Consider the following 286,667-nt stretch of genomic DNA (forward strand, 5'->3'; position numbering starts at 1 on the left):
AAAAATTTAAAAATATTTTTCATTTTAAACATAAATTCTAAATATTTGATATAAAAAATATTTCCAAGTATAATAATATTAAAATTATAATAACAAAAAATATTTCTTAAATGATTTAACTTATTAATTATTAGATATTATTAAAATTCACAATAAATATTTAAATTCTAACTTAACAATTTTTTTTATGAAAAGGAGAGAGCACTATATATTTGAAAATAAATTAATATAAAATTAAATATAAGTAATATTTAAAAAAATTATTATTATATTAAATTTAGATTCATTGTTAAATATGACATGTTTATAAATCATTATGAAAATAATAATAAAGATGTAAAAATATATAAAATAATTTGAGATTAGCTATATGTAAAATGACAATCTTTTAAATCATCTCACAGATTTTATTTCATTATTTTTTCATCCATTTTCACTTTCATAGCACTTTCCTTTTCACCTATTTTAGCTGAGATACTCTACATTCTTCTACCAATGCATGCTAATTGGATGGAATTTCAAATTTTTAATCTCCATAAGAACTTCGCTACCTTGGAGCCTTGTTATTTTTTAAGAGAGGTGTAATCATATGATTCTTTATAAGAAAAGCATTTGGTGATTTATTTGAAATATGTATTTCCTTTTGTTTTCAAATAAATCTAGGGTAATGTGATCTAGAATCTTGATATATTCTCTTAAAGTTACATTATTGCAATATGATATGATACTAATAGCGAGAATGCAATACTTTAAATATAATAAAATATTTAAACATTCTACTTAATTGTGTAAATAATTAAAAAGGAATTAAAGGAAATATATTAATGGAGTATATAAGATGCTCAAATATAAATTTCCAATATAATAAAATGACATTGGAATCATAGTTATCTCAAAATATCATTGATCAATTTATAAAAAGTTTTATTTTATGTGACATTATGATGCATGTCCTGATTTTTATTGGACCATGATAAATAATTTTAAAACGTGATATATATATTTTCCTACATATTGATTTTGGTGTTTGGTAGAGGAGTCTAAGCTAGATACATATCTGATCTTATTATAGGTCATCTATTATAGTGTGCGATGGATTATTAGGTGCACGTGGATAGTGGAAATATGATTCTAATATAGATTCTAATTTATTGGTCATAGCAAAGGCTCATATGAAATAATTAAAGCAGTGTGATGAGAGACAAGTTAGCTTACATGTTTTATAGCCAGCCAATAGTGGGGTGACATGTGGATAGATTTGACATTAGTTTGTTGTGGTGATAATTCAAACACTAATAGGGCATGAATACTAAGAATGGTGAGGTGACATGTGGATAGGTTTTTCTTTAGTTTGGTGTGGTGATAACTCAAACACTAATATGAATTCTAAGAGAAGGTGAGAGACAAGTTAGCTTACATGTTTTATAGCTAGCCAATAGTGGGGTGACATATGGATAGGTTTATCATCAACTTAGTGTGGTGATAATTAAATTATACTATACTATACTATACTATACCAATCTCAATTTTTTTACTATAAGGGTTGTTAGCAATTAAATGTTAGTATCTTGGTTAGAATAGGTATTGAGGTAATCACATGGGCCATTGTTCAAAACTTTGTATGGGTTCATGGTTCTAATAATGCAGTGTCATTATTATACTATACTAACAACCCTAGACTTGGCAACTATAGTAGATGATATGGGATTTATCTCACTTTCAAGATTTTTATATCAAAAAGGGGGAAAAGTATAGTATAATATAACATGAATGTATATATGAAGAGTATTGGGGAGAAGTATAATATGATATATGGGAGCAACATAGTATTATACAAATACATGTAGATAATTATAAAAAATCTTTTACAAAAGAAATTTTGAAAAATATCAAAATAGAGTATGTTACTAAGTTGTAGACATAGAAAGGAGTTAAAAGAATATTTTAGACTTAAAATTCTGAGCATTCAGTTTTAGATTGATAAGTGTTTTTATCACTAATGTTAAAGGTGAAGATTGTTGACATTAAGGTCAAAGTTTATTTATTAGTGACTCATACTTAGTCAATTGGATAAGCTACTATCGAACTTATCCTTCAATCTATAGTGTTATCTGAGTAGTCCAATTACTACCAAGTTCTACAGTTGCTATCAAGTTCCAAAATCTTTATCCAATTCATGATGAGCAGTATCTACCAATTTGTTTAGTGACAATGCTAACTGATCTTCATAGTATTAACTAAGTTGCATAGTGTTAACAATAGTCTCTAGTATCTACCAAGCTTGTAGTATTAATGACGAGAATCTAGTGTTGACCAAGCCAAGGAGTGTCAACCAAGTGATTCATTTTATACCAAGCTCATAGTGTTAGTGTTGATTGAGTCATGGAGTGTCAACCAAGTGATTTAGTTTATATGCTGAGTTTTGCAGTGTTGGGTAAGTGCAAGAAGTTGGGTTTCACTTTTGGGCAAAAAGTGGAAGTGTTTTTCCTATTTTTTAAATTTCTTGTCAATTGATGCCAAAATTTGAGGCATCTAGAGATTAAATATTAAAAAACTTCAGAAATAAGAATTTTAGTGTTCAGAATCTACTTTCTGAATATGTAATTTATTTGTGTACCCATATGATACATTTCTTTTGGGTATGGATCTTTAAAAACCACTTTTTCAAAATACCTATTTTGAGACCATATCACACTCGTGTACGGAATCCATAATTTGACCAAATAAATGAATTTTTGTAAATCCTTTTAAAGGGAGTTACCTAATACACCTAAGATTGATGATAATATTTTTTCTTAATTTTTTATTGAATTTTTTTATTATTAATAATTTTTAATTGGCTATAAAGGTAAATTTTAAAACCTTTCATGTATGGACACCATAATTTGATTAAAATTTCACTTTTTTCAAAAATTTATTTTTTTTAACCTCAAAAGAAATGTATGTAAATTGATGACATATAAATTAATTTAAGAAAAATTATAAAATAAAAAGTTATTAAAGTTTTAGTGAACTTCACTATTTTACATTTAGGTATCACCTTTCATTAAAAAATAATGCAAAAGTAATAAATAAAATAATAGCACTATAAAATTTATATTTCTGAAATTAGGATAATGAGAACTCTAGTGGGTTTTTGTTTCATAAAAAAAAATTGATTGGGAAGACCCTCTAAAAAATAAAGCAAGATGTGAACTTGTTAGTTCAATTCCTTAGCCAAATCTTGAGAGGTCAAGGCATAGGCTTAGTCTCACGAAGTCTATCCCAAACCAAAATCTGAGGTAGGAGAAAAAATACTACCCCATGTTGTAAGAAATGACTACCCATTATTTGAAATTCAAAAAATGGGTACCCATTTTGAAAAAGTCAAACCGACATTTAAAATCCCCCTCAAAAAAATATTTCTTTAAAAACAAGTACCCATTTCTAAAAATTACAAATTTTTAATGTTTTCAAAAATGGGTACCCATTTTTTGAAAATAAAAAATGAGTACCTGATTTTTGAAAAAATAGGTGCCCATTTTTAAAATTTTGGATCAGGTGCCTGAGCCTAAAATGGGTTCCCATTTTTAAAAAATAGGTATCTATTTCTAAAAGAGTATGATCTCAATTAAACTTCCACCAAATTGAGACCCAACTTCTTGCTTCTACCCCACTGAATCACACAAGTGTTGACCAAATTTAAGCTAATTAGAAGTGATTAGTATAAATCGAGCTTCTACATCTACCGAGTGCATGACAATGCTGAGTGTTGACAATGGTTGCCAAGTATCATAACCTTAATGAATTTATCTTTTGAACATGAGTGTCAATAGTTGGGCTAAATTTGTGATCTTTATGGAAACCTATGTTGTAGTTACTTTGATGAATTATGATTTGGAATGATATGTATGTAATGGATTGTATCATATCCAAAAAAAAGTAAGTATGAAGTGAATATGAAGAGTATAAGTGTGAATTGAAAATGCTACAAGTGTAATCACTCAAAAATGGTCATCTAGACTATTAGCCTCCTTCTTAGCATTTTGGCTAATTTAATTAATAATTTACTTAGACCAAATTTCTAATAATCAATTAATTTGATTATAACTTATAGTTTGACTGTGCTATCCTAAGTTCATTATTTGATTAAAAGAACATGTCCCCTTTTAATTAAATAAAATACCCCATTCTCCTAACTCAAAGTGCACACATACAGTTCTTTTCTAGATTAGAAATTAAAAGAAAAAGCTTATGAGACTTTTATCTTATGTGACAAGTCAACTCATTTTCTATTGGTTGACTTGTGTGTGCACATAGATCCATCCCATTTTCAAATGCAACCATTGATCACCCACTCTTTCAATCTTGATCTCTACCATTTTATAGCTTTAAAAGCAAGAGAGCTTCTCCCCTCAAATGATCCACACTCTTGAGTATTATTATGATGTAGGATTTTCATTGGAGTACTTGAGAGCTTCTTGTGGAGAGCAACATCTTCTTGCCTTCATCCTTTGCATTCATGAAATTTTGTTTGCATGGAATCTTAGCTTAGTTTGCACATAGCGTAGTTTCTTTTTGCAAGTAGCTTAGATCACATAGTTTAACTAGGATGGTTGTAATACTTTCATTTATGTAGCTTAATTGTATTGTGCATTCCATTTTAGCATAAGTTGCATTTTTGCATTGCATGCATCAAGAGTTCTTTGAAATTTTCATTCTTGCTCTTGCTCAAAGAATCTCTCATTTCATGGTTTACTAGCAAAGGTTACATCTCTAAGGCTCAGCTAAGAGCCATTTTGTGCTTATTTTATGCTTTTGCACTCCATGACTAGGAAGCCTTAAGTTGGAATTCAAGCTTTCCAACCCATGGAAAACCTTGGATAGAAGGTTTTAGGGAAGTGCACTCTTTTTGTGTAGATTTTTGGTACCCACCATGGGGCAGAACAATAGTTTTGTCCTTAGTTTTGTTGTTTTCATCACCATTTTTATTTTCTATTTGACATTTTCTTTTTTTAAAGTTGCAGTTCTGGGTGACATTTTTCCAATTTCATATGATAGCTCACAGTATTGTTGTGCGATACATTTTTTAAAAATAGTGTCATGGGTTATACGAACTATATTGCCTCTGTATGAAAACTTCTATAACTTGTCTTAAGGAAAAATATTGCACAGAGAAGTTTTGTCACATAGGTATACTATGAAGTATCGTAGGATATACTTCTAGCAAAAACTATCGCCTGATAAAGATTTTCTTGTTGTTTAAGATGTCTTGGTCAGTTTTTTATTGTTGTTGGCTAGTTGCTGGTTTTTACAAGTTTCTAAATGGTTTTGCAGGAATGCATTCATAGATTTCTCTTTATTTTTGGAAGCTAACCCTTGGCACTAACGGTTGTGGTTGTAGGTTACCATTTTGAAAGTTTGAAACATTGCTTAAAAGAATGCATGTCAAAGCTCCAAATGCAAAAGAGCTACTAACAATTGTTTGTAGGGCTGCCTGACACATAAAAAACCAAAACTTGCTTCTTCTTTTTCTTTCATGTGCGGCATATACTAGTTGTTCAATTTTTTTAGGCACATTAAAACTTGTAATTGGGATTCCTTGGTGATAGGAGAGTATGCTCTTCACCCTTGAGGTGAATCAAAAATCTTGACCCACCTTTGGATTTCAAAAACAAGTGGATAATTTACTCTTCTTGGTGTGTTTGGGTGACATGATTGGAATATGAGAGTATGCCCTTCACCCTTGAGGTGAATCAAAAATCTTGACCTCCAAGAGTTGATCTGCTCAATGTTTAGTTAGGATCCTTTAGTGGGCCTACTCTTAGATAACCTGAGAAGAATGACCCAAGTGGTGACAAGTAGATTACCTAGCTCTTCCAACCTACTATAAACTCAAGACTATCAAGGACACAAAACTTTGGTAGACATAGTGTTTATCTTCACTTAGTGTGATCGCTTATGGAATTTTGACCATAGGGAAATCACTAGGAATGAATGCTTAAGGTGCTCTTGTGGCCATGAGGCTTGTTACCCACCGCAAGGTGGGGTGTCTTGTAATTAGAAGCAAGAGGAACACTATGAACAAAAGCCATATCTAGACACTATAGGTTAGTATCCACCCTATTTTTCCACTCAACTTCTTGGTGCAAGGATTGATCCTAGTGAACTACCCAGATCACCTCAAGTTTTACACTCACCATATGTGTTCCCTTAGTTGTGCTTATGGAAATTCTATTACAAAGCCAATATCTCTTGTGGGTAACCACTTGGTCTGAGGCAAAGGAGCATCAACTGTGGGCCAAGTTGTTGAGTAATGAACCTTGACCTTAAGGTAGATTGCTTGGCTACTATTTTTTAATGTGTTGACTAGTGTTAACATTCTTGCACATCAAACAATCGTGGTAATATTAGTAGGAAGGTTGTTATCATATCACAAGTGCATGTTGGAAGTTTGTTTTTACCCTTGTTCAACTATTTGAAGATTTTTTAAAACACTTATTATTTTCAAACCTTCCTAATAACTAACATGGACTAGAAACCTACACAAGCTGATTCAAAAAATCACCTAATTATTAAAACTGAAACACAAAATTTTGAGTCAAAACTAGTCTTTTTTGCACAAACTGGCACTTTATTGCCTGGTCTTTAAAGAAATATTGCGCAATAGAAATTTTCCAAAATTTTATTGCCTACTTATTTGAGTTATATCGCTTTGGGTCCTAAGTTCTATCGCATTGCTTTGTGCAAATTGTTGCCTGCTAGAAAAGTATCGCCCTCCTATTCTACAAAGTATTGTATGATGTTTTATGCTATTTCACTATCACCTGGTAACTAATCAAGTATTTCCTAGGGTTATTTATTGCCAAATCAGCATTTTCATTCTGGTCTTTCTAGTTTAGACAGTGTCATTTTTGTTCCCTGGGATCTAGTTATATATCTATATGTTAGGAAACTATCCAAGGTTGAAAAGATGAGTCTAGTTTGTCAGATGTGCGTCTTGAAATGTCACTAATAAATTAGTTGTCAAAATCTAGTTACTATTCCTTTTAGCTACTTTCTATTGAACTTCTTGCTCACTTGCTCGACTTGAATCACCAGTGTTGTAAATTCTTCAGCATTGCTTGACAAGTCATCTATCATACTTTGACAAGTGACTAATCTTTATTGTAAAAGCTTCAAATCTGACTCACTCTTTTTGTCCTATTAAACAAAGACAAGTCTTTACATGCCAATTACAACTAGATTTCAAGTTGGGAGTGGGAACCATACCCCTTTTGTTTTTAAACAATTAGAAACCCCACCTAGATGTCCTCACGGATAGCCTTGTTTGGAAGACCCTAAACCAATTGAAACACAAACAAATAATACTAGGCATAATCCACTTTATAGTTTTGAAAACCCATTTGGCACACCTTGTGAGACACCTAAGGGTGAGAATGGTTTGGTCACCATGGTGCACCCCAATGAAGTCCAACATCATCTAGAGGAACAAGAACATGAAAACCAAAGGATTTTTGAAGCCATGTATGCTAGGGAGAAAGAACGTCAGCAAGCTAAAACTAATAACTATACTCATGATGAAGGGAACAAAGGGACTTGCTCTCAAAATCCTTTTGATGGTAATGATGGAAACAACACACCTCCAAAAACTTCTAGATTCACCACGAGTGCATGCCCTTCTAATCATGATAGTGATGAAGAAGTAACTAGCAAAGATGTCATAAAATTTCAACAAGATGGTTTTTCTCAAAAACTTATGCTTAGAGCTTTAGAGGAAAATAGAGATCAATATTTCTTATACAAGGCAGTAAGAGGGTGGAAACTTCCCCAAGATTTTTATGTAGAATGCATCATTCCAAAACAAGAACCCACTGAAGCTGAGATATTAAAGGAAGAAATATAAGAGCTAAGGAAACAATTTACACAACTACAAGCTTCAAAAGAACCACCTAAAACTTCATTTCTAGACTCAATATGCACCCTTCCATTTGATAGAAGTCTTTACATGTTACCATTTCCTAAGGATATAGAGGTTTGTAAGTATGACAAATATGATTGAAATGGTGTTCCTCATGATCATGTGTGACATTTTTATGCTATTAGCATGGACTTTATGCATGAAGACACCTTTCTTATGAGGTTATTTCCTAGGAGTCTAAGAGGGCAAGCTATGGAATGGTTCACCAAATTGAGTCCTCCCATTAAGATGTTTGATGAGCTTGCACAAACATTCATCCAACAATAATCCTACAATATCCAACATCTTGTAATAGTGTTGGATTTATGCAACATCAAACAAAAACCTTGAGAGCCTTTTGCAACATATCTTCAATGATGGAGGGCATTATACTCTTGATATCCCTAGCAAGTTTCTAAGGATGAAAAAATTGATATCTTTGTCAATACTCTCATACCAGAATTATACTTTGATCTAAGGAAATAGTTTTTCACATATTGTAATGCCATGGTTGAGAGTGTGTATCGTATTAAAGATGTTTCTATCAAAAAGGGTGATATTGTCATTAACAAAGATAAGAATAGCAATGGAAATAGTAAAGACAAAGGTAAAACTTGGAATAAAAACAAGTATGTTATCAATGATGGAGTGGTGGATAGTCCTAAGACCAAGGAACCTACATTTAACCTTTCCATTTCCATCTATTCTACAAAGAAACAAGAAAATGTGAGACCAAAAACATTTGACAAAAGCTCTAAGTTTACCAAGAAATGACGTGTTTACACACCCATTGTTGAGTCCTATGAAATGATCTTGAAAATTTTAATTGTAAACAACTTGATTAATTTTCTAGATAATTCTTGACCCTATGATCCACTCATCAAACTCTGATGGTGGAGGGAAGATCATGTTTGCAGTTATCATAGAAGCAAGGATCACAATACTAAAAACTGTTTCAAGCTCAAAGATGTGATTCAAGATCTTATTGAGGAAGGCAAAGTTGTTACAGATGGTCTCACCAAAAATGCTGATCACAAAGCTTATAAGCAACCCTTACCATAATATGAGAAGGGTGAAACCTCTAAAGCTACTAAAAAGAATCATGATGTTAAGATCAACTATGCTTATGCTGACATAGAAAATGTCATAGGTATGCTTAAGCCTGTTGAGTATTTATGCATGGAAAATTATAATGATGATGATTGATATGTAGAAGAATGATCTAAGGTTGTCTTAAAAATGTGTGATGTTCCTCAAAACCATAGTGACTCTTAACCTAAGGTGGTGCTCTAGGTGACCAATTCCTTTTCATCACAAATTGAACCACTTAATTCTGTCACTAGGGGGCAGTCTAAGGTTTTCCTAAAGGTTTCCCAAGAGTCCAAGAAAGCTTCATCTTCTAAGAAACCGACCACTTCTAGGATCTCAAACTATGACCTTGTTAGTCAGTTACAACATACCCTGACTCAAATTTCTATTTTTGAGTTGTTAGAGTTATCACCCTTGCACAAGGATATCCTTGAAAAAGCTTTACGCTCCACCAATGTCCCAATAGATATTGATGTGAAATGATTCCAAGATATGGTTAATCATATCTCTTCACCTTACCACCTTACCTTTTTTAAACAAGATTACTAAGCTCATAGTCATCCCCACAATCTTTCTCTCCATGTCGAAGTCCAAATCTTCCATACTCGCGTTTGTTGAGTCTTGATAGACAATGGTGTAGTTGGGCATGTTAGAATTTTCTATTGATCCTAGGTGTAAGATCACCATAAAAGCTTACAAATAAGTTGAAAGACCCTCCAAGGATCTTATTGTGCTAGCAATTTGAGTTGGTCCAATGGAAAAGGATGTTGTTTTCTAAAATCTAGATATACCACTTGCATATAATTTTTTGTTGGGATGACCATGGATTCATGACATGCAAGCAATACCTTCTACATATCATTATTGCATCAAGTTCCCTTTCAATGGCACTAAAGTGGTTGTCCCTGGTGATAACTCAACGTCCATCAATGCATTATCTACTACTGAAACACAAGTTCCCAACAATCGCTCTTCTCATGAGTCAACACCCTCTCTTACAAAATGTGAATGAAAAATGAAAATGATGAGTCTTGGTATGGGAGAACACACTTTATACTCTATTTTTGCTCTACCTATTTCCCCTCAGTCTTATGGGAAACCGTCCACTAAAAAGAAACCTTCTACATCTGCCATGACACTCTTTGGCACCTTTATTGGAAGTAGAAAAAGAAGAACAAGCTATTAAAGACTGGATATATAGGGGAGAGGATGATGAAGAGGATGTTACAATTACCACTCCCATTTACCCCAAATGATATGGAAAAGGATATAAGATGCTTGCAAATATGGGCTATCAAGGTCATGGGTCTCTAACTGGTAACAAAAATGCTCTAGCTAAACCTTTAAGTCATACCCAAGGTTGGGATGCTTGAGACTCTACAAGCTTAGGATTTGGGCTAGATGATAATATGCCAATGTCTACTCAAAATGGACCCATATCTAGTGAATCAAAAGATGATGACCCTCCTGTTGTTGCTACTGCTTTGCAAGATGAAGACTTTGTGCCTTCAACTTCTCTTCTTTGGGGGGAAGATACTCCAAATACAACTAATGATACTGAAGCTTCCACTTCTTAGCAACTAAAAAAATTGATAAGTAGGAGATAATTTCCACAGCTAGTCAAATTGTGATATGAATATCAGGATTTAATTGTGTGATTTTGAGTCAAACTCGATGACCCATGTTTCATGAGTAGTGATTCAACATGAATCCATCTCTCATGAGAATAAATGGAACACTTATCACTCATTTGATCTAGGTGATTCTCACAGGGGTGAAGCACCGGGACTTCCCGGGAGGTCACCCATCCCAGTACTACTCCAACCTGAGCGCGCTTAACTATAGAGTTTCCTCCATAGCTAAACCCAAAGCTTGCAACCCCATTTGCAAAACCTTCACCAAGTGTTGTGCCTTATGAACCATTCATTAGAAAGCCCCTTAAGCTCATCAATTGATAAGTAGGAGATAATTTCCACAACTAGTCAAATTGTGATATGAATATCAGGATTTAACTGTGTGATTTTGAGTCAAACTCGATGACCCATGTTTCATGAGTAGTGGTTCAATATAATCCATCTCTCATGAGAATAAATGGAACACTTAGCACTCATTGGATCTAGGTGATGCTCATAGGGGTGAAGCACCGGGACTTCCCAGGAGGTCACCCATCCCAGTACTACTCCAACTTGAGCGCGCTTAACTATAGAGTTTCCTCCATAGTTAAACCCAAAGCTTGCAACCCCATTTGCAAAACCTTCACCAAGTGTTGTTCCTTATGAACCATTCATTAGAAAGCCCCTTAAGCTCATCAATTGATAAGTAGGAGATAATTTCCACAACTAGTCAAATTGGAAAGCTCGAATGCCGACTTAGAGCTCCCTAGTCATGGAGTGCAAGGGGCATACAAATGAGCATATAGAAGCTCTCAGTTGAGCCTTAGAAATACAGCCCTTGCTAGTAAACCACAAAATGGGAGATTCTTTAGACAAGAGCAAGAGTGCTAGTGTTAAAGAACTCTTGGATCATGCAATGCAAAAATAAAACTAAATTAGGATGAGATGCACAATGCAAGCTATGCTAACAATGAGATGGGAATGTTACAAAACCAAATATTTAAACTATGTGAGATTATTGCAAGAAATCAAAGTTAAACTAAAATGCAACTATGCTAAGAATGCCATATGATCTTATGCTAATGTGATGGAATGAGAGAATGAGACAAGAAATGAGAAGTTCTCCACAAAGCTCCAAAGAAACCTGTTAGAAAACCTGCAGCATAACAATATTCAAATGAGGATGGATCCTTTGAGGGGGAAAGCTCTCTCCCTTTTAAAGATGTATGGACAGTGGAGATCAAGATGAAGATGGTGGATGATCAACGGTTGAATTCAAAAATAGGAGTGATCCATGTGCACACATAAGTCAACCAATAGAATATAAGTTGACTTGTCATATAAGACAAAAGTCTCACAAGCCTTTTCTTTTATTTGTAAAATAGAAAAAAGACTTTATGTGTGCATTTTAAGTGGGTTAGAAGAATGGGGTCTTTTATTTAATTAAAAGGGGACATGTTCTTTTAATCAAATAATGAACTTAGGATAGCATAGTCAAACTATAGGTTATAATCAAATAAATTGATTATTAGCAATTTGGTCTAGGTAAATGATTAAATTAATTTAGCCAAAATGCTGAGAAGGGGGCTAATAGTCTAGATGACCATTTTTAGGTGATTACATTTTCCCCTCTTTGACTAATGCGTGATCGATCTGGGAACACATTATGTCAAAGAAAATCGAAGCCAAGTAGGCGATGATAGATATAGATATCTGATTCCAAAAAATGAAATGCAGAAATAGATAGCAAGTCCTAAATGCACAGTCTGATAGCGATAGTACTAAACATTAGGAAGATGATGTTAAGATCCAAAAAGAATTTTAACACCTAGCAAAGTGAATAGGTTGAGAGCAAGTGATAAGGTCAAACAAATGCTCCTAAGAAATAGATAGCTGTAATAATCAGCAATAGAGTATTTCTGCCCCCTCGGGATCGAAATTGAAATGAGGTAAGGGGATGCAAAAACTTGCTATACATGAGAAAAATAGAATAAAGCAATGTCCAAGATGACAGATAAATGATTAGAACCCAAGAATGACTATAACAAATTGATAAAATGCCCCAGTTTGACTAGAGTTGACCTTGAAGGATATAGCATAAAATTGGGTCAAATTGAGTAGAAAGAGGATTTAGATGTGAAAAGGTGAATAGAAGTAGATATGAAGTATGGAAATGATGAAGACATGAAGAAATGAAGATGCCCTAGTGATGATTTAAAGATTAGACCTCAAATGGTCAGCTAACTGCTTAGAAGAAGGTAGAATTTTAAAAGACAATTTTGATGATCAAGATGAACTCAGATTTTGATTTCGATCCTGAAAATGGATCCAGGATGTTGAAATTAGCTAGGGGTGCAATTTTTACGCAATTCCGAGGAGTAAAAAAATTAGGTCAAAATGAGGTTGGAGGCTATAAAAGGGGTCCAAGTGTCATTTTCACTATTCATTTGTCTTTTTGTGATTTGAGAGATTTTGTGTGGTCCACATAGCATCATGGCTCAGGTGAACATTCCTCTTCATTGACACTGTTTCGAGCACAGCCGGTTGCACAACTGGCCAGAGCGATATGGGGCGCCGGTAAGTGACTATCTTTTTGTTGCTTTTTCGAGCTTTTTGTGATTTTTTCGCACGTTTTCAAGCTTTTTTGAAAAAAAGTCGCGCGATACTTTTTAAAGTATCACATAGCTTTAGAAGTATTATCGCGCGATACTTTTTTCGAAAAAAAATGTCGCACTGCTTAGGAAAATGTGTCGCTCGAGGGACACCCAAATGTCGCACGACATGGTGTGAAGTGTCGCACCATGTAAAAATGTCGCACTACTATTGAAAAAAGTCTCACGCGACACTGTTTCAGAAAAAGTGTTGCACTCTTATTTAAAATAGTATCGCGCGACACTGTTTCAAAAAAAGTGTCGTACTTTTTTTGAAAAAAAATGTCGTATCGATAGTTTTGTTGTTTTTCTGAATGCTTTTTTCTTCGTCATGTGACTATTACTGATGATTGCTTGTTTTACCTAGACAGGAGGTATTCCCAGCATTACAGATTAGAGCTCCTAGGGTGGTTGGTTTACGCGTTGTGCAGTATTTGAGCGATGAGGAGCAGACTGCAGTAGTGGCTATGGGCTTGCGCTGGGTTGTATGGATGACCCATATTCGGGCAAACCATGGTTTGGTGTCTACGCTGGCAGAGAGGTGGCATAGCGAGCATAACACCTTTCACTTACTGACCAGTGAGGTGTCGATTAATTTGGAGGACGTATATCGCATTCTATGAGTGCCATGCCATGGCAAGCCGATAAGTTACTTGGTTAGTAGTTTGTTGATTTAGCCATTTCAATGTTGGATGCCAAGTGTATTGATGTTAAGTTTTCATGATGGTACAGGTGTACTATGATACGACCCCGACAGAGGGGCGAGTGCGAGTGTAGGAGCTTTTCCAGGATGTGACCATTTTGGATCGTCACCTGAGTTGGGAGAGATTGATGACTAAGTATGGATATGATTATCCTTTGCCCAGCTTATTATTTTCTTTGGTAGCCCAAGCCCTGGTGACAGACCAAGGCCAGAAGGGCTTTCCACTAGGATGGGGTCAGTTGGTATATGATCTGATCTCCCGACCACATAGGATGGCATGGGGGCCTGCGATATTGGCAGAGATGTACCACGAGCTTCATGAGATAGTATATCATGAGGGTGGATCATGGGCATGTAGAGAAGTTCTAGCGCAGATATGGGCTTGGGAGCACATTGCTGTGATCCGACCACGGGTGCAGCCACGAGAGCGCAGCCAGCCATACATTTTTTTTTATAGCGGTTTCATCCCACAGAAGCATAGTGGAGATGTGACCTATTATCGACATTTTTTTGATGAGCTGACAGCATTCACATGTCGACCATATCGAGAGTGTCAGCGATGGTCAGATTCATGGGAGTTAGATTACATGCGGTATAGCAGACCGCTGGTGGGTTGAAGCACAGACATTGTGGAGCAGTTTGTGATTAGTCGCATATGGCGATAGTTTGCAGAGTGATAGGTGCTATCAGTGGAGACTACTACCTATGCTCGGATGCACATAGATGAGGGATTGGGATGGTTGCCGATGTTGGACTATCATACAATAGTTCGGGATACCGCAGCACTAGTGGCGACTCCCTGGTATTATCGCCTAGATGTGGCAGATGCAGGGGCTGATTTGGGGTATCTTTATGAGATGCAGAGGCACCCATTCCCCCAATTCACACATCCAAATGCAGCACCTGTTGGGCCCATTTGCCATTGCACCAAAAGCCATGACTGTTAGTGAACATGGAACACCACATAATTAACCACCTATGGGCAGGGGAGCGCGTTGCATCACCCAACAATCTCCACCTCGACGTGCATACCAGGTGCTTATGCGGGTCAGGAAGGCACCGAGGAGATTTGAACCCATGACCAGGCCAAAACCAGGCTCTGATACCAATTGTTGGGCCCATTTGCCATTGCACCAAAAGCCATGACTGTTAGTGAACATGGAACACCACATAATTAACCACCTATGGGCAAGGGAGCACGTTGCATCACCCAACAGCACCTACAAGAGTGGGAGGTGGAGGTGGCGACGAAGGAGGAGGAGGTGGAGGAGGAGGGAGAGGGGGGAGGTAGATGGAGGGGGAGAGTTCCCAAGAAGGGTGGAGGAGGATGCGAGCACAGGTGAGGCATGCAGCAGAGGGGTCCTCAGAGTCGAAGGAGGAGGGGGTGCCCTTGAGGAGGTGGCAAGTGGTGGGGGTGGAGGCATCTACAGAGCAGCCGGCAGGAGGAGAGGAGGAGGTGCCCTTGAGGAGGCAGTGAGCGGTGGGGGTGGAGGCACCTACAGAGCAGCCAGTAGGAGGAGATGAGCAGTGTGCGAGGATCTGTGCCTTGGAGGCAGAGATGCAGGCACTTCAGGTGACTATCGCAGTACGGGATCAATAGTTGATGGATGAGCGAGCACAAGCAGATGAGTTGCGCCGAGAGCAGGATGCTGCGAGATGAGAGGCAACACATCATGGTGCCCGAGCTGCCTACTATTATGCCGCCTATAGGAATGTGGTGCCACCAGGATAGGGTCTTCCTGATTATTCAGAGCGAGCAGGCAGATTAGAGGGTGCAGTGCAGGCACCAGATAGGAGACAGGCTCCTCCACCAGGGCCAGCACCAGCCGCGGAGGGTGGCAGTCAGACATGACATTGTGTTTTGATTTGTACCTTATGTATTTTTGAGACATATATCCAGATTTTGGATCTCACATTTGTATATGTACCATGACACATTTGATATATATATGAGATACAGGGTTTATTGATATTATTGTGTACTTGTCTCAAAAATGTATGTTTTCAGCTTTCATGTGATGTTTCAGTTTTTTTGTTTCCAGCTCATGCATGTGTATATGCTTATGTGTATTGTTTTTGATCTCTCATATGAGTGGTATAGATTTAAATGTTTTTGTGAAAATGTGACACTTGGATAGATCGTATGTGATGATTTTTTTGGATTAACCCCTTGTGATGACAGGTAAAGAAATGTAGCGAAAGATTAAGAAGGTGAAAAGATATGAATAGGAAGAAAGAAGTATATGAAAGGAGTTAGCTGATATGTCCACAAAAAGATGAAGAGAGAGCTTTCCCCATAGGCAAGAATGCAAGACTAAGCTTAGAAAATGAACCTAAAATGCAAGCTAATATGCAAAGTGGTTTACCAACAAGAAGCGCATAACATTTAGACTCTTAATTTCATCATTGAGAATTTATTAGGGACATCATGAGATCATACAACCATCACTAGTATAACTATGAGGATATGAATATGATCGATATTAGATAGGTATGTGGAAATCCAATCTAAGCATCAGAGACATGTAAGTCAAGATAACTACACGATTAGATTCCCTAAGTTTAATTTAGCAAGATTACACCTGTATCAAGCAATAAGTGCTAGGATAAACCCTGAGTGCGATCTTGCAAAATAGTCAAGGATGATACATTTATAAGTCAAAGTGTTGAATAGGACAAGCATGAATGCTTACAACACTATAGACAAACAAAAGTATACCCACAAGCAGAAATCAAGAAAATATGTCCCATGCCCCCAGTCTTCTAGTCAATGACATCCTTGAAAGACTATTAGGGAGGGAACACCTGGCAAAGAAATCATCATAGACAGCACACAAAGTAGATAAAGATCAGCATAGCTTAGTCGTTTAAGTGTTAAAGTGTGTGTGTGCAAGTCACTTGGCCATTTCTTCAAGACTTGATTATGATAGTGAGAAATATCGCGACATTGGAAACCGTAGGTAAACTATCTATAAAGTGTTGAAAAACACTTGATGTCAAGGTGAGGGAAGTGTTGAGAAACACTATGTTGTGAGTTGTCGAAGAAACCCTAATGCACAAGCATACCTCAATAGGCTAAGCAGTTGTGCCCCCAAGACGGGGACAAGAAACAATTCCAAGCTAGGAAATGTGTAGCGAAGTGGATGATTGAGACAGATAGACATAGGTGCAAGGATTTCAAGTAGTGCCTGTTTCTAGGTTTTCACCACTTTGACAGATTTTTTTTTTTTTTTTTTTTGGGTGATACATCAAAGTGAGGTTTTTACTAAGATGATCATTTTTTCAGGACATTTTCTGATTTTTAAGATTTTTTCAGGCTCATAGATATATACAAGATAGCTGAGCATCAAGCCTCTAAGTATAGAACTTCTTCAAGTGTAGGATGTTGATAGGTTGTACATGTTCTTCATCCTCTAAAGTAGACAACTGGTAAGCACCAGACCCAAATGATGTTGTGATAATGTAAGGAACTAACCAGTTAGGTTCAAATTTCCCTTTCTGTTCTCAATTTTTCTGATTTTTGGGATTCTCTCTAAGCACAAGTTCACCAACTTGGAACTCACGGGGGTGAACCTTTTTGTTATATTGTGTAGACATGCGCTTCTGATAAGCTCTCATGTGATCAAAGGAAGCCTTGCACCATTCATCCAGAGTCTCTAATTCATGTACTCTCATAGCTCTATGGTCTTCATCGGTTATTAACCCATGCAAGGAGATGCGCAAAGAAGGTATTTTGACTTCTAATGGGAGAACAGCCTCAGAGCCATAGACTAGAGAAAAGGGTGTAGCCCTTGTGGGAGTACGAATAGAGGTTCTATAGGCCCAAAGTGCCAAATTTATTTGCAAGTGCCAATCTTTCCCAGACTTGTGAACTATGCGGTGTAGGATTTTCAGCAGTGTTTTATTAGAGGCCTCAGCTTGGCCATTCCCTTGGGGATAGTAAATGGAAGACCAGTGTTGCTTAATTTGAAACTTTTTGCACAGCTATTTTAAGTCTTTATTTTTGAACTGTCCTCCATTATCTGTAACAATAGAGGATGGGATACCATATCGACAAATGATGTGATTCAGTATAAATAGGGCAACATGTTTGCCTATAGCAGCAGATAATGGTACAACTTCAACCCATTTAGTGAAATACTTCGTTGCTATGATGATGAATTTATGACCGCTGGATGAGCTTGGATGGATCTTTCCTACCAAGTCAAAGGCCCATTGCTGAAATGGCCAATATGTCACAGAAGGGATTAACTCTTGCCCAGGAGCATGTATCAAGTTACCATGGAGCTGACATTTCTGACAAGACTTTGCATAGCGCACAGCATCAGCTTGCATGGTGGGCCAGTAATAACCCATCCTAAGTAGTTTTCAGGCAAGTGCAAGGCCATTAGAATGTGCCCCACAAATGCCATCGTGGACTTCGGCAAGTGCCTTCTCGGACTCTTCTAGCTCTAAAACCTAAGCAACGTTTCGTCTAGACCCTTCCTATACAAGTCACCAGAGACCAAAGTGTAGTGTGAGGTATTACGAAGGAGTTGGCATTTTTGGTTGTGCGTGAGGGTTTTGGGAATAACCTGATCATGTAGGTAGGAGAAAATAGCCACATAGCGAGAGGAATCATGACCCACAACAGTGTAGATCACCTGGTTATCTGAAGAATCATAGGCTGGATGACGCAATTCTTCCACCAGGAACTCAAATCATGATTCATGTTCTTGTAATTGGAGGATAGATGTTAAGGTGGCCATAGCATCAACAGCCTTGTTTTTTGCTCTAGGAATTTTTTGGAATGTTACAAAGGTAAAATAGTTCCTTAGAGCATCTATCAACTTTTTATAAGGGATCAATTTATCATCCTTTGTTTGATATTCATTATTCACTTGGTTCACAACCAGTTGAGAATCCCCATAGATGTGTAGCTCAGTTATTCACCATTCAAGGGCCATTTTGATCCCATTTGTTAATGCTTCATACTCTGCAATATTGTTTGTACATGGGAACAATAATTTGTAGGATTTTGGGATCGTATAACCATGAGGGGAAACAAACAACACCCCTGCTCCTGCTCCATTCTATGTATGGGATCCATCAAAAAAGATTTTCCATGTTCTGTCAGTAATGTTCATGATTGAGGCATCTGGAAACTCAATTTGTAGAGGTGCTACATCTTCAAGTGGGAAGTCAGCCAACTGGTCAGCTATGGCCTATCCTTTGATTGCCTTACGTTCAACATACTGAATGTCAAATTCAGAAAGAATCATCATCCATTTAGCAAGGCGACTAGTAAGTGCAGCTTTACTTAATAAATATTTCAAAGGGTCTATCTTGGCAATCAAGTGAACTGTATGGGCCAACATATAATGCCGAAGTTTTTGGGAGGCAAAAACTACAGCAAGGCATGCCTTCTCTATACTTGTATAATTTAGTTCATAAGCCACCAAAGTTCGACTAATATAGTATATGGCTCTTTCTTTACCCGTCTCATCACTTTGGGCTAAAAGTGCTCCTAGAGAAGAATCCGTAGCTGAAATGTACAGAATCAAAGGTTTTCCCAGAATGTGTGGCATCAAAACTGGCGGTTTTTCCAAGTAGCCTTTGATTTGGTCTAAGCTTTGTTGACAGTCATTGTTCCAAATATGGGTAGATCCTTTATGCAAATTTTTATTGAAAGGTTGAGCCTTATCAACTAATTGAGAGATAAATCTTCTTATGGATTGTAGCCATCCTTGCAAACCTCTAAGTTGACTGATAGTCTTTGGTGGAGGCATATCCATGATAGCTTGGACCTTTTTAGGGTCAACCTCAATGCCTTTTGCTGAGATGATATAACCTAGCAATTTTCCAGAAGTGACACCAAAGGCACATTTTTTTGGATTCAACCTAAGTTGGAATTGTTCCATACGGTCCAATATCAAACTAAGGTCTTTGAGATGTGTGTCTCATTTCTTTGATTTCGCCAGTGTGTCATCAACATAGTCGTCCATGTTTTTATGCATCATATCATGAAAGATGGTTGTCATTGCTCTTTGATATGTAGCGCCAGCATTTTTGAGCCCAAAAGGCATGACATTCCAGCAAAAGGTACCCCATGCACATGTAAAGGCTATCTTTTCTTGGTCTGCTAGAGCTATCTTTATTTGGTTGTACCCAAAAAATCCATCCATGAGCGAGTACATCTCATAACCCGCAGTCACATCCACTATCATATCGATGTTTGGTAGTGGAAAGTCATCCTTGGGGCACGCTTTATTGAGATCTCTAAAATCAGTACAGACTCATATGGATTTTTCATGCTTGGAGACAGGTACAATGTTGGAAATCCACTCAGCATAATCAATGGCCCTAATGAAGTTTGCATTCAATAGTTTTTCTAACTCTGTCTTGACCAGTAGAGCCACATGTGGATGCATTTTTCTTAACTTCTGTTTGACAGGCTTGACATTTGGTGAGATTGATAAGTGATGCATGATGAGATCTATATCAAGCCCTGGCATGTCAGAGTATGTCCATGCGAAGTTGACCTTCTTGTCTTGAAAGAACTAAGCAAACTATGTCTTTTCTTTGTCTAACAAAGATTGAGCTACATGGATAATCTGAGGACATTCTTCTGTTCCCAAGTTGATAGGCTGTGTAGGTTTGACTAGAACCAAAGATATATCCTGGAAATAGCTTGGCAGACTATCAAGTACCTCATCCGCAGGTGTCTCAGAGAGGTTTTCACCATTAGATACGTCTTTATTTTTACTTTTTTGAGGGTCAAACACCGCCACAATGTGGTTTTCACTGTCTGATCGCTTATTTTTTCTTTTAATTTTTTGACTGAGGTACTTGATATCTGATTTCGTCATGTTAACCATGGGTTCACTAGTGGAAGAAATAATAGGTTCAATTGCATTTAGATAACAAGCGATCTCATAGTCATTTTGGAAAGATCGTATTTCAGGTTTTTGATTTTGGATAGACCAATCTATGAGCTCTGGGTAAATTAGTGAGAGTGAGGGAGAAGTTTCAATGTGATTGATATGGAAGGAGTCATCTCTGGTGACCTGTGAAGTTGAGCCTATAGAAAATGTCACAAAAGAGTCCAGCTCAGGAATAGTCCTAGAGGAACTAGCGTGATCCATTGAGACATGTTGTGAGTCAAACTCATCTGACCTCATACTAGACCGTTCGACTACATTGGGTTGGGTTGCATAGGCATGAATGACATCCACCCCTAGCTCGCAAGATGCATCAGAGAGGCTTTCCCATTCATACTCATGAGAATCTATACTTTGACCCCTATTTATGAGATGAGCAATATTCTGCCTAATTCGTCCTCTATTTATGTCCTCAGAAGTAGACCCTTCTTGTTCCTATTGTTGGGAGGTAGAAGCTTCTTCATTATTAGCAGTAACTATGTCTTCTCCCCAAAGGAGGGAAGTGAGAGGAACAAAGTCTTCATCTTGTGTAGTAGTAGCAATTACGAGAGAGTCATCATCCTCCGATTCACTAGACATGAGTAATCTTTGACTATAGTTTGGTGTATTATTGTCTAGCCCAAAGCCTAGACCAGCGGTGTCTCGAGCATCATGACCTTGAGTGTGACTTAAAGGTTCAACTAGAGAATTCTTACAACCAGTTAAGGACCCGTAGCCCTGGTAGCCCATTTTTGTTAGAAATTTATAGCCTTTTCCATATTTTTTGGGAGAAATAGGGGTAGTCATTGTAACCTCCTCGTCTTCTTCTTCTCTGTAGATCCAGTCCCTAATGGCTTGTTCTTCCTTCTCTACTTCCAGTGGTATGGAAGATTGCACAAAAGTGCCAAAAAGTGTCATAGCAGAAGCATAAGACTTCTTTGCAATAGTTGGTTTTCCATAAGACCGAGGGGAAATTGGTAAGGCAACAATAGAATCCAAAGTATACTCGCCCATACCAAGGCTCATCATTTTCAATTTTTGTTCACATTCTGTGAAAGATGGTGCTAGCTCATGAGAAGAGCGATTGTGTGGGACTAGTATTTTGGCAACAGATAATGTGTTGATAGACATGGAGTTGTCACCGAGGACAACTACTTCAGTACCATTAAAAGGAAACTTAATGCATTGATGGTATGTAGAGGGTACTGCTTGCATATCGTGAATCCATGGTCATCCCAACAACAAGTTGTATGCAAGTGGTATGTCTAAGACTTGGAAGATGACATTCTTCTCAACTAGACCAACTCTGATTGGTAGTACAATTAGACCTTTAGAAGGCCTTTCAACCTCATCATAGGCCTTTATAGTGATCTTGCGCTTAGGATCAATGGCAAATTCAGACATGCCCAATTGTTGGATTATATTGAATGAAATGATATTTAACCTGCACCATTGTTTATCAGGACTCGATGGACGCGGGTACGAAAGATTTGAACTTCGATATGAAGAGCAAGGTTATGGGGATGACTGAGAGCTCAGTCACCTTCTTCAGAAAAGGTGAGATAGTGAGGCGAGGAGATGTGGTTAACCATAGCTTGGAATTGTTCCGCATCAATATCTGTGGGAACGTTGGTAGTACGTAAAGCTTTCTCAAGGATATCCCTGTGCAAAGGAGATAATTCTAGCAATTCAAAAATGGAGATTTGTCCTTGCGTGCATTGCAGTTGGCTAACAAGATCATAGTTGGAGATTTTGGAAGTAATTGGTTGTTTAGACGATGAATCATTTTTAGGATCATTAGCAACTTTTAGGACAACCTTAGATTGCCCCCTAGTGACAGCATTGAGTGGTTCACTTTGAGAAGATGAAGACTCAGCCACCCGAAGTACCACCTTGGGTCTAGTATCAGTATGATTTTGAGGAGTGGATCGTGTCCTTAAGACCACTTTTGGTCGTTCATCTTCAGCATCATAATTTGGCCAGTTGTCATTGTTGGAGCTTGTCATACATACGTATTCAATGGGCTCAAGCATGCTTATAACATTATCAGTGTCAGCGTAAGCATAGCTGATTTTGGCGTCATGATTCTTTTTGGCAGTTACCCTTGAGGTCTCACCCTTTTCATATTCAGGTAATGGTTCTTGGAAAGCCTTATGATCAGTATTCTTAACAAGTCCATTTGTAACAACTTTGCCAGCTTCAATGAGGTCTTGAATTACATCTTTGAGTTTGAAGCAATTCTCTGTGTTATGTCCCTTACTTCGGTGATAGTTGCAAGTATGATCTTCTCTCCACCATGGAGGTCTAACGGGTGGATCATAAGGACGTGAGTTGTCTGGCAAGGTGACCAATTTGTTTGCAATTAAGGTTTTTAAAACCACTTCATAAGGTTCGACCATAGGTGTGTAAACACATTGCTTCTTTGCAAATTTAGAGCCTTTGTCAAAGGTTTGTGGTTTCGTACCTTCTTGTTTCTTTGCTGCATATATGGCATTGGAAAGGTTAAATGCAGGTTCCTTAGTCTTAGGGGTGTCCACTACTCCGTCATTGACAACATACTTGTTTTTGTTCCAAGGTTTGCCTTTGTCTTTACTGTTCCCATTGTTAATCCTATCCTTGTTTATGGTAATATCACCTTTTTTGATAGCAACATCCTCAATGTGATATGCACTTTCTACCATGGCGTTGAAGGATGTGAATAACTATTTTCTTAGATCAAAGTATAATTTGGGTACAAGCATGTTGACAAAGATGTCAATTTTTTTAGCCTCAGGCACTTGCCGAGGATACCGAGAGTATAAAGATCTCCATCGTTGAAGGCATATTGCAAAAGACTCTCCTGGTCTTTGTTTGATGTTGCATAAGTCTAGCACTGTCACAGGATGTTGAATGTTGTATGACTATTGTTGTATGAAACGTTGCGCAAGTTCGTCAAATGTTTTAAGAGGAGGACTCAATTTTGTGAACCACTCCATAGCTTGTCCTCTTAGACTTCTAGGGAACATACGCATAAGAAAGGTGTTTTCATGCATAAAGTCCATGCTAATAGCATAGAAATGTCTCACATGGTCGTGAGGGTCACCATTTCCATCGTATTTTTCATACCTAGGAACCTCTATATCCTTAGGAAATGGTAGCATGTATAGACCCCTATCAAATGGAAGAGCGCAAATTGATTCAACAAATGATGTCTTAGGTGGCTCTTTTGAAGTTTGCAGTTGTGTAAATTGTTTTCTTAGTTCTTGTATTTCTTCCCTTAAGATTTCAGCCTCAGTGGGCTCTTGTTTTGGGATAATATGTTCAACATTAAAACCTTGAGGGAGTTTCCATCCCCTAGCTTCCATGTATCGGAAGTATTGGTCTCCATTTTCCTCTAAAGCTCTGAGCATTAGTTTTTGGGCGAAGCCATCTTGTTGAAATTTGATCACATCTTCGCTAGTTACTTCTTCATCACTATCATGATGAGATGGTTTAGGTGAAGGACATGCGCCGGCGGCAGCTCTAGGAGTCCTTGGAGGCGTGTGATTACCATCATTATTTTCAAAGGGATTTCGAGGACAAGTTCCTTTATATCCTTTGTAGCGTGCCTGATTGTCAGTTTCAGCTTGTTGATTTTCTCTCTCTGTAGCGTATATAGCCTCCAAAGTCTTTTGGGTTTCACGCGCTTGTTCTTCTAAGCGATGTTTAATTTCATCGGGATGCACCATAGTGACTATACCACTTGTACCCTCGGGTGTACCAAATGGATTTTTGAAACTATAAAGTGGGTTGTGCCGAATGTTAGCTGTTTGTGTTTGATCAAATTCGAGGTTCATATCACAAATTTGTTTGCAAGGACATTTGGGTGGTGTTTCCAATTGTTTGAAAATGAAAGGCGTGTGGCTATTTTTACCACCTTGATATCTAGTTGTGACTGGCATGTAAAGAGTTGTCTTTGTTTAGTAGGACAAGAAAAGCAAACTGAATTTGAAGCTTTTACGATTAGGACTAGTCACTTGTCAAAATGTGATTAGATGGCTTGTCAAACAGTGCTCAAGATCTTACAGCATGGGTGACTCGAGCTGAGTGGATGAGCGAGAAGCTCAATAGTGGATAGCTAGAAAGATAATAGCTGAATTTTGACAAGTGATTTATCAAGACGTTTCAAGACTTACATTCGACGGACTAAAACCAAATTTTCAACTTAGGATGAATTCTTCACACACTGATACATGACCAAGATCAAGGGTGACTAGCGCGACGCTCCTTAGACAAAACAAATCCGACAGAAAACTCTATTTTTGACCCAAAATGACTCTGGGCGATACTTTTTCAAAAGGAGGGTGACATAAGTTCAGCAAATAATGTCGTGCGACATAATTTCAGCAACAGTACGATACTTTTTGCTCAGGCGACAGATATTTATATCAAGTGCGATAGAATATTAGACATAGTGCGACATAATTTACTACTGACGTGCGACATAATTTTTGAAAAAAATGTCACGCGATATTTCTCATCAAAGCGTGTGACAAAGTGCAAGTTTTGTGTAAAAAAAGTCAATTTTTTGGTTTGGAGTTCGTTTCAATTTGTCAATCAGACAGTCATTTCAATCAGACAGCGTTTCGTCTCAGCTTGTATCAGTAAACAGCAAAGTTTGCAAATAGTAAGTGTTGTAACATGTCTTCAAAACAATTGATCAAGGGTAAAAACAACCTTGTCAATACGCACTTGGGATATCAGAACAACCTTTCTAACAACTCTTTATCGGAATTTTTATGTTGCAAGAATGTTAACACTGGTCAAAACATCGAAAACAATAGCCAAGCAATCTACCTTAGAGTCACGGTTCATTACTCAACAACTTAGCCCATGCTTGATGCTCCTTCACCTCACACCAAGTGGTTGCCCACAAGAGATATTGGCTTTGTCATGGAAGTGCCATAAGCACAACCAAGGGAACACATATGGTGAGTGTAAATCTTGGGGTGATCCGGGTAGTCCGCTAGGATTGATCCTTGCACCAAGAAGTTGAGCGGCTAAAAAGGGTAGTTACTAACTTAGAGTTTTTAGATCAGGCTTCTGTTCATAGTGTTCCTCTTGCTCCCAATTATGGGACACCTCACCTTGCGATGAGTAACCGATCTTGCGATCACAAGAGTACCTTAAGAATTCTTGTCTAGTGATCTCCCTATGGTCGAAATCCCATAAGCAATCACACTAGGCGAAGACAAACACTACGTCTACCAAAGTTTTGTGTCCTTGGTAGCCTTGAGTTTATAGTGGGTTGGAAGAGCCAGGTAATTGGCTTGTCCCCACTTGGGTCGTCCCTCTCAGGTTGTCCGAGAGCAGGCCCTCTAAAGGATCTTAACTATACAAAGTGGATCAACTTTTGGAAGTCAAGATTTTTGATTCACCACAAGGGTGAAGAGCATACTCTCCTATTCCAATTGTTTTCTCCCAAACACGCCAAGAAGATTTAGTTACCCCTTGCTTTTGAAACCAAATGGCAAGTCAAGATTTCTGATTCACCACAAGGGTGAAGAGCATACTCTCCTATTACCAAAAGACTCCAATCACAAGTTTTATGTACCTATAAAAGATGAACAATTTATTCAATGCCGCACATGGAAACAAAAAAATAAAGCAAGTCTGGGTTTTTATGCTTTGGGCAGCCCTGCAAACAACATTAGTAGCCCTTGCGCATTTGAAGCTTTGACATGCGTTCTTTTTGTATGCAAGGTTTCGATATTTTCTTCACAAAAAAAAGCAACCTGCAATCACAACTCGTTAGCCCATAAGTTAGCACAAAATAATCTTAAAAACCATGAATTAAACCTTTGTAAAATAGTTTAGAAATCTATTTAAAGACAACAACAAGCCAGCTACAAAGAAATTTGGTGAAATTCCTCAAGGAACGAGCAAAAAAATTTCAGGCAATACTTTTTGCTGAACAAAAGTTGCGTGATACTTCGCAGTATAAGAGGGCGACAATTTTTGTCTAGGCGACAGTATTTACATATCCATGTGAGATAATTCTGCATAGAGGGCGACAATATGCAGGCTGCAAGCGTGACACTATTTCCAAAAAAGTGTCACACGACAGTACTGTGAACTGTCGCACAATACTGAAAAAATGTCGCCCAATACTGCGACTGTAAAAAAAAAGAAAATACAGAGCAGTACGGAAAATGTGAGCAAAAACAAGAAAAAGTAGGGCGAAACGTACAGTCCTGCCCCATGGTGGGCGCCAAAAATGTACACTAGAAAAGGTGCACTTCTCTAAATCATTCTATCCGAGGTTCTCCATAGATTGGAAAGCTCGAATGCCGACTTAGAGCTCCCTAGTCATGGAGTGCAAGGGGCATACAAATGAGCATATAGAAGCTCTCAGTTGAGCCTTAGAAATACAGCCCTTGTTAGTAAACCACAAAATGGGAGATTCTTTAGACAAGAGCAAGAGTGCTAGTGTCAAAGAACTCTTGGATCATGCAATGCAAAAATGAAACTAAATTAGGATGAGATGCACAATGCAAGCTATGCTAACAATGAGATGGGAATGTTACAAAACCAAATATTTAAACTATGTGAGATTATTGCAAGAAATCAAAGTTAAACTAAAATGCAACTATGCTAAGAATGCCATATGATCTTATGCTAATGTGATGGAATGAGAGAATGAGACAAGAAATGAGAAGTTCTCCACAAAGCTCCAAAGAAACCTGTTAGAAAACCTGCAGCATAACAATATTCAAATGAGGATGGATCCTTTGAGGGGGAAAGCTCTCTCCATTTTAAAGATGTACGGACGGTGGAGATCAAGATGAAGATGGTGGATGATCAACGGTTGAATTCAAAAATAGGAGTGATCCATGTGCACACACAAGTTAACCAATAGAATATAAGTTGACTTGTCATATAAGACAAAAGTCTCACAAGCCTTTTCTTTTATTTGTAAAATAGAAAAAGGACTTTATGTGTGCATTTTAAGTGGGTTAGAAGAATGGGGTCTTTTATTTAATTAAAAGGGGACATGTTCTTTTAATCAAATACATGTTCTTTCAATCAAATAATGAACTTAGGATAGCATAGTCAAACTATAGGTTATAATCAAATAAATTAATTATTAGCAATTTGGTCTAGGTAAATGATTAAATTAATTTAGCCAAAATGTTGAGAAGGGGGCTAATAGTCTAGATGACCATTTTTAGGTGATTACAACTATCAGTCTCTCTTGCATTAAAATTTACAAAACATGACAGCAAGAATCAATCAAATAATTTACCAGCTCACCATGGCATGACACTTGAAGAATGTGATACACATGCTCCAATGTAATAGATGCCTCACCAGTTGGTAGATGAAAGGTGTTATGCTCATTATACCACCACTTAACTAGCATAGTCAACAATCCATGGTTCACTCATATATGGGGCATCTGTATAACCCATCACAAATCCATCATAGATATGGTTGTGTGCTCATCATTGCTCAGATACTGCACAACATACAACCCCACTACTTTGGGGGCTTTGATCAGTAGTGTTGGGAATACCTCCTATTAGCACATAGCATATAAACATTAGTAATGTAATCATAACACAAAAAAATCCAAAAAAACATGTTGTGCGATACTTTTCCATGCTATAGGTGACATAATTCACTGACAAAGTATTGTGCAATACTTTTCCTAAAGTTGTGCAACATAACTCTATCATGTGACATTTTGCACTAATCCATGCAACATATGGGTATGTCCCATATGATAGAGTACATGGCATGAGTATGATAAATTTTGTGTAAAAAACTATTGTGTGATATTTATTAGTGTACCCATGTGATACTTTTTAAGTATCACACAATATTTTTCAAAAAAACCCTAAAACCATACAAAAAAAACCAAAAAAGTGATAAAAAGTGATAAAAATTTGTTACTTACTGACACCCCATACTACTCAGGCTGGTTGTACAACTGGCTACACTCAAAATGGTGTCGATGAAGAGGAATGTTTGGCAAAGCCATCATAGCCTCTCCACCACTCACAAACTCTCAACCAATCACAAAAGACAAAATAAATTTGAAAAATGACACTTGGGCCCCCTTTTATAGCTTCCGACCTCATTTTGGCCTAATTTTTAAACCTCTCAAAATTGCACAAAAATTGCACCCCTAGCTAATTTCAATGTCTTGGACCTATTTTTGTGATTGAAATTGAAATTCAAGTTCATCTTGATGGTCAAAATCAGATTTTAAAATTTTATCTTCTTTTGAGTAGTTAGCTAACCTTTTGAGGCCTAATCTATGAATCATCGTTAAGGCATCTTCATTCCTTCATGTCTTCACCATTCCTATGCTCCATATCTCCTTTTATTCACCTTTCCATGTCTAAAATCATTTTTCCACTCGATTTGACCTAATTTTTACGCTTTTATTTTCATGGTCAACTCTAGTCAAATTGGGGCATTCTATCACTTCTTAATAGTCACTATTTCATTCTAATCATTCATCTATCATCTTAGACATTGCTATATCTTTATTTATGCATATCTAGTTCTTTTCTACATTCCCCTTACCTCATTTTGATTTCAATCCCAAGGGGGCAAAAATACTCTATCATCACTTGCTACAATTGTCTATTTCCTAGGAGCATCTGATTGATCTTTTCACTTGCTTCTGATCTATCTAATTTTCTAGGTGTTAGCATTCTTCTTGGATTCTAACATCATCTTTCTTTTCCTAATGTTCAGTACTACCATTATCAGGCTATACATTCAAGATTCACTATCTCTTTCTACATTTCATTCTTTGGAATCAAATATCTATTTCTATTGTTTCCTACTTGGCTTCTATTTTCTTTGACATAATGTGTTCTTAGATCAATTACACATTAGTCAAAGAGGGGAAAATGTAATTACCCAAAAATGGTCATCTAGCATATTAGCCCCCTTCTTAGCATTTTGGCTAGTTTAATTAATAATTTACCTAGACCAACTTGCTAATAATCAATTAATTTGATTATAACTTATAATTTGACTATGTTATCCTAAGTTCATTATTTTATTAAAAGAACATGTCCCCTTTTAATTAAATAAAAGACCCCATTCTCCTAACCCACTTAAAGTACACACATAAAGTTATTTTCTATTTTTGAAATTAAAAGAAAAAACTTATGAGACTTTTGTCTTATATGACAAGTCAACTCATTCTCTATTGGCTGACCTGTGTGTGCACATGGATCCCTACCATTTTTGAATTCAACCATTGATTATCCACTCTTTCAATCTTGATCTCTACTATCTGTACAAATTTAAAAGCAAGAGATCTACTCCCCTCAAATGATCTACACTCTTGAGTATTGTTATGCTGCAAGATTTTCATTAGAGTACTTGAAAGCTTCTTGTGGAGAGCAACATCTTCTTGCCTTCATCCTTTGCATTCATGGAATTTTGTTTGCATGGCATCTTATCTTAGTTTGCACATAGTGTACTTTCTTTTTACAAGTAGCTTAGATCACATAGTTTAACTAGGATGTTTGTAATACTTTCATTTGTGTAGCTTAATTGCATTGTGCATTCCATTTTAGCATAAGTTGCATTTTTGCATTGCATGCATCAAGAGTTCTTTGACATTTGCATTCTTTCTCTTTCTCAAATAATCTCTTCTTTCATGGTTTACTAGCAAGGGCTACATCTCTAAGGCTTAATTGAGAGCCATTTTGTGCTTATTTGTATGCTTTTGCACTCCATGACTAGGGAGCCCTAAGATGACATTCAAGATTTCCAACCCATGGAAAACCTTGGATAGAAGGGTTTAGGGAAGTGCACTCTTTTTGGTGTACAACAAGAAATATAAGGGACAACAAATATTTATCTATCACAGCAAGGTGATCTTTACATTTCAAAAGAATCCCAACCAACAAATCGAAGTTGTAGATCAAATATTTGGCACTAGTTCATCCTAATATGTGTATCAGTTAAATCCTTTAAGTAGGTAGACTTAACAGTCTTTGACAAATCTCTTTATTGTGTGCATGCTTCATTGTATGTTTTGTAAATCCTTTCAAAAGGTGAACCTAGAGTCCTTATTTCTCCTAATTGGGAAAATCATTAGAAGTGATCATTTGTAAGCCTTAATAGGCCAACTTTATACTACAATACTAAAGCTTGTGGGTATCATCCCCACCCCAGTTTTACTTTCTATTTGGAAATTTTTTGGATCACCATATCTTGTGTCAAAGTGTTGTGAATATATCACTACTTCCACTCTTTCATGCATGCAATTAGATCAAAATATTATATGAAGGATTAATTGGTAAAATAAGTCAATTTTTTTTTTGTTCTTTATTCACCCCTCCCTTCTCAGTAACCTTGTCTAGCTAATATTTCCAAAAATTGGTATCAGAGCATCATGGTCCTTAGAGAAGAATTTTAGAAGCTTGAGAAAATATTAGAGGTAATGAAAGTGGATAGGCTAGATAAGGCTATTGAGAATGAAAAGTTGGATCTTGAATTGGCTATTAGGCATCTAAAAAAGCAAAGGAGCAACTCTCTCAATAATTAAAAAGAAGGAAAGATCTTATAGTACAAATGAATGACAATACCTACACCAAATAAAGAATTGAAGATATCTATCTAGAAAAAAAATTAGATGAAGCTAATGAAGAAATCAAAGACCTATTAGAAAAGAATTCCAATCTTCAAGAAGAAGTTTGAAAGCTGAAAAGAGAACAAGAAATCTAGTTAGTAAGATTATGTGAAGTCATGGAAGAAAAAGACAAAGCCAAAGAAGAGATAGAAGAAGAGAACAATGAAATTCAACATTTATCCATTCAACAAGAAGACTTCATTTATCAACTCACTAATGCAAATGAAGATCTCACAAATCTAAGATCAGAGAATGAAAGACTATAGAATTATCTAAACACTGAGAACCAAACCAATGAGAGGATGATGAAATATCAAGAAAGCATTAATTAGTTGAATAAGAAAAGTCATTAAAGACATAAAGGCAAAGCAAGAATAGGATACACAAAAGAAGGTGAATCATCCAAGCAAGGAACTCAAAAGAATCAAAGGCCTACTTGCAATCATTATGGTAAGTTAGGTCATACATCATAAAAATGTTGGAGTAATGGTAAAGAAAAATTCAATGGAAAGTGTTACAATTGCAATAAGCATGGTTATAGAGAAAGTGAATGTAAGGAGAAACCTAAGTTTGAAGATAAATGTCACAATTTCAAGAAACAAGGACACAAATCCTCTAAATGCAAAACCAAGATATTTAATCCAGCAAAAAAAATTGTAAAAGCAATATTTGGATGGGGCTATAACACATGGTGTAGATTCCACTACTATGGAGAATTTTGGCACATTGGAGAAAATTATGTGAAATATGACATGAGGAAAAGAGACACAACTAAAAGATGTTTCATTTGTATAGAACTTGGACATCTTTCCAAGAACTGTATGAACACTAGAAGAATTAAAGATGAAAAGAAATCCAAAGCTGCCACTATTAGAAAGTAGATGAAGTAGCAATAGATACCAAAATCTCTTTAGAATGCAAGTTCAAGTCATGAAGCAGATGTCACTCAAGAGTTGGGTGACACAAGCATCTCAACTTGAATCCCTATGGGAATAACTGGAACTGAGACTCTGAAGCAGACATCTCACATAAGATCTAGTTAGCAAAAAGAAAAGATGTATATCAACATTCAAGATGCACAAGGATCACCAAGTGGTTGTGAAAATTTTAGATATTTATTGAGCTAGGTCAGGTCCCAAGACCCTACCAAGCAAGGTCAAGTTACACTGAAGTATTGTGTGTGAACACCGAGTTGTTGAAGACTTTATCGAGTGATGTTGAGACTGTCAAGCTATGAATATCTGTCAAGTATTAAAATATAGAACTGAGTGAAAGATAGTCTATCATCAAGTGAGTGGTTGTACCAAATCATTTATGGTGATTGAAAAGTGAATTTTTTTTAAAAGTAATAAAATTGAATTTATTTTTCACTATGAATTTTTTACAACTATTTGTGAACAATAATTTATGTGCTTCTAAGAAATTTGTGTGTTTGTTGTTGGAAAAATTCTAAATTTTTTTTGAAACCCTACAAGGTCCTACTAAGCATGACTTCTTCCAATAACAAAGTGAAGAATGGATCAGAAATGTTGATTCAAAGAGTAGAATGCAAGCTTTTGACATTCAAAATTAGTCCAACAATTACTGAATCACTGGACCCAGTAGGTGCACAATCACAAATTCCTTACTAGTTATTACTCATGCGTGATATATGCTCATATTATCACTTTTCTATTCAAGAGATAGGCACACATGAAATGCATAAGGCATTGGATGATTTAAGTGTGAATGGATCTCTAAGACCCAAGCATCAACAATTGGAAGAAAAGGGCTTGATGTATATTTTGCATATGCCAAGGGTTTTTTAGGAAAAATAGATAAGATTCACATTGAGCTAAGTTCACAATGGGAATTTTTGGTTGGATTAGCCCATTTTGATCACAATAAAAATCATACATCGAATCACTGGCCTTCCTATGTTAAACAAAGCCAACATGACCAAAATTCTAGGTTAGGCTGAATTGGAAAAGAAAACTCTTAGTGAGTGGAATGGCAAAGGAATGAAGATAAGTGGAATCATAGACATAGAATTAAAATATGGAATTCATGTGATTGCACATAAAATTTAAAGCTCCATTCATTTGAATAGTGTTTCATGTGAAGTACTTGATTTGGCTCTCAAAGTTGTGAAGAATAACATGTCATTTGACCTTGTCAAGTTGTTATTGAATCAGTTCAATAGGACCATTGAAAGCATCAATGGTTCCAAGAACAATACATGTAAGTTTGTTTCCCTCATAACTTGTTTATTTTTCTTTGTACAAAAATTCTTCCCTTCTAATGGCATAGTTGTATGGAGAAAAGATGTACATGTTCCAAATTAGATTAATGAATACATTACAGAGATGGGTGAAAATTTTGATAGTATAATGGATAAGTACTTTGATGCATTCAAAGAAAAGATGAATAATAGATATAGGTTATGAAAGAAGCTTGTAGAGGACTACAAAGATGATATATGTTTCATGGTAGAGTATGATGGAGTGTACATTTAGGTAGTTAGACCAAGGGTGGTAAGTGTTAAGCCTCTTGAATATGAGGTTAACATTGATGATACAAAAGATACTATTGAGGCTCTATCGAATGAGCTTGTGGATCCTAAGGCACCATATTTTGGAGCTTTTGAAGAAGAAAAGGTGAGGATAGAACTTGAAATTAAGCCTCCCCAAGTAGTTAACAAAGGAAGAAAGAGGATACCAAAACTGAGGCAAGCAAGTTCTACTCTCCTACTGATAGAAGGAAAAGGAGATTATGTGGAAGAAGCTGAAGTAGAGGATAAAGTAGAACAAACCAAATTTGAGGAAGAGGGGCATATAGGAAAGAAAGTTAAGTTTTTCATAACTAGACCTACTAAGTCATCCACTATAGTATTCACAATAAGGACACCAAAATCTAGGAAGAAATTGAAGTTAGGTGAGGAGGATGCTAAGAAAATTATTTTCAAAAACCTCCACCTACACTTCAAGAAAAGTTGAAGGAATTGGAAGGAGCTAGAATGGAAAATTTCAAAATATGAAACTAGGAATGTAGATGAGAAAAATAATACTGAGGACATAATGATGACAAATTTGGGAAAATGGAAGTACTCACCTGATCGGCTTCCTTGGAAAAGTAAAAAGGAGCTCATGTAAGTAATCAACCCTAGATGGGAGAATGTAAGGAAGACAAAAAAAGACATATTTGAATAGACTCTGAGGCAAATCATGCTAAGTCTTAGTGAAAAAGAGGTGAAAGAATATTTGAAGATAAGTAAAGAAAAGTGCACTCTCAAATTCAACACATGTCTTGTGTTGATGAAAGACATAGAATTTGTGGTAAAATCTGCCACTACCACATGGAAGAATATTTACAACTTGCATCAACCGACTGACTTTCTTGTTCATGTTAGTGACAAAGATGATGAGGATGACAAAGAATATTATGAATATGGTGATGAAGAAGATGTGGAAACAAAATATGTAAATTTGGATGATAAGGAGGAAGAACATGAAGCTATAGAGGAAAATATCCCTTAGATTTAGAGTATTGAGGAAACTAACCTAGAAAAGATTGCAGTAGTAGTAATGGCCTCATTTCCTCACTCCCCAAGAAAAGATTTAATGCCATCAAGCTCTGAGAAAGCTTCTATTGATTTGGTTGTGGCAACCACTCCAACACCAAGCACCCAACCAATCTTTGCACCTATTCAGCTGAGTACTACATTGACTGAAGTGATCAACACTTCATCTACTGAGCAACAAGTGCCTCCATCATCATTATATTTGACAATGCAACAACAAGATATTTCTATTGTTAGTGCCCTATATACTTTTTTTCTAGCCCTAAATTTCTACTATTGTTTCTATTTCACATTTAGCTAGTACAAGGATAGTTGAGAACAAGTCTCAACCGAGTACTAAAGTTTCAAATAAGGGTAAAGAAGAAGATATTGATCTAGATGAGGATATAGTTATCCTAAATTGGGATATCTCTACTTTGAATCTTGATCAAATGAACATCATCGGTGAATTATTGCAAAAGAGAGCTAAGAAACAAAAGATTAGAGAGGAAAAGAGTAGGGGAATCCAAGTTCTTGAAGATGTAAAGGACATACTTGTAGATACACTAAGTATCCAGGTTGATAATACACAACCTATTTTGGATTAGTTAGAACAATTTATCCAAAAACTCAATGAAGACTTGAATGGACAGGATAAGTTGCTACAAAGGGCAAAAAGAAAATTTGAAAACAAGGTATTGGAACAAGTGGAAAAAAAATTGCAATAAATCAAGTAGGATTGTCTACTATTCTTAGTTCATTGGAAACATCTTCAAATAATGTAACTTCATTATTTAGTAAGTTGTTTGATACATCTATCTTCACCCAAGGAATTACGAAAAAATTATCTAAGATAGATGAAGACTTGAAGGCAAGTGCACACCAGTTGTCAATTGACCCAAGCTATAATTCTACTCACTATTCAAAGATCAAATATCTGACAAATTTACAAGTAGAATTATTAAGGGAAGAAGCTAGGATCAAGGCCACACTTGTAGACATCCAAGGCATGATTATTCCAAACATGGATGCATTGAAAAAACACATTGCACATGCCAAGACAATCATCCATGAAAATAAGTTCTCCGTAGCTAATCACATGATGGAGTTATTAGTAGAAGTGCATATTGCATTTTATGCAAGCAAGGTGTTACAAGAAAATTGGGACAAGATAATGCCATTGATTTTGAAGATACATTCTGACTTGTTGTCACATTTTGGTATTACCATGCAGTATGCACCTTTGGCATTTATATCAAAGAGGGGGAGAAGTATAACTTATAATATAAGATGAATGTATATATGAAAATTATTAGGGAAAAATATAATATGAGATATATATATGGGGGAGCAATATAGTATTATACAAATACATGTATAGATAATCAGAAAACATCTTTTACAAAAGTAATTTTGAAAAATCTCAAAAATAGAGTATGTTATTGAGTTGTAGACACACAATGGAGATAAAATAATGTTTTTGACTTAAAATTATGAGCATTCAATTTTGGATTGATAAGTGTTTTTATCACTAATATTAAAGGTGGAGATTGTTCAAATTAAGGTCAAAGTTTATTTATTAGTGACTCACACTTAGTCAATCAGTTAAGCTTCTATTAAAGCTTATCCTTTAGTGTGTAGTGTTATCCAAGTAGTCTAGTTACTATCTAGTTCTATAGTTGCTACCGAGTTCCAAAATCTTTATCTAGTTTATGATGAGTAGTATCTACCAAGTTGTTCAGTGATAGTGCTTACTGATCTTCATAGTATTAACCGAGTTGCACAGTGTCAACAATGATCTCTAGTATCTACCGAGCTTGTAGTATCAATGATGAGACTCTAGTATTGGCAAACCCAAGGAGTGTCAACCAAGTGATTTAGCTTATATTGAGCTCACAATGTTAGTGTTGACTGATACATGGAGTGTCAACCAAGTGATTTAGTCTATATGTCAAGTTTCATAGTGCTCATAAAGTCATACAAGTGTGGACCAAGTTTAAGCTATGTGGAAGTGATTAGTATGAATCAAGCTTCTATGTCTACCAAGTGCATGATGATGTTGAGTGTTAAAAATGGTTGCTAAGTATTAGAACCTCATCAAGTTTGTCTTCCAAACTTGAGTGTTAATAGTTGGGCTGACTTTGTGATCTTGACAAAAACCTATGTGGTAGTCGACTTTGATGAATTATGATTTTGATTAGTATATATGTAATGAATTGTATCATATCTAAAAAAAAGTAAGTATGAAGCAAATATGAAGATCAAAAGTGTGAATTGAAAAGTCTACAAGTATTATAAGGGACAACAAAGATTTATCTATCACAACAAGGTGATCTTTATATTTCAAAGGAATATCAACTAGAAAATTAGAGTTGTAGATCAGATATCAACCAATGATTCATCCTGATAGGTGTATCAGTTAAATCCTTTAACTAGGTAGACTAAACAGTCTTTGAAAAATATCTTACTTAGCTCATACTTCTATTTATGTTTTGTAAATCCTTTCACAAGGTGGACCTAGCAGTCCTTATTTCTCCTAACAAGGTAGATCATGAGAAGTGATCATTTTTAAGCCCTAACAAGACAATTTTATACTACAATACTAAAGCTTGTAGGTATCATCCCCACTCCAATTTTACTTTCTATTTGGAAGGTTTTTGGGTGACCATATCTTGTGTCAAAGTGTTATGAATGTATTATTGCTTTCATTCTTTCATGCATGCAATTAGATCAAAATATTATATGAAGGACTAATTAGTGAAATAAGTTAAACTTTTATTGATTCCTAATTCACCCCTCCCCTCTCAATAACCTTGCCTATCTAATATTTCCAATAAGGTCAAAAAGTTGTCAATAGTTGCAAAGGAAAATTACAAAGTTGCAATATTGGGTCTAGTAGGAAAAATGACCTTATTTTGATTCAAATGATTAGGATTGGTTTTAAGAAACAATGAGATTCTTTATGTTTATAAATCAATATCAAGAACCTATGACTTGGGTGAGAATCAAAATGCAAAAGTTATAAACTTGTGATTGACAACATTACAACTTTACAACCTTGTCATGACAATATTTTGGCAAAAGTTGAAAATCATCAAGAAGTGGCTACTGGTAATTTTCAAGAGTTGAAACATAGAGTATGAACATGTTTAAGACCATCCAAGACCTGAGGAGAAGGTTGGATTTTTTTTTCATCAAATTTTAATAAGAAACATAATCAATTCAACAATAATTTTATCATTGTTTCTTTGCAAGTCAAGAAAATTAGACTTCATGGATTGATTTAGGCCCTTTTGTGATTTTTTAGTTATATTACCTTATGTTCTTCCTTTTTTTTCACTTTTACATTATTTTCAATAATTTTTCATAGTTAAATAAAATCTCTTCTTAGCTGCCAGTTACTAGTCCTAACAAAGTTTCCAAAGGAAATGTACCTCTTCCATAAAATTCTATTATGGATTCATCATGACCTTTTGGTAAAGAAAGTTCACTCAATGTACTTTATATATACAAATTTTGGTTTACATGGAACAATATTTCCTACTTTTGATGATTTTCCCTAGGAGAGGTAGAAATAGATCAGCTAGGGACAAGCATAATCACAATTGAGGAAATCATGAATGGGTGGATTGAAAAATGAGTTACAAGAGAGTTGGAATGTGTATTTGAAGTGTATAAGATTACGTAGGAGTAATAACAACCTTGGGTGAATCCATTTGGATCAATCTTGAAGAAAGAAAGCAGTTCTAGTTCAAACACTTAAGCATAAAGGGTTATTTGTGGAAAGTACTATACAAATACGTTGGGGGTCCAAACCCTAAAAATATAAGAGATTTTCCAAAAGGATATCTTAGACTAAGATTTTATTTTGGTGATTTTTTATCATGTTTTTGATATATTCAAGAAAAATTAGGTTGAATTAAATAATTAGGCCTAATAGCCTACTATCCATATTTTATAAGGATCAAGGGGATTAGTAAGAAACCTAATGATTGTATGGGATAATGGATGTCAAGAATTTGTAAAATAAATATAATTTAAGTCCATCCATCCAATTCATAGGTGATGATGGTCATGGTGAGTTTGATGTTGAACTTAGTTGATTAAGTTTACTAGATTATAGGAAAGTTTAAAATTGGTAGAGAAGTCTACAAGAGGAGAGGATTAGAGTTAATAATCCTTAGTAGTTGGGGTGTAAAGTAAAACCTGAAAGGGTAAGAAAGAATCCTTTAAGGTGTGTTAGAGAGAGAGAGAGGACTCAGTGAAGCTTCAAGACCTCCCATTCAAATTGGTATTAGAGCCATTAAAGTTTTGGTCTAGGAAATAGTATATGTCAGAGTTAGTGGGTGAATCAACCATGGTGACAAATGTAGTCTTGGCCAAGAAAGTGATATACAAGAAGGAGTGGAATAGACTCCTTAAATAAGAACTGGTATCTATAAAAATAAAGCTAGAAAAGGTGTAGAATTAAAGTCAAAAAATGTTAGAAATTGAAGTATAATGAAGGAAGGGGTAAGGTAGCACACATAGAAGATGAAGTTCATGAACTAGACCCACCAATGAAAAAAGAACCATTTATCAAGGCCATAAAATATTTATGAGGAAAGGCACTTAGGGGTGTTCCATTCCACTTTGAGTTTGAATGAATAAGTGAGGCCTAAAAGGTAAAGTTGTCAAGGTTTAGGAGGAAGGGAATGGTTCTAACATGGTAGAAGTTCATACAATTAGGGAGAGAAAGGGCATATAAGAACCCTATAGACACATAGAAAGCTATGGTTGCAACGATCAAAGAAAACTATCTAGTAGAGGACATTGAAATTCAACTCCACAAGAAGAGGTATAATCATCAAGAAAGGGTCATGGATGTAGAAACTTATATAGAGGAATTCCAAAATATTTATCTAATGTCCAAGGTAGAAGAGGAAGAGAATATAAAGGTAGCTAGATAATTGAATTGACTCAAGTGGAATATCTAAGTGGAGATTAGGATTTTGAGCCCTACTAGAGTCAATAAGTGCTACCAACTAGATCTTAAGGTAGAAGAGAAGATTAGAAAGAAACAAGAATCAAGGTCTAGTACTAGAGGCTAGATCTTAAGGTGAGTCTAAGTTAACTAAATAGAGTTGTGATACAGGTGGAAGAGGTAATTCTGAGAAAGGAGGTAGGTTTAATAGTGGTAGTAGAGGAAGCTTTTTTGGTTTTGGAAAAGTACCAAACTTTACACATATGAAATGTTACAAGTGTGGAAATTTAGGCTATTCTCATTGAAGACTTCCTAAAAAAGAATCAACCTCACAATCAAATAATTAGGTGGCTTATGCCCAAGAGGAAGCAAGTGTTGGAAATATATGATAAGCTAAGTTACTGATAGGGGAAGGGTGAATCAATAACTTTTAAAACTTAATCTTTAATACCAATTAATCCTCCATAAGTATTCTAATCTAATTGCATACATAAACAATTGAAAGCATTAAAACATTCATAACACTTTGATACACAATATGGTGACCCAGAAACCTTCCAAATAGAAAGTAAAACTAGGGTGGGGATGATGCCCAAAAGCTTTTGTTATATAGTGAATGATTACTTTTGATGATCTTCCCTATTACAAGAAATAAGGACTACTAGGTCCACCTTCCAAAAGGATTTACAAACATATAGTGAAGTATGCACTCGGTAAAGATATTTATAGAAGACTATTAAGGATACCTTGTGAAAGAATTTAACTATTCCACCTATTAGGATGAACCAGTTAATGATCCTTGATCTGTAACTTGATTTTTGAATGAGATTCCTTTGAGTGTAATGATCACCTTACTGTGATAGATAAATCTTTTTTGCTCCTATACTATTGTAGCCTTTTACTTCATACTTTTACACTTTATACTTTGATGATATTCCACATATGGTACACACATTTTAAGTGATACAATACATTAAATATATACCAATCAAAATTGCAATTCATCAAAGTTAGCTATAGTACAAGTTTCACCAAAATACACAAAGTCAAGCCAACTACAGGTACTTAGGTTCTAAAAACAAACTCGATGAGATTCTAATGCTTAGAAACCATTTTCAATGCTTGGAATTTCATGCACTTGGTAGAAGTAGAAGCTCATCTCATACTAATCACTTCCAACTCTAAACTTAGTCTACACTGGTGACTTGGTCAATACTAAAAAACTTGACATATAAGTTAAATCACTTGGTTTATACTACATAGCTCAGTCAACACTATCACTATGAGCTTAGTATAAACTAAATCACTTGGTTGACACTACATAGCTCACTCAAAATTGGATTCACATCATTGAAACTATGAACTCAGTAACCATTGTAGAACTTGGTTTGCACCATGAAACTTAGTAAACACTATAAAGCTCAGTTTACACTAATAAACACCAATTTGGTAGTATCTTCTCCATGCAAATTGAATGATGTATTTGGTACTCATTAGCAACTATAGAATTCATAGAGCCTAAATTACTTGGTTAACACTGTTAATTGTACAGTAAGCTCGGTAGTTGTTAACTATCTGATTGTGTGTGTGTGTGTGTGTGTGTGTGTGTGTGTGTGTGTGTGTGTGTGTGTGTGTGTGTGTGTGTGTGACTAATAAATAAACTTGACTAAAATGTCAACAATCTCCGCCTTTGGCATTAGTGAAAAAAATACTTATCAATCAAAACTAAATTCTCAAAAAGTTGAAAAAAATCTTTAGTCTTCATCTTGTGTTTGCAACTTGGTAACATACTCCATTTGCAAGATTTTTCAAAACTGTTTTGTAAGATATGTTTATTTGAATAATGCTCCCCCATACATATATACAATATACATTATATACATCTTCTCATCTTCTCCCCTTTTATTGTATTATTATATAATACATCTTTTATTACATCTTCTCCCCCTTTTTGACATAGATACCAAAGGTGTATTTTACATGGTTATTCAAAAATGTGACAAGAAATCATTATGTACCTTTAGAATTAGTGACATTATCTTGTTCCAGTTCTCTTATAACACCTTACTTGCATGTAATGCAATTTGCACTTCTGCTAATAATTCTATCATGTGGTCAGCAACAAAGAATTTTTTATCATGGATAAAAGTTTTAGCATGTGCAATATGTTTATACAATGCATCCATGTTTGAGAGAATCATGCCTTGTATATCTACAAGTGTAGCTCTTATCCTAGCTTCTTCCCTTAGAAATTCTACTAGTGTATTAGTTGGAAATCTAATCTTTGTATAGTGAGCAGAACTATAGCTTGGGTCAAGTGACAATTGGTGTGCACTTTCCTTTAGATCTTCATCAATCTTGGAGAGTTTATCTTTAATTTTCTATATGAAGATGGATGTATCACAGAGTTTACCAAATAGAGAAGTCACATTGTTGGCAAAGGTTTCTAGTGAGCTAAGAATAGTAGACAAATCTACTTGGTATATGGCAATATTTTGTGTAATTAGCTTCAATATCATATTTTCAATTTTCTTCTCTACTCTCTATAGTGATTTCTCTTGTCCATTCAAATATTCATTAAATTTTTGGACCACTTCTACTAACTATGCCAAAATAGGTTGAGAGGTGTCAACCTTAGTGATGAGTGCCTCTGCAAGAATGTTCTTTGAATTTTCAAGCACTTGTTGTTCTTTGTTTCTTTCTTCTCTAAGCCTTTGCTGGTTAGCTTTCTTCTATAGAAGTTCTCCTATTATATGCATTTGATCAAGATTTAGATTATAGATATCCCAATTTAGGATAACTATATCCTCATCAAGATCAATGACTTCTTCCTTTTCTTTTCCTTTACTAGAAACTTTTGTACTTGATTGAGGCTTACTCTAGACTGTCCTAGTACTTTTTATTTGTATACTTGGAATAGAAATAATGGTGGAAATATTAGGAATGGTAGTAAAAGTAGATATGGAACTTATTTCAAAGGAATAACTTGATGCTGAGTGACCAAAATTGATGAGGGAGGAATTATTGATTGTTTGGTAGAAGAAGTGCTAGTCACTTCAGTCAATGAAGTACTAAGTTGAATAGGTGAAAAGATTGGTTGAGTGCTTGTATTTGCAATGTTTGACACAACCAACTTGATAGTAGCTTTCTCTAAGATAGATGACTTTGAAGCTTTTTATGGAGAGTGAGTAAGTGAGGCAATAATTGCTACTACAATCTTTTCAAGGTTGGTCTCCTCAATGCTCTAAATCTCAAGGAGATTCTCATCAATAGCTTCTTTCTCTTGTTCCTCATCATTGGTTTCTTCTTCATCATCTTTGTCTTCTTACTTGTCATTCTCATCATCATCCTTGTCACTGACATGAACCACAAAATCACTCTGCTTATGAAGATTGAAAATGTTCTTACTTGTGTTGGTGGCATTCCTTACCACATTTTCAATGTCATTGATTAACATCAAGAAAGTTTTAAACTTAAAAGTAAGTTTTTCTTCATTTTTCTTAACAGATTGTTTCACTTCTTTATCACTTAAGCTCAACATGAGTTGCCTTAGGGTCTGGTCATATACATCTGATCTGATGCAATTTTATTTGCATGTTTACATCTTGGCTTAATTTTATCCATCAACTCATTGGGAATCTGCTATACAAGTTGATCTAGAGAATATTTCTATTTACCTATCTTAGACATAACCATTTCTTCAACTTTCTTTTTCTCTTCAACAGTTCTAGTTTCATATCTTAATGATTTAAAATTAGCTATGCTAGATCCAAAATCAATTTCTTATAGTTTCTCTTGGAATGTGAGTGGAGGCCATTTGAAAATCACATCTTCTCCTTCACCAATTTTATTTCTATATACCCTCCTTGCAAATACTATAGTAGATGACTTGGCAGGTCTGGTTATAATAACCTTACCTTTCTTCTTGACTAGCTCTTCTTCTTCTAATTTTTCCTCATCTTCTAAACCATCTTCTTCTATGTCATCTCCTTTACCTTCTGTCAACAAGAGAGTAGAGCTGGTTTGTTTCAATTTAACTATCCTCTTCTTACCTTTGTTGATAGCTTGAGAAAGTTTAAAGTAGAAATATGATTCAAATATGGATTCTAATTTATTGGTGAAACCTATCCACATGTCAGAATCATTAGTAATATCACATTCACCATTTCAATCTCACATTTCAAGGATATAAATGATATCATTGATCAACATTCATGTTACAATTGGGTCCTCATGACTTGATATGAGTTTATCAACCAATACTAGCTAAAAGCATCTTTGGCATAGTAGCAAAAGTTTTCCAAATTAGATTGAGATAAATATCATAATTAAGTTGTGAATGCATAAATATGGTGCTAATAAAAAGTATCACGGTCAAGTCGATCACTACTTGAAAGGAATTGTATGATTATAACATCAGGTAAGACCACAAAATTGAAATATATACCATTTGGGCAAGAAAGAGTATCACAACATTGATAGTATGATATAATTATTGGACTCATGTTGCAAATAGGGGCATTGATAATAGCATCATCAAACCTACCTTGCACTATGCCACAAGAAATTATTATACTATCATTCCTAGCTATAGTACAAGGTTTGTACATTAATTTCTATCATCCTTAAACATCACACACTAAGAGAAGAATTAAGGTTTGAAAAAAAATGGACTTTTCTATTTAACACTTTTGGTCTAGGAATTAAGCATAGTGTGTGATATTTAAGCCATTTCACCAATTTTAATCCACCCACTCACATATCTTTGCAAGTTGTTCCTTTAATATCTCACTCGACCTTGTAGATGACCCTTTTGCTATCATCACAAAATCTTAGGAAAATTAGAACCAGGGCCAATGAATAGGGACTATCAAGTGATGAGTAATCCTTGGGAATGCATTTTGAGATAGGTACCCTTGATATATATGGTTGATCAAAATCCCCTGCAAAAAAAAGGAAATGCAAATGATTCTTTTATTTGATAACAATCACATAATCAAATTAGCTTATGATAAGAATCCCTAAAATGACAAATAATTTGTAACATGAAAATATTTCAATAAGATCAATAATAATCAAGACAATTATTATAGGTGGACAATATTTTATAAAATATTGATTTCCACTACAATCTATCTTATATTTGACTTTCTAATTATAATTCTTATTCATAAAGTCTCTAGTTATAGCCTTGTAATTTGATGCAACAAATGAAATTTCATTACCTCTAGTTTTAATTTGGGTTTTATGGGCATATTTTGCATGAGAACTTTATAATAGATTTAGAGTAAGACAATTCTGATTTTGATAATAGTTTTGTTGACCAATTCAAACAAGCTGAAATTGTTTGGATTATAAAGTGGTTTTTAATGTGAATTTCAATTTATGAAGTAATGAAATGTGTAGATTTAATATTGGGAGATAAATAGAAGTCAAATATGAAATTTGTCTAAAAATGAAATTACAATGACTATTTAGTAAAATAAATACACTAATGCCTTACGAACAAAAACACCAATGCCAAGTTGTTGGGTAGCAATAATGAGGTCATGTTAAGGCTATATAAAATAAGTCACAACCGTAAAATCTTGCTTGGAAACCCAAGGTGCCAAGTGATAGTTTTTCTTGGCACAAGAGGCTGTTGAGTGGCATAGAGAAGGTGTTGAATTACTTGGCACACTAAGAAGCCAAGTAAGCTTGGTAGAAAAGGGCAATAAATGCCAAGTGAGCTCGATAATATGGATATTGAGTGAGCTCAATTACCATAGCAAGGTGGAGCTCAACACAAAGGATTCCAAGTGAACTCAATAAAGACTACAAATAGACACTTGGTGGACTCAATAAAAACAACACATCTTACACAAACTGAGTGATCTATTAACATACTTCCTATTTGAACATTTTTACCATTAGAACAAAAAGAGCATAACAATAAAATTTCTCAAATACTAAGCATGTAATAATGATTAGAAAGGAGACAACAAATAACCAATGCCTAGATCAATTAGTATGCCTTCTTGCTTGCTTTCTATTTAACTAGGTTAAAAGTATTACAAAATCTAGGAGCATTTGGCTTCAACCAAAAAACACTATACTTCAAACTGATAAAACTTTAAACTTAAACTTATAGAACTAATGGTTGCATACAATAATGCCTGGAGCAATCACCGCTTCACATGACAAAACAATACAAACTCACAGGGAACAAGGAGATCAAGACCCATGTTGCTACAACCTCTATCTTCTTTTTGAAACTTCCTTCTACTCTTTGACCTCCAATCTGATTTTTTCATCATATTTTTATCTCTACCTTGTGCTCTACACTTTTCCTCTGCTTTAACTCTCTGATTTTTTTTGAATGAATAAGATTCATTCATTTTGTCTTACTACAAAAAAATTTCTCTCTCATTTTTGGATTTGAACTCACCTACCTACATTTAATGTTTCTATCCATTGCTTCTATGGGCCATTAGAGTGGGAGGTGGGTATTTGGCTCAAGGGGCAACTGCTTATGCATCAAATATTTCAATAGCCCTCCTTTTTCCCAAGCCAAAAAAAACAAGGATCACACCTAATACAAATCAACTACACCAAGACTTCTCCTTAAGTGCATAAAACTTCTAATGCCTAAAGGCTTAATGAATATGTTTGCTAGCTACTGCTCAAATTTACAAAATTCAATATTGATATCTCCATTCTCCACCAACTCTCTAATGAAGTGATATCTTGTCTCTATGTTCTTGCTTCTCCCATGGAAGATTGAATTCTTACACAATGCAATTGAGGAGATTTTGTCGCAAAAGATTGTGGTTCCATCCTTTTTCCTTTCATTCAAATATGTCAATATCCTCCTTAACTAAAAAGCTTGACAAGTTGTTGCATTCACTGCTATGTATTTAGCCTCTAATGTAGATTGAGAAATAGTAGGTTTCTTCTTGTATGCCCATGAAATTGCATCCAATCCCATATGAAATATGTATTCAAAAGTGCTCTTCCTATCATCTAGACTTCCAGCCCAATTAGTGTTAGTGTAACCAACCAACTTAAAATCATTATCTGTAGTATACAAAATCTCAAATCTCTTAATACCATTCACATACCTTAGGATCCTCTTTCCCACTTTCCAATGGGAATCCTTTGGTGTTTCCATAAATCTGAAAATTAGACTCACTATATGCATCATGTCAAGTCGAGTTACTATCAAATACATTAAGCTTCCAACCATACTCTTGTATAGAGTTGGATTCACACTTTTGCTACAACCTTCCTTGCTCAACTGTAGACCTATTGTTGTTGGTGTTGGGGTTGTCATATTGTTCTATATTTTAAATATCTCCAAGATCTTCCTTGCATAATTTTATTGAGAGACAAAGATACCATCATGCATTTATTTTACTTCTATGCCTAGAAAGTACATCAAGAGACCTAGATCTATCATTTCAAATTCATTCTTCATGGCCTCTTTGAACTCACTAATTAGAAATTTATCATTTCTAATGAAGATTAAGTCATCAACATACAAGACAACAATCAATACATTACCATTTGTTGTTCGACTACAATTGCTATGATAACACACATGGTTTCTATTCTTGCAACCAGAGCATATGGCTCATCATAATCTCTACAATACTACTACTTGTGCCCCTTGACCACTAAACATGCCTTATGTCTATCTATATTTCCTTCAGCATTTCACTTGGTCTTGTAAACCCATTTCACTCCAATTACTTGCTTTTTAGGAGGCAAAGTAGTTAACTCCTATGTCTCATTTCACTCAATAGCATCTATTTCCTCATCCATGGCATTCCACCATTAATTGGATCACTATGATAAAATAATGCAAAATTAACACTCTCATCATAATCTTCCTCATACCTTTCATCTTGGTATATCTCCCTTATACTCTTAGTCTTTCTTGGAAATAGGGAGGCAAGAGTGGGGTCTAAATTCTTAGTATTTTTGTTGCTACTATTTTTGTATACTAGCTCGGGGTTGTTTTGAACTACTTGGAGTTGTCACTCAACATGTAAGGGGCTACTTTCATTTTTTCCTTTGTCTATAATTATCCATGTTCATTTCTCCATCATCTTTCTCATCACCAATGTCTTCCTCTTCCTCATCAATACTCAACACTTTACTTGAAGTTCTTGAAGATACATCAACCGAGCCCTCCCATGACTAATTTTCAAGAAACTCCACATCTCTTGAAATGATGATCTTTTTGGTGATAGGATCATACAATCTTTAAGTCTTTGATTCTAAGCTATAACCTATGAAGATACAATTCACACCTTTGTCATCTAGCTTTTTCCTTTGTTCCTTTGGCACATGTGTATATGATACACATCCAAACACTCTCAAGTTCTCAACTATCCATCTATTCCTTGACCAAGCCTCAAGAGGAATCTTGTCACAAACTGACTTTGTAGGACACCTGTCGATCAAATATATTGTTGTTGTTACAACTTCTCCCCAATATTTAGTTGGGATCCCTTTTTCTTTCATCATACTTCTAGAAATTTCAACAATGGTCCTATTCTTCCTCTTAGGCACTCCATTTTTCTATGGATTATAACTAGTTGTAAGCTCTTTCTTTATTTCATTCTACCTGTAAAAATTTACAAACAAATTGGAGGTATACTCCCCTCCTCTATCTGACCTAAGGACCTTAACATAGTGTCCACATTCTTTTTTAGCTAGAGCTTTAAATTCAACAAGTTTATCAAATGCTTCATATTTTCTCTTCAAAAAATACACCCATGTCCTATGAATGAAATAATCTATGAATGTCATAAAATAAGTACTCCCCCCAATAGAATTGTTTTTCATAGGGTCAAGTAAATCAAAAGACACCAATTCTAGAATTTCCATAATTAAAGGAAAGCCAATGTTTCTTACCCAAGATGCAAGCCTCACACTTTTCATATGAATCTACTATTCTTGGCAATGATCTTCCATTATTTTCTTGGACAACAAATTTAAACTAGCAAAGCCAAGATGTACATACGTAAGATGCCAAATCTTGGAGGGGTCTTCAATCATGCTCCTAAGAGCTAATTGCTGATGTACTTTTGTACATGCATGCTTGGGAGGTGCAACACTAACTTGAGAAGAGAAGCATGTCTCTATTCTCAAAGGGAACATCCAGTTCTTTTTCATTTGGACTACTACAAATAATATATTACTCCCATCCTTCTCATGAATGACACACTTTTCATTTTCCATCAGCACCTTGTAACCATTTTGAATGAGTTGTTTAACACTAATCAAGTTTTTCTTCAAACCAGGGGCAAAATATATATTCTATATCTCCTTATTCTCACCTTGCTTGGTGCAGACCATGATTGATCCTTTGCCCACCAATGATAACTTTAAGAAACCCCCCTCAAAAAAAAAAGCCCAAAATGCTGGCGAATCCAACATTTTGTGGGCAAAAAAATTCTAATGTCGAGGTCAATTTTTTTGTTCCATATAGGGAAATAAAATATTATATGTTGGCAATTTTTGTCTTGCCCTAGCAAAAATCATTTTAGATGTGGCAAACAAAATTTTTTTTTAGCCTATGGATAAATAAATGATGGCTATTTTTCCCTTGCCAAAAATGAATTAATAATGTTAGAGTCAAATTACTTATTTTTTAAGAAAATGAATAATAATGGTCTTGGCTAATCTTCAGTGGTAAACTAAAAAATTGTTTAATCTGAAAGTGAAATTTGCACATGTATTGGGCTAGTGGTTGTACTAACTGTTGAGTAGTCACTTCAAGTATCAACTTAAGTATTGTCTTAGGTGTGTTATTAATAATGTTGTAACATTGTTACATAAATATCACTATTACCAAGTTGGCTACCATCACTTTCATATTGTTAATAGTAAATACAATAGTTTTATTGATCGTTAATTAGTTAAAGATCAATGATAGAAGATGCATCTCAAGGCCACTTGCTTGAAAAAATATGGAGTCGCACATAATTCTTCGAAATGGAGATATGTGGAAAGGTTTGCATGGAAATCATTACTCAATGTTAGGCATTATCAACTATTTGACATTAATGCCAGTACATTTCAGCATTTCACACACTTGAAAATTAATAGGAATATGAAAAAATAAGATATGAAAGATCACAAATGCTAAAGAATTAAATGCAACTACCATTAAATAGCGTCTTCAATTCTTCTTTCATTATGATTTCTCATATTCTTCAATCTGAATTTGGTTTGCAGTTGTAGTTTGTAGAGTTTCTTGAATCTTAGTCATAGATATGCCAATTCACCTAAAATGCACTACAATGGCTCTGCAAAAGCCCTTTCTAGGTAGGATTCTTGACGATGTCCTTGCCATGGTTTGCAAGGTAGATGTTCGAAGTCCTTTTATCCACCATGCTATATTCATGGTACTCAATCATAAATTCTTAAGAAATGATAAGAGGTATCATGTGTCCACAAGTATTACCTTCTGCTTCCTCACGTCTCTTCTCAATCTTGGAGGTAGTTAAATAGACATATTGATGCTTCTGCATAACATTTTAAAGAAAACATCTTTAGAAGATGATGTCAAAATTCTTGTATTGGTTGAGCAAGTATTGATGCCAGGCATTAGCATCCCTTTTGTAGATGTAGCAGACAAGTGTTAGGAGGAAGGCATATGGTGCATTATACATAAGCATCCTTTCTTGCTCGACATGAATGAATGGAAATTGACTCACCATTGAAAGTGGGCATAACTCAAAAGGGATATCTTATGGAAATGGTTGTTGTTGGATGACATCAGCGAGACCAATTTCACATGGCTGGAGGAGTTCAGTGACATCGTCTTCTCCAATAGATTCCTCATGGATGGACTTTAAGACTTTTTTGATTAAAGGGTTCAAGCCCTCAACCCCTCAGCCCGCTCATGCTTCCAACCTCCTCGATTCTCTAGTTCCTTGTTCCCTATTTATGAATATTGTTTCCTTACCCATTGCCCTTAGGAAAAAAAAATGTTTTAAAGATATATATATTTTTCTTTAGATTGAGCCTTGCCCCTTTTTGTAAATTATGAAATAGTAAAACCAAGCTGATTTAATCAGCTATTTTGAATATTTATGCTATGAATTAGTACTGTGTACATTGTACAATCTAAAATATTATCAATAAAAAAAATAGTTTTTAGCTTCTCAAATCATTGTTCTTGTTAGTCTATGACTTTGTAAGTTTATTTTTGACATCTTGATTCTCAATGCACTGTTGAAATGTTACTGTTAGTTTGCAACTTTCTTAAAAATAGTTAACTATTAATAATTAACTATTTTTGTTTAATCTAATTGGTTAAAACAAATAGAGGTTCAAGGAAAACTTAAGATTAATATATTATAACCTTAACAAAGTTAAATATAATTTTGATAATTTATGTGTCAAATTTTTATTTCATACCTATCTTGTCACCTACTCCTAACTTTTTATTTATTATGAAATCTTTTAAATGATGAAGAATAGTTTATAAATAATTATCACAATTTTTAATATATGTTAAATTTTAATAATTTATAGATATTTTAACTATATTATATTTTAATTTTGAAACTAAATAATAAATATGAATAAAAATATAGCATTTGCAATTATATTTTTTCATTGTAATTATTTTATTTACATTAAATTATTGTCATTATTATTATATCATAATATCTTGCACCAATTTTATTTTATAAAATTTAATATATCTTCATTGAATTTTTCATATCATCTTTACAACAAAAAGATTATGATAAGGCAAGAGCCTACAACACAATGGTAAATTGTGAGCCTCTTAATTTGGAGGTCTTGGGTTTGAATCTACTCAAGGTTAATACATAATAATAATTAATCACAACACATAACAATTCTAATTAATCTTGGCTTTGGCCTCTTATTGATAAAAAAAAGAAGAAAATTATGATAGAAAAGAAAATCAATTCTATAATAGAAAAGAAAATCATTTTTTTATATATATTAAAACTATTATAATAATTTATTTATTTTTTTGATCGGTAATAGGTTTGATTTTATTAATATTATGATTATAATTACACCATGATTATAAGGTCCTTAATTCTTTCTAAGGGACCATCCTTTACAAAAAGATATGTCACCTATACATTCTAAAAACAAAAAGCCTCTGCTAGGCTAATTTTCTTGAAAGCCATCACTCCTTTCTAAAAAAGACCTCTCCTAGGTCATCATCCGATTAATCCTTGAAGCTCCCAAAAAACACAATCATTGATTCATTTTGCTATGGCATCCTTGTTTTGTAGTAATTGTTCATCTTCAAAATTGCCATTTCAGAGCCAAAATGACCTATGTTGTAAAAACTTCCTTCTTTCAAGCCTCCTGCTCGCCAAAAACATCATATTGCTGTCACTTTAAAACCACAATGTTTTGTTGTCTTCTTCCAATATCTTCCATCAAAACCCTAGTTGTCATTGTCCTTTCAAAATTTAACATCACCCTTCTACTCTTCATGCACAGTGGACATTCCTTGTTGATCATTTTTTTTTAGGAAAATTTTGTGGAACAGTGGCCACCTTCTTCTTTTCCTTGTGGGCCAAGATTGCACATTTGAGTGCATGCCATGCATGGAGATGCTCATTTGTGTAAGCTTCTTGATCTATTTGTCCATGTGGCTAGTTTACAAAGGAAAAAATCTCTTTTTCAACACCTTCTTCCTCATTTGCATATCCTTCACTAAAATCAAACACCAATCCTGAATGCGCTCATTCTAGTAATGCATCCAAATTTGCAATTAGAACTTCCTAAAAAAGCTCCTTCATTACCCATGCCACAATTTGCTCATGCTCTCCAACATGAAAACCCCATGCCATTATTATTGCTGCTATATCCACCTAAACCTTCCAACGGTGGTCAGCTTCATGGAAAAATGACCCTAATGTCTCCTACATTTCTTGAATCACTACCTTTGAAGGACATTTCACCATTTTTTTCAACTAGTGATCCGCCACACTCCCAAACAATGCCTTTTGTTGCTTCAAAGTTTTAAAAGTGAAGGTCAGCTCCATTAGACCTATACCAGAATATTGTCGATATGCAAACTTATGGATTGAAATAATATTTCTTTCTTTATTTTAAAGATTCTGTCTGAAATCTCGACCGTTGCATAAAAGAAGGATCGACAACCCAAGATGAATTTTGGGCTAATTTGGGGAATGCTTCTCATGTGCCTAAATTTATCTAGAATAGTGACACGTGTCCAGTCATTGCCAATTGGAAGACTCAATTAATATTATTAATAATTATGTTTATAAACAATTATCACAATTATCAATATATGTTAATAAGTTATAGATAATTAAACTACATTACATTTTTATTTTCGAACTAAATAATAAATATGAATAAAACTATAACATTTGTAATTAGACTTTTTTAATTTTTTAATTTTATTTAAATTAAACTATTGTCATTATAATTTATTAATAATTATTAATACTTGCCAATAGCTACTAGACTTAGGGCTAAGAGCTAAATATTTCATTTTCAATGTGATTCATTAACGTTAATATTTTTATTTTTTTAATGTAAGTGCATTGGTTTATATTTTATATTGTAATAATCTATTTTTTTGTAAATTACAATATGTTTTTTGTCATTCAATTAAAAAGAATATTACTTATATTATATAATCATTTAAGATTTATTATTATTATAAAAATATTATTATTATTTATAATTATTTATTATATAATAAAACATATGATATAATTATTTATAATATAATATAATTATAACCATATGATATATATGTAATAGAACATATATCAATGACTATATAATATATTTATGAATAAAAATTAAATTTAAATTAACATCATTACAAAAATATATAATTATATTACATTTTTATTAATTAAAATATTTTATATATTACAATAAATTTATTAAATTTAAATTAGATTTATATAAAAACTAAAGGCAAGTATTAGTGAAAATTGTTTCATATCTTGTACCAATTTTATTTTATAATATTTAATATATCTTCATTGAATATCAATAATTAAATTAACCCAAAATTGGGACACCCATGTACTACAAGATTCTAGCCAAAAATTGAAATCCTAACCATTGACTAAAAGAAAGATCAACAGCCTGAGATGAATTTCGGGCCAATTTGGGAAATGCTTTCCCAAGTGCCTAGATTCATCCAAAATTGTGACACATGTCCTTTTCAAGTGTCACGATTGACAGACACGTGTCACAATTTTGGATGACTCTTGACAATAGCAATATCACTCCACAAATTCACTTCAAAATCATATTGAATTATCGATCGTTAAGTTCTATTTTTATTAATTAACTTATTTAAAATAAACAAATTTATTCAAATGTATATCAATGTTATAAATTTTTACTTTTTTTAATTTTTTATTATTGTTATGTACATTACTAAATTATTGAGTCTTGACTCTTTATGTCGTTCACATGTACATTGTACATACTATTAATAAAGTACCTAAAACTATTAATTACTTAATACTTTCTTTTTAACTATTAACTCTACCTTATATATTCATTGTTTTTAGAGTCTAATACGATAGGGTTTTCAAATTTCAAATTTTCTCAGACTAGCAGAATTTTATTTTGTGTTCTAAAGACTGAAAGTGTCAAATTTGAGTATTAGATGACAACACCAATTATCCAATCTTGATTCTAGATATTTAATTTTTTAAAACTTTTTTCATTGCAATTTGTAGCAATAGAAATCTTGATTTTAACTGTCTTAGGTTTACAGTTTACAATTATTTTAAATAGGCCCTAAAGAAGAATTTTGTGTAATAACTAGTAGCAGGCATGAGCAAAACAAAATAAAAAATCTCTTGTATGAATACAAGCATAAAAGAAAAGAAACAATTATAGAACTCAGGCAAGTGCTACAAACCCTAGATTTCACCAATGAATGTTATTATTTTTTTAATCTTGTTATCCATAGAGTTTTAGGAATCATGGGAATTAGACATTCATTGTTTAATAAGTGGAAAGATCCACGAAAGGGGAGAAATTATTACAAATATAACAACAGTATTCATGCACATACAAATAAACTAACTACTTTGGTTACTAGATTAGCAAACTTCATTGTACCCAAAGTATTCCCTTGCCCTGAAATTGTAATGTTATGCGCTCAAAATTATGATAAAAATAGAAAGGCAATCATAAACCAAAACACTCAGGAGAAAATTTTATCCATAATTGAGAGTGAATTTTTCACTTTGTTAGACTTAGGGCTAGGGTTTAAAGTAGAAAGCTTTAATGAGCACTTCAACTTGGATAAACTAGTATAGGCTTATGACAAACTGGAAAGAGTTTTTCAAGATTCATTTATTAAGGGTTTAATAAACTATGAGTCATCTACTAGTGTTACACTGGACATAAACCATAAGCCTCCTTATCAGTATGATATTTTTGTGCCATGGGTTCAGAATACTATTTCTTTGTTATCATTTTGTCTGGGATTGGATAGTAACAAGGAAGTGGGGGCCAATATTCTTGAAATGATTTATAATATCTATTGTTGATGTCAGTCAGTTGAGAAGGTAGATGTAAGATATATTTTTGTTTAGCATATTGTTGAATCTATGCAACAACAATTACTGATGATTAAACAAAATACAATTGCAGGTAAGACGAATACATTTAAGTTCACAAGTTACTTGTGCTATCTTCTTTTAGCAATGCATCGCCCAATATTTAAGACAGAGAACAACAAGCTTGATATTGAGGCCTAAAAGTTTGATGAGAAAATCCAGAAGAAATCAGAGAAGCCAAGTCCAGTATATGAGTGGACACATAAGATGAGGATACTACTACAAATAAAAAACTACAACCATTTTGTAGACTTCTTTTTGGCACCTATTTACCAAAAAATCATAGGCACTTTGATGCCTAGATTGCTTGTGTTTGGTAAAGATTGCATTCAACTAGGAAGTCAAATTCAATTAGCTAATTGGTTCTTCATGGAAGAGTACATTGTCTTAAGGTTTTACGATTTAGCGGCTAAACCCTACAAACTTCCAATGCATGTTACAAAAAGGGTTTTTGTACTAGAATATGTATGGTAGATGGAGATCACAAATGAACTTTTTAGTGGAGAACAAAAGAAAATGATATTTCCTTCCTTGCCTTTCACAATTGGAGGCCTCACATTTGAGAGAAAGACTTTCAAAGTGGCAAATGAATTCATAACTTTTTTTGGCTTTGATTTTGTTAATCACTGGAATTATGATCCACTGAACATAATAAAAAAAAGACTTATTGCCAATGGAAACTCTATGAGAAAATATTAGCATCAAGAGATGCCATTGATAGAAAATTTTAAAAATAAGGATTCATGGGATGAGGTTAAGAAAGAGATGGAGAAGCATGCAATCGAGAATAATATTTCAATATAAGAATTGACATCCTAAATTATGACATTGCACAAATCACAGCCTCTGACATACTTACATTTCTACAAGAAAGCATTTGAACCTTCTAAGTGGTCCATGCTAAAAGAAATTAAAGAGCCATGTGCAACTAAAATGTGGTTTCAAACCAAGATGACTGATTTTTGGAAAATGAGACAAAATTTGGGTGAACCAATGACATCAGCTAGTTTTGATGATATTGAGGATGAACTTTTTTAGAAATTATTGGAGTAAATAGCATCCAACTATACTATATGATTTTGGTAGTGATAATGATAATGAAATGTAGAAGGAACTCAAGTCTAATGTTGACATTTAAGATATTTAGGATTTTGGGTCAACTGGGGGCAGAGATATTATCAAACTTTAAATGAGTGATTTTGTTAAATAAATGCATAGTAAAGGGGCAACTATGATACAAAAAATGGGTTATGTAGGTATAGGGCCCATTGGTGTAAGTGGTGAAGGGATTTGGAATCTAGTTCTAGTACTAGACCCACCTAAAAGAGGATGTAATCCAATCATTGGACTCTCTGAGATTGAAGATGGTTCATCTAGAAAGGGCAAAAAACATTATACCTCTGCTTCAGAAGGCCATTTCAAAACATTATTTGTTAAACCTTTGAATCTAGTTGTAGTTGATCTCACTCGCACTAGCACTGGCACTAGCATGGATGAACCTTGTGCAAAAAAGCAAAAATTTATGACAATTATACTACTAGCAATGTTAGTTACTTCACCAATGTATACACCAATAGCTTCTATAAAAAATCCAAAAAATAGTCCTAAAGTGCCAAGATTTGGAATGGGCCATCTTTAGTTTGTTGCAATCTTCAAAATACAACTGTAGGTGGAGTAAGTTTAATTGGAGTCAGAGGAGCATAAAATGATAAAATTGATAATTCACCTTTCAAACACTCAATTGTGTCAGCAAACCCAAATTTTAGTTTGAATGAGTTTGCATCAAAGTTTGAATAGACAATCAAAAGAAATAGGCAAATTATGAAGAATTTGAAAAGTGATGTAGTTGTTGAATGTCAGGGATCTACTAACAGAATATTTCCAACCTATGATCCAAACAATGAAATGGTGAACTTCATGGCTATTATGCCATTGGGTAGAGATAATAATCCACCACAAAATTTAATAAATCCCATATAATATAAAAGTTACCAATCTTCAAATTAATTTGTCAAAAGTGAAAAATATTGACAAAATCAATATATCAAAAGAGAGCAACAAAATGGTCTACTCTACACTTCTAAAAGCAGAGAGGGAAAACAAAAGGCTTACAAAGAAAATAGAAAAGTTACAAGCAGACCTTGCTAATGTGAAGGCAAAGGAGAAAGCAATAGAGAATAGGCTCAAAGAATTGCAAAACAAGATAAAGAAATATTCTCCTACAGAGGCAATTTTTTAGCAAGAAAAGATGAATGAACAAGTGCAAAAATTGACTAAAGAATTGGATGACTATCAAAAAAGACTTCAGCATGAACAAGCCTCTACTTCATAGTTGTTTGAGTCTATAGAGAGTAGTGCACAGGTCAACAATAAATTAAAAATTGACCTAGACTCTCCTATCAAGGAAAATAATATTTTGAAGACTAAATTGGAGAATGAAAAGAAAAATTCAGAGTCTAGGACAAGGATGGTTTTTAATTTGAAAAAGGAATTGGGTAATGAGAAGAAAAAAGATGAATCTAGTGCAAACACAATCCACAATTTGAATAAGTAATTGGAGAATATGAAACAAAAAGAGGAGTCAACTGCAAAAACTATCAGTGATTTAAAGAAGGAATTAGAGAATGCAAAAAAAATAGAGTCTAGTGCTACTGAAATTACTAACACAATCCACCACATGAGGAGGAAATTGGAGAAAGCAAAGAAAAAAAAGGAGTCAGCTACAAAGAAAATCCTTGATTTGAGAAAGGAATTGAAGAATGCAAAGAAAGAGGAGTCTACTCAAAGATTCTATGATTTGAAGAAGGAATTGGACAATGCAAAGAAAAAGGAGGAGTCCACTTCAAAGATAATCCATGATTTGAAAAGGGAACTCGAGGATGAGAAGAAAAAAGAGGTAACTATTGCAAATACAATTCAAGATTTGAAGAAGAAATTGGAGGATAAGAGGAAGATAGCAACTAATTGGCAAGGGCAACTAGAGGAAATACAAAAAAAGAGTGAAAAAGAGATGTCTAAAATAAAGAAAAAGATGGAGAATGTAATGGTAGAAAATAGAATGACCTCTTCTAAAGACCATCATGTGAAGGATACTATAATGAACATGGTTAAGCTTATCAAACAAGAAAATTGGGACAAAATAATGAAGAACAATGATAGTTTGTTTCAATGGCTTGATTTAAATAGCAATCTTAGACTTTTCTTTCAAAATGTAAAAAGTGATAATGTGGGTAAAAGACAAATCTTCACCAATTCCTTAAAAAATATTTCTGACCAAATTTTGAATAAAGTAAAGAGATCAAGTGATAGGGAATTGGAAAACCACGGAATAAAAAACCACTTGGATGCCTCTGTAATGACCATTGAAGTCGGTCACAATTGTGAACAAGTAACAAAAATAGGTGAAGCTCTCAAATCTACTTCCAAAGAATTGATGAAGATGAATAACATCATACTAAACTTGTTGACTATTGGATTACCAAATCTAGCTAACTTAGATGGCAGTTTCATTGGAAAAGAAAATTACATGAAAAAGTTGTAGGACAGACTGAATTCTAATTTAGGTAACTTGCTTGAGGAAACCACTCCAAAAAGAATTGCAAGTTGTATCAAACCACTATCAACAATGAATGAAGTTATAGATAAATTTCTTGATTCATGTAAAAAATCTCTCAGAAGTATTTATTGTTGATGAGGTTACTACTACTTAGCTACAACCTCAAACAAATGAAGCTTCCAAATGATATAGAATGGAGCACCCTAAAGAAATTCTTTGAAGCTAGGTCATCTTCTCAAACTGAAGTTGTTACTATTGTTGTCAGTGGTAGTCATACCTGATAGCACTAAGAAGTAACAACTTAGTGAGTGATAGTATTATAATCATTTTGTTACTTTTTGCTTTTTAATTTCAAATTTTGGATTTAATTTCAACTTTGTTTAATGTTAATTGTTACAAGAATCAAGAGCCAACATATCAAGATAGTTGGGTAGCCAGGAATAGGTATACTATTACTACATAGAGTAGATGGAAAAAACTTCCCTAGTCCTACTACTTGAAAAAATTATACAATTGGTAATGTGGCAAATTGGCAATGTGATTGTATAGTACCAAAGTAATAAGAATCAAAATTGGATCAGAATCAGAAAGCTCAAATTGAATCGTGAATCAAATCGTCGAATCATGTGAATCGTTGTGATTCTTGGAACTATGTTGTATACACATAATATATTATGTAGTAATAATATGATTATATAGACAATTACAAATTGACCTACAACTATTGTTGTTCCCTTGTATCTTAAAAAGGGAATTCATGGTCAATAGTCATTTCAATTTGACATCGAGTCATTCGCAAAGGGTTGTAATTGTTTGTAATTGTTGAATGTATTATGTTACAAGCTGATTTATAATTATAAATTATAATACATTTTTTTTAAATAGAGTTTATTTTGTTAAATGCATTATGTTACAATTTCCAAAAAAAACTAGAATCAATGAAAATCTCAACATGTAAGTTTGTCACATCACCATATTCAAAAAAAAATTAAGCATCTATAAAAGGACAGTGAATGAAGGCTATAAATTGACTTCTACAAACATGATTAATTAGTAGATAGAGTCTTAGATTAGAACTACTACTACTAGCCTACTACTTGACTCATGCGAAAGTTAGAACTTGAGGTTGAGAAGCTGCTATATTTGCCAATCCGCTTGGAATGGCTCAACATCACTATCATCAAAATCCTCCTCATTTATTGCATGTAACATTTCATTGTTAGTTGTGTTTTCTTCAAATTCACTATCAGCATCAATATGCATGCCAAGGTCAACATCATCTTCATTCCTTCCAATATCAAAACATGAACCATTGCCACTACCACAGCCACTACAATTACCACTGTCACTGCCACCATCATTGCCACTACTACTACTGTACACTCAAAAGTGTCACACTCTAAACCCTTCTATCCAAACGATTCCATGAGTTTAGAATATTCGGATGCTGACTTAGAGCTCCCTATCCATTGAGTGCAAGAGAGTATATTTCAAGAATAAGAATGCTCTCAGATGAGCTTTAGAGATACTCTTCTTGCTAGTAAACCGTGCAATGGGAGGTTCCAAAGACAAGATGCAAGAATGCAAATGTCCCAAGGAGTTCCTCAAGGATGCAATGCAAATGAAGATTAAGCTAGAATGAAATGTAAAGTGGAGCTATGCTAAGCATGTATGAGAGTGTTGCAATCCAACTATTAGACTATATGATTTAAGCTACATGTAAAAATGAAAGCTAAGCTAAGTTAGAATGCCATGGATGAGAGAATGTAGACAAGAAAGAGAAGTTCTCCACAAAGCTCCAAAGAAACCTGTTAGAAACCCTGCAGCATTACAATATTCAAATGATGGATGGATTGAGGGGGAAAGCTCTCTCCTTTTTAAATTTGTATAGATGGTAGAGATCAAAATGAAGATGGTGGATGATCAACGGTGGAATTCAAAAATAGGAGTGATCCATCTGCACACACAAGTCAACCAATAGAATATAAGTTGACTTGTCACATAAGACAAAAGTCTCACGAGCCTTTTCTATTAATTGTAAAATAGAAAAAGGACTTTATGTATGCACTTTAAGTGGGTTAGAAGAATGGAGTGTTCTATTTAATTAAAAGGGGACATGTTCTTTTAATCAAATAATGAACTTAGGATAGCATAGTCAAACTATAGGTTATAATCAAATAAATTGATTATTAGCAATTTGGTCTAGATAAATGATTAAATTAATTTAGCCAAAATGCTGAGAAGGGGGCTAATAGTCTAGATGACCATTTTTAGGTGATTACATTTACCCCTCTTTGACTAATGCATGATCGATTTGGGAACACATTATGTCAAAGAAAATAGAAAGCCAAGTAGGCAGTGATAGATATAGATATCTAATTTTGAAGAACGAAATGTAGAAAAAGATAGCAAGTCCTAAATGTATAGCCTGATAGTGGTAGTACTGAACACTAAGAAAAGATGATGTCAGAATTCAAGAAGAATGCTAACACTTAGCAAAGTAGATAGATCGAGAACAAGTGAGAAGATCAAACAAATGTTCCTAAGAAATAGATAGTTGTAGAAATCAGTGATAGAGTATTTTTGCCCCCTCGGGATCGAAATTGAAATGAGGTAAGGGGATGCAAAAACTAGCTATACATGAGAAAATTAGAATATAGAAATGTCCAAGATGATAGATAGATGATTAGAACCCAAGAATGACTATAAAAAAATTGATAAAATGCCCCAGTTTGACTAGAGTTGACCTTGGAGGATATAGCATAAAAATTAGGTCAAAACGAGTAGAAAGGTGATTTTAGACATGAAAAAATGAATTGAAATAGATATGAAGTATGGAAATGATGAAGACATGAAGAAATGAAGATGCCCCAGTGATGATTCAGAAATTAGACCTTAAAAGGTCAGCGAACTGCTCAAAAGAAAGTAGAATTTTAAAAGACAATTTTGACCATCAAGATGAACTCGAATTTGGATTTCAATCTCAAAAATGAATCTAGGACATTGAAATTATTTAAGAGGTCAAAAATTTATATAATGTGATGATAAGATAGAAAAGAGATGAAGTGAAAGATTAAGAAGGTGAAAAGACATGAACAAGAAGAAAGTAAAGAAATATATGAAAGGAGTTAGCTGATATGTCCACAAAAAAGATGAAGAGAGAGCTCTCCCCATATGCAAGAATGAAAGACTAATCTAGAAAATGAACCTAAAATGCAAGCTAATATGCAAAGTGGTTTACTAGCAAGAAGTGCATAACATTTAGGCTCTTAATTTCATCATTGAGCATTTATTAGGGACATCATGAGATCATACAACCATCACTAGTATAACTATGAGGATATGAATATGATCGATATTAGATAGGTATGTGGAAATCCAATCTAAGCATTAGAGACATGTAAGTCAAGATAACTACACAATTAGATTCCCTAAGTTTAATTTAGCAAGATTACACCTATATCAAGGCATAAGTGCCAGGATAAACCCTGAGTGTGGTCTTGCAAAACAATCAAGGATGATACATTTGTAAGTCAACGTGTTGAATAGGACCAGCATAAATGCTTACAACACTATAGAAAAACAAAAGTATACCCACAAGAAGAAATCAAGAAAATATGTCCCATGCCCCCAGTCTTCTAGTCAATGACATCCTTAAAAGACTATTAGGGAGGGAACACATGGCAAAGAAATCATCATAGATAGCACACAAAGTAGATAAAGGTCAGCATAACTCAATCGTTTAAGTGTTAAAGTGTGTGTGTGTAAGTCACTTGGTCATTTCTTCAAGACTTGATTCTGATAGTGAGAAATATCACGACATCAGAGATCATACGTAAACTATCTGAAAAGTGTTGAAAAACACTTGATGTCAAGGTGGGGGAAGTGTTGAGAAACACTATTTTGTGAGCTGTCCAAGAAACCCTAATGCAAAAGAATACCTCAATAGGCTAAGCAGTTGTGCCCCCAAGACGAGGACAAGAAACAATTCCAAGCTAGGAAATGTGTAGCAAAATAGGTGATTGAGACTGATAGATAGAGGTGCAAGGGTCTCAAGTAGCACCTATTTCCAAATTTTCACCACTTGATAGATTTTTTTAGGACTTTTTTCAATTTTTTTGTATTTTTGAATTTTTGAATTTTTTTGGTGATACATCAAAGCACCTATTGCTAGGTTTTCACTAAGATGATCATTTTTTTTAGGACATTTTCTGATTTTTAGGATTTTTTTCAAGATCATATATGATTTTTTTTGGAATTTTTTAGAAGGTTTTAGATATCACTAGTTCTCAAGCAAGATCACATCATTTTCTCCCAATGTCTAGCAAGTTATAGGATATGATGGAGCAATGAGCCAGTGGATAAGAAGAGATGGATGAAAAAGAGTATGAAGCAAGTGAAAGTGATCCTCAAGGACTGACTCCTCCAGAGTATCCAAGCTAGGGAAAGAGGTGAAATAGTCATATGAAGCTTATTTTGGATAAGCAATGGAAGTAATGAGAAAGATAGCATGTAGGATAAGAAATGAAGCCAAAAAGTGAGATAGCATGAAGTGTGTAGTCCAAAAGAGTAGCCATGTCAAGATACCTATGAGAACCATGTTTCATTTATTATGATCAAGACCAAGGGGTCAACTAGATAGTATAGCAATGGGATAGAACAATAAGAGGCTATGAGTGTATGGGAGAGCACAATAGAAAATCTCATGGATAAGATAGCCAATATGAAAAGATAGCTCAACATTGTCAAGATCAAAGAGAGAAGAGGGGATAGATGGATGATGGAAGAATTACGCATGATGCCTGTTTGCCAAGTTTTCATCATGGTATTTACCCAAGGTGCCACAAGAAGTAGTTTTTACCAAGGCACATTTTCATTTTTTTCATTTTTTCTATTTTTTCTTTTTTCTTTTTTTTCTTTTTTTCTTTTTTGAATTTTTAGAAAGAGCTGAAGCTTTTTGAATGTAGATAGTGCTCCTATAGGAAAGATAAGTCATGATAAGACAAGACCATAGAAAGGTATGCTCAAAGATGTTGATAGGGTGATGAAAGAGAAATGGTAGTAGGAAGAATATATTGAGGATAAGAGTTCATGTATATAAAGTAAGTGTAAGCTTTAGATGATTTCATGAGGGTAGCTGAAATATTGGACAAGATCAACATTGACACACACCTTGAAGGGTATTGGAACAATGGAAGAATCATGGATGAAATAGCTTGAGATTTAGATGTATGAGGTGGTAGAAGAGATTTTGAAAAAAGTGGAGTGGAAGGCTTTGGAATATTTTTAGGAAGATTTTTGGAAGAAGATGGAATGGAAGCCTTTGGAAGCTTGAATGTCAACTTTGAAGTGTTTTCAATATTCAAGTCTTCTAAAAGAGACTTTGGAATCCATATAGCTTTAGATTTTCCTTTGGATACTTCAAAACACATTTCTTAAATAATGGGTTTAGGAACCCATATTTTCTTTGATTTAGCTTTTTTAATACTGGACCTTTGCGGTCTCTTTTGTGCATTCTCCTTCTTAGCATTCACATGTCGATTAGATGGGACATAGTGATCTTCATTTTTCAATGGATTCTTATGTTTATTCTCACTTCCAAAGGACTTGGGATTTGTGGATGAATAAGGATGATATGACTGGTTTAGATGTATAGATGGGTGAAAAGTCATCAAGGATGAGTTTCTTTGTTGATCTTGTGGTATTATAGGAGAGCTAGGGAATGAGCTAGGAGTGAATGTAGGAGATGGAGGAACATAAGGCCCCAATATGGATGGAAGGTTTGAATGCTTTAGGTTAGATGGATAAGGACCAAGGATAGATTTAGAAGATGCAAATGGATAGTGGGAAGGGATATCAACATCTTTAGAATGAGCAACATGGTCAAAGCCATCAATAGACTCATGAGTACCTTTGATAGGAACGTTTTTAATAGTTGCACTTGAAGCTTGAGCACAATTTTGAAGTGGATATGGAGAAGTAGAAGATGAGGGGATTCTTTGATCTTGACAAGTAGCTTTGGATAGCATATGAAAGGAACTTTTCTCATAATTTTCAGTAAGCTCAAGGGAGATAATGGAAGTGGTATCTTTATCATACTTAGGAGGTGGACAAGATATAGGATATGGAGGGGAAAATATTGAAAGAGATGAAAGGGTGCTTGATCTTGATCTTTCTTGACATTTTTAGCTTTTTCTTTTTGAGAGTCCTTTTGACATGGAGCAACTTCTAAGGACAAGGGAGAACAAAGAGTGAATGGAGTAGTGTTTGGATTAGGCATAGTAGTGCATGAAGGTTGAGGATGTTTAGGATTAGTAGCATGGAAAAGGTTTGCAGCCAAGTGAAGGTTAGCTTGAGTTTCTTTTACAGGTAGCCCTTGAGGATACACGTAGTCAATGTGGAAAGCATTAGGTTCTTTATTTGATGGAGGCATGTTGGAAAGCTTTGAAGTGTTGGGAGATGCTTGAGTGTTGGAAGAAGTGGAGGTTGTAATGGAACCACTACTAGACATAGGTTCATCAATGTAATCTTGCTCAAGAGAAGTATCCTTAGCACATGAGTCGCTAGAGGTATCAATAATTCCATTATCAATAAGATCTTGGATTTTATGTTTTAGCTCAATGCAATCTGAAGTACTATGCTCATTATGTTGATGATAAGCACAATAAGCATCCAAGAAAGGATTTCCATAGGAGCTAGACTTAGGCAACATGATGAGCTTAGTTTCAAGAAGTGTTTGTAAAATGTCATCATAAGAATGTTCCAAGGGAGTAAAAGTCCTCTCAAAAATATGTCTAGGATCTTCTTGTTATTTCTCAAGTGAATGGTATACATCCATGTCTTCATCATTATCTTGGTCAAAGATAGGTCCATCATAAAATTTTAGCATAGGCTCAAAGGAGGTATCGCTTGCTTGTTCTCTAAAGAGGTCTTTAGGTCTAGAAGATAAAGACATTTGATGTCTTGAAGTAGAGCATGTAGACCTAGAAGAAGAGGATGACCTAAAAGAAGGTGACTCACATGCATGTAAAGACCTTAAGGAAGATTCATGTAATGATGCAATCTTCTCCTCCAACCTTTTCTCAAGTTTAGACTTCATTTTTGTTATGCACTTAGAGAGATGAAGGTAAGAAAGATCATTTTTCTCTTCTAGTTCTTTGTATTGTGCATATAGATCTTGAAACTCTTTAGTGACATGGAGGATATCATGATCATCTAGATTTGGTTGAAGTTTGGTAGAACAAGGTTTAGATCCCATAGTTTTAGATGCAAAGACAAGCATAAAAGAGCCTAGAAGATAACATGATGTTGAAACTATAGGAGGTAGAGTTTTTACTTGCCAAGATAGTAGAGAGAGATTAAAGTGACTTGTCAAACAATATGTTCAAGAAACTTACGACATGAATGACTCAAGTCAATAGCTAGGAAAGATGCCCAAATAGCCAAATGGATAGAGCAAGCAAGGTAATAAGTGAACAACTCTCCAACCCAAGAGTGTAGTCAAGAAATCAAGGTAACCATTTCAGCAAAAATATAACTAGTAAGTGGACATAGACCATGAAGATAGAAAGACCAAGAGTACCAAGACCAAAGAGCCACTTTAAGCATGTTGAAGAACTAGAGACATAGAAAAGAAAATTCAAATGATGAGACTCCTCTTAGCAAGCAACACAAGAAAAAATGTTAAAACTTGATGCTTTGACTTGGTTGACAAAGTTTGACAATAGTTGATAGCATAGCAAGTTTGATGTTTAAAAAAAAATTCTTTCCAAGAAAGATAGTGACACATGGAGTAGTCTTCAAACAATCAAGCAAGGGACAAAGCAACCTTGCATGATACAAGCATATGTGAGGTCTTAAAATAAATCCATATAACTATCATCATGTTTATGTTCCAAAGACTTCCATAGGTCTAGCACATTTGAGAACACATCAAGCAATATCTACCTAAAGGACATGGTTCATTACTCAACAACTTGGCCCACGCTTGATGCTCCTTTGCCTCACACCAAGTGGTTTCCCACAAGAGATATTGGCTTTGTCATGGAAATGTCATAAGCATAACCAAGGGAACACATATGGTGAGTGTAAATCTTGGGGTGATCTGGGTAGTCCACTAGGATCAATCCTTATACCAAGAAGTTGAGCGGCTAAAAAAGGTAGTTACTAACTTATGGTGTTTAGATAGGGCTTCCGTTCATAGTGTTCCTTTTGCTCCCAATTACGGGACACCTCACCTTGTGATGAGTAATTAATCTCGCGATCACAAGAGTACCTTAAGCATTCTTGCCTAGTGATCTCCCTATGGTCGAAATCCCATAAGCATTCACACTAGGTGAAGATAGCCTTGAGTTTATAGTGGGTTGAAAGAGCCAAGTAATCTGCTTGTCCCCACTTGGGTCGTTCCTCTCAGGTTGTCCGAGAGTAGGCCCTCTAAAGGATTCTAAACTACACAAAGAGTGGATCAACTTTTGGAAGTCAAGATTTTTGATTCACCACAAGGGTGAAGAGCATACTCTCCTATTCCAATAATTTTCTCCCAAACATGCAAAAAATATTCAGTTGCCTCTTACTCTTGAAATCAAATGGTAAGTCAAGATTTCTGATTCACCACAACGGTGAAGAGCATACTCTCCTATCACCAAAAGATCCCAATTGTAAGTTTTAATGTGCCTAAAAATAAAAAACTAGTATATGCCACACATGTAAAAGTAAAGAACAAGAAAAATTGGATTTTTATGCAATGGGCAGCCCTGCAAACAATCATTAGTAGCCCTTGTGCATTTGAAGCTTTGACATGCATTCTTTTTATGCAATGTTTCAATTTTTTTCACAAGGATGGAAACTTGCAATCACAAATTTTTAGCACCACAAGTTAGTGTGAAATAACATAAAAAACTAAAATAAAAAGTGATTAGTTGCCTCAAAAATCCAATTTATCTTCCAACCAAGTGCATGCAAAGAAAGTGCAAGTTAATCACAAATGCTCTCATTTTTACTCTTTGCTTTTGATCTAGTCAACAAGATTAGACTTTTTTGCTATTATTTTGGATCCAAAAATAGAAATGAAAAGAAGAGACCCTTGCTAAAAATAAAAAATCTTTTCAAAAATACAAGAAATTCAAAAAAATATCTTCATTTTCTCCCTAGAGATTGATTTTGTCAAAATAGGCTAGATTTATCAAATTGAGTTTTTGATCCTTAATAAGACCTCAAAAGTCAAAATACAAAGAGAGTAACCCTCTTATAATTGAAAAATATTTCTGAAAATATAAGTTTTTCTGAAAAATGTGCTGATTTGCGATCAAAAATGGCTTTTTTTGAAAAACAAAGAAAAAATCATAACTCTCGCAAATCACGTAAAAATGCTTTGAAAATTAGACTGAAACATTTTGAACACATACTTAACTTGCAAAAAAAAAATTAGAACCAAAATCAAAGTGGTTTAAAAGATATGATCAAATATTTAAACCAACTAGATTTTTGGCCTTCAAACCAATCTACTTATGGGTTGGCCTTAAAACCCAAGTGATAATTCTACAAAAGCACTTGATTAGATCCAATATGCTGCTATAAAAAATCAAAGATGAAAAATAAAAGCAAATGGAGCTAGAAACTTGATTCAAGCCCCACGGTGGGCACTAAAAATGTACACTCGAAAGTGTCACACTCTAAACCCTTCTATCCAAACGATTCCATGAGTTCAGAATGTTCGGATGCTGGCTTAGAGCTCCCTATCCACAAAGTGCAAGAGAATATATTTCAAGAATAAGAATGCTCTCAGATGAGCCTTAGAGATACTCTTCTTGCTAGTAAACCATGCAATGGGAGGTTCCAAAGACAAGATGCAAGAATGCAAATGTCCCAAGGAGTTCCTCAAGGATGCAATGCAAATGAAGATTAAGCTAGAATGAAATGTAAAGTGGAGCTATGCTAAGCATGTATGAGAGTGTTGCAATCCAACTATTAGACTATATTATTTAAGCTACATGTAAAAATGAAAGCTAAGCTAAGTTAGAATGCCATGGATGAGAGAATGTAGACAAGAAAGAGAAGTTCTCCGCAAAGCTTCAAAGAAACCTGTTAGAAACCCTGCAGCATAACAATATTCAAATGATGGATGGATTGAGGGGGAAAGCTCTCTCCCTTCTAAATTTGTACGGAAAGTAGAGATCAAGATGAAGATGGTGGATGATCAACAGTGAAATTCAAAAATAGGAGTGATCCATGTGCACACACAAGTCAACCAATAGAATATAAGTTGACTTGTCACATAAGATAAAAGTCTCACAAGCCTTTTCTTTTAATTGTAAAATAGAAAAAGGACTTTATGTGTGCACTTTAAGTGGGTTAGAAGAATGGGGTGTTTTATTTAATTAAAAGGGGACATGTTCTTTTAATCAAATAATGAACTTAGGATAGCATAGTCAAACTATAGGTTATAATCAAATAAATTGATTATTAGCAATTTGGTCTAGATAAATGATTAAATTAATTTAGCCAAAATGCTGAGAAGGGGGCTAATAGTCTAGATGACCATTTTTAGGTGATTACAACTGCCACCACCACTACCACTACCACTGCCACTTGGGTCTGAAATATTGGCAGTCCCTCTTCTTTGACATTAGTTTCTCCAAATGTTGAGAGCTCTTTCATAAGGGAAACTTTCTACCTCATACCTAGAATTATAGAGCCTCAAACAATTATCCAAATTTTTGTTTAATTTGTTTCTAACCTTTGACTTCAGGAAGCCCAAAGTACTGAAAACACTCTCATCCTCCACTAAACCCAATATCATTATCAAACATAAATTGGTAAGCTTGAAATATTTTGGTATTGACTCTCTCAACTAATTTCTCTCACCAAGGCTTTTCCAAAGCTTTATTGCTGCTCCCTCTTCATTTGGGTTCTCCATAAGATCATATTTTTCTCTCATTATGTTTGCAAAAGAATATGATTGATCACTCAGTTGAGATTCATCTAAAATTCTATTTATAGTTACTCAATTGATTACTTTAGGTTTGCAAAAATGCTAAATCAAAGTCATCGTCCTTCTTTGAAAAGAAGTTGGATGGTTTAGAGACCAATCTTGTGGAAAAATAATTGATATTGCTTTGACCAGTTCCTCTAGGAGGAATCTGAATCTAATTTTTGACAAAAGATTGTAGTAAACTCACTTGACAGAGTCAAGCACAGAGTCTTTGATCTTTTTGAGGTCTTCACTTGTAACACATGAAAGTACTTTCTATGGTTCTGATTCAACTTCGTTTCCTGCTTCTTTGGGGTTGGTATTAGGGTTGACACAGGCATAGTACTGCATTGGTATGTCAACTCCACGTACTTTGGCATAAATCTCATTTTTTGCACCAATATGTAAAAAGTTCTAACGATTGTTCAAATCTATGATTTCTATCCACTATAAAAATTTTGATTCATCTAATGGTAGTAATTGATACAGAGTATCCAAGCTATTACATGTCATTTTATGCAGCTTATTATATTCTACAATATACATAGCTCTTTGTTGAACCTTTTTTTATAATATTTCTCATGTCTTGTAGCATGGAGAGAATAGCTACTATAGTTAAGAGTATCTTAACATTAGTTAGACTTGAATATAGCCAAGGGAATCTATCTCACACAAAGTGGATTAGTCCAAGAAATGAAGGATATTCAGAGATTACTCAATGCACTAGTCCATCCAAAGAGATCCATATGGTATCATTGTCTTTAAGAAGCTTTTTCCAATCAGTAAGTCCTTGAGCAAAGTGTTGAAATTCTTGGACTCATTTTGGACTTCGAAAAAAGTATTGGTAAATCTCTTTGATTAGAGATTCTACTTTACTTACACAACCAAAATTGTTGACAATTCCGAAAGCTAGATTCATTTGATGGGCCATGCAATGAATGGGAATAGCATAGGGTGCCAGATCATTCTTGATCTTTTTGCAAAGATGGTCTTTATGACCTTGCATAACTGAAGCTCCATCCACTCCAATACACACCAACTTTTTAGCAATCTCCATTTTATCCAAACCTCCACATTCAATTAGAGTACTCTTTAATAAATCATATAAATTTTTAGTTCTTGCACTATAATTCAATTTAGCAACAAATAGTAGAAAGGGTTGACAACAAAGATTTTTCATAGTATAAACAATGCATGCACACCTAGGAAGTATTATCAATTGCTATAACTTCATCTAGAGACAGTGCAATGAAATTTGAGTGTTTTATTTTTTCTTTCATATCTTTTTTTTTAACCTGTGCAAGACATCTAGCCCATTCCCACTCATTTTTACTGACCAATGATTGTTTGGATAGTTTCAGAGTTTGAAAAAGTGAAATAAAGAAGTAATTGAAGGGTAGTCTATGATAGGATGTCCTCTACTCAAAATATAAAATACCACATATAATTAAACTACTTTTCCCATATTTTGCACTTCCACTGCTTTCCCAATGAAATCTTTGATGGAACCTTTTACTACAAAACACTTCTCTTGTATTTGCTGGTGTAACTCATATATTTGGCATTCCTGATATGCAGACAATTGTCCCTTTTTTTCCAAGTTAGGAAGGATTTTTCAACTCCATCTATAGATTCCTTTTTGTAAACTTTACCGACATGCTTTTCTATGCTATCAAGTTTAAGTTACAACCTCTTCTCCTTCTTTGTTATCTCTGTGCAAATCTTTCATTTGCATTCTACAAGAAGCTCACCATCAATTGGATCATGCACTAGTTCAATGAACCAGTGCCCATTCTAACTAAAAGTTCTTTTTGGATAGATCCCAACGAGATCAATCTTTCCTTCATTCCATTTTTCTTTTTCCCTTTTGTGCATGAGCATGATTTATGGAATAACATTTGGTTTTCTCACCTAACTAGTGTGAGACTGACTCCAAATCTATAATATCATTTTCTAACTCCCTACTTAGAGGAAGTGCCTCCAAATCATGTTCAAGTTCATTCTTGACTAAGATATCAGGTTCACCAACTTGAACTTCAATATGGTTTGAGTCTCCAACTTGTGATGAATCTCCTTTTTCAATAGGCACTAGAGATCTAACTTGTGAATCTTGTAGGCTACCAACATTTTCACCAACAAATATGCCACTATGCTTCTGTGTTTTGGGAATGGTGGTCTCTCTTGACTTTTAGGGATCCTACCGAAACCCTTGTTACCCCTCTTGTTTGACATTGCAAACTAATAAAGACTGCAAAAAATAAATCAACTTAGTTGTTGAAAAAAAGACTCAAATAGTGACAACTCAAAGACTGTGAATAGTGATAGTAGACTACATAGATTGCATATAATAACAATAATATGATTTATTCTCCAAAAAATGGTACTACCGCCATAGTACTACAATCTACGGTACTACTCAATATAATTTGCAAACCTATAGGCTCTAGCTATCTTAGCATCTGAGATGTCCAGTCACCAATGGTAAAACTAAAAAATAACTAGTGCCACTATACCAATATGGTAGTACCATTTTTGACATAAAAAAAATTAAAAATAACTTTCCTTTTATGAAAACTAGGGCCCACAAATCAATGGGTAATGCACTTAGCACTCTGAAACTTTGGCGGCAATAAGAAATGCTAGTCTCTAGACCAAAAAATAGCAAATTGTGTAGAATAATAATATCCTATAGTCCAAATTAGGTTAGTGAATTATGAAAGATTAACAAGTGAGAATTTCTAATGTAGGCGAAGTGCACCTTCCTATGCAAGCCCATAATATGAAACAGTTAGGTAAACAGAGCTGGTGGTCAACACGTGTTGGGAAAATGGTAAGCGATGCCCAGCCCAAGGGAAAATTATTTGGTTGTAGTAATGGTGAAATAACATGGACCAATAAGAAACAAACATGCAAAAGTTGGCACAATGTTCAAAATAAATGTATCCAAAATGTATATTGCATTGGTGATTGGACTGATATTTTTGACCAATCATGTGATAATTGATGGGTGACTACCACAGGTGTTGAACCCAAATTTGATAAATATTTGGTGACGTGGTTGGCCTACGTTGCATGTGCTATTCGCCAAATGATGATCAACCCATGAGATGAGATCGCCAAAAGGTGAATATTCACCACTAAAGTAATCTTTGTTGCCCACTATGGGAATAGTTCCATCATTTCCCATCTTAATTTAAAACTTTAAATTCTTACCAATGATAGAAAAAAAAAATAATTACCACTCATGTGGTCGCTACAACCACTATCTAGGTATTATACCTCAGGGCTACCTTCTTCACCAATGTTGCACATCATGAAGGTTGTGGGATTGTTTGCATTTCCCATGTTCACATTAGCCACATTTGTATTTTTCGTTGACTGATCATCCTACTTCTTCCAGCATTCATTGTCATAATGCCCATACTTATGATAGTAGTAGGATTTAACATTTCTCTTATTAGAATTTTAATTCTTCTTACCTCCTCTAGAGTTGTTTTGAGAGGTTCTTTCTCTCTCTTCGTTGCATGTTTGTATTTAGATTTCTACACCAGCATTTGTTTGAGCATTCCTCCCATGACCTCTACTTCTTGAGTCTCTACCAGAGCCATTTCTTCCTCTCCTCCTACCTCTTGAATTTTCTTGAGCCTTGAAATACTACTCTTGGGAAGTTGTTGTTGATCAGTTAATCCAATGCTCATGGGTTTGAAGAGTTCACATCAACTCATCCATGGTCAATGTGATGAGGTCCTTTGCTTCCTCAATAGACATCACAAGTTTTTCATATTTTTGAAGTAAACTCCTTGATATATTTTCTACAATCCTCTATTCTTCATAATCTTCTCCATTTGATTTGAGCTAGTTATCAAAGTGGAGATTCGTGAGCTAAACTTTGCAATAGGTTCATTGTCCTTCATTTGAATGTTCTTAAATTCCCTTCTAATTATCTATAGTTTCACTAATCTAACCTTATCAATCCCCTTCAAGTTTATCTCAAGGATATCCCATGCTTCCTTTGCATAATTTTCTACTACAATCTTGGGGAAGACTATTTATGTCATTGTTTTCTCAATTAGACTTAACGCCTTTGCATCCTTTATCCTTGACTCTTTCAACTAAGTCTTTTGTGGGTTTGTGAGGGCAACATACAGTGTTGGGACTATAACATCATTGAATCCATTGATTACAAACTCTCACAAATCATTAACTACCATTATGGTTTTCATTTTCTTTGCCCATATATCTTAATTTTGTCCATTAAAGGACATAATTGTGTTTGAATTTTTCCACCATTAAAATGCAGAGATCTTAACAATAAAGAATTCAAATATAAGCTTCTCAAATGCAAAATACATGCAATGATGAATAGAAGAAGGGACAACAAAGATTTTTATGCTTGCTTGCTTTCTATTCAACTAGGTTAAACTATTACAAAATTTGGGGGTATTTGCCTTCAACAAGAAAACATTAAAACCTCAACTGATAAAACTTAAACTTAAACTTACAACACTAAGGGCTACATACAATGAGCCTGGAGCAATCACTACTTCATAGGACAAAATAATACAAACTCATAGAGAACAAGGCTGTCAAAATCCATGTTGTTGCAAACACTTTCTTCTTCCTGAACCTTCCTTCTACTCTCTGACCTCTAACTTGATCTTCTAATAATCTTCCTTCTCTACTTTGTACTCTTCTCTTCTCTTTGTTCTCTCTATCTCTAACTCTATCAAAAGAATCAAATTCATTCCTGTTGTCTTCTAGTAAAAAAAAATTCCCTCTCATTTTAGATTTCAAACTCACCTACTGAGTTGAATGCTGTCAGGTGGGTAGGTGGCCATTTGACTCTAGGGGAAACCGACCAACCACATCAAATTTCTAACATAACTCACTCATATTATAGATTGAACTAGATCATGTGTGATTGTAATTATTTTACATGTCGGGTCTTAGACCATAATATTGTGGCTATAAAAGAATAGAAAAATATAGCCACTAGTAAAGGAAGAAAAATACATAGATACAAATATATGCCACCTTGTAAATACATGTAAATTTATACTTTAGGAAAATGGACAAATTTAATAGACCCAATGATCTATGTGGACATGTATACAACAATTAGTCAGAGGTGGAAGCTCATACAAAGATCAAAAGGAAACTCAACTATCTGATTGGGACATGTGCCATGGGCCATGTCATGCAGTACAACCACGTAGAGGGCACATTACCACTATGGACCATAATATTGAAACATAACCCCATGTGAATATCACTTTTTCCATGAAATATTTCTACCCCTATCACATACAATCAAATATATATGATGATGTTATTGTTGACTTTAAAAGTGGGACCACTAAATGTTGTACATACATATGTTGCAATGTCATCCATAGATACAAAGAGAAAAAGTTTTAGAAATTGGAATTGAAAGTGTTTCTTTCCATGCACCATGAGGACAATGAAGATCTCCCAAACATAGGGCCTGAAAGAATATTTTAAAATTTACATTTTAAAATATAGTAACTTTTCATATGTCATCGCACTATTTATAAGCTAACATTGGAGATAAGTATTTAACTCTTCATTATTATTCTTATGTGAATATGAATATGATATTTAAATGAATATATAGAATATCATTACTAATTTTTTATTTTTAACTAGTATTTGTAACTTGTAAAAAATAACTTTATTCCAAAAAAAAAAAAAAAATTAATATTCAAAAACTTCAAAATATTTTAAAATAAAAAAATGTTTCAAAAAAATAATATATTAAATTGAATAAATAAATAATTAAAAAATTAATAAAATATATAAATTTCAATTTCAAATTTGGGAAACAAATGCATAAAAATGTATCTTCTAAAATCTCAAAATAGGAATCAAGATTTGTAAAAAACTTGATTTGGCTAAATAGAAATTTATAGAAATTTGAATTTTACAATTTGACATTTGACTTATATCTTGCCTTGGAAAAAATCAAGGCTTCCAAGTCATGTTTCCATATTTATCAATCAGGTTTAATAGGCACATTAGAAGCGTTGAATAATTCTAGCTTCTAGTGGACCCAGCCAGTCCAAGCCAATAGGTTTGAGCCACTATTGTGCATGTCCCATGCTATTGGCTAGGACTGGCTAGGCCCACTAGAAGCCAAAATCATTCAGTGTGTGTCGGCATTTGAATGTAACCTTTTATAAAGCTAGTGCACACTTCAAAAGATCGAGTCATAGCAACTAGATGGCAATAGTTGACAATGCCATAGTTAAGACATTCTACTGATTAGGGATCAAAATAAACACATTCTAAAGATTTCAAGTTTAGATCTCAACTTTAGTAGTTTGAAGTCTTTTGTAAGAGCACAAACCATGGCTGGAAATTGCTTTGAAGCTAAAACCATAGGATATTTTACTACACTTGTTGGTTCTGTTAAAAATTTACATTTTTAGTAACTTTTATGTGAATGAATTCTTTAATCTAGAGATGGTTAGGTTAAACTAAATTGAACACACTCAATTCAAGTTGATTTTAGTCGAAGTCATCTAGGAATTATACCAATAATGAGTTATAAAATTATAAATCTGTATATTAAACATTTAATTGAATAAAATCATAAAAATAATCATTTATAAATAAGTTAATACATTAAGATTTATTTAAATTTTTAATAATTTATTTAAAGAAATTAATTTTCATTTTGAAATAAGCATCTCTATATTTAACTATTTTGAATATAAAGAATTGTAAAATGGTTGTCAAAATTAGAATTAACTTTTATAGTGAAATGCATGAAAAGTAAACTCTCGAGTAAATTATATAAGTTGTAGAGGAGTCAAGTTAATTTGTTTCATAATAACAATTTTATAAATTCTACTTTTAAATTATAAACCAAAAATTAGATTTTAAATTAAAAGAAGTCGATGGTATAAAGTGTTAAAAGAGTTTCATTGAAGTTTGAAGATGTAATTGGTTCAATCAAAGACAACCCCCCTAAAAGCTTTGCTTGCAGATTTTGTAACAAAAGTTATTTCTCAGTCATTTAAAAAATATTTTTAGTATATTTAGAAATCATTAATTTCTTAATTTAAAGAAACTTTTGTCAAAGAGATAACTAACCCTTCAACCCTTCAACCTCCTACGTAGGATAAATCTAGAATCGTAGTTTTTCTTCCCTCTCTATATGAAAGACTATAACTTTTTATTCCTTCATTTTTGAAATTAGTGTTTGAGGGCATATAATGGGAGAACAAAAGCGAGAGAAGAGAATATTTACCCAAATTGAAGAAATTTTAAGATATGTAGACAAGCAGCTGTGTCTCTGTGCGGCCATAATTTGGCTTAAGTAGGAATGATATGGAATGTGCTACCCGACTACCCCTCCACTGAACATCTTATTGATACATTTCCTAGGCATATCATCTCTCCAACTTTTTTCATTCACAACTCATCATTGTTCTGTTAGTATTTACCATTATCACCTACACACATTTCTTTCTTTAATCTCTTTTTTCCAACAAGATTGTAACTCATTTACTTTTAATGATTCACATACAATTTCAGTGGTTAGACTTAATTAATTTTGAAATAAATTAGGAATTTATAGTTTCAACTAAGATACATGAAAATTTATAATTTCTAAATATATTTTTATATTTTAAATATAACTTATATGCAAATTAAACTAATTTATCCAATATAACATATTAAAATTTAAATAAATCACAATACTAATTATTTTTTTATTTTTTAAAATTATAAATCTATAATGATAGTTTGAAATGAACAAAATAGATGTTATAATTTGTACATTCTTTACACTAAAGTGAGGGTGGTCATCAACAACCAAACCCATGGCTTAAACATCACACACTAAGGCTTGATTTCTATGCTAAAATTGTCAAATAGACAAAGTTATTATTTTTTCCACATTTAATTTCTTCCTTTCTTTCTTAGTGTGTGATGTTTAAGGGTAGTTACAACTAAAGCCAATTGAAGCATGACTAGTGTTAAGAGACCCAACAAAATAGTTAAAAGAAGAAGATGTATGGAGTTTTGCAATAGTCAAGTGATGCCAACAAATATAATTTAAAAAGGAAGAGTTCATCTAAAACAATTCTTTGCAAATAATCTTGTGCAAAGATGATTTAAATTTAGATTTCAATAAAAACAAGTGTCATGTAGTGGCTAGTACTTGTCGTTAATAGTAGAGATAATTTGCAAACTAGCAGTTGCATGTTTGTGTACATGCAACAATAAGACGATAGAAATATATGCATGTCACACCTTAAAAATTGTTAAATAATAAATAGACTATTAATAAGTTAAACATAAAATTCTATGATTTGTTATTAAATACTATTTTCTATTAAGAATAATATTTTATTTTATTTTATTGCATAAATGTTTAACAAAAATAGTAATAAAATTATTAACATTTTAAAAAATAAGGTAGACTTCAATAAAGCTTATATAAATACATTGGTTGTAATTTAAGAATTAAATTGGATCATCTAAGAATAAAACATTCATTTATTTATTTGTTGTATATTACTTATTATATGCATTTTTAAAAAATATGTTTTTAGTAGAATTAGAGGTTTAGTAAATATATTAGAGATAAATAGGTGGTTTTTATTTATAATCAATTATTTATCCAACCTTATGGTTTATTAGATTTCTACTAAAGTTTTGGTAATAAGTTCTATTAATATTTTAGGAAATAAATATGTACAAAATGTGTTGTTAATTTTTTTTATAATAAAAGAAAATAATATATGCATATCATGTATAATTTAATTTAGATGGAAATTTATTTTATATTAAATTTTAATTTATGAATATGTTAAATCAATTTTCCTTACCTCATTAATTAATTCATTTATATTGTTTACTTTTGAAAATAATTAAAATAATAATATAAATAACTATATATGTTCCCTACCAAAATAATTTTTTATATTTTTGCACTATTCTTAAACTTGGATACATGTCACACCCTAAAAATTATTAAATAACTAGTATAGATATCTTACATTAATCTATCTAAAGAAATGCTAATAGATATCCACTACAATATAATTATAATTTAATTTACTACATCTAAAATTATTTATATTTCCTTTATGTTCATTTATTTAATTTTTAATTAATTTAAGTTTTTTATTTTAATTTCTTGAAAATGGATGATTTATATTTACAAATATTATAATTTAAATGGATATTAACTTTTGACAAGTAGATGGTTGTCAAATTTAACCTGCAAAAATAAAAGTTAACATTAACATGCTCACACCATTTCACTCCCCCATTCTACCACTATAGAATGCCTATCGACATTAATAAATAAACTATTAATAAGTCAAACATAAAATTATATGATTTGTTATTAATAACTATTTTTTATTAAGAATAATATTTTAGGCAAGAGCCTACAACACATCGGTAAATTGCAAGCCTCTCATCGTGGAGGTCTTGAGTTTGAATATACTCACGATTAACACATAATAATAATTAACCTTAATAATAATAATAAATAACCTAAGCTTCAGTCGTTTACTTATATATATATATATAGTTTTTTTTTTAAAAAAAATTTCCTTTTTTCTTTTTTCTTTTTTCACATAAATGTTTAACTAAAATAGTAATAAAATTATTAACATTTTAAAAAATAAGGTAGACTTCAATATAGCTTCTAAATGTTGGTTGTAATTTAAGAATTAAATTGGAACATCTAAGAAGAAAATATTCATTTATTCATTTGTTGTATATTAATTATTATATGATTTTTTTAAAATATGTTTTTATTAGAATTAGAAATTTAGTAAATATATTAGAGATAAATAGGTGGTTTTTATTTATTTAAATATTTTATTTATAATCAATTTTTTATCCAACCTTATGTTGTATTAGAGTTCTACTAAAGTTTTGGTAATACGTTCTATTAATTTTTTAGGAAATAAATATGTACAAAATCTATTATTAATTTTTTTTATAATAGAAGAAAATTAATATATGCATATCATGTATAATTTAATTTAGATGGAAATTTAATTTATATTAAATTTTAATTTATGAATATTTTAAATCAATTTTCCTTACCTCATCAATTAATTCATTTATATTGTTTACTTTTGAAAATAATTAAAATAATAATGTGAATAACTATATATGTTCTCTATCAAAATAATTGTTTAGATTTTTGCACCATTCTTGAACCTGGATCTCAAATGATTATGTTATTATAACATTGTGATACATGTCTAGTTCTCTGGTTCTGTTCTTGTCTGGTGCTAGTTACTGGTTGGGATCTTTGGTCCTAGTTTTTGGTTTTTCTCGTTTAGACTGTTAGTGGTTCTAGGTCCCTATAAAACCTGGGTTAGTTTGTTTTTTGACTTTTCTAGTGGTTTCAGGTCCTTGTAAAACCTGATTTTGATGCTATTCTATAGTTTGTTGCAGGTTTCTTTTTCCTATTGGGTTGTAATGCTTTATCTTTCTGCTTTTTGTTAAAGGGTTTTGAGGTCCCTTCAAAACCTACTTTTACCGTAATCTAAAAAACATTGTGATACATGTTTTCAAATAGAACACCCTTCAAATAGAACACAATATAACTTATATAGATATGTTGGTTGTAATTTAAGAGTTGAATTTTCAATCACATAAGAAGAAAATGTTCATTTGCTTACTATATTTATTTTTTAAAATTTACTTTTATCAAAATTGGAGGTTAACTAAATATATTAGAAATAAAAAATAAGATTAGAAAAAATAGTATAATTAGTAATTTTTTTATTTATTTAAATTTTGTTTTATTCTACTTTAGTTTTTTAGAAATAAATATGGATGTAATTTTTTGTTAAAATTTTGTTTAATAGAAGAAAAATAAGCATATTAATATATTTTAATTTAGATAGAAATTTTATTTATAATAATTTTAATTTATGAAAAGCAATATTTCTTATCTCCTCAATTAATTCATTTAGATTGTTCACTTTAGAAACTAATCAAAATAATAATGAGAATAAATATATGGGTTCCCATATCAAAATATTATTTATATTTTTCAATTATCCTAAAATAATTCCCATTAAAATGGTTTATGTGTTTTCAATATTTATTTGTCTCTTTAATTTCCATGGTAAAAGTTAAATTGAGAAAAAATTGTAAAATACTTACAACAAATGTCAAACCTAACTATTGGTGAAAGCACAAATTTTTGAAGGAAACAATTTATTTTTATAAATAAAAACTAATTAAAATCCGTGAAAGTAGGAGAAAAAAAGAAATTGGAAACAAAATTAGAAATAAATAGTATAGTGTGACATTTAAAAAGTGGCAAACAAAATAGTAAGTTTTATTATGAGCAAACATATCAAAAAAACATAAAAAATGAGAAGGGCTGACAATTTTTGGACAAAAATTTACAAAAACTGAGCTCAAATATATGATAGAATTGTAATTTTATTTTAAAAAATCAAGTAAATTATATTATATAGAATAGAATAGGTATGTATTATGCACAATCAATATGTGTGCTTGTTTGAATAACAAAATAAAAATAATAAATTAATTCATTTGTACAACAATTTGACTAGATTAAAAAAAGTACATGTCAATTATACTAACAATAATATTTCATAGCTTGGAAATGTAATTAAAATTAAAAATAGAAAAATATTTTAATTTGAAATGTAATGTAAAAGGGTAACTTAAAAATAAATTGAGTGAAAAAATTAAAAAGTAAAGTAAATGAATAATTTAAAATATTCTTGAAAATGACAATCGTAATTTAAGTAATAAATATAATTTAAAATGAATATCCTTAATATAATTTAAAATCAATATTCTTAACTTTTTTGTTTAAAATAAATATTTTCTAAACTTATACACTAATAATTAATTTGTTGAAATTACTCATTTATTATTATTTTCTTAATCAAATTGAACTGTTAATATTAAAATAATCTTATATATATACACACACACACACACACACACACACACACACACACACACACACACACACACACACACACACACACACACACACACACCTGACTATTGACATAGAACAATTTACTCAAGAATAAATATATTAAAATAAATCACAAAATAAACACAAAAATCAAAGTATGCATACTCACAACTTAAAAATAGATTGAATTTAAAAGATGGCCAAAAAATATGATTTAGTATATCTCAATGCACTCGATGTTTTTCTTCACAAATTCCAACAAGAGACAATTAATAAAAGAGAAAGTTTCAAATGAATGTGTAGGACTGAAAACATATGCATGCAAATTTAAAATCAAGAAAACTTTTAATGGTAATATTTTTAGCTAAAATTAAAATTTGTTTAAATTTAGAAATATTGTTGACACTTATTATACACTAATATAATACAATCAATTTAAAAGAAAACTTTCTAATACAAACATAACTTATTCCCACACCCATAAGTCAAAAACATTTCAACCAATGAAATTTTAGATAAATAAGATTTTTATAGACAAGTTTTTTTCTAACTATTTTTAATTTTATAGTGAATAATAATACACTATTGTGATTGTGGAATCTCATTAGCTAATTGACAATAGTCATAAAAAGGTAATAAGCACTAGAAGTACAACAATGCAAGAGCTCTTTTGGAAGAGAAACGTGGAAGTAATTTTTTTAAACATGAATTAAGTTTAAATATGAAAGTTGTCATTATTTATAGTACTAGGTGAGTTGTTAGAGATTTAAATTGTTTAGATATTTAATCATATATTAGATGGATCTGATTGGAGAAATTAGTGTGATTTAGAATAAATTGTTAACATAAATCATAATTAAATATATAGTTTACATCAAAATATGATAGTGAGCCATTATTTTTTTTTTCTTTTTTACTAAATATATTTTATTTTTTCAATTAAACAATCAATGGACAAAGCTTATAAAAGAGAAGGTATTGTAATTTTAATTTTGATTTTAACATTGCTTTATTTAAATGATTCATCTAAATTACATTAAAGGGTGATCTTTTTATGAAAACTGGTACAATTTTAAACAATAAATAAAATTCTCCTTTTTATTTTAGTAATCTTTTTTAATCTTATAAAACAGAGAATAATAGGACAAAACATAAAAAATGACAAAATATATATCTCTTCAAAGTTATTCACCAATCTCATTTAGTCCATCTCAAATTCAAACTAACAGTCCAATTTTATTTCCAACATATTCGGACCAGAACAAAGATAGAGAAACTTGATAGAGTAATAAAGTATTTTCTTATTAATTAAATCATATTGATTTAATTATTAAGTCATGTATTATCTCTAGTTTACTTAAGCTAAACTTTGGGCATATAATAATTAATTCTCTTATTAATTATTATAATGCAACTTAGATTAGTTACCTGTTAAGGTTTTGATCTCCTTTAGTAAGGATTGATCTCTTTGTAATTTAGTTATTCACTTTTGATAATAGCATTTATTTCTTTTTTCTCATCAAGAATGTCTCATCTATGGATTTGAGAATTCTAATCTCCATAACTTTTGCTTCTCTCATTCCATGATATGTGTTTGCATGCAAGTGATTCTTGGGAGTTGTGGGGTTGATCTTTAATCAACTTCAACATGCTATCAAAGCTCCAAATCTTCATGCCCTTGTTCTATTTATAAGAGGTTTAGCTTGGCTTTTAGATCTATATTATTTTTCAAATGGTTTCATTTTTTTAGAGGGTTTTTGTATTGGATTTGGGGGGTCATTTTTTGTTGCACTTTGGCCCAAATGGATCTCACCATTGGATTTGTAGCTCTCAAAAACCCTTATTTCCATATAAATTTTGTCCATTTCGAACACAGTTGGAATTCTAGGCCAAAATATTTTGCTCCCAAATTGGGCACATTTATCAATGTAGTAATTTTATGATTATTTGATATGGAAATCAAGATTTTTGGCACAAAAATCAAGTTTTTCTAGCACAAAAATCAAGGGTTTTGGCACAAAAATTGAGGTTTACTAGTACAAAAACCTAAAAAATTTGGCACATAAATTGAGATGGTTTTTGGTACACAAATAACATGCTTCCCAAGATAATTTTGGTACTAAAAAAACATGCTTCTTGAGGTGATTTTTGGTATGGAACCTACACTATACTCAAGATAGTTTCTAGTACAAAATTGACATGCTTCCCAAAATTATTGCACAATTGTTGAGATTTTTTGGCATTAAAATTGAGGTTTATTTGCATAGAAAGTGATGTGAGATGGTGTGGAAATTAAAGCATGTTGGCATGGATATCGAGGCATGTTGGCATGGATATCGAGGCATGTTGGCATGAAAACTGAGCCATTTCACCTCTGCCTACCATTCTGACTCTATTTGGATGTACCTTCACATTTTTCTCTTATCTTGGGCATACAAGCTCCATTTTTCGCAAACAAGATATCATCAAAAGTTGATTCCAAGCTAGATGCAATGGTGCACATTTTACTAGTAATTATTTCCAGAATGATAATGATTTTTTCTGTCAAAGTGAGTGGTTTTATTTTTCTCTCTGGGAGACATATCTTGAGCATCTAATCTTCGATTTGGGAATTCTTTATATTAGAGGAAATGTCTTTGTGTACTCTTTACATTGATGTTGGTTGTTTTTCCAAATTTTGTTCCAGACACATTTTAATCAATTTTTTGCTCTTTTGCATTCTAGTAGATATCTTGGTTGTTTCAATTCCAGGGATTGATTTTGTTGCTTTAGATGATTTTTCATGGGTTGTACTATCTTTTGTATCAGCCTGATGTCTCTTTTGAGCTTTGTTGACATCCTTTTGTAGTATTTTTGCAAATGCACTAAGATAAAGTGTCACTCTATTGTATTTTGGGATCTTGCACATCTTTTTATTTTTTTGTACTTGCACTACATTATAAACTGCCTTAGGGGGTTTCACATTGGCCATATTCACCATTTTCCTTTGTCAAGTGAGTGTTCCATCTACAAAATTAGCCTCATGATGTTTCGATGACACATGTCATTATAGGTGTTTGTACTTCTTTTGCAATCTTGATGTTCCTAGTTCTTCTTTTTGCAGGAGATACATTCAATTTTAGTGTTCATGTCTTACCTCTTAGCATTATAGTGGGTTATTTTGGTTCCATTGCTTTCTTGGTTTGATGGAGTGAGTATGTATTCAATATTTGATCCTACGTACTGGGCGATTGTAGTGGCTAGAAACCTATGCATTTGGGTGAGATGGATCATTTACCATATACACATTCTTTTATTCCTATTTTTGGAGGCCATGAAGATACCTTGCATGTTCCATTGATCAACTCTTTAGACTTAGTCTTCTCTACCTGGTCATGTTCTAAATAGTGGAGGTTATTTAGATCAACAGTTTGGCAGTATTTGCAACTTCATGCTTTAGTGGTGCTCTTCAAGATCATCTTTTATTCCTATCTTTTAGGATATTCCATAGTTTGGAGGCCTCTTCAATCCTTCACTAGTTCTTTTCCATCTCTTTTTGGAGTAGGCTTTTTCCCATGTGGTTTTCTCTATTTCTCCTCTTTTCAGAGATTTGGTTGTATTTGGGTACATCATCAGGCTTTGTTGTCAGGACCTAAATTACTTTTAGTAGTAATTTCTAAGTTTTTAGCTACTCCCTAATTTTATCCTATGGGGGAGGGGAGGGGGTGTTAAAGTAATAAAGTATTTTCTTATTGATTAAATCATATTGATTTAATTGTTAAGTCACTTATTATCTCTAGTTTACTTAACCTAAACTTTGGGCATATAATAATTAGTTCTTTTATTAATTATTATCAGACAAGCTAGGTTAGTTACCTATTAGGTTTTTGATCTCCTTTTATAAAGATTGATCTCTTTGTAATTCATTCATTCACTTTTGATAATAACATTTTCTCTTTTTGATCATCAAGAATGTCTCATCTATGGATCTAGGAATTCTAGCCTATATAGCTTTTTCTTCTCTCTTTTTGTGATAGGTGTTTGCATGTAAGTGATTCTTGAGAGTTATATGGGGTTGATCTTTTATCAACTTCAACAAAGCTACAAGAGTTGGAGCATAGGTTTAACTTCATATTTGAAATAGTGCATGTTTGATCAAATGGAAGGAGCATCTCACCCATATCTTTCTTACCAAACTTACATGAACAAGGATCTAAAAATAGTAGGATAATCTCTTCCTAAAGATTTGATCAACTATGAAAAAATCCAAATTTTGTTGTGAATAAACTAGTCACACCACCAGAGCCATTTCAGAAATAGTAATAGTTTTTCATTATGGTTCCTTTTCTTCCTTCTTCCAATTCATTTTTTATAGAAGGGATGTAAGCATCAAAGTTTCTCCCTATTTTGTTGTGTTATTTGTGGTATAATGAGAAGGATGAAATCTATTGTTGAATTTGCAAATGATTTGATTTGGGAATAGTGTTTTCAAAGGTTTATTGTAAAGTATTGTCAATTGCATTGTTAAGATTATTTTCATAGTTAATTTCTTAAGTGTCTCTTAGGATAATTAGTTGCTTAAGTGATAATTTAAAAAAAAATTTACATCACACTCACTGAGAAGCCATATTAGAAGCATGTAAGTATGAAGTTATAAGTTTTTGTGATTCTAAATGTCTTTATCTTTAGAACTAGTTCGTAGAATGTCATGTGTTTCTTTCTTCTTCCTGCAAACACTTCCTCTATATAGGAACATAGTAAAAAAAATTACACTATTAAATCTATAAGTTTTATTTAATTACATGTAATAAAGTATATTTTATTTCTTAGTTGACATATTAGGGAGGGTGGATGTTAAAAATTGTCTAGATAAGGGCATAAGATATTTGCAACTTAGTTATGCATATAACATTGATTCCTAGGCATCACCAATTTAAATAAATACATGCATGACTAAGATTCTTATTTGATATTAACATCCATGATTGTTGTATGAAAATATTTAAAGAGTTATGGTTATCATAAATTTTGTAAAAACATGTTAAATTATCATAAGAATAGACATAATAAAGTAATATTATACTAAGATTAAAGAATACAAAATTATAGACAAATGAAGCAGAATACATCAATATCTTCTTAATGAAAAATAGAAAAAGAAAAAGAAAGCGATGGACATTTGTACTAATGAATGCAAAATAAAAAATTAATTAAATTTAATTGATAAAATTAATAAAATATTGTTTACCGAAGAGATCTATGAATATTTAAATAATATTAAAAAATAATATAAAAAATATTGAAATGAAGAGTAAAAAATTAAAACACATATATTTTATTTTTTCCAAAGAGGGAAAAAATAAATCTCATTAACTATGCATTGCTTATAGTGTGCAATAATTTTCTTTTACACTTGATAACAAAAAAATTGATTAAGAAAAACAAGTTTTATAGGGATCCTAAAACCCAAAAATTTTTACAAAACAATTGGCAACATAATATTAAATAAAGTCCTGACCCAACACATCTACCTACATAAGGCCAAAACAAAAGACAGTCCAATAGCCAGACAAAAAAAGCCCACAGATCAATAGACAAGAGGACAGGACGAGAAATAAAACCCTTACTATTCAATCTTCCTATTAGTTTCTTGTATGGTTTTAGCTACTTCATTAGCACTCTAGATCTCCACAGTCACACATTCCACTGGGCCTTTGGTCACATTCATTTCCCCCTCAATCTACTTGGTTCCTCATTGCCCTTTTCATGATTTTCCCCACTAATGCCTGCATTTTTCAAAGATTTTCCTAGGCTATTGATGTTCTCATTAATAATGTTTAAAGTGACAATCACCTGATTAGCAAGATTCTAGTTTGATATCTCCATCCTTTGCACCCTTTTCTTGACCTTAAAAATATGATCCTCCTGGTTTTCTATAAAACCCTAGTCACTACTCTTCCTTTGGCCTTCCTCTTAGCTCCTTTTCTCCTTGAGTTCTTCAATCTCATGGAACAACCACTTAATTGAGAAGAAGTTATCTATCATACTATTTTTGGCATTTTTGAGAAAGTTGAGCCCTATCTCCATTGCATTGTCCAAAATTACTACCAAAGTTGGATATATGAGTTCCTCAAAATGAATTTTTCCCTCCTTATCTTTAAGAACTTGAGGGTTTATCATCTCTCTGACCATCCCCATCTTCACCATTCTGGTATTGAAGTTTCTCCATACCCTCCTCCTTTCTATCGTTACCTCCTCACCACTGTCTTCCACCAAAATATCTTTTATCTTCTTTTGGAGAGAAGAGAGGGAAGGGGAGGGGCCAAGAATCTCCAATGTCTTGTTACTTCTCCTTTCCAGAGGCCTATCCTCTTCAGCCTTCCTCTTCTTGGGATTCCTAGGTAGAATAGTGACATCCTCCTCCATCTTCTCATCCTCTAACTCCATTTCCTCCTCATCATCATTATACTCCTCCTCCCTCTGCTCCATAGGATTAGGTGTTAATATTCTAGGACTCTTTCTACATGGGACAATACTAGTAGAGGGAGAAGGTTTCCCCCCCACCACTTTGGCTTCTTACTTGTCAAGGGGGTATTATCCTCTTCCTTCAAGCTATGACTTTGGGTGTCATCAAAGTCAAAAAATTCAAGCTCTCAATATTCTTTGAAGCTTCCCTAGAGTGGCCTAAGCGTTTACCTCTGGTCTAGGTCTTGAGATATTCATAGACCAGAAGGAGTAGACCCTTGTAAAGAGTTGGATTTGCACTAAGTTTCTTCTTATAACCCTCAATGTTCTTGTTCAAAGAAGTAAATAAATAGAAAGGAAAAGAAATGTTTATTCCATGTCTAAAATGATTTAGTAGAATAAAGTGATTAATTCTAACTCTATCAAATCTAGTATCTAGGGTAATGAATTCAATGGAAACCCTTAATACATACCTCCATAGCTTTTTTATTAAATCCATTTCATAATAAGTCTCAACCTTCACTAACTTCTTTACCTCTTCTACATTCTTCACAAAATCTTTCACTGCATTTGCCAACATTTTCTTGTCCCTATAAAAATTTACCCCCTCCTAAGGAATCTCCATGACAAGAGCAATCATTTCCATGCTACTTGGTGAGAGACCTTGTCAATTTTGACTTGCCCATCTTTCTAGTTGTTCACCATGAGCTTAGTAATGTCCTTGTCAAACCCATGGAGTTTTTCCATGTACCTTGCTATTTTGCCCTTCTCTAGTCTATTCCACACCTTCATTCTTTTTCTCCATTTTTCCACCTCCCCGGTCAACTCCTTCCTGCTCCTCTCCCTAACCATCTTGATCTCCTATTAAGAAACCCTATACCAGTACTTTGGTCCTTCACAGTCATCTTCTTTCTAAGTTTCTCAATTCACCAAATCTTTTTCACACCTATCAATTTTGATGGAAGATGAAAATAAAACCCATAACATGTGCCAGAAGTACATGAAATGATGGCATCTCATAACCTCCATTTGATTCCCATTAAAAACTTGTCTTTCACACTATCTTGCATATCTTTCCATTATTAACTCTAGATTACCTTCATACTCCCCTAGATTCATTCTAGAATTAGAATATCTTTCATGACCACTAGCAAGTTGTCTTTGCTATGCGACATCATCATCATATTTTTGGTCACCACCTCATTTGCAAACCAGTCTGCAATAAAATTTGCCTCTTTATACACGTGGTTGACGTCGACCCTTTTGAATTTTCCCAAATCAGCTTGGATCTCCTCCACTACATTAGAAATGGTCCAGGAGGGATGGGATCATCCATTTAAACAATTTATTATATTTAAAGAATCTCCCTCTAACCAAAGGTTCTTAATCCCAATAGCAAGAGCTAGCTTAACAACATGAAAAGCTGCACTGGCCTTCACATAGTGGTTTGTCTAAGTCCCGAAAGGATTGGAAAAGGTAGCTACAACAATCCCATTACAATTTCTAATTATACCCCCACAGCCAACTAGGCTAGGGTTCCCTTTGGCTATGCCATTGAAGTTGGCTTTATGCCATTCTTCTAGGGGAAGAAGCCACTTAGCCTCTTGTCTTTTCACCTCCCTATCCTTCTTCAATATTTCCCCCATTTCTAATAGCAAAGTTTTCTCTCATAGAACTATCAATTTTATCTATGAGAACAAATGCTAGAGCTTCCCTTTCTCTAAAGATATGATTATTTCTCTCCTTCCATATTTCCCAACAAAAATGTGGAAGAGTCCAAGAGCCAATCATCTGTGTCTTCATGCCTTTATGCAAATAATTCCTTTGACCAAAGAAATCCTAGAAGTTGTCCAGTTTACACCAATTGGCCCCATGGCTCTTGGTCATAAGTCCCCAAACCTTTGAGGAATAGGGAAAATGAATAAACATGTGATTAATTGTCTTCAAATCATGCTTACATAGGTTTCACCTTTTAGGAATGTACTAACCTCTCTTAGCAAGGTTATCAATGGTGAGGATTTTGTCTTGCAACACTAGCCAAAAGAAAATGTTGATTTTAGGGGTGAGGCCAGATATCCAAGCCTTAGCCCAAATGGGTTCTTCCATCCTATTCCAAAGTGAGAAATAGCCAGAAGAAACTAAATATAACCCACTAGTATTATCCTCCCAAATAAGTTCATCCCTCTTGTTGTTTAAAATTGTAGAATTTAGAATAATCATTAGAGGTTTGAGATCCTGAGATACTAAAGATAGGTCTTTCCACCCTTGGTCTATTCTCTAGTCACTAACTTTAAATATAAATCTTCTTATACAAGAGTTGGCCCATCTCTCATAATTAGGGTAATCTATGAGGGGCCCCTAACTTAACCAATTATCCTGCCAGAAGAGAATGTTTTCACCATTCCCCAATTTCTATTTTGCCTTTAATTTGGCCAAAGATCTTGTCTTAAGAGTCCCATTCCAAATAAAATATCCATGTAGAATATTAGCTTCACTAAATAGGAAGCTAAGGGACTTCCTTCTCAAGTACTTCTCCACCATGATATCCTACCATTCTCTAGTGCTCTAAAAAGCACCAAATCTACTTTGCTAACAGAGCATTATTAAGGTGTTTAATTTTTCTTAAATCTAGACCACCATAATATTTGGGGAGGCAAAAATTATACTAGGCCACCAAATGATATCTTTTATTTTCTTCAAGTAGTGACCATAAAAAATCCCTTTCGATTTTCTCCATTCTATCCGCATACTTAACCGAAATCCCAAAAAGGCTGAGTGTAAGTTGGGAGGTTCTAGAGAGTCAATTTTACTAGGGTACATTTTCTTGCCTAACTAAGGGTTACTCCTTTCCATCCCACCAACTTCTTATTAAATCTATCAATAATACCATTCCAGAAAGATTCTAGAGGTTTCAACCCCAGGGGCATTCCAAGATAACTAGCTAGAAAAGATCCCACTCCCCATCCAAGAATTTGAGCAATCTTTCTTTGTCAATCATTAGGAGTGTTAACGAAGAAAACTAAACTTTTCTCCTAGTTGATAGACTAGCCTGTACCCCTTGTGTAAGTATCTAGTAAGTTCTTTAACACTTTAGCCTCCTGAACCATGGCTTCCCCACCCAGAATTGTGTCATCCACAAATTGTTGATGGGTGAAACACACCTGTCCAGAAGATGACTTAAGACCATGCAGGGTCCTTTCCTATCTTTTCCTCTGAATTAACCTCCCTAAACATTCTTCCATAATAATGAAAAGAGTAGGGGACATATGATTTCCCTATCTAAGCCCTCTCGAGGGGAAAAAGAAATTTGAGGGAGCAACATTGACTATAATAAAAAGAGAGGGGGTGGAGACAAGTTGAAGGATGAGTTTGCATACCTATGCATCAAATCCAAAAGCTAGGAGAACATCCTTAAGGAAGTCCCAATCCACCTTGTCATATGCTTTGGATAGGTCTAACTTGAGGAGAAAACCCTCCCTTTTTCCTACTTCCAAGGAATGGATCACCTCATGAACCATCAATATTGAATCTAGAATCTATCTTCCTAGGACAAAGCCCATTTACTATGGAGAGATAATCAAAGGGAGCACCTTGAGAATCATGATGGTTAGTACTTTTGAAATGATTTTATAAAAAGAATTGCATCGGCTAATGGGTCTGAGCTTACCCATTGAATTAGTCCCCATGATTTTTAGAACAAGCACCATGAAGGTAGCATTAAGTTCCTTCAACAAATTTATGGCCCCAAAAAATTCTTGCACCACCTTCACCACACCCCCTTTGACAACCTCCCAATACTTCTAAAAGAAGAAAGTCAGGAATCCATCCAGCCCTGGGGCTTTATTAGCTAGAAGTGAAACTAGGGCTTGATTAATTTCCTGCATGGTGGGAATTGCCTTCAACATGGAATTATGATGATCAAGTAATAGTTTGGGGATTGAAGCCAAAATTTCCTCTTGGTCTTTCAATGATAGCAAAGAGTCCCTGGATAGTATCAATGAAAAGAATTGTACTGCCTCCTTCACAAGCTCACTATCATTAGACAAAATGACCTAACCCTTCTTTATGGCTGAAATCCTATTATTAGCATAGTGCTTTAAGGTAGAAAGATGAAAGAACCTAGTGTTCTGATCCCCCTCTTTAAGCCAATTGATTATGGATCTTGGCTTCCAACAGTACTCTTCCCTAGATATTATATTGTGGAGTTTTGTGAGGATTGATCTTTCTTCAAACCTATTTTGACCATTATACCATTCTTGTTATATCATCTCCTAGACTTTTCAAAGTTGGTCTATCTTCACCTTCTTGTCTTGGAAGATATGCCCAAAGTCCATCTTGTTCTAGGCTTTGATATTTCTTTTCACATTTTTCAATTTTTGAGCAATCCTAAACATAGTTGTACCTTCCACCTTATGTTCCACCAAGAGGATATTTTAGCATTGAAATCTGAGTGGGAAGTCCACATCTTCTCAAAATAGAAGGGGAAGTTCCATTTGGCCATCAAAGAGCTAAAAGAGAATGAGATGGGCGAGTGATCTGATCTAACTTTGGGGAGAAGGGAGAGTCTACACATGAAAGTTTGTGTCCATCATGGAGAAATGAGTGCTCTATCAAGCTAAACCTGGATACAATCTCCTCCAATCTACCTATTTGACCAAGCGAGTCACCTCCCTTAGAGATCAACATCCATAAAGGCCAGTCTATTAATAAAATTTGAAAGATTCAGTTTACTATCTTGATCTGGGGCTAGCCCCCCCCAATTTTTCATCATCTGAGAGAGGGGTATTGAAATCCCCCATAATAATACCTTTATTAATGTTAGTACTTTGAATTACATCAAGAATATTTTCCCAAAATCCCCTTCTCTCCCTCTTGGAGTTGGGAGTATACACATTTAAAATAAACCAAAGTGTCACCACTATGGATATGAAAAACTTTACAAAGGAGAGCATTACCTTCATTGAGCACTATGGAGATATGAAAAGCCTTTTTGTTGAAGAGCATAAGCACCCCCCTATAGCTCTGTCTATAGCCTCACTACTCATATTGCTACTAAAAAACAACTTCCCTACCATGTCTTTTCTCATTTTTGTTTCTTGAATCAGTAGAAAATTAGGTATTTGGTCTCTAATTAAATTCCTAACTATCTCCTATTTATGGGCACCATTTAAGCCCCTTATGTTCTAAGATATAATCTTCATTTCTTTTTAATAGAGCATTCCTTAATGGTTCTTTGGCTCTTATCTACCAAGTTCCTTTTGGCCTCCTCTTGCATTACTTGGCTCAAACTTTTTCTACCTGATGTCTTAGGTTTTACCCCAACATCAGCTTTGACCCTACTTCTAGTCATCACTTGTGACACTAGGGGATGGTCATGATTTTTCTTCCTTTCAACCATAAACCAATTTCCTTTTTTTTCTTGAGAACAACTATCTATCCATTCTTCCCATTTTTAAATATGTTCTAGGGAAGAGTTATTGATTAGTTCCAAAAATTTCATCCCCAAATTAGAGGAGATCGGAAGATTCACCAAAGGATCCAAAGGGAGGTCCAAGGAGAGCCCTTGATCAAGAACCTCAACCATCATCTCTAACCCCTCTCCTAACTGGCTCACCTCTTCTCCTTTACATCTTGCACTAAGAGGGGGGACACTATCCTATCCTCCTATTCCATTGGTTAGTTCCATAGATTCTAGCATGGACTCATTTACCATCTGAGGCTCCCCCAACATATTGGCTTCTTGCTCTTTCATAGAAAAATCTTTATTTGTCACCTCTAAGGCCTAGGAATCATTCTCCTTATCCCCATTAACTGACTCCTTTGCTTCTTTACCACCTACATAGCTCAAATCTCCTTCCTACTCAAGAGTTTTTGTCTTTCCCACATCCTCTACCTGGTTCTCTGGGTTTTTGGTCGTCTTCTATTTCCAAACCATTTTCTTATCTTTCCCTAAGTTAGCAATAGAATTACTGCTTTGCCTCTTAGCTTTGGCTACTTTAGCTTTTGGAAATTGGTTGGCCTTGTGTTCTAATTTAAAATAGATAAAGAATGCAAAAGGCACCGTCTCATAACTTAGTTTTTGGACATGCACTCCTAGCTTTGAATGGAATGTCAAAACTTCTGGCATGTCCACTTCTTCCCTTACCCCTATGCAAATACCAACATAGGTGAGGCATCTTTTAGAGGTTGTAGTCGAGTCAATTGAAAGGAGCTCACTAAAGGAGCTAGCTACCCCCACAAAAATATCCTCATTCTAGAATTTTAGGGGAAGCTTTGGAAGCCTTACCCATACAGGAGCTTTCTCAAAGAATGAGTCATTCATATTCATCTTCAAAGTCCACTTGTAGAGAACCACTTGAGGTGGACCAACCAACCATCCACAATCCCTCATACAAGATGTTAGTGAGGTATTCAAGAAAAGAAAAGTCAAAGGACAAGAATCCTTTTTCCATAGTCATGATAGAGACTTGTCCTTTGAGAGCACATTTCTTCTTAATGAAAGATCTAATGAAATTTATATTAGACCTTGGCCCTACAAAAAATTTTGCCAAGGTAGAAGCCATTAATGCTATGCTATGATCCACTAGCTCATCCAGAATGGAAATAGCACAAGATCCTTTCTCCACCTTAGTGAGAATCTTAATAGTTGGGAATGAGGACTTACCTATAGGCTTGACACCAAAAAGTGATGACCATTTAATAGGGCTTGGGAGGCTTGCCTTGGGAACAAAAGGAATCTTGTCCAAAACCTTGGGGGGAGCATCTGGGTCCTCGTCATCTTTCTCCACCTGATCCCTTGTACCAACATATCCCTTACTATCCTCCTGCTACAACCTATGCCCCAAGCCAAGGGTCCGATTCTAACATTCTAGAGAAATCCCACCTAGATCGAGATTTGAATTTTGAAAGCCTATCTTTCCTCCATTTCCAAAGCTCACCATACCCCCCAAAATGCAATTGATAATATTTATATTATACCAATTAATTTTTATTGATATATGGTGAAAATGAAACTAATTTATTCTTCACTATTTAGTTTCTCCAACTACTATAGATATTGTAACTAAATATATTTATGTAAGACAATATCTTCATCTATAAAGCACTACCTATGATTTTGCAGAATAGTTGGGTGTGCATAGGATTATGGTGAGCAAAAATGTGGTGATGTGGTAAAAAACAAGTCTAAAAATGCCCAAAAGCACTTTAGAAATAGTGTTGACATTTTACTCTCAATCCTAATACAAAAGAAAAAATACCATTACCTAGCAAATGAGATACCCAATAAATTGGATACTTGATATCATGTATACAATTTTATTAAGAAATGGTATTTTTTCTTTAAATATGTGATATATTAAAGACCTAATATATTAGGTAACCAATCCTTTTTCACCCATACTAGATGAATCCCATAGAAATTGGAGGGTTTCGATGAAAATTTAGTGAGAAGTTGAGATCCTCTCCTCCTTGATCCATATGATTATAATTTGATTGGTCAACTTTATACCTTTTTAACTATTATAGAATGAGAGAAATAAATGAATTTTACTTTTAATTATTTTTTTAATTATAGCTTGTTGCATATATTTAATATTATGAGTTTATAGCATATACTATATAGGATAGTATTATATCATATTATATAGGATATACTAAATATTATTGTATAGTATATATTTTAGTGTATATAGTAATTATATAGTATAAATTTAATATATTATATTAATTTAATATACTATGTATAGTATGTATTGTAATAATTATATATGGACATATCTCATTTGTTTGAATGGGTTGAAAGGAGTTGTAGGGTATCCTATGACCCCTATTGACCTTTTCTATGACAACATACATTCCTAGGGGTTCTATGACCTCTAGGAACATATAAATGTGATTGAATAGGTCGGAAATGGGTCATAGGATAACCTATGTCCCTTTTCAACCTATTCCATGATAACATATATGTTCCTAAGGGTCTTAAGAGCTCTAGGGACATATCTCATTTGTTCAAATGGGTTGAAAGAAGTCATAGGGTATAATATGACCCCTTTAGACCCATTTGATGACAACATATGTTTGTAGGGGTCCTAAAACTCCTAGGGACATACCTCATTTGTTTGAATAGGTCAAAAGAGGTCATAGGATATCCTATGACCCCTTGCAATTGATTCCAAGATGTTGAAAAATACGTCCTTAGAGGTCCTAGGACCCCCTAGGGATATATATCATTTGTTTGAATGGGTAGAGATGGGTGATAGGGCACCCTATGACCTATTTTGACTCATTCCATGACAAAAAATGCCCCTAGGAGCCCTAGGGACATATCTCATTTATTTGAATGAGTTGAAAGGGGTCATAGGTTACCCCATGTCCCCTTTTAACCAATTCCATAACAACATATGTCTCTAGGGGTCCTAGGACCCCTAGGGACATATCTTATTTGTACGAATAGGTCAAAAGGGGTCATAGGGAATCCTATGACCCCATCTGACCATTTCCATGACAACATACGTCCCTAGGGGTCCTAGGACCCCTAAAGATTTTTTAAATTTGTTTGAATTGGTCAAAAGGGGTGATAGGGTATCATATGGCTCCTTTTGACTCATTCCATGACAAAATACATCCCTAGGAGTCTTAGGACCCCTAGAAACATACCTCATTTGTTTGAATTGGTAACCTATGACCCTTTTTTACCCATTCCATAACATATATTCCTAGGAGTTATGGGACCCCTAGAGACATATATAGTATTATTTAATGGGTTGAAATGGGCCATAGTGTGTCTTATGACCCTTATTGACCTATTATATGACAACATATGTCCTTAGAGGTACTAGGAGCTCTAGGGAGATATCCCATGTTTTCAAATGGGTCAAAAGAGGTCATAGGGTTGTTGGAATTACAATAAAAAAGCTAAACTTTTGAGAGTGGGGGGGGGGGGGGGGGGGTTGTTGAATCAGTAGTTTAAACTTTGACCCAGAAAAAATTTCACCACACATTCATCTCATATATTTAATAAGTAAAATAAAATATCATGTAAAGCATGTACATCTAAAACATGTAAAAAAGTGAGCATTCACACATGTATGACATCAGATATGATTAACCAAAACTCTTCAATGTGAAGGTAAAATTGGGGTGGGGATGACACCCACAAATATTCACTATTGCAGCAATAAAGTGTATCCAATTAAGGTTACAATATTTTGATCATGAGAGATGATCTACCCTATGAAAGGTCTACATTGTTAAAGGCTTACAAAGACTATTAGGTCTCACCCTATTAAAGGATTTCAACAACCTATTAGAAGTGTTCCTTGCTAAAGGACTTTAACTCACAATTAAGTAAGAACCTTGTTAGAGGATTTCAATATAGCCTTTTAGGACTACTCTGTTAAGAGATTTAACTAATTCACCTAATAGAATGATTCAACAATGATCTTGTGCTTAGCACTTGATTTCTTGATAATAGATCACCTCTAAAATGATGTATTCTCGATCCTTCTTGATCAAATGTCTCTTTGTTGTATGCTCTTCTCTTCCTTTGTTCTCCTTTAAATGATTTTGCAATGTAATCTCAGATCATAACTCCTTAGCCACCATGAATGCTCTATTTGCACATGAAAACTTCTCTCTTTAATCCTTCATACACCTTAGAAAGTTTAAGGTTTTTTCTTCTTAAGAAGGCATAGGTGACTTAGGGTTAAGTATGAATCAATGATTGTGATTCATCCATTTTACTACTTAAACCTTCCCTTTACTTGATTGGCTACATGTAATGTATTGGGAATCCAACTTAAGATTTTTCCTTATCTCCAAAATATCATAATTCAATCTTTAAGTTGGCTCAAAATTGGTTCACACAGTAATATGTGCCATTACAAACAACTATGACAAAACTATCTTACTTGGCATCTGAAGTCTTTGATGCTCAACATATACTGATTTCTATACTATGACTCAACATATGTATCACTCGATATGTTCTTCTTACTTAGCTCTTGAATCACTCATCATACACTGTCTACTTGGCACTTAAGTGACTCGGCACATGAGTAGCTCGGCACTCATTGTGGACTCGGCATGCTCTATTATATATGTGTTGTGCTCAGCATGTATTACTTGTTCAACATGAACTAAGTAAATGACCTAAGCATGTGGACACTCATTAGTCAAAACCAATCTAAGATCAAAAAGGGTATCTTATGAGCCCTTTTAACATATTCAATGACACATTATGTCCCTAGGGGTCCTACAACCCCTACAAATATATCCCATTTGTTTAAATGGGTTGAAAGGGGTCATAGAATATCTTATGACCCCTTTCAACCTATTCAATAATAAGATACATCCTTAGGGGTCCTAGGACCCTTATGGACATATCTCATTTGTTTGAATGGGTTGAAAGTGGTCATAGCGTACCATATGACCTATTTCAACCCATTTGATGAAAAAAAAAGTCCAGGTAGGGATACCCCTAGGGACATATCTCATTTTAAAAAAAGGGTTGAAAGGGGTCATCAGGTATCCTGACTCCTTTCAACTCATTCCATGAAAATATACATCCCTAGATGTTCTAAGGGATCCTAGGACCTCTATGGACACATTTTATTTGTTTGAATAGGTCGAAAGGGGTCATAGGATATCAACCAATTCCATGATAACATACATTTGTAGGGGTCTTAGGACCCCTAGGAACATATCTCATTTGTTCTAATGGTTCAAAAGGAGTTATAGGATATCCTATGACCTCTTTCAACCAGCTCCATGATAGCATTCATCCATAGGGATTCTCAAACCCTTAGGGATATATCACATTTATTTGAATGCATCAAAAGTGGTCATAGGGTATCCTATGACCCCACCCCTTTTGACCCATTCTATGATAACATATGTCCCTATGGATATTAGGACCCCTAGGGACATTTCTCATTCATTCAAATGGTTTAAAAGAGATCATAAGGTATCTTATGACCCCTTTTGACCCACTCCATGACAACATATGTCCTTAAGGTCCTAGAACCTAATGGAACATATGTTGTCAATGAATGGGAAAAAAGAGGTGATAGGGTACATTATGACCCCTTTCAACCCATTTGAACATATGAGATATCTCCCTAGGGGACCTAGGACCATTAGGAACATACTTTGTATAGATGAAGATTCTATAGTTAGACATGGAAAATTGTCTAAGTATCAGTTAGCTATCTGGTAGAACAAAGAGAGGTTTGATGTATATGGATGATAGAGATATTGGAACATGTGAAATTGGGTATGGCTAATACACAATGTCAGGATGATTTATGCAAGTGCACAAGCTTGTACAAATAATACAAAATAAGTTATGAATTAAATACCAGTAAAAGGCAATGTACAAGCAAAACAAAGTATAATGGAGAAGTGTGAATTATGGGTTAAGAAATTTTATTTTTTAAGAAATAATTACTTGATTAATTAGGGACAACATCATAGATGTTAATCCTAAGAAAGACAGAATCAGTTTTGCATTTTTCCAAGCATGTTTAAAGGCCAACTAGAAAAATTTTGTAAATTGTAAAGGTATAAAGGAAAGATAGAAATATGCGAAGTGTAAGTTGTAAGTAATACATAAACTTATGTGAAGGCTATATGTATGATATACAAAGTATAAGACGTGTGAATTTTGATTTATGATTAGAGGTATGCAAAGAGCATCAAAGGAAAGATCAGATATTGAAGATATCAACATTGTAAAGAGGGTTTTTTTATCTATCTCTTTTGTATAAGGAGCTACATTGTATATTACATGTTTCAATAGTGGGCTCATCTTGCATACATATTTTCAATTGTATGTATCAGCTCTTAATAGAGTTGGAACAACTCCTAATAGGGTTGAGGATTTTAATAGGGCCTAGTCCTCTAACAAGGTTTGAGACATTATATGTATGCAATAGACTCCTAACAAGGTCAACAACCTTAACTGAATAATTTTGTTTAGTGGATCATTTTGTGGGTACCATCCGCACTGGGGTTCTCCATTGGTCAAGATTTTCCTAGTTAACAAAATATGGCAGTATATGAGTTCTCTCTGCATATAGTTATTCTTGCTTTTCAACATTGTTATTCTACTTTTATATGAATGTTATAAAGTAATTAACAATATCTAGTTTTGGGAAAGATTTTGTAGAATACTAATTCAAACCCTCGTCTCAATATTCCCTATTTCTAATAATTGGTATTAGGGAATAGTTACTCAGAAGAGACTTAACATCTTGAGTAAGATCCCTATGGATATGGAACATTTGCAAAAGAATCTTGAAGAAGCTCTTGAGAATATTGATATTCTTATTGGAGAAAGATCTAATGTGAGAGAAAGATATGAAGATGTAAAAGAATACATTGAGAAATTGAAAGACAAGATTGATCATCTCAAATCCATTTAGGAACATAATTATTGGAAAAAATATAGTGACAAAGTATCAAAGTTGAAGAAAGAAAATGAGATTCTCAAACATGGGTTGAAGATCATTAAATTAAAATTAAGTTTGAAGAAAGATGATAGAAAGTTTGAGTCAAATATGAAATTTGAGAATGCATATTGAACTGCCTCACAATAAGTGTTCCATAGTCATGCGCTAGGCCTAGCTTAGGAATAATCTATTTAAGCTAAGGACTACTTTTCCCCTACCATGAGGTGCATTTAGATTGTCAACTCAAGGATGTATACTTGAAATGGTCGGCACGGTATGTGCACTAGGTACCTTGATGAGTCATTATGCTTGTGCTGTAGGAAAGTAAAAATGAAAAGGAAGGAAACTACACTATTATTGTGGAAAGGAAACTATTGAATCTATGAATGTTGAAAACACAATGATAAGATAACAGAGATTCCATCTTGACTCATCCACTAGTCTGTTCTCGCAGATGCTGTAGGAACGCTTATGAAGTGTGATGCTACAGGAAGGAATTAACTAGCTACATCTTACTTAAAATATTGCTAATGCTAGTAAAATAAATCTATTCTATCCTAATCTAATCCACCTTCCAAGTGGGCCCCCTTGGTTGGCTTCTCTAATCTACCAACGTAGGATAGAAGCTAAAGAGAACTAATTCATTTCATTAATCAGTCATTACATGATTCAGAATTGTAAAACACAACTACAACAAACTATGAATCAGTGTTCTCTCTTACTCGATAAAACTTATCAAAAACTGAAACTTCACACATAGGAGTCGATCCCAACATATATAGGGAATCTAATCTTTATTACATAACATAAAAGTAACTATCCTAATTTAAGTCTGTAGGAGAGAATATAGGAGAACAACTGAAAGCAGAAAGGAAGGATAACGAAATTGAGGAGGGAGCAATGAAGTCTCAGCATCCGCTTGTTACAACATAAATGCAGAGAAGGTAATGGCTCATAAAAGATCCTCCTTATTCATTACCATGTTTCTTGGAGTGGTTATAACTTCCTTTTCATGGTTGTTCCTTGATGCTCGTTTCTCCTTGAATGTTGTTGGCAAACCAACTTCTAGATTCTTTCGCTCATCCTTTAATCCTTATCATAAGGTTAGTTATGATTTAAGACATATTTGCAAATAAACATCCATCAAACTAAATTCAAGTATAAGAACACACATTTGGATATTTATATGAAACATTGCATATTAGATATAATTTAGGCAAAAGATGACATAGTTTTTCTACCCCAGAAATCATCAAAGGTTTATCAAACATAGGCTTATAAGTGTTAAAACAAGGATAAATAGAGTATCACAAAGTATCTTAAACATAACAAAATAAAGGCATTTTTTAGACTCATCACGTATCTAAGATTCCATCTTACAAAAGTGACATTTGAACTTGAATCCATCAAGTTAGAGCATGAAAAACTTGAGAAGTACAATACTATTGTGAGAGGAGAGAAACCTAGGCTAAGAAACAATTAGAAAAGTTATATTCTGGTAGTGAGAAAATTGATGAGCAACTATATTTCCAGAGACCTTCATATAATAAGACTAGTGTTGGATATTTCATTAAAGAGAATTCATCAATAAAATTGAACATCATGAACATAAGAAGAATGACCAAGATAAGATTTAACCCAATCAATCTAAAGATGCACTAAAAGAAGTTGAGCAAGAAAGTCAACCTAAGATAAGTGATTAACCTAAGAAAATAAAGAAATTTGAATCACCAAAGGAGGAAAGGCATGAATTTAAAGGTAGATTCTTTATATGTAATGAAGTTGGTCATATGAAGAGAGACTATGTAGGCAAGTCATTCAAACCTATCACTAATTTTTATTGTTATAATTTTCATGGTTTTGATCATAAAGTAGTTGGTTACATAAGAAACCTATATTTGATAGTAATAATAGCAATAGTAGAATGTTTGGAAGTGCTAACCCTATAGGCAATGAAAGAAGAAGACTAAGTGAAAGGACATCTAATGGAGGAGAAAGATCTAATGGAACAAGGAGTAACACTCTATGTTACAAGTGTAACAACTTTGGACACATTGCCATAAATTACAAAGCACCAGTTAACTAGTATGTCAGCTATGCAATAACTTTTCTCATATAGAAAGATTTTGTAGAATGGACATGGGGAACATCAATAGGAATCCAAATTTTAGAAGGAATGATAGCAACAATAACAATCAGATAGATTTATAGATAGAACATATGGAAGAATTCAAACAGGTATTTTTCAAAGAAAAAATGCATCAAGTTCACATGTAGTATTAGAAGAATAATATTTTCATGCACCTGATGGAAAATTGAAGTAAGCTATTGTGTGTGATTCATCCTATTTAAGTTAAGAGCCTATTTATTAAAGATCAAGTACCATATAGATGAAACTATAGTTAGAGATTGATTTAAGAGTTATGAAGTTAATACAAGGTAGAAGACGATGTGTAGAAGCTATGATTAAGTGCCCATATGATTTGGAGATTGCATGAAGTTATACGAAAGAAAAAAAGTTGGTTGGTAAATAGAAACAACTTTTAATGCATTGAGTAGTTGCACAATTAATGAAAAGTTCATTTTGATGAGATATAAGCCATGTGATCAAGATTATATGCACAATTTGATCAAGTGAAGAGTTGAGAAGCAATTAAGAGTGATTTGACAATGAATTAAAGTGGTTTAAAGTGTGAATTGAAAGAAGCCCTAGTTTCACAATATTCAAGTATTTTATAAATTTGCAATTGTGTTTCAAAGCTTTTTAAATCAATAAAAATGGAGAATCCTATAGTTTGTGATGTGAGTGAGAGACCTAGATATAAATTCAAGAAGCACCCTTATGTATCATTGGAGGATGATCCTTTAGGAGCATTTTCACAAGTTTTATATAATGTATTGCACATAGAAGAAATTAGAGTGTATATATATTGCAAGTTTGAGAGCATTGGAGAAAATGACATACAAAATACCTAGACATAGTATGTAATGGTGACCTATCACTGAAGCAATAATTTTCACATTTGGATGATTTGAACATCATCAAGCATATTTTTTTACATGGAATTTGATAAACATGAATGGAGCAAAATTCATGAAGGAATATTTTTGGTGGGAGACATTTATCAAATATGGTCCATGCTGATCCAGAGGAGGCCAACAAAAGAAGAAATCAGAAAATACCAATATGTAATTTTTTGGTATTTTCTATGCTTTAGTATTTAGTATTTTGCATTTTTTTTATTAGTTTACTCATCTCAGTTTCCCTCACCTACAACTCTTGAATCAAATCTTGTGGATGTCTAAATTGAGATTGGTTAAACATTGTGTTGTGTGCCAACTTAGTTATAGTGATCAATGTTTTGTACTAATGACATGCCTTTTGTGGCTTTGGAAAAGTCAATCAACCTAGGTTTTTAATATTTGAAGGTAACCTAGGTAGAAAGAGTTTATATCTTGGGGTTAAACCTTGATCCATGCACCTTCTCAAGAGTTTCAAAGAGTTTATATTTTGGGGTTAAACCCTGATCCATGCACCTTCTCAAGAGTTTCATTATGTCACAAAAGTAGGATCTTCATTCTTTCTAACTTGATTAGGTAAAAATAATTATTTCAATGATAATATAGGCACAATTATCATATCACTTTTCTGTACAATTTCTCTTTCTTCTTCCTCAATACAAGAAATTTTAACTAGCTATAATTTTTAAATCATTTGTTGTACAATTATTTCAAGTTGTGAATCATCTACACCATTTTATCTTTTCTTTTTTTTCCATCAAAGTCTTTCATCTTATATATAATCTAGATATCCTTGAACTCCTAGGTGTGTGTAAAATTTTCTTTCTCAATGAACCTAAGAGGGATTGCCCCTCTCTCATTCTTAGTGTCTATAGGTTCATCATTCTCCATAGTTTGTGCATAGTAGCTATGTTCCTTTTCTTGGAAGACTAGGGGACGTGATGAAATTATTTTTGTTGCTGTGCTTTCCTTTAGTTTCCTCAAAATATGAGCAACTTCTTTTGATCTTCCCTCATTATCTAAATCCTCATACTAAACTACAGGGGTACTACTTACTTCAGGTACACCAGATTGTGGCATAAGAATAAAGGGATCTAAAGGAGATTCAATTAGTACCAGTCTTCTCTTCTTTTTTTTGGTGGGGGCTAAGGTTGTTAAATATTTTCATTTTTTCCTATCCCATGTGTTGTTGACATTATTTGTCAAAATATTGAAAACATTTGTCAATTTTGATTGCCTCAAATTCTTCCTCATTATAGAAGCAAGTGAGACCTTTTCTCAACCTTTGCTTTTCTATTTTTGAGAGAACACTCCAAATTTTTACCCTCTATATTATCTATGAGGCATCATCATAATTTTGGATAATATCATCCTCCATATTAAACTCATGAGTATACATTGCAATGAAAGACTTACTATATCCCTCAGGATCATATTTCCTAGCTTTATTACTAATAAACATTTTTTAAAAAAATGATATTCTCTTGGACCTCTTGTAGCATAGATTAGACCACTATAAAACCATCAAACTTTATGAAGTTAGGCATTATGTTACCTTTCCTTCTTGGTTGAGTGATATCCTTTTCTATCCACAATAACTGCCAAACAAGTTCTAGAAAACCTACATGTTCATCTTTAAATTATTGGAGTATGTGGGGTATTTGTCTACACCCATACAATTTGATCAATATGTAGTTTATCTTGAAAATGTGATCTCTAATGTTGAATTCATAACCTTTATTAGGCATAAAAGCTTTAGGTCTCAACATAATTTTGATTTTTTGGGTGATATTCATATTAGTCCCCTGTCCCCCCCAAGTAATCTTGTGATCCATGCTACAAACACATCCCTAAATATCCTATAATCACTATCCTTATCATATAAATTCCAAGCCCTACACAAAATTTGAATAGGTAATTTTTTTCATTTTCCATTACAAGTAGTCAACCTAAGGGAATATCTAAATTGGTTGACATTTTGAAAGAGAATTAAGTGATAGAAAAGAGAATAGTTTTTCAATTTTTTTGATGTCTTCCATTGGGATAGGTGCACATGAAATGACCTATCAATCTCACTAGAAAAGTCAAACTCTAGGTAAGTATGAGAGTTTTGAATCCTCATGCACATATACATGTATTCTAATTGGATCTTTTGTTTCTCATCTTCACCAAATAACATAGACCAAGCATATAATAGGTATTCTTAAAGAAACCCATAAATGATTCAATTGGATGAGGGCCCCTATACTCAACTAGCATCAGGATTTTTTCCTCTATGTTAGAATGTTTAGAATAAATTGGGGGGGGGGGGCGGTGGGGGGGTGAATTAGTTACTCAAGGTTCTTTTGTACCACTTGAGAATTAAACAATAAACATTATATGTTCGACTTAACCTATTGTAGCTCGGTCTCTACTATACAATGATAAAAAAATTGCTAGTAGTTTATGGTTTATGGTCCTAATATAAAAAACTTGTTGAATGTAAACATTTAAAATATAAAACACCATAAGACATGTAACACAAGTTTGACACTAGTATTTAATGTGGAAACCCAATTTGGGAAGAACCACTAGCAACATGTCACCACTTTTTCACTCTTTTGAAGTGAGCCTTATTAGGAGCCAACCCTATTAAAGGTTGCAATGCACACTACTAAATGTGTTAGAGGATTTAATCACCTTGTTAGGAGTGGCCTTGTTAGAGGAACTTAGAAAATTCCACTAGAATGTCACCTTGGTAAAGGATTTACATAAACTTTTAAGTCCTTTAATGACTGTTAGGTTAACCTTTGATTAAAAAATATCAATACAAACTATTTACAATGATTAGAATGAAAATAATAGGGTTTGACATGTATGAATACAAGCCACTTTGGAGTTTTAGATCTTTGTTTAGTTCATGTGTTGATTCCCTGATAATCCTTCCTTGTCACCTCTATCCTTGATTTTCTTGGAAACCCTTCAAGCAATCATCCTTATCTTCACAAAAATCTTAAGCCTTCTACTCAAATTTTATTATCAACCTTAGAATCTTTATTCCATCTCACTAAAAACAAACACATATTCTCTTCTCTATTCTCTTCTTCACATATCTCATTCACACTCTTCTTTCTTCTTATGCATCCCCTTGAATTTTGTGTTTGTACCTCCTTACATAGGTAATTCTAGTCCTTTTCCATTTTTCATGATCATCGTAGATCATAGGGTTCATGATCTAATCCATCAAATTCATTATATCTATTCATCTCCATCTCTTTTCTAGAAACTTCTCATCAAATTCATTCATTAGGTGTCTTACCTAATTATCTCCTTCAATGAAATGATCCAATGTGTTAATCCTTACTTTCAACATGCTTTTCATATCCCAATAAATCAACTGAGTTAGCTAGAAATCATGATTTCTCATATGCATTCAAAATATTGTCACTCAGCCAATACCAAGTTTTGACACTTGGCCATCTCTAAATTTCTTGGTTGTTATAAGGATTCTTGTTTAACATCAATACTATCAGTTGGTCAATACTGATGCTCGGTCAACACTAAGTTTTACTCATCTTGTAATGGAGCATGGTTGACACTGGGATTTCCTCGGCATAAACTTCAATTTCCTTAATCTTCTATTCTCTTTCTTGGTTAGGCTTATGTAGTTTATCAATGACTTTACATGTCTTCATAATATGAACAATCAAATTATCTTGCCATAATCTAACTAATCAAATATCCATTATAGCTTCCTTTTCATAATTCAACCATTCTTTTAGGTACTTTTTTAATAAGAAATTTCTCAAATTCTCTTCATCAACCAAATAGATATGACATTTAGTTCAGATAGCAACATGTCTCATCAAATACATTGACATCAATGACAACATAAATGTTGTTCCAACTATAGTTTCTAACACTCTAGTCATAAAATGTGTAGTTTCCTTGTATCTAGAAAACTTCATTACCCTTTCATATTTTTCCTTGAATTTTGTCATGTCAATCTTAGTGAGTGTTTAAGTTCTTAAGTCAAAACATTCCTTGATGCATGATTTGGTGATAACTAGTAGGGGCATCCCATATATTTTTCTTATGGTTCAGGTTACTAGTTTGTAGTGTTGTGCTAACATATTCATAAGCTCAATGTCTATAAACACATTAGGAATTATGATGTTCCCCAAATCTAACCTACATGGATTATTTCTAGGATCCTTCTCATCTTTAATAGCATAAAACTACCAAACTAGGGATCTACCATAAATTGGAAGCTTAAAATCTCTAAATCCCCTTAATTCATTAGTAAAAAATTCCATATTTCCAATAGAGGAAGGCCTCAAAAATATATCTAGGAGCATTTTCTAAATAGATTTTTCCACAATTTCTTCCTTAGTTTTCCTAGCACTAACTTCCTTTTTAACTGGCATTTTAATCTTGATAATTTTTTTTTTAAAAAAACATATGGTAAATAATTGAACTTACTATTTTCTTTAATTGTATAAATCCCCTCATAGTAGATTTCTTTCTCTTTAAGATCCTTTTCAACTCCAGACACCACTTCACATTAAACAAATAAACTTCTTTAATATTTATTCATGCTTATTTTCTTATTAATTTTGCAATCATGAGTTTAGGTTCTTCACACAAGAAACTACTTCATAATTTCCCTTAAGTTGTCAATTTAGACATTCCTTCTAATTAATATCACATATTGAAAGAACTTTGAGTCAATATTTTCATTTATTTTAACACTTTTGGAATGCCAAAAAATAATTTCTGCACTTTCATCAACCATCTTTTTTATGCCCTACGAAACTCTAAAATTTTGCAACTTTATAATCACTCAACAATGATGCTCATGATTTAGTGAAAAATTTCTACTTTGTTTGTTCTACAAATAACTTCTTCTTAAATAGAAAAAAAAAAATTATATTGCACATGATCTAATAATTTTCTTCTCTCAAATAAATGAAAAATCACTATATTGCAAGTGCCTCTCAACTCGGTCTCTAATATGGTGAAAATTTTATTTTTTCCTTAATATTGATTGAAAAATCTTAGACTTATCTCAACTTTAAGCAAAGAAAATTTTAGGTTCTACCATCCCCTACACCTTGTTGGCTCCTAATTTGACAAGATTTCAAAATTCTTATGAAAATGCAAGGAATACGTAGGGATTAGTTTAAAAACATAATGGATATTCAAAGAAAGTCAATAGGACCAACTATTACTTGACCTTCCATTCTTCTTCCCTTTGAATTCTACAAGATTCAGGCAGGTGTACCTTGGAATTTATTATTGTTATCCTCAATATCAATATGCAACAAAAGTTCTAGCATAACAAATGGATTTTCCTTTAACTCTTCCAATTCAAGGACTATAAAAGAGATGGGTAGCAATGAATTCTTCAAACCCTAAGACTCCATGAATCAAGTGCAAGCTAACTTTTCTGATCTACAAATAATAAAGATTTAAAAGATTTGATTTATGAATTTTACACCATATAGCTTATCTAGGTTCCACAAATTTTCATATGATTAGTGCTTTCTCCATTGGTATATTTAGTCAAAAAATGGACACATGACATGAGATCTATCTTCTTACTTTGTGAAGAAAGAATCAGTACTCAATCTAAAATTTCATTCTTATTAAAATCTTTCCATGAAACCCTTAGTTCTCTTAATTCATGTCAAACATTTACACAATAAATCTGATTATTAGCAAGACATGAAAAAGATATAAATCTACATGAATTACAACTAAAATTCAATAAACCTTGTTATCAAATATCATAAAATTGAAAACAACACAAACAAGAGACAAAATCTAGATTAGACACCAACATGTATGGACATTGAATTATCTTTCTTGAAGATATACAATTTAGTATCAATTTTCATGAGAAAGACTCAAAATAGACTCAACACTTCTTACATTTTTCTTTCGTTAAAGAAATCCTAGATAATAACACTATGTAGTAATGGACAACCAAAAATTGAGACAATATATTTATTTTATCGAATTTTAGACCCTTCGCTAGCCTTGGGAACTCACTTATGTAGCTGAGTTGCTACAAGCTTTAGGCATAGAGATCAATACACATGTCACCATCTGATGTGGCATTTGAGCTTTTTCAAACTATTAACAAAGTTAATCCCATAACAAGCTCATTTGACATTGGTTACATTGTTGGTGCCCAAATTAGAAGATTAGGTTTTCTATGGAATTATGATCCAATTATGGGAATTCCTAACAACAATTTTCCAAGTGACAGGTTCCACTCCAACTAAATGTGAACCTCTTCAATTATGGCTTTGTAGAACCAAGGCTAGTAGGCCTATACCTCACACCCTAGAGGCTTTTTAGAGAAGATAACTTGTGAGACTTGGGTGTATAGGAATCTAATTAAAAAGTTGACAAATATTCTTCGATGTGATATATAAATGTACAATGCATTTAACAACCTTTGTCACTTGGATGTATATTCTTTCTGCAATCATCATGAAGATTCAAAATAATAATCAAAGATCAATACTTTAACTAATTGAGTCTTTAACACTATTCTATCAATCACTCAAAGTGCTTAAACTAACTCTCTAAGATAGACAATAAATCATTTCAAGATAGATTGCTATCACTTTAATGATGTATAAATTGTTGACTACTGAAGTAAATTTCAATATGAAGTCTTATTGAATTTAACTCTCCTGAAGAGACCAATAAGACAACAATATAGATCAACCAATCAATACAATATTATTGTTTTACAAACATTAAAACAACTTACTACATTCAACCAATTGAAAATTCAACTAAAAAAAACTTGAGATTTTATCTGAGGAAAAAAAATGTATGAGACATAAATGATATCACCAAAAGATCAATTGACCACATGAAACTCTTGTATTGAATTTGAAATATTTCACCATAAATGCATGTGTTGCTAGTGCGTATAGATAACACAATCTAAAGTAGACAAAAGGATTGACTTTGTCTAAAAAATATATGTATGGAATATATGGTAATGATTCATCTTTGAATTCAATCCTTATAATTATATACAATGAATTGGTTACAAAATGAAAAGATATGACCCTTTGTTTACAAAATTTATCTTAACCAACCAACTAATAACCAAATGTCATATGATAATTAATCAAAACAAATTTAAAAGATAAAATGGATTCATTGAGATGAACTTGACATTGATTCCTCAATAAAATCATAGCACTATTTAATGTGCTTCTGGTATTTGTCATCATCAAGCAAGTCAACATCGACAATCAGATCTTGAGCCTTGATCTTCATCTCAATCATCCATTTGAGATACTAACTAGTTCTTTTCATCTCTAGGTCATCATTCCTTGCTACAACCAGGGCCTATTCCTACATCACATGACAAGTCCCTATCCATATCTCCCAACTGATGATCCATCCATTTGGTCCATGCCAAGTCAACACTCTATGCTCTATTACCAATCACTCAAATAATTTAAATGTGTTGTTGAATTCCTTTGTAAACACTTTATGAGCCTGGATTAAATTGTTGGCTTCTTAGATATTTGCATCTTCAACAAGTTCATCCCTTTTCTTGATCAATTTTTTGAAAATCTCATTATGTTGTCAAATGAAGGGTTTGTACTCATTGTATAGATCCCATACACACCCTAGTTTGTTCAAAAACATTTTGAAATGGTTCCTCAAAATTGAACTAGATACCTCTCTCTGTATCATTGATGTATCCTTTAACCTTTTTTTTCTTCCTATAGCCTCTTGAACTCTTTCCTCAAAGTATCATTGGATGGGCTTATGATTTTCCTATTTTTAATAGGCTCTCATACATTGATTTTAAGTTATCCCTCTCTAGCACCACTTGTTGAATCTATGCTTGGTTGAACAAGACAACATTTACTTGCAGGGCTACTAAGTCATTAGGGTTTTTCACTTCTACCTTCAATGTTATTAGATGCCCAAAGTCTTGATCAATATCAACAATCTATGGTCTCTTGTGTGGAGGATAAAGATCCCATAGCAACATTGACCTCTCATCCTCAACAAACCTAGAACCAATAAAAATATCCTTAACACCCTAGACATCTAGCTTCATGTACCTTTTCCCAAATTTTACAATACTATAAAAAATATATGAGGCACTCAGGTCCCATCTAGGTAGCACCATAATTCCATCCTTATTAAGTAGTTGTCTCCCCCCTAGCTGGGGTCATGTTTTCTACTTCCTTCTTAATATCTTCTTTCAAATTATTCATCAACTCTTTCTCATTTTTAGGAGTAATGTGTCGAACACTTTTCTTTAACAATTTTCCTTTGTAATTATACAAACAAGAAATGAATTCTTTTGATTTCATGAAGTCATCATCACTCACATTTTTTTATTATTTAAGGATTATTTCATCGTTCTCAGCATCCACCCTATTGATCAGCTATGTGTCATACTCCACTTCTTAGATCAATGGCCTCTCCACAATTCTTTCAACTGGAGTAGGGGAATCTGGGAAATTCTCTAAATTATTTCTGAATTGCTCCAAATTCTCGTGCCTTTGTTTTTCCAATTCTTTGTTTTGTTCCTGTAGTAACAACTAAACTTTTGAGAACTCCATATTTTTGTATTTTTCCTCATTATCAACTATCTAATGAATATAGTCACCCAACTTCTATGACTTTCTACACGTTCGAATATATCCTTTGGGATCATAATAGATCCATGTATCCATAGTATACATGTGGTACTTTACTTACATCTTCTCTCCAATTTTATAATAATACTTTGCTGCATAGATTATAAACTCTCCAAATGATAAGTTGGTAGGGAGGGATGTTTTCTTCCTTTGTTTCCTTCCAAAGTGTTGCTTCTTGGATTCAAACATGTGTCTTACAATCTCCAAATAGGTAATCTTATTTGGCACTGATGTTGGCAATCTGTAAGGCATACCGTTTAACCCTCAAACTCTAATACATGTGAAATAATCATAAGCATACCAATCACCCTAATTATGTTTAATTTTCTCACTCAACCCATTGTCCCATACATTTACTTTCAAATTTTAGTGCCACATGTCTCTCATTTGACCATAATTCAAAATCAAGTGCATAAGTAAAGAATAGTGTTTGAAAATTGGAGAATCAACATCATTAAAATTAATAAAACAAGAATGAATATTATCAACAATACACTTAGCATAATCATATGGTCTAGGCTCCATTATTTGAACATTTGATGCCAGTACCATAGGTCCAATTTCCATCAAATCTAAGATCTCCATACCTCTAACTTGGCCACAAAACTAATATGTCATGTCAAAATAGGTCTTAAATAGTTTGATATTGAAGGGAGGCCCATTTGCCTCTATCAATGGTTCTTTGTCAATCTTATGCAACATGAGCTTCCATTACATAAAAGATGTGTCAAATGTTTTGTAATCATTCTTTAGCTTGGTTAATGATAACTTCTTTGTGAGCCTGTCTATCAAAGACTCAATTGAAATCTCCATGAACTTTTCACCTAAATTGTCATAGATACATCTATCATCTAGATTGTATAAATACTAATAAAAACTCTCAACAACTCAACATTTACAAAAAGGTTGGGCATTGTAAGCTTTCCTAGGTTCATTTCCCATGGGTGGCAAATTGGTATTTTATGGCTTCTTCAGACATAATGATACAAGAACAACTCATATCCCCCTTTTTTGGGTCCAAGTGTCTCCTACTCCTTTGAATTTATCCTCAAGCTTGTTGGGAGAGGCAAACCTACTTCTCTTGGACATAGGTCTAGGGAAATCCATCTTCTCAATTAGGTCTTTATTGAGCTTCTTGGGTGGGACTTCATCATCTACCTTCTACTTCTTTTTAGTTTTACCCTTTTTAGGTTTCTCTACCTTTTTCCTTGGTGCTGAACTTGAAATCTCCATGATTACTGAATAAACTAGCTACAAATTATGTGTGAAATCAAAAAGTTGTGCAAATGGTTTGCAAATATTTGAGAATGGATTGTTGAATGATTATTCCATAGCACATTGTGCCTTATAATTCTTGAGTATTTGATTCCCCACCTAGATCAATGTCATAAAGTTTTTGATCATTGTAAAACAACTTGGTATGTTAATGGTCACTTCCTATCATTACTTCCTCACTCAATATCATATTTAAAAAAATTGATTAGTATCGCTTCTAGCGAAATTATCTCCTTGGCATAGGTCATATCGATGCACATCTTTGATCACTATGGTAAAATCCCCTAATCATAGATCTATTTTATTTTTTATACATATCACCATAACAATAGCAATAACCTTATTGCTCATTGTTATAGAGGAAATACTTCCCTTTGTGACCTCTGATAGATGTGTTTGCTATAGAGTATAGTGATCACAAGTCTCACTTCTTATTATGAGTTTTCATCTTATTGCTATATACTATATACTATATACTAGATACACTATGGCTCATCACTCATCACTATATTCCATTAATCTCCAAATGTGATCTGTGGTCGATACCAGTCCATCGCTATAGACTATAGCGATACTCTTTTGAACACCATGCTCCATTATTAGTATAACAAATAGAAAACATTAATTTTATTGCTATAGCACATAATTCCTTTCTATGATCATCAAAAAAAATATTTCTATTACTATAAAAATGCATCTTTCTCATCTCTTGAATTAGTGATAAAAGAATTTATCATCATTGGATGCTATAGAAAAACTTGAAAATCTTGAGCAGATGATCGCCAAAGGTTATGGTGATACATATTCTTTCATCACTCAATGTCATATCCAAAACACATCTTCTTCATATATGCTTTAATAGTTTGGATAATTTAAGTTTATTTCTTCTAATATTTCTCTCAAATTCACAACCCTCGAGTTGTAGTTTTGCACCCATGATAATTGATGGTCAGCTGCTTATGATCTCAATTAACAATTAGGGAAAGGATTGAGCCATCATCAACTACATCAATGGTGGGTAGGATATCCTTCAATATTTTTTCAAGGCATATGCAGATCATTCATGCAATTTGTTGCATCTAGCGAGGATCACAACATCATCAACGAATCAAATGATAATATGGAAGAGAATCAACTACATCAAGGCTTTGACCTACATCAAGGCATCAACTGCATCAAGGAAAGGAATAAAAGTCTTTTTTTTCTTTTCCCTAGCTACATTCTTCTATAGTTTGACATAGACTAGGTAGAGTGACCATTTCAACAAAGCTTTCCCTCGATTCAACTTTTAGATCTGCACTTAAATAGTAATAAAGTTTCCCACCAACCTATAAATCTCATGTGTTTTTACTTTGTAATGTGGGTATTGTATGAATTTTTAATAATTTTTTATTTGTGGCTCAATTTATTATGTGGGTGATGCAACAGAAGATGGAGTAGGTACAACAGTAAAGTTTGGAAGAGTAAGGAAGTGACACCATTAGGGTTTCACAAGTTGTAAATAAATGGTTCATGAAATGTAAGTATACTCATAAAAAAGGATCTAATTTTTTATATTGAAATATTAAATAGGGTTTCTGAATGAAGGGCTCTCCATGTAAAAAAAAAAATCAATATAATCTTAAGTTTAATCTAATTTTATTATTTTTCTCTATTTCCTCTCCTACTACTATTGGGTCCATGTATCTATCTATTACAACCATAATGGATTCTCCTTAGCATGTGCTTTCTTCTCCTAGGATATGGGACTATTTAGGCTAGTAGAAGATGCCTCTATATCTACTACCCATGTACCTATTATATCAACCCATTACTATATCTTTGATTGGGAAATTGAAAGGGTTGGATCTGGCTTTCCATATAGTATTGGGTACCCCTATGCCATAGTCCCCTTTAAATTTAATATGAAACAAACAATTTTTGTCATGAATGTATCCTATTGTGGTAGGGTGAATTTTAGTATAAATGTATCCTATTTTCAATAGTCCACATGCTTTGCTTACCCATATATTTAATGGTCCACAATAAGTGTCATTTCCTCCAAGCTATAGGCTAGAAACTAGATTTTTCCATTTATGTCTATTCACTTTCAATGAGGTAAACTCTTAGCCACCCCTCAAGCCTACTTTATGTAATACCTACTTCTTGTGTTTGTATAAAGGATAAGTTATTTGGATCCCCTGGTTTTGAAGTTATCAAAATTCTTAGAGGCAATTATTGAACACACAAAATTGTTCTTGGTGGAGGAAAATGATATAATATTTAGGTATCAAGGGTTCTGTTATGGTGGCAAGAAAAATTTATTTTCAATTTTGGACTAGATCTTGTCATTCAAAGAGAATGAGAATCCTTTAGAAAATACTATAAACCTATAACAATCAATTAAGCTATCAAGCTTCATTATTTAAAATGTTAAAGGATTGTTTTCTCTTTTTGTAATCAAAATCCACTTACCTTTTTCTAAGCATGCTCAATAGAAACTACACCAACATAAAATAAAAAAAACCTTAGGAAAATTATATATTAATTGTATGTTTACAAAATGATTGATTTCATGTGCAATGATATTTTGCACCTTTATCCCTAGTTTCTCTTTCTCTACCACCTTGATCTCTATCACTTTTGCCATTGAATCTACATGCACATGAGCTCCATATATTTTAATTATCAATATCCATTGTAGTATAAGCTACTAGTATTTTTATATGTTCGATACACTTTGGGTGACCAACACCAATATTTTTGTCTAAAATGAACCCTTCATCCAAGGATGAATCCTATAATGACCCTCTTGCCTTTTCTATACTTTTTATTTAACCCTTCACCCAAGGATGAATCCTATAATGACCCTTTTGCATTTTCTATACTTTGTATTGCTTCCAAATTGTTGTTACTCATAAGCTACATTATTGCATTAACAACCAACTCTACAAAATGTTATTAATGTCCTATGTAAGGATTTTGGAACTCATTTTGGTTACTACAAATTTCATTAGATTTGAATGCAATATCTATCAATTCTCTTTATTGTCCCATACTCATTTTTCTAATGTATTACACATACACTCACTAACCATTCTATAAATAGATATAATTGTCATTGGATGGATCTTTATTGCTACTACTTTATTATCTCCCTTAAATTTTCTCTAACAAAAATAACCACAGAAATGGTTCCATCCCCTAATTCATCATAATGCACTTTGGAGATGTCAACTAGAACGTTGGCTGCAAGTTGATCTATATGAAGAGATTTTAGGATTGTAGCACCACTGTTTGTTATAGTCGCACTATGTCCCTTACCTAGTGATTGTAGAAGTTTACCTATTCCCTTAGACTCTAATGTTGTCTTCATAAGGTCAAAAAATGTCTACTTCTACAAGTTTTGGCAACTATTTTTAGGATATTCAATTGTCTTATCTTTCTTTATAACAAGGTATAGGGTTACTTTTAAGTAGTCCTAAAATAAAATTTCTAATACCATAATAGAAGAGACTTAGAGAATACATAACGTCCTAAGAAAACATATGTAGTTTACAACATGACAAAATAAGATGGATTCATATATGTGTACTATTGGCAAATTAGAAAGAAAGTCATCATCTATTCGTTCAATGAGGAAAGAACCATAACTTATAATATAAAAAGAACACCTTTAGGGAAAAATTATAGTAAAAAATGAATGAATGTCTATAGATGAATATTATTTTGAAGGAGTATGTTGAGAATTGATGTTTACCTATATGCATAACTTGGTATCAAAACAAGTGAATTTCTGAGTTTGGAATGATTTTATCTCTACCACCTTGAGTTTTCCTTAGTCTGTGGGAAGTATTTGTGGAATTAACTTTATTGAGCACCCTTTAGACTTACAATCTAGTGAAATCCATGAAAGTTGACACTATAATGGGTATATGGTATTAACATTTTCTTTGGGATATTACAAGGTTAGTATGAAGATCAAAACTAGAATATAAGAATGTATGGCTAGGAGAGATTGAGATATTGTTGAGGGGAAATTCTTAGCAACTGTACACTAGAATTTTGATGTGGCATATGATTCATACATCATGAAAATATTAAAACCAATGAATAAGATTGGAAAATAATAAAAATGTGAAGCTTGGATTCAATATAATGAGGGACAAAAAAAAGATAGATTTAGTTAACAATAAAAAATAGGAGGCTAAATTAATTGATTAATGAATAGAGGTTTGAAAAAATAGTCATCAAAACCAATTATAAAAGTCATCATCCTCTTATATACTGGATAATAAATGTTGAGAGATATAATTAAGGAACAACACCAAATACATTGTCATTTGAATATGCATGTATGAGATAATTGATTAACTAAAGTGGCTAGTCTATTTAGACTCAAACCTCATGGTCAATGCCTATTTCTAAGGATTATCAAGAATACTATGATCAATGAATTTCAAATTCATTCATCCATTATTATTGATTTTTCTTTACACATTTCATTGTACAAACATGATTTTTTCTTTGTTATTTTTAAATAAACATGTTCATCTTGGGATTAAATCAAAGATCTTTAGATAATATCGAAAGAAGAAGCATATGTGTGGATACGATATACCCCTGCCTATATTTTTAGTACCAAGACCAAGATGGCCTGAAGATTGATGATTCTTTCAAGAGGTATCTAAAAATATCATACACCATCAGAATGGGTGTTGGGAAAAATAGAACTAGCAAAGTATTTGGTAAAAAATACATTTACTTAGTAATTTATAGTATAGAGGAGGAAGTAGTAGTTGCATATGACATGGCTATAATAGAATACATAGGACTGAATGTTGTTACAAACTTCAATTTGAGCCATTACACCACATACATTCTTTAGACCCAACACATCACCACTGCCATGCCCAAAATATTAAGGCAAAAAAATATCAACATTTTTTTAAAAAGTTAAATAACAACACATTTGACACACTAATTGAATATGTTATTGGAAGTTGAGAAAATATTGAAGTGAGATTCGATTTCATTTCAAAATTGATATAGATTAGACATCTTAACATACTGCACTAATACTAAACCTCAAGTCCTAGTGCTAAGGAACACCTAGGTTGGGTTAAAGTAAGTCGAATGATTTAACTATTGTTTTTGAATGTAGCTTAAGGAGTGACATCGTGTTCAAAAAACATTTGTTCAATAACATAAGTTTTGTTGGTTTTAATTTTATATCCTTACAATTAATTCATTCTACTAGTTCAAACCCTTAGGGGAAAAATTTGCACTTGTAGGTTAACCTAGCAATACCCTAATACTTGAGTTCAATTGTTAACATAACCTTTTAGATCTAATCAAAATATTAATTATTCATCATAAAAGCATCTACAACATGCAATTAATCTTCTATTACTTATGACACTAAGTTCATCATTTATCATAAATGAGATCAATTGTCAAGCTGTCTATGAAAACCCTTCTTATAACACATTTTAACCCTAACATTACCAAAAAAATTCTAACTTGCTAAAGGAATACACTTAATACTATATTTCCATAACTAAAAGAATTGACTCCAATTCCTATTTATAAATTAATTCTCCATATATATTATCACAATTTCAAACTAACACCATCAACTTTTTTTACCTCACTAAATAAATATATGATCTTTTAAATAGTAGTCTAATAACAACTAACTCTACAATATAATCACCAATTATAATTACTAACTAAAGATGTAAATCCCTAGTTGCTAAACCACTAGCCCAAACAATCAACTAATTTCTAACATTACTAGTTAAACACTAATTATTAACTAACATAGAGATATTACAATAGTACTCCAAAACAACTTTATTCAATTGAAATATCTAATTACAACATATTTTAAAACACCACTATACTAATTAATTTAGTTACTAATCCTAACTTTCTATTATCAAAAAGCATCAACATAATAATACATATAAACAAAATCACTAAATTTAAAGATAATTCCAATACTATAATTTAATTTTTAATAAGGGTGAGCTAACCATAAAATAGTCACTAAACTATATTTACCCATACTAATTTCCTAACATCATATCCTACACAACTTTATTAATACTAAGTTAATCTTACTTACTACTAATCAATAATAATAAAGTAAATCTAAAACCAACTAACATTACTAACTAAACTTACTTTGCACTATCCAAATTTACTAACTACACACTTACCTACTAACCCTTAACTCTTAACTACTAACCCTAACACCCCCACTTGCCATGGGTGGCCTCCCATGTGGGCATCCTATCCTAAGCAATCTGCTGCCCAAGCAAAAAACATAGGTCTTGTCCCTCATGACATGTATGAGGATGAGGTGTAAATGATGGTGAAAAAAACAAAGAGGGTTATTGGTTAGCAACTTGACCATTTTGCCACCTCTAACCAAGTCAAGATAGGCCATTCGGTCTCACATGCATGGGAGGGGGGTGAAAGAATTAATAAAGTTTTATAACAACCCACTAATTTCCATCTAAAAAAAACTCCTTCCTCTTGCAAATGGATGTGTCATGTCCATTTTTGGGAAGAGATAAAGGTGGGGATGATGTTATCACTTGTGGAGGTGGATTATTATATTTTAGTTTTATACACACACACACACACACACACACACACACACACACACACACACAGTTTTCATTGATTTTATTTTTATTTCATTTTACAATTATATAATTATTTGAAATGGTGTCAAAAGGATTTTTTTGAAGAATCTTTTAGGGAATATTCCCTATTACTAAAATTGGGATTAAAAGTTCCTCATACAAAATCCAGAGAGCATTTTGGCTCTCAAATAGATGAAATTTTAAGATTTCTTCTTCCCTTCATAGCACTAGGTTTCCTATTAAAATTTTAATAGTGTCTTAGAGTTTTTTTATTTGGACATATTATAGAGTGGATGGTGTGTGGAATTTTGAAGTTAAACTTTGTATTCAAGCTAGGAGTAATCTTAAATAGTTTATAGCAATGTAATATAAAGTAATATTCATTTGAATCCAATTTCCTATCATAATCTAATTGAATAGATTTGTTTTTATAACATCAATATCTATAACACAATTGATCATTTTGCATTTAGAATTCAATTTTCAAGGGTACAAGAAGTGTTACAAGAAATAAATTGTGAAACACTATAGTTCTGCATACATCCTATACCAATCAATTACAATAGATTTCCAAAGTACTCTGTTTAACATGTTCTCATGTTTACTATCAAATTCTATACATCTAGATCATATTTTCCTTATTACAATAACAACTATATTAGTAAGTTTGACAATCAATAGATACAATAGGCATCCAATTTTCTTTTTATAACATGAACAAGATTCAATGGAATCACTACAAGGAGAAGTCTCCATAACAATGAACTCAAGAACACCATCACAATTCTAAATTCAGTTTTGCTCCATTTTAATATACCATCCAAGCAATCTACAAATACATAAGACAACTATAGAGAGCTCACCTCCCAACCAAGGCTTCGATGTGAGGCCCCAACCCTAGCTTAGGAGAACAAAAATCAACCGGATGGCATTTAGAACAATCAAAATGACACAATAAACAAACAAATCCCATCCAAGGTATGCACAAAAGGTTCCATATTAAACCAAGACTAGGGAAAAGGTGAATTTTTCTAGGTAGGAGATGTCAATCATGAACACAAATCACATACCTCTTCCAAGGCAAAAAAATTACAATGAACTTCCATTCTCTCTCTCCTTATTTCCTAAAACAAAATTAGTTTGTATTAACAACAAGGGCCAATAAAACCTTTCTTTCTCCCTCTTCTCATCATGAGAAGAGACTTTGCACTGGCATAAAGTCCAATTAAATCCCTTCTCCCATACATGGCCACTTTTTCCCTATCTGAGGGTGAGTAATGTCAACACACCCTTCACAACTTTCCTAACAAAATAAAAAAGTAAAACATGAAAGGAAAGCAAATAGAAAACCTTCAATTACCCATCCCTCACATGTTACAACACAAACATGAAATACACACATGCAAGAGATTTACATAAGCAGGCAATGAACAATGCATGAAGAATATGGTCATGAAGAATCCTATGGAAATGGAGTTTTCAGATGAGCTAAATCCTTCTTCCTCCTCAATTCCAAGCTTGACTAAATCTCTAAATGTAGAGAATGGGTGAACAACTTTCAATTCTCAAAATGGCCACTAAATAGGATTCTAAACTCACCCACCCTAAATGGCAATGACTCTATAATTAACTTAAGCCTTCTGTGGTCTTCCCATTTGTTCCTACCATCAAGACAAAATTTTAGGAGAAGTGTAAACTTGACTAACTTCATGGAGATGATACATTTTTGCACTACAAGGAAAATGAGATATTTGAGGGGTCATAAAATGTAAGGATCTAGAAGGGTGGAAAAGGTTCCCAACCCATACACATACCCCTTGGGCACTTGGATTACATTAAATTTGGCCTCTAGGATCATTTTAGGACCTATATAATTGGCTTGAAATATTTGATCTTTTAAAACCCTAAGAATGTAACCTTTCCACTAAACCCTTATTAGGGTAATTATTCTAGGTTACTAACTAATTACTCTTAGATTGATGAGTTAGTTTGCTAACCCTAATTTGACATGTTGGTACATGTATGCATATAAAAAGTGTCAAGTGACACCATAAGATTTACTTTTACATATGTTCGACATGTCACAATTTATAGAATGATACACACACATTCAGATTATGATACAAATAAAATACTTGACAATGAGGTTTGACTCACTTTATTGGATTCAACCTTAGTCTTATAGTTTGTACATAGGGTCAACTACTAATTCTCCAATAAATTCCATGGTTAATTATCTTGCACACTAGATTCAAATATCAGTTGTTCAATAACATCACATTCATATGTTTAAACCAAATTGTATAATCACATTGATCAAAACATTAAACTTTCATTTAAATAATATTTTTCTCATTTTTTCACACATGTTTAATCATCACAAATAATAATTGAATCATCATAACTATTCATCATTTTGAATTGAAATACTGAAATAATCATCATAATACATATGTATACTCTAAACATCATAAACATCATCAATAGGGAATAGTGAACTATATGAATGCATATAACCTAATCATCAAGGTACCATAAATAAAATTTTCATCATATGGGGAAAAAAATTGTATCATTGTTAGTACAAATCAATATTTAAATAGTCAAACAATGTTGTAAGTCTCGAATCAAGAGGTATCAAAACATGACCATATCATCTGATCTCAATTTCTATTAGGATACCTAAACCATAAAACATTAATTCATATCCATCATCATAATAATTATACATAAGATAGCCCTAATTTATCATGATGTCCTTTACATGGTTTCTAGTAAGAAGAACAACATTTCCCATACCATTGCCTTGTCATGCTCATATATCCATTCAAATCTACTATAAAGGTTTTAACATAGAAATTCATATTTAAATAAGTACTTATGAGGAGGGGTCTTACATCCTCCCCCACTAACCTTTGACACACTCCTAGAAGTTACACAACCAAGACATTTATCCCAAGACACAACTTATCTAGGCTTATTCCCAAAGTTTACTCCTATATAAAAAGAATGATTAATAATTTACATATATACTCAAGAATGATAACATAATTACCTAATTATCATTGTGAAAAGAAAGTTTAACCCATACTCCAATGTGGGTACATTTCTTAGGGTTGAACACTTCCTAAAACATAAAAGTCATGTGTGTGTGTGTGTAATTCTAAATTGGTATAATATACTTATAGAGTCTCTCATAATAATAATAATACCATAAGGTGTTCTGAATTCCACATGCTCACTCATCTAGGTAATAGTTGTGCAAGACTCTCTCAAATGAGGTTTCTTGTTATGCAACTTGTATCTTTATTAGAGGTTTATCACTTTGATTTATATTTTTTATTACATACTTCTTCCTTGATAGGACACTAAATAGTTTCGTCACTACACATGCATCTTTTGCATCTAAAGGTTCATTAGATTCACTTGTAACCTGAACTAGCTATAAGTTGGGGTGTAATCTATTACTCATAATAGTCAATAGATAATCACTCGTCCTATTCTTGAAATCCTAGGAGAGGGTGGGATACAAATACTATCACTAATAACCCCATACCATAATGCTATGCATTGACTAATTGTCAGGAATCCCTTTGGTAGACCCATCGTATGTCATTTTGCCAACAAAATTCAGAAGAAAGTGCCACAAAATTTAAATTCAACATCAAAGATGAAATATCCAACACAAAATTATGGAACAAAAGAAATAAAGAGTGGCCACAATAGTAAACTCTTAATCAAGAACAAGGCATGTCCTAGAGGCAAAATAGAATCATTGATAATACATTTGGCTGAGTAGCCCCACATCACACTATTGGAAAGAAGAAAAAAAATAAAATTACCAAAATCTGAAATTAGAAAAATAAGGAAATACATTCAATTTCTTTAAAAATTTATATTACTAACATAATGTGGTTGTACCAGGGTCTCTAAGGGAAATGAGGAATCTTAGGTCTTTCAAATATGTTGCATGGAACTTACATTAAAATAATATGGTTGTCTAAAGACTATATTTCTCAAATTGTGATTGATCCCACATACTACTACATAGCTATCTTTATCAACATCACCTAATGGTTTAAGGTTTATTGTACTAAGGGGTGTGTCTAGACTAGAACCCCATCATAGCGCGCAAGTTTGAGGGTAACAAAAATGTGTTTCCTTCCATCATCTTGTTGTTATAGGGGTCTCCTTTCAAAGAACCTAAACATGTGGGGTCACTACCAATAGAAGAGTTGTACTCTAAGTTGTAGCTACATTACCAAATCTCTTATCCTTGATTCACTATAATTGATTACTATGCATCTACCAATAATCTTTCTTAGGTCAAATTGATCACAATATACAAGTTGAAGTTGTGCTATCAAATCCACCAAAGTTGGTATGATCTTTATATACTTATGATCCTTTTCCTATATTATTTCATTAGTTACACAAGTTCTAATTATCATACATTAATGCACTAAATGCTATTTTTATTATCAATAATCAATATTTTATGTCTCGTAGTTATAAATGACTTATGAATTTATCCTTAGGAGGTAGGTTTGCAATTAGGTAGGTATAAAATCATTATAAAGATGTTGTCAATGTCTAATTATTCACTCTTACAACTATCTCCTTACCAAGGTATAGGTCATCATCACTATTTCTATCATTCCTTGTGGCTTGAAATCCTCTTATCACTTAACTCTAAAACTTGAACCTCTATTTCATATTAGGTTGATAACCTCATCACTACTTTACTTTCTCTATATTGTAGTGTTATAATTGATCCAAGAATTTCAATACTAGAGTCTATGAGTATTCACTTGATAGATAAAATTTAGTATTACTCATGATTATACAATAATCTTGCTAACACAAATAGACTCATATAAACCTAACCCTAAAGTTTGCATTTTCTATCTTATCGATTCAATAATATATGTTACATACTTCTCACCATTTAATTTTGTTCTTACCACCATATTTAGATAGATTTATTTCTTGATTAGAATTTTATTCCCTATAATAGACTGAGATTATTTTATTCTTTTTGTGTTCCTAACTAACTTTCTTGTTTAAATAGCTTCTCACATTTATAATCCTATCATTTAAGGTTTCCAAAGGTTACAATTTTAAATTGAGTTCTTGTTTGCTTTCTAGGGATTAGTGAAAAAATAAATTTTAACACCATAACAGGTTAGAGGTATCCCAATAGCTTGATAACGTGGTATATTTTTCAAGTTTTACCTTCCTATTTACTCACCATTCATTTTATCCATTCAATATTTTAATCCCAAGGAACAAAATTTAAACTACAAAAATCACAGGTATCCATTTATTTATGCTGCAATGTCTAAATCAATACTAGTCTACTTGATCACCTCCATATTTGATATCGACTACAATTCATCCACGAGTGATTGGGTCAAACATAATATGACTTCTACTAAGGATTATGTGAAACACTTTCTCTCTAATTTCTAGGTTATTTACTTGTTTCCACTCACCTAATTGAAAGATGGTTTAGGGTTCTTAACTTAGTTTTCTCCCAAGGTGATCATGTTCAATATAATTTAGAATTCCTTATGAGATCCTAATCTACCTTAATATAAATGTAACATTATTGCATCTAATTAGTTGTTCCAAGTCATTAAGACTAGGCTATTTGTTTAGGGTTGACCATTTACAATTGTTAATATCAATTTTTAGGTTTTTCTTAGGTTTACTCATTAGTATCATTGTTTAGAAAAAATTTGTTAGCTTCTTAAAATTTTGCAAGGAGAAATCCCTACTTCATATAGTAAAATTTAAATGTCCACACTTAACATGGACTCATTGTTGCCCAAGTGTTACGAACTTAGGCTCTAATACCAAAATGTCAAGCCCAAAATATTGGGGCAATAATACACCAACATTTTTTTAAAGTTAAATAACACCACATTTGGCACACTAAATTGAATATGTTACAAGAAGTTGAGAAAGAATTGAAATGAGATTTGGTTGCATTTCAAAAATAATGCAAAGTCAACATCTCAACATATTGCACTAGTACTGAACCTCAAACCCTAGTGTTAAGGGAACACCTAGGTCAAGTTAAATTAAGTCGAATGATTTAACTATAGTTTTTGAATGTAGAAAGGTGTGACATCATGCTTAGAAAGCATTTGTTCAATAACATAAGTTTCATTAGGTTTAATTTGATACCCTTACACTCAGTTCATTATACTAGTTCAAACCCTTATGAGATAAATCTAAACTTGCAGGTTAACCTAGTAATACCCTAATACCTGAGTTGGGTTGTTAACATAACCTTTTAGATCTAATAAAAATATTAATTATTCTTCATAAAAGCATCTATGACATGTCATAGATGCTTATGACACAAAGTTCATCATTTATCATAAATGAGATTAATTATCAAATTGTATATGAAAACCCTTCTTATAACACCTTTTAACCCTAACATTACTAAACAAATTCTAACTTGCTAAAGGAATACACTTACTACTAGATTTCCATAGCTAAAAGTATTCACTTTTTCATGCCCTAATTTTACCAAGGCAAAACACACTATTTTTTTTTCTCTAATCATATTATAATTATTATCATTATTATTAGAATTAACCTTTAATAACTTTAACCAATTCGATGTCCTTTGACTAGGCCTTCCAATTTACTGATGATTACTTATGCCTCTAAGTTTTTTTAGTTTTTTTAATTTATTTTTTATTTTTTATTTATTCTACTCTCAGATGACCCTAATATTATATTCAACACGTACTTAATCTTTCATCGAATGACACACATGTTAAATCATTATTTGACATGTCCCATCCTAACATAATAATTATTTTTATATTAATACTATTATTATTATTTTATGATTATTATTATTATTGTTGTTATTATTATTTATCACATATACATTACTTGTACCTACCATCCTTATTACATAACTTTTATTTTTAATCGCTTAACATTATGATTATTTATTGATATATAAAAATTACTATATTCACTAATAATACTTAATTAGTTATTTGATAATACTATCTTATAATTTTATATATTCCTCTCCTATAAAACATCCCATCTTACTTGAAACACATATCTTCATTCTACTATTATAAAGTGATGACTATTAAAATAAACAAAATAGATGATTACCACGAAATACATAATCCCTATATTTTAAATTAATTTCTTACTTACCACTCACTAATTCTTATTTGCATGTACTACTATCATAAAATAAAAGATTCAAAACTTAATTAAAAATCAATACCTTAACATGATTTGTTAACTTAAATGTGATTAAATTCTAAATTCTCTAATTTAGGAGCTAATAGTTTAATTAAACTATACTAATATTCACAATAAATGCTAATTATCTTAACAATTAAACTCTAACTCCTAAAGGATTAACATGATCCTAGACTTAGTTACACTTTATCTCTCACTTCTTACTACTAGCCTACTATCCCCTTCTATGTACAATGCTATATTCTCAAGTTCCATTTCCAAATTCTAGTCTTAATACTATTGCTCCTAACCGCTCTTCCCAACCCAAATGTAGTAGTCTAACCAACCCTCAAAATTTTAATGATATATAAGTCATCTCACACCAATTTATTTTTAAACATTTTGTTATAACATATGTTCTAAGGTCAATAAATTATGTTGTACCAAATTTCACACGACTAACCAATATTGATCTTTACATATTTAACAAGATGAATCCTAGGACATAAAATGATAGTATCTTAGCAACATACTTATTTATTTAAACTTTTATGTGTGTGTGTGTGTGTGTGTATAAATATATACATTCTTACTCTATGTATATATATATATATATATATATATATATTCTTACTCTATGTAGAAAATAACAATTTATACATACATCTATATATATGTGTGTGTTGCTAAATATGTATACTACAAAATAATAACTATACTGGTATCTATATATATTCCTAACCCAATCAACTATCTTATTTAATCCTACCTTAATTTTCTACATTTTAATCCTATCCATCCCAAACACATGATATTAATCTTGATTATTCTAAATCTGAACTATACTAATTATGTTTCCCAACTATCTTACTAGACTCTACCCCTAACCATCCAAGGTAAAATCAGGCTAAGCCAACATGTTCTCCCCTTCCTCTAGGCGAGTTTCCAAACCCAAGGTTGTCCCACAAACTAGGCACATTTCCATATTCCTCTTCTAGGCATGTCTTCCAAGGAATCTATGAGTGGGTTTGTGTTAGTTCATAAGTAGCAAATGGGCTCCTCATTTTAATATTGTCATCATTTTCTCCACTTTTTCAAAAAACTACCTATTCCAAGTAAGTCAAATTTATGGCTGAGGTGTTCATAATCCCCATGTGTAAGGAAGGGAATATGTTTATAAACCCAAAAGTGGGTGGCAAGGATGGCTCTTGTCCTTATTAAGAGTTGTTTTCTTTTTTTTAACTTAGCTACCTTCATTAGCTCCTCCCAACTTTGCGCCTAGTAATTTGCTGAAGGCAAGGGTGAGGTACATTCATTTTTCAAATGAAGTTGCCAAGGAAATAGTTTAAAACAACTTAGCTTTTTTTTTTTTAAGTGCTTTTCCTTTTTCCCCATGCATGGGTAGGTGTGCAGATGTAGGTTAGCTTTATATATATATATTCAATAACTCTCCTAGCTAGGCATATAGAGGGATGTATGTCCATGTCAAACCTTGATGTAATTTTCTTGGCTTGCTTTTTGGGTAAAATGGGAGGTGGTACACCTAGGTAAGAGGGAATGGGTTAGGATATATATATATATATCTTGATGTAATTTTCTTGGCTTGCTTTTTGGGTAAAATAGGAGGTGGTACACTTAGGTAAGAGGGAATAAGTTAGGATATATATATATATATAATATTTCTTCATTTATTATTGTAGGTCAGTTTATAATTATAAAGCATTTATTATAATTATTATTGATTTTTGTATGGACATATCTCTTTGCATAGGGCCATGCCATAATTTAAGGACTTCTTCTCTCAAATCTGACATATTTAATAGAAAAGATTTCAAAATGATTTATTTCTAACTCATCTATTTCCAAGATATTAATATTTAATCAAGGGCCTATTATTTTATTCAACTATATTAACTAAGAAATATTTCCACATCCCATACAAATTCTAGAATGTTTAAATTGCATCTATAGCAAGTCTATTTTCTTCACACAATATATATTGCATGTATATATATATATATATATATATATATATATATACATATATATATATACACACACATATATATATACATATATATATACACACATATATGTATATATATATATATATATAATATTTCTTCATTTATTATTGTAGGTCAGTTTATAATTATAAAGCATTTATTATTATTATTATTGATTTTTGTATGTACATATCTCTTTGCATAGGGTCATGCCATAATTTAAGGACTTCTTCTCTCAAATCTGACATATTTAATAGAAAAGATTTCAAAATGATTTATTTCTAACTCATCTATTTCCAAGATATTAATAGTTAATCAAGGACCTATTATTTTATTCAACTATATTAACTAAGAAATATTTCCACATCCCATACAAATTCTAGAATGTTTAAATTGCATCTATAGCAAGTCTATTTTCTTCACACAATATATATTGCATGTATATATATATATACATATACATATATATATACATATACATATATACATATATACATATATATACATATATACATATATGTATATATATAGATATACATATATATATATATACATATATATATATGTATATGTATATATATATATGTATATCTATATATATACATATATGTATATATGTATATGTATATGTATATATATATATATATATATATATAATATTTCTTCATTTATTATTGTAGGTCAGTTTATAATTATAAAGCATTTATTATTATTATTATTGATTTTTGTATGTACATATCTCTTTGCATAGGGTCATGCCATAATTTAAGGACTTCTTCTCTCAAATCTGACATATTTAATAGAAAAGATTTCAAAATAATTTATTTCTAACTCATCTATTTCCAAGATATTAATAGTTAATCAAGGGCCTATTATTTTATTCAACTGTATTAACTAAGAAGTATTTCCACATCCCATACAAATTCTAGAATGTTTAAATTGCATCTATAGCAAGTCTATTTTCTTCACACAATATATATTGCATGTATATATATATACATATACATATATACATATATATATGTATATATATATATCTATATGTATATATATATATGTGTGTGTGTGTATATATATATATATATATATAATATTTCTTCATTTATTATTGTAGGTCAGTTTATAATTATAAAGCATTTATTATTATTATTATTGATTTTTGTATGTACATATCTCTTTGCATAGGGTCATGCCATAATTTAAGGACTTCTTCTCTCAAATCTGACATAGTTAATAAAAAAGATTTCAAAATGATTTATTTCTAACTCATCTATTTCCAAGATATTAATAGTTAATCAAGGGCCTATTATTTTATTCAACTGTATTAACTAAGAAATATTTCCACATCCCATAAAAATTCTAGAATGTTTAAATTGCATCTATAGCAAGTCTATTTTCTTCACACAATATACTTCCTTGTTCTCTATTGATTTCCTACCTCTAAGTCTATCATATCCTTTATAGGTTATTACTATGCTAATTTGGAGTTACTCTTCATACTTGAATAGTCTAGGTTGATGATTTTCATCTGACATTCAAACATTAAAATCAATGCAATGAATATACATTTCATGACAAGGTTTTATATGAAACTATCTAAATTGTTCGTATCTATGCATTATGAAGTTTAGAAACCATTTGCTCGAGGATTAACATTATGTTCTCATGAAAATTTCAATTTTAATGTACATTCACAACTATTATGCAATAGAACTAAAATGACAATAACATTCAACTAGGATAATCCTTTCTATCAATACAAATTCTTCCATGATATCAAATTTAGATTTGGCAATCTTTTGCATATCACACAAGAACATCAAGTCTTTTAAATCGTTGATTGATATTCCTAGCCAAGACAATGAAACAACAATATAATTACAATGAGCTCCTCTTCCATGATACTCTCTTGAAACACCAAAAGGTGGTGAAATCAATATCAAATATACACAATAGAAATACCTTCCACAAAAACATAGATTCTCACAACCTTTCCTATTGACAATTGAAATATACAATAACATTACTCTTTCAATACATTTAGACTCACCAAACAAGATGAGGTTTGCTCTTTATCTCAACTCAAACACAATAATATCTCCTTCTCCTATGCACATGGAGAGACAACAAAAAAAAACTCCTAGTTTCCAAGATCCTCCAAAAGAACCTAAAAATGAGAGATAAAAATGGTGAACCATGTAGGCTCACCTCCCAACCTAGGCCTCAAGGAGGCCACCCCCATGCTAGGGGAAACAAGGCTCAACTAGGATGCATTCAAACAACATCACAATAACAAGAATCAACATGAATACCACAGTTTAACACACATTTTCAATCCCCAACCAAGGCTTGCACAATGATGCACAAATGGAATCATAAACATTGGGTGAAGGTGGGCTCTTCAAAGAGGAGAATGCCATATCCTTGCGAAACATTAAATCTTGCAATTGCAATATTCCAAAAAGGCTTCCAAGAAACATGCCACAAAAAGGCTATCGATATAACATGCCTCAACAAGGCTATCAACACTTACTTCTCTTCACATATCGTCACTTATACCTACCTTAGAACAATAGAAAGGCATATGGCTTCAATGGAGCCCATACTCCTTGAAACTATCCCCTCTCCAAGAGAAGGGTTTCTCAACTCCAATGTAAAGCCCAACTAACCCCTTTACCCAAAGGTTTCTCTTTCCTCCCAAGGGTGAGTGAAGCCTTCACACCCAAAAAACATTCATCCACCACAAAAAATTCAAGAAAATAAGATCAAATGCAAGTAAATCCAACATGCTCATTTACATACACAACATCTACTACATACACCACATGCAGCACATAAACCTCACAAGAACACTTTTTCAATCTCCATTATTCAACTCTCATGAGATAATAAAATTCATGGCATGAAGCACTAAGCTCCTTCCAAGCTAATGGCTATGAAATGGTGATGAAATCTTTCCTTCCTTGGCTTCCAAGTTTCTTTTTGCAAACCCTAAATGTCTCTACCATTAGATAGTGGGTAAACAACCACTAAGTTTGGAACAAGATCCCTAAAAGGACCTCCACTTCCATCCCCACCTACCCCTCTTACACCCTTGTACCTTTCTACCAATAGGAACTTAACCAAGTGGAGGGGTGAGAAAAGAAGTCATGTGGTACTTTGAATTTCGAATTGGCTTGAAAATGACAAGTTTAGAGGGTCTCCTAGGTCCCCTAGGCCAACTTATGGTTATATTTAGACCCCCAACCCATACTACTACCATGTGGGTGACTTATTTTCACCAAAATAACACTTGGGAACCACTTTTAGTATCTCTAAAGTTCCTATCAAATTTAATTTGAATTCTATCATGAAGGTGACTCATCCTAACACTCTCCAAGGTGGGTTAACTTAATTTCATAATGGGATTAAGTTTAGATTAAGTGACTTCATGCCCAAAAATCCCATATGACATGTCATTTACACATAGACAACACAAGTGTCAAATGACACACACACATTAAATACTTACACAACACAATGACATGTTGCTAATTAACTATGATCTTTAAACTTATAACACCCATGAACAATCACATTATGAAATAAACACATAACAACAAGGTTTTGAATCTTCTAAAGATTCACCTTGGCTTTACTGTGTTCACATGAGTTGAACCATGTTTCCCCCAATAATCTCCATGGTTCAACTTTCTTGCACACTCAACTTAATGTCAGTAGTCCAATGAAATAATATAGAAATATAGGCAAATAAGTGAAAAATAATCCAATATCACTTAATTGCATTAACATATTTCAGTTATCTTCCATCTAATCATTTCCATAAAATATTCAAAACATTGAAATACCAAGACATGTATAATAATAATCTTTCTAATCATAACAAAATTACCATTCTAAATACCATCAAAATCTTTGTCTATCATAAAAATGAAACACCAAATTCATATCTATTAAATCATTAAAACATGTAAAATGGACCTTAGTATATAAGTGAAAATCACTATTGTGCAAACTTGTTACTAGTATCCTTTCAATCAAGTTAGTCATCATGGCATTCCTAGCAATACTCCTTTATCTCATTATGAGGGTGTGTGTGTGTTTCTAGGGTTGATTCCTCAAGCCATTAAAATGTTTCCATAATTATGTCATCATAATCAAAATCCATCTTCAAATACAATCTTTATGTTTTGTTGTCATTATAATCTTCTTCATTGTTATTTCCCACGAGGGTGAATATTAATTTATCCTTTCCTAATTTGACTAGTGAATCATTCTATAAATCCCTTGACCGAGTTCCTAGCTTGAACATATAGAGTTTCACTTTCATGTGATCTTATCTATTCAACCTAATGTTATTGAATATATATTACACTTATAATAACCAAAATTTGGATTAGCCTCTAATAGGATCTCATAAATCATTATTAGTAAAGAAAATGTCAATCATAACCTAATTAACTCCTACTCATTTTTATTTCATTAAGATTTATAGCTACGTACTAGTGTGGGCCTTATAGACTCCAATTCCTATTTACTAATTAATTCTCCATATATATTATTGTAATTTTGAACTAACACCATTAACTTATTTTAACTCACTAAATAAATATATGATATTTTCAATAGTAATCTAATTATAACTAACTCTACAATATAATCACAAATTCTAATTACTAACTAAACATGTAAATCCCTAGTTTCTAAATCACTAGCCCAAACAATCAACTAATTTCTAACATTACTAGTTAAACACTAATTATTATCTCACATAGAGATACTACAAAAGTACTCCAAAACAACATTATTAAATTAAAATATCTAATTACAACATAATTGAAGACACCACTATACTAATTAATTTACTTACTAATTCTAACTTTCTATTATCAAAAAACATCAACATAACAATATATATTAAAAAAATCACTAAATTTAAAGATAATTCCAATACTATAATTTAATTTTTAATAAGGGTAAGCTAAACCATAAAATAGTTACTAAACTATGTTTACCCATACTAATTTCCTAACATCACATCCTACACATAACTTTATTAATACTACTAACCTTACTTACTATTAATCCATAATAATAAACTAAATCTAAAACCAACTAACATTACTAACTAAACTTACTTTGCACTAACCAAGTGTACTACACACTTACCTACTAACCCTTAACTCTTAACTACTAACCCTAACACCCCCACTTGCCATGGGAAGCCTCCCACATGGGCATCCTATCCTAAGCACTCTCCATGCTACTCAAGAAGAAAATATAGGTCTTCTCCCCCATGATATTCATGAGGATCAAGTGTAAATTATGGTCAAAGAAAAAAGAAAAAAGGGTTATTGGTTAGCAACTTGACCATTCTGCCACCTCTAACCAAGTCAAGACAAGCCATCTAGCCTCATATGCATGGGAAGGAGGGGAAAGAATTAATAATTTTTTATAACAACCCACCAATTCCCATTTAAAACAAATTCCTTCCTCTTGCAAATGGATGTGTTGCACCCATTTTTGAAAAGAGAGAAAGGTGGGGATGACATCAACACTTTTGGAGGTGGAATATATATATATATATATATATATATATATATATATATATATATATATATATATATATATATATATATATATATATATATATATATATATATATATATATATATATATATATATATATATATATATATATATATATATATATATATATATATATATATATATATATATATATACTTACACTTACTCCAAGGTTCTAGGTGATCTTGCAACCTACTGAAATCCACTTAGTTGAAGATAAATGTGAATATTCACAAGGAGGCCTTTGTTGGTTTTGAAATGATTCAAATAAGATGTAGAATCCACTTACACAAGAAAGAAATATAATTTTTTTTGTATTTTTCTATTTTAGGTGAATGCAATCTAATAATGCAACTATATGAATTCCTAATTTTAACCAAGGGGTTAGCAAAGGAAATAACAGAGATAAGGTGACAAAAAATTTAAGCAAATAACATGAAAGTAAATCCTAATAGACATAAACCACAATAACAACATGTTTGTGAGTTAAGCTTTTGAAAAGATTGGTGGGTAACCAATGAAAATAGGAGTAGTGCTTCCTTAATTCCACTAATGCAATCATCAATGGGAATTTGATAATTGTAAGATGTTTCACTTTTCATCAAATTGCAAGGCCATGGAAAGTGCACTCATGTGAGACAAAAAGCTATGCAAGAACAATATGATGATCTCTTCTCAAACTAAGTACATCAACAAAAATTTTAAACTCATAGCATACACCAGAATTAAAAGATCTCACAACCATAAATAATGCAATAAACTTTTGGCTCAATTGCATTCCATGAAGATACATCCAAAAAATATAACACATTCAAGCAAGAATCACTATACTCCAAATGCAAGCACCAAAAACATATATTATTGAAAAATAATATTGGCCTAGATTACATATTACATTCCCATATTTATAAGAAATCTTCTACTCAATTTGTGTTGAGAGTGAGAGATATATTTATGCAATCGTATGCTTCTAAACAAAAAAACAAATCTATTTATGAACAAACCAACTATCTAACTGGTTCTAAGTAGGACTCCATCCATTTTATACCATTAATTGGATGCATGAGCCTTTACATTTCATAAAACATAGAAAGCATGAGAGAATTGGAAAGAGAAAGCCTTTAGTTGGTGTAGAAGTGTCTGGAAGTGGCAAAAATAGAAGCTCCATCTTCACTAGGAATCCATAGGAGTTAAACTATTGTCAAAATGTGTTTCCAATGCATGGAAAGCTCTAAATTTAGAACTAGTAGTTAATTGTTGGTGCACCTTTGAATTCCTCAAAATCTTTTAGAACACTAATGAAAAATCACACTAGTGCACCTCAGAAGCAGGCTCTAAAAATGCAAAATTTCACTAAGTGTCAAAATCAAAATTATGGCTTATAGGTTTTGTTCCCCTTTATACCAGAGCTATGTCTAGGTATTTTCTCTTGAATTTCTCAATTATCTTAGTGACTTGATCTGCATTTGGAAAATCTAAGGCTTCATATTTGTCTTTCACCTTTTTCCTATAGTTTCCCACCACAATATGAGTTTCAAAAAAATCTCCAAGTTTCACATCTAGTTCCAGTAAAGCCTCTTCTATTCTAAAAACTTGCCTGATATCATCATCATTAGTAGCCTCCTCAAAAGTTAGCCAAAATTTCTCTGCTACTGTCTCTACTGGTATTAACTTGTCTCATGTATCATCCTCAAAAATATCTAAAAAAGCATCACTATAATGCTTCTCAGCTTCCAAAATTTGCTCTTGGGCTTGATCCTTGAGCTTGTGAATCTTTGAGTGTAATGTCTCCATTACTTTATTCCCATCTACAATTTTTTTGATCCAATCATCAATCTTTTCCAAATCCTCAACTATATATACACCCATCATCATCTGATACCTTTGGCATTTAATTGCCTATAATGCTTGGAAATCCTTTCCCTAGGTATGTATCTTATCCATTAGACCAAAATCTTGATTCAAAATGGCTACTAGCCTATCCACATTCTCCTACATGACATGTAACAGCTTCAAATTTCCCTAAATGATCTGTACAACCTTATCCTCAAAACTTTCTTGCCATTGCTGACAAGCTCTCAAAAATGGGTACAATTGTATCACACTCCTATCTCTTCTCTCAATTATTGCATTCAAAGTGTCCTCAAGGTTTGTGGGATCCAAGGGGCCAACTTCACTTAAATATCCCTTTAGTTATTAGTTCTACCCCATCTTGTTCCAAGCTTTGGAACACCTCCTTCATTCGTATTGTAACCATTATCTTAGTGGTATCCAAGGTAGGCTTCCCAAGCATGAGCTCCCTAATCTGATAATCTTGTGGTGTCAATTCTTAAATGTTTGAATGTGAAGGAGGGATAGCCACATGTGTAAACAAGTCCTAGTTCTGATCATTCATAATGAAGGCTAATGCCTATGCATATTTAAGAGGTGATTTAGGCTTCCTCAAAACCTCAATTAATTCCATTCTATCCTCCTCTTCAGTGGTGAATAGCTACTTTTTATTTCTTATCACTTCTTTCCTTAGCCACCTTGGGATATGTTGTACTAGGGATTTTCCTTTTGAGGATGAAGGAGTTTGTTCAGCTATACTCTTCCCCTTATCACTCCTTTCTAGAGTCTTCTCCTTCTATGAAAGATCTACACTAGGAATCTCTGTATCTGTAGAGTCCATAGTCCTCAACTTGGTGTCTTGGGAAGTTTTTTAAGGCTACTCACTTATCTACCCTTCTTTTGACACTTCCTTGGTGGATACTTGTTGTGGCTCTTCTTTTTGTTCTACTTGAACTTGTTCTTCTTCATTTTTTTGAGGAAGGAAAGTAACTAAACATTTATCCACATAGAATGTGGCTTGTACTAAGGATGATGAAACCACCTCAGGTCCTTGTGGTTGGGTGGTAGTTGAGTCAAATCCTCCTATTGAGGTTGATTGGTTGGAGTGTCTCTTATCTCATCCCTAACCAATTTAGTACCCACAGGCATGAAATCAAAATCTAAAATCTAAAAGACATCAATGCCCTCCATATCCTTCTTATTTACCCATTGTTGCATCTCATCATCTAATGTTGTAGTTTGAATGAGTTATTCAGGAATAGATGGAGGTGTGATTGTGGGGCCTCTTCTCCTTTTTGACTATGTAGCTCTTGCAAGATGAGTCCTCTAGTTCAAAGGTATATTATCCTCTTCATCCTCATCATCCTCTTCTTTTGCTTCTTTTGGAATAGATTTGGGGACTAATGGGAAAGGAATCACTTTCTTGATCACCTTTTGCCTCCTCTTTACTAGAGTCTTAATCTTTCTTCTCTTCTTAGGCATGGAGGGGGAGTCTTTTACCTACTACTAAGGTATTTCTTGTATTTCCACTTCATCTCCTCCTTGTCCTTTCTCAACTGATGGTAATTGATGATTATTTTGGGTCTCTATAGTTTCAACATTTTTTGACCCTTGTACATTTTCTTCTCCCTACTGTGGAGGTGCCTAAATTTCTCCCTCTTCTAGCTCAGCTTGTTGAGGATAATTCCTCTTCCTTTTGCCCTTACATTTACCCTTTTGATCCTAATAATACCAAACTATTCTATCAAGTTGGTGCACCATTTATGGTCTTACTAGTGATTGGGCTATAAATGTAGGCAGTGTGACCTTTGTTCCTTAGCCTTTACCTGGGTAGGCTTGAGCATGGAAGATCACTGTTTTAGGAATTGGATCAAGTTTGAAAGGTCTCTTGATCCAATTGTTTGTTAATTTAATGATGTGCCTTGCTCTATGAAAAATGTTTGAGTTCTCTTCTTTATCAATCTTGGCATTTATTATATGTCTATCACTAATATTATCCCTATTGAACAAAAGGTCAAGAAATTCCTTTGTATCTTGTTGCACATATTCAATGGAATCTTACAATAATCCCTTATGTGGACATCATAGTCATTTTTCGCATTCATCCAGTGATCTTCTAGGTAATCTTCATGCTGAAATGTTTTACCTGCTAAGTATTGCACTCTCCCAATGTAATCAAAATAGGGCCAAGGGGAATTATACTCATCCAAGGGATACTGATCCCATTTACACTCGAAAGATGGAATATCTTGCCTTCGATGCACCTGGAGAGGTCCTATAGTCATAGGCCATGTCCAACATATTTTTTGTTTCTTTCTAACTCTGTCATATGCAAACAAGAGTTGTCAAGAGATCTCTAGGAGAATAAGTCAATCACTGGGATACCTAGGGAGGCTCGTAAGGTTGAGAGTTGTACCTACTACCCTCAAATATGTAAATGTTTGGAACTAGATATAGTAAGCTCTAACTTCTGATATTTGTGTAGCTACCTCTTCAAATATTCTCTTTGCATAATTTCCCCCTCTATAAACTAGATTATCGCAAATATGAAAGCATCATTTGCAATCCTATATTCCAAGTGCTTTTCTCTTAAAGCTTCTTCTTTACCAAGTGAGGGTATATAATGTAAGGCCATGTATTTGCATCCTACATGCTACCCTTCTTATAGAAGCCAAGGTAATTCATCACCCTCGTGGCTAATAGGAACACCAAGTATGATGTCATGTAGAATCTTCTGCTATTCTTTACTACCACTAGTTGCTCTCCCAAGTTCTCACTAAAAATGGAGGCCCAATCAATTGGAATCTTTTTTGTCTTGATAGTCTTAATGAAATTGACCATACATATATTCAAATGCCTAGAAGTGGGAAAAATCATGACTCTACTCAAGAGTATGATCAAGTATCCAATATCTTTCTTCATGAAACCTTGTGTCATATCCACTTTTCCTACTTTTTGCCTAAGGGGAGTTTTCTCAAGGAGTCATCTCAATAAGGTATGAAGACTATATGATTTCAAAGGCTTCCTCCACATGTTCCCCATACCATCTCTCAACTTGATGATAAGTCAATCTGGTAAATTGGTCCACCCTGGGTAAATGGAACACCTTCTCTATATTGTTGGGTCAAAGTTCTAGGATGATCTCTCCAGTTATGCTTTTAAAGACCCTTTCTTTGAGAACATATCTTTCTGTTAGTGGCATAATTGATTTTGAGAACTACACTAAAACTAGATGCGACACTATGTCAAATAGTCCTGATCGGATCAATGCAGATATCATGGGAGACCTTTTGGTGGGTTTTTTGCATAGTGTTAGGAATGCACCCAAATTTGTATGGCTTGAATTGGTATCCCAGATCTTTGAGTACTCATCCTAAAATCTTGATTTTGTTAGCACACCCTAGAACTTGAATACCACTAACTTTGGAACCATTTTCTTAGGAAGGGAGGATGATGAAGATGCCATTGAATCTACACAAAAAGCATGTCCATTAGTTCAAAATTGAAGAAAAAAATGATAGATTCAAACCCTAAAACAGACACAAACAAAACCTAAAACCAAGTTGCCTAAAATCACCATAAAACTTAATTAATGATCCTAGAATGCAAAATTATGGCACACCTAGTGCACATGATAGGTGCATCTGGTACAACTTTTACCATAGCAAAGTTTTAATGTATGCGTGTGTAGTAGCATACCTCATGGGGTGTGCTAATGTGCACCATACATTTAGATTCTACACAAAAAAAGTGTTAAGTGTTTAAGGTGCACATTGGTGCACCTAATTAGGTGTGCTGATGTGCACCTTAATTTTGCATTTTATTTGCTTATTTTTTAAGTTTTTTGTTTTAAGGAATTTTAATTTTGTGAAGAAAATAAGTTTCACAACAGTGCACTTGTATGTGTGTTTTAACTTGGTTTTTTTTGTGTTTTACATAGGGGGAAGGTGAAGGAGGCAACCTAAATAGGGGTGGTGGTGTTCTATGCTATGTGAAGATGGAAAAATGAAAACAAGTGGAGAGTTTGGGGAGGTCCTAGGTTATATAGCTTGAGGTCTTTGTGTAGCTATGGGAAGTGCATAGCTATGCTACTACACACTTCCCATAGTGTACATTTCATTTTTCAAATTAGGCATACTAGCACACTTGATGAGGTGTGTTGGTGCGCCTCTCTTTTTTTTGCAAAATGAGGACTTAACACTCTAAATTTTGACTTTTGAGGCTAGGTTTTTGAGTCAAGACCCAGTCTTGACAAAAAAAAATAGGTAAAACCCTAAAAAAGACTTGAATCTTGGATTAGGATACTAAAAGCTGAAAAAATATAGTAGGGGGCCCCCATTTCTAGGCAAAATGCGGCTTGCATTGTGGAGATCACAACACATAGTTTTTCATTGATTTTATTTTTATTTTATTTTAATAATTATATAAATATTATTTGAAATGGTTTCAAAAGGATTTTTTGAAGAATCTTTTAGGGAATATTCCCAATTATTAAAATTTGGATTAAAAGTTCCTCATACAAAATCCAAAGAGCATTTTGACTCTCAAATAAATGAAATTTTAGGATTTATTCTCCACTTCATAGCACTTGGTTTCCTATTAAACTTTTAATAGTTTCTTAGAGTATTTTTATTTGGACATATTATAGAGTGGATGGTGTGTAGAATTTTGAAGTTAAACATTGCATTCAAATTAGGAGTAATCTTAAATAGTTTATAACAATGCAATATAAAGTAATATTCATTTGAATCCAAATTCCTATAGAATATAGTCATAATCTAATTCAATAGCTTTTTTTTAATAACACCAATATCTATAACATAATTGATCATTTTGTATTTAAAATTAAATTTTCAAGGGTACAAGAAGTGTTACAAGAAATAAATTATGAAACACTATATTTTTGCATACATCCTATACCAATCAATTGCAATAGATTGACAAAGAATTTCATTAAACATGTTCTCATGTTTACTATCAAACTCTATACATTAGGATTATATTTTCCCTTATTACAGTAACAAATATATTAGGAAGATTGACAATCAATAGATCCAATAGGCATCCAATTTTACTTTATAACATGAACAAGATTCAATGGAATCACTACGAGGAGAAATCTCCATAATAATGAACTCAAGAACACCATGACAATTCTAAATCTAGTTTTGCTCCATTTCAAGATACCATCCAAGAAATCTACAAATACATAAGACAACCATGGAGAGTTCACCTCCCAACCAAGGCCTCGATGTGAGGCCCTATACCAAGCTTAGAAGAACCAAAATTGACCAAGCGACATTCATAAAAACAACAATGACACACTCAACAAACAAATCCCATCCAAGTTATGCATAATATGTTCCATATTGAACCAAGACTAGGTAGGAGATGTCAATTATGAACACAAATCACATGCCTCTTCCAAGGCTAACAAATCACAATGAACTTCCATTCTTTCTCTCCTTATTTTCCAAAAAAAAATCAGTTTGTATTGATAGCAAGGGCCCATAACACCTTATTTTCTCCCTCTCCTCATTATGAGAAGAGACTATGCACTAACCTGGACTCCAACTAAAGCCCTTCTCTCGTACATGGATACTTCTTCTCTATCTGAGGGTGATTAATGCCAACACACCCTTCATAGTTTTCCCAATAAAACCAAAAAGTAAGACATGAAAGGAAAGAAAATAGAAAACCCACAAATATCCATCCCTCACATGTTACAACACAAATATGAAATACACACATCACTAGTAGAAATTTGGCAAATAAATGACTACATGACTAAAAAATTTAGTCACAAGACTAAAACATTTAGTCATGTGACTAAAAGTGATCAAATTCTAGTAATGTTTTACAATCCATAAGAATAAGTGACTAAATAAATGACTAATTTGGTCATCAGATAAAATCACAAGGTTAGACAAAGATAAATCACTAAATAAATGATCAAATAAAAGACTAAACTATTGGTCACTAATAATTAGTCACCCAAACAAATGACTAAATGAATGATTGATAATTTTCTTATCATATTAAATATATTCTTAAAACTTTTAATAAATTTTATTTCTCGTTGATCTAATTTTTTGTGATATCAATACATCATTATTAGTTAACTTTCTTGAATTACCTCTCAAAATCTATCTATCAACTCTTGAAGAAAATAAAAATTCTCCATGCACTCAAAAGAAATCTCCAAGTCTACATATGCATAGCAAAAATATTAATTGCCAAATAATTATTTTATAATCTTAGCATATAATTTCTATTAATCACATTAATGCCATGTAATAACCATCTTTAAAAAATATAACATTATTTTATTATCATTACATTTAATATATGTTTGTATTTAGTAAATAGGGTGAAGCAATATTTAATAAATATTAATAGTAAAAATAATAAAGATTTACACTAAAGGTGCTCTTACATGAACAATCTTATTTTAATGATCAACCATTGAGAATTTTCTACTATTAATGCAAGATAATTGGACATTTCTCAACCCTCAATTTTATAATAGTATTCTTTTGCACTTTTTGTTTCATATTTTTTAGGTTTTATTTTATTTTCATCTATAAAGTGTCAAATACATTTGCAGGTACTATATTTGGCACTCCTCTTGTTGTTAATTCCTTGGTGAATTTTAAATTTCTATAATGATACCCATTCATTTTGCTGCCATTGTCCTATGATTTATCTTTGATTATCTTGGCCTTTTTTAGGGCCTAGCCTACAAAAAATCCATAACTCTTAATTATAATACTCCCTCTTTAAATAATTTTCTCACTTAATTTATTTTCCACATTATAAGATGATATTTTTCTATTTTGGCTTTCAAATATTTTGTAGAGACCTTTATGTATGGCTTTTTCTATGTCCATTTTATGGAAGATGATGAAATCTAGAGGCTACACAATTTTTTTAATCAATTTGTGTCCTCTATTTAGATGTTCTCATCTTCTTGAAAGAGGAACACATGAAGACAATAAGGAAGCATGGACAAGGACATGGATTGGAAATACTACTACTACCATAGTTGTCCCATTGTCTTTATTATTATCACTTATCGCCAACACCATGAACCCTGAGGACTTTCTCTAGCCATGGATAATGGACTTTCATAACTAATGGTCATAATTATTTTGACTAGCATGCTTTTCATATAAATAATATTAATGTGATCACTTCATTCCTCCATTATCTTTACTTGCATATACAATTTCTGTATGTGATACCATTCTAGGCATTGTTTGTAAAGAAAAATTTGTAGGTTTTTAAATCTTAGGTTACTATTCATGAGAAAGGTCATGTTGTGGGACTCTTTTGACATCATCTCAATGTGTACATATAATTTGGTACAAGAATGGAATGTGATTATATCTCAACATGTACATATGATTTGGTACACAAACAAAATTTTATTATAAAGAAAATTATAGAGAGGCCTTGTGAACTACATCTCACTACTCTCATGGATAGGTAACATATGAGCAATCAACTGACTACACTACCATTTTATGGTAGAGCATTATATTCCTTACAAGAGAGAAAAAGATTCAAAATTTGAATTGTTACAAGTATTGAAATCTTGTTGTAGGGACATAACTATTGTGTAGATAATGCTTCATACTCAATGTTACTTTGAATAAGGACACTACCTATAAATTTTAATTAATTTTGCAATTGTATATGTTATTGTTGAGCAGTGGTAATAGTAATCAATAGTTTTCATATTTATTGCCCATCTCATGAGTTAGATCACACTTTGTGATAATTTATAAGACACTAATATTTTTTAAATTATCTATTAAAACATTTATTTTACAATCAAACTATTTCTTTTTAATTTTTTTTAAAAAAATCTAAATTTCAAATTTGTTAATAAATAATTTTCCAAATAAGTTAGATTAAAAAATGTTGATTTTTTAAATATATATTTTAAATTATTTTTATTGTATGGTAATTTTTTTCTAAAAAAAAAAAAAATTAATTTAGAAACATATAAGAATTTCCATATATTTAAATATGATTATAATACAATTATTTAAAATTAAAATAATAGAAATATATATTTATGAATAAATATTATCAAAATATATGGAATTTAATTTAGAAACATACTAATATTTTAAAAGAAATCAAGGTAAGCCAAAAATAAAAAAGATAGGTAAACGATCGAAGCCTAGATTATTTTTTATTATTAAGATTAATCATTATTATGTGTTAATCATGAGTAGATTCGAACCAAGACCTCTTTGATGAGAGGCTCCCAATTGACCAATGCATTGTAGGCTCTTGCCTAAGTTAAGCCAAATTTAATTTAAAATATATTAAAATTTATAAATGAAATTCAACTAAGAAATATATTAAATTTATTTGAGAATCATAAAATTCAATTTTAAATACTAAATGCAACACATTGTTTCTAATAAATTGTCTTTTGTATATCATGAAATTAGAAAGTATGACACACATTGTTTCTAATAAATTGTCTTTTGTATGCCATGAAATTAGAAAGTATGACACACATTGTTTCTAATAAATTATCTCTTATGTGTCATGGAATTAGAAAGTATGATACAAAGATACTTTTACATTTTTAGTTGATTTTGAAGAATTAATAATAGAAATGTATCTTAACAATTTATTAGAAGGCACCTTTTAAGAGAAAATTAGGTTTTTTTAAGTTTTTAAGATTTTTTAAAGTTTATAAAATAAAAAGATTTACTTGAAAATTGAGAAGGTATTTACCACCAAATATCTAGATAAATTATACTAAATATCTTAGAATACTAAACTTTATTAAGTCCAATTTAATTATAATCCTAATTGAACCCTAACCCCTAAATAATTAAAACCAAAAGCTAATTATAAAACATTTATCTCAATTATTTCTATAATTAAATTCTTGTCATAATATATGTATTCATCATTCTTGCCATAATCATATAATTTGGCTCTCTAATTTCTTCACACATCTGGTGATATTAACACTTATATTTTATTTTGATGAATAAAATAATAATCCGATTAAAAAATGTCAATTGTAGCTTTTATAACTAGAACGTTGGTAGAAGGTGATGAATTTGAAGTCAATGATCCATCATTTCAACAAGCAAACAATCCAAATGGAAATTTTTTTATTTCAATTTGTAAGTTTTTGCATATTTTATCTGGAGATACTTTATGTAGAGATCTACATTTTTTTTCATTTATAATTTTTTGCATATTTTATTTGGAGATTACTTTGTGAAAATAATTCAGGGATGAAAAGATCTTGAGTTTGATGATGAAATTTTAGATGTAAGATGACATTTGATCTAGGGAGCTTTCATGCCATATGAGAGGAGATAAATTGTTTAGGTAGCTCTATTTGGCCTACATTTTTTCACTGGAGTGCTACTCATTTTCAAGCCATTGAAGAGACATAATTTAGAGTCTTTTCCCTGCTACTTTTTAAAACAAATATTTGGAATAAGGGTTTGTTACTCGGTTATCAAAATGCCTCAATTTTGACCTTGTTGATCTTGTGGTCATATGTAAAATGCATCCCATTTTGATCATTAAAATGATTATTTTATCTCTAAATTTTTGTGAATTTCTAAATCTTCATATCCCTGGCTCGTTCCTAGCTTTGCCCTAGAGACATTTGAAATTTTTTAATCTGACTTCTAAACCCCAAGTTATCACAGGTTAATGGAGAGACCCAAATTATGCATTTTCAAGTTTATCATTAACCATTAACCTCTCAAACAAGTTAATGATAACTTTCAAATTGCACATTTTGGAGCTGGTTAATTAACCTCTCCAAAAATGCATATTTCTTAACCTCTTTGAGATGGTTATTAACCTATTTGAAATTACTTCATGAGAAGTCAAATATGTGAATGGATTGAAATAAAACAAAGAGAAAGATCTATCTAATGAGAAGATGAAAATTTTGGAAAAGCGGATATATAGAATTGGTGATCTTGCAAGTATTATCAATAGTTAATCTTGTATTAGTAGTGTGCGAAGAAGTGTACATGATGAAGGAAGAGGAGTAGACCCTGTGCCATTAGATGAAGATGAAGGGAAAGAAAAATTTGGTTTACCTATGCTTGTCAGAGAGATATTATTTGTGAGATATAGTAGAGGAGAGGAGGATTTTTTTTTTACTTCCAAGGAATGGCAACAAGCTACATCAAATAACCTCACAAGTGGAAGTGGCTTCTTAATTACCATAGATTAGTCTAAATGGTATTGTTGATGAGGCTTTAAAGCTTTTAGGAAATGCCTCAACCTAATGGGGTCTCATGGACCGTAATCATTGCAGAATATGCTCAAAGTGGACTTGTAGAAAAGGTCGTGGATGTCTTTAATGAAATGCAATTGGTTGGTGTAAAGCTAAACTCAACAACCTATGCCAACATCCTACTGGCCTATGCCAAATTGGGGTCTTTGGAATAGGGCATGAAAATTCATAAATTGATAAATGAAAGTGGATTTTATCAATTTTTGTTATTGGCAATGCTTTAGTTGGTATGTACGCAAAATGTGGAGCCATACAAATGGCACACGAATTGTTTGAAAAAATGGGTCAACAAAATGTGGTATCATGGACTTCACTTATAGCTGGATATGCACAAAATGGCTGTGTCCAAAAAAATCCTTAGATATTTTTAAGGAAATGCAAGTTTTAGATGTAAAACCTGACTCAACAACCTTTATCATTGTTCTTCTAGCCTTGGAAGCCTTGCACTATGGCCTAGAGCTATAGGGTGCAATTTCAAAGTTCCCAAAGAATGTAAAAGGTATTCTATACCGACGAATGTAAAAGGTATTCTGATATGTCTATGTTTTTCCAATGAATAAAAGCATCAAATAAAATTATACCTAGATCACCCTCAAACTCACAGTTTTCCTAGCAATCACAAAATATGGTTATGAACCGACGAAGTTGGAGTTTCTTGCTTGGGAGATTTGAAGTCTTAGAAGAGCAAGTGTTAGCCTCGTGTCAAAATATCAAGCATTGATACAGGCCTAAATGCCCTTAGTCAATTAAAATACAAGCTATAGATAGGTTCAATCTGCAATATAAATAAGGACCATCTAGCTTAGGTGTTTGGACAAGAAAGAATATAAATATAAACACAGGAAAAAGGATCTGATTAATGTAGGAAAATGACTACTTTGAATCAAAGAGAAATCTAATGGCTCATGTTCAAATCCATGGATATGTGATGAGGAATGCGAGTAATGAGTGAGACTATGCTTGACTTGTTTGACATAATGCCTAAATAGAAAGGTGGTGAACATAAACAAAGCATATAGTGTGTTAGCAAAATGCTCTTGATGAAATGAAATGCTCACTCCTAGCTTGTAGCTTTGAAAGCTTCACTAATTTTATCTCCAAACTTTAATTCATCCAAATTTGGATCAACATCATGAAGTACAAGTATCAAAGGCCAGATTATGCTCCTATTTTAAGAAGTACACTTCCAAACATCAGTGATACTATTTTAGGAAGTGTTTGCCTTCAAGATTTTTGGTCATCTCTTGTGAATGAAGAAAGGACCCCATTAGCTGGAAAGATATTAGAAAGTGGCTTAGCTCTAGTAGGTGGGCATCCCATTTTAGTATAGTGCTAGGACTTAGTATTGGAGTGCATGAAGGCTTATCATCCCAATACTAGAGAAGTTATTTCAACAAAAAATAAAGTAATTGTCTATCTAGATCTTGCCTCTATTGCTGCTATTTTTTTATTGCCTACCAGGATGCAATATGCTAGCATCAATTTGAGAACTACCAAGGAGTATTTTACTGGTCATGGTTCTTGCAACCAAGAAGAGGAAAATCTCAATTAGGAAAATCCATTCACAGATTTTTGTTAAAAGAAGATGTGGCAAACATGGTAACTCTATTGAGCACGATAGTTGGTCTTTGGGATTCTCACAAATTTGAAGGTTGGATGTTCCTATTTATCAACATGGTCTATGAAGGAAAGCAACATATTGATTGGGCTGAAATTATCAGTGAGTCACTACATAGACAACTCATGGGACTTCAAGAAAATGACTACTTTTATATGACTTCATATCTTTTCTATGCTATTGCAAGTACCAAAAATTGGCCAGGACTTAACTGATAGGGTATTTATGATGATACAACCATCATTTATAATCATCTTCCTCAAATTTAGTATGAAAATAGCCTGAACCATTTTAGAATAGTGAATGATGCATTCACAATGCTAACTATAAGGGAGATTCAAGGGAATATTGGACTCAGAATTTCACCAAAAGTAGCGATGAAAGTACAAAAATATGGAAGTGTTTTCATATAGTTCCCAAAGTTTACTTATATCAGGTTAGCTGCCTATGATGGGTGTCCACTAATTCTACCTAGATTTTTTGATGATAAATTGGTCTTGATTGAAATGTGTAGGTAGATTAGTCAAATCAATAAACTTTATAGGAACATGAGGGTAGATGAAATACCTTTTCCTATTGACATAAGATATTATAGTTGTGATACTGTATCAGATACTAGAAATATAGAAAGATCTATTGCCACAATAAATTTGCATCCTTATATGATGTGTTTCCCTTATGATAGTAAGGGCTATGCAATGAATGAGTTAAAGTTAAATCCCAGTCTTGGTCACTTCCCAACTCTGGAGGACTTTTGGGAGGATTGTGAAAATGATTTTGAAGTCAGGAAGAGAGATTGGATGCAACTTATAGTAAGGTAGGTAATAGACTTCAAGATGGATATTGATGTGACAAGTGTAGATGATGATGAAGGTTCCTTGGTTGATCCATTCTACTATGAGGAAATTGAATTACTAGATCTCCCTCCTATTGATTGGTCGATTCCAGAGTTAAAAAGCTTGAAGGAGAGGATTGCCTTTATTCTTAAAAGGACAAGAGATTGGGTTAGTAAAGTCAAAGCAGAAAGGGTAGCTACTGAATTCCAAAGTAGGGAGAGAAGAGGTGATCAAGGGGAATCATCTTCAATGGCATTAAAGGAAACCTCTATTGAGAAAATGCAGCAATTAGATACAAGTGTTCCAAATCAAGATGAAGATCTGAATCATCTAGCTAAGTTTATAGTCCAAAAGAGGAGGACAAAGATAAAAAGTAAATCTACTAGATCAAATCAGGAAGGAAATGAGCCTAATATGAAGGATAAAGGAACTCCCCAAGCTGTTGAACCACATGTTCTCATTACATCTTCTCATGATGTAACACTCCCTCATTCAAGTCTCTCTCCTCCTGAGATATCATTAATAGACATCACATAGTTAGATGATCAATTATCTAATTCAAAAGATTTAATGATGATTGCTGAAAACATAACAGGTGATGTGCAAGTTTCAAATAGTACACATTCTTGGTTCCAAAATAGTCTTCAAAGGAAGAAGAAAGTTGTTCAAATGATCCCACCCCTATTTGATGTGATCTCTAATTTTCTTCAGAAGCCTCCTAAGGTGAAAAAGACCAAAGTCATGTCTAAGTTAGCTATTGATAAAACTTTAGGCAACTTATGCATAGAAATAACAAAACCTATAATTGAAAAGAGTGTTGATGAAGCATCTAAATTAGACTTCATTCTAGATAAGGTTGATCTTGGTCCATCTAATGCAGAAAGAGATTTTCAAAATTTTGAAGTGACTATTGCCCAAATGTTACAAAGGGTGAAGAAAGAGAAAAGAAGCAAGGAGCAACTCAAGGAACAAGTTTAGATGCTGGTATCTTATATCAATTCAATTAGTGATTCCTCTAATGCCAAAGTAGTGGTTACTTTACTAGGTTTAGTAGGCCTTGATGGTATTTTAGATCATACTATTATTGAAAGAATAGAAAAATACAAGTCACATAGTATGATGATCAAAGCTTGGATAAACAAGATGATAGAAGATGCTTCAAAACTCATAACTGGAGTAAAGGAGATATATGGAAAATTCATTGAATAGATACAAGAAATTTCTAAAGATTTGGAAAATAGCAAGGAATAGAAATTCACCTAGCAAAAAGTAGCTAATGAATTAAAAGAAATGGCCAAGTTAGGTACAAGCATCCTACTTCTTAAGAAGATTATTGCTGATCCAAGTGCAAAAAAAACACGTATCTGGAGTAAAAGTGTTGATTGGAAAATGATAAACATGAGCAAAGGGATCACTGAGTTTGAAAAGCTAATAGCTTCTTGGGGGCAGCTGAAAACAAAAGTTACAGATGAACTAGTCTATACTATCATAGGTGGGCCAGCAATAGGTGACCTTCAGCTTATTGATTGCCAATTTCTCCTTGATTCCTTTAGTGTCCTGATTCATTCAAAAATAGAGAATCGTGTATCAGATACTGAAACTATGATGAAGCTCAGCCTGGTTACAGTCACTCTAGGATATTGTAACATTTCAGCCTATTGACAAGAGTTAGAAGAAATTCAAGATAGATACTTCACAGCTAAACTCAAGATGGAAAATGTGTTCATTCTAAACTACAAAGTAATGATGATCATCCTAGATTCTTATAGGGCTTTCCAGGATAGATCAATTATGTTTAGATAGATAGAGTTAGTAGCTAGAAGAGCAGTGATTGGATATGTACATATCCTTAGGAATTCTAGCTAAAAAATTTGTTTTTGAAAGTCTTTCTTGTATAGGTTAATTTTATTGAGGTTAATTAACCTCCCCAAAATCACATATTTTTGAGGTGGTTATTAACCATGAAGAGGTAGTTATTAACCACTATGTCTATATAAGGACTCCTTTTGGCTTTGTAAAGGGGCTTTTTGGTTTTAAAGTAAGGGAACACTATGCTGAAATTTTGATCAAGAGATAAATTTTGGAAAGTATGTACAATTTTTATCTCTAAAATCAAAAATCTCTATTATGTACTTGGTGCAAGGAAATGAAATGAGATGCATTCTTGATTTCTTGTTCTAAAATCAAAATAGTTGTAGTAGTAGTAGACATTCTCATGGTACTATACAAATGTTTATGAATAGTGAATGTGCTTGGTAACACTGGTTACTTTCAAGTGTAGTTCTTGATCACCTTTGTTATCATTCTTTTTTGCCCAAGAAAGTTGTGCGGTTGTGTGGTGCATTCATCCTAAATGGCTTTCTCTTTATCTTTTAAGTTTTATATTCTTTATTTGAAAACCTTTTCAAAATTATATCATATGAGGGAGCTGCCCCTTTAAGCATAGAGGAAGGTTGCATACCAAGGGCCTATCCAACTATTGGAGACATCAATTTCCCACACTCTATTGAAAAATTTTTATAGTGACAAATCTATTTACCAATAGGGTTCTTATTTTGTCCCAATACAATTTTATCTTTCTGAGATAAAATTTCATTGAAAGGAATTTATGATTTCTATATTATCCCTTCTTTAATCAATATCCTTGGAAATTCAACTCTAAATCTCTTTATGGGTTTGTATTGCAATGTTGATCTAAAATACAACTAAGTCCTATTGAGACTAATTATTTTCTAAATAAAAAATAATTGATTTAGGTGATGTTTCTCAAATGTTTCTATGTTTCTCTGAAGCTAATCTATTAGGTTGGATATCTATTTTTAATTGAAACTGCTGATTTTTATATATTCCTTTTAGTACTCAATCACCCCCAATTCAAAGATTTTTTTGTATATAGATCTATAATTTTACTACCATGAATTTAGGTTTTAGCCCTTTGTGTTTCATTGAAGGGTAACTCTAATGGGATTGTATAGAGTTTATGGCTTCTATAGCATTTCATACTCTTGAATGTGCAGCTATATCTACACTATTCATGCATGTATGCCATTGTTTCCCTTTTGTAAGCTCTCTACACTTCTATTATCATTATCTATTAGGTTCTAGTGTGAGGAGCTAAATTAACCCGCTTAATATAGTCATAAGTTGACTAACTCTATAACTTCAAGAACAAGTATGGTTTTTTGACAAGGACCATTCACAACTTGGTCTAATACAACCCTATGGACATATAGTAGATTTATTTTGTCTGCATTTTATTACAAATTTTTCTTTTACCACTCCATGAACTCATGGCTACTCTAGATATCGTTTATTTTCTACAAGTTTATAAAAGTAGTTGTATGGTTGATTATGTTTTCTAAGTAAGAAGGAAGTTTCAAGTTATAAATTCCAATAGCTAAATTTTGTATAAGAATTCTTCAGATTAATGAAATGTTTATTGCTCCTATTTAAGAAGAGAAGGCTTCTAGAATTATAGTATTGTTCATGCATGCATTACAATTAATGATAAATCCTTTAATGCTTTGTTCTAAACAGAGAGGATTTACTTTCCTATGAGAGATGAGAGGACCAAAATAGATTAGCTTTCTTGCCCAACTATTAATGTTACCCAAATTGCACCCAATTTCATGACTTCTACCACTTCTTCTACAATAGCTGGTAGCTAAAGATGTTTTCTTTTCCAATATAAGTAAAGGTTATTCTTTGAAATGTATGAGCCTGATATGAATGAAAATGTCTTTATCCTATATGAAAACAATAATGAATGTCATTTATTCTTGTCTTCTCTAAGAAAATTACCACTCTATATAATATATATATATATGAGTTTTTTAACATTTCATTGAGACAATCTATATGCTCTCATCTCTCATAAATAACAAGAATTAAATATTTATCATTTAATAAAATGTATATTAATTATCTAACAGATGAGATAAGGTATTAGTAAAATTTGAAGAAATATATGTAATAATGTATGGCTCTCATAGACAAAAATATTGTGTAGTGTTTGTACTCCTATGTTGAAAGCAACATAAAAGCTCAATTAAGCCATAGGAAGAAGAGGAAATTTAATCCTTTCAAAAGATCCCACTAATTTTTTTGTGGTTTCTGAAGTTTTGGGTCTAGAGATGCCTTTACTATGAGGTCTAGTTGAAGTTGTCTAGCTAGTCAATAATACTCAAATGTTGAGCCAAATGCTAGGATAGAAATTCGGTCACACACATGTGAGAAATCCAACTGAATCAAGGTATAAAATCAAGATCAAGGACATGCTTAAATGAGACATCCTCATATCACATTCCAAGTTGGTTTTTACTAGATTAGGGTTTTCAAGGCTAAAAATGATTGTTTATTTTGTTTGTGTTTTCATATCTTTAGATTATGTTGCCATGCTAAATATCATTAGATGTATGGATAACTAAGGTCTAAGTTTTACTTTGAGTATGGAACTTGAGGTCAAGCTATAAACTAAATCTAATGACTGCTAAAGATATGTAATATAGGTACACATTTAACTCACTTAGGAGAATATACACAATAATTGCTAGCTTCATCTAATATCTATCACAATAAGATTTTATATGTTGAATATAACACCTTTTCACTAATCTCAACATGTAAATATCTTATAGAATTGTATGAGCACAATCCCTTCATTTTTATGGATCATTTTTGTATTAATAAAAGGTCTTTGGTTACTAGAAGAAACAATAGGATCTTTTGGATTGTAAGGTGCATATGCTTATATATGGAGAACTTTTGTGTGTAATGCCCTGCCAAGGGATCCAAAGAATTTCACTAAGTTTGCTAAACAATTTTTTAAAAAAAAACATGAAAGTAAAACCATTCATATCATTCGTGAAAGCAATAGTAACATCCAACTAAAAGTAAACATAACATAACATAACAGATGACAAACTTTAAGGATCCCTTAATGTTGTATCACATCTAATCATAACTTATTCATCTAACATCACATCCTTATGAAATAACAATGATACACCCAATGTTCTTAAACAATATACAAGTGTCCTTTTGTAATTACATTTTAGATTGCTCAATCATCCACTATACATGTCACAGGGTAAAAAAAAAGGCTTAAAAGAATAAAGCATCCATGTAAATAAAGTACATCATCATCCAATATTAATCCATGATGCAATAACATAAATGAAACCACATATCATACATGTTACATCATCACAAAAGATATAAACATCCATCATAAGAGATAACCATACATCACAAACATAAATAACTAAGTGCATGGTTCCTCCCAACCATTAATAGCATCATTAGACCATCATGGATCCTAGCCATCCCTCCGTGCATAACATTCCAAAGCACCGAAGAGATCATCGGTATTATCATAGTAGGAATGTCACTCCTAAAACATCCTACTAATATGCAAGGTAAAGCATAAGATATCAATATAAGAATCATACCAATAAATACATCCATCATAGGGTATATCATTAATCATAATGATCCAAGAACATAATGAAGATAAATATCAATCAAGAATGCTTCAGCCACAGTGTCTCGGATGGATCTCAAATGATAAGAGTGAAAAAACACTACCACCCGACTACGTGGTACCTAAGTGGTCCACTCCCACCATGCTGAGGAGATAATCTCAAGTCCCAAAAAGGCTATCCAAAAACACATAGCAAAGATACTCTCTAAGTCCAAGAATCCTAAAAGTATACTAACTCAAAGGTTCCATCACACAAAACTGACATCTAATTCCTAGAGGCACACAATGACATGTAGGAAACCTACTATGCAAGTGGGAAAGTGTCATCACATTTATCACGTACAAGTTACCTTGGCAGTTAGCTAAACTCTATGGGTCCATACTGATCTCATGTGGCCACTAGTATCCTCTCATACTGACAAGGCATACTACGGAATGCACGGTCGCAACCATGCGTTCTCACTACTCCCATCCTAGCCTGTACAAGCACTCAAGGCATGGGCGAGAACATCAAACAATTATCTTTTTAGGTTTATTTAATCCCCATTTAGTATGTAAATGTTATCACTTATTAACCAAACTTACAATGAGTTACCCTGGCAGCCACTTAGGGCCCTGACCCCCATTGCAAGCCACTTCCCAACACTACAAGTAGATTACCTACCCTAAGCTCATGGAATCATAAAATCACCCCAGTCCTATACAAGCGACTGGAAAGAAAATCCCAAAGATAATCCATAAAAAGAATCATCAAATAACCATGATAAAAGTATCAAATATCCACAATAAGAATCATCAAATCTCCAAGATAAGAATCATCGAATCTCCATGAGCATCTGAAAAGCATCCATAGAAAATCATGACCACAACAGTTCTCTATTGGCAACTGAAGGCATCACTGATAATCATGAGTATCCATTGGTTCTCATTAACCAAAATATATCTCAAAATAAATCACCATATCCATTGGTTCTCAACAAGCAACCAAGAATATCTCAAAATCATACTGATCGAAGACTCCAAAATGGTTGAGTCAAAACATGTCACAACATGACATCATCAAAAAATAATTCCACATTTCAGTCTCATCAAGGCGACTAAAAAATAATCCAAGGATAACTGATCGATGACTCAAAAATGATTAGCTCAAGTGTCTCATACACATACATCTCAGCTTCACACATGAAGACTGATGAACAAATACAAACATTTCATAGAGCATACGATCACATTACCATGGTTGGGCTTATAAAGATTGAGACCAAATAAGATCAACATACCATCACATCTCATAACCTCTGAGCCTTTGGTAACAACCTAGGACTGGTCAACACTAGTTAACCCAAAACCCAAAATAGAAGCATAGAGAAAACACAATGCAAACACATGTTTTGGTTTACTAAAATCACATAGTTGAGTAATGTGTGAAGTTTTAGTTTCTATTTACCAGTATAATTCAAGTGTCTAAGTTTAATCACTTGACTTACAAGTCAACCCATTTTTTCCCCGATAGCTTTATCCTTCCATTATTAAGAATTACATTCTAAGAATAACTTAAGGATAAATATTCACTAAACTGATCATCATTAACCTTTAATTAAATTATTCTCTATTTTTAACCATGATCCATATTCTAATTGATTAACTCTTCTTTAATGTTACTTCAGCTTTTAACATAAATCAAGGATCATTATTCATCTAAATTATAAGAGAGCCAATTACTAGTCTTCAAATAAGAAGATTATAACTTTATTAAAATGATAAATTTAATCAATCAATTCTCATAGCTGCACAATCCATGACCTTTTAACATTCTAATAGTTCTCAATTAGAAACTTAATTAAGTATTACTAAAGTTTGAGTCTTTTAATTTAATCGTTATCATCGTTGACAACCATATAATATCCAAGGTCATAATTCAAGTCATAAGACTTATCAACTTCAATATAGATAATCTACAAATCGTTAAAAGAATTATATCAAATAAATCTCTATTACATAACTTAATTATTAATTAAATCTAATTAACTCTCATTAATTGATTTAATTAATAATTACATAATCATAGAAATGTTCCAATTAATAACTAACTAGAATTCTATCAGATAAAAGTCAACTATAATCCAATACTCAAATGATCCTATTAATAATTCAATAATAATAATTTGTTAATATCTAATAACAAGTTATATTGAGAATCTTATTAATAAATCTATAATGACCACATTCGTCATACTTTCAATGAATACTAATATTCCCTTGATAAAACAATTAAAACTCTATTATCAATTAAATCTAATTAATTTTATGATTAACTAGTAGCTATGCCAATAACTACATGATTATCAGCTGATAATAGTTTCGTTCATTAAGAGTCAACTATGTATCATTCCATCAATGTTCAAATTATTACTTTACTAATAAAAAATGATAATAAATCCCCAATATTAATATCTCAACTAAATACCTCTTATGTTGATTGATAAATAGATTAATTATACTTCTTCTACTATTAACTAATCTTAATTAAATTAGATTAGTTAATAAATCATATAAAACTAATGCATAAAAATAAGATTCTACTAAGGGAAGATTGCAATAATATCTTTAATTCATTCCATGCTTTGATATATTATTTTTGTGAAGTTTAAGCATAAAGAACTCTTGATTATGGAAAATGAAAAAATATCTGTCCTTGAATAAAATAGTCTCAGTACGACAGTCATATCTCCCTAATGAACCATTGGATCAGGCTGAAATTGAAATATATTAGAGAGGGCCAAGTTGCGCCAATTTTGACTGGAGTGATTGAATAAATTTGATCACGATAAAAAGTTATGAATGACTGAGTTCAAATCTATCCAAGGGCAGCAACAGGGCAGTTTGTGATGAATTAAGAATTTCTCCTAAAAGGTAATTGTTCTCTAAATTTATCCAATTCTTCTAATATGTTTGGCTATAGTTTTAAAAACCATTTTTTTTAAGTCCATTAATCAATTTGATTCCAGATCGAACCCGAACTTATTTTAGATCTAATTTCTTTCTCATTTAGAACTAGGGTTTTCTATTGTTTTCTTTGCAACCCTACATATCTAGATTCTAATATAATTGTAGATTCAATCACAAAGAGTATTCAGATACATATAACAAACATGATGAATACAGAAAGAGAAATAGTGCAAAAAGAATATGTGAATATCACGAGTGCACCTGGACACTTATGCTAATCTGTCATGCCTCAAAAGTCCATAGAAAATCTCTTCCTTCTCCATCATTCGCACTTCTTCCAAGAATCCAAGCCAATCGAATCGTCCAAGTGACTAGAAGTGCTAGAAGAAGCATAGAAGCACGTAGAAAATATATAAGCATGTAGAAGCATATGATCTTCTCAATGAATGTAAGTTTTGAAGCTTCCATTTAAGCTTGTAGCTTCCATTAAGCTTGTCCAAACACACTAGGAGAGCCTCTATTTAAAGGCCTCTAAAATGCATCTAGAGTGTCTCTAGAAACAACTAGAAAATAAGCATAACAACCAAGAATGGGTCTTCTCCAACCTTCTAGATGAGTCTTAAGTTTGTAGACACCATGTGCTCAAATAAAATGCTAACTTCTAAGTGTAGACAACTTGTGCATTCTTAGAGTGCAAACTCCTGTGTTGTCTACATGACAACTCTCAAAAATTTGCCAACTCCTATGTGAGAAAATATTAAAATAATGCACATTAATTAATATAATATTTACTTTACTCTTTCCAATTTAATTTATTTATTATTAAATCTCATGCACTAACTTTAATAATTCCACTTTTTAAGTCTTAATATATTTATATTTTAATCACATGAGATCTAGAATCTTTTAATAATTTTAATATATTTTTCACTTTTAAATTTTATTTTCCAAAACTTAATTGCTAAAATATTTATTAGCTTTAATAATAATATTATTTAGTCATTTATTTAAAAATGAACTTCAAATATATTATTATTAAAATAAATATTGTCACTTTCCAAATTTAAACTTTTAACTTTTATTTTCAAATTTAATTATTTTATTTAATTAATTTCTCAATTAATTAAATAAAATAAATATTAAAATACCATATTAATTTTCTATTAAATTAAACCATTAATTAAATCTTTTAATTAGGCTTAATTAACAGAAAATACATCAAAGACTCACAAGGTAAAAAAATGAAAACCCATCATAGGAAAAATACATACAAGATCAAACCAAGGGTTAATATCACGAATTACGTCATCTGACGCATTCAAAGGGTACTCAACTTAGATACTTGTCCTAATTTTCCAATTAGAACAAATAGCTTAAAGGGTTGAGATTTGGACTTGAGAATTTATCTCCCCTCTCTTATCATTGAGATGATGTGATAAGGTATGCTCATCCTGGCAATTCAGGGAAGTCGGTACTCAGTACCTGCAACCTGCATAAAATTTAAGCATGTACAAGCACAATATATACTAAACTAAACAAGAAATGGCAGAAAGTGGTGCATCGTGTAGATCTCGACTAGCAGGTGACTATGACTCCCTTCCTTAACCACATCAGACACGCCATACAAAAGCAAACACGCAAAGAAAACACGCACACCATACACATGCAAGTATGGGGTAAGTATCTATAAGAAAACACATATGATAATAAATCATCTTACTAATCATCATTAATAATTGCAAACACTAAAAATAATAATCATGCATACATGAAATGCAAAATCTAAGTAATCTCATCACATAATAAACTGAATCCATAACACAATATCTGATAATCTCAAAAGAATGCTGCTAACCAACAACATAAAACTAGCTCTAAAAGAGTTTAGCAATGATAACAAAATGTGAACTAGGGGTAGGCACTACATCCACCCCCCCGAGATTAGGCTTACTCCTAGAAGCCTACACGAATGAGAAACTAAGTTACTCACTTTGCGGGTCTCATTGAACCCTTTTCCCTCTGTAGAGAAATAGGATTCCACTAAAGATATTACAACATACTTAAAGCAATATGATTCTAGTTTAATGGTAAATCGAAAACCATATCAATCCAACATCCATTCTTTTAACAACTACTGAAATAGGTCCCCTACTACATTCTAAACAAGAGCAACTTAATGTTTGCAAAGATAAACAAGGGCATACTACCTTGAAACATAGATACAAGATACATGTTTGCAACTAGAATGAGTTTCAATTTTCAGTTTTGCTCAAGTTTAGGTTTATAGTAGAATTTTTCATTTTTGAAAGCTAAGTGTTGAAGTATGAAAAATATGCAAGTAACAATTTTAATTTTTGTTTCAGTTCACCTAATTTCAAGTTTTCAGTTTGAAAAAGATACACATGATAGTTCAAAGTTTTCATTTTATTCAACTAGCTAAAAATTAGTGGCATTCCAATACACCCAGAGCTCCCAATGTTGAAACTCAGGCTCTAATACCAAATGTAATGCCCCGCCAAGGGATCCAAAGAATTTAACTAAGTTTGCTAAACAATTTTTTTTTTAAAAACATGAAAGTAAAACCATTCATATCATTCGCAGAAGCAATAGTAACATCCAACTGAAAGTAAACATAACATAACATAACATATTACAAACTTTAAGGATCCCTTAAAGTTGTATCACATCTAATCATAACTTATTCATCTAACATCACATCCTTATGAAATAACAATGATACACCCAATGTTCTTAAACAATATACAAGTGTCCTTTTGTAATTACGTTTTAGATTGCTCAATCATCCGCTGTACATGTCACAGGGTTAAAAAAAAAGGCTTAAAACAATAAAGAATCCATGTAAATAAAGTACATCATCATCCAATATTAATCTATGATGCAATAACATAAATGAAATCACATATCATACATGTTACATCATCACAAAAAATATAAACATCTATCATAAGAGATAACCATACATCACAAACATAAATAACTAAGTGCACGATTCCTCCCAACTGTTAATAGCATCATTAGACCATCATGGATCCTAGCCATCCCTCAGTGCGTAACATTCCAAAATACCGAAGAGATCATCAGTATTATCATAGTAGGAATGCCACTCCTAAAAAATCCTACTAACATGCAAGGTAAAGCATAAGATATCAATATAAGAATCATACCAATAAATACATCCATCATAGGGTATATTATCAATCATAATGATCTAAGAACATAATGAAGATAAATACCAATAAAAAATGCTTTAGCCACAATGTCTCGGATGGATCTCAAATGATAAGAGTGGAAAAACACTACCACCCGACCACATGGTACTTAAGTGGTCCACTCCCATCGTGCTGAGGAGATAATCTCAAGTTCCAAATAGGCTATCCAAAAACACATAGCAAAGATACTCTCTAAGTCCAAGAATCTTAAAAGTATACTAACTCAAAGGTTCCATCACACAAAATTGACATCTAATTCCCAGAGGCACATAATGACATATAAGAAACCTACTATGAAATCAAGAAAGTGTCATCACATTTATCACGTACAAGTTACCCTGGTAGTTTGCTAAACTCCATGGGTCCATACTGATCTCATGCGGCCACTAGTATCCTCTCATACTGACGAGGCATACTATAGAATGCACAATCGCAACCATGTGTTCTCACTACTCCCATCCTAGCCTGTACAAGCACTCAAGGCATGGGCGAGAACATCAAACAATTATCTTTTTAGGTTTATTTAATCCCCATTTAGTATGTAAATGTTATCACTTATTAACCAAACTTACAATGAGTTACCCTGGCAGCCACTTAGGGCCTCCGCCCCCATTGCAAGCCACTTCTTGACACTACAAGTAGATTACCTACCCTAAGCTCATGGAATCATAAAATCACCCCAGTCCTATACAAGCAATTGGAAAGAAAATTCAAAAGATAATCCATAAAAAGAATCATCAAATAACCATAATAAAAGCATCAAATATCCACAATAAGAATCATCAAATCTCCATGATAAGAATCATCAAATGTCCATGAGCATCTGAAAAGCATCCATAGAAAATCATGACCACAACAGTTCTCTATTGGCAACTGAAGGCATCACTGATAATCATGAATATCCATTGGTTCTCAATAACCAAAATATATCTCAAAATAAATTATCATATCCATTGGTTCTCAACAAGCAACCAAGAATATCTCAAAATCATATTGATCGAAGACTCCAAAATGGTTGAGTCAAAACATGTCACAACATGACATCATCAAGAAATAATTCCACATTTCATTTCCATCAAGGTGATTAGAAAATAATCCAAGGATAACTGATCAATGACTCAAAAATGATTAGCTCAAGTGTCTCATACACATACATCTCAGCTTCACACACGAAGACTGATGAACAAATACAAACAATAAATACAAATATTTTATAGAGCATATGATCACATTACCATGGTTTGGCTTATAAAGATTGAGACCAAATAAGATCAACATGCCATCACATCTCATAACCCCCGAGCCTCTAGTAACAACCTAGGACTGGTCAGCACTAGTTAACCCAAAACCCAAAACAGAAGCATAGAGAAAACACAATGCAAACACATGTTTTGGTTTACTAAAATCACATAATTGATTAATGTGTGAAGTTTCAGTTTCTATTTACCAGTATACTTCAAGTGTCTGCGTTTAATCATTTAACTTACAAGTCAACCTGTTTGTTCCCCGATAGCATTATCCTTCCATTATTAAGAATTACATTTTAAAAATAACTTAAGGATAAATATTCACTAAACTAATCATCATTGTCCTTTAATTAAATTGTTCTCTATTTTTAACCATGATCCATATTCTAATTAACTAACTCTTCTTTAATGTTACTTCAACTTTTAAGATAAATCAAGGATCATTATTCATCTAAATTATAAGAGAGCCAATTACTAGTCTTCGAATAAGAAGATTATAACTTTATTAAAATGATCAATTTAATCAATCAATTCTCATAGCTGCACAATCCATTACCTTTCAACATTCTAATAGTTCTCAATTAGAAACTTAATTAAGTATTACTAAAGTTTGAGTCTTTTAATTTAATCGTTATCATCGTTGACAACCATATAATATCCAAGGTCATAATTCAAGTCATAAGACTTATCAACTTCAATATAGATAATCTAAAATCTTGTTAAAAGAATTATATCAAATAAATCTCTATTACATAATTTTATTATTAATTAAATCTAATTAACTCTCATTAATTGATTTAATTAATAATTACATAATCATAACAATGTTCCAATTAATAACTAACTAGAATTCTGTAAGATAAAAGTCAACTATAATCCTATTAATAATTCAATAATAATTATTTTTTAATATCTAATAACAAGCTATATTGGGAATCTTATTAATAAATATATAATGACCACATTCATCATACTTTCAATGAATACTAATATTCCCTTGATAAAACAATTAAAACTCTATTATCAATTAAATCTAATTGATTTTGCTATTAACTAGTAGCTATGTCAATAACTACATGATTATCAGTTGATAATAGTTTTGTTCATTAAGAGTCAACTATGTATCATTCCATCAATGTTCAAATTATTACTTTACTAATAAAAAATTATAATAAATATCCAATATTAATATCTCAACTAAATACCTCCTATGTTGGTTGATAAATAGATTAATTATACTTCTTCTACTATTAACTAATCTTAATTAAATTAGATTAGTTAATAAATCATATAAAACTAATGCATAAAAATAAGATTCTACTAAGGGAAGATTGCAATAATATCTTTAATTCATTCCATGATTTGATATATTATTTTTGTGAAGTTTAAGCATAAGGAACTCTTGGTTATGAGAAATGAAAAAATATCTGTCCTTAAATGAAACAATCTCAGTACAACAGCCTTATCTCCCTAATGAACTATTGGATCAGGCTGAAATTGAAATATGTTGGAGAGGGCCAAGTTGTGCCAATTTTGATAGGAGCAATCGAATAAATTCGATCACGATAAAAATTTATGAATGACTAAGTTCGGATCTATCCAAGGGCAGCGACAGGGCAGTTTGTGATGAATTAAAAATTTCTCCTAAAAGGTAATTGTTTTCTAAATTTATCCAATTCTTTTAATAAGTTTGGCTATAGTTTTAAAAACCATTTTTTTAAAGTCCATTAATCAATTTGATTCCAAATCGAACCCAAACCCGTTTTAGATCTAATTTTTTTTTCATTTACAACTAGAGTTTTCTATTGTTTTCTTTGCAACCCTACATATCTAGATTCCAATATAATTGTAGATTCAGTCACAAAGAGTATTTAGATACATATAACAAACATGATGAAGATAGGAAGAGAAATAGTGCAAAGAGAATATGTGAATATCACGAGTGCACCTAGACACTGATGCTAATCCATCATGCCTCAAAAGTCCATAGAAAATCTCTTTCTTCTCCATCATTCACAATTCCTCCAAAAATCCAAGCCAATCGAATCGTCCAAGTGACTAGAAGTGCTAGAAGAAGCATAGAAGCATGTAGAAAATATATGAGCATGTAGAAGCATATGATCTTCTCAATGAATGTAAGCTTTGAAGCTTCCATTTAAGCTTGTAGCTTCCATTAAGCTTGTCCAAACACACTAGGAGAAATTCTATTTAAAGGCCTCTAAGATGCATCTAGAGTGTCTCTAGAAACAACTAGAAGATAAGCATAACAACCAAGCATGGGTCTTCTCCAACCTTCTAGATGAGTCTTAAGGTTGTAGATAGCATGTGCTCAAATAAAATGCTAACTTCTAAGTGCAAACAACTTGTGCATTCTTAGAGTGCAAACTCCTGTGTTGTCTACATGACAACTCCCAAAAATTTGCCAACTCCTATGTGAACAAATATTAAAATAATGCACATTAATTAATATAATATTTACTTTACTCTTTCCAATTTAATTTATTTATTATTAAATCTCATGCACTAACTTTAATAATTCCACTTTTTAAGTCTTAATATATTTATATTTTAATCACATGAGATTTAGAATCTTTTAATAATTTTAATATATTTTTCACTTTTAAATTTTATTTTCCAAAACTTAATTGCTAAAATATTTATTAGCTTTAATAATAATATTATTTAGTCATTTATTTAAAAATGAACTCCAAATATATTATTATTAAAATAAATATTGTCATATTCCAAATTTAAATTTTTAACTTTTATTTTCAAATTTAATTATTTAATTTAATTAATTTCCTAATTAATTAAATAAAATAAATATTAAAATACCATATTAATTTTTTATTAAATTAAACCATTAATTAAATCTTTTAATTGGGCTTAATTAATAGAAAATACATCGAAGTCTCACAAGGTAAAAAAATGAAAACCCATCATAGCCAAAATACATACAAGATCAAACCAAGTGTTAATATCATGAATTATGTCATCTGACGCATCCAGAGGGTACTCAACTCAGATACTTGTCCTAATTTTTCAATTAGAACAAATGGCTTAAAGGGTTGGGATTTGGACTTGAGAATTTATCCCCCCTCTTTTATCATTGAGATGATGTGATAGGGTACGCTCATCCTGGCAATTCAGGAAAGTTGATACTCGATACCTGGAACCTGCATAAAATTCACGCATGTACAAGCACAATATATACTAAACTAAATAGGCAATGGCAAGAAGTGGTGCATCGTGTAAATCCTGACTAGTAGGTGACTACGACTCCCTTCTTTAACCACATCAGACAGGCCATACAAAAGCAAACACATAAAGAAAATATGCACACCATACACATGCAAGTATGGGGTAAGTATCCATAAGAAAAAACATATGATAATAAATCATCTTACTAATCATCATTAATAATTGCAAACACTGAAAATAATCATCATGCATACATGAAATGCAAAATCTAAGTAATCTCATCACATAATAAATTGAATATATAGCACAATATCTGATAATCTCAAAAGAATGCTGCTAACCAAAAACATAAAACTAGCTCTAAAAGATTTCAACAACGATAACAAAATGCGAACTAGGCGCAGGCACTACATTGTGTATGACAAGATTGTTTATAAATTTTTTAGAAAATTTAGGAGAAATTTTGGTTTGAAAAGTACATCGATAATAAAAACTTGATGAGGTAGTTTGAAGAGCTCTATCATTTACAAGTTCAAGATGAGAACAATGAACTATGAAAGCTATCTCAACACTCAAAAATTCAGAATAAAAGATTTTGAGGTAAAATATTTTCTTGATTACACTCTAGTTACTTAGTAAGATAGGTGCAATAGTGATAAGAACTTCCACGATCATAGAAATTCTAATTATTTGTAAATTGGTAAAAATTAGAACACTGTGTTGAAGGAAGGATTATATGATAAAAATATTTTCATAGATAGGATTCAAATTTTAATGGAAATAATATATATAAAGACTAAAATCTAAAAACATTAAAAATGACAAGTAGAGGAATGAAGTTGCTAGTTTACAACCAAAGCATTGCATACCCTTTCTTGGTCATATTCAGTTATTCTGGCCATCACATATATTATATTGTTCATGATCAGTACACAAAGAATTTCATGACACAAAATGAAACTTTATACTAAGGTATCATTTATTCCACCATACACAAGAGATTGAAATCACAGTATTCCCATGAAATATGATAATTTGGTAAATTTTCCAATAACAAATAGAGGTAAATTGTTTCAAACTTTATAACATTGATAGGCATCATGTTTAAATAAATAAAATGTACTATGTACTAGTTGGTGTCTTTGATGAACTATGTTGTACTAACTTGGATTTTTTATAGTCTACTTGCTTATTACTAGATATAAAAGATGAGTTTATAGAAGTTGAATATTTTAGATTTAACTTCTACCAAAAACTTTGTTTCCATGTGTCATTTATTATAATGATAGAATAAGAAAGTTATTATAATGTTGTCTTTGTTCCTTTTGGTAGGATTAAAACATCATTAGACTTGGTTGATGCAAAAAATGACATACATTAGTTAATTAAGAATGAAGAACATTACCATATTAGCTGAGTGAGTTGAAGAAGAATGTTAAGAGTAGCCACTTAACTTTAGAATATTATTAATCCATAAGGCATTCTAAAGTGGAACTCCTTAAGTGTATATGTATTCCCCTATCTTTACTTTGGTACACAATTTCATAGTATTGGAGAATATGGTTTCTTTTGTATACATTGTCTAAAAGTCAAGGAGACATGTCTTATAGTAACTAATTTCCTAAATAAAGGTCACACCTTGTGGTAGCTTAATTATTATTGTGCCTTCTCAACCATAGCTATTGATCATAATAGAAACATTTATGTGTCCTTGTCTAATCATCACATCCATGTTCCATAATTATTAAAACTTAGTTAATAGTTTTATTAAAGAGGTGTATTACCTATTTCTTATTCTTCCAAGTTATTCAATCTTTACTTCAACTTAACTCTAAAATATTTACACTAGTGACATTAACTTTGGTACATAGTGTCTCTTAATCAGATAATGTTATTTGAAGACAATTCCTTATGATTTTTTCCAATTAACAATTTTCTCTCAAATAAATTAGGACTGTAATCTATCCTTTAGCTACAATGCCTCTTATGTTCTTCACTTGCATTTCATTTTTGTTGATTAAAATTTTGGAGTGGTGACATTAGATACATGATATACTTATTAATTAAAGGGAATTAGCTCAATGGATGAGCACTTACTTTTCAAGTGAGAGGATTGTGGTTCAATTCCACCATGCCCTAATATGATTAAATAAATTACCAAATATACTACTAAATAAATTATCAAATATAGTATCAAATAAAATGCCAAATATACTACAAGATATACTACAAAAGTTACCAAATAAACTACTAGGTAACAATAATAAATGACTAAATAAATGATTAAAATAGTTTATTCATAAATTTGGTTGTGAGATATGTCTTGCAATAAACTACCATTGGTCATGCGATCAAAATTAATCATATATCTACAAATTTTAGTAGTGTATTTAGTCACACATTTTTGTTTTTGTACTAGTGCATGCAAGAGATTTACATAAGCAAGCAATGAACAATGCATGAAGAATATGGCCATGAAGAATCCTACATTCACAAAGGTTATGGAAATAAAGTTTTGAGATGAGATAAATCATTCTTCCTCCTCAATTCCAAGCTTGGATTTCTCTAAAATGTAGAGAATGGTTGAACAACCTTCAATTCTCAAAATGACCACTAAATAGACTCCAAACTCACCCACCCTAAATGGCAATAACTCCATAATTGACTTAAGCCTTCTATGGTCTTCCCACTTGTTCCTACCATCAAGATAACCTTTTAGGAGAAATGTAAACTTTACTAACCTCATGGAGATGATCAATTTTCGCACTAAAGGGAAAATGAGATATTTAAGGGGTCATAAAAGTTAATAGAAGGATTTGGAAGGGTGGAAAAGGTTCCCAACCCATAAACATACCCCTTGGGCACTTGGAATATATTAAATTTGGCCTCTAGGATCATTTTAGGACCTATATAATTGGCTTGAAATATTTAATCTTTTAAAATCTTAAGAATGTAACCTTTCTACTAAACCCTAATTAGGGTATTAATCTAGGTTACTAACTAATTAGTCTCAAATTAACGGGTCACTCTACTAACCCTAATTTGACATGTCAACACACATGCATATAATGAGTGTGAAGTGACGCCATAAGAATTACTTTTATATACATTCAAAATGTCACAATTTACAAAATGGTACACATAAATTCAGATTATGATACAATTAAAACACTCAACAATGATTTTTGAATCACTTTATTGGATTCAACCTTAGTCTTACGATTTGTACATAGGTTCAATTACTGATTCTCTAATAAATTCCATTGTTAATTATCCTGCACACTCAATTCAAATATGAGTAGTTTGATATCATCACATTCATATGTTTAAACCAAATTGCATAATCACATTGATCAAAACATTAAACTTTCATTTAAATAACCTTTTTCTCATTTCTGCACACATGTTTAATCATCACAAATCTCATAATTGAATCATAATAACATATTCATCAGTTTGAATTGAAATAATGCAATAATGATCATAATGCATATGCATACCCTAAACATCATAAACATCATTAGTTACCATAATTAACATCATCATCATATGGTGAAACACCTTGTATCATTGTTAGTACAAATCAATGTTTAAACAATCGAACAATGTAGTAAGTCTCGAATCAAGAGGTATCAAAACATGAACATATCAACACATTTCAATTTCCATTAGGACACCTAAACCATAAAATGTTAATTCATATCCATCATTATAATCATTATACATAAGATAGCCCTAATTTATCATGATGTCCTCTACATGGTTTCTAGTAAGAACAACAACATTTTCCATACCATTGCCTTGTCGTGCTCATATATCCATTCAAATCTCCTATAAAAGTTTTAACATAAAAATTCATATTTAAATAAGTACTTACAAGGAGGGGTCCTACAATCAGCTTCACCAACAAAGATCCAAAATAATGATGGTAACATAAAATATGGCTTATAAGAAAATCCTTATTCAACGTCAAATTCTACATATATGGACCTTATGTTTCAATCTAATAAATCTAAAACAATGCTAGAGAGAACAACTGGTAGGGGATTACAAAGGGACTAGGATGAGACATTTAAAGGAAGTTGGAATCCTCAAGCTACTTAGATGAATTTGACTTTCTGTTTGAAGCCTTGGACATATTGAATGTTCTGTCTGATCAAGATATGATTTATCTTGGTGAGATCTTAGTGTTGAATCAATTATCCAAGGTCCAAATGTACAAATAAAACTTTTCAATGCTTTATATATTCATATCCACAAAACCATAACATGCATGCATCCATTAGATCATCCAATACCTTAACTTAGTATGTCATTGTCCTAGCTCAAAATAACTTTGTAGAAATCTAAGCATGAAAATACATAAACACATTCACACTATTTGACAAAATCATTTTGTATGGAAACCCAATTTGGAAAAATCCACTAGTAACATGCTACCAAATTTCACTATTCTGAAGTGATGCCCTATGAAAGGCAAACCCTATTAAAGGTTATAATACACACTGTTAAATATGAACTAGTTAAAGGATTTCTATCACCCTATTAGGAGTGAGCCTTTTTAGAGGACTTTAGAACATTCCATTAGAATGTCACCCGATTAAAGGATTTACGAATGACTATTAGGTCAACCTTAATCCAAACACTAGTAGAAATTTGGCAAATAAATGACTATGTGACTAAAAAATTTAGTCACTTGACTAAAAATTTTAGTCACATGACTAAAAGTGATCAAATTCTAGTAATATTTTATAATTTATAAGTGTATATGATTAAATAAATGACTAATTTGGTCATCAGGTAAAACCATAATGTTAGAGAAAGATACATGACTAAATAAATGACTAAAAAATTGGACACTAATAATTGCTGACCAAAAAAATGATTAAATGAATAATCAATATTTTTTTTATCATATCAATACATTCTTTAACTTTTATAACTTTTATTTCTCATTGATGGAGTTTTAGACTATCAATACATTATTATCACTTAACCTCCTCAAATTTTCTCTTTTTAATATTATGTTTTTATCATTTTAACTCTAGATTTTTATTTTTTTTAATCTATATTTAAATTTTTTGGCACATTTGCAAAAAAATTTAGAGTGAGAAGGTAATTTTATCCAACTACTATGAAATGGTAAAAATAAAAATGAAAATTTTTGTTGTTTTCTTTGGGCAAAGCTTAAACATGATAAACTGGTATTCTTGCAAATTCCCCATATTAGGCAATTGAGTTTCAACTAAGTGTCAAAGTTGTATACAAATGTAGATGAGGTGAGACCAACTTTAACATTTTTGGAGCAATTTATCTTGTTCCCTAGAACCCCTTCAGAGAATGAAAGGATCTTGAGGTTGGGGGCTTCTCGTCTTTCCTCCTCTTTCAATTAAGATAGAAGAAAAGACAAATTTAATAATACTAGGTAAAAAAAACTTTGGATACTAGTAGTGAGCTTTTATCATATTCTTATTCCAAATAGAATTCTAATAATTATTAAATAAGAAAATAATACTAAAGAAATAATGATGATACAAATTAAAATATTAAAAGTAATCATAATATTATAATAATAATAAATGATAATTCAAAACAAATCATTAATATATCAATAATGTAATATATAATATATAATTAATTAATATAAGACTATATATGATATGTCCAAAATTATTGAGCCTTGTGGATTGACAATTTAAACTTTTATAAAACTATAAATAAATTTGTTATAGGCAATATACTATTTTATTTAATAATATAAATATGTTATTTTATAATATATATTTTTATTCTCATTGCTATATATTTATATTGATTTAGAATTTTTTTAAAGAGATTATATGAATTTTAGAGACTTGTTTTTACTAATTTCCAATATTAGTATGAATATATGTGTTTTGTATTATTTATTGTTATACATTTATATTAGTTGAGAACTCTTTTAGAAGAAAGTATATGAAATTATAAATTTCTTTTTAAACATGAAATTTATAATACATTGTATATGAAATTATAAATTTCTTTTTAAACATGAAATTTATAATACATTACTAATTTATAATTATTTATAATTTTATATTTTTTAATATATATTTTTAAATGTGTATTATAATTATGTTGATAAAATATTTAAATCTAAATAATCTATAAAATCATTCATAAATTAAAAAGAAATTGAAAATCAATATTTTTCATGTAAGAGTAATTAGACCATCACAAAAAATTAATATGATAGGTAGGGGCGACGTTACATTAGAGGACTATATATAAACATCAAAATCTCAAATATAATTGAAAAAAGTAATAATAATAGAAATGTGTGTGTGTGTGTGTATGTGTGTGTGTGTGTGTGTGTGTGTGTGTGTGTGTGTGTGTGTGTGTGTGTGTGTGTGTGTGTGTGTGTGTGTGTGTGTGTGTCTAGAATATTATCAAATATATTTAAAAAAATTATTACTACCATATCAAATGATATATGTTGATAATAATATATCACAAGAAGCATCCTAATGGAAATTAATTTTTATGTGCATATTGTTTTAGATGCTAGGGAAGATGCCACTGAGGTAGGTTAATCCAAGAAAATGAACCTAGGGTTTCAAGGATAAGATCACAAGTCATTCATCTTGTGCAATGAAATCTCTACAATTTATGCTTCAAATGAGAGGCCTATGGTTTTAGTTGTGCAAATGGAGAAAGCTTCTTTGAAGAAGAGAACCTAAAATTTAAGAAATTTATTTCTTCTATGGAAGATACAGTGCACACAGATGATGATACTTTAGGCTCAAAGTAGAGGTAGTCAACACTCATCCCCTCCACTCCTGACCAACAACCACTTCTATTTCTAGAAGATCAATGGCGTTGCATTCTAAAGGTAATGATCTAACTATATAGCATCCAATTTTATAAAAAACCCTCATCTATTATTCTATATTTTTCCTAATAAGTATACTATGAAAGTGTAAGGCATGTGCTCCTACAAAACACAAATGGAGGTGGTGTTTCTTACAAATGTAGGAGAAGCCTTGTTGATTATAGGCCCTTCTACCCACCACATAAGCAACGGTTATTGGAGATGATTCATAGTGAAGAATATATGTTTCATAGGGTATAATATTTCTATCTATAATTCATGATGAGAGTAAATGAATGGATACCTATAGGTTAGATTGTGTCAGTCTGCTAGTTTTGATGTTTTAAATCTCTATCAAGTTTATGATTTTCTTAACAAGATTTTCATCTTTGTAGGTGATTATGAATTCATTAACTTCATTAATGTTGGGGAAAATAACATTGATAGATTGTTGGTGAATATCAATTTCATAACACAATTTGAGATTGCTTAGCCCATAATAGAATATGTAGTTATGGTGGAGGTGCTTCTAGATTTGTTAGTGGGGAGAGTATGGATAATGTGCAAGGTTTTCTCAAATAACATGCACTTCATCACCAATCATCTCTAGATGACATAAAACTCCCTTGCTAGACCAAAATAGTAGCTTTAATCTCATCTCAACAAAGTTGTTGTTGAACTACAATAGGTTATTTTCTATCTATCTCACTACTTATTTTTTAAATAGTAACTTTTTTTTAATGGAGTAATATTTACAATTTATAATTGCCGAATACATTTTCTATTCAAATGGCAATATATTTCTATCAGTGAGGTCTAACTATATTTCTCATTTTGACAAGATATATTTTCTATTCAAATGGTAATTTATCTCTATTAGTGAGGTCTAACTGCATTTCTCATTTGCATTAGATGTAGGATACCTTTATCCACTTAGCTTGTGCATTTTCATTAGATTCTTTCACTTCTATCAACAACACTACTTAGTTTTAACAACATACATTAGAAATTGACAAATCTATATAATTAAAATTACCCTAACTTTGTCAAAACCATTGCATGAACTTTAGAATACTACCCATGAATTTTTTTCCTTCCTACATACATGAAAACACTATCCATTGATTGCTAATATATTTTCATCAGGTAGTTGTGACTTAGTATTGGCTTCTTTCATGACTAAGGTAGAAGCAAATTTGGACAGGTAAATCACTTTTCAAGAAATTGTACTTTGCATTATTACTAATTTCTAGCAGGCTAATCTCAACCAAATGGGATTTGTGGTTTTATTGAAATCAATAGACATATTAATGATGGTATCTTTACACAATCATAATTTAGAAGCATCAATAGAAATCAACATTAGATTAATAGTATAATACAGGTGGTGGTAATTATTAAATATAAATAGTACATTATTTGTTGCTAAAAACCTACAACATTTTTCCCTTACAAGCCTTCGAAAATCACATTACATGCTCTGTAGGTATACACTTAATATTGTGCTTGGATCAAATTGAATTAGGGGATCATATTGCTGGTCTGACTCAAAACCTTGTAGAGTCTCATTTCTTGTGAGGAGTTTCTATTTTGAACAATTCTGAATTTATTTTATGTTTTTCTTTCTAATTGCATGAAATTCTTTTTCAATCTTCAAAAACTAGTTACATTTACAAGAAAAATACTATTCTATGCATGGTTTTGGCAGCTTGTGGAGTTTATTGTGAGCTACTACTTTCTATAGTTCATAAGTTAGGTTTCCTAATGTTCCTTGCTCTAAGGTGTCAAAATTAGCAAGTATTATGTCTATTGAGGGTTATTCTTGTCTCTTATGTTGTATGTCCATTGTGAAACTAAGACCAATCAGCATTATAAGTGAAGCTCTAATTTTGATAGTAATAGAACTCATAGTATATTTTATTGTAGTCTACAATAAAAATTGATACAACATTAATATATTTACACATTGACAGCCATATTCTTTTGTCTATCTTACACCAAGTTGTATGCATGAAAGACTAAATTTTATTATTATGAAAGAATATGAATAAAATATCTTAGCTTAGACCTTCCAACTTGCAAGAATATTTCATCATTTCAAACAATAGATAGTGAAATTAACTTAAGAGATCTTAAATTTAATATTTATTCTTGTATCAGATCTTTGTTTTCTTATTGTTGATATAGATTCTTAGCTATATTATTAAACTACTTGAAGTTAAAGTAAAAAGAAAAATAGGTTAGTATTTTCAAATTAAAGATATAAGAATTATTCTCTTGGTATAATTTGGTTTAAATTTATTAGTAATCTTATGTGACATTTTTATGCATTATATAAGTTCCCACATATAAATGAGAATATTTATGAGTTCATATGATTCTTATTAATGAAATATGGCATATGTTTAATACTCATATATTTCAATTATATAGAAAATTCAGAGTCATATATGCTCCACTAAACACATAACATATGACTGAATATTGTGCAAACTAAAGATATACTATTTTTTTAGTGTAAATTACTATTATTACTATTATAATCTATTATCATGTATTATTTCATTATGAGATGTTGAAAGAATTTTCAGCGACATACCATTGAAAAAAGTTTGTCCTTCATTTTTCCCTTAATATACCCCCTTAAAAAAGGTCTAGAAGAAGAAGAGTTGTAGGCCAAATTTAAATAATATCCTTAAAATACACTTCATGAAGAAAAATGAAGGTATGTTATTCACATTTATCAAACTTGTCACTCAGGCAAGAAGTGCATAAATACATTGGTGATAGATAAATACACCTTAGAATTTTATCACTAGGATCTTCCTCAAACACTTAAAGACACCTACAATGGATGGCTTAACTTCAAAATTGTGTAATTTTATAGTTTCATAACATAACATCATAAATGAGTAGAGGAGAGAAATCAAATCAATCACAAAGCATAAACTAGCCTGAAAAAAAAACTTGTACATGCATATTAGCTCTCTGGATTTTGTATGCGGAATGGGAAATAATTCCCTCCCAATTACAATCCAATAAAATAATCATAGAATATTCATAGGATCTTGTCTCAAGAAAATAATAAATAATAACTAATTAGTAGAAAATTATGTATAAAAATGTGTTAAGGAGACTCATAAGAATCATGTGACCTTTTGTCATAGGGCCATATTTTAAAAATACTAATAATAGAAATTGCATGTACTTGGGATCACGTCAACATATCAAAAAAATAAAAAACAATACTAAAAGTTTATTTATTATTCCCTCCCCATGTTCTAGCCAACACCATAGCATATTTATACCTTCCTAAAAATAAAATAAACCCAAACACATTATTTTTTTGTAAAAGGCCTTTACCAAGGCATAAGACTCTCTTTTGTTAATCCTTATTAATGCGCATGTGGCATTGTCCTAGTTCTTAAGACAAGCCACCACCCCACTCAACCTATAAAGGCTATTCTCCATGTGATTTAAGTATTATAGTGGGTAACCAAGTCTTGGAAAGGGTTCATGCCAGGTCTTGTCCCTTTGGGATGTAGTGAATGGATGCATTGGAGGATGTAGTGAATGGATGCATTGGGGGATGTACATCAGAACCTAGGATGGGGTGTGTGATGCGAGGAGGGTGTTAGGTGCTTGCGAAGGGTGATGAGTATTGATGTTTAGAAGGAGTTAGGGAGTATAGTTTAGATTTATAAAATAGTTTTTGTACTTGTTCATGGGAAAGGTGGGGCACATAGGAAAGGGTTTTTGTGTAGTCAATCGTTAGTAAGGGATTAATATTAGTAATTTGTTAAGTAGTAATTTCATGGATTAGTGCATGTTATCAAGTGGGTTAGAAAAGTTAGAGTTTAGAAATGGAATTTGTATTAATGAAAGTTAGAAGGGGATTAGGGGATATACGAAGTAAGGTCTTTGTTAATAATAGTTAAGATATAATATATTGTGATCCTCTTTATGTGTATAAGTAATATATTTATTTATTTATATCTAATTGATGTTTCTTGTTACATACACCTAACAATCAATTCATAAATTGTTGAATATAGCTTTAATATGTAACTCAAGAGATTCATCAACTAGTAGGTTAGGTAGAAAATTTGTTTGAAATAAAATAAAATTTAATATTTAAATGAGACATGTTATTAAGGGAAAAATGGAATGGTCTAGCATATAGAGATAATTAGTGGTGAGTAAATTGAAATTTGGGAATTGAATTATATAGTGGGGTTCAAATTGTAATTTGGTGTTTATATTGTTATAATTCATAGTAGGTATGCTAGTTAGATTTGTTCAACATGTTATGTTAAATAAAACAAGAAGCCTTAAAGACGACATGACTATGGAAGTTAAAACATAGGAATGAACAATAAAATCCATTAGAAAATGTAATCATTAGGAGATAGAAATGCAATAACTAGATCAACTAAATGGCAATTATTGGGGAGTTAAATTACTTGGGTTTGATCAATGAGAATAACCCTTAGTCCAAACCATGACATGATACATTTATGTTGATAACAAGGATAACATATATCATGAACCTACCATAGGTGTCAAGTTCAAGACCATTTGTACCCATAAATTCAATTATGTACTCACTCCAAATAATGTTATGATGAACCTATGTCTAGGAGGATTGTAACCTAACCTATATGACATAACTGACAAACCTACCAACCCTAATGAATGTTAGCAATGAGGGCTAAGGGAATTAAGTTTCACCCACCAACTTAGGGATGTTATACCATCAAATTGCCCCATCTAATTTATGATCCCATCTAGGTTTGAGTAATCAACCAACCTATTTAGGGTTCAGTTTGGTTAGGGGTCACAAGTATGTTGCAACTTTATAAACTTAGCAGTTAGGTATCCCAAACTCCTAGCCATTTGATAACCTAGTTAATAGTGCACAATCTCTTATAGAAATTTCTAAGTTTAATCTTCAAAAAAAAAATTGTAGTTGTGTTTTATTTTGAGCATGACACTCCTTCACTATTCCAAAACTATTGGTAATCTAATGCATAGTATGAGTCACATGTAATGAATTTGACAATGAAAACATTATCTTGATCTTTATTTTATGCATTTAATAACATCACTATTATTTAAAGGGTACTAGATTCATGGAAGAGCACCTACTTTACAAGTAGGAGGATGGTGGTTTGATTCCATCATGCCCTAATATGACTAGATTAATGATTAAAAAAACTACCAAATATATTACCAAATAAACTACCTTGAATAAACAACCAAATGTACTACCAAACCAAATATCAAATACACTACCATATATATTACAAAATTATGAATAAATTAATGATTATATAAACTATCAAATAAGCTACCAAATAGACTACTAAATATACTAACAAATCAATCATTAAAATAGTTTAGTCATAACTTTGGTTGGGAGATAAATGTCTGGAAATAAGCTACCATTGGTCACGTGATCAAAATTAGTCACATATCTACAATTCTTAGTAGTTTATTTAATCAGATATTGTTGGCTTTGTACTAATGAAAGGATTTATCCACACTAATATAGTTGTTAGAAAGTAACAACAAGACTTGATTGAATAAAAACTTACAACTCACTTGCAGATTACAAATCTCTAGTTTAGTCCTCCATTCTGCTTGGCATTCATACTCTTCATCTCTAATAGCTTGTTCAACCTTCAAGCATTCATCCTCTTAAGCCTTTTTTCTTTGTATGCCAAATTTAGTCTCTTCTATTTTGCCACTAGATGAAGCAACACCCTAGACTTCTTGAAAACCTTTGCTTCTATCCTGCTATCTCTATATAGAGAAAATTTAGGTATTTTTCCATTTAACCATAATCATCTATTTTAGCATTAGGTAAGATTCAATGAATCCTGTCACTTTTCCTTTTTAGTCCCTCTAGAAACTTCTACAATCTTCCTTGAATTTACCTTAAAATGGTTTACCTTAAATTTTGTGCCATTGGCTCATTATAGCTATCTTCGACATGCTTCACATAATTCAAGAAATCAAATTTTGTTGGCTCAAATTTGTCAAATCTTTGATTTAACACTTTTTGTTGTCACCCAGCACTTAGAGTATTCTATCACTCAGCCAAAACTAGTTCACTTAGCAAATACTAAAGTTTACTAATGCTTTGCATCAACTAAACTTTACTTGGAATATACCAACTTTCACTCAGCTTCCACTATTTTTTGCTCAACTTGAACTGATTGCTCAACTAAGCATGGTAGACACATTCCTTTACTTGATCTTCTTCTAGTTTTTCCTTGAGTGATCTTTCATTAAAGACTTTAAGTAGATAAATAATACACTATAGTATACATGTCTTACTTATTCTTAGTGTTCCTTTTATATGCTAAATAAGTCAACCTTTCTCTAGGTTCTCTTGTTATCTTCTCTTTTCAAATCCTCTTTATCAATCAACTAATTGATAGTATTCAGACCACAAAGTAGTTGTCTCACTAGTAAGTAGTAGTTTGACATCATTGACAAAATAATGATTGTTCCATGATAAGTTCTACACTTCAAACAATCTCTTTTCAAAACTTAGGTAACATCAGTATGAACATATTAAAACCTTATTCTAAACTCATTTTTTTATAGGGAAATTTGAATCAAGTCCAAGTACATGCTCCAAAGGATGTTGTCCATATATTTTCATGTCACCAAGAAGAACATTTTTGAAGGATGCCAATAAGATTAAATAGAGAGGGAAAGCCACTTGAATTCTTAGTTCATGAGAGGAATTACATTAGACTATAAAATGACCCAATTCCATAAATCTAAATTGAAAAATACAAATTCCAATTATGCATACTAAATAAAAATTAGTTACCATTACTCACTAATTGATGAATAAGGGTAAATTAAAGGAAAATAGGGCATGGAAAATGATGTAGGGGCATCCAAGGGTTAAGGATGTTGACTCAGATGTGGGTTTGGGCTGAAATTTTACAAGCAGTTGCATGAGAAGGAGTTATTTGGATCGTTAATGAGCTCAACTTGATAGGTGGCCATTTTGACATTTTCTCAGGAGCCTGAAATATCATCTTGACCTCCAAACTTGGCTTTTTGTATTATTTCCAATTTTTGTAGAAAGTTGTTTTTGTAATACATCTAAAATTAGCTTTTTGATTTTGTTGATTAGTTGGCAATTCATCTTGCCTTAGTTGGGGGATTTTCTTGGGAAAATATGGGATTCATAGGATGGGTTTTAAATTTTTTATTTTTTTGATAGGTAATCAATCAAAGCCAAGATTATGTATCATTCATTTTTATCACTACTATTAGATTAATTATTATTATATGTTAATCTCTAGTAGATTTGAACCTAAGACCTTCCCAATGAGAGTCTCATAATTTTCTAATGTGTTGTAGGCTCTTGCCTAGGATGGGTTTTAAAAATTATCAAAAATGGAAAAAAAAAATTCTTTAAAAAATTCCAAATATGGTAATTTTTAGAATTGTAATAAGTAGGTGTTTTATTTCATGGATAGGCAAAGTAAAGTTGTGAAAGTTTAATGAAAGATTATGGCATTCTAAAACTTTTGTGTTCTAATTTTCTAATTTATTCTTTAAAGAGTTGAGGGTTACATCATTTGGTATCAAAGTAGCATGATGGCTAGGAGAGGAAGAGGACGAGGAAGAGGAGGTATCATGCCAATGCAAATATTGGTGTTGGATATGCAAAGGGATATTGAATGACTCAATGAGCGAATGGATAATCAAGGAATACAAAGAGGAAATGAATTTGATGAAGAGGGAGAAAATGTAGATGAAAGGTTGGGAGAGATAAGCTATGAAGATAGAGTTCTCAGGGCTTTAGAAGGAAGAAGTGATGCAATAAAGATTGATGTTTCTGACTATGTTGGTAGTCTTAATCTAGAAGAACTAATAGACTAGCTAAATGAGATGGGGAAATTTTTTGAATGGAAGCCTATGAAAAAAGAAAAGAAGGTGAAGTTTGCATGCACAAAGTTAATAGGACTGTAATGATATAGTGTGATCACCTCCAAAAGGAACAAACTAGAAATGACAAGGAAGAGATTAAGATATGGATTAAGATGGAGAAAAAGTTGAGAGAAAAATTCTTACCCATGGATTATTCACAAACCCTATTTCATAAATTCTAGAATTTGAAGCAAAACATGTCTTCAGTGCAAGACTATAGAAATGAATTCTACAAGCTATCCACGTGCATAGAGAATCAATAAAGTAATGAGTAGATGGTTGCTAGATATGTTAATGGCCTAAAATTCTCTATTCAAGATGAATCGATCATGAGCCATGTTGACAATATGGAGGAAGCCTTCTAATTAACTCTGAAGGCTAAAGAGAAGTAGAATAGGCAATATAACCAGAGGAATAGAGGTGGTTGAAGGGGTACCTCAACCCCATTTCAGGGAGGTTCTAATAATGGATGGGGAGATTTTTCAAGGTTCTAAAAAAAATATAGACACTAAGCAAGATCCTCCAAATCAAGGAAGAGGAAGGGGGTTTCAGAGAGGTCAAGGCTATGGAAGAGGAAGAGGCTAGGAAAACTAGAGAAGGCCTCTCACTTGTTTTAGGTGTGGAGAAGAAGGACATAGTGCTTTTGAGTGTTCCAATTTTAACATGCAAGACAAGAATCAAGGAGGGCCATCTAGAGTGAACCTAGCCTAGGCTAACAAGAAATTTGAACAAGAAGTATCTTTGAATATGGGAGAAAGTCTCATGATGAGAAGGGCAGTGATTATTCCAGCCAAGGAGGATGTAGCGAAGAAAGGCATTGATGACTCATGACTTAGAACTAACCAATAATGGGGAAAATAATACTTACACCTTCTAGAAGGATTAATCTAAGGTAGTCTTATTACCTCTCAAGGGTGATGGGAAAATTGAAAGGATGCTATCTGAAAAGGAAGTTGTCAAGCAGATGAAAGTAAAATGGTGTTGTTATGCATTGGTAGTACAAAAGAGGAAGACTTGACTATACCACTAGAAGTAGCTTTAGTGTTGGAAGAATATTCGGATGTTATTCTAGAGAAGCTACTTGATGGAATTCCCCCAAAATAAGATATCCAACACCATATTTATCTTATTCTAGGAGCAAGTCTTCCCAATCAAGAAACATGCAAAATGAGTCCAACACAGCATGTAGAACTAGACAAATAGGTGACTAAGCTCATACAAAAAGGCTTAGTTTAGGAAAGCATGAGCCCCTATGTTGTTCCAACATTATTAACTCCAAAAGAAGATAGAACATGGAGGATGTGCATAGATAATCAAGCCATCAATTGGATAACTATCAAGTATCATTTTCATATCCCATGTTTGGATGACATGATGGATGTTCTTGTTGGAGCAATGCATTTTTCTAAGATTGATCTATTAAGTGTCTACCATTAGGTTTTTTGTTGGAAATATTCAAAACTATGCTAAGTTACTGAGAGGGGAGGGGTGAATTAGTAACTTCTAAAATTTCTACAACAATTTCAATTCTAAATCCAATAAACCACTTAACCCTTAAATTTATCACATGTAATCTAATTGCATGTATGTGAAACTAAAAAATATAAAAGCATCCACAATACTTGAACATAATGATTTGCTGACCCAAAAACCTTCCAAATAGAAAGTAAAACTAGGGTGGAGATGATACCCACAAAACTTCAATACTACAACATAAAGTTGGCCTGTTGAGACTTACATTGATCACTTCTGATGATCTTCCCTATTAGGAGCAATTAGGACTACTAAGTCCACCTTGTTAGAGGTTTTACAAAAACACAATGAAGTATGCACTCTATTAAGAGATTTAAGAAAGCTTGTTAAGTCTACCTTGTGAAAGGATTTTCACTAGTTCAACTATTAGGATGAAATAGTAGATCTCTAACTTACAATTGGATTGTTGATAGAGATTCCTTGAATGTGTTGATCACCTTTCTATGATGAATATGTCTTTGCTACTCCTCTTTTGATAGGGCCTTCATAATTCACTCTTTATCTATTGCTTAGCTTCAAAATTATTCACATTCACATTCTTACAAACTCATTATCATGCATATGGATGTGATACAATACATCACATATATATACCAATCCAAATTACAAAATTACAAAGTCAGCCATCATATAGGTTAACACCAATATTACAAAGTCAATTCAAATGAAAACACTCAGGTTCTAAAAACTAACTTGGTGAAGTTATGATACTCGACATCCACTATCATTACTCAACATCATCATGTACTCAATAGACATATAGTTTCAATCCATACTAATCACTTCAAGGTAGTCTTGAACTCAGTCTACACTAGTGACTCAGTATATACTGTATAAGTTGTCATAAACTAAATCACTCGGTAAACATATAAGCTTAGTTTACACTAGCTTCACATTACATGAGCTGTAGACTTAGTAGAAACTACAATGCTTAGTAACCACTAAACTACTAGACTAAATTTTCTCAATTTGAATTTTTGGGCTTCACATTAACTGAATATACTCAGTAACCACTGAAATGTTTGGTAGCTAATAGATTACATGGAAGATAGTATAGATAGTTCAAGGAGCTTAGTGGCCATACAAAATTTGAATAAGTGTGTGTCATTAATAAAAAACTTGACTGATATGTTAACAATCTCCCCCTTTGGCATTAGTGACAAAAACACTTATAATCCAAAATCTTATATGCATCACCATGTGATACTAGCTCTGTAGAATATACTATTTTGAAATTTTTCAAAATTTATCTTTGTAAGGTATACTATACATCATCTATTATATACATTCTTCTCATAGCATGTTTCTCCCCCATACTATGTGTCTCTATATGCAACATACCATATAGCATACCATGTGTCTCAATAATAATCTCCCCCTTTTTTATAGTAATGCCAAAGATTTGTTCAAAACTTATCTACATGGAGACACCAATATGAGATAAAAAAATTAGAATGTACCTTAAGAATAAGTGCCAAGGTCTTTTATCCCAATTTTCTTGCAAAATATTGCATGCATGTAGAGAAATTTTTACCTCTATAGAGAGTTATATCATGTGATCTATAATAGAGAAGTTGTTGTCATGGATCAAGGTTTTTGAGTAAACAATATGTTTATGCATTGTATCCATGATAGGAAGGATCATATTTTTAATATCAATCAGTGATGACCAGATCCTTGCATCTTCTCTTAATAATTCTACCTACATCTCTAACAAAAATTTGATCTTCATGTGATGTCACATTGGTTCAAGATGATTCAAGATTGGTCAAAATTGACAAAAGCTCAACTTGATGCATAGCAATTTGTTGAGCAATGTGCTCAAGCAATTTATTGTCAATTTATTTTTTAGCTTTCTCAATTAACTTATCCTGTCCACTAGTGTCCTCATTGAACTTTTGGACTACTTCTACTAATTGTAACAAAATAGGTTGAGAAGAATCTACCTCAATACCTATTTTTTCATACAAATTTTTTTTAGCATCATTAATAATTTTATACTCTCTATCTCTTTCTTCTCTCAATTTCTATTGTTTTGCCTTCTTTTGGAGGAGTTCACCAACTATGTGCATTTGGTCCATAGTAAGATAATCAATGTCCCATTTGGGAATTTTTATTTTCTCATCTAAGTCTATGTCCTCCTCTATGTCCTTTCCTCTACCCAAAAATATTGTACTTGGTTGAGCCTTAGGTTCAACTGTCCTTGTACTTAATGCCTTTGTATCCAAGATGGAAATAATTGTAGATATACTAGGACTTGCAGTGAAAATTGATATAGTACTAACCGATGGAATACTAACAGGAATTCTTGTTGAATCCAAAACTAAAGTAGACAAAACTATAGTATCCAAAACTAAAGTACTTACTACTAAAGAGCTCAAAATTGTACAAGACACTATATTCATAACTGATGAATCAGTAGCTAAAGAAGTGAGAGGTTGCAGCTTGGTAGATGAAGTGAAAGTCACTTCTTCTATAGATGGATTGAGCTAAATGGGAGCAAAGAGTGATTGGACATTTGAAGTGTCTGTGGTTGTCACAATCAAACTTGTTGAAGTTGTTTCTAAGCTTGATATAGCTATTGGTTTTCTTGAAGAGTGAGGAAGTAAGGCAATGACTATAGTTACTATCTTCATTGGGTTAGTCTCATCATCTTCTTTATCTTCCTCGGTAGCTTAATTCTCTTTATCTTCTTCATCTTCCTCATTTTCAAAATGTGTGGGCTCAGTATAAGTTTCTCCTTCATCATCATCACTATCATCATCATTATCCTTAACATCTACTAGGAAGTTAGTTGGTTTATGTAGATAATAAACGTTCTTCCTCATGCTTGTGGCATTCTTAAGCACATGCTCTATATCCTTGATCAAAATTAAACATGTATTAAATCTAAGAGTCAATTTGTCTTCATTTTTCTTCAAAGACTCTATTACCTTAGCACCTATCATGCTTAGTAGCAAATGCTTCAAGGTTTGTGCATAAATGTCTTTTTTGTTTGCATTAGAAAGTCCCATCTTGGATTTATTTTCTCTAATAATTCATTAGATATTTGAGAGACAATTTGATCTGGTGAATACTTCCATTTGCCCATTTTGGTGAACACCAGTTCTTCAACCTATTTCTTCTCTACCATTATCTGAGTTTCATACTTCAAAGATTTAAATTTTTTTATGCTTGCACCTCTTCAATTTTTTTAAACTTTTCTTGGAAGTTGGGAGGAGGTTTGCTAAGGACAATATCACTACCTTTCTTCCTGGACCTCCTTGTAAAGATAGCAATGGATGGCTTTGGTGGCTTTGTGATGATTATCTTTCCTTTTTTCTTCATAGGTTCTTCTTCCTTTTATGATTCCTCTTCATCCTCTACCTCTTCTACATCTTCTCATTTACCTTCAGTTAACATGAGATGAGTGCTAGATTTTAGTTTATCTATCCTCCTCTTTCCCTTGTTAACTCCTTGAGGCAGTTTTATCTCCGGTTCTATCCTTGCCTTGGCCTCATCTTAGGTTACAAAATATGGTGCATTTGGATCAAAAAGTTCATTAACTAGAGCCTCAATAATATCCTTTGCTTCATCAATATTTGCCCCATAGGGAAGAGGTTTTACCCATACAATTTTGGGCTTCACTGTCTAGATGTAAACTCTATCACAATCAACCATAAAGCATACATTATCTTTGTAATGCTCAACTAACTTCTTAGGTATTCTAAACCTATTGTTCATTTTCTCTTTGAATGCTTTGAAGTAGTTTTCCATAATGCTAACATAGTTCTCTCCCATTCCTACAATGTGTTCATTTATCTGATATAATGCAGGCACATCTTTTCTCCATACTACTGTGCCTTTGGAAGGGAAGAACTTTTGAACATAGAAGAAGAAGAAATTCAAAATTGAACCAAATTTATAGGGGTTGTTCTTGGATGTCCTTATACTTTCCATGTTTTTGTTGAGATGCTTCAACAATAGATCTACCAAATCATAAGATAGATTGTTTTTCACTACTTTGTAACCCAAGTCCACAGCTTCATAGGATATACTATTGAGATAGCTCAAATTATATATCTTATGTGCTATGAAATGAATCCAAAATTTCAGCTCTACATCAGTTACATTGCTAATTTCCATGCCTCTGCCATCCCACTTGGCTAGGGTTTTCTTTTCCAAGTCAGCCCAACCTAGGGTTTTGGTTGTTTTAGGTTTGGTGAGCATGGAGAGGCTGGTGATGTGATGAATTATTTTCTTTGTAATCACAATAGGTTGCTCAAGCCATAGATGACCATTATGCACTCAACTTAGAATGTATCTAATCCATTTAATTTCAAAACCTCGAGGCATATGAGGAATATGAGTTAAACTTTTGTCTTTCAAATGCTTATGCTCAAGTTTAAGAATTCAATTAACACATAATTCACCTAAGGCATCATCCATTTCTAGAGTTTCAATATCTTGAATAGAACACTTGAAATGAGTACAAATATTGTTAATAAGGAGTACCTTTGGAGGAATTTGTGATTGAGCTCCACTAGGGTCAAGAGTTTCTGCAATCGTAGGCACAAGTTTAAAATATAGTGCTTTCCACTTGACTCCTCGAACCAATATCTCATACCCTCTCTTAAATTTGCTACTAATTGATGCCATTTTACTCATTAACCTATGAAAACCTTGATAAATTGCTGCAAATTTTCTTAAAGTCACTTGATCGCATCAAGTAAATTGCTTCTTCACAATAGAACTTACATTTCATGATGAGAAATGAATTTGATTTCATGCTTTTTGTTAAAAAAATTCCTTTAATGCTTAGTACAAAGGTATTTGGGTTGGCATCATGCTTGACATCATGCTTGATAGGCTATTATCCACTATTCTATCAATTACATGGTGAAGGTTTCATGACTTAGTAACCATGTGTGTCTTGTTACTCCTAACCTTGCTTGGTAGTCTCTATGGCCCAACGTTACTCTGTAGAGAAGGTAACTCGATGATAACTAATACCAATCTTCCTTAGTGATCCTTTTGAATCTTGAATACTAATTTGGATCTTTGTCACCTTTCAATTGGGACTATTTGAATGTGATCTTGATAATGTAGTTCAAGTTCTCCTTTGGAAACCTAGTTGAAAATGGTGGAGTCACCCACTTCTTGAGTGACATGACCATCATTACTTGAACTAACATCCTTGACAGATTTAGGAATCCATTGTTGCCTCATCTACTTTCGAATGTTATATGATTTTACCTTCTTTTCAACTTCAATTTTACCTATGTTCATGCAATTTTTGGCTAGATGACCAAGTTTGGTACAAGTGAAACATCTTATGGTGGTATCTCTTCTCCTTGTGTAATGTTTAACACAATTCATACCAATGTGTCCATATTCTCCATAGTAGTGACATCTACACCAAGTGTTGCAGTCCAAACTTAATATTGCTTTCACAATTTTCTTTTCTGGATTGAATGACTTAGTTCTACATTCTAATGTCTTGTGACCTTGTTTCTTGCACTTATGACACTTGCCCTCAAATCTTGGTTTCTCTTTGCATTCATTAGCCTTGTGGCCATGCTAACTAGAATTGTAGCATTTTTCGTTAAATTTTTCTTTACCATTACTCCAACATTTTTTTGATGTATGACCTAACTTACCATAGTGCAAGTAGGTCTTTGATTCCTTTGAGCACCTTGTTCAAAGGATTCACCTTCTTCTTTATTTCCAATTCCTATTTTACCCTTTTTTCTATAGAGATTCTGCTCATTCAGTTGAACCATGTTTGCTTGAGATTTCATCATTCTTTAATTGATTTTCTTTTTAGTGTTTAGGTCATTTTTCAATCTTTCACTGATTTGCTTTTCAAATCTCAACTCATTTCTTATTTTTTCATTGATTTGTTTTTCTAAATTTAAATCATTTCTTAATCTTTCATTGATCTGTCTTTGGCTCATGATTTCCTCATTTGCATTGGAGATTTGATCCATAAGATCTACATGCTAAGGGGATTGGTTCTAGATTTCACTGTTTCTTCCATCCATTTCTTCTTTTATTTTGTTCCTCTAATCCAAGATTTCACATAGCCTCACTAACTAAATTTCTTGTTCTTTTTTGAGCTTTCTTACTTCTTCTTGCATAGAACCATTCTTCTCTAGGAGTTCTTTGATTGCATTATTTGCTTCATCTAAACTGTTTGAAGGGAAAAAGTCTTCAATTCTTTATTCAATGTACTAATGATAATTCATCTAATTTTCAAGTTCCTTCCTTTTTAGGGATTGAGAAAGTTTCTCCTTATCTTTCTTCAGTTGTGCAATGGTTATTTCTAGATCCAAATTTTCATTATCAATTGCCTTATCAAGTTTGAATATCTCCATATCCTTGACCTTTTCTCAAGCTATTAAACTTTCTCTTGAGAACCACAATTCATTGATACTAATTGTTGGACATATTCAAGACTATGCTAACTTACTAAGTGGGGAGGGGTGAATCAGTAACTTATAAAATTTCTACAAAAATTTCAATTATAAATCCAATAAACTACTTAACATTTAATTTATTAGATCTGATCTAATTTGCATGCATGTGAAACTAAAAATATAAAAGCATCCATGACACTTGAACCCAATGATTTGGTGACCCAAAAACCTTCCAAATAGAAAGTAAAATTAGGGTGGAGATGATACCCACAAAAATTTAATACTATAGCATAAAGTTAGCTTGTTAAGGCTTACATTGATCACTCCTAATGATCTGCCTTATTGGGAGCAATTAAGACTACTAGGTCCACCTTGTTAGAAGTTTTACAAACACACAATGAAGTATGCACTCTATTAAGAGATTTAAGAAAGACTATTATGTCTACCTTGTGAAAGGATTTTGACTGGTTCACCTATTAGGATGAAACAATAGATCTCTAACTTACAACTGGATTGTTGATAGAGATTACTTGAATTTGTTGATCACCTTTTTGTGATGAATATGTCTCTACTACTTTTCTTTTGATATAGCCTTCACAATTCACTCTTTATCTGATGCTTAACTTCAATTATTCACATTTTCATTCTTACATGCTCATTATCATGCATATGAATGTGATATAATACATTACATATATATACCAATCCAAATTACAAAATTACAAAGTTAGCCATCATACAAGTTAACACCAATATTACAAAGTTGACCCAAATGAAGACACTCAGGTTCTAAAGTTTGACTTGGTGAAGTTTGGATACTCAGCATCCACTATCATTACTTGGCATCATCATGCACTTGGTAGACATAGAGGCTTATTCCATACTAATCACTTCAAGATGGTCTTGAACTCGATCTACACTAGTGACTCGGTAGATACTATGTAACTTGTCATAAACTAAATCACTCTGTAAACTGATAAGCTTAGTTTACAATAGTTTGGCATTATGTAAACTACAAACTCAATAGAAACTACAATGCTTGGTAACTACTAAACTACTCAGGTTGAACTACTAGACTGAATCTACTTAGTTTGAATTGTTGGGCTTCACATTAACTAAATATACTTGGTAACCACTAAAATGCTTGGTAGCTTCTAGATTACATGGAAAACACTGTAGATTATTTAATGAGCTTGGTAGCCATACAAAATTTGAATAAGTGTGTGTCACTAATAACAAAATTGACTGATATGTCAACATCTACATCTAAGAGGGACATGAGTGGAAAATAGCTTTCAAAACTAGGGATGGTTTTTATGAATGGAAGGCTATGATGTTCAGTTTATCCAATGCACCTAGTACTTTTATGAGACTCATGAACACTATGTTGCATCCATACATTGGTAGGCTTCTAGTAATTTATTTTGATGATATAATGATTTTTAGTAAGGGAAGGGAAGAACATCTACAATACCTAAGGATCATATTGGGGGTACTAAGAAGAGAAAAGCTCTATGCTAATTTGAAGAAGTGTAAGTTCTTGCAAGCAAGTTTGGTTTTTCTATGTTTTTTCATTTTTGCATATGGTGTCAAGAGGGATCTAGAGAAAGTTTGGGACATTCTTGAATGGTGTAGTCCACATAGTATCACCAAGGTGAGAAGCTTTCATAGCTTGGCTACTTTCTATAGAAATTTCATTCGTAATTTTAGTAGCATTGTAGCACTTGTGATAGACTACACTAAGGGTTGAGAATTTTCATGAACCAAGGAGGCTGAAGAGAGTTTCCAATACCTAAAGAAGAAAGTCACTAAAGCTCCAATATTAGCCCTACCATATTTTGATAAAGTGATTGAAGTGGACTATGATGCCTCACATGTGGGCATTGATGTTGTACTCAACCAAGAAGGTAAGCCCATTAGCTTTTTTAGTGAAAAAATGAATGATGTGCAAGAGAAATATTCTACATATGATATAGAATTCCATGAGGCACTCGAAGCATTATTTAGTAGCCAAAGAATTTGTCTTGTTTAAAAACCATATTTCTCTAAAATACTTAAACACACAAAAGCAATTAAACACTAGACATGCAAAGTGGGTCTCTTTCCTACAAGGCTTTACCTTTGTTCTAAAGCATAAATCAAGAAAATAGAATCAAGTTGCAAATACCTTGAGCAGGAAAGTTATTCTTCTGACCACCATAGAAATAGAGGTGGTTGGCTTTGATGCCATCAAAATCTTGTAAAAATCTAATAGTGATTTTTGGGAAGTTTTTGATCAGTTAAAGAATCTAGTATGAGGGTATGCAGACACTATTCAAGGTGAGTATCTAATGCAAGATGGTTACTTATTCAAGGGGAAGCAATTGTGTGTTCCTGTAGGCTCAATGTGGGAAAATGTTATTAGATAATTTCATAGCAGTGGTATGGCTGGGCATTTTGGGAAGGATAAGGCAATAGCTTTGGTGGTAGATAAGTACTATTGGCCAAAGATGAAGTGAGATATCACCAAGTTTGTGGAAAGGTGTCAAATTTGTCAAGTAGCCAAAGGGCACTCTTAAAACATTGGATTGTACATGCCATTACCAGTACCAATAGGACCATGGATAGACTTGAGTATGGATTTTGTATTGGGACTACCACATACACAGTGAGGTAATAACTCTATCTTTGTAGTTGTGGACAGATTCTCAAAAATGGCTCATTTCATTACTTATAAGAAAACTAGTGATGCTACTAGGGTGGCTTAGTTTTTTTTTTTTGAAATAGTGAGATTGTATGGAGTTCCAAAAATGATCATCTCTAGTTGAAATGCTAAGTTCTTGAGTCATTTCTGGAGGACCTTATGGAAGAAGATGGGAACAAAGTTACTGTTCAGTAGTGCTTACCATTCACAAACTGATGGACAAACAAAAGTTGTCAATCATAGTCAATCTATTGTGATTCATTATTGGAGAGAAGCCCAATCAATGGGATTTGTCATTACCCTAGGCTGAATTTCCTTATAATAATTCAGTGAAAAGTCAACTGGTAAGTCACCATTTTAGGTTATTTATGGTGATAATTCTCAGGGTGTTCTCAATTTGGTGTAGCTACCCTTGGTAATAGAGTAAGTGGTGATGGAGAAGCCTTTATAGAGTAGCTTTACCAATTATAGGAAGATGTGAGGTAGAAGTTATAGGAAAATAATGAGTGGTACAAAGCTTCCACAAATGCTACTAAAAGGTATCAGCTTTTTAGTGCAGGTGATCTAGTGATGGTTTATCTTAGAAAGGAGATTTTTCCTACTAGGACTTATCATAAATTGAAATATAAGAAGATTGGGCCCTGCAAGATTATGAAGAAGATTAATGATAATACCTATGAGGTAGAGATCCCCAGTCATCTTGATATATCTCTAGTATTTAATAATTTTGATTTATATACTTTTCATGTTGATGATACCTCTATTGAAAAGGAGGATGTGGTAGACTAGACACACACCATCCCCATCAAGAAAAGGGAAAAGGTTGCACAGGTTCTAGACAAGAAGACTATTCAAACTTTCCAGGGTGACTACAATAGATATCTCATGTAGTGGGAAGGGTTGGCAATGACAAATAGCACCTGGATTATAGAGTGAAATTTGTAGAAGCTAGATGAGCCTAATTGGAAATAGTTTTAGGACCAGAACTTGTAGGAGTTATATTGTTTTCAAGCAAGGGAGAATGATGCAAGGGCATCTGAGGGTCAAAGCTATTGACTTAGAAGTGGGTTTTAGCTTAAATTTTATAGGTAGTTTCTTGATAGGTGGCCATTTTGACATTTTCTTGCAAGCCTAAAATATTGTCTTGACCTCAAAAATTGGTTTTTTGTGTCTTTTCCAATTTTTTTAGAAAGTTGTTTTGGTAATAAATCTGAAATCATTTTTTGATTTCATCAATTAGTTGGAAATTCATCTTGCCTTCATTGGGGTCTTTTCTTGGGAAAAAATAGGATTCGTAGGATGGGTTTTAAAAATTACCAAAAATGAAAAAATTCATTTTCCCAAAAAATTGTGAATATGGTAATTCTCAGAATTTTCATAAGTAGGTATTTTATTTCATGGATAGGAAAAATAGAGTTACAAAATTTTAATGAAAGATTATGGTGTTCTGAAACTTTTGTGTTGTGAAATTCTGATTTATTCTTTAAAGAGTTAAGGGTTACATCAGAAGATATTTTGTTGTAAAGAAATATAGTGTGTACAAAGTTTCTTGGAATATAGATAATTTCTAGAAAGTAATCATTTATTGACATTGAAAGCCATAACTTCTCCTCTATGTACTATGAGGGATTTTACCAATTTATCATTTTCTTAATCTTTTCTATTAGGATGTTCTCCACAAACAATATTGACTACTAAAAAGCCCTCCACACTATACATTCAGCAACAAAATGCTAAATTTAGTAGCAATTAACCAATATTTTTAGAGTTTTCATGTTTTCAAACAATGATTAAACCATATTTATAGTAGAAGTTTTGGCCAAAAAAGAAACAAAACTTATTCCAGTCATCAGTAAAAGCTTGTCAATAATCTTCTTTGCAACATCACTTTTAGGATTTTCTAAATTAAAACCCCAAAAGATGTTTGGAACTATCTATTATTCAATACAATAAGAAATTCCCTAGCAAAATATTGCTAATCCAAGATGTAAGGAAGAAGAACTGGATAATACCTTGTCGTCTTCATAGATTCAGCTTTGATCAATAGGAAAAAGTATCTGTAGAGGGTATTTAGATTCCTACCTCAAAACACTTGAAATCTAGATAATATCTTTCTCTTTTGGTGCAAAAATTGCATTGTCAAATCCTCCAAACTCACTACATTCCTCATCCTGACATCGTTCGTGTCATCCTCAAGTGGAAGTTGCACCTGTGGCAGTTCATCCCTCTTACGAAACCACTATAACATAAGTGAGGATCATTCCAAGGAATGGATGACTACTAGATGGTAAAAAAATGGCATCTTAATTTTATTCCATATTTTTTACTCATTCACCAAGCATCCCTCCATTTCCCCCTTTGTTGTTGACAATTATTGGAGGAAAAGATGAGAAAAAAAATGATATTGTTCTACCCTCCAAATGAAGATCAAGATGTTATTGTTTTTTATTTTAATGTCTTTGAATATATTTTTAATATTTGGTATTTTATTTCAAAATATTAACATAAGGTTTGTGCTTGTAATTACCAATAAAAAAATTCAAAGTCTTTTGGTGGTAAAATATTTTTTAAAAACAAATTTTGTGAATCAAGCTCAAAAAATAAAGGAACTAAAAAATCATGGTCCAACCTCTTATTCATAATTATAGGATGTCTAAATATTTAATTTGGAGTCTAGGTAAGTGTTGTTATAGAAGTAACATGTCACACTTCTTAAGATAATGTAAACTAGCAATTGTACCTAGGTATGGAATGTGATGTTAAATAGGTATGAAAGGTTGATTAGTAAGACATTTAGTAAATGATGTTATTAAATATATTTTATAAAAAATATAATTTACATTTATATAGTTTTAACTATGAATACAAATTAGTAATTCTTTTGATTATGGAGATTGGAATAAATAATTGAGAATCTAAATGAGTAATGTAAACAGAAGAGAATTAAATTAAACAAAAGATTATAAATTCATTCATTTATTGATATACATTTTGGAGAAAAACTAAACCACTTTATAATATTGATTGAAGATGCAAAGTCAAACCACAATTAGTATGAGAAAAAGAAAGCCCAAGGGTTGTGAATGAGTTATAAAATAAAATAAACCTAATCCACTAATAAATAAGCATTCTAAAAATTGAAGAGAGAAAGTACAAATGACTAATTATTAGTAACTAATTATCTAGTCACCTATTTAATCATTTATTTGGTAGCTTATTTAGTCACTTGTGTTTCAAAAACTAATTATTGAGAATAATTATCTAGTCAATTATTTAGTCATTTATTTGGTAATGTATTTAATCATTTCTATTTTCTTGATCTTGTGATTTTACTATTGATCAAATAAGTAAGATTGACAAATGAGTGTCAACACACTTAACCATTTTCACTATACATGCCAAGTACACAATGGAAGCTGAGCTAGAATTTCTTTATGTGTCGAGTCATAGATAGTGCTGAGCAAACTATAGTTTTTGCCAAGCACAACACATTATAGTATATACCAAGCAAAGCAAAAATTCAACAGGTGCCAAGTGACACAGTAATCCTATATGAGCCGAGCAATGTAGAAAACTAACAGGTGTCAAGTAACACAAAAAATACAGTAGATGCTAAGCAATCCAAAATAGATGGTGCCGAGCATTTGTATTACTTCATATGTCGAGCAATGTAGGATCAACATAAAAGTTTGTGCAATTGCAAGCCAAGATGTAAAATGGTTATGCATGACTCATTGACAAGATCAAAGGATAAGATAAAATCCTCACAATCACCTATGTGATCCTCATGTAACCAATCAAAAAATTGGAAATTGCATGCAGCCAATGGGTGAATTTCAAGGGTTTGAGCAGGAACATTTTATCCAAGGATGCATAACAAACCACTAATCTTTATAAGGGAGTTTTGATGCCATTAAACATAGAAGTGAGAAGTGCAAAAATAAGGATGAAAAGTAGAGCTTGTTATTGCAGAACATTGGTGTCAAAGATTAAGAGGAAAGGATAGCATTTACACATCTAGTTGATCAAAACAAAACAAGGAACACAATCAGTAGATTAGATCTAGTAGAGATCAAGGGATATAAGAGTAGATCAAGAGCTTGAGATCAACATTAGAGATTGCATTAGTTCAGGTGTATTATTCTAATACTCTCTTACAATTGTATTAGGAATTTGGAAATCCTATTGAATTAGGTAGGTTTAATAGCCTTATGTAAATCCTTTAACAGGGTGGCATTCTAAGTTGAATGTTCTTAAGTCCTCTAACAAGGTACACTCTGAATAAGGTGTAGAAATCCTTTAACAGGGTCACATTTAACAGTGTGTTGTAGCTTTTAATAGGGTAGGCCTTTAACAGGGAAAACCATCAAAAGTGGTTGAAATCAATTGCTACAGTAATTTTGTGGGTATCATCCCCACCCTAGTTTTACCTTCTTATTCCTAGAGGGTTTCTAGGTTACCAAAATCTCAAGTCTTATGTGGTGATACATGTTTGTTTCTCATGATTGTTTAATGTTTATATGCATGCATGTTAATTTTAGTTATATGTTATTAAGGGTATAAAAGTGGTTAAAAGACCAATACTTCTGATTCACCCCCCCTCTCAAAAGTATTTTTCCCATTAAGACATTCAGAGCCAAGTTCTCTCAAGAAGAAGCCTAATAGCTTGGAGGAAAAGATCTGAAGATGGAAGTCTTCAAACTTGGGAAGATCATTGAGAACTAGGTGATAGATGTGCATCTCGATCTACACAAGGTAGAGGAAGCTAGAGAGGAATTAAGAAAATCCTTAAAAAGAAGGAAGGAAATAGCTATAGCTGAAAATGATATTCACTACAAGGAGATTAACACCACACAAGTATTTTCCAAAGGAGATTCCAAAGAATTTGATGTAGCAATAGTAGAACTGATGGAGAAAAAATATTTCAAATAGAAGAGATAAGAACTCTTAAGATGGAGCATGAATCACAGGCCATGATGCTATGTGAGATCACTAAACAAAAGAAAAGAGTAGTTGAGGATAGAATCATGATGGAAGATGAAAAAAGAAATATTTCAAATAGACTTGAAAAAAAATGTACTGAATTAACAAGGATCTCAAACATGCAAATGGATACACTTGCCCAAAAGATGAACCTTCATCATGAACTCAATATGAAAGATATTGAGATCTCTACTTTAAAATGTAGAATGAACAATTGCAAAATGAATTGAATAGAGAAAAAGAAATAGAAAAGAAACTCAACAAGTCAAGTGAAGCTATCAAGTACTTTGAACAGTTGCTAAAATCCCCAGGTTTAGCCCATGATACATCAAGACTTGGATACTCTAGCATTGAAGTTGGGGAATCATCAAAGAGTGCTGAGCAAAGAAGTGATAAAGGTACGGATTCTAAACCCACCTATCATTACTATAATAAAAAGGGGCATACTACTAATTTTTGTAGGAGTAGAAGGATCAATAAGCCAAACACACCCAAAAGTAAGGGTTATTATCACAAGTGCAACATGCAAGGACATATGACACAAGACTACAAGTCTAAAGTCACAAGGACACAAAGATTTGATGGACATTGCCATAATTGCAAGAAGTATGGACATAGACCCTTTGAATGTAGATCAAAGCCTAAGTGGACACCAAATCAACATGTAAGAAGGGACAACTATGTACACCATTACAATTGGGACTACAATACAAGGCAAAGCTATCACTATTGTCAAGAGTATGGACATATACCTAAGAACTACATAAGAACACACTTCAAGGGGAACTATAAAAGATGGTTGATCAAAACTACTTGCTTCATTTTTTTGAAAAATGGACATGTCAGCAAGAATTGTCCAACAAAGGCCAAGGCACCCAAAACTAAAGTAAATAAGGGAAAAGAAAAGGTTGATGTGGAACACATCAGAACACACATGAAGAAGACATGGCAAAAAAATGATGGACCAAGTACATCCAATGGAAGGGTCACTTCACCCACAAGGTCAAGTGATCATTTCTTATCCAACTAATCACAAGATGAGCCTATGGGGATGATACATATAAGGAAGTATCATACATTAGCTGTAAACCATGATGAAACACTGCAAAGTATAAATTTGCATGAGACAAGATGCTAAGACAAAACTTGAATGATGATGCCGAGCTGTCTTTGGATGTCGAGTGAAAATAGCTGCCAAGTGGATGTTGAGTTGAAAAACCTTTGGAAGCCAAGTGACAGGTGAAGGTACAAAAATGCATTAAGTGCAAGGTTTTTGAGCAGCTTAAAAGTAAAAATTGATTCATTTTTTTTAGCCATTCAAATGAAGAGCGATTACCAGGAGCACGACTGAGTGATTTTTGAGTATTCAACTAGCAATTTGCAGCAATTCAGCATCTACCCAAGCAATTTAAGCATTTAACCAATTATTTTAGGTTCATGTACTATCAATTAGAATTCCAAGTGCATGACTCTTTGTGCAAGAATAAAGATTACAACTATCATGGCCCTTGCTTTCAAAATATGATAATAGAAAATAATTCTAGCACACCACCTAATTATCAGATGCATGTATGTGGTTATTCTTTAATTATTTATCACAACTTCATTAATGAAGTTGAAATTTTTATAAACCACCATTGGAAGTGTTAAATTTTCAAAGACTTCATAAGGATTAATAGACAACCTTCAGTTCCTGACTATATGGGAAGGGCTATTCATAATGGAGTTTATTGATACTTGTTACCTATGGAATCAATGTCAAAAACATTGATGTGGAAAAATCATAAAGATAGATGAGCCCACAAGATATTAGGAGAAGAGAAGAAACATAAATATTTATGGGTAAACTACTAGTTCATCTAATTGTAAATATTTTATTTCATTTGAGGAGTATAGATATTTAGAGATAAATTAATTTATATCACAACATAGTCTCTTGGAAAACCAAAATATGATGGAAAAGTAAAGGTTGGGAATGTTTTGATTAAGATGAGTTATCTAGATAGAGAAATATTAATTCTAGTGGTGGGGAGGTTGATGAATCTTGCAAATTAATAATAGATGCAAAGTAGAGTTATTTTATATGTGCAGGTAATGATGGAAATAAATCTATAAGATCTAAAACTATGGATAAAAAGGAATTGCTCCATGAGGATATGGATTTGAAATTAAAATTCAAGGTAAGTAATGAACTATCTCAACTAGATGACAAAGATATAGAGGTTGTTCCTCCCAATGCACAATCCATTAACCATGAAATAGGCATAGTCCTTTTAAAAATTTGGAAGAGGAGACTTTTTTATTAGAGGAGATAAACTACATTCTTGAATTGTTTGATAGTGAATTAGGGTGAGATTTCCATAAGATTTTAGATATGGATTATAAAACTATAAAAAATACGATCAACATGCTTCTTTATTTAGAAAAACTATCAATAAAAGAACAAAAAAAGTAGATAGACAAGACTAGGTTTGAAAAAATGGGAAATGATGGGATTTTTGGTACATTTCCTATATGTAACATAGTTCTTGAAGGAGATATTATAGAAGGGGATTTCAATCAAAAAATAAAAATATTATGGACATATTTATGATATTCTAAGAGATAAAAATTCAAACCAAGTTGGTTCATAGATGTGTAGCACTAAGATTGAATTTGATACTTAAGATTGCTACATTCTATTGGATTTCTATACAAATGACAAGAACTTAATTTTGATAATCAAAAATTGAGGTTGTGCTACCAGATACAGAGAGAGAGAGAGAGAGAGAGAGAGAGAGAGAGAGAGAGAGAGAGAGAGAGAGAGAGAGAGAGAGAGAGAGAGAGAGAGAGAGATGATAATACTAGCAATACATCTAAGCATGCAGTTAGAAACCCAAAATAGCTCGAGCCCATAAAAAAGTACAAAATAAAATAGTTTCTAATGAAACAATATTTGATGTTGAAAGTGTTGGCGGGTCATCTTTGGCTAACAAGATAGAAAAATCTGGTTCAAAATTTAGTTTTTAATATCTTCTTTACATCTTGGCCATATTTTTAAAATAGTACTTCAATTTACTACTCTAAGATACAATTTATGGGCTTACAAATTCATTCCTTTAATGCATTGTCATACCTTGCAATCCATAAGGTGATAATTTAATTCTATAAATCTTGTTTTTAATATAATTTTTGTCCTGCAAGTTATATTACTAGCACATTCTTGAAGGCAATAAAACCCCTATCTTATTCAGATGATGGGAAAGATGAAGTGGTTATGCTATTGTATTTTTTTATTATATTCAAGGAAATTATAGAGGAAATTTTACTTAACTTAAATGAGATTCTAATAGATTTTTCCATGAAACATAAATATCTTGTTCTTACTTATTTTCACTTTAATATGCTACACTTTTCTAATACCCAATCAATAAAGATCTTGGAAAAGAATAAGGTTTTAGTTTGACCTATCAAAATTTTTTACTTCTACTTTATAACAAGGATATGACAATATTATAAGTAATTGCATATAGTTCATACATTTTAGAGATGAACTGATATACGAACTATTAAACCATGAGAGATTAGTAATGCAATTCAAGGAAGTACGATCTAAGATGTTCTATTAAAAAGAGATCAAATTTAGAATTTCTTTTAGGAAGGAATTACTTACTATTTAATACATAACTTATGTAGGAAAAATGATCATGTTTCTAGAGATTACTGTCTACAAATGCTATCTTTTGTAACATGTTTTTTGATCCTATATATATGTATCTACTAGTTCCCTAGTGATTTTGGTTGGTTTCTTTGAAGAATATTCAATTCCCAATATCTCATAAACATCTTATTCACCTATTCATTTCATCTTTCCTTGGTAGTTTTTAGGAATTGTTCAAGTCCTTTAATTATTTGAATGTATATTATAGACTATAGTGTGATCTAGGTGCATTATTCCTCTTGAGGGATTGCAAACTATGTAATTTGTATTGAAGAAAGGTATCTTAATGGACTAAATGTATCTCTAGTACAAAATATTTCACAACACATCTTGGAAGAAGAGATGGCAACAAAGTTGTAAGGACAAAAAGAACTTTACAATAATCTCAACATCCATAAGAGGGTCTACTATCATCTATGGTTTTGGCCCCATGACAAAGAAAGAAAGAATGGGTTGAAATATGATCAAAGCACATGGAAGCAGAAAACAATAATCTAAAATGAATCCTTTCTCAATTTCTTTCAATTAAAGAAAATGGAAATTGTGATAGTGTACATCATTTTCTTCTCTAAAAACCCACTATGTGCAATATATAAACAATAAAGTGAAAGGAAGATTTTAAAAAATTGTGAATAGCTAGTGTCCATGTATAACAATGTAATGATTCAGCTCAAACCAACTAACAAGTGACATCATTCAGTTAGTAATTAGTAATCTTCTATTTGAGAATGATAAAGACCTAATTTCTCTCCATACTTGCAATAAAATGAATCTCCAGTGAACTTAATTAAGCTAGCTTCTTGGATTTTAACGCTACTATCATAATAAATCTAGCCTAAAGCAAGAAAGATCTACTTCCAACATCATGCATGAGATTAGCATATTTCCTATAGGTGGAAACAACATAAGTACATGTAGCTATCTTGACCAGAAGGAAAAGGTAGGAAGTAATAGTTGTGTAGTGGGTAAAGCATTGAGAAAGAGAATGACAAGGAGCCCTTACTCTGAAATATTAATTTTCTTCTAAAAATGTTACTTCCTACCCTGCCCTACTATTCCTTTTTGTCCCACTGAACTATGCCTATTATCATACAAATGAGTATTCGGGAGTGATTTGTCATATAATTTTTAATTAATTAAGAAGATAATAAAAGATTCTATTTTCATTTATGATATATAATATTTTATATTTAAAATAAAATTTTAACTTCATTTTTTAAAAGTATCTTAAATATCTAGTGATGTAGCAGTGTGATATGCACCACATTTAGAATTTTTATTTGTATAGATTTTATTATTTTTATAGGTAGGTGCAAATTCATTTTAGTTTCTAAAAAGTCACTTTTTCATAATTTGGTTCTTAATTAAAATTGAATGTATCATTTGTCTTAATTTTTAACTTATGATAATTAAAATAGGTTTATTTTATAACTTAAGATAATTTAAATATTTAAGAAAAAAGGTTAATATTTTCTTAAAATATATTTTAAACTGCATTTTTATGTAGCAATGTTTAAAGATAACTTCTTTCAAGAACATGAATTGCAAGAATGTACTAAAATACATCTCAGATTATGATGTAGGAGCATCTTGGGTGCAAGGGCAATCTTGCATCACCCAAAAATATTTTATTTTCAATCATTTCTATTTTATTGGAGACAGGGTGGTTACTATTTATTGAAACTTACTATTTTTATTAAGTTTTTCATACAAGCTTAGGATATTCTCATTTTCTATAGGAAGTTTCATTTTAGAGTGGTAATCCTACCATAAAAATCTCATTGCTCAAGCATTCATATCAGAGAAGTTATTGCAAATTTTTGGTGGAAAATTTTGTAAAAAAATCTTCAAGCTCTATTGGAGGCCTTAGAGTACCCAGATGAGGTCCAAAAACTTGACAAAAGGGCATTATTGTGGTTCTAGACCTATATATTAGGAGCAAATTTTTTTGAAAAGTGGTTATAATAGCCAATCAGAGCAACGGTTCATGAGTTATGGCCTTTAGAAGTTGCGCTACCAAAATTTCTAAAATAATTTGTCAAAGATGTATTTGGCCGACTCTATGTGTATTGTTAGGGTCTGTCGGCCCTAGGTATTAAGTTTGAGCATCTAGAACCTTCCCAGGTGCCATAAAATTGCCTATTTAAGAAAGGCCTGAACATTGTCTAGGACACCTTCAGGTGATAGTTTGCAGCTTGTCTTGCAATTTATTGTGCTGAAGGCGCCCATGTGGATTAGCATATTGTATTTATGAATTATGTAATTTTGCATTTGTAATGCATATAAGAAGTCCATATTTTGTTCTTGCATTTTATGTGGTTTCAATGTTTCTGTTATGAGTTTATGGTATTAAGGTGAGCACCTTGCATCAAATTATATCAAACTTCAAGATGAGTAGAGGGTTTTATGTATTAGGTTTTCATAAAAGTAACCTAATCTACCAATAAATATACTTAGAGAAAGTACAAATGACTAATCATCTAGTCACTTATTTAAACATTTATTTGATAGTTTATATAGTTACTTATGTTTAGGAGACTAATTATTAGTAACTAATTCTCGAATCACTTATTTAGTCATTTATTTGGTATTTTATTTAGTAGTTTATATTTGGTTGATATTGCAATTTTACTTGGTGACCAATTTAGTCACTTATTTAGTCACCTATAGATGTAAATGACAAAGAAATGGTAGAATGCAATCAATTTTAGTCACATGACTAAAAGTTTTAGTCACATAGTCACATATTTTCCAAAATATACTAGTGAGTTGAGCATTTTTTCTTGGAGGAACGTTAGTATCATGATTAAGTAAGAAAAAATATTTCATTTCATAGTCTAGAATAGAAGCAAAATATTTACTAGAAATAAATATTTATAATTAGATCATGTGGATGAAATAGATGCTAAAGGATATTGGTATTATATTTTATGATCCTAGTCTCATGCACTATGATAATTCAAGTACAATTAATATTTCTAACAATCTAGTGTTACACTCTAAGACTAAGTATATTGTAACTATATATCATTTTCTAAGAGGAAAAGTTATTGAGAAGGAAATTAGATTGGAATATATGAACACAAAAGAGAAGGTACCAACTACTTAACTAAATCATAGGTTAAAGACAATTTTGAGTACTTTAGATGTATGCTTGGGGTAGCAACCCCACCTTTTCTAGACCAATTGATGCAAATTTGCATTATTCTAGTGTACTTAGAGATTTTTTTTAATCTAGACATGATGCTTGGTACTTCTCCCTACTGGGAGTGATTTCATTGCATAGAGTTAATTCTAGATATATTCTATAAATATTTTTGGAATAGCAGTGTTTGTTGGAACTACAAATTTCTTTGGTTCTAGAATTGGCTTGATCCAATGCAAGTATTTTAATGAAAATCATTATCATATTCTGTAAATATTTTTGGAATAACAATGTTTTTGGAGCTTGAAATTTCTTTGGTTGTAGAATTGTCTTGATCCAATGTAGGTACTTTGATGAAAATCATCATCAAAAGGGGGAATCAGAACTTTACAATGAGAGAATATTAGTAAGATATGATGATGTTTGACATATTTGTTCATTTCCATTTAATGTCAAAGGGGGAGAAGATCAATGAAAAATAATTCATTAGGGAAGGTATATGCTAGAAAGTATCAAAGTTGACTAGTATAGGTATGTGCATGGGTGAAGATTGTATATGTTGAAAATAATCTTTTAGTTGTATTCTATTGATTATGTTTGTGTTTTTGGTTTTTCACCATTTTTTCCCCATAAATGTCAAAGGTGAAAATTTTTTAGGATTGAGGCCTTTGTTGGAACTTTGATGAGCTTCTAAGATGTTGTATTGATAACTATTTTTTTCATTGATGACAATTTATGTTTGTATGTTTATAATAGACATGTTTTCTACATATTGCAAGTTTATTATTAATTCAATAATGTTGGTTGATGATTGTATTATTTATGTGATTTTACATGTGTGTAAAAGGATAAGTATAGATATCATATTTATGTCCTCTATGTTCTATGTGAATCTCTTAGATACAATTTTTTGGGTAATGACTAGTATCAGACTAGTGAATAGGAAATTATAACATAGATAATTCTTGTCATCTTGGTTATACCTTATTGGCAAGAAGGAATTAGCCATGGTCAAATTAAATAAAATAGAATAATTTATTGTTTTTTTATTTTCATGATTAGGAAGCATTTGGATTATTTTAGAAAAGGTCACTAATGATTAGTATTGTTATAATGATTTAGAATAAATAAGGGGGTAAATAAGTTTGGGAAAAACACCAAGTAACATACTACCAATTTTTACTCTTTTGAAAGTGATATTAACTAATAGCTAACATTGTTAAAGGTTATCTAGCTTCCCACCTGGCTCCCTATGCCTGGCTTCAGCTTTGACTTCGGCCCTTGGCTTTGACCTAGTTTTTGCACCTAGCTTTGACTTCAACTTTAGCCCCTAGCTTTGATTCAACTTTTACACTTGGATTTTAACTTCATATAAGCTAATATTTTTCAAATTTTCTTCCTACTTAACTCCCTACACTTGGCTTCAGCTTTGGCTTTGGCCACTAGCTTCGATTAGGCTTCTATGCCTAGCTTCGACTTTGACTTTGGCTCCTGTGCCTGGTGTACACTCGAAAGTGTCACACTCTAAACCTTTCTATCCAAACGATTCCATGAGTTGGAATGCTTGGATGCCGGCTTAGAGCTCCCTATCCATGGAGTGCAAGAGAGTATATTTCAAGAATAAAAAGGCTCTCAGATGAGCCTTAGAGATACTCTTCTTGCTAGTAAACCATGCAATGGGAGGTTCCAAAGACAAGATGCAAGAATGCAAATGTCCCAAGGAGTTCCTCAAGAATGCAATGCAAATGAAAATTAAACTAGGATGATAATGCAAAATGCAGCTATGCTAAAACATGTATGAGAGTGTTACATTACCATTATTAAGCTATGTGAGATTAAGCTACATTTAAAAATGAAAGCTAAGCTAAGATGCTATGGTATGAGAGAATGTAGACAAGAAATAGAAGTTCTCCACAAAGCTCCAAAGAAACCCGTTAGAAAACCTGCAACATAACAATATTCAAATAAGGATGGATTGATTGAGGGGGAAAGCTCTCTCCCTTTTAAAGATGTATAGATGGTAGAGATCAAGATGAAGATGGTGGATGATCAACGGTGGAATTTGAAAAGAGGAGTGATCCATGTGCACACACAAATCAACCAATAGAATATAAGTTGACTTGTCATATAAGACAAAAGTCACAAAGCCTTTTCTTTTAATTGCAAAATAGAAAAAAGACTTTATGTGTGCACTTTAAGTGGGTTAGAAGAATGGGGTCTTTTATTTAATTAAAAGGGGACATGTTCTTTTAATCAAATAATGAACTTAGGATAGCATAGTCAAACTATAGGTTATAATCAAATAAATTGATTATTAGCAATTTGGTCTAGGTAAATGATTAAATTAATTTAGCCAAAATGTTGGAAAGGGGGCTAATAGTCTAGATGACCGTTTTTAGGTGATTACATTTGCCCCTCTTTGACTAATGTGTGATCGATCTGGGAACACATTATGTCAAAGAAAATCGAAGCCAAGTAGGCGATGATAGATATAGATGTCTGATTTCGAGGAGTGAAATGCAGAAATAGATAGCAAGTCCTGAATGCACAGCCTGATAGCAGTAGTACTGAACACTAGGAAGAGATGATGTTAGAATTCAAGAATAATACTAACACTTAGAAAAGCAAATAGAGTGAGAGCAAGTGAGAAGATCAAACAAATGCTCCTAAGTAGTGATAGAGTATTTCTGCCCCCTCGGGATCAAAATTGAAATGAGGTAAGGGGATGCAAAAAATGGCTAGAAATGAGAAAATTAGAATATAGCAATTTCCAAGATGACGGATAGCTGATTAGAACCCAAGAATGACTATTAGAAACTGACAAAATGCCCTAGTTGGACTAGAGTTGACCTTGAAGGATATAGCATAAAAATTAGGTCAAATCTAGTAGAAAGATTATTTAGATTTGAAAAGGTGACTAGAAGTAGATATGAAGCATAGACATGATGAAGACACGAAGAAATGAAGATGCCCCAGTGATGATTCAAAGATTAGACCTCAAAAGGTCAGTTAACTGCTCAGAAGAAAGTAGAATTTTAAAAGACAATTTTGACCATCAAGATGAACTTGAATTTGGATTTCGATCCCGAAAAGGAATCCAGGACATCAAAATTATTTAAGAGGTCAAAACTTTATATAATGTGACGATAAGATAGAAAAGAGATGAAGTGAAAGATTAAGAAGGTGAAAAGACATGAACAAGAAGAAAGTAAAGAAATATATGAAAGGAGTTAGCTGATATGTCCACAAAAAGATGAAGAGAGAGCTCTCCCCATATGCAAGAATGCAAGACTAAGCTAGAAAATGAACCTAAAATGCAAGCTAATATGCAAAGTGGTTTACCAGCAAGAAGCGCATAACATTTAGACTCTTAATTTCATCATTGAGCGTTTATTAGGGACATCATGAGATCATACAACCATCACTAGTATAACTATGAGGATATGAATATGATCGATATTAGATAGGTATGTGGAAATCCAATCTAAGCATCAGAGACATGTAAGTCAAGATAACTACACGATTAGATTCCCTAAGTTTAATTTAGCAAGATTACACCTGTATCAAGGCATAAGCACCAGGATAAACCCTGAGTGCGGTCTTGTAAAACAATCAAGGATGATACATTTATAAGTCAAAGTGTTGAATAGGACCAGCATAAATTCTTACAACACTATAGACAAACAAAGTATACCCACAAGCAGAAATCAAGAAGGCATGCCCCATGCCCCCAGTCTTCTAGTCAATGACATCCTCGAAAGACTATTAGGGAGGGAACACATGGCAAAGAAATCATCATAGACAACACACAAAGTAGATAAAGATCAGCATAGCTCAGTCGTTTAAGTGTTAAAGTGCGTGTGTGTAAGTCACTTGGCCATTTCTTCCAGACTTGATTCTGATAGTGAGAAATATCGCAACATCGGAGACCGTAGGTAAACTATCTAAAAAGTGTTGAAAAAACACTTGATGTCAAAGTGGGAGAAGTGTTGAGAAACACTGTTTTGTGAGTTGTCCAAGAAACCCTAATGCACAAGAATACCTCAATAGGCTAAGCAATTGTGCCCCCAAGATGAGGACAAGAAACAATTCCAAGCTAGGAAATGTGTAGCAAAATAGGTGATTGAGATTGATAGACAGAGGTGCAAGGGTCTCAAGTAGCATCTGTTTCTAGATTTTCACCACTTGACAGGACTTTTTTCAATTTTTTGTATTTTTGAATTTTTTATTTTTTTTTGGTGATACATCAAAGCACCTATTGCTAGGTTTTCATTAAGATGATCTTTTTTTCAGGACATTTTTTGATTTTTAGGATTTTTTCAGCATCATATATGATTTTTTGGATTTTTTAGAAGGTTTTAGATATCACTAATTCTCAAGCAAGATCACATCATTTTCTCCTAATGTCTAGCAAGGTATAGGACATGATGGAGCAGAAAGTTGGTAGATAGACAAAGATGGATAAGAAAGGAGTATGAAGCAAGTGAAAGTGATCCTCAAGGACACACTCCTCAAGAGTACCCAAGCTAGGGAAAGAGGTGAAATGGTCATATGAAGTATGTTTTGGATAAGCAATGAAAGTAATGAGAAAGATAGCATGTAGGATAAGAGATGAAGCCAACAAGTGCGATAGCATATAAGATAAGTGATGGAAGCCAATGAGTAAGATAGCATGTAGGATAAGTAGTGGAAGCCAATGAGAGAGATAGCATGAAAGCATGCAATCCAAGAGAGCAGACATGTCAAGAGGCCTACGAGAACCATGTTTGATTTATTATGATCAAGACCAAGGGGTCAACTAGATAGTATAGCAATGGGATAGAGCAATAAGAATAAAGCTCAAGATAGAGGCTACAAGTGAATGGGAGAGCACAATAGAAAATTTGGTGGATAAGATAGTCAATATGCAAAGATAGCTCAACATTGTCAAGATCAAAGAGGATAAAGGGGATAGATGGATGATGGAAGAATTATGCATGATGCCTGTTTGCCAGGTTTTCATCATGGTACTTATCCAAAGTGCCACAAGAAGTAGTTTTCACCATAGGATAAATTTATTTCTCTTTACTTTTGCTACCAAGGTGCCACAAGATGTGGTTTTCACCAAGGCACATTTTCATTTTTTTTTTTTTTTTCCTTGAATTGTTAGAAAGAGCTCAAGCTTTTTGAATGTAGATAGTGCTCCTATAAGAAAGATAAGTCATGATAAGCCAAGACCATAGAAAGGTATGCTCAAAGATGTTGATAGGGTGATGAAAGAGAAATGGTAGTAGGAAGAGTATATGGAGGATAATAGTTCATGTATAGAAAATTAGTGTAAGCCTTAGAGGATTTCATTAGGGTAGTTGAAATATTGGACAAGATCAACATTGACACACACCTTGAAGGGTATTGGAATGATGGAGGAATCATGGATGAAATAGATTGAGATTTAGATGTATGAGGTGGTAGAAGAGATTTGGAAAAAAGTGGAGTGGAAGGCTTTGGAATATTTTTAGGAAGATTTTTGGAAGAAGATGGAATGGAAGCCTTTGTTAGCTTGAATGTCAACTTTGAAGTATTTTCAATATTCAAGTCTTCTAAAAGAGACTTGGGAATCCACATAGCTTTAGATTTTCCTCGTTCTTTGGGTGCTTGAGAGTGCATTTCTTCAATGATGGATTTAGGAACCCACATTTTCTGTGATTTAGCTCTCTTAATAGTGGACCTTTGTGGTCTCTTTTGTGCATTTTCCTTCTTAACATTCACATGTCGATTAGATGGGACATAGTGATCTTTCTTTTTCAATGGATTCTTATGTTTATTCTCACTTCCAAAGGACTTGGGATTTGTGGATGAATAAGGATGATATGATTGGTTTAGATGTATAGATGGGTGAAAAGTCATCAAGGATGAGTGTCTGTGTTGATCTTGAGGTATGATGGGAGAGCTAGGGAATGAGCTAGGAGTGGAAAATATAGGAGATGACGGAACATAAGGTCCCAATATAGATGGAAGGTTTGAAGGCTTTAGCTTTGATGGATAAGGACCAAGGATAGACTTAGGAGATGCAAATGGATAGTGAAAAGGGACATCAACATCTTTAGAGTGAGAAACGTGGTCAAAGCCATCAATAGACTCATGAGTAGCTTTGACAGAAGCAACATTTTTAATAGGAGCACTTGAAGCTTGAGCACAATTTTGAAGTGGATGTGGAGAAGTATAACATGAGGGGATGCTTTGATCTTGACAAGTACCTTTGGATAGCATAGGAAGAGAACTTTTCTCATAATTTTCAGTAAGATCAAGGGAGATAATGGAAGTGGTATCTTCATCATACTTAGGAGGTGGACAAGATATAGGATATGGAGGGGAAAAATCTTGAAAGAGATGAAAGGGTGCTTGATCTTGATCTTTCTTGACATTTATAGCCTTTTCTTTTTGAGAGTCCTCTTGACATGGAGCCACTTCTAAGGACAAGGGAGAATGAAGAGTGAATGGAGTAGTGCTTGGATTAGGCATAGTAGTGCATGAAGGTTGAGGATGTTTAGGATTAGTAGCATGGAAAAGGTTTGCAGCCAAGTGAAGGTTAGCTTGAGTTTCTTTTAGAGGTAGCCTTTGAGGATACACATAGTCAATGTGGAAAGCATTAGGTTCTTTATTTGATGGAGGCATGTTGGAAAGCTTTGAAGTGTTGGGAGATGCATGAGTGTTGGAAGAAGTGGAAGATGTAATGGAGCCGCTACTAGACATAGGTTCATTAATGTGATCTTGCTCAAGAAAAGTATTCTCATCACATGAATCATTAGAGGTATCAATAAGATCTTGGATTTTATATTTTAGCTCAATGCAATCTAAAGTACTATGCTCATTATGTTGATGATAAGCACAATAGTTATCCAAGAATGGGTTTCCATATGAGCTAGACTTAGGTAACATGATGATCTTATTGCCAAGAAGTTTTTGCAAAGTGTCATCATAAGAATCTTCCAAGGGAGAAAAAGTTCTATTAGAAGTATGTCTAGAGTCCTTTTTTTGTTTCTCAAGTGAATGGTATGTATCCATGTATTCATCATTATCTTGGTCAAAGATAGGTCCATCATGAAATTTTAGCATAGGCTCAAAGGAGGTATTACTTGCTTGTTCTCTAAAGAGGTCTTTAGATCTAGAAGATGAAGACATTTGATGTCTTGAAGTAGAGCATGTAGACCTAGAAGAAGAGGATGACCTCAAAGAAGGTGACTTACATGCATGTAAAGACCTTAAGGAAGATTCATGTAATGATGCAATCTTCTCCTCTAACCTTTTCTCAAGTTTAGACTTCATTTTTGTCATGCGCTTAGAGAAATGAAGGTAAGAAAGATCATTTGTCTCTTCTAGTTCTTTGTATTGTGCATATAGATCTTGAAACTCTTTAGTGACATGGAGGATATCATGATCATCTAGATTTGGTTGAATTTTGGTAGCATAAGGTTTAGATCCCATAGTTTTAGACACAAAGCCAAGCATAAAATAGTCTAGAAGATAACTTGATGTTGAAACTATAGGAGGTAGAGTGTTCACTTGCCAAGATATTAGAGAGAGATTAAAGTGACTTGTCAAACAATATGTCCAAAAAATTTATGACATGAATGACTCAAGTCAATAGCTAGGCAAGATGCCCAAATAGCCAAATAGATAGAGCAAGTGGGGTGACAAGTGAACAACTCTCCAACCCAAGAGCGTAGTCAATAAATCAAGGCAACCAGTTTAGCAAAATGATAACTAACAAGCATGCATAGACCATGAAGACAAAAAGACCAAGAGCACTAAGACCAAAGAGCCACTTTAAGCATGTTCAAAAACTAGAGACATAGCAAATCAAAGTCAAATGATGAGACTCCCCTTAGCAAGAAACACAAAAAAAATGTTAAGACTTGACATTTTGACTTGGTTGACAAAGTTTGACAATAATTGATAGCATAGAAAATTTGATGTTCAAAAGAAATTTCTTTCCAAGCAAGATAGTGACACATGGAGTAGTCTTCAAACAATCAAGCAAGGGACAAAGCAACCTTGCATGATATAAGCATATGTGACGTCTCAAAAGAAATCCCTAGAACTATCGTCATGTGTATGTTCCAAAGATTTTCACAAGTCTAGCACATTCGAGAACACATCAAGCAATATCTACCTAAAGGACATGGTTCATTACTCAACATCTTGGCCCACGCTTGATGCTCCTTTGCCTCACACCAAGTGGTTTCCCACAAGAGATATTGGCTTTGTCATGGAAATGCCACAAGCATAACCAAGGGAACACATATGGTGAGTGTAAATCTTGGGGTGATCCGGGTAGTCCACTAGGATCGATCCTTGCACCAAGAAGTTGAGCGGCTAAAAAGGGTAGTTACTAACTTAGGGTGTTTAGATAGGGCTTCCGTTCATAGTGTTCCTCTTGCTCCCAATTACGGGACACCTCACCTTGCGATGAGTAACCGATCTCGCGATCACAAGAGTACCTTAAGCATTCTTGCCTAGTGATCTCCCTATGGTCGAAATCCCATAAGCAATCACACTAGGCGAAGACAAACACTATGTCTACCAAAGTTTTGTGTCCTTGGTAGCCTTGAGTTTATAGTGGGTTGGAAGAGCTAGGTAATCGGCTTGTCCCCACTTGGGTCGTTCCTCTCAGGTTGTCCGAGAGCAGGCCCTCTAAAGGATTCTAACTACACAAAGAGTGGATCAACTTTCGAAAGTCAAGATTTCTGATTCACCACAAGGGTGAAGAGCATACTCTCCTATTTCAATTGTTTTCTCCCAAACACACCAAGAAGATTCAGTTGCCTCTTACTCTTGAAACCAAATGGTAAGTTAAGATTTCTGATTCACCACAAGGGTGAAGAGCATACTCTCCTATCACCAAAAGATCCCAATTGTAAGTTTTAATGTGCCTAAAAATAAACAACTAGTATATGCTGCACATGAAAACTAAAAGACAAGAAATTTTTGGTTTTTATGCTTTGGGCAGCCCTGCAAAAAATCGTTAGTAGCCCTTGTGCATTTGATGCTTTGACATGCATTCTTTTTATGCAATGTTTCAATTTTTTTCACAAGGATGGCAACCTGAAATCACAACTTGTTAGCAAAAAAAGTTGGTGTGAAATAACATAAAAATTTGCAATAAAAAGTGGTGAGTTGCTTCAAAAATCTAATTTATCTTCCAACCAAGTACATGCAAAGAAAGTGCAAGTTAATCACAAATGCTTTCATTTTTACTCTTTGGTTTTGACCTAGTCAACAAGATTGGACTTTTTTGCTATGATTTTGTATCCAAAAATGAAAATAAAAAGAAGAGACCCTTGTTAAAAATCAGAGAGCTTTCCAAAAATGCAAAAAAATTTAAAAAATCTCGTCATTTGCGCTCTAGAGATCAATTTTGTCAAAATAGACCAAATTTATCAAATCGAGTTTTTAATCATTAATACGACTTCAAAATTCAAAACAAAAAGAAATAACTCCCATTAGAATTCAAAAACTTTTCTGAAAATGTAATTTTTTCTGAAAAATGCGCTGATTTGCGATCAAAAATGACTTTTTATGAAAAATAATGAAAATGTCATAACTTCCGCAAATCATGTCAAAATATTCTGAAAATTGGACTGAGACATTTGGAACACATAAGAAACTTGTAAAAAAAAGTTCAAAACCAAACTCCAAGCGGTTTAAAAGATATGGTCAAATCTTTAAACCAACTAAGTTTTTGGCCTTCAAACCAATTTATTTATGGGTTGGCCTTAAAACCAAAGTGATAATTCTACAAAAGCATTTGATTAGATCCAATATGCTGCTGTAAAAAAACTAGAGATAAAAAATGAAAGCAAATGGAGCTAGAACTTGATTCAAGCCCCACGGTGGGCGCCAAAAATGTACACTCGAAAGTGTCACACTCTAAACCTTTCTATCCAAACGATTCCATGAGTTGGAATGCTTGGATGCCGGCTTAGAGCTCCCTATCCATGGAGTGCAAAAGAGTATATTTCAAGAATAAAAAAGCTCTCAGATGAGCCTTAGAGATACTCTTCTTGCTAGTAAACCATGCAATGGGAGGTTCCAAAGACAAGATGCAAGAATGCAAATGTCCCAAGGAGTTCCTCAAGAATGCAATGCAAATGAAAATTAAACTAGGATGATAATGCAAAATGCAGCTATGCTAAAACATGTATGAGAGTGTTACATTACCATTATTAAGCTATGTGAGATTAAGCTACATGTAAAAATGAAAGCTAAGCTAAGATGCTATGGTATGAGAGAATGTAGACAAGAAATAGAAGTTCTCCACAAAGCTCCAAAGAAACCTGTTAGAAAACCTACAGCATAACAATATTCAAATAAGGATGGATTGATTGAGGGGGAAATCTCTCTCCCTTTTAAAGATGTATGGATGGTAGAGATCAAGATGAAGATGGTGGATGATCAATGGTGGAATTTGAAAAGAGGAGTGATCCATGTGCACACACAAATCAACCAATAGAATATAAGTTGACTTGTCATATAAGACAAAAGTCACAAAGCCTTTTCTTTTAATTGCAAAATAGAAAAAAGACTTTATGTGTGCACTTTAAGTGGGTTAGAAGAATGAGGTCTTTTATTTAATTAAAAGGGAACATGTTCTTTTAATCAAATAATGAACTTAGGATAGCATAGTCAAACTATAGGTTATAATCAAATAAATTGATTATTAGCAATTTGGTCTAGGTAAATGATTAAATTAATTTAGCCAAAATGTTGGAAAGGGGGCTAATAGTCTAGATGACGATTTTTAGGTGATTACACCTGGCTTCAGCTTTGGACTTGACTTCTGCACCTAGCTTTAGCTTGGGCTTGAGTCTTTTTCTATCTCCTACATCTAGATTTAGCTTCATTTTTGGCTTTCCACCTAGCTCCCTACACCTATCTTTGGCTTCAGACTTAGCTTTGATAATTGGCTTTGGCTTTGGGCTTGAGTCTTGTTCTGTCTCCTATGTCTGGATTCTTTCTAATGGCCAATTCAACTTTTTCTCCTACATCTAGCTTTTTGGCAGTCACTTTAGCTTTTTTTGATTGGGCTAGGGTTTCACCAGGAGTTGTGGGTGGTTTAGCTATTTCCTATGTTGAGTGGTTGCATTTGAGGTAGGTATTGGGGATTAGATTATGTAGCTAGGGTTTTGTGGTACCATGCATTCGAGGTTCTGTGACACTATGTCGGTTGTGGTATGTAACCCGAAAAGGCTTCATTTAAATTCTTCTATAGTTGACGAGATTTCTATTAACATGGATGATCTCTTGGTTTTTGTTGCTATCTTTTCCTTTAAGGGTTTTTGGCCCTCTCTTTTGGATTTGCATGCATGGATATCCTATGTTTGGGAGCCATTCATATCGAAGAGTGCCTAGATTTACCTTGTGGCAAGGGGTTTTTTTGTTGTGAAATTTGATACTGTAGATGAAAGAAATGCCATCCTCAACAATAATTTCTCTTGGGATGGGAAGTTTCCCTTGATGGAAAAAATTTGGCACAAGGATTTCAAACTGTCGACGAAAACTTTTAATAAGATCCCTCTGTGGGTAAAGCTGTTGAATCTTCCCCTTCATCTTTGGTTAGAACCTTTCCTAGAGGAGGTGGGGAATATTCTTGGAGACTTCATGAAATCTAATTTTGCTACTTCTGGTTTGTATCAAATAACATTTTCTCACATGCTTGTTGAGATCAAAATTTCTAAGGGACTCCCTGATATTTCGATGAATTCTCCTCTTGGTTCTTGGAATATTCTTCTAGACTATGAGGGTATCCCCTTCCTCTGCAAGCATTGCCACTTGATAGGTCACCTGGCTACTAGGTCCTCTTTTGATAAATCTAGACCAAAAATGTTCCCTTCTTGGTGGAAGTGGGTCTCAAAAGACCACTACACGTATGAGAAGGCTACTGAGAACTCTTCTTAGAATATGTCTTCTCATGGCATCTTGAAGAAAGTTCTTCCATCGACCCCTTCTATGGTGACTCCAAGCCCGTCTCTAGATTCTATACCTAGTTTTCTTGCTACTGTCCCTATTTTTGGGGTGGATTCTACTTCTATCTCTATTATTTTGTCCCCTCCTTTGGCTCCTTCAGTGGTGATAGTAGGTCCATCTCTAGATTTCCTAGTTTCTAGTTTGGACTCTGCTCCTATCTTTGCTGGTCTACCCACTCCTGAATTCTTGTTGATGGATCCACTTTTGGCTCCTTCAGTTGTGGTTATTGGTTTGTCTTCTAGTGTTTCCAAGGTAGTTCCTCTTGTGGTACCTTTTCTAGGTGCCACTATTCCATCTCAAGTCTTTGCTATCACATCCTCTTCTACAACCTTTTCCTCGGCTTCTGGGGTTTTAGGTTCTAGCTGTGATGGTGCTGATTTTGAGTGGCAGAAGCCTGGAGCTTTGGTGGAGGATGGATGGACTATAGTAAAAGGAAAAAAGGTAAATCCATCCACTCCTTTTGATATGGCACTGAGGTCTTACAAGAAGGGTTCAAAAGGGAAAGTTTGACTCTCCTCGCTTTTGGCCAGTTGTCCCCTAGCTCTTTTGGCCTTTTGCTCTTGGCAGTGTGTTTTATTATGGGGTTTCAAGAGCCCTATAAAAACCTATTTTTGTGGTTTTTGTTGTCTTGTTTTATATTTTTCCACTTTGGTCAGCCTTTTTTTGGTGACATGTTTCACCATTGTTGACTCATATAGGGTTTCAGGCACCCTTCAAAACTTGGTTGTGTAGCTGATGAGTACTGTGTTATCTGTGATGCCACTTTGGTCACTACTATTTTGTGACCCATTCTTCCTTAGGACTATAGTTTTGTTTGGTTTGGGCTTCATTGAAAATTCTTGAATTGTAAAGGGTTTCAGGGTCCCTTCAAATCTTGTTTATCTTATCAAAAACATTGTTAAAGGTTATACAAAACATTGTTAAATGTGACCCTATTAAAGAATTTAACCACCCTTTTAGTAGTGGCCTTGAACCAATAGATGACAAAATAGAGATATGAATTTGAAAAGTGAGGTTTATGTTTTATAAATCAAACTTGTTGTTATATTCTAACCATTGTGATAGTCAAAATCCTTTAATCAAGGTTGACTTAATAGTCATTTTGTAAATCATTTAATCAAGGTGTCATTCTAATGGAATTATCCAAAGTACATTAACAAGGCCACCCCTAAAAGGGTGGTTAAATCCTTTAAGGGTCACATTTAATAGTGTGTTGTATAACCTTTCACAAGGTTGTTGAAATAGTGAGTTACATCCAAGTGAGATAGATCGATATAACTTCTTTGTGATTAACTCTATTGAAAACAATTGTATATTGTCTTTGATGTTACACAAAATTTCATATTTTTACCAATAAATGTATGTCAAGCTCACTCAAGTGATGAAGATAGTTTCCTATGTGTCTATCACACTCACTTGGGCATCAAAGAGAAGTTCGCAGAAGTTGAGTGTTAACTAAGCTCACTCTGTTGGTTCCCAAAACCAAAAATTAGAATCCTATGAGCCTTGCCTGCTCGATGTTGGGATATCAAATTGGTTAAAGCCAACTTGATGAGATCAATTGATGTGATCTAAATCTCCTGCACTTCTAGCTTTTCAAAATCGAGGTGGGTGTACCTGATCCTGGATGAAACACTTAGATCCAAGACACTTAAAATAGATCAATTGGAAAGTAAATGCGATGAAAACTTTCAAAATGGCAAGAATTATAGATAGCTTTAAGATTGAAAATTAAAAATTAAGAATAATAAATGATTGTATGAATATTTTAAATAAAAGTTATTATTACAAATGATTGTAATAAATGAATATATTAATTCTTCAATGGAAAGAAATGAAACAGTTACCAGCATATGGATTATGGATCAAGAGTAAAAGACCACTGCTTAATTAAATGGGCAATGAGAGTCAATATTATAAGTTGAAATTTACAACTTTATAAAGTTTAATATAATTTAACTATAAATTTTTTTAATGATTTAGACGTGATGGATCAATTACATAAACATAATTTAAAGTTGTGTAAAATGCACTTTAACTCCTACAGAGACAAATTAGACATAAATACAGAAATAATTAAATATTTCACAATATTTATGTTTATCAAATTTAAAATGAAATGATGACCCATTCCACTTATTCGAATATTAAAATATTTATACAAAACAAATTTAAAAATATTTACAAAGGGCACAACTTAATAATAGTTTAAAACTCTAAAATATAAAATAAATAATAATGTCAGAAATAAAATCACAATAAAGACATTCCTTACAGATGATCCATCTATTGTGAACATTTTTAGGTCACACAAAATCCACCCAATAACTTAAATCCATAGGTTTAGTTCAAAAATTCATTTATCTACCAATTGGAAAATATAATACATCATAGAGCATAAGATAGGTAAATTTTAAAATATGAATGTTGAATATGTATATTGTCTCTCCCATTTTGATTTTACATATCATATTTATAGATACCAAAGGGGCACTTATCCCTTCATAAAATGACACACCCCTCCAAAACTCACCTGCATTGCTTGGAGAGGAGATCTGAATCTCACCTTCTACTTCTTCACAAGTCTCTAGATCAACAACTATCATCTCAATGACCAGCTTTGATTGTGAGAAAATTCTAGCACAAGGCAAAAGGCCTTTGTAAGTAGGAGCTTGGGTTTTATTGGCCCCCCATGTAGTGGACACAAATGTGTAGTTTTCTATAAGTCCATAAGATGGAGCCATGGTAGAAGCACTCTAACCATATACCTCAAATTTCTTCACAAAAATTTCAATAATACTACCATATATAGGCTCATTAATCACTATAAGATTCTTAAGGGACACTAGATTCAATTTAATCTTTGGCTCTCCCTTTGATCCACTACTCATGTAGTTTTTCACTAAAGGAAGGGAAAAAGATGGTATTGGTGTATAGGTAGCCTTGTATTTGCTCACCATTGGACCATTCAGGAAGGCAAGGTTCAAGATTGTTGTCAACAATAACCTTTTCTTCTTCCAATATCTTGGATGCACTAAAACCCTTTATGTTGGACAAATTGGGAAGCATCTCTGTAATCTTTACAACACTGCTTCGAAGAGGCCCAGGCATACCAACCTCTAGTGACTACAAATTTTTAAATCCATGTAGCAACTCCAACAGATTCTCAGTTGAATTTTAATCCAGTGGATTTCCTTGAAGATTTAAAGATGTAAGAAGCAGCAACTCTGAAGGATTGAACACCTTATTTGAAAGATTATGGATAAATCAATTTGATAAATAAAGTTCTGTTACATCCTTCAAAGGGCATGCTCTTTGTTCTTTAGCAATAAAATTCTTTGCTCCATAAATACCAGCATAGAATCCAAAGGCCCATTGACTATAATTGTGAGTGCATTGAGAATTAAAGATCTCCAACAATGTTTTAAGATGGGATTTTCATTTAACCAAAGAGCTCGTAGTTGACTAAATCCACCAACTGTTTGTGTAACTGATTTAATGATTTCTAGTTTTTTTCCCTAGAGATTAAGACCAACAAGATTTGGTAACTTGGAAGATAGATCTATAGAGTGTAGCATTTCATCATCAATCTGAAGATCCTCTAGCTCCAACCATAGAATATCTCTAGCTTTGCATAGTTCTCTATCTATTATTTCTTGAGGATTTTCCTTAGCCTCATTAATTAAAACTTGCCTACATTCACCAGTGATGTTTTCACAAGCCTCTAAATCAAAACCATCTACTACACACATTAATGTAGCCATTCTTTTAACTAATCTTGGAATTTCCTGCAAAAATTGAACAAAAAATTATGGGTTCCATCACACTCAATTACCAAAGGAAGATTATGAAGTTGTTGTGTCAACCAAGTTCACTTGGTTAACATAGAAAAATCATTTCACTATTAGTGTCTACCAAGAAGGGTTGGCTAAAAAAAGGATTTTCCTATTTGGGCATATTGAGCTTATTGGATTTGTTTGTTGGTTCTAGCTAGCTGATTAGATAAAGTATTTGTTATAAATTATATTCAAGATGACTTGACAATGTATATGATAGAAGTATAAGGTCAAGTTGAGGACTAAACAAAAGTGATAAAATGTGAAATATAACAAGATTCTTAGAGGGAGTGAATTATAAGGATAAGAAAAATATCCTTATTGCACGACAAAGATTAATTTGATCAAGAAGGATCAAGTATTTGAGCCAAAATTGAGATCTAAAATCAGCAATGTAGTTGCATCAAAAATTAGTTCATTTCATTGTTACTATCTAATAATTGTAGTAGTGAATTAAATCTCTTCATAGAGTTAGCCTAACAACTATTTTCCAAATCCTCTGACAAAGTGGCATTTCTAGATTGAAGTGTCTAAAGACCTCTAACAAGGCCACTCCTAACAAGGTGATTAAATCCTCTAACAAGGTCACACCTTATAGTGTGTTTTGTAACCTTTAATAGAGTTGGCTCCTAATAGGGCTCACTTCAAAAGAGTAAAATATAGTAACTAGTTGTAATTGGTAGTTTTTTCCAAATTGGGTTTCTATGTTAAATCTTGGTGTCACTTGTGTTCATGCTATTTCTTTCATGTATGTGATGTGACAACCAATATTTCTCACAAACCCTAAGCTCTCTAGGGTCTTCTTTTTTCTTTCACCTAATTAAATAGGAATTCTTTCACCCCCTATGCCTCTAAGGATTCTATCAAAGAGATCCCACTTTTTCAATTGGTGCACATCAATAGGTTAGTACAAGATTGCTCAAACTTTCATAAACACACAAATAACCCCAATACTCTTTGTACCTTTCCATTTGTTCAAATGAATACCTAGGCGTGACTTAGGTTACTAATCAACATAAAACACCCAAAACAAGTGCAAAACCCTATTCAAATTGCAATCCACAGGTCAATTTGTACTCAATTGCTTGGAAAAAGACTACAAGAATTAGCCCTCCAAACACACTAAAACTGAGATATTTTGGAAACTCCCTTAACAATGGCCAAAAAAATCATATTTTTGGATACCCTTTTCAAAGTACTTGAATGTTTTGTAATTCTTAAAACCCTAACTTGTTTTTACAACCAAAGCACAATTTTATGCTTAATTTGAGAGTTTCAAGGATTTTGGTGTTGTCTAGGTTTTAAACCTCCTAAAAGTCCTAACCAAGACTCCTCCTCTAGATTGGAGTTTTCACCCACCATATACCTACTCACCACATTCTTGTACTAAAGAATCAAACATTTTAATCCACTCCAAATGTTCTTTTTTAGATTTGTGATTCCTAACCAAACATGGTTTTCTTGCCTAGGGCATCACACTAAAAATGTTTTATGTGCTTCCCATGGGCTCTTTTTTTCTATACATAATTTAAAAGGAGTCTAGTTCCAAATCCCAAGAGGTCCTACATTTCATATAGTGGGAAATGGCCCTAAGATTCCATTTTTTGTTGGCTATCCAGTTCAGAACAGCAACCTGCTAACTTACAAGATAATTTATTTGAACACACAAAACTCTCCAAAACAAACCAAAAACTTTTTTAAAAAATGAAGAACAACCTCCACTAACACTTCCAACTTATAAAACCCTATGTTTGATCCATACAAATCATGGAAAAAACACTCAAAACAAGAAACTACTATAATAATGAAAAATGTTGATTACATTATGTATAATGTCATTTCTCCTTCTTCTAACCTCTTGAAAAAGGTTGAGTTTGACCTTATAAAGGCTTGGAATTTAAGTTTCCAACTACTTTAATTGGTTGAATGGCTTCCACAAATAAGTTACTCTTTTTGCATAAAATTTGCAAAAGTTGTCAATGACAACTATGCAAGAAATGAGCAATTTTTGCAATTTTGTAAATTTTCTACCCAAAATTTCTCTACTTGATACCAAACTTTCTAAGGATCCAATACACCTAATAAGGACACTAAAACACTTGATTACCCTATTTTTCTCTCAAAATACAAAAATTCTATATGGATCTAAATGAGCACTTTTTGAGCAATTAGGAGCAATATTGCATTGTGGGACTCTTCAAACCTATTTGACTTCACCTTATGACTAATTTGACCCTATTATTACTATAGTGATGTGGCTAGAATCACTACAATACCAAAACACCAAAGAAGCCCTAGGTCTACCCTTTAGCCTACCTAGATGCTCATGCACCATACTCCACCCATCAAAAAAATAAGTCCGACCTAATGGCAAGATGTATATGGCTATTCCAACCTTCTTGAACTCTATTTCAAAAACCCAAGTAGCCTCTAAAATTTGGCTTTCCCTTCTATTGAATGAGATGTTCCATATACACCTTGTTCCTTGTAGACTTCTTCACCCTTAAGTTTAACACTTTGTCTAATTCCAACTTGCTTATATTAGGTGTTGCAATAGGTTCAAGGTCAACATGAACATCTAAACTAATCTAAGGTAAGGTACCTTTGTATGCCACCAAGTCTTGCACATTAAAAATATGGGATATGCCTAAATCTAAAGGTAAGTCTACCTTATAGGCATTTTCTCCATACTTTTCAAAGATTTTGCAAGGCCCTACCCTCTTCAATTGTATCTTAGTAGGCACATCTTTTTGAAGCCTTGCTTTATTCAAATGGATCAATACATAGTAACTAATAGAAAACTAAATGTTTGTCATGCCTGACCACTACTTTTGTTCAACAGTATTTTGAGACTTTACTGTTTGGAGTTCACTTCTGTAGATATCTTGTCTTTCATTTCAGAACTTGGTTATATTTTGAGTCATTTGGAACTCGAGACTTATTATGAACGTATTTTTTGTTCAAAACTAAATTGTTTAGTTTTGAAGGTTACTTAGGATGTTACGATGTGAAACTATAATTGCATGTTGTTTGGGTATCGATTATGTTTATTATGTTTCAAACTTGATGTAAACTGCATTCTGAGTTGAATAGATATTTGAAAGAAAGTTTTAGTTGTATGTTCAACTTGTTATTGCAAATACAATTGTGTGTTCATATGCTCTACGTGTTTGAATTTTTCACTATATTTTCATATGTGTGACTGAGAGGGAGTTGAATTATTGCTTTGGTTTTGATTATTTGACTTATAATGACTTGCCATTACTAACTACAATTGGCATTGTATATAGATATACTTGTTTTTGAAAGGGTTTAAATACCCTAAATTTAGATTGGCAAAAACATTTTTCAATTTTCTTATTTTAAAATTTTTTAATTACCTCTTATTATCAAGTAACCCTAAGTGGGTGTCGAATTCCTTGAATAGGGTAAAATGTTCATTGTTTTGAAAAGCCAAAATATGGCAATGGCATTGAGACTACCATATACACAGCTTGGTGATGTGTGACAGTGTTTTGAATGCAAATTAATGTAGGCATTAATATGATATTTATCACCCAGTCGATCATTTCATTTTGGTTCAGTGTTGCTGGGTTTTGGCCGAGAATTGGTCCGCTTTACCTTGTGAAGCGAAACACCTATGAGGTGTTGCTAAAGAATAGGCACCATGGTTGGGAAGAAGCCCTATCTTATGAGGTTGAGTATGTTTTTGTTGCACACAGCTTCTATTATTCTTTTTGTCAAGGTTTCTCTCAAGTTTATCGATGTTGGCATAGTGGGAAGTGTACTATTGATTTGGCATTTGGGGCTTTGGAGTCGAGCTATAGTTCAGAGAATTGATTTGAGCATTTTTCCATCTACTGAGATTTTGAGGTAGGGGGCCTCTCTTAAACCCTATCCTATTTCTATTGTGAAGGTTACTCTTTGAAATTGTAAATTATGAATGTTAAAATTGGTTTTGTATGAAGACACATATCGACACCCAAGTGTGGGTGTATGCAGAGTTTGGCAATGAAGTTGTTGAGTTGTGCATATTCCCATACTCAGATCTGGGTATGGTGTAAATACCTTGAAAAAATAGCTTGCAGTAGAGTTTTGGTTTCATGGTATGGAAATGTATAATGTTATGAAGTTTTTGGCTTCCATAGAGCCGAGTTCTGAGTGCTTAAGTTTTTGGTGTATGTATTAATTGATATATGGTTAAACATCAACATCAAACTCTAAGTGTATGAAAAACTCGGGGTTTCTTTGCTAAGTTTAGTATGTACTTAGAATTGGGTGTGAGGATGTTGGAATATATGGTATAGTGTGTTGTGCCTAGGTATATTTTGTATTGTGGAAATGAGATTACATTGTGGGTGTTGGCTTCAGTAAAATCCGAACCCAGTGAGAACAAAATTATGTGGTTTTTATGGCATTTGAATTATATGAAACCTAAAATGTAGATAAACTATCAAACAACTACATTAAATCGAGGACAGACATTTGGTCAAACGATTAGCATGAAACTCAAATTAAGCTATATTAGTAGTTGTCAACGTAGTGTTATTGTGTGTTTGATATGATGTCAATAGACGATGCCGTGGAAATATATTGTGTTTGAATTACTTATCATTGGTATTAAGAGAGCATATGATAATTGGAAATTTAGTAAATTGCTATTATAAACATTAGTCATGACATTTCGTCAAATAGTTATGTGAAAACTTGAAACAAGTAGAAATATCTCTGCGACAACATAGGTTACTTGTATCTTATGGAAATTGGTAAAAGGGTTCCTGTTATATTAGCTGATGTTTAAATGAACTGAGCATGTGATCTAGTTTCATTCAAAACTATATGATAGTTTAAAAAAATTAGATAGCTAATGATTACTTCAATGGAAAAATGGACATTAAGTTGAACAGTTTGTTTAAAACCTTAAAACAAAGTTAAATTTCCTTTTTGTAAACTTAGTCTATTATAGTTAATGACAAACTGAAAGGTACTAGTGGAATAGCCAAGATTCTGTGTGAACGGGTATTTTGATTTGATTATGTTTTGAGTTTTGTATGATGTTGAGATTTTAGTTATCTTATGCTTTTATGTAAGTAGAACTTACAATTTGGAATTTGGAAATTGTTTTCAAATACGAATAGATTTATGATATTTGTTTGATGAAAGTATTTAAAAATAGGAATATCATATTTACTTTAAATCTATTATCTTAGTCATTTTGAAAGATTAACTTAGTGTATTACGATGGTAGGGTTAAATTGTGTAGTATTAAGATTTGGTAAATATCATTAATGTGATATGTCAAGTAATTATATTTATGTGATCTTAATATTATAGTTTTTTTCCTATTGTTATAGTAACCTAAATTACTTTTGAAATTGGCAGAATAAGATGTGTTACAAATAGATTAAAGAATGTAGTATCATGTTGTATACTAATTTTATATTTGTTGCATGTACATTCTTAGTATATCTGTTTGATGTGTATTTTAAGAATAGCTGTGATGAACATATATCGAGGTGGCTGAATTTGGTTTATCCTATTCAGTTAATTAATATAGTGATAACATTAAAATGAATTGGGTGGGTTATTTACATATAAAAGATAATTGGCCTTACCTATGACTTAAACCTATAAGGTTAAGTACGGAGAACAAGGAAAATCTCTATTTTGTCATTGACAAGTATAATAGAGAATTTTTTTATGTGTTGACTATGAGCATACCATACATGGATGCAAAACCTTAGTGCCATAACGATGACACCTCAGTATATATATGATTCATTTATGAGTTATTCTTAGTGTGAGTTTAATTTTGCATTGATAAGTAAATGTTTACTTCTTGCATATTAATTTTGGTATTGCACTTTGTTAAGTGAATCAGATATTTGTATTATAGTTATGTATATATTTATTTTAACATGTATCCAGGTGGATTACGCTTTTCAACTCAGTGTGTACTGAGCCCCTTTGTGTTGTGTTGCATTTATGTGTATTTTTAGGTGCTTCAGGTTTATTAGCAAGTAGCTAAGGATGACTATTGAAGTTTCTTCTTGAATTAGTATTTAATTACTTGTAGGGTCCATATGTTGGACATTGGCAAATAAGATTGATGTTGTACTTCATTATTGAATTAAACTCAATTTGTATTTGCGTCATAATGTATTTGAAGATTTTCAGATTGAGTGCGGTTCAATCTTTGTTCTTATAGTTGTAATAAGTTGAATTTTATATATATATAATTATTATGTTCTTTGTGTGTGTTCTTTGTTTTCATATGTCTTGGGTTTTGCTTAGTAGAGCATTACAATGTTTGTCCTCTTTTCATCCACTTTAGCCTTGAGTTTTTGAGTGTTATCTTGGATGGGCTTCTTGACTTGCTCTTGAATATCCTTCATAGTTTAAAAAAAGTCTTCACCTTGTCCACTTCTCTAATCCATATCACCAAGATATCTCAATTCACATACACCCCTTGGATGCATTCCATAAACTATCTCAAAAGGACTCTTTCTAGTGGTCCTATTCTTGCTATCATTGTAGACATACTCTTCTTGTCAAATGATAACATTCCAACTTTGACCATATTCCTTAGTTAGACACCTTAGAATTTTTCCTAAGGTCCTATTAACCACTTTAGTTTAATCATCAATTTGGGGATGGCAAGCTAAACCAAATGACATGTTTGTACCAAGTTTTTTCCACAAGGTTTTCCAAAAATGGCTCATAAATTTAACATCCCCATCTGATACAAAGCTTAATGAGATTCCATGAATCTGTACAACCTTCTTGAAAAATAAGTGGGCAATGTGACTAGCATCATTAGTTTTCCTACATGGAATAAAATGCCCCATTTTGTCGAATCTATCAACAACAACATAAATGCTATAATACCCTTGCTTGGTTTTTGGTAAACCTACAATAAAGTCCATACTTACACAATCCCATGGCCTATTTGGAATTGGTTAAGGCCGATATAAACCTACATTGTTAATTCCTCATTTGCCTTTCATGTCCACCATGCATTGCTCCACATACTTGGTTACATCCCTTGCTAGTTTTGGCCAATAGTAGAACTTTGCACTAGTTCTATGGTTTTTTTGATACCAAAATGACCACTTAGGCTACCATTATGCTTCTCCTATATTAAGTTCTCTCTCATGGAACCCCTACACCTAACTGATTAACTTTGAATAAAAAGCCATTTTGCAAGGTATATTCTAAAACTTTTCTATGAAAATGATTCTCAAAATCCATGCATACCTTGTAGGCTTCAACAAAGTCCTCGTCTTCTTTGTAGAGATTCTAAAAACTCTATATTCCAATGCTTTGGAGCTAAATCTCTTGGAGTTTCATAATCCTCCTACTTAGTGCATCTACCACTTTGTTCAAATGTTCCTTCTTATGCTTGATTGTGAAGGTAAAGGCCTACAAATACCCCACCCACTTCAAGCGTTTGTTGCTCAAGTTCTCTTGAGTGTTGATGTAGCTAAGAGCTTGATTATCTATAAACACAACAAATTCCTTGGGTAAAAAATAATGTCTCCACTTCCTAAGAAATTGAACAAAGGCATATAGCTCTAAGTCATAGGATGGATACTTCTTCTTGGCCTCATTAAGATTCTCACTATAAAAAGTCACTAGTCTACCTTCTTGACTCAAAACACTACCTGTCGCTAAGCCACTTGCATCACATTCTGAAGTGAACAATTTCTCAACACTAGGCAATTGTAGGATAGGTTGAGTAGCTACTTGTTTCTTCAACATTTCAAATGACTTTTTAGCTTCTAAAGTCCACTTAAACTTAGATTTGACTCCACCTTTTATGGTATCCAAAAAAGGTGCACAAATACCACTGAAAGTCCTAATGAATTTCCTATAGAATTGAGACAAACCATGGAAACTTCTTACTTTAGTAGATGTGGTAGGTGTTGGCCAATCTAGTATAACACCAATCTTCTCCTTGTCTATCTTTATGTGACTTGAAACCACAAAGCCTAGGTATGCAAGTTCCTCCTTGAAGAAGTCACACTTCTCAAGAGTTATGGCTAGCTTCTCCTCATGAAGCCTCTTCAAAATTTCCTCAACATGCTTGATATGCTCTTCTCTAGTCTTGTTGAATATAATTATATCATCTAGATACACCACTACAAATCTACCTATGAAATCCTTGAGAACTTCATTCATGAGCCTTGTGAATGTGCTAGGAGCATTGGAAAGACCAAATTGCATTACAAGCCATTCATTAAGACTGTAGACTTAAATGTTGTTTTCCATTCATCTCCCTCATTTATCCTTATTTGGTGATAACCACTATTTAAATCTAGCTTAGTGAAGTATTTAGCATCTCCAAGATAATCCATAAGGCCTTCAATCCTATGTATGGTAAACCTATACCTAATTGTATTCCTATTGATGGCTCTTGAATCTATACATAATCTCCATTTCTCTCCTTTTTTAGATGCCAACACAATAGAAATTGCACATAAGCTTATGCTCTTTTTTACTTGTCTTGATCCATCAATTCTTGGACTTGTCTTGCCAAATCCATGTTCTAATCTAGAGTCAACTTGTATGTTACTTTATTAGGAAAGGAAGCTACACCTAGGACAAAGTCAATTTGATGACTAATAACTCTCCTAGGAGGTAGAGTATTTGGAGTACCATCACTCACTATGTCCTTGTATTTCCCAAGAAAATTTTTAACTTCAATTGGTAAGGGTTCCTTGGTTGCATGCTCCTTTTCTTTAGAGTTTAGTACTACTATAAAACATTGGCATTCCTCATCCTTGAGGTCTTTAACAAACTCGATCCCACTAAAAAATAGCACACTAGGAACTTTTTCTTGTGTTTCCTTCCCTTCCAATATGGACTAAATTTTGAAGGTCTTTCCTCCTTTTTAAAAAGTTATGGAATTTTCCCTACCATCATATAAAACTTCCCTATCAAATTTCCAAGGCCTACCTAGAAAAAGATGACAAGCATCCATAGTCAAAACATCACACAACAGTTTGTCCTTGTATCTTGCTATGGAGAATTCCACCCAAGTTTTCTCATTCACCAAGATGCTTTGTCCCTTGTTGAGCCAAGTAACCTTGTAAGGGTTATCATGAGGTATCTTCTGCAATTTCAACTTAGTAACACCCTCCTTTGATATTACATTATCAATAGAATTTGAATCAACCACTACTTTGTGTTGGTTTAAATACATATTTACTATTTACACTTAAGTTTACTTAGGTTAATGCATTATTTTATTATTTGAGTCACTTAGGAGTTTGTGTACCTTTTTGAGTTGTCATGTTGACAACACAAAAGTATGCAACTCTAATTCAGCACATGATATCTACAACACTAGAGTTTGCATCATTCACTAAGTTTTTATGTAGACAACATAGTTATTCACACTCCCTTTTTAGCACATGTTGTCTACAACATAGATTTGCATGATACACCATTGTAGGCTTATCCTCTCATCATCACACTTACTTCATTGCTTAATAGAGGATAACCCATATCTAGTGGATATATGCCTGGTTGTATGACTTATGATGTAGCTAATTTTTTAAGCATTCTAGATACATCTTAGAGGCATTTATATACAGGCACTCCTAGTGTAATTTTAGGCATATATTGAATTGAAGACATATCGATATTCTAATCATACTCTTTCTAGTCTACAATTGTTCCTGTGTTTGAGTTCTTAGTTCTTGGGTGAATTTTTTCCTAAGAAAAATTCTTACATGATATTAGAGCTTGGGGAATTTCTCTTCACATAGCCATTCGAGACCATTTTTGCTTCAACACCTTAGTCGAGATCTAGAGTACTGCAAAAATTGGGAGCATCTAGAACCTAAACGGACCTCGCCATTACATCTGGAATGTCAATTTGATGCAAATTGGTTATAAAGTTGCCTACCCTAGACCAAAGTTGATCGTGAGGCAAAAATTTTTTGCAAATCGGAACCTAAAGGCCCTGATTTGCAAGTTCAGGTATGATCTTTTAGATCTGCAATTTTAATTTTCAGATCTGATTATTTCTTTGTATTTTTAAAATCTGTATTTTTTTTCAAATTTTTTTCCCCAGTCGGGCTAGTAGAGAATTTTTTTTGTAGAACTAGACAGTCACACCCTGCCCTTCCAATTTAGAAGAAGTATTCTATTTGGTAGGCATCAAGTTCAGCAAAATATTTTACATCTTATCTAGCAGATGGGACTACATATTTTCTAGCCACACCACAAATCCAGATGAGCAACACATAAATCCAATGGTCAGGATGCAATCTGGCCCTACCTCTCTAATCGATGACCTTTTTTATTTCTTGCCCAGCATCATACATGTGGATTTTCCCTTGTCTACTGTGTGGACCCAGTGTGAAGACCGACTCTCATGCTACATGTCCACAACATGGACACATTATTAACCAACATCACCATGAGTGACACATCATATCCAACAATGTAGTGCCACGTTAGAGACACGTGGAGCCTAATCATAGTTGTACATTGCCATACACCTACCATGTGGCCCTCTTCTAATCTACCACATGTACTCTATATGTAACACTCCAGCATCTATATGGTGACACATGTCATGTCTATACAATTGACTTAGCCAAGTCATACTACCATGTCACTAGGTAGATTTTTTTCATTGATGTCAACATTTCTTGAGGTTAAATTTGCTAGTTGTCTGACCATCAAAAGTAGACATTTTATAACTATTATGATGTCCATTTGATTGTCAAATTTAAGTGTGCAATTTTCCCTCCAAACCCCTCTTCAGATGCATTTTTAAATTGGCAGCCTAACTTTGCAAGCCCATAACTTGTTCATATGGACTCCAATTCAGGTGCAATTTTTTTTGATTTTGGGAAGAATTTCTTGAAATTTTTAGTGGTGGTGTTCTTTTCTAGTTTTGATGCAAGGATTTTTTATAAATTACATTTTTATGTGACTGTACCTATTCAATCTCTCATTTTGCAACGTCAAACACTTTGTACAGGATTATCTACTCACTTTTTCAGGTTCTATTTTTTTTGAAAGTGCATTATTTTTTGTCTACTTTCCATATCTACAATTATATTCTAAGGTTGTGTGGACAAAAACCTTACTTTTAGAACTAGGGCCTTTTCTGCATTGTATTGCTTTGATTACATTTTAGAATTGTTGTACATCTTAGCTAAAGTGCTTAGTGTCAAATTTGGACCTCAAAAGGTAGTTGTAAAAAGAAAAATTAGAAGTCCACTTCATTCATTTTGACAAGTGGCCTATTGTACACACACTACATATAAAGTACCAAAAACATCTTTTTTGCGGGGGTCTTTTGATTGAGTGAAAAGGGGGGGTGTGTACTATGTTTTTTGTGTCTCTCTTGTATGCTCTTTTCATTTCTACATCATGGGTTCACCTAAATGTCCACTTCTAACTTTGCATAATTATTCTACATGGAAAGATATTGCATGGAGTAGATTAATGGAAAAAGGTTTAAGTCTTTATGTTGATGGAACAATTTTCAAACCCATTGATGCTACAGAACTCATTGATTGGAAAAAAAAATACCAATAGGATTTAGGAATTATTAGGAACTATGTACATAGAGATCTCTTCTTTCACATTTCTAGTTTCAAGGAATCCAAACCTACATGGAAAAACTTGAATCATAGTATGGTAAGGTGGATGAGGAAAAGGGTTTTTAGATTGAGGATGATCTACTTCTCTTGGATCCAATGAACTTTGACACAATTCAAGATTACATCAACAAAGCCAATGAGTATAGGGCACTACTTAAAGATTGGGGAAATCCCATGAAGGATGACAAGTTGATTCATCACATCCTGAAGAGGCTACCTTCAAAGTATGTTTCATTTGTTTTGAGTTATAATACTCAGAGGTTGACCATGGGAATTTCTTACTAGAAGCCTACATTTGATGCTTTTGTAGAGATGTTGATTGTCAAACAATCTCACTTGATAGATTTGGGACTTCTCACAACATCCAACACCAAAGCCTTGGTGGCTAGTGATTAGAACTAGTCAAGTCAAAAAAGGAAAAATAAAAACAACAAGAAGTAGTAGAAGAAAAAATAATAGTCTAAGACACAACAATCCTCCTTACAATAAGGCAATTCTTCTTCCAACAAGAAGGGAAGTAATGAAAAGAAGGAAAAACTTTTTTGTTCGTATTGCAAAAAGCCAAATCATGATGAGCATCATTGCAAGACTAAAAGAATCAATGAGTTGGAAAACCTACTCAAGAAGAACAAAATTCAAGTGCCAAGCACTTCCAAGGATTCAACTCCAACCTCTTCAAAGGGAAAAGGGAAAGCACTTATGGAAAACTCAAGTTCTTCTATGAAATGGATACTTGACTCGGGTGCCTCCTATTATATGGGTTCTTCAAAGGGAGACTTTTCTTCATTGAATTAGTCACAGGTACTACACATATTTGTGGGAGATGATACTTAAATGGAAGTTGAAGGAAAAGGACATGTGGAAATAAAAAATGGGGAATTCAAAGATTTTCTCTATGTTCCAAACCTTAGCTCTAATCTCCTCTTAATTTACCAAATCACTCACCTTGGAGATGGTCACAAAGTTGAGTTCCTTCTAGATTTAGTGATGGTGTACAGTCTTAGAGATGATTCATTGGTTGTATTGGGGAAGTCAATCATTACAAAAGGCTTTATTCCTTCTCCCACTTTGTGCCTAAGTCTCCTTCACAAGTCTTGATAACTCAATCTAATTCACAAACCACATTATGACATGAGTAGTTTGGTCATCTTTCCTTCCGCTCTCTTCAACAACTTTTCTCAAAACACATGGTCAAAGGTGTACCTAACATCAAATTTTCTAAGGGTGAGTGTTCATCATGTTCTGTGGATATGCCTTTTGAGGAGAAGTGTGATAAAGGGAAGTCTTCAAGAGCACCAATTATTCTTTAGTTGGTTCACATGGTTTTAGTAGGTCCTTTTGCAATGACTTTAGTCAACTAAGGCCACTACATCCTTACTTTTGTTGATGACTTTTCATGCTTCACATGGGTCTACTTCCTTCATCATAAGAATGAAGTGGTTGATAAGCTTCAAGCCTTTAAGATTCATGTTGAACAAAAATCTAGGAAAGCCATCAAGGTTCTATGGATGGACAACAAAAGCCAATATGTGGATAGAAGACTTAAGGACTTTTGCAAACTTGAGGGAATTGATCTTCAGAATCCACCAACATTTAGTCTACACAAGACAAATGTTGTAGCACTGAGGATTAGGACTCTCAAGACCATGGTGAGTTGCATGATAAATGCCAAGTCTCTTGATCCAACACTTGAAGTTGAAGCCATTATCAGTGTTACTCACATATTTAATAGGTCTCCTCATAATGCTTTAGATGGGAAGACTCCTTTTAAGGCATGGTGTAGTAGAAAACTAATTGTGAGTCACTTTAGAGTTGTTGGTTGTCCACCATGGTCAAACCTATCATCTAGGGGATGCAAGGCACCAACACCTAGGCCTTGTACTTTCCTTGGTTATGAAGATGGTGCTAAGGCATACAAACTTTTGGATCCAGTGACTCATGAGATCTTTGTGGAGAAGAATGTTAACTTTGAGGAAAGTTCATCGAGCTTATCGTCTAATCCTCTCCACACTTCATAGACTATAGAAACTAGTAGTGATACCAGCGATAGTGCTTCAATAGATTTAGACACATGGGGTTCTATTGATAGTTGCAGAGAAAGGTCATGACATCAATATAGTCCATATTCTTATATGGCCATAGTGAAAGGTCCAACATAGCAGGGTACATGTTGTCTTCCAGCTCTAGCTTTAGTTGATGACTTCCTGGTAGACATTGCAAGTTTATTAGTAGAGTCACACACCATAAATTTGGGACACAACCTTGATGATTTACATCTTTTCTTTGATGAATATGATCCTTCTATAGTTGTTGCAAGGGCTCACTCTAACCCTCATGTCCATTCTCTACATGATCAATCTTTATAGGTTGGTGTGATTATGGATTCTTATGAAAAATAGTTGTTGAAGGTCTCTTTATCAATTGGGGACATAGATGGTTCATTGGGATAGGTTCAAAAAGCATCCTTGCTAGATCTACATTCATTATTTTCAGTAGTGTTAGAAGGGGCAAACATCAGCATCAACATAGGGACACTTGAATAGGTTTTAGGGCCACCATACATCTTTGGGATTGTACCTTTCGCATTGTTTCTTCCAAAGGGGAGGAACATCATTCTGCACTCATGGACCAGCTTCTTCCTTGGATCAACACTCATTGGTCACCATTCTTCATTAGGGGGGGACTACCTTGTCTCTCTTCCTCTTCTTTCTTATTGGGGGGGACTTTTTCCTCTTATGAGGTCTTGTTCGTCTCATTCTTCACTATTGTATATATTGGATGTATGTTGTAATTGGGCAGTCTTGATTATTTCATCCATCCATGCATTCCTATTCATCTCTCTTTTTGGGGGAGGGTTTTTCCCATGAGATTTTCCCTCTTTCTCGACTTTATGAGAGATTGCATTTCATTATGTACATGGTTACCTAACATGGCCTAGTAGTTGGGACCCATTATGCATTTCATTCTAGTTTTCATAAGCTTAAGGGCATTCCCTTAAGTTGCCCTTAAGGGGGGGTGTTGGTGTAAATATGTATTTACTATTTATACTTACTTAATTTTTCTTAGGTTAATGCATTATTTTATTATTTATTTTGTGAGACACTTAGGAGTTTGTGTACCTTTTTGAGTTGTCATGTTGACAACACAGAAGTACATAGCTCTAATTTAGCACATAGTGTCTACAACACTGGAGTTTGCATCATTCACTAAGTTGTCATGTAGACAACACAGTTATTCATCTCCCTTTTTAGTACATTTTTTCTACAAGATAGATTTATATGATACATCATTTTAGGCTTATCCTCTCATCATCGGACTTACTTTCGTGCTTAATGGAAGATAACCCATATCTAGTGGACATATGCCTAGTTGTATGACTTATCATGAAGTTAATTTTTAGGAATTCTAGATGCATCTCATAGGCCTTTATATATAGGCACTCCTAGTGTACTTTTAGGGATATATTGAATCTAATACATATCAATATTTTGATCATACTCTTTTTGGTCTACAGTTGTGCTTATGTTTGAGTTCTTAGTTCTTGGGTGAATTTTGTCCAAAGGCAAATTCTTACACTTTGCATACTTTTCCTAGGAATTTGTATTTTATCCTTAAAAATGCCCTCCTATGTTTAGGTTCATAAAAAGATGGTTGTTTGATCAGCACTCTCATAAACATGAGGTTCTCACCTTTTTCAAACTCAATGTGGTCTACATCAGATTCTTTGCTACAATCCTCTTGCACATATGCCATTCTTTTGTTCTAACTTGATGAAGAAGGCTTCTTTGGGAATCTGTAGGCTAGATGACCCAAGTTACCACAATTGTAAAAGTTCATACTTGCAAAGTAGGAATTTTATCTTCCTGATCCCCTCCCTCTACTTGATCCTCCTTGGTTGCCTCTTAAGGATTTATCAGTAGCTTGCTCTATGAACTTACTTTCACCTTGATTCTTTTGCTCACTACCTCTACCCTAGTATCCTCCTCTTTTCCCTCTTTTATTTCTACCCTTTCCTCTATCCTTGAATTTATAATTTCCTTTCCTTTTTTTCTTTTCCTCTACCTTTAGAGCTAGCTAATGGCATCTTTGAACTGTGATAGGTGCCCACAAACTAAGCTCCTCTTGGATATTCCACATCAAGCCACCTAGATATCTTGCCACTTTGATTGGCTCATCTTCTTTCTACTTGGATCTAAAACATAATCTCTAAAATTCTTTAGTATAAGAGGTCACATCTAGGTCTTTTTTCTTCAATCCTTGCCTTCTCTTATGGATCTAAATTTCAAAGTCTTCAGGTAGGAAGTTTTCCTTCACTTTAGTGACCATAGAGCCTTCCAATTAACTATAGGAGTCTTACCCATGTTGATTCTTTCATCTTGTAAATATTTCCACCATGTTAGAGCTGAGACTCTAAGCCTTGGCTTAGAAACTTTAATCTTTTGTGCCTCTGATACCCCCTTACACTCAAAATGGTTCTCCATGCCATCTATCAAGTCCATGACTAGATCTATGTCCATCTTTCCACTGAAAAATGGTACACCTTCCAAAGATTTTCCTCTTAAGGCTTTGATAGCCTTCAATAAGGACTATTCATTCAAGATAGGGTAAGGTTTAGGGACTACATCCTCCTTTGCTACCTCTTTACCCTTCTCAAATTCTTTGTCTTCCTTTCTCCTGGCTACTTTAGCAAATGCATCCAGTTTCACCTTCACCTCTGCTAGGGATTCTTCAAGAATTATATTCTTCTCCCTTTGTTCATCAACTTCCTTGGCTATTTCTACATTTTTCACCATGCTGGTTTCACCTACTAATTTCAAGTAGCTACAGACATCCACCATCTATTCCCAAATCTTTAACTTGCTCTAATACCACTCCAATGTGACAACCAATCTTTCTTACAAACCCTAAGCTCTCTAGGGTCTTCTTAGGTCTTCTACCTAATTAAATAGGGCTTCTTTCACCCCCTATTCCTCTAAGGATTCTATCAAAGAGATCCCACTTCTTCAATTGTTGCACATCAATAGGTAGTATAAGATTACTCAAACTTCTATAAACAAACAAATAATGCCAATGCTCCTTGGACCTTTCCATTTGGTCAAATGAATACCTAGTCATGCCTTAGATTTCTCATCAACATACTACACCCAAAACAAGTGCAAAACCCTATTTGAATTACAATCCATAGGTCAATTTGTACTCAATTGCTTGGAAAAATGCTACAATAATTAGCCCTTCAAATACATTAAAACTTAGATATTTTGAAAAATCCCTTAAAAAAAGCCAAAAAAAATCACCTTTTTGGGTACCCTTTTCAAAGTACTTGAATATTTTGTAACTATTAGCCTCCAACTTGTTTGTACAACCCAAGCACAATTTTAGGCTTAATTTAACGGTTTCAAGGATTTTGGTGTTGTTTGGGTTTTAAAACTCCTAAGATTCCTTACCAAGATTCCTCCTTTGGATTATATTTTTTCCTCACCATATACTTACTCACCACATTCTTGGACTAAAGAATTAGACATTTCAATCCACTCCAAATGCTCTTTTTTAGATTTGTGATCCCTGACCAAACATGGTTTGCTTTCCTATGGCATCACACTAAAAATGCTTATCATGCTTCCCATGGTCTCTCCTTTGCTATACATAATTTAAAAGGATTATAGCTCCAAATCCCAAGAGGCCATACATTTCATACAGTGGGAAATGGCCCTAAGACTCCATTTTGTGTTGGCTACCCAATTTAGAACAGCAACCTACTAACTTACAAGATAATTTATTTGAACACACAAAACTCTCTAAAAAAATGTAAAAAAATATAAAAAGAAATGAAGTAAAACCTCCACTAACACTTCCAACTTAGAAAATCCTAAATTTGATCCATACAAATCATGAAAAAAAATTAAAAACAAGAAATTGTTGTAATAATGAAAAATGTCAATTACATTTCGTACAATATCATTTCTCCTTCTTCCAACCTCTTGAAAAGGTTGAGTTTGACTTTATATAGTCTTGGAATATAATTTTCCAACTACTTTAAGTGGTTGAAGGGACTCTCATGAAGAAGTTTCTCTTTTTGCATAGAAGTTGCAAAAGTTGTCAATGACAACTTTGTAAGAAATGAGCAATTTTTGCAATTTTGTAATTTTTCTACCCAAACTTGCTCTACTTGATACCAAACTTTCCAAAAATCCTAAGATGGATACAAAAAACCTAATAAGAACCCTAAAACACTTTATTGCCCTATTTTTCCCACAAAACTCAAAAATTCTCTATGGAGCCAAATGAGCACTTTTTGAGCAATTAGGAGCAATATTGCATTGTGGGACTCTTCAAACCTATTTAACTTCATCTTATGACCAATTTGACCCTATTATTACTCTAGTGATTTAGCTAGCATCACTAAAATCCAAAAACACCAAAGAAGCCCTAGGTCTACCCTTTAGCCTACCTAGGTGCTCATGCACCAGTATGCAACTAAGTTAATAAGGTTAATCACACTTAATATCTTAACTTATATAGGTTTAGTATTTGTCAAGTTAAAGTTGATATTATAGTGCTTGACAAGTTACAACATTTTTTAGTGTTAACTAAGTGCCTATGTGTTAACCAAGTAACAATAGTTTCAACAGAGTTTATGTTTTGTACTGACATCTAAGGGATCTGGGATTTTTACTTGTGTGGTAATTGATTCACCCCTCCCCTCTCAATTAATCCTCTTATATTTTCAAAATTTGGTATCAGTGCCTTTGGTGCTTGCAAAAAAGGTTTCAAGGACCTAAGCTAAAGGTCAAGATGTCTTATAGAAGATAGATTCCCAAGATGAACAAAGATAACTTCAAGGCATGGTAGGAATTTATGAAGCTACATCTAGTAACCATTAGTGATTCAGGTTTGAAATATTTGAATACTCAATATAAGGCTCCTACTAGAATTTTGATTGTGGAAGAAATTGTTGAAAAGGAGAATTATAACATTATGATGATTGACATTGCATCAACTCTTAGCTATTATGAATTTGATGAGGTCAAAGGGTGTGTTATTGCTCATGAGATGCAGACCAAACTGAAAGATATCTATAGAGGTGATGATAATGTGAGAAGATCCAAGGTAGAAAGCTTAGGAGGTCATTTTTATTAGATGAAGATGAGGGAGGATGAAAACATTGCAAAATATGTTGAGAGAATCAAAGCTAGTATTAGTGCAATCAAAGCATCTAGAGGGAAAATTGATGATGTCACAGTGTTAGCAAGGTACTCAGAACCCTTCTTCCTATCTATGCAATTAGAGTATTAGCTATTCAAAAAATGAAATGTGATCTGAATAATAAAATAACCTTGGATGCTCTAGTGGGAAGGTTGATAGCATTTGAGCTAGATAACTATGATAATTATGTTCCTAGTTCTAACAATCTTGAGTCTGCATTTGAAGCCAAGTTGTCACTCAAGAAGAAAGCTACAAAGTCTAAAGGAAAACAATCAAAAAGTGAAAAGGAAGATAGTTATGATAGTGATCTTGATTCCATTGAGGCACTACTTGCAAGAAGATATCCCAAAGGCAAAGGAAAGTACAAAGGTAAAATTCCTCTAATCTATTTTTCTTCTGAAGAAGTTGGTCACATTACTGCAAGGTGTCCAAACAGAGAAGACAAATGTGAAAAGAAGAAAAACAAGTATAAAGAAAAGAAGGATTCCAAGAACTACAAGGACCACAAGAATAAAGGTAAGAAGACATGTTTGATGGCTAAAGATTCTAATAGTAGTGATGATGATGAAATGGTTTACATTGTTGTAAAAGATGAATTAGATAATGAGGCTAATAAGATGGAACTTATTTCTTATGTTAGCAAAAAAGATACATCAATTATTGATAGTGGTTGTTCTCATCATATGACTAGTGATAAAACAAATTTTGTACATATGGAACAACACTATGATGGTGGAAGTGTAATATTTGGAAACAATGAACTAAGTTGCATAAAAAGAAAAGGTTGTATTTCTCTAACCAATGAACTCAGATATGATAATGCTTATTGGGTTGAAGGACTAAAACATAATCTACTGAGTGTGGCACAGTTGAATAACATTAGATTCAAGGTAGAATTAATGAATGAGAATGCCAAGCTACTAGATGGAATAGGAAATCTGGTTAGGTCTAGTAATCACACAAAAGGTAATTTATTCTACCTAGATATAAGTGAAAGTTCTTGTTTCATTGCTTAAGTAGAATAAATTTGGTTATGACATAAAAGGTTGTGTCATGTGACCTTTGATAACCTAGTCAAGATAAGGGGAAAAAAAGAGTAAGATGCATTGCTAGTTTAAGGAAACCTTATATGAGCTTATGCAAAAATTATCAAATTGGTAAGATGGGAAAGACAAGTTTTAAGAGCGAGAACTAGTATTCTGAAGAAGTCTTCGAGCTGGTTCATATAGACCTTTGTGGACCTACTAGAATAGAGAGCTACAATGGATATAATTTCATTTTATTTGTTGATGATTATTATGGGATGATGATAGCAATATATCTAAAAGATAAATTTGAAGCTTTTCAAAAATTCAAGTGACATTTGGCTAGAGTTGAGAAGGAAACAAGAAAGAAGCTGAAATTTTTGAGATTAGATAGAGGAGAATTCTTTTCTAATGAATTCAATGAATTTTTCACTGAAAAAGGAATCAAAAGACAAGTACTAGCCTCTAGTACACCTCAAAAAAATGGTATAATAGAAAGAAGGAATAGATCAATCATGAATATGAAGGCATACAAATGTTTGAATCTAACCACTCATAAGATCATAGAAAGTGCACATGTAAAGATTGATGATTTTGCCAAAAAGAGTGAAGAAGAGAGCAGCAAAGAACTTGAAGACTACATAAAGTTTATTTAATTTGAACCTAATACACTGCCTAATTCAATTGGAAGTCATCAGACTTCACCTCCCAAGTTCTCAAAATCTCTAGAAGCACCCGAGTTGCAGCTAGTGCATCTTGAGTCATAATCTAAAGGACTTGAGTCATAGTCAAAAGCTACTAAGTTGTAGCTAGTGCAACCTAAGCCTGAGTCTGAGTTAGAAGGACCTAAGTCACAGATAGTGGGAACCAAGTATGATGCAGAAGATCATGGTGATGAAAGTGGAACAAGTTCTAAATCCAAAGTGACTGAATTAGCAAGATATTTTTGAAGGCACCATGCACGTGAGAAAATCATTCAAGACAAGATAGAAGGTACAATGACAAGGAAAAAATTGAAAGGTACATGTTTTCTTATTGAATTTGAACCTAGAATAGTTAAAGATGCTTTGGATAATGAAATTTGGATTGAAGAAATGAATGAAGAGATAGAATATATAGAAAGGAATAAGACTCTGACTCTTATTCCTAGACCTAAGGAAAAGAATGTAATTGGCAAAAAGTGGGTTTTCAAAAATAAGTTGAATGAAGATGGAGAATTTTCAAGAAATAAATCAAGGTTAGTATGGACAGGCTATTCTCAAGAAGAAGGTATTGATTATGGTGAAAGTTTTGATCCTATTGCAAGATTAGGAGGTGTTATGACTCTACTTGCTTATAGTACACATAAAGGATTTAAATTATATCAGATAGACATTAGATTTGCATTCTTGAATGGAATTCTTGAAGAAGAAGTCTACATAGAATAACTTGAAGGCTTTGTAGATCCTAGCAAAAAGTATATGGTTTTTAAGCTGCAAAAATCATTGTATGGTCTTAAACAATCTCCCAAAGCTTGGTATGAAAGACTTCATAATTATTTGATGAAGATTGGTTTTCAAAGGACAAATGATAACAACAACCTATACATCAAAGGAGGACCATATAAAAAGATTGTGTTGGCCAAAATCTTTGTGGATGATACATTATTTACTAGAAATGATGATTTGTGCAAATCTTTTTTAGAGGAAATGAGTTAGGAATTTGAGATGTTAATTCTTGGAGAAATCAAATTCTTTGTTGGCTTGCATATTCAACAAAAGAAAGATGGTATCTACATTACTCAATCTAAGTATATCAAGGAGATACTAAAGAAATTTGGAATGGAGAATTCAAGACCAGTTGGAACACCTATGTTTGTTGGACATAAGCTTTCCAAAAATGATGATTCCAAGGAGGGAGATCAGACCACATACATATCAATAATTGAAAATAATTTCAATATGTTGTACATACTAGGCCTTATATTTCTCTTGTAGTTGGTATGGTGGCAATATTTTTAGCTAATCCTAAAGAAAATCATATGATGGCAATAAAGAGAATCATGAGGTATCTAAAGGGTATTGAAGAGTATGGATTATGGTACAAGAAAGGAGGAAATTTAGATTTGAAAGCCTTTACTAATGCAGATTGGGTAGGAAGTATTGATGATAGGAAGAGCACCAGTGGTGAAGCATTCTATCTTGGTAAGAGACTAGTGTCTTAGACAAGTAAGAAGAAGAATTGCATTTCTCAATCTACAACAGAGGTAGAGTATTTTGTAGTAGTAGTCAATTGTTCCAATATTGTTTGGTTCAAGCAATTTTTTCCATGTATGACGGTAGAGATCAAAGATCTAGTGGTTATCTTCTATGATAACATTAGTGTAATTAATATATCAAAAAATCATGTGATGCATACAAAGACCAAGCACATTGCAATAAAATATCATTTTTTGAGAAAATTGGTGGAAGAAAAAGAGGTGAGATTGGAATATGTGAATACTAAAGAACAAAGTGCAAACATATTCACAAAGTCATTACCTAAGGATGCACTTTTGTATCTAAGAGGTAAGTTATGGGTTATTACCCTATTTGAAGCTCATTAAATGGAGTTTAGTGATGTATCAACTAAACATTCTTGATGATTAGTCAAATTGATGTAATAATGAAAGGTTAAATTTCATATGAATCAGTACATTGGTGTACATTGAAATTCACCACATATTGTCTTTATCATAAGATGACAAAGAGGGAAAGTTTTCTGTCATATCATAGAAATTTTCTAAAGAGGGAGAGTATATTTTCATATCATAGAAATTGTGTTTGAAGATGTGAAAAAGGGAGAACCTATGAAAGATATCAAAGAAGGAGAACTTGGTCTGATATCAAAGAGGGAGAGTTTGGTGACAAAGGATAAAACTAAAGTCAGAGGGAGTTCACATTGATAGAGGGAGTTCTCATGGATGAGAATTAGAATGAAACTGAAGATATTATCCTTACTTATATTTTGCACTAAGATTTCATTGTATTATGACATGTTGTGTTGTCATCAATTCCAAAGAGGGAGATTGCTGAAAATAATTGATTAATTGTATATTGTCTTTGATGTTATACAAAATGTCATATCTTTACTAGTCAGTGTATGTTGAGCTCACTCGAGTGATGAAGATAGTTTCGTATGTATGCCAAACATTCTAGTGTTTGCCAAGTTCAAAAGATAATGTCTACCAAGCTCACTTAGGTGTCAAAGAGAAGTTTTTAGAAGTTGAGTGTTAACTGAGCTCACTTAGTTAAAAAAGAAAAAATTGGATGAAACTAGTGTTAATCGAGATCACCTTGTTACTAAATGAATATTACAAAGTTGCAGTGTTAATTGTCTTGACCACATAATTGGGAGATTTCAAAAATTTCATTTTATTTCCCTTTTTTTTCTAAAAAGTGTACCCTTAGAAAAAAAGAAGCTTCATCTAACATGGGGTCAATATTGGTTGTAGGACTTTGGTAATGTTCTATTGCTACTAAACCCAATAAACTCTCTATCTAAGATTAATGCATAAGGTAAATTAATACATGAATCATCTACATGGGAGCTCTCTTGCTTGTCAGGTGGCAAGTATTTCTCAATGATTTTTGCCTCACCAATTAAAGTACCATTTAAGAAGACCAACGATGATTGAGGTTAAGTGCTCCATACATTTCAGATTTTTCTTTTCCCTCAAAACTTGTAGAGTCTAAAGCACTTTCACTAAGACATGCATTAGCTTCACTTTCACCACCAAAGCTTTCATGCAAGGAGGTAGATCATATAATAGTCCGAGTTGAAAAAAATTCATCTTTTTCACAAATAAAATAAAAGATATCATACTCTAATTGCACACGAGGTTGAATTATTCATTTTTAAATTATCAAGATCAACATTCAATACTTCTTAGCTAAGGAAAAAGAAAGAGATCAAAAAATCTTTCTTCACTTAAACCATTCTTTCTTGGTAGTGCTTGGTCTTCACAAAGTTGCAACACTTCTTGTTGGGTGGGTCACATGAGCCTTCTTGTGGCTAAAGACACAACAAAAAATTTAAAAATAATTCTTTTTCAAATTCACAAAAACATAACAAAAATTTCTCAAAAATTTTGTTGTTTTGGATCACAAAATATATAGATCATGAAGATCAAATGCTAAAAATTTCATTGTGTTTTCATTTTTATGAAATTTGGTCAATGGTACAATTTGTAGGGAGGATAGTTGCATCCCTCATTTTTACAAAAGGAACTACTTTCCAAGCTATTTGACATTTTTGAGGGATGTAATATTTCAGCAGGTTCACCATTGTTTTGCTCCCTATTTTCTCTAGAATCTTCCTATCCAAGTAGGTTTTTAGAGTTATGAGGTTGCCTTCCAAAGCATGATTCCATTTTACTTTTATTACAAGATTTTTAAGAAGAGCATGGGATAACTTCATCTTGTAAATTAAAAGATTCGATAGTAGGGTATTTACACTCTTTAAGATAAAAAGAATCTTCAACCTCTGATATGAAGTTAAAAACTTTATATTCTGGAAGCATAGAAGTCTCAAAAAAAAATTATCCTCTACACTTATTGGGGTAGCCCAGTCTTCTAAAATTATGGAAGGGAGGTAGAAGTATATGAATCATTTGCATTTAATCTCACCAATTTTCTAATGTTTTGACTATCCTCACCTATGCAAGATTGTTCTTCACGAGGCTGAGATACTTTTTGCTACACCTTTATTTCACCCAAAATAGAGTAATTGCAAGAAATATAGTTGGATAGAATCCCTAGAGCTTCATCATCAAGCTTCAATTCTTCCTCAAGTTTTTACACTCTTTTCTTGTGTTCTTGGAGATCTTTCTTGTGCCCATATTAGAGGAGGATAGGAAGTTAGGTGAGGAATCACATGATTCTCAACCAATCATTTCTTGTCATGCACTTTTAGGTTTTAGTGCACCACAAACTTTGAAGGTAGTGGGTTTCTTAAAGAAGCAAAAAGTAACAGTGTTGATTGTCTCAGGTAGTACTCATAATTTCATCAACAAAAAGTTGATAACTCTTCTAAATTGTTTTATATATCCAAACCCCCAGTATATATATAAACAAAAAGTTGATAACTCTTCTAAATTGTTTTATATATCCAACCCCCCAGTGTATATATATATATATAAAATGAAAAGGATTTTTTAAAAAGATTTATATAAAAATTTAAGCTTATTTCTAAAATAAAAAGGTTTCATTTTTTCTTATATATGATGAAACTATAAAATATATATTTTTCTAACTAAATCAGCATGTAATATTTGATTTTTAAATTAATAATAGAAACATTCATTTACAATTAGAAATTTTATTATACTTTTAAGATTTATAATGAAAATATTTATTTTACAATTATAAAGTATGATTATTAGAATATTTTAATTAAATTTAAATTTTAGATTTATTATCAATTTTTTTAATAATTATAAAAAGTGTTGTTATGTACTTAAATAAATCAATAAATGATATTAAAGCTTCAAAGAATGTAGTATTTTATTAGTTTATTTAATTATTATTTGAAATATATATATATATTGATTATAGTATTTAATAAATGTAAGTTAAATATAAAATATATTATATTATTATTATATTATTATTATATCATTATTTTGTATATTTAATATTTATTATATAATGAAACTCTTGTACACGTTTAATATTTATTAAATAGTAGAATTTAGTATATATTAAATAATTTTAAATTTAATCATAACAATATAATATAATAAATTAAAGGAGATAATTTACATGGTCATAATTTAGTAAATAATAATAATTAGTTATTAAAATTATTTAACAATTAATCATTAGTTAATTTTGCATATGCAAATAGGAGGTTTCTTGTACTTCAAATCCTTTTGAGTTCATTATACATTAAGGGAGCTTTTCATATTTTGAGCACAATTTTTAGCCTAAGATAGACATTTTCTTTCTTCCTCTTTTACATTAAATGGACCTTTTTAGGACTTCTTATGCAGTTTGAGAATATATTAAGAACATTTAATTGTTATGAATTAGGATATCAAATGTGAGGATCACAATAATGATAAAACACAATAGAAGAATAATTGTCATTTATTGAATCATTTTTTTTTTGTTTCTGACCAATTTTGAGTTGTGATTTTACCCAATGACCAAATTAGTCATTTATACTTATGAATTCCAAAAAAGTCATAGAATCTAATTAGTTTTAGTCACATGACTAAAATGTTTAGTTATGTGACTAAAACTTTTTAGTCACATAGTCATTTATTTTTCCAAATTCTACAAGTGGTGCTTTCACCCAAAGGAGAAATCTTGACTCTACCATTCTTGAGATTAGCTAGATGAATGACGTGCTATATGATTTCTAGGATTGTTGCAAGGAAAGCATTACTAGTGCTATAAAATCCCATTTGAGTATTGAAGAAGATCACACATCTTCTCTTTTATGGAGAAGTGCATGCATTACATTCACAATCTTCAGATTGTGAATGTAATGCATGCACTTCTCCATAAAAGAGAAGATGTGTGATCTTCTTCAATACTCAAATGGGATTTTATAGCACTAGTAATGCTTTCCTTGCAAAAATCCTAGAAATCATATAGCACGTCATTCATCTAGCTAATCTCAAGAATGGTAGAGTCAAGATTTCTCCTTTGGGTGAAAGCACCACTTGTAGAATTTGGAAAAATAAATGACTATGTGACTAAAAAGTTTTAGTCACATAACTAAACATTTTAGTCATGTGACTAAAACTAATTAGATTCTATGACTTTTTTGGAATTCATAAGTATAAATGACTAATTTGGTCATTGGGTAAAATCACAACTCAAAATTGGTCAAAAACAAAAATAAATGATTCAATAAATAAAAATTATTCTTCTATTGTGTTTTATCATTATTGTGATCCTCACATTTGATATCCTAATTCATAACAATTAAATGTTCTTAATATATTCTCAAACTGCATAAGAAGTCCTAAAAAGGTCCATTTAATATAAAAGAGGAAGAAAGAAAATGTCTATCTTAGGCTAAAAATTGTGCTCAAAATATGAAAAGCTCCCTCAATGTATAATGAACTCAAAAGGATTTGAAGTACAAGAAACCTCCTATTTGCATATGCAAAATTAACTAATGATTAGTTATTAAATAATTTTAATAACTAATTATTATTATTTACTAAATTATGATCATGTAAATTATCTCCTTTAATTTATTATATTATATTGTTATGATTAAATTTAAAATTATTTAATATATACTAAATTCTACTATTTAATAAATATTGAACGTGTACAAGAGTTTCATTATATAATAAATATTAAATATACAAAATAATGATATAATAATAATATAATAATAATATAATATATTTTATATTTAACTTACATTTATTAAATACTATAATCAATATATATATATTTCAAATAATAATTAAATAAACTAATAAAATACTACATTCTTTGAAGCTTTAATATCATTTATTGATTTATTTAAGTACATAACAACACTTTTTATAATTATTAAAAAAATTGATAATAAATCTAAAATTTAAATTTAATTAAAATATTCTAATAATCATACTTTATAATTGTAAAATAAATATTTTCATTATAAATCTTAAAAGTATAATAAAATTTCTAATTGTAAATGAATGTTTCTATTATTAATTTAAAAAATCAAATATTACATGCTGATTTAGTTAGAAAAATATATATTTTATAGTTTCATCATATATAAGAAAAAATGAAACCTTTTTATTTTAGAAATAAGCTTAAATTTTTATATAAATCTTTTTAAAAAATCCTTTTCATTATATATATATATATATATATATATATACATATACTGGGGGTTTGGATATATAAAACAATTTAGAAGAGTTATCAACTTTTGGTTGATGAAATTATGAGTACTACCTGAGACAATCAACACTGTTACTTTTTGCTTCTTTAAGAAACCCACTACCTTCAAAGTTTGTGGTGCACTAAAACCTAAAAGTGCATGACAAGAAATGATTGGTTGAGAATCATGTGATTCCTCACCTAACTTCCTATCCTCCTCTAATATGGGCACATCCTCTTCTTCCTCACTTGGGCCTTCAATATAGAACAATTTCTTTTCACTACATTTATGTCCTCAACTATATTTGCTATCGCAATTGAAACACAACCCTTTTGCTCTTTTCTCCTCAATTTGTTGTGCAGTCAACCTAGTAGGTTGAGGAAGATAAAGTGTTGAATATCCTTTGTCCCTTGTCACATTAGCCCCTTGCTTTCTAGAAATCAAGAAGTCCTCCTCTACCCTACATGCCAATATAAAAAACTCATTTACTGAACTAGGACAAAACATGTGTACCTCATGTTGAACATGATCCTTGAGACCACCCAAGAATAAATCATTCAAGTTCTCCTCTATAATTGTATCCACTCTTCAGGATAGATTTTGAAATTTTTGAATATAATCCTTAATTTATCTTGTTTGTTGAAGCTTAGCAAGTTGGCTAAAGAATTTTTTTGTCACACTATTGATATATTGTGCTTGGAGTTCTTCTGTAAAAATTGACCATGATACAGTGAGACCCTTTTTCCTCCTATGAGTACAAAGCCAATGATACCAAATGAATTGATTTGGTTCTAGATATAGGGAAGCCATTGTAACCTTTTGTCCATATGGGATTTGATGTATTTCAAAAAAATTATCCATTTGATTTATCTATGTTAGAGGATCCTTGCCATCAAATTTGCAAATATCCACTTTTGGAAAAAATATTCCTAGATCTCGTAGGATTAATAAAATTTGTGTCATCATTAGTCAACGTGAAGGTTTCACCTTGATTTCTTGAGAGCTCCTTCCTTGTTTCATTCATATAGGTGCTTAACATGCTTTGTATATCTGATATATCTCCTTGTAGGTCACACATATCCTTCTTAACCTCTTTCTTGAACTTACTAAGTTCCTCATTAGGCTTACTCTCCTCTGTTGCTACCCAATCTTGATCAAAGGATTTCCCCAGTGTGGTAGAATTCTTTTTGCCTCTTGTTGGAGGCCCTGTCATGATAGAAACCAATGTTTTTGGAGAAAAATCCCCAAAAAAATAGTAAATTTGCTGCCTTGAGAGAGAATTTTCCTAATTTTACAATATCTTACTTATTTTTGTTTTTCAATTTCTCCAAGCTTTGAATTTAGGCTCCTATACTATGTATTTAAAAACTCAATACAAGTTATATTCCAATTCAACAGGATGTGAGAGATATGAAGATCTCAAAAAATTGTGTAGAAATAGTAATTCTGCAATAATTTCCTCAAAAATACTCTAATTCCTCTAAATTTTGGACTATAACTTCTTTAATATGTTCTTCAAAAATCCTTTAAAAATCTTTGAAAAATTCACTAAAATTTGAAAGTTATGCTCTTCCCGAAATTGCCTCAATGTTGAGAAAAAAATCTTGTCACTATGGTGCCAAGATCATGCTCTGATACCACTTGTAATGAACTAACTTTCACAATAGAAGAAATAATATGAAATATTATATAAAGACTTGATAATAGCTAAGATTTATAGGCCACTTCAAGGGGGAAACCTCCAAATATCTCCAATGAGAACACACTTCACAATCTCATGATGAAATAAGACTCACAACCTCCTATATATACCTATTTATACTTAAGTTGAATAGACACAACCCTTTATAACACCTAGGCCAACCTACCTACCTAAATTATAATATAATAATGATAACATGAATTAATTAAGGATTAGGATAGCCACAAGTTGACTATTCATAACCCTATATATAATAATATTAAGGGTGTAGCAACACAAAAGTATGCAACTCTAATTCAACACATGGTGTCTACAACACTGGAGTTTGCATAATTAACTAAGTTTTCATGTAGAAAACACAATTATTTTCACTCTTAATTGAGCACATGGTGTCTACAACATTAATTTTTGTGTTACACCTTTGTAGGCTTATCCTCTCATCATTGCACTTACTCATGTGCTTAAAAGAGGATAATCCACTCCTGGTGGACATGTGCATGGTTGTAAGACTTATCAGTGTGCTAACTCCTAGACATTCTAGAAGCATTCTTAAAAAGGCACTCCTAGTGTACTTGATTATCAATTGAATACTATATTGTTATTCTAATCATACGCTTCTCGTCTATTATGTGCTTGTGCTTAAGTTCCTTGATCTTGGGTGAATTTTTCCCTAAGAAAAATTCTTATATGGCATTAGAAATGAGGGAGATTCTCTTCACATAGCCATTAGAGACCTCATTGCTTCATCTCTCGAAGGACCTAATTTAGATCAGGGCATCAGTAATCATTGGGAGCATCTAGAGCCAAAGCAAACCTTGTCATTGCATTTGAAGCATTGATTCGGTGAAATTTGACTATAAATTTGCCTATATTTGGCCACAGTCAAATTTTAGCAAATTTTTTTTTGCAAACCAACACTTGAAGGCCCGATTTATAAAATTTGGTATGATCATTTTAGATCTCTAAATTTAATTTTCAGATCTATATATTTTATTATTTTTGTCTCTACAATTTCTCTGTATTATTTTTTGAAAAAAAAATTGCCATCAGGCCAGTAGGAGAGTTTTTTTGTAGGTGAAGAGTGGAGCTTGCTGGTGCCAATTAGATATTGGCATCATATTCAAAACATCACAAACCCCCAAATTAACTTTTTCTTCATCAAAATTGGACATTTGAGGTGAAATTTAGAGTTAATTGATTTTTGGAGGCACAATGGCAATGACTCAAAAAAAAAAAAAATAGAGGTGATTTTCAAATAGCGATATCTCCCTCATACAGACTACTTTTTTTGAGCATTTTTTTTTTTTTTGGGGTAGAATTTCATGACCTACACATTGGTGTAGGATGTTTGATAACTCTATTCTTGAATTTTTTTGCAAGTCACAAATCTCGATCTTTTCAACCTTAAAGGCTTAGTACAAGCTCATCTAGACACATAAACAAGTTCCATTTTTTTTTTAAGTGCATTTTTTTTGTCTACTTTCTAGATCTGTAATTAGATTATAGGCTTGTGTGGATAAATATACCACTTTTAAAAATATGTCCTATTTTGCATCGTATTGCTTCCAAATTGTTGTATTTCTGAGCTAAATTGTAAAGTTCTAGATTTGAACTCCGAAGGAGGTTGTAAACAAGAATAAATCAAAAGCCCACTTTTTTCATTTTGACAAGTGGCCTATTGTAAATGCACTACATATAAAGAGCCAAAATATTTCACTTGGAGTGGGGAGGGGGAGAATTTTTTGTTGAGTGAAAAGGGGGAGTGTGTATTGTGTTTTGTGTCTCCTAGATATTGTGCTCTTGTATTATGGGTTCTTTTTCAAAGTTAAATCCACATAATTATGCTACTTGGAAAGAAAACATAAAGGAACCATTCATTGAAAAAGGTTTGTTGCAATATGTAATTGGTGTAGCAAAGAAACCTTCGGCTGATGTTGATGAAGCTCAAAAAGAAGACTAGGAATCCAAAAAAGAAATGGCCCAAGGAACCTTGCTTAGTAATATCTCAAATCCCATTAAGTATCATGTCAAGAAACTTACCAATCTAATAGAGGTTTGGGCTAAACTTGAAGCATTGTATGGGATCGTAGATGAAGACATGGCCTACACCATTGAGGACAAACTTCTCAAGTTGGATCCTAGGAATTTCAACACCATCAAAGATTATCTTACCCAAGTAGACATGTATAAGGCACAACTTAAGGATTGTGGTGAACCCATCAAGGATGGAAAGATAATCAAACATATAATGACTCATCTTCCACCTGAATATGCTCTTTTTGTTTCCAGTTATAATACTCACAAATTAATGATGGAAAGTGCCTACTCTAAACCTTCATTTGAGAAATTTTCAAAAATGTTGATCTTAGAATGTGACAATTTAGTATGGGAATTCTCCATTCTTCCAAGACCAAAGCCTTGGTAGCTAATAAGGGAATTGAAGTGGTAAAAACTCCAACAAGAAGCAAAAGCAATGGAAGGCTAAGCCAAAAGATGACACAAAACAATCCTCCTCTAAACAACAATCTTCCTCTCATCAATCTTCTTCCACTCAACAATCTTCCTCACAACAAGGCAAGTCTTTTTCCAAAAATAATCTAAAAGTGAACAACTCCAACAAAAGGGAGAAGAAAACTTGTACGTATTGTAATAAGAATGGTCACGATGAACACGAGTGTAAGGATAAGAAGATTGATGAATTGGTAAACCTAATGAGGAAACACAAAATTGATGTACCAAATGCCTATAAGGATAAGGGATCTTCAACCACTTCAAAAGGTAAGGGACAAGCTTTGGTAGCAAGTACAAACAATGATGAGGAATGGGTTCTTGATTTAGGAGCTACACATCATATGGGTGCTTCAAGGGAGCATTTTTCCTCTTTAAAACCATCAAATATACCTTACATCTATGTGGGAAATGAAACTCAAGTGTAAGTTGAAGAGAAAGGCAATGTTGAGTTGGACAATGGCATCTTCAAGGATGTTCTTCATGTTCCTAAACTTAGCACCAACCTTCTTTCCATCTACCAAATAACTCACTATGGATGTGGCAACAAAGTGGAGTTCCTTCTTGATACAGTTGTGGTGAAAAATCTCAAGGATGATTTTATGGTGGTGGTTGCAAAGGCTAATCATGAGACAAGATTTTATTCTTTTTCTCATTTTGTGCCTGAGTCCACTTCCCTTGCCTTGTTGACTCACTCCAATTCACAAAGTAAACTATGGCATGAGAGATTTGGACATCTCAATTATCACTACCTTCAACAACTTAGCAACAAGGATATGGTCATTGGCCTACCTCAAGTCAAGTACTTAAAGGGTGTATGTCCAGGTTGTGAAACAGGCAAGCATCCTAAATGTTAGATTGTGGTGACTGATCAGGAAAGTACTATACATACTTCATAAATTCATTGGGGTTCAGAGGATGACCCCGAAAAAAAAAATTGGGCCCTATTTTATCAAGATTTTGGGCCAACATGTAATTATTAATTATAACCCTAAAGCGGTTAAAATACTTGTATAAAAGGGCTTAGGGTCAGGGATTGTTTCATAAGGTGTGATGCAAAATTGGTTCTTATAGTGGTATTGAGCTGTAAGGGATTATGGATTGTAATTAGCTTGTAATCACTAGATCATAAAAATATTGGACTTGATGTTTGGTAGATGTAGCCCAGGAATTGGGTGAACCACATTAAATCTTGGTGCCTTGTGTTTTTTTTTGTTTGATCTATTATTTTCTCTTATTGGTTATATTTGCATGTAATTGTTATTTCTATATGTAGTTTAATCCTAACAAGTGGTATTAGAGCTTAGTTGTTTTATAGTTATCCTCTATAGAAAAGTTTCACAGTTGAGTGGGAGCAATGGAAAATGAGGGAAAGCTGAGGGTTGATAGGTTTAATGTGCAGAACTTCCAGTTATGAAAGATGCAAATGGAAGACTATTTGTATCAAAAGGATTTATGGAAGCCATTGGAAGGCAAAGCCAAGAATCAGGGATCTATGTCAAATGATGAATGGGATATTTTGGATAGAAATGCATTTGGAAGCATTCAATTATGCCTAGCACCATCAATGGAATTTAATTACAAAAGAAAAGACAACAGAAGAATTGATGAAAACACTAGCGACACTATATGAAAAGCCCTTTGCTTCAAACAAGGTATTTCTCATGAAGCATTTGTTTAATATGAAAATGGCAGAAGGTGGATCTATTATAGATCATTTAAATGGGTTTAATACTATTAATAGTTAGTTATCTTCTATGGGTATCAATTTTTAAGAAAAGATTAGGGCTCTCTTGATTTTGTGTTCTTTTCCTAAAAGATGGAATGGCTTGGTAATGGCTATGAGTAATTCTATTCCTAGATCTAGTACCCTAAAATATGATAATGTGATCAATGTTATTTTGAGTGACGAAACTCATAAGAAAGCCTCAAGTGGATCTACATTAGGAAGTGCTTTGAATGCACAAAGCAGGGGCAGAACGACTAAGAGAGGAAGTAATTCTAGAAATCATGGGAAATCAAGAGGAAAGTCAAAGGGGAAGAGGCCTCAATCGAGAGGACCGAATGACTGTTGGTACTGTGGGAAAGCAGGGCACAAAAAGAAAGATTGCTAGAATCAAAAGAAAAATGGATATAAATCAAATGGAGACAAGGAGGAAAATGTGGTAAGTAACAAATCTGAAGAGGATGCTTTTCTTCTATCTTTAGAAAGTGTTGATGATTCATGGGTTTTAGGTTATGGTGCTTCATTTTATGCTGCATCTCATAGAGGTTATTTCATTGATTATGTCCAAGGGGATTTTGAGCTTATTTATTTGGGGGATAATGAACCCTATCATATTGTTGGAAAGGGATAAATTAAGATTAAATTGTAGAATGGTAATCATTGGCTACTACATGAGGTAAGACATGTTCCAAGGCTGAGTAGGAATTTAATTTCAGCAGGGTAACTCGGTGATGAGGGTTGTGTAGTTACTTTTAATGATAGAAATTGGAAGGTTTCAAAAGGTCCCTTGTAGTATCAAAAGGTGTGAAAATAGGAACCTTCTATCTTTGTACAGGAAATATTGTTCCTTCTACTTTAATTGTTTCAGAAAAAAAATGAATGTTCAGGAACAATTGTTGTAGTTGAGCAGGGAGAACAAATAGTTGTTGTAGATTTTGATACAACATTGTGGCACAATAGACTTGGGCACATGAGTGAGAAAGGTATGAAATTATTTCATTCAAAGAAATTTTTACCAGATCTGAAATGTGTTAATATGGATTTTTGTGAAAGTTGTGTGTATGGAAAACAAAACAGAGTGAGTTTTGCAAAGACTATGAAGGAAAATAAAAAGGAGAAATTAGAGCTTGTGCATACCGATGTATGGGGACCGGCTCAGGTATTTTCCCTTGGTGGCTCTCATTACTATGTCACATTTATTGATGATGCAACTAGAAAAGTATGGGTTCATTTCCTTAGACATGAATCTGATGTATTTCAAACTTTTGAGAAATGGAAATGCTTGGTTGAAAATGAGACTTGTAAAAAATTAAAACATCTCAGATCTGATAATGGTGGTGACTATTGTAGTCATGAATTTGAAGATTATTGCTCCACTAATGGTATTTGTAGACAAAAAATTGTTCCAAGGACTCTATAGGAAAATGGAGTGGTTGAACACATGAATATGACTATAATGGAATATGCAAAGAGCATGAGGTTGCATGTTGGGTTGCCCTTACACATGTGGGTGGAGGTTGTCAATACTATTGTATATTTTATTAATAGAGGTCCCTCTACTCCTTTGGGTTGTGGTATTCTAGAAGAGGCATGGACTCGTAAGAAGCTGAGTTATTCTTTTCTCAAAACCTTCGGTTGTGAAGCATTTACTCACATAGATTTTAAAAATAGAACCAAGTTAGAAGCTAAGTCAAAGAAATATGTATTTTTTGGATATGGAATTAATGAGTTTGGTTATAGGATTTGAGATTTTTAAAATCATAAAATTGTAAGAAGCAGGGATGTCATATTCAATAAGAAAGTCTTATACAAAGATTTGTTGCAGTAAACATGAGAAGAAAGAAGATGATTATGTAATGTTGGATGATACTCCAAAAGCTGATGTTCTAGCCATTCCTCATTATGTGCAACAACCGCAACAAAAACTACCACACACACTAGTGAATGTTAGATGGTCAACAAGGAAAATTAGACCTCTACAAAGATTTTCTCCCTCTTTGTATTCTATTTTACTTACTGATGCTAGTGAACTTGAAAGTTATGATAAAGCTATGTAGGTGGATACTAAGGTTCAGTGGGAGTCCACAATGAAAGATGAAATGAACTCTTTGCTGAAAAATAAGACATGGGATTTGTGCAAGTTGCCTATAGATAAAAAGGATTTATAGAATAAGTGGGTTTATAGGTTAAAAGAAGAGGATGGAGGTAAGACAAGATTTAAAGCTAGGTTAGTTGTAAAACGATTTGCATAGAAAAAGGGAATTGATTTTGATAAATATTTTCTCCTATTGTTAAAATGACTTCTATCCATACTATTTTAAGTCTAATGGCTATTGAAAATTTTCGTTTAGAGTAGCTGGATGTCGAAACAACCTTCCTTCATGGTGATTTGGATGAAGAGATATATATGGCTCAACCACGGGGATTTGTGGTCAAAGGTAGGGAAAACTTGGTGTGCAAATTGAAGAAAAGTTTATATGGCTTGAAGCAAGCACCATGGAAATGGTATCTGAAATTTGACAGTTTTATGCATGAGCATGGTTACAATAGGTGTCATTCAAATCATTGTGTCTACTTTAAGAGGTTGGATGATGATAGCTACATTATTTTATGTTTATATGTTGATGATATACTTGTAGCTAGGTCTAACATGGATCACATTAAGGAGCTGAAGAGCCAATTAGCACATGCATTTGCTATGAAGGATTTGGGGGCAGAAAAAAAAATCCATGGTATGAAGATTTGCAAAGATAGAAAAAATAGAACATTGATGCTATCTTAGGCGAATTATGTTGAGAAGGTGTTGCAATGTTTCTCTATGGAGAATGCTAAAGTTGTTAGCACACCTTTACCTAGTCATTTGAAGTTGACTAAGGAGATGTATCCTAAGACATAGGAAGAAGAGGATAAGATGTCCAAGGTACCCTATTATTTAGCTATAGAAATCTTGATGTACGCTATGGTATGCACTAGGCTATATATTGCACATGCAATGGGAGTTGTTAGAAGGTATATGAGTCATCCAAAAATTGAGCATTGGAATGCAGTCAAATGGATTCTTAGATATTTGAGAGGAACACCCAATAAGTGTTTACACTTTGGGGGCTCTACTATTGATTTAGAAGGCTATGTTGACTCAAATTTTGTAGGGGATATTGATACTAGGTGAAGTACTGCAGGTTATGTCTTTACTATTGGTGGAGCAGCCATGAGCTAGGTTTCTAGGTTACAAAAGGTTAATGATTTATCCACTACAGAGGTAGAGTATGTAGCTACTACAGAGGTAGCCAAGGAGATGATATGGGTTTAGTTCTTCTTGCAAGAATTGGAACATCCTCAGAAGGATAATTATTTGTTCACAGATAGTTAGAGTGTCATTCATCTTGCAAAGAATTCAGCTCTGCATTCAAAGACCAAACACATACAATCGCAGTACCATTTTATTCGGTCAGTTTTGTAGGATGGACAGTTAAAGCTAGAGAAGATACATACCAATGACAATCCAACAGATATGTTGACAAAGGTAGTAATAAGAGAGAAGTTGAACTCATCTTCAGCTTTGATTGGTCTTATAGACTGAATATGAATAAAAGAATAGTAGAGTCCAGGGTGGTTTGATCCAGTGGGAGCCCCATGTGGTAGGGGTATTGCTATAGGATCAGTCTCCAAGTGGGAGATTTTTTTTTAGGATGGAGCTTGATCAATCTCCAAGTGGGAGATTGTTAGATTGTGGTGACTGATCAGGAAAGTACTATACATACTTCATAAATTCTTTGAGGTTCAGGGCATCACCTTGAAAAAAAAAAATTGGGCCCTATTTTATCAAGATTTTGGGCTGACATGTAATTATTAATTATAACCCTAAAGTGGTTAAAATACTTGTATAACAGGGCTTAGAATTAGGGATTGTTTCATAAGGTGTGATGCAAAATTGGTTCTTGCGACAGTATTGAGCTGTAAGGGATCACGAATTGTAATCAAGTTGTAATCATTGGATCATAAAAATATTGGACTTTTTGTTTGGTGGATGTAGCTTAGAGATTGGGTGAATCACATTAAATCTTGGTGCTTTGTGTTCTTTTCTGTGTGATCTCTTATTTTCTATTATTGGTTATATTTGCATGTAATTTCTATTTCTATATGTTGTTTAATCCTAACAAGAGGTATTAAAGACTAGTTATTTTATAGTTATCCGCTGCAAGAAAGTTTCACAGTTGAGTGGGAGAAATGGTAGATGAGGGCAAGCTGAGGGTTGATAGGTTTAATGGGCAGAACTTTCAGTTATGGAAGATGCAAATGGAAGACTATCTATATCAGAAGGATTTATGCAAGCTATTGGAAGGCAAAGCCAACAATCAGGGATCTATGTCAAATGATGAATGGGATCTTTTGGACATAAAGGCACTTAAAATCATTTGATTATGCCTAGCACCATCGATGTAATACAAAAGAAAAGATGACAGAAGAATTGATGAAAACCCTAGCAACACTATATGAAAATTCCTTCACTTCAAACAAGGTATTTCTAAGTAAGCGTTTGTTTAATATGAAAATGGTAGAAGGTGGATCTATTACAGATCATTTAAATGATTTTAATACTATTACTAGTCAGTTATCTTCTATGGGTATCAATTTTGAAGAAGAAATTAGGGCTCTCTTGATTTTTTGTTCTTTGCCTAAAAGCTGGAATCGCTTGGTAATGGCTATAAGTAATTCTATTCCTAGATCTAGTACCCTAAAATATGATGATGTGATCAATGTTATTTTGAGTGAGAAAACTCATAGGAAAAACTTAGGTGGATCTACATCTAGAAGTGCTTTGAATGCATAAAGTAGGGGTAGAATGACTGAGAGAGGAAGCAATTTTGAAAATCATGGGAAATCGAAAGGAAAGTCAAAGGGAGGAGGTCTCAATTGAGAGGACCAAATGACTACTAGTACTATGGGAAAGTATAACACAAAAAGAAAGATTTTTGAAATTGAAAGAAAAATGAAGAAGATAAATCAGATGGAGACAAGGAGGCAAATGTGGTAAGTAACAAATCCAAAGAGGATGCTTTGCTTCTATCTTTAGAAAGTGTTGATGATTCATGGGTTTTAGATTTTGTTGCTTCATTTCATGCTACACCTCATAGAGGTTATTTCATTGATTATGTCCAAGGGGATTTTGGGCTTGTTTATTTGGGGGATAATGAACCCTGTCAGATTGTTGGAAAGGGAAAAATTAAGATTAAGTTGTAGAATGAGAATCATTGGCTACTACATGAGGTAAGACATGTTCCAAGGCTGAGTAGAAATTTAATTTCAGCAGGGCAACTAGGTGATGAGGGTTGTGTACTTATTTTTAATGATAAAAATTGGAAAGTTTCAAAAGGTTCCCTTGTAGTAGAAAAAGGTTTTAAAGTAAGAACCTTATATCTTTGTATAGGCTATATTGTTCCTTCTACTTTAATTATTTCAGAAAAAATGAATGTTCAGGAACAGTTGTTATAGTTGAGTAGGGAGAACAAATAGCTGCTATAGATTCTGATACAGTGTTGTGGCATAACAGACTTGGGCACATGAGTGAGAAAGGTATGAAAGTAGTTCATTCAAAGAAAGTTTTACCAGGTCTAAAATGTGTTAATATGAATTTTTGTGAAAGTTGTGTATGGAAAACAAAAGAGAGTGAGTTTTGCAAAGACTGAGAAGGAAAATAAAAGGGAGAAATTAGATCTGGTGCATATCGATGTATGAGGACTGGCTCAAGTATCTTCTCTTGGTGTCTCTCATTACTATGTCACATTTATTGATGATGCAACTAGAAAAGTACGGGTTTATTTCCTTAGACATAAATCTGATGTATTTCAAACTTTTAAGAAATGGAAATGCTTGGCTGAAAATGAGACTGGTAAAAAATTAAAATGTTTCAGATCTGATAATGGTGGTGAGTATTGTAGTCATGAATTTGAAGATTATTTCTCCACTAATGGTATTCATAGACAAAAACTATTCCAAGGACTCCATAGAAAAATGGAGTGGCTAAATGCATGAACAAGATTATAATGGAATATGCAAGGAGCATGAGGTTGCATGTTGGGTTGCACTTACACATGTGGGTGGAGGCTATCAATATTGTTGTATATTTGATTAATAGAGGTCCCTCTACTCCTTTGAGTTGTGGTATTCTAGAGGAGGCTTGAACTGGTAAGAAGTTGAGTTATTCTTTTCTCAAAACCTTCGGTTGTGAAGCATTTGCTCACATAGATTCTGAAAATAGAACCAAGCTAGAAGCTAAGTCAAAAAAATGTGTATTTTTTGGATATGGCATTAATTAGTTTGGTTATAGGCTTTTGGATTTTGAAAATCATAAAATTGTAAGAAGCAAGGATGTCATATTCAATGAGAAAGTGTTTTAGAAAGATCTATAGCAGCAACATGAGAAGAAAGAAGATGATTATGTAGTGCTAGATGATACTCCAAAAGCTAATATTTCAGCCATTCCTCATGATGTGCAACAATCGTGACAAAAAATACCATGCACACCAGTGAATGTTAGATGGTCAACAAGAAAAATTAGACCTCCACAAAGATTTTCTCCCTCTTTGTATTCTATTTTACTTACTAATGCTGGTGAACTTGAAAGTTATGATGAAGCTATGCAAGTGGATACTAAGGTTTAGTGGGAGTCTACAATGAAAGATGAAATGGACTCTTTGCTGAAAAATAAGACATGAGATTTGTGTAAGTTGCTTGTAGGTAAAAAGGATTTATAGAATAAGTGGGTTTACAGGTTAAAAGAAGAGGATGGAGGTAAGAAAAGATTTAAAGCTAGGTTAGTTGTAAAAGGATTTGCACAAAAAAAGAGAATTGATTTTGATGAGATATTTTCTCCTATTGTTAAAATGACTTCTATCCATACTATTGAAGTCTAATGACTACTAATGATTTGTATTTAGAGAGGTTGGATGTTAAAATAGCCTTCCTTCATGGTGATTTGGATGAAGAGATATATATGGCTCAGCCATAGGGATTTGCAGTCAAAGGTAAGGAGAACTTGGTGTGCAAATTGAAGAAAAGTTTATATAGCTTGAAGCAAGCACCTCTGCAATGGTATCTAAAATTTGATACTTTTACGCTTGAGCATGGTTACAGTAGGTTTTATTCAAATCATTGTGTCTACTTTAAGAGGTTGGATGATGATAGCTACATTATTTTATGTTTATATGTTGATGATATGGTTGTAGCCAGGTCTAACATGAATCACATTAAGGGGCTGAAAAGCCAATTAGCACATGATTTTCTATGAAGGATTTGGGGGCAGTAAAAAAAATTCTTGGTATGAATATTTGTAGAGATAGGAAAAATAGAACATTGACACTATCTCAGGTTGATTATGTTGAGAAGGTGTTAGAACATTTCTCTATAGAGAATGTTAAAGCTGTTAGCACACATTTACCTAGTTATTTGAAGTTGACTAAAGAGATGTGTCCCAAGACATAGGAAGAGGAGGATAAGATGTCCAAGGTATCCTATGCTTCAGTTGTAGGAAGCTTGACGTATGCTATGGTATGTACTATGCCAGATATTGCACATGCAATGGGAGTTGTTAGCTAGTATATGAGTCATCCAGGAATTGAGCATTGAAATGCAGTCAAATGGATCCTCAAATATTTGAGAGGAACATCCAATAAGTGTTTACACTTTGGGGGCTCTACTACTAATTTGTAGAGCTATGTTGACTCAAATTTTGTAGGGTATATTGATACTAGGTGGAGTACTACAAGTTACATTTTTACTATTGTTGGGACTAGCTGTGAGCTGGGTTTCTAGGTTACAAAAGGTTAATTCTTTATCCACTCTAGAGGCAAAGTATGTAGCTACTACAGAGGCAACCAAGGAGATGATATGGGTTCAGTTCTTCTTGCAAGAATTGGGACATCCTTAGAAGGATAATTATTTGTTCATAGATAGTTAGAGTGCTATTCATCTTGTAAAGAATTCAGCTCTACATTCAAAGACCAAACACATACAATCGTGGTACCATTTCATTCAGTCAATTTTGGAGGATGGACAGTTAAAGCTGGAGAAGATACATACCAATGAAAATCTAGTAGATATGTTGACAAAGGTAGTAACAAGGGAGAAGCTAAACTCCTCTTCAGCTTCGGTTGGTTTTCTAGACTAAATATGAATAAAAGTATAATAGAGCCCAAGTTGGTTTGATCTAGTGGGAGCCCCATGTGGTAGTGGTATTGCTATAGGATCAGTCTCTAAGTGGGAGATTTTTGTTTAGCATGGAGCCTAGTCAGTCCCCAATTGGGAGATTGTTAGATTGTGGTGACTGATCAAGAAAGTACTATACATCCTTCATAAATTCTTTGGGGTTCAGGGCATTGCCCTAAAAAAAATGGTGGGCCCTATTTTATTGGGATTTTGGGCTAACATGTAATTATTAATTATAATCCTAAAGAAATTAAAATACTTGTATAAAAGGGCTTAGGGTTAGGGATTGTTTCATAAAGTGTGATGTGAAATTGGTTCTTGTAGCAGTATTGAGCTATAAAGGATTACAAATTGTAATCAAATTGTAATCACTAGATCATAAAAATATTGGACTTATTGTTTGGTGGATGTAGCCTAGGGATTGGGTGAACCACATTAAATCTTGGTGCCTTGTGTTCTTTTCTATGTGATCTATTATTTTATGTTATTGGTTATATTTGCATGTAATTTTTATTTATGTCTGTGGTTTAATCCTAACACTAAAGAGAAATATGACAAGGGGAAGTCTTGGAAGGCTACTATTGTTCCTGAATTGGATCATACTAATGTAGTTGGCCCATTTCTAGTACCATCTTTTGGAAAGGCTTGCTATGTTCTCACCTTTACTGATGACTTTTCACACTACACTTGGGTCTTCTTTCTTGCTCATAAGAGTGAAGTATTTGATAAGTTTATCACCTTCAAAGCTCAAGCTAATAAGCAATCAAGGAAAGCCATCAAGATTCTATGAATAGATAATGGCAAGGAATATGTCAACTCTAGGCTTATAGACTTTTGCACTCATAAGGGTATTGATCTTCAACATTCAGTTGCATACGCATCACAACAGAATAGTGTTACTGAAAAGAATAATATAACCCTTAAGGATATGATCACTTATATGCTTCAACATAAGTGTCTAGATCAATTATTTTGGGTAGAAGCCATGTGTTGTGTTAATTACATCCAAAACAGAAGTCCCCATAAGGCCATAAATGGAATTATACCTTTTGAGGCTTGGTGTGGTAGAAAATTAAGTGTAAAGTACTTTAAAGCTTTTGGTTGTCCAACATGGGCAAGGATACCTCCAAAAAAGAAAAATGCATTAGAACCTCAAAGAAAACCTTGTATATTTGTTGGATATCTTGACCATCTTAAGACATATAAACTCATGCATCCAGAAACACATGAAATATTTTTTGAGAGGAGTGTTCACTTTGAAGAAACTTGTCCAAGTTTGGCTTCTTCAAATTCTTCTTCCTCCTTTGTGGAAAGTGATCATAGTGATGATAGTGACTCAAAAGATGAGATTTCTTCAACTTTGACTCATAAGACACCATCTTTGTAGGGTCCATAAATAGTCGAGGACATTCTTTCTTCTTCTTCCACAAAACCTCATTGGGCACAAGAAACCTTGATTCAGTAGGTTCATTGGTGGGAAATCCTTCAAACATTGGAAGGATAAGGTCACAACATAAATCATTTCCACATGCTTATATTGTCATTGCTTCAAATCCATAATCATTTAAGGAAGCATCAGGGATTCCAAAATGGTACAAGGCTATGGAGGAAGAATATAACTCTTAGATGAAAAAAAACACTTGGGATTTAATTCCCCTTCCTAAGGGAAGAATAGTTGGTTTGGCGTAAGTGGATCTATCAAACCAAATTTGTAGTAGATGGAAGTGTGGATAAGCATAAGGCTAGACTAGTTGCTAAAGGTTTCTCACAAGTTCTAAGTATTGACTATATAGAGACTTTTGCACTAGTTGCCAAGATGAACTCCATTCACTTGACACTAGCTATTGTTGTAGCTCATGGTTGGGTTGTACATTAGATGGATGTAAAGAGTGCCTTTTTGAATGGTGATCTTCATGAGGATATTTATATGGAGCAGCCACAAGGGTTCATACAGGATTCTACTATGGTATGCCAAGATGGATTCCTTCTTATTCTCAGCAAGATTCTCCAGGTGTCATTCTGATTTGAATGTCTACATTCTTCAGAAGGATGACTCACATTTGATACTCATACTTTATGTAGATGACTTGATCATTACAATAAATACTTCATCCATCATTGCTAGTGTCAAGACCTCTTTGCAAGATAGATTTTCTATTATAGACTTGGGTTTACTATATTATTTCCTTGGTATTGAGATCACATAGTCTTCAACAAGGATCACACTTTCTCAACCAAAGTATGCTCTTTACTTTCTTTCTTGATTTCACATGAGTGACTACAAGCTTGCTTCTACTCCCTTTCTTTTAGGTGTCAAGTTAGAGGCCAAGTGTACCACTCCACTTGTTGATGCTACATTGTACAGATAGTTGGTTGGGAGTCTTATCTATTTGACAATACCCACCCTAATATAGCTTTTGTAGTTGGCATGGTTTCTCATTTCATGCAAGAGCCACATAAGCTTCATTGGAAGGCCACCAAACACATCTTGCACTACATATAGGGTACACATACACATTGGATACACTATGCAATAGGTATAGGACTTCAACTGGCTGGATATACTGACTCAGACTAAGCAAGGGATCTTGATTCTTGCAAGTCTACTTCAGGTTACATATTTCACCTTGGTTTTAGCCCCATTTGTTGGCAGAGTAAGAAGAAAAATAATGTTTCTCTTTCTTCAACTAAGGTTAAGTATCGAGGAGATGTCAATGTAGCTACAAAGGCTCTTTGGTCATAGCACATCCTGAAGGTGTTTGGATTTGATCTACTTAAACCTATAGTCATACATTATGACAATTAGAGTACTATTGAGATCTCTAAACATCCAGTTCAGCATCAGTAGACCAAACACATTGAGGTTCATATGCACTACATTAGAGAGTTGATAAATGAGAAAACTATTGCATTACAATATTTTCCTACAGCATAGTAGGTATTTACCAAATCCTTTAGTGAGGTCAAGTATATTCATTTGTGAGATCTCTTGGGGGTGTGGGATGTTGCATAAAGGGGAATCCCTTGACTTCTCTCTTCTTTCTTCTAGGAGATATCTTTTCCTCATCTAAGATCTTCTCTCCCACCTTCTTTATCGTACTTATCTCTCTTTTTGGAGGATGGTTTTTTCCATGAGGTTTTCCCTCTTTCTCCACTTTATAAGAGATTTCATTCCATCATATTGTATGTAGAGCATTTCTTTTGTACATGGGTACCTAACATGGCCTCGTAGCTGGGACCCATCATGCATTTGTGAGCTTAAGTGCATTCTGCTAAGTTGCACTTAAGGGGGGTTTTGGTGTAAATAAGTATTCACTATTTACACTTTACTTAAGTTTACTTAGGTCAATGCATTATTTTATTATTTATTAGGATGACACTTAGGAGTTTGTTTACTTTTATGAGTTGTCATATTGACAACATAGAAGTAAGAAACTCTAATTCATCACATGGTATCTACAACAATAGAGTTTGCATAATTAACTGAGTTTTCATGTAGGCAACATAGTTATTTGCACTCTTAATTGAGCACATGGTGTCTACAACATTATTTTTCATGCTACACCTTTTTAGGCTTATCCTCTCATCATCACACTTACTCATGTTCTTAATGGAGGATAATCCACTCCTAGTGGAGATGTGCTTGGTTGTAAGACTTATTAGTGTGTTGACTCCTAGACATTCTAGAAGCATTCTAGAGGCCTTTATTAATAGGTACTCCTAGTGTACTTGAATATCGATTGAATACTATATTGTTATTTTGATCATACTATTCTAGTTTATTATGTACTTATGCTTGAGTTCCTTGATCTTTGGTGAATGTTTCCCTTAGGCAATTTCTTACACTTTGGCCTTTAGCATTAGCCTTTGAAAAATCCCATCTTGTTGAAATCTCACAAGATCTTTGCTAGTAATTTCATCATTGATCTCACTTTCATGATGTGACAGTTAGTGTATAGCTGGTGACAAACATGCTCTTGCATTTACTCTAGGAGACCTGGGCAGTGTGATGTTTCCATCATTGCCACCAAGAGGAATGTTATCAAAAGGATTGCTAGAGTAACCATGTTTATTTTCAATGTTACATGCATGAGCATCAACTTCAAATTGATGATAGGATCTTTTTTCTAGTGGCCATGTGTATGGGCTCTTGTAGCCTTTCTTTTTCAAAATGTGTTTGATCTTCTAGGTCATGTTTCCTCTCTTTTGGGTGCATGGTGAGTGACACGTTGTCTTCATTCCTAGGAGTATTAAAGGGAATATCAAAAGGGTTCTCAAAGCTATAGAGCGAGTTATACCAAGTGTTAGTTGCTTCCATCTTATCAAAGATAGGTTCTTCCACATAAGCTTGTCCATGCTGATGCCTAGTTGGAGTTTCCAATTGTTCAAAGGTGAAAGAAGGATGATTCCCTTTATTAACTTGGAACCTAGTCACAACCTACATGTAAGGATATGTCTTAGTCTAATGGGATGAGATAGATCTTTTTAGATGTAGAGCTTGTATGGTGAAGAATGATCACTTATCAAAAGATAAAATAAGTGGCTTGTCAAGAGTGCTCAAGAACTTACAACACTAACAGCTTGTGTCAAGTGAATGAGAAAGAAGCTCAATAGAAAGTAGCTAGAATAGAGAGGTAACTAGATTTTTCCAAGTGACCATTAGCGATGTTTTTAGCTTATGTCTAATAAGCTAGACCCATCTTTCCAACTTAGAATAATACCTAACATGGAGATTTTAGACCAAACTCAGATAGGAGGAAGTGATGAAACCTAAATCAGCTATGACACAATTCTAACTTAATTGTGGAAGCCACAAAGGTTGAGTGATACTTCTCAGAAGACAAGGTGATACAAGGTTAGCAGCAATTATTGTATTTACAAAAAGTGTCACACTTCTATTGACCATTGTTCTTTAGAATACCCATAAAAGAAGGCATCTCAAGAGGTGTCTTATATCTCTCTATCTATGATGTGTAAACATTGTGGGATGGTGGCTCTTAAATGAACCAAACTATGCAACCCTTGCAAGGTGAACCATAAAATGAGAGATTCAAACATGGGAGCAAGAATGCTAGCATCCAAGAATCTAGAATGGATGTAATGCAAATGAAAGCTAAATGAGAGAAAGTAGAATGCAAGCTAAGCTAGAAAATAAGTATTACAACCCCTATTTAGACTACACGATTTAAGATATAAGCATGGGGAGAAACTAGAATGAATGAGAAGCATGGAGAATGAAGAATATAAGATAGAAGAAGAGGAGCTCCACAAGTTTGAGATTTTCAATCCTGCAACATAACATTAGTAAAAGAGTGGAGTTGTGAAGTGAGGAGAGAGATCTCCCTTTTAAAGAGAAATAGATGATAGAGATCATGAGGCAAAATGCATGTGATCAAGGGTTGGATTTTGAAAGTGAGAGTGATCCATGTGCATAAGTATTTCTACTAGTCATGATGAAGAGTTGACTTTTGTCCCCCATTTGGGACAAAAATATCTTCTTCTTTTTCTTTTTAAATAAGGGAAATGCTTTTGTGTATGCAACTTAGGATAAGAGTTGAGTGGGTAATTTTATTGAATTAAAAGGGGGACATTTTCTTTTAATTAAATATGAACTTAGGATAAAGTGGTCAAACTATCAGATAAAATCAAATAAATAGATTTTTGTAGATTTGATCAAGGATAAGCATTAGATAAATTATGCAAAAAATTTAGAAAGGGGCTCATAGTCTAGATGACCATTTTTGGGTGACTACATTTTCCCCTCTTTGACTAATGTGTGATTAGTTTGGGAACACATTATGTCAAAGAATGAAGAATCCAAGATGATAGAGAGATTTGACTCTGAAGATTGAAACATAGAGAGATAGAAGATCCTAAATGCATAATCTACTTAGTAGTAATATTGAATATTTGGAAAGAGAAGATATAATATCAGTATCCAAGATGAGCATGGATATGTCAAGGAAAGAAAGCAAAACAATCAAGAAAAAATAGATAATTGCAACAGAAATAAATTTGTAATGATGATAGAATATTCCAGCCCCCTTGTGATTGAAATCAAAATGAGATACAAGAGATGAAAAAATAAGCTAGATTTGATCAAATTAGAACAAAGAAAAGTTCATGATGATAGATAAGAGATTAAGACCAAATAATTACCACCAAGCAATGAAGCTATGCCCTAGTTTGACTAAGTTTGACCAATAAAGATAAAGCATAAGAATTCAGTCAAAGAAAGAAGAAAGATGAAACATGATGAAGTAGAAATGAAAGAAAAGAGTGGGAGAGAGTATATATGATGAAGAAATGAAGAAATAATGATTTCCCCAATAAGATGCAAAGATAAAGCCTCAATAGTTTAGAAAATTACATAGAAGGAAGAAATTTTGACTAGCAAGATGAACCCGAATTTGGATTTCGATCCCGAAAATGGATCCAAGATGTCAAGATTAGAAAAGATAGGTCAAAAGCATAGATGAGATGGTAAGATAGAAAAGAAGAGAGAAATAGGAAAGTAGATATAAGATAAGATCAAGAAAAGGAAAGAGAAGGATGAACATAGTTAGCTGACATGTCCATGAAAGATAAAGAAGAGAGCTCTCTCAACATGCAAAATGCAAAGCTAAGCTAGAATGAACCCTAGAATGAAAGCTAGTGTGAAAAGGTACAATTGCAAGGGTTACATAAGTAGGTCCTATATTTTTTTTATCATCGAGCCTTGTTAGGGATATTGAAAGATCATACAATCATCACTAGTATAACTATGAGGATATGAATATGATCTATATTAGATTGAAATATGGGAACCCAACCTATGCATCAAAGACATATAGGTCAAGATGACTACACAATTAGATTCCCTAGTTTTGATGTAGCCAAATTGTGCTATAAATACACACTCGCAAAAAATTCAATATGACTGATAGGCCAACACTAGGGAAAATAATTAAAAAAGAATTAACAATTTTATGATGAAGTTTGATTGGTCTATACGTGTCAATTTGAGAGCATAAGATTATGAAAGGTGTCTGAGAAATATGCTATCAAGAGGTGATAATTGTGAGATGAGGGATTATGAATGTATCTAGAACACACGAAGAAAATATCTAAATGACTAAATAAATCCCAACGATAGGAATTGTCACTTTCTAGCAATAGGAACATCAGAAATAGAAATAAACCATAATCTATAAAATATTAAAAATAATAATTTATAAATAATCATGGCCTTAGAAATGTTTCATCCAATTCTAAAATAATTAAAATAGATAAAGTTACAAATATCTAATTTAATAAATAGACTAAGTATGAAATCAAACTCCTTAATAATATATTAAATAGCATACCAAATGAAAACATCATCGTGCTTTGCCAATTGAGAGGGCCCTTACTCCCTGGCTTGCATGATGAGTAGAGAATGATTAGATTCTACACCATTGTAATCATGCAAAATATTACTTTATTCAAAAATAACACATGTTAATACAATATGTCTTTCTAAAAGCTTCCTTACGAAAATCTACAAAAATGTGTAAATATATATGACTATACCTCCCCAACACTATATCTCAATGCAACCTTAACAACTTATTAACTACTCCAATACTACATGCCATCTAAAGAATGGCTATTACATAGCAAATCTATAACAAAAATTTGTGGCTTTGCAAAGAATAGACAATTTTGTCATATCACTTCAAAAAACAATATTGTCTTCATCCACCATTTTTGAGCCATGGTTTTGAAGAAAGTTCAGTTGTAACAAACTACAAATATAAAGAAAATGGCATGTTTTTTATCCACATGATTCATACAGATACAGGTAGAAATATGGAATAGGACAAATATATATCTCATGCTAGGAATAGGCAATTAGTTCTATCATTCTAATAGAACAATATTGTCCTCATTCATTGTTCATTCATGGTATAATAGATTTTGGTCCATGTAATACATCTCTAGTGGTAGAAAAACAATCTGATATTGGGTCACGTAAATACCAGCAAATGAAAACCGAAGGTCTTTATGTAGTTAGAGAATGCAGCTTACATGAGTTTACTTTGTCCATAATAGGTATGATGAAGAGAAACCAACATGGGTAAAATATCTACAAAAAGAGACAAAGAAGGGTAACCAATAGTGTATAGTCAGCAACCATGCCATAATATCGATATGTCAAAGAAGAGACTTAGGTTGTGATTTTGAAATGTGTATCAAAGGGACAGATTGATGATGCCCATGTCAACTTCTCCTCCATGTGGCACATTGATATACTCCTAGTTTGAAAGAGGTCATGATACTTAATTGAAGATTTGGTTTTCCAAATGCAACAAGAAGTTCTATTCCACAAATCAACATGCTATAATAATAAACATTAATAAAAAAAGTAATCAATGATTAATTTCCTATATTTTAATCCCAAAACAATATTAAATACTACTTATTTATATTAAACCATATGCAACCTAAAATAATAAAATGGGATGGAATATAATGGAAATGGAATAAGAGAGTGAATAGGTAAGTGCATAAAATGGATTAAAATAGGGCATTTAAATAGTTTATAATTGGCTCTCATCAATGACTATAAGTACACACTCACAAAATAGATAAGGATGAGGCCTTTGAATTGATCCTAAGTGTCCATGGGACCAAAAAAATTTCTTAAGACACCTAAGATAAAATCAAAGTGAACACCCACACCAAAAAATCAAAAGAAAACATGGCCCATGCCCCTAGTCCTCTAGTCCATGGCATCCTTCAGAGACTATTAGGGAGGGAACATTCAACAAAGAAATCACCATAGACAACACACAAAGTGAAATAATGCCAACAAATATCAGCTAGTTATTAGTTTAGATGTGTGTGTGAAAGTCACAATTATCTTCCTAGGACATCAAATATGCCAATGAAAAACATCATGACATTCTAGATTGTAGAACAAGTATCTAATAAATGTTGAAAAAAACTCAATGTTAATGGTAGGTGTTGAGAAACATTATTTTTTGGAGTTGCCAAACAAATGCCAACACAAGAAAGAGGCCCTAGATAAAGAAAAAGACTACCTATGCCCCCTTGACCTAGACTAGGATCAAATCCAAACTAGGATAAACAAAAGGACATCTAAAGTGAAATGGATTAAGCTTAGAGTGCAAAGCGATATGCTGATAGACATAAGTAAAAGGGTCTCAAGTAGTGCCTATTTCAAGGTTTTCACCACTTGGAAAGATTTTTTGTAAGAACTTTTTATAATTTTCTATATTTTTGAGATATTTGATTTTTTTGGTGATACATCAAAGCGACTATTTCTAGGTTTTCACTAAGATGATCATTTTTTCAAGACAATTTTTGTTTTTTAGGATTTTTTTAGCACAATATATCAATTTTTTGGATTTTTAGAATGACTAGATCACTCACTTTCAAGTATGATCACGTCAATTTGTCCCAATGTCTAGCAAGGTGTAGAATATGATGTACTAGAAACCAACTGGATAAGATGGATATGCAAGAAAGAATGAAGCAAGTGAAAGTGATCCTCAAGGACTAACTCCTCAAGAGTACCCAAGTTAGTTAAGGACTTATATAGCTATATGAAGCAAGTTTTGGACAAGCTAAGAAAGTCATGAAAGGAGATAGCATGTAGGATAAGTAGTTAAAGCCAATAAGTGAGATAGCATATGGGATAAGAAATGGAAGACAATAAGTGAGATAGCATGAAAGTGTGTAATCTAAAAGAGTAGACATGTCAAGAGGCCTAATAATGTTTTTCTTTATTTTGATCATGATGAAGAGGTTGACTGGATATGATAGAAATCAGATAGAGAAATAGGAATGAAGCTATATATGAAGGCTATGAGCGAATGAGAAAGCACAATAAGTAAGTTCATGAATAAGATAGCCAATGCACAAGGATAACTCAACATTTTCAAGATCAAAGAGGAAGAGGGAATACATGGATGATGGAAGAATTACGCATGGCATTTGTTTACCAAGTTTTCATCATGGTACTTATCCAAGGTGCCACAAGAATTGGTTTTCAACATAAGACGAATTTATTTCTCTTTACTTTTTCTACTAGAGTGCCCCAAGAAGTGGTTTTCACCAAGGCACATTTTTTTCTCCTTTTTTTCTTTTTTTTATTCTCTTTATAAATAGGTCAATCTTTTTCAAGCTAGATAGTGCTCCTATAGGATAGATATATCATGATACGCCAAGACCATAAAAAGGTATTCTCAAAGATGCTAATAGGGTGATGGAAAGGAGATGATAGTAGAAATGGTATATGGAGGATAAGAGTTCATACCTTGGAAGGCGAGAAGGAGTACAGATAGTACGTAAGTGTAGGTTTGAAAATATGGCATAAATTTAGGTGAAAAAGTGGGCAAGATCAACATCGATACACACCTTTAAAGTGATGGAATGATGAAGGGATTGTGGAGGAAATAACTTGACATTTAGATGCATGAAGTGGTAGAGTAATCTTGGAGGAAGATGGAGTGAAATCCTTCAAAATAGTTTTAGGAAGATGTTTGGAAGAAGATGAAGTGGAAGCCTTTGGAAGCTTGAATGTCAACTTTGATCCATTTTCAATGTTGAAGTCTTTCAAAAGAGACTTAGGAATCCATATAGCTTTTGATTTTTCATTTCCTTGTAATTATTTAGAATGAATTTCTTTAGTGATAGATTTAGGAACTCATATTTTCTTTGATTTAGCTCTTTGGGTAGTAGACCTCTGTATTAGATTGTGGTGACTATTCAAGGACATATTCTACATATTCGATAATTCACCAATGCATTAAATTTTCTTGTGATGGTGAGATTAAGATTATTAATCATAATCATTATCATCCTTCTAGACCTCGACATTTGTTAGTTTGTGGTAATTTGTCAAGGAAGTACTAGACATACTCCATAATTCCTTGGTGGGGTTCGAGGCTATTTTATTGGTATTTTACAGTCGACATGGTGTAACTAATTTTAGCCCTAAAGTGGCAAAAATACTTGTATAAAAGGGCTTAGAGTTAGTGATTGTTTCATAATGTGTGATGCAAAAATTGCTTCTTATGGTGGTATTGAGTTGTAAGGGATCACAAATTGTAATTAGATTGTAATGACTAGATTGTAATAATATTGGACTTTTTTTTTGGTGGACGTAGCCCTAGGTTTGTGTGAACCATATTAAATCTTGGTGTCTTGTGTTCTCAACTATGCAATTTATTATTTCTTGATATTGTTTATATTTGCATGTAATTGTTTTTTATGTTTGAGGTTAATCCTAACAAGTGGTATCATATCCAGGCTATTTTTCAGTTATCCTCTACAAGAAAGTCTCATGAATGGGTGGGAGCGATGGTAGATGAGGGTAAGTTGAAGGTTGATAAGTTTAATGGGTAGATCTTTTGGTTATGAAAAATGAAAATGGAGGACTATCTTTATCAGAAGGACTTATGGAAGCCACTGGAAGGAAAATCCAAGAAACAAGGAACTATGACAAATGAGGGCTAAGAGATTTTAGAAAAGAAGGCACTTGGAATCATTAAACTATGCTTGGCACCATCAGTGATATTTAACATTACAAAAGCAAAGACAACGGAATAGTTGATGCAAACCCTAGCAAAATTGTATGAAAAGCCCTCCACTTCAAATAAGGTATTTCTCATGAAGCATTTATTTAATATGAAGATGACAGAAGGTGGATCTATTGTGAATCATTTAAATGAGCTTAATACTATTACTAGTAAGTTATCTTCTATGAGTATTAATTTTGATGAAGAAATTAGGGATCTCTTGATTTTATGTTATTTGCCTAAAAGTTGGAATGACTTGGTAATGGTTGTGAGTAATTTTATTTTTGGATCTAATACCCTAAAATATGATGGTGTGATCGGTGTTATTTTGAGTGAGAAAACTTGTAGAAAAATCTCAAGTGGATCTACATCAGGAAGTTCTTTGAATGCACAAAGCAGAGACAGAACGACTGAGAGAGGAAACAATTCTGGAAATCATGAAAAATCAAGAGGAAAGTCAAAGGGAAAGAGGGCTCAATCAAGAGGACCAAATGACTATTGGTACTATGGGAAACCATGGGATAAGAAGAAAGATTGTTGGACTTGAAAGAAAAATGAAGGAGATAAACTAGAAGGGAATAAAGAGGCAAATGTGGTAAGTAAAAAATTTGAAGAGGATGCTTTGCTCCTATCTTTAGAAAGTGTTGATGATTCATGGGTTTTAGATTATGGTGCTTCATTTCATGTTACACCTCATAGAGGTTATTTAATTGATTATGTCCAAGGGGATTTTGTGCTTGTTTATTTGGGAGCTAATGAACTCTATCAAATTGTTGGTAAGGGAAAAGTTAAGATTAAGTTACAGAATGGGAATCATTGGCTACTACATGAGATAAGACATGTTCCAAGCTTGAGTACAAATTTAATTTTAGAAAGGAAACTCGGTGATGAGGTTTGTGTAGTTACTTTTAATGATAAAAAAATGGAAGGTTTCAAAAGTTTCTTTTGTAGTAGAAAAAGGTGTGAAAATTAGCACCTTATATCTTTGCATAGGTCATATTGTTCTTTCTACTTTTATTGTTTCAGAGAAAAATGAATGTTCAAGAATAGTTGCTCAGTTTAGAGAGAACAAATAATTGTTGTAGATTTTGATATAGCACTATACACAACATACTTGAGCATGAGTGAGAAAGGTATGAAATTCATTCATTCAAAGCAAGCTTTACAAGGTCTGAAATGTGTTAATATGGATTTCTATGAAAGTTGTGTATGAAAAATAAAAGAGAGTGAGTTTTGTGAAGAGTGGGAAGGAAAAAAAAAAGGTGAGAGATTATAGCTTGTGCATACAGATGTATGAGGATCACCTCAAGTATCTTTCCTTAGTGGCTCTCATTATTATGTTACATTTATTGATGATGCAACTAGAAAAGTATAGATTTATTTCCTTAGAAATAAATCTGATGTATTTCAAACTTTTAAGAAATGGAAATGCTTGGTTGGAAATGAGACTGGTAAGAAATTAAAATGTCTCTGATCTAATAATGGTGGTGAGTATTGTAGTCATGAATAGCTCCACTAATGGTATTTCTAGACAGAAAACTATTCCAAGGACTCCATAGGAAAATGGAGTGGCTAAACACATGAATAGGACTATAATAGAGCATGAGGTTGCATGCAAGGTTTCCCTTAAACATGTGGGTAGAGGCTATCAATATTATTCTATATTTGATTAATAGATGTCCCTCTACTCCTTTGGGTTATGGTACACCATAGGAAGCATGGACTGGTAAGAAGGTGAGTTATTCTTTTCTAAAAACCTTAGGTTGTGAAGCATTTTCTCATATAAATTCTAAAAATAGAACCAAGCTAGAAGCTAAGTCAAAGAAATGTGTATTTTTTGGATATGGCATTGATGAATTTGGCTATAGGCTTTGGGATTTTTAAAATCATAAAATTTTAAGAAGCACAAAAGTCATATTCAATGAGAAAGTGTTGTACAGAGATCTATTCCAACAACATGAGAAGAAAGAAGATGATTATGTAGTGCTAGATGATACTCCAAAAGATGATGTTCCAAAAATTCCTCATGATCTACAACAACTACAGCAAAAAATATCACACACCCCAGTGAATGTTAGATGGTCAACAAGGATAAGTAGACCTCCAAAAAGATTTTCTCCTTCTTTGTACTCTATTTTACTAACAGATGCTAGTGAGCCTGAATGTTATGATGAAATTGTGTAGGTGGATACTAAGATTTAGTGAGAGTCTGCAATGGTATATGAAATGGATTCCTTGCTAAAAAATAAGACTTGGTATTTATGCAATTTGTCTAGAGGTAAACGGGCTTTACAAAATAACTTGTTTTATAGTTTGAAAGAAGAGGATGGAGGTAACAAAAAATTTAAAGTCAGGTTAGGCGTAAAAGGATTTGCACAGAAAAAAAGAATTGATTTTGATGAGATATTCTCTCCTGTTGTAAAAATGACTTCTATTCGCACTATTTTAAGTATTGTGGTCATGAATATTTGCATTTGGAGTAGCTTGATGTTAAAACAATCTTTCTTCATGGTTATTTGGATGAAGAGATATGTGTGTGTGTGTGTGTGTGTGTGTGTGTGTGTGTGTGTATGTATATATATATGTATATATATATGTATATGTATGTATGTATATATATATATATATGTATGTATGTATATATATATATATATATATATGTATGTATGTATGTATATATATATATATATATGTATGTATGTATGTATATATGTATGTATGTATGTATGTATGTATGTATGTATGTATGTATGTATATGGCACAACCATAGGGTTTTGAGGTCAAAGGTAAGGAGAACTTAGTGTGCAAATTGAAGAAAAGTTATATGGCTTGAAACAAGCACCTTGGTAATGGTATCTGAAATTTGCCAGTTTTATGCATGAGCATGGATACAATAGGTGTCATTCAGATCATTGTGTTTATTCTAAGAGGTCGGATGATGACAGCTACAATATTTTATATTTATAATTTGATGATATGCTTGTAGCTAGGTCTAACATGTATCACATTAAGGGGTTGAAATGCTAGTTAGCACATGCATTTGCTATGAAGGATTTGGGGGCAGTAAAACAAATCCTTGGTATGAAGATTTGTAGAGATAGGAAGAATAGGAAATTGACATTATCTTAAGTTGATTATATTACAAAGGTGTTGCAATATTTCTCTTTGGAGAATGCTAAAGTTGTTAGCACACCTTTACCTGGTCATTTGAAGTTGACTAAGGAGATATGTCCAAAGACATAAGAAGAGGAGAATAAGATGTTCAAGGTACATTATGCTTAAACAGTAGGAAGCTTGATGTATGATATGGTATGTATGAGGCCAGATATTGCACATGTAGTGGGAGTCTTTAGTAGATATATGAGTTATCCGTGGCTTGAGCATTGAAATGTAGTTAAATGGATTCTCTGATATTTGAGAGGAACATCTAGTAAGTGTCTACATCTTGGGGGCTCTACTACTAATTTACAGAGATATGTTGACTTAGATTTGGCAAGGGATATTGATACCAGGAAAAGTACTATAGGTTATGTATTTATTGTTGGTGTGGTAGCAATGAGCTAGATTTCTCAATTGCAAAAGGTTAATGTTTTATGCACTACAAAGGAAAAGTATGTTGCTACTACAAAGACAACCAAGGAGTTGATATGGCTTCAGTTCTTTAAAAAATTGGGACACCCTTAGAAGGATAATTATTTGTTTATATATAGTTAAAGTTTCATTCATCTTGCAAAGAATTTAACTCTGCATTCAAAGACAAAACACATATAGTTGTGGTACCATTTCATTAAGATAGTTTTGGATGATGGAGAGTTGAAGTTGGACAAGATACATATAGATGACAATCTAGTGGATATGTTTATAAACGTAGTGACAAGAGAGAATTTAAACTCCTCTTCATCATCAGTTAATCTTCTAGACTGAACAGAATAATTGAACAACAGAGTCCATAGTGATTTGATCCAATGGGAGACTGATCAGTCCACAGGTGGGAGATTTTTAGATTGTGGTGATTGATTAGGGAAGTAATATACATACACCATAATTCCTCTTCAGGGATATTTTATCGACATTTAATGGCTGACATGTTGTAACTAATTTTAACCCTAAAGCAAAAAAAATACTTGTATAAAAGGGCTTAAGGTTAGGGATTTTTTAATAATGTGTCAGGCAAAATTTGTTTCTTGCGGCGGTATTGAGTTGTAAGGGATTATGGATTGTAATTAGGTTGTAATCACTAGATCATAATAATAGTGGACTTGTTGTTTGGTGGCCATAGCCAATGGTTTGGTTGAACCACGTTAAATCTTGGTGTCTTGTGTTCTCTTATGTGGGATTTATTATTTCTTGATATTGTTTATATTTGCATGTAATTATTATTTATGTATGAGGTTAATCCTAACACTTTGTGGTCTCATGAATGTTTTTTCTTTCTGTCCATTCACATGTCAATTAAATAAGACATAGTCATCTTCATTTGTAAATGAATTCTTGTAATTCTTCTGTTGAACATCTAAATTGCTTCAAAAAGAGTTGGGATTTGTGGATGAATAAGATTGGTGTGACTAGTTCATATGGGTACATGAATAAAGATTTATCAAGGATGAGTGTCTTTATTGATTTTGAGCTACAATAGGAGAGGTATAAATGGAAACTGTAGAAGATGAAGTAAAACAAGGTCCCCATATGGATGTAAGGTTTGAAGACTTTATCTTAGATTGATAAGGACCAAGGATAGAATTAGGAGATGCAAAGGGATAGTGGATAGGGATATCAACATCTTTAGATTGAGCAATGTGATCAAGGCCATAAATAGACTCATGAGTAGCTTTTATATGAGCAACATCTTTGATAAGATGATTTGAAGATTGAGAAAAAAATTGAAGTAAGCATGGAAAAGTAGAACGAGAGGGGATTCTTTGATCTTGACAAGTTTATTTGGATATCATAGGCATGGTGATTTTCTCTTGATTTCCAGTAAGCTCAATGGAAATAATGGAAGTGATGTATTCATCATACTTAGGAGGTGGGTAAAACATAGCATATGGAGGAGTAATACCTTCAAGGAGATGAAAGGGTTCTTGATCTTAATCTTTAGTCTTAGTAGCATGGAAAATATTTACAGCCAAGTGAAGGTTAGCTTGAGTTCTTTTAGAGGTATCCATTGAGGATAAACATAATCATTATGGAAAATATTAGGTTCTTTTGTTAATGGAGGAATATTGGAAATCTTTTTAAGTTTTAAGAGGTTCATGCATATTGGAAGAAGCACGGGTGTCAAGGAGACCATCACTAGACATAGTTTCATCAACATGATCTTGCTCAAGAGAAGTATCCTCATCACATGAGTCATTAAAGGTATCAAAAATCCCATCATCAATAAGTATTGGACTTTATGTTTCAGCTCAATGAAATCTTAAGTACTATGCTCATGATGTTGATGATAAGCACAATAGATATCCAAGAATGGGTTTCCATATGAGCTAGACTTAGGCAATGTGATGAGCTTGGTGCCAAGAAGTGTTTACAAAATGTCATCATAAGAATATTCCAAGGGAGTAAAAGTCCTCTCAAAATTATGCCTAGGATCTTCTTGGTGTTCATCAATTTCGTAGGATGCATCAATATCTTCATTTAAGATAGGTTTATCACAAAAGCTTGACATAGGCTCAAAGGAGGTATCACTTTCTTGCTCTCTAAGGAGGTCTTTAGATCCAACAAATGAAGTCAATTGATATCTTGGAGAGAGAGAGAGAGAGAGAGAGAGAGAGAGAGAGAGAGAGATAGAGAGAGAGAGAGAGAGAGAGTATGTAGACTTTGAAGAAGAGGAAGAATATGATCCTAAAGAAGATGACTCGTGTGGATATTTAGAGCTTAAGGGAACCTCATGTGATGATTCCATTCTTTCATCTAACATTTTCTCAATTTTAGACTTCATTTATATCATTCACCTAATGAGATGAAGGTGAGAAAGATCATATATTTGTTCTAGTTCTTTGTATCAAGCATATAGATCTTGAAACTCTTTAGTGGCATAGAAGAACTCATGATCACCTAGACTTGGTTGAGGTTTGGTAGCACAAGGTTTGAAGTGCACAGTGGTAGATAGAAAATCAAGCATGAGGGAAACTAGAGAAAGATAATAAGGCAACACAAGATAACTTGATGTCCAAACTAGAGAAGTAGAGTATTCACTTGTTAAAGACAGGTAGAAATGAATGAGTTACTTTTCAAGCAAAGTGTCCAAGAAGCTTACAACACTAGTGACTCAATTCAAGAGCTAGGCAAGAATCCCAAAGAGAAAAGTAGATAAAGAAATAGAGATGACATGTGAACAACTTTCCCAATAAAAGAATGTAGTCAAGAGATCAAGGTAATCATTTCAGAACAAGAAATGCTTAGTATGCTAGCATAGACTATAAAGATGGAAAAGACCAAGAGCACTAAGACCAAAGAGCCACTTTAAGCATGTTCAAGCACCGGAGACATTGAAAATCTAACTCAAATTATGAGACTCCCTTAGAAAGAAATGCAAGAAAATTTTTACATTTAATGTTTTGACTTGGTTGACAAAGTTTGAGAATAGTTGAAGCATAGCAAGTTTTTCAAGAAAGATACTGAAACATAGAGTAGTCTTCAAACAATCAAGTAATGGAAAAGGAAACCTTGCATGATACAAGAATATGTGAGGTCTCAAAAGAAAGCCCTAGCACTATCACCATGTGCATGTTCAAAAGATTTTCATGGGTCTATCACATGTGAAGGCACATTCCAAGAAAAACTACCTAAGGTCATGGTTCATTACTCAACAACTTTGCCGACGTTTGATGCCCCCTTGCCTCACACAAAGTGGTCTCCCATAATAGATGTTGTCTTTGTCATAGAAATTCCAATGGTGCAACCAATGGGACACGAATGGTGTTTGTAAAATCTTGGGGTGATCAGGGTAATTCGCTAGGATCAATCCTTGCACCAAGATGTTGTGCAGTAAGAGAGGGTAGCATCTAATCCTATGGTGTTTAGAAAGAGCTTTCATTCATATTACTCCTCTTTCTCCTAATACGTGACTCCTTACCTTACAAAAAGTAATAGACCTCACTATCACAACAGTACCTTAAGCATTCTTATCTAGTGATTTCCTCATGGTCCCAATCCCACAAGTAATCTCACTAGGTGAAGAAAATCAATATGTCTACCAAGGTTTTGTGTCATTGATAGCCTTGAGTTTTTAGTGATTTTATAGTCTTGTCCCCACTTGGGTTGTTCCTCTTGATCTCTTAAGAGCAGGTCCACTAAAGGATTCTAGACTAAATAAAATGGATCTTCTTTTAGAGTTCAAGATTTCTTATTCACCTCAAGGGTGAAGAGCATACTCTAATATTCCAATTGCTTCCCCCAAACACACCAAGAAATGTTCATGTACCCCTTACTCCACCTTGGCATATCAAATGGGTCAAGATTTATAATTCACCCAAAGGTTAAGAGCATGCTCTCCTACCAAGTGAAACTTTAGCAAAGTAATTAATTATGTAACTATAAATGGAAAAAAAAATCTAATGTATTCCCACACATAAAAATAACTAAAGCACAAAAACACTTTTTGTGGTGTAGGAACACCTAGGTAGGGCTCATGGAAGACCTAGGATTCCTAAAAAAATTTAGATTGTAGGGGTCCTAGCCATACCAGTAGTGTAATAAGGGGACTAGCCTAGTCCTAATTTGAGGTGTCTTAGATTAGGAAGCCTTAATAGGTCCTTAGTGACCATAGTTACAAGTATGCCCATATCAAGTCAAATAGGGCATTTTTTTTATTTTGGTGGTAAATTGGCCAAGAAAGAGACTTGAGGTCCTTTTAAATTTTTTAAAAACCTTAGGTAGTCATTTGATGAATTTTTGTGGACTTATGATCAAGTTTGGATAGAAAATCAAAAAAGATGTAAAAGTTGTCAAAAAGTTGTCAATGTTGTCATTAACAACATTGACAACATTTTTTGCATGAGAGAAACTTTAAGCAATGGGTTTCATAACTATTTGAATCCATTGGTTTTGACCCTTGGTCAACTATTTAAGGCTATGCTTGACCTGATCAAGGGGTTGGCTTAATTGTTGAAGAGTGTGTACAAACTAGATATCAGTAAGAATAATCCCATTTTTTGTTTTTTTGAGCATTTGTGTTTTAATGGATTGAATTAAGTTTTGTAACCAATGGAACTATTAGAGTAGTTCATTTCAGGAATCTATGTGGTGTTGGATTTTGATTTTGTAATATTTTACTTAATTTTGTAAATTATTTTAGTTTTTGTCAGTTCATTGGTCTAAACCAGGCAATTGGTAAAGATGGGGTCATAGGTCGTCTTCCCACCATGGTACCTCCATGGGATTTTTGGATTAGGGAGGTGATCTTTATGTATGCAAAGAAAGTGCAAGCTCGAAGATACTCTCATCTTTATGCTCATGTGATTGATGTTGTACATGGATATTTCAGCACTTTGTTTATTCGATGTTTCAATTTCTACTCATGCTATATATATGCTCAGTTTTATGCTTGTGTTTATATGCTCATGGATATCTCTAATGGATAGTTTAGCTCTAATGTATATGATGTAGACTTATGTTTTAAAAATGTGATACTTGGATAGATTATATGTGATGATTATATTAACCCCTTCTAATGAGAAGTATAGAAGAAGCAAGAAAGTGGATATGGTTGATCAGAGAATGAAAGACATGGTTCAAAAGAAATGCGAGAAGGGATGAATGCAATTAGTTGATGTGTCCATGAAGATATGAAGAAAGAGCTTTCCCATATGCAAAATGCAAGACTAATCTAGAATGTACCTATGATGCAAATTAGTATGCAAAATGGTTTACTTGCAAGGGATGCAAAACATTTAGACTCTAACTTCATCATTGAGCATTATTAGGGACATCAGAAGATCATACAATCATCACTAGTATAACTATGAGGATATGAATATGATCTATGTCAAATAGAAATGTAGAAATCAAACCTAAGAATCAAAAACATGTAATTCAAGATGACTAATGTAGTTAGACTCCCTAAGTTTAGCATAGAAAGATTACCCCTGTATCAAGGCACAAGTGCCAGGATAACCCCCGAGTGCGGCTTGTGAAAATCAACAAGGATGATACATTGTAGGTCCAAAGTGTCAAGTAGGACAAGCATGAATGCTCTAAGCACCTTAGACTAATAATGTATACCCACAAGTAGAAAACAAGTAAAACATGCACCATGCTCCTAGTTTTCTAGTCTATGACATCCTTGAAAGACTATTAGAATGGGAAGATTCAACAAAGGAATTAGCATAGACAAAACACAAAGAGATAAATTTCATCATAGCTCAACAAGTTTAATGTTTAAGTGCATGTGTGTAAGTCACATGGCTATTTCTTCATGACTTGAATCTAAAAGTGTAAAATACCATAGCATCCTAAATTGTAGGTAGATTATCTAAAAAGTGTTGAGAAACACTTGATGTCAAGGGGAGTGGTAGTGTCGAGAAATATTTGTTTTGCATGAGTTTCCAAAGAAACCCTAATGCACAAGAAGACCTTAATGAGCTAAGCAATTGTGCCCACTAAATGCGGACAAGAGACAATTCCAAGCTAGGAAATGTGTTGCGAAATGAGTGAGTGGGACTGATAGACATAGGTGCAAGGGTCTCAAGTAGCACCTATTTCTAGGTTTTCACCACTTGGCATACTTTTTCAGGACTTATTATTATTTTTATTATTTTTAAATAAAAAATAAAAAATTGGTGATAAATCAAAGCACCTATTGCTAGGTTTTCACTAAGATGATCATTTTTTGAGGACATTTTGTGCTTTTTAGGAAACTTTTAGGATCATAACATATATACAGAAATTTGAGACCAAAGATATATAACTAAGCATAGAACTTTTTTAGATGTAGAATGTTGATAGACTCTGCAAGTTGTTCCCCTTCAAGAGTAGAGAGCTAATATGCACTGGATCCAAATGTCATTGTGACAATGTAAGGACCCAACTAGTTAGGCTAAAATCTCCCTTTTTGTTCCCTATTTTTCTAATTCTTGGGGTTCTCTCAAAGAACAAGTTTACCCACTTGGAACTCATGGGATGAACCTTTTTGTTGTAGGTAGTGGACATCCTTTTTTGATAAGCCTTCATGTGGTAGAAAATGACCTTGCGATGCTCATCAAGGGTTTCTAGCTCATGTATCCTCATAGCTCTATGGTCTTTATCATTTATTAACCCATGTAGGGACACTCATAGTAAAGGAATCTCAACTTCTAAGGGTAGAAAACCCTCAAAACCATAGACTAATGAAAAGGGTGTAGATCCTATAGGAGTGTTTATAGTGGTCTTGTAAGCCCATAGTGTCGAATTGATCTGCAGATGTCAATCTCTACCTGATTTATGGATCCTTCTATATAAGATCTTGAAAAATATTTTGTTAGAGGTCTTAGCTTGGCCATTCCCTTGAGGATAGTATATTGAGGACCAATGTTGTTTGATCTTGAATTTCTTACAAAGTTGTTTTAGGTCCCCTTTTTTGAACTGCCCTACCTTATCAATAATAATGGAGGTTGGGATACCATAGCAACAAATAATGTGGGTGAGAATAAACAAGGAAACATGTTTTCCTGTAGTAGTAGATAAAGACATAACTTCAACCCATTTCGTAAAGTATTTAATCATTGTAATAATAGACTTTTGCCCAGGAGACGAGCTTGGATGAATCTTTCCCACCAAATGAAAGGCCCACTATTGAAAAGGCCAATATGTAATAGAAGGTATAAGCTCACATCCATGAGCACAAATCAAGTTACCATGTAGCCGACACTTCTTGCAAGATTTGGCATACCTGACAACATCAACTTGCATGGTTGGCCAATAATAGTCCACCCTAAGTAGTTTTTGAGCAAGTGCCCATTAGAGTGTGCCCCACAAATATTGTCATGGACTTCAACCAATGCCTTTTCAGACTTTTCTAGTTTTAGACACCTAAGAAGCATTATGTCTAGACCCTTCCTATACAAATCTCTAGAGACTAGGGTGTAGTGAGGTATTTTGGATAAGTTGGCATTTTTGGTTACACGTTAGATTTTCAGGAATTATCTAAATGAGTCATGACTGACAATGGTGTAGATCACATGATTGTCAGAGGAGTCATATGCGAGGTGATGTAATTCTTCCACTAGGAACTCAAAATGTGATTCATATTCTTATGACTGAGGAATAGATGCTAGAGTGGTCATAGCATCTACATCTTTATTTTCCACCCTAGGAATTTGTTAGAATGTCACAAACACAAAGTAGTTTCGTAGGGCATCAATCAATTTCTTGTATGGTATAAGCTTTTCATCTTTGGTTTGATAATCATTATTAACTTGGTTAATAACAAGCTAAGAGTCTCCATAGATGTGTAGCTCTATGATCCTCCATTCTAAAGTAATTTTAATCCCATTAGTTAATGGATCATACTCTGCTACATTATTGGCACAAGGAAAAAATAGTTTGTAGGACTTAGGGATTGTATACCCATGAGGGGTGACAAACATGATTCCTGCACCAGCTCCATTCTAGGTGTGAGAGTTGTCCAAGAACATCTTCCATGTTCTTTTAGTGACATACATGATAGAAGCATCAGGAAATTCAATCTACATAAGAGCGTTATCTTGCAATGGAAAATCAACAAGTTGATCATATATGGCTTGCCCCTTGAAAGCTTTGCATTCGTCATATTGAATGTCAAGTTCAGAGAGAATCATCATCCATTTAGCTAGACATATGATAAGAACAACTTTATTGAGTAAATATTTTAGGGGATCAATCTTTACAATAAGGTGCACTGTATGGGCAAGCATGTAGTGTCTAATCTTTTGGGACGCAAATACCACTACAAGGCAAGCCTTTTCAATGTTGTCGTAATTCATTTCATAAGCCACCAAAGTGTGACTAATGTAGTAGATAGCACATTCTTTTCCAATCTCATCACTTTGTGCTAATAGTGTTCCTAGGGAAGAAATTGTAGCTGAGATATATCGTATCAATGGTTTTCCTAATATGGGTGGCATCAATACTGGAGGTTTAGCCAACTACCCTTTGATTTGATCTAAGTTTTATTGACATTCCCCATTCCAGACACATGTGGAACCTTTGTGCAAGTTCTTGTTGAAGGATTGTGCTTTTATGTCTAGTTGAAAAATGAACTTACTAATGGATTAAAGAAGTCCTTGAAGACTTCTTAATTGACTGATATTCCTAGGAGGAGGCATTTCCATGATGGCTTACACCTTTTCTAGCCCAACCTCAATGCCTTTAGCTGATATGATGTATCCAAGTATTTTTCTTGATGTGACATAAAGGAACACTTTTTGGGATTTAACCTAAAGCTCAAATTGTTCCGTGCAGTCCAATATCAAACTAAGGTCATCAAGATGTGTATCTCCTTTTTTAGATTTGGCCAATGTGTCATCAACATAGTCTTCCATATTTTTGTGCATCATGCCGTGGAAGATGGTGGTCATGGCACTTAGGTAGGTGGCTTATGCATTCTTTAACCCAAAAGGCATGATGTTCCAATAAAGTACCCCATGCACATGTAAAGGTAGTTTTCTCTTGATCCCCAGGGGCAATTTTGATTTGATTATAACCAGAGAAGTCATTCATTAAAGAGTACATTTCATAACCTGTGGTCATGTCCATTATCATATCTATGTTAGGCAGTGGAAAATCATCCTTAGGGCATGCTTTGTTTAAATCTCTAAAATCGATGCACACTCAAATGGACTTATCGTGTTTGGACACAGGTACAATGTCAAAGATCCACTCTACATAATCAACAGCTCTAATGAAGTTTGCACTTAAGAGCTTTTCTAGTTTTTCTTTAACCAAGAGAGCAACATGTGGATGCATTTTCCTCAACATTTTGCTTGACAAGATGACACCAGGAGAAATAGATAGGTAATGCATGATTAAATTATTGTCAAGGCCAAGCATATCTGAATAGGTCCATGCAAAGTTGATATTTTTGTCTTTGAAAAACTTGGTGAAGTTCTCCTTTTCTTCCACTGATAAAGATTGAGCCACATGAATGATTTTGGGAGACTCTTATGTACCCAAGTTAATAGGCTACATAAACTCGATGAGAATCAAAGATCTGTCCTAAAATAGCTTGGCAGACTAGCAAGTACCTCATCTTTAGATGCCTCAATAAGAGGTTTTCACCTTTAGATATGTCTTTATTTTTACTTTTTTGGGGTTTAGATACCACCATAAAGTGTTTTTCGCCATCTAAAAGCTTATTTTTTGTTTTTCTCTTGATTTTGTTACTAAAGTACTTGATATTTGTTTCTATCATGTTAACCACAGGTTTGCTGGTGGAAGATATCATAGGTTTAATGGTATTGAGGTAGCAAGCAATCTCATAGTCATTCTGAAAAGATGATAGTTCTAGTCTTTGGTTTTAAGTAGACCAATCTATGAGATTGGGGTGGATCAATGAGAGGGAAGTGGAGGCTTCAAGTTTGTTGGTAGGAAGGAGTCATCTCTGGTGACATGAGAGGTCAAGCCTATAGTGAAAGTTCCAAATGAATTCAAATTAGGAATAGACCTAGATGGATCAACGTGATCCACTAGAGCAGATTGTGAACCAAACTCATCAAACCCTAGACTAGACTCTCGACTACATTTTATTGGGTAGCATAGGCATTGATGACATACACTCCTAATTCACAAGATGCATCTAAAAGATATTCCCATTCTTATTCACCAGAATTTGTATTCTAGTTTCCAGCTATCAAGCAAACAACACTTTCTCTCATCCTTCCTCTATTTGGATCTTCATGGTCAGATTCATTTGATCTATGTAAGGGATGAACATAAAGGATGAAGTTGTTGGAAGCTGAACAAGTACAAAGGAGTATACCAAGCAGATAGAAGTATGAATTTGGTGAAGGGAAGAGAATTGGGTGAAGTGTGAGT

General features: G+C 32.9%; 1 pseudogene; it reads right to left on the reverse strand.

Annotated features, from left to right (window-relative positions):
* Window positions 1–116,462: 116,462 nt before the first annotated feature.
* Window positions 116,463–235,674, reverse strand: LOC149542929 (T-complex protein 1 subunit beta pseudogene; annotated as a pseudogene).
* Between the last annotated feature and the right edge of the window lie 50,993 nt (window positions 235,675–286,667).

This window comes from Cupressus sempervirens, chromosome 8 (genome assembly GCF_028749045.1).
Source record: "Cupressus sempervirens isolate cs-2001-9-10 chromosome 8, ASM2874904v1, whole genome shotgun sequence".
Taxonomy (NCBI): Eukaryota; Viridiplantae; Streptophyta; class Pinopsida; order Cupressales; family Cupressaceae; genus Cupressus; species Cupressus sempervirens.